Here is a 281,994-nt window from a genome sequence, read left to right as displayed (position 1 = left end):
TCAACATTTGCCACCAGTTTTCAGTAAAGCATAATCCAGCGGATAATAAGTAAACTACAAGCTAATCACTGTGTGAGCCACCGTGTGTATTTTCAAAAGGCACATTGTGATGTTTGCCTGCCTTTAACTGGCTCTGCCAGCTGAATTTGATAACTGTGTGTTTTGGTGTTCACACCCAGTTCACACAAGGACGCGCCGCCCGTTTTATTTCTCCTGGTATCAATAACCTGAGCAACTCGGGTGCTTGCATGCACAGTTATATTTACTGTAGCACACAAAAACCTCTACCTGCCAAATATTTGCATTAATTCAAAACACATAACCTGTGTAAATGGGCCCTGTTTCAAAGTCTAGGCAGACACACACACAGACACACACACAAGACTGACAAGTTACACTGTTACTGATTTACTCACCTTGGTTTTCGTGCAAGATCACACACACCGATACTTCTAATGCTGATGTATTTACTCATAAACTGTATCCTAATCAATTAAAAAATGAACTTATATTGTGCTTTACTACTTACTATATACTTTATAACAGGTCAGGCTTATTTACAGGTTAAGTATCTTCTCTTAATATAGGTTAAAAAAATTTAAATAGATATTTATTAATTTTTTCTGATCTACATAAGAAAATACAAAATCATATTTATATTTCGACATTTAACAAATAGGGTTAACTTAAGTAAAACATGTTATATATAGCTGCTCAAAAAAACATAAATCATAAATCAACATGAAGAGTAGATTTAAGAGGCCTTAGCCTCAGAATTATTACATTCCCTCTTCTATTATGTGTAAGGATAAACTTAGCTACTGATTATGAAATGTGAAATACTGTAAATGTTTATTGAATGCTGGTCTACAGTCCGTGACCTTAGCGCAACATTGAGTCACCTTCAGCTAACTTATCTCTAAAAACTAAATGTAGCTTCTCCAGTAGCTCCTTATTAAACTAGATGTTGAAGAGCATTTTAAACACAGAAATTTTTAAACAAAATAAATAAATAAATTTAAAAAACGCCAAAATAAAAGTTCACGTTTCCTAAAATGACAGATAAAGTTTGCGCTCACCTGTGGGAGACTCTAGAGGAGAGAAACAGAGGCTAGCCCCACTAGCTTGTAGCCTGACTGTAACTTATATAGGGATGAAAGGGGTCGCCAAAGGGGCTGGACATGTGGGCCTATATGAGCAGGTGTAACCCAGCAGTTAAAATAGGAAATAGTAAATAAAAAACGTAAGCGTGAGGTTAATTTGTATAAAAGAGCATCTCAACAAACACGAGCAGCTCACTGACTGTGGTCAAAGTACCGTTTTTTTGTACTTTGTTCAATGGAGATTGATGTGGCGCTCCATCTAGTGGTAAAAGGGGGTAAATGCATACACTCTTTGGCTGAAGATGTATCATTGTGGACCACTTAATTTTCTGATTTTTATTTTTCTTACAGGACGATATTGCATGTTTTAGCTTAGATAAACAGAACTGTATATTTCATTAATAGTGTTAATAGTAACGGTGTGTGGGGGAGGGATTTCTAAAGGTCCGTTCCTATGCAGCACACAATGGCTTTAGAAGGTGAGTAAAAGTTAGTATGAGGAATAATACATGTAAAACTTACCAAAACTTGCTTGGTTAGATTAGCTTGAATAGTTTCCAGGGTAGATGCATTCAAAATTGCATTGTGCATTTCCTGCCATTCAAGAAAGTTTCCATTATCAAGTGTTTCCTACAATCCGGAATAATCTAGCCTCCAGCACTCTGAGTGTGGATGAGTATTGAAGGATAAGAGAGAGAGAGGCTTATTCAAGATAATTTAATTAAAAACATGCAACACAAAAGCAATGACAAAAAATGAAATAATAAAATGAATGAAAATGAAACATAAATAATTTAGTCATTGCATTAGGTTAGTAATGTCAAAGCCCAAGGGAAGAAACTACTGGTGGCATGCTACTTGTGTGCAGCTTGTCAAATGGCAGCAAGGCAAACAGGTTGTGACTGGCTATTTAGCCTACTTGCAGTAACGGAATAGAAAATATAATCTTTTAAAAAATGGAGAACCTCTTCAAAGTTCATAATAGCTATCCCTTTTGTTTTGAATTTTATACCTCCACCTTTCTGCTCAGTCACTCTGAAGTGTTTCTAAAAGCTCAGTGAAAAATGAAATACCTGATCTCCACTTCAGCCGGAGTCCTCACTGGGAAAGGATAGCACTTTGTAAAGGCAGGCTGAGATGCAGACATGTTTGCACATGTCAAAATTAAACCAGGAAAATTCAGCCAATGTTTTAAAAAAGAATCTTACTGCTGCTGCGTAGTTTTCTCTCTGATGTCTATCACCAAGCACCAAATGTTTCTCAGTCACTGTGACTTGCACAAATCATCCAGATCGGTTTTGAAATCTTAGATTTTTACCATCAGATTTCTGGTAATGCCATTCTTCCTAATTCATCTACAACTAAAAGATCAAGCATATTCATGCGTTTCCTAAAATCAGAGGGCTAATTAAAAACAAAACAAACCCACAATTTGCCACTTATTTCTTTGGTCAATGCAACTGACAGCTGTCATGCTGTCCTTTTAAAATACCCATGACTAAGGTGCTACTGCCCTCCAGTGGCCACATGAAAGGACAACCCCAGACCAAGATGCTGTCAGGGGGTTAAAAGTTCTCTTGTCCCTACTGGCCCTGCGCTTCTTCTTGTTCACCGTTCCTGGGAGTTTAGTTATGCTCAGCCTTTCCTTTTCTTATGTGACATTTGAGCCATACATTTTAGCATTAAAGAATCCAACCAGATACAGAGAGGGCAGGTAGATAGGTCTTAGGGGGGCACAGTTGGGGGTCCTGCCCCAGAAATATATTCATTTCCTGCCTTCTCCTGGGTTTTTGCAAACCCATTTTTCCTGCCTCTGTTTTTCTCTAATCTAAGAAAAGCACAAAACACTGACACCAGGTGGCAGTTTAGTATATACTAAATACACTGCATTGGTGCCCCCAGGCACAAAAACCTTAAGAAATGCACAAAACAAGGTGAGCCAATAGTTTCCTTAGGGCAAGGCACCTCATTAGTTATCAAAATGAATACCAAGCAGCACAAAGCAGCATGCGTCTTCCAATTGTATATTGCGATTCAATTAAAATAGCCCATGTCACTTGTTATACGAGCCCCCTCAGTGATCCTAAGGCAGATGCCCATTTGGACCTGGTAGCTAATTCAGTCTTAGTATCTATGTAGGGGAGACCGGGGATAGTTGTAACATTTTTGACATTTCTGTCTGTAAATTGGAGCTCTTTTAAGGTAGTGGATTCAAAATGTAATGCAAAGTATTTACATGTCTCTGCTATTAAATAGTGCAGCTATTTTCTCTGCAGCACAATTACCCATTGCATGGTATGGTCTCAAACACAAAGAGTGAAATGTTACAATTAACCCCATAGTCTGGGTTAGTTGTAACATTTCCTGGGGTGAAATGTAACACAATGAAATAAGGGTACTAACGAAACATTAACATGTAATCTTTGTTTATTCAACACATGAATGCACTTACATCCATTTATGTAGCTGTGTGTGTGTGTGACAGAATGCAGAAATCTAACTTTGAGCATATTCCAACCCCCCAAAAAAGACAAATTATGGAATTTTCTGCAACTGAATATTTCCTTAATTTTGGTTGGTCTTCCTTGAGTTTGGCCTCATTGGCTCAGTGGGCATTATAACCTACAACTCTTGCACCAATTTTGAACATAACAATGAAGCTGAAAAAATGTAGTTGTTCACCAGCATCGCAATTCCATTACTTTTTATCATGGCTTACCTTGGTGTGGTTTGCAAAGTGCTTCAGAAAGATGAGGAAATCTGTTTCTTGCACCCATCCTGATTTATTTCCACTACCAGTACTTCCTACTGGTCCATCTCTGACACAGTGGTCTGCATAATGTATGTGTGGGAACACAAACAGTGGAGGAATTGTGTTGCCAATGGCATTAACCGCATATACAAAAGCGACCAGTGAACCTCTCTCTGCTGATGTCGTTGCCCCAACTTGTTTAATATAAGTTAAAGTAATAGTGTGGTAACATCTGCATTATTGTTACAACTAACCCAGACTGTTGCTGTTACAACTGACCCAGACTCCTATAGCCATGAACTCGCTAACATTACAGCCAACGGCTAAAACATTAGCACTAAAGACCTACACAGAATATATCCCCATAGACATACAAATAACATAATTCAAGTTTGATGAGTTTAACTGCAAAGCAGATAATGCTATTACAAATTGAAATAAAGTAGAAAAATTTACTTTTTGGCATACAAATGACTTTTTTTCATGTTAAATTGTCTGTGTTTGACAAAATGTGCTGATTTTTCACATGTGATAGCAGAACTGAATCGGGCATGCACAGGATGAGTCACATCATTTGAAACTTAGCCCTGATTGGAGAAATTGGAAGTGTTACAACTGACCCACGTAACAACTATCCCCGGTCTCCCCTACATTACTTTGCATCTTTTCATCATTCTGACTAAGTAACAACACAGTGGTAAACCGTTTCCTCAAAACAAAAGGGCAACAATGTTGAACCTCTTGGCCAGCTGAACCCTGGGTTTCCTTCAAAGACATTTTTGTTGTTGCACCGATGGTTTGTTGATTATTCTGAAACAAACCATAGGTGCAGATTTAGCGGCCATGCTCTGTCTCTCTGTACTGGCCATGTGATTGACTGCTGACCTTGTCGGGGTGCCCACACTGTCTTTTCTCCAATGTCAGGTGGGGCACAGTCTAGCCCCCCCCCCCCCCCCCCACCACCACCACCACCACCATCTCTGGTAACAAGTTAGCAAAAGAAATGATTTTTTTCCCCGCCTACCACTCTCAGGGCCCTGAAACATCTTGGCTTAGGGCCTGTTAAAGCTTCACTGCTGGGTATATAGTACCACAACTACAGAACACTGATAGACAGACAGAACTGTAATTAATGATATTCAAAAGTTAAAGCAAACGTGCAAATAATGCGTGTTCTCATATTCAGAATGAATCCTGAATGGAGCTTTATATATTAACAGTAGTATTTCTCCTGCAGTAACCAAAGTATGAGGTCCGTGTAGACAGGAGGTGCATTATCCAGGGACCTAACCATCCACCCCGATGGCACGCGATATGTAGTGATTTTTCCTAGACAAAAAAGTGGCATTACGACTACCACCTTCCTCATATCTCCCTGCTATCCCACCAGGAGTCTGATGTCCGGGGAGGAGTTTGCCTTGGGACCCACAAAACTTTTGCGTGTGTGCGTTTCGACGCCACGCCTCTGCCTCCGTGCGTTTTCCTCCGCGCGTTGATTTCATACCAAACTCATACTTTGCATTCCGCCTTTTTCTGTCAAACGCAGCTGTTTTGCCCTGGAAATACTCCCGAATCACGAGGCTACTTTTCTACAGAAAAAAGGGGCACACAACAAAACGCGTGTGCCTGTAGGAGCGGGGCAGGAGAGCCGTTGTGAGGTGAGTGTGCTCTCATATAGTTCTTTGTTGTGTGTAGCAACTTTTCATGCTGCAGCAGCTGCTTCGCTTCGAGTGTGCTGGAAGTTTTGGGATATTTGACATATTTCGCATTTTCCCGCTGTGCCTGTAGTGATTCAGGGACTCACGTGTTTAGCAGGGAATTCCTCTAATATTTACTCAAGCATTCGTTCTGTATTCGGCTAGTTTAATGCGTCTCTCAGACTTAGTTTGCAGTTTATTGCAGTATTATTAGCTCCCAAGCTAGCCAACTAGCATGTCAGTTCGAGTGTGTTAGCGGTGGCTTGCTGGTTATATATCCACTGAAAAACAGAAAATAACTGGTCGATAGCATACAATGACTACCACTGGAAGTGCTTGTGTGCGGTTTTTAGGAACTTTTATGGACAGTTAGTTGGAAGTTTTTCCGCTTTGGGGATCAAAGGGATATTTTGCCAACTCACACTCGGCTAAACCGCTTCCAAGCGTTCACCGTGATTTCATTTTCCCCCTGCATGCTCGCAGATGGGACTCATTTCTTGCTGCTGTGAAAGTTGTATCAACATGTGAAACTAAGAGTCGTAGGAGTTTCAAAGGAAAGGCCATGGGAGAATTTACAGCATATGTGTGTGATCTGATTGCTTTGTTAAAATTGTGTAAGATGTGACCATGTTAAGGTTATCCGAGTGTTTAAAAGAGTCGATCGGTTTACTGTCTATATCCATAAAGCCTCTCGGTACTGTAGTAGTCAGTGTGCAAAGAGTTCATAGAAATCTGTGAAGTTTTGGTTGTTCATAATGTCGACGGTGCTCCACTGGGAGCAGTAGACAGCCCCTAATGTGCATGACTTTTCGGTGTTCGCTGATCTCATAGCTTTATTTAGCTCAATGCTGTACTGGCCTCCTCGTTGCACTAAAACACCTGACCTTTTGACCACGGGTGCTATATTGAAACAGGCAGAGCCAGCAACATATGTGCTCTGTGGCCAGTATCCTAACTTTGCATCACCACTGCTCTTGACAAATCTGTGGCCATGACAGCTCATCCGATTTCAGAACTCCTAACCAAACTGCACAGCAATGCTCCCAGTGCTGGTAATGCAAGTCTGTGATTGTGGTGTATGTGTTACATCAGCACTAGGTTTGATTATTTAAGCCAAGTTTCCCCCTGGGATTTGTTAAACCGTCTGTGAGCTCCCCACCATGCTAAAGAAAAGGGTATTAGATGATTGACGCCCCCCCTTAATCAAATGCATAAACTAAGTTAACGTTAGAGTAAATTGTCATAAACATAATTTTTGTCATTACACCAACTAAGGTCATACTTCATGTTAACACATTTAGACTTCCTGTGTGAAAAATCTCCGTTTCTGATTATTACATGTGTGTGCTGCTTATAACTTTGTATATACAGAGTGTCTGTTTTTTAAAATGTATATTTAAATGTGTGTTGCCTGGTAGCCTCACATCTGCCTACAGTATCTTCCACTAATGAAAAACGTGAAAATGATGAGTAATATTTTTTGACATTCCAGAAATGTATCTTAGTAGTTATGTATTAAAGTAGTTCGATTTAATTTATTTATTTAGTTTTAGCAGTTTAGTGGTATAGACACTTTACTAGGCAACACCATTTGCTTAGCTGTCTAGTATGCCACATATGCTGACAGTATTTTCAATACTAGAGTCAAGTCATTCACATGGACAAACCATGATGACACCATATGTCATGTTGATATCATGCTGATGTCATGTTCCTGTCCTGCTCGTGCTGATATCTTATATTGGTCAGGCTCTACTTACTATACAGTTAGCTGACCTGAAATGTATGTAACCTAAATCCCACTGAAGAATATAGGAAACTTCCTTCCTTCTGTCTTATTAATCCTAATCAACCAGAAGCTCGGGCTTTAGACTGTTCTATATGCTTTGTTACACACACACACACACACACACACACACACACACACACACACACACACACACACACACACACACACACACACACACTTTGATTTCTGTCAGGGAGAGGGGATATCTCTAATGTGGTCATCTCAAGGGCACAACTAGCTTAGAGCATGGAAGCCCCTCCCACCTTCTGTTTGGATGGAAAGGCCAATCAGAAGAAAGTTGGCTTAAATGGAGGGTGACCTAAAGGAGGAGAAGGTGGAGGTAGAAGGGCCTGCTTTAGACATGACGAGGGGATGCACTGAGGGGCTTCACTAAGGCTCATTTTAAGATAAATAACAATTGTTTTTCAAATCATGACTCATGCAAAGCTACTCTTGTTGTGGTCATTATAATCTTTTTGTCTGTGAACATGAAAAGCAATATGACATCATGATGAGTTTGTTCCAGTCAGGACAAAGAAACACCTTCCCAGTTGCAGACGTCCCACAGTAGAGCTTTCAGGACAATCGCATCCCACCTCCCTCGAATATCAAAATGTTCTTTTAGACTTTGTGCTTGCCTGACCACCCCGCTAGGCCTTTCTGATCTCTATGGCAACAGCTCAGTCCAGTCAGTAGTGATTGAAACCGGGAAGGCCCTGCACACAGTGTGCAGAATAAACCCACCACAGCAGGGGAAGCTCAGCGACCACACTGATCCTCTGTGGTTCCTCTGTGGCAGGGACCATATTAACCACACTCTGGAAAACATTACACACCAGGCAACATTCATGTCGCATATGTGTGTCTGTGTTTGAAGAGACTTGGAGCATCTTCAACAATAACAAAAGAATGTGTAATTTCCTTATGTGGCCTACACAGCCAAGGTTGGAGTCTTCTAAAGTTTGTGTTGCCTTTTAGGCTAGTTTCTGTGTAATGAACAGCTAAGAAAAAGGAATAGCTGGTCTCATCTTCACTAAGCGCAGTCAGTTAAATATTTAATGTATTACATCTTGTGATCTCATCTTAATAGTGACACATCCTGGTAGTGTCCTTCTTGACCCTGGATAGTGTCTTTAAACATTTATAAACCCTTAATATTTTAGCTTGTCACTTGTTAGGTCTTTGACCACGGGTGCCAGAACTATTAATACACACCGTACCCATGGACGCTGTAAACAGCTCAAAGTGAATCTGATCTCGCTCTTGGTGTGTAGACACTTGTAGTCGGAGAAATCTGTCGCTATTCTCAACAGCCGCAAAGTTGATCTCAGTCTCGTCCATCCATCATGATGTCAGTGATGTGGATTAACAAAACAAGGTGTGTGGTTTAATTTTCTTGAGCTGTCAGTGTGCCTCAGATTCCCTGTGTTAAAAATAACAAGTTTAAAAACAATGAAACAATTTCTTTTTTTAGCAAAATGCTTTATACACTGCTGATCTAACTTAAGTTTTGGGGGGTTTTCTGTTCACATGAACGGATTAAGAGTAAGGAAATAAGCTCTTAAACCTGTACTACATTTTAATATGGGAAAAGTGTCCAAACGTCATGTTTTACTTGTTGTGGAAACCTCGTTCCCCTTCTCTAGGCTGCATACTACAGTCTAAAGATGTTCTGTGCTTTTAACTGCTTAGGTTGTCCACGTTTGGCATTACAAAATAATGTACATGCATGGCGACTACACTTAGGTTTGTTCAACTGCTCAGTAACGGAGCTATCTAATCAGGCAAGCGCATGGCAGTAATGCATTTAGGCAAGTAGAAATGTTCAAAGCAAGTATCAAAATGGGGATGAAAGATGATTAAAGTGACTGTGAACAGACAGGCTTGTCTGAGGATTTCAGAAACTGCAGATTATTGTCAGATAAAGGGAAAATGCCTTGTTGATGTCAGAGGCCAGATGAGAATGGTCAGACTGCTTTGAGCTGATAAGAAGGTAACAGGAACTCAAATAACCACTTGTTACAGCCAAGGTTTGCAGAACATCATCTCTGAACATGCAGCACATTGAACCTTAAAGAAGTGGGCCTACAATACCACTTTGAGTGTTTCTATTAGCTAAGAACAGGAAAGCAAGGCTAAAGTTCACACAGACTCACGTAAACAACATGAAAGCACGGGTCCACCCTGCCTCGTAACAATTCGTGGTGTAACTGTCTGGAGGGTGTTTTCTTAGCTCACTCTAGGCTTGAATGGGTGAATGAGGCAACTTGCATGAAGCACTTCAGGTGCTCAGGTACAGAAGAAAAAGCACTCTATAAGAACCGACGTGACGCTTAAAATGTCCTTAACTGCAAAAATGAATTAGCTGTGCACAGTTTACAGTTTTTTTGTATAGGACAGAAAACGGCTGCATCCGTTTCTCAAAATCTTGCTGCTTGCAGTGCAGTGTAGCTGTGACAACAACAAATCTGTTTCCTAATCATGTTTTGGCTTCAACATGGAAGGAAACATGTTAAAACCAGGGTTCAGGGTAAGTTTTGTAACAAGTATTTGTATATTTTTGTTAGTCCTGGATAAGGGCTTTTCCTCAGTTGCCTGTATTTCTGCCTATTGGTTTAAATTTTAAATTCAAGCTGAGTGTAATTGTGTGAATAGTATAAAAGTGAAAGTGTGCACTTCTCTCTATTGCTCTCTGGCCTCTTCATTTGTGAGGAGGGCAGACAGACAAAATGGAGAAACCTTCTTACAGCCACCACGCCCCCCAAAAAGCATAACACTGTAACACTAACGTGTCAGATCCAGTTTAGCGGATCTGTTCCACATTTATCTTGTTTCGTGTGTTGTAGGTGTGTTGTAGCTGGAGCCGTCATCATTGCGTCGGAGTGGAGTTGCCGTGGCAGCCCTGATGGGGCGCAGGAGGAGGGTGCCAGTCCCAATGGAGAGGGACTGGGAGACGGGGCGGACCGCGGATTGGACGGGGATCCTGAAGGGGTGTGGAGCCCAGACATTGAGCAGAGCTTTCAGGAAGCTCTGGCCATCTACCCTCCTTGTGGAAGGAGGAAGATCATACTGTCAGATGAGGGGAAGATGTATGGTGAGGAGCAGCAACTTTCTATCCCTTTCCCCTCTAGTTTCTTCTTCGATATTGAAATGAAAGCTCAAACAAAACATATTCAAAGAAGCTGTAATATATAACTGACTTGTTTGTAAAGGATTTGACTTTAATTTGTCGGTTTCCTTTTTGGGTTTAAATAATTTTCTTTCGATGACTGTGTAAAATTGCAGATATTTAAATTTAATAGAGTCAATAAACATAAAGCAATGACTGTAGCAGCCAGTATGACATGTTTGTTATCTGTAGGCACCCTTTGCTTGACCCAACCATTTTGGAATAAATAAAAATGATAATAATAAAGGCTTTACATGTATGAACACTTTATTCCAGAATTTTAGTTCTTAGAAGAACCACACCAAAAAAAACCAAATTTTAATCAACTGCCTGCACTTTGGGACAGAGTTGGTTTTTGACCCCTGTGCAGAATCACCTTGCTTTATGCGTAGGTGATCAGCTCGCAGGTATTTTCAACAGGCTACGTAGTTTTTTGTTTCAGAGGACAATCTGCAGTGATAAGGTTAAAGGAAGGAGCATGTTGACTTCTCATGTCAACTTGTAGTTAACTTCTGAATAACCTCTGTTGTTCTGCATAAATGGTCTGTGAAACACCAGGAACAGATTTGTTCTAAATGCACACAAGCAACGTTTCATGTGTTTGTTTTTTATTAGGATTGGTTTAAGATGCTGCCTGTGAAAAGAGCTCTTTATTTTGGCTTTTTTCTTACCTTATGAAACCCTTGTGATCCTTTTTTCTTTTTTTTGAAGGGGGGAGTTGAGTGTTTGCACTCTGAATCAGACTGTGAAGCATTTGTGCATTTGTAAGGGTGTTCAGCAGTGAGGGGAGCGGGATATATGATACCAGGTGACAGAAAGGGAAAGTTTGTTTCAGCATTGTGGCATTTTCTCCTTTTGTGGAAGCGTGGGGCTCAGTGTGTTGGTTGACCTTCCCTGCTTCCCTCTCCTTTAACGAGGATTGTCCCGTTGATGTATGCTTACACTTACTAAAAAGCAACACTGAGACTGAGCGTAATATTAGCTGTACAACACCCAACCTTGCATCGGTGCTTCTTAATACTGTGAGCTACTAAGTATCCATTTCAACTTTTGCATAATTGGATGTGACTTTTTATGTTAAGATATTGTTTAATATAAATGATAAACCAGTTTAGAGGATATAAAATGAAAACCACGGAGATTTATCAGCTATTTTTCACCTATAGTCAGATGTGGACAGGTGTTCCAACATCACCCAATATTGCTAAATGAAAATACATCTCATGCCTTAAAGTGGTTTGTGTGCATAAACACTCACACTAGTGTAAAGGAATTAAAACTACGCAGTGCTCATTTAGCTTATCGGCACAAGTGTGAATTAACTATTAAACTGTTATGAACACAGCATTAAAATTATATACTGATTTCATAGTAACGCGAATCTCAGTGGGTGTTTGCTTTAATTATCCTTCTTGAGCTAAACTAGGCCAGTCGTAATTGATCCAGCCTGCGTGCTGTCTTTGGTGGCAGTCATATGTTACTACCATGATGTCACCCTGGATTATAGTGCCAAGCAAGTATTTCTAAATAGGGATGATCAGCAGACTCGGTGACACAGATAATGCAGCGTGCGTGTGTGCGCGCGTGTGTGCGTGCGTGTGTCAGTAATGATGTTTTAATATTGGATTGATATTTTAGTTTGTTGAAACTTAACACTCAGCTTCTTCATCATCTATCTCTTCATAATCATTTGGCAGTTAGATGGGTGCTGGATAAATACTCTAATGATTTAATAAGTAATGCAGATGAAAAATAATATACTAACTTTGGCATCTACTGCTTTTAAATCACACCACACCTATATCCATCGTTATTAGACTTTGAAAAACATTTTCAGCACACGGTGACAAATATCTTGGCTTTTACTTTAGGGTTGTTTTTAAAGATTGATATATGCATATTTGGTGTTTTTAAAATCCACGTATTTATCCTTTTATTTCAGTCATGTAAAAAACTTTTTCTAACATCTGCTGTGTGTAGTGATTAATCAGTCCTTACTAAGACATTATGGCAGTGTAGTTAAAAAATAAATTGTTTTATTGTCACAAGTTGTGGATTACTTGTTTACGCTCTGCCTGACTCTACTCCAATCAGATTGTTACCTTTTTAGTGTACCAAACCTGCGATGCCCAAAGTTGCCTTGTACCCTCTAGTGCCCAACTGTGCAACATCAAGACTCAACATGATTCAGCTGTGGGGTTTTTTTCATTGCATCTTATTTTCATCTCTATCCTTAATCATCCTAGCATGCTGCACATCCTTTCCAGCCCAAAAGCCACTCAGAACAAGTCCTGTTCTCCTTCCTTAGTTTCTAGTCTTACATACAACTCACTATAAACCTTTTCCTTTGCTTTTACCACCTCTTTCTTTGCTGGATGACTAGCCTTCCAATACTCCTGCTTTCTTCATCTATCCAACCACTCCCCTTTGACTTTTTCTTTGCTTTCTTTGAATACTTTGTTGCATGTCCTCGTTTCACCATGGAGTCTCCTTTTCATCATTTCTCTGTTCCCTTCTGGTAATACTCTGTATCACTTTATTCAGTCTACTTCAGAATTCCTTGTGCTCTTTTAACGGACAGCCAGCCTGTGGGATTAAACTCAACACCACGCCTTCAGCTTGATCAGTTTAAATTTCTGACTCTCTCCACCTCAACAACACTCTTCACATACTTTTACTTGAAATTTCTTTCCTACTTCATTTCACTTCCTATCTACACCATGGTAGAACAGTTGGAATCAACCTCTGTTTCTTCTGGTCTTCCTTCCCCTCCATCTGGTCTCTTGCATGTATTATCGTATCCATCATGTCGGCCAGTTCTCTCCCTTTACCCGTCATAGTTCCTGCATTTAAATTCCTCCTCACTCCTGCCTTTCCGTCTTTCTTGCTGCCTTCAAACACGCCTTCCCCCTCTCTTCTTTCTTTGTCTTCGGCCAACAGTACCACAGTTTCCACTAGCACCCACTTAGCTAACAGTACCAGGGGCTGTTGTTGTTCACCCAGGCCCTTTCCAATCAAGTATGGAAATTACATTCTTGATGATCCGCATGTTTGATTAGGCAAAGATTATATTCCAGGTGCCCTTCCTGATGCAACCGTCACATTTATCAGGACTTGGGACGGCCCACTATGAGTACACTGGTTTGTGCCCTCACCTTGTGGCTCGGTTATATTACATATTTATAGTTGTAGCTTATCTTGCCTTATATTATAGCAAAATAGATCTGACATCTAAAGAAAGAGCTTTTACCCTTATGTGGAGTAGTGGCAGGCTGCAGGGTAGTGCATGTGTCCTGTTTTGGGAATTGGAGCAGACTGCTGTGTCTGAGTCAGCCCCTTCTGTTGATTTTGGGAAATTCTGTGCTCTGGTAACTTAACAGTGCTGATGTGACTCATCTGAAATCCCTACAGCGTCACAGCCTTTTCCAGAAAAAAGGATGATGATGATGATGTTAGTAAGTGTGCATGTGTGCTAAATGATTACAGCTGTGGGATCAGTCTGGTCACCTTTATATTTAACCGCTTGCGGCGTGCTGTATAATGGGTTACTTAGAAGTTACAAGCGACGAGCAGATCATCGGGTGTGGGTTGGAACTGAGAAGAGGGAGAAGGAAAGAGCTGACCAGGCAGTCTGTGCTGACCACATTTTGGAAGTCTGTTAACAATATCATGACCTCTCCTCTGCTTTTCTCTCCATTCCCACCATTTCTTCATCGCTTTTGAATGTCTGCCAGCAAGCAAACGCAAACCTGACTAAAAATTAATACATGCTATTCTTAATAAAAATGTCTTACAGCCTGAGAATAGGAGAACTTGACAAGTCTTTATGGGGATTTATAAGAATCTCACTACCTTGGAGACACACACTTTCACACTTAAAACATTTCACCATAAGTGGCATCACATTGAGGTTTTATTTTATGCTTGCAGATACAGACAGTGGATTCAAAAGTATGCACGGCTTCATTTTAGAACTTGACCAGTAAGTTCGGGACAGTCTAAACATAAATTTGAATGTCACTGTGACCACTAAACTCAAACAATAAGGACTCTCGGTCCAGCCATTTGTGTTACGATTGCACTTATTGTATTTTACGTTGTGAGACACAAACTACTAGACCACAACCACATTTGGCTTCAGATTCAAGGCAAATGAAGTTTAGCTTAATGTGGAGTGTTCACCCATGTCCGCCTGTCTTTTAGATTCATATTTGTTTCAGTGAACAAATGGGATGCAACAAGTGGTGCAATTTAACAACTTTAATATGTACAGACATATGTAGGAACGATGGTCCTTTTTTAAAAAACTTATTTGCTTTACATTGCCTTTGTCATACATCAACCACAACAGTCATAATTAACTTTGGCTTTAAAAAAATGCAGCCATTTAGTTTTGTTATTGTAAATTTCTTTTGATTACTAGGACATTCCTCCTCAGAAAATCGCACAGTTCAGTTCTGGAGCTGTGATTCTGTCTGTTTTTGCAGCATCATAAAAAGTTACAGGGTCCTACGTGGCTCAAGCAGCAGAGGGAGCTACTGCCTGGAGCTACTTGCAATCTTACTATAATACATGAAAGCTCTGTCTACCTATCTGACCACAAAACCCTTCTACATAATGGGAGCTGAGCTGGCACACAGTAGTGATGCCCTCACGTTGCCTAGCAACCACCTACACGTGGGCTAAAACGACCCATTTGTTGCATTTCTGCACCTGCGACACCATTAAAGCAAGCTTGGGATCATTTTCATTTATTTATATACACAAAGCTAGACACGTGCAATATATAGTCATCTTGTTGCTTAGCAACCACCTAACAGCCTCAAATAACATTTGATATAGTAGAACTGATGAGTGAATTGATGCTGTTTTTTAGATTAAGTTGATATGGTTCCTTGATCATTGAAAGATTTAAATACATTTTATTGTATATCAATAGTCATGTCACTCCCACATTTACCTTGTAATTTTTTTACCACTCCTGTTTTCTTACTTTTCTCAATGTCATTATGCAAATCAGTTTGTCAGCAGCACAAACAGCCCAAACAATACTGCAGCTTGGCCACATACTAGTAATGTAAATACTAGAGAGTGACTGTTACAGGGAGACATTTGAATATGCCCATGCTAAGTCTGCTCATAAGGTGTGAGCTATATCTGCCCAAACAGTGCAGTTTAAGAATAACTTAACAATTGTATAACGTGTTTGTTTTTTAGTCATTCTAATTTTATCAGTTTCTATGTCATGTCAGGTCGAAATGAGCTGATAGCTCGCTATATCAAGCTGCGAACGGGGAAGACACGCACACGCAAACAGGTACGCACAGATATTTGTGTCGACTACGACACTGATCTGTTTTATGTAACATTGTAACTTGTTCCACCTTGTTTAAATGAATATTTATGGACTGTGTCTGTTTAAAATGATGAAATCATTGTGTAAATGTGTGTTTTCACGGGGGTAACCCTGGGTCCACAGGTGTCTAGTCATATTCAGGTTTTGGCACGTAAGAGGGTACGAGAATACCAGGCAAGCATCAAGGTGGGTTCTCACTGACTATACTCTACTCCTCTCTGTAGTCACAGCCTTCTTCTTTTCTCTTTCCTTTTCCTTCATCCTGTCTTTCCTCAGGTCTCTAGTCACCTGCAAGTCTTGGCCAAGAGAAAGTCTCGCGAGATTCAGTCTAAGCTGAAGGTATACATGCTCACTGACTTTGCAATGCTAGCCGCTTCGCTTTGCATGCTCAGATGTAACTTGACCCAATCTTAGACGCAGATTTTTCTGCTGGGGTACTACCTGTATTGGGGGAATCTTTACTGTCAAAGCCGACTCCCACCACCTTAAAACTACAACTATATTTAACTGTATTTTCCAACCATATTCATGAGACTCGTGCCCTTAAAACTGGTGCCTTGCTCTTAGTTCTTAACATCGGCCATACGAGTCTCCAGGGAACTGCAACTGCTAATCAAATTGCAGACGATCAATATAACCTTCATGGAGCCTTTTTGTCGAGACCAGTAGAAAACTTTGATGGACCAAAGTTAAATCCAGTATAGAAGGACTTTGCTGCATGATTGGAATATAGTCAGTAGGGCACAGACATTTATTTATTTATTTTGCTTGTATTGTCTAGCATTGCACAGTGCACAAGTTTGTTTTCTTGAGTGTTTATATATGTTTGGCATCATTTTTATGCATGGCTGGTACGTTGGTCATTTCACTTGGATCAAGTTTGTGGCCTTAGACAAATAATTGCATGAGATTAGGTTGCTGGCTTTTGTTGACCACTTAGTTTACAATGCTAGCGGCATGTAACCTACATGCATGCCCCCATATCAGTAAACATGCAAGGTGTCTTTAATGTGGCCATTTGAGGAATTTCAAAAGTTTTCTCCGTTGATTTTTCTCTTTCTTTAGATTCTTGCTCTTGAACATTTCCTACATTTCTTTTTATCTTTTCTCTCTATTTCTTTCTTGTGGTTTTACCATTCTCTGTTCTACACAAAACAAACCGTCATTTTACACCAAATCTGTTGAACCACCTGCTCTCCTGTACACATGTGGAGAGTAACCTTTATAATCTCCAGATATAAACAAAGGACTCAGTTTTATGATGGAACAGATCAGTAGGACATATCCTGCTCTTTCAGTATAAGGCAGTGCTTTTGACTACAGTTACAGCTGATTTCACCTTTTTCACCCATGAAAATTTCATTCTAACTTGAAAAATGAACCTAAATTCATTAACTCACGACACCAAAGTGAAAATTGTGTTTTTAGGTTTTTGATTTTATTTATTTATTTAATTTATTATTCATGTATGCGCACATCTGTTTATTTTCTGACAAATTTATTTAAAGAAATAGTTGAAATAAGTATGTCAAAGCATTTGGACTATAAATTAAGTTCTTTGTGGACATCAGTCACTTTTGATTGTTGGCCATGCTCACATGGATTGTGCAGTTTATTCTTTCTGGGTCATCCGCTGACATTAGCTGAGACTTTGATGGTGCCACCAGCACTACTCCCAGACGAATCATGAATCATTTGATCCCATATGGAAAAGATATATATAAATCTTATAAAGTTTGTATCTGTCTTGTGTGAAACTTGTATGAAAAGCATATAAGAGTGAAAACAGATATAAGATCCCTTGAAAAATTATATAATGAAACTTGTATGTTTTAGTAAGTATCCAAAACAATGTATGAAAGTAATGAGAAAGTGGCCACTTTCATGAGTAATCACATATACGTTTTTACTATTTCTTTTCCGTATGGGATCAGTGATTGAGTCTTGTTGAGATGGTACTCCTCTCTGCAGTTAACTAACTGAACACCGATTAGTTAGCTTTGGGTTCTATCGAAGAAATACTTGCTTCCGTAGTTAAAGAGAAAACTCCAGGATGTGCTTCTAGGAACACTTCTAGCATCTGCTATCTTTTAAGCTGTGGTCTGCTAGACTGGTGGAACGGCAGAGAGGGACAGGGGGAGACTTAACAAACTGGTCAGGAGGACCAGCTCTGTCCTGGACTGTCTGCTGAAGTCCATCGAGCAGGTTGGGGAGGAGAGCATGTTGTCTAAGCTAACATCATCATGGACAACACCTCCCACCCCCTGCATGACACTGCGAGCACTGAGCAGCTCGTTCAGCAGGAGACGTTTACACCCACAGTGTAGGAAGGAGCGAAGGACACCCCCCCCCCCCCCCCCCCTCCACACACACACACGTACATATCTCTGTACAATTATTATACATATTTCTGTACATTGTTATCTCTATATGCGAACTTCAGTTGCTTATTTATATAAGACCACTTTGTGTCTGGCTTCTATATTTTATATTCCACTTGCCATAAGAGCTGCGTAACAGCCAAACTTCTCATTCGTGGAATAATAAAGCTTTATTCTATTCTATTCTATTTAGAAAATAAAAAACTTTTATTCAGACATAAACATGCAAAAAGTGAATGTATCTAAATGTTTTCTGAAGTATGAACAAGGCATATTCCTAACAATGATTTTGTGATCTGCTTTTACTTTGAATGTACTGAAGTTAATTAATAAAATGTCTTTTTTGCCATAGGCCATGAACTTGGTAAGTTTCGGTTATGCAACTACAGTTTTCTGCTTCAGGCTTCTGTGTTGTGTGGTTGGCATCACATTGCTGCTAGTCCACAGTTGCAGTTTTATTGCCAAACTCAAAAAACAAAACAAAACCCTGCTTGTTGCTCTTTCGTTTTAGTGGCTTTAGTGAAATACTGGTGACGGTTAGCTCTTCTTACTTGGTTTGCCTCCTGCTTCGGCTCCCCCTCATGTGCGCTTTGCTTTCTGCGCTATTTTTCCATATAGTTGCTGCATCATGCTTATGTACACTACATGTTGGCTGGCTTGCTGTCTAAAGTGGCCTTTGGAGTTGGCTGATCTTGGAATGATAACCTGCATTTTATTGTGACGTTTCAGAGTTTTGTCATTGTGTTTTACTTTGTCTTTGTCATTCAGGACCAGGTCTCGAAGGACAAGGCGCTGCAGACGGTGGCCAATCTCTCATCAGCTCAGATCGTCTCTGCGAGTGTAATGAAACCCCAGACTCCCTTTCCTCCACCAGTCAGAGTGAGACGCTAACACAAACACATCTGTTGTTTTCTACTTTTCGGGGTAAACGTGAGCAAATCGTTTTACTCAATCTGTTTCTTCTTTGTGTAGTTTTGGCCCGGCCCTATGCCAGGACAGCCTGGGCATTCTCAGGAGTAAGTATAGCTGGCACATACCTTGGTTTTCTGTCTTGAAAATCAAACTTTCTTGCGTAAGCAGGTACATTTACTCATTTTTGGGGTTATTTCTTCTGTTTCGTTTTTACAGCATCAAGCCCTTTGCACAGCCGCCGTACACTACACTCCCAGCCCCCGTCCCTGCACCTATCAGTAAGTGTGAACTTGATTTGCACAGTTTTTTTTTTTTTTTTTTAATAAATATTGTTATTTGAATTGTTTCACAGTTTTAAATGTTAAACAGGTTATGAGGCCTTGCCACCCCCTCGACCTGCAGCTATAGCAGCTCCTGTATGGCAAGACAGAACCATTGCCTCTGCAAAACTACGGCTACTGGAGTACTCTGCTTTCATGGAGACTCAACGAGACAGAGAGACGGTACAGACAGCCAGAACCTTTTGAAGCAAGAGTCCTCAATATAAAAATTTTTCTTTCTTTTTACCCTCTTGGACTTATTTCTCCTTCCCTTCTACAGCATAAACATCTGTTCGTGCACATTGGCCCATCAAACCCTGGCTACAGTGACCCAGTGTTGGAGTCCATAGACGTGAGGCAGATTTACGACAAGTTCTCTGAGAAGAAAGGAGGCCTGAAAGAGCTTTACGAAAAAGGGCCACACAATGCATTCTTTCTTGTCAAGTTCTGGGTACGTAACCAACAACACTAAACCATTTTAGCAAAGAAAGTCAGCAAGTTCTAATCTCAAAAACTGAGCTGGCGTTTAGGACATGCGCACTAACATGCTTAAGTGTTTACACTAGATTACTTTCACTTTGTTAAACAAAAAATTGGGTCTTTTGTAGAGTTCATTTTGCAGTCTGAGGTAATAACCTGCTACACCACACGGGGGAAGCAAAGCCAGTGTAACACTAGAAATTATGCAGGAAATTACTTTTTCACTTTTTTGTTCTTAAACAAGTGTTTTTAGTTGCATTATTATTATTCAGCAAATCAAACACAAGTTCTTGAATAGTTTCTAGCTCGGTCCATGTAACGTGTGAGTATTAAACACTACAGTTATATTCTTTGGTGGTGACGTCTTCATTTATTTTCTTCTACCCCTTTATTTTTTGTCGCACTCATTCTGTGTCCATCTCATTCTCCTTGTTTTAGGCGGACCTGAGCAGTGACATCGAGGAAGGTTCTGGCGCTTTTTACGGCGTGAGCAGCCAGTACAGCGGAACAGAAAACATCACTATCAGTGTTTCAACAAAGGTCTGCTCCTTTGGTAAACAGGTGGTGGAAAAGGTTGAGGTGAGAAAATTATTCACACATTTTAATAATGGCTCTTATTTGTTGAATATATGTACACATACTCAAATATATTTTACATTAGACCCCACCTGCATGTGTTTTAACTGCAAATAACGCATGTGGATTTCTCCTAACCAGACTGAATATGCACATCTGGAAGGAGGAAAGTACATGTTCCGCATCCATCGCTCACCCATGTGTGAATATATGATCAACTTCATCCACAAACTCAAACACCTGCCGGAGAAGTACATGATGAACAGTGTTCTGGAGAACTTCACCATTCTACAGGTGTGTGTGGGTAATCTGACCACCAATACAAAACCATACACTGTTTATAAACCTGCTTTGGTTCATAGTGTGAGGCAAGATTTGGTTAATAATTCATATAAACTATTATGTGGATAAAATGTAGAGTTGAATAGAGTTGAATATCCTTCGGCATCATTTAAAAACAATTGTTAAACTGAACTTTAAGAATTCATGAAAACGGCACGAGGGGGTTACAATCAACTGTACATTTACTGTATTGTACACTTTTTTTGTAGCTTTGCATATTTACATCGACATAGTGGATTTTAAATTGGGCTCGATGCTGAAAATCTTGTGAATATGATAACTTGAGAACAAGGTGATGTAGCATTCACACATTCATAATATAGTCGTCTCTACTAAAAATGGCAGAGGAGTTTCAACACCAGTGACCTTGACCTGAAGATCAGAGGTCAACCTTTATGATAATAATGAAATAGGTGAGGAACAGGCCTCAACTGACTGCCATGGTCCTTTCATGACAAAGTAAGCAGACATGATTTGACACTGAGTCCATTCAAAGTGCTCAGTTTCACTTCAGTTTTATTTCTATGACTCGATACACTTTTACATCGTAAATTAAAGACCTAGAAGTGATTAATTTGTATTTTCTAGTTTTCACTGTGTTTTTAAACATGAGGCCTAAAGACATGTCAGTGTAAGTGCGAGAGGCCTTTATTGCACTGGGGGGGGAGTGGCTAAATCAGTAATCTGGTACATTGTTAAAAAGGAGTGTACCAGCCAAATATTGACAGACCTAACTGCATGCTTATGACAGATTAGACCAGAAAGCTTTAGAGAGTCTGGCTCTCTCGGGGTGGAACCAAGATTAACAGCTCATAATCTGAACCATAACATATCTTGACCTTATCTCCACCAAGTCTACTGAAAAACTTCACTGACTCTCAAAACAACAGCAGCTGAAACCTAGTGCAGCATGTCCAGCAAGTAAACAGCATTTGGTGATGTGCATGAGTTTTGGGCTTCAGGCAGTCATTCACTGCAAATGATTTTAATCAAAGTATTAATACCAATTCTTAGATATTCATAAATGAGGTGAGATCTTAGATATTTGTGCAATTCATTTTGAACTAAATATAGAAATAGAAATATAATAATAATAATAATAATAATAATAATAATAATAATAATAGAAATGTAAAAATGGGTGTGAGTGGGTTATTCCAAAATGTCTGTAAAACCCCTTGAATTAAAGCTTGCAGTTTGGTCACATATTTATTAATTGATTGATTTTATTTATTTTGAAATCCACTGTGGTAGTGTCCAGAGGCAAAAAAAACCCCCCAAAAACAAATTATAGGCCTAACTGTGCACAAAGGTATTTTTGCACCTTCTTAATGTAATGAACTGAATTTGAAAAGGTTTTGCTGCACATTGACAAATGTACTTTCTCCCCCCTCAGTGCCTTTCTTGTCTTTATTTGTGTCTTTGCTAGGTGGTGTCCAACAGAGAAACTCAGGAGACTCTGCTGTGCATCGCCTTTGTGTTTGAAGTGTCCACGAGCGAACATGGAGCGCAGTACCATGTTTATCGACTAGTTAATGACTAGCAGCATGTTGTGTACATGCAGAGACTCTTCACGGACTTTTTGATACTCACACCATAAACACTATTTCCAGCTGAACACTCAGAATTGCTCCTCTATTCTAAACACACGTGTTTCAACAGACCAACCGTCACACTGTAGTCACGCCTGTTGTTTATGGTTTCCCATTGCTGGAACATGTATGATGTATGATCATATAACAGCATCCCTCTGCTTAAACCAAAAGAGTCGGCAAACGCAAAGGTCTTATATACATTAGATACTCCTTTTTTTTTTCTAATTGGAAATTGAAAAAACCTTTTAAAGTGAATCAAGTTTAACATGCAGTCCTTTGATCAACAATGGAAGACTGTGTGATGCACTACAAGTGGATCTTTGCATTTGCATCACAGGTGTGACTGATGTGAGATGAGTTTGAATATAATCTATGAAAACAAATATTCATCGTTCATGTAACCTGCCACAAACACTATTACTTTTACAGACTGCAGTAGCTCTGCGAGGTACAGTTTGAATGAGTCTACATTGGAATAGCCTCTGTTACCTGTTTAGTATGAAATCGTGGACTTCAGTCAGCTCAATCGAAGGTCCAAGGATACTGCATAAAGTATAAGTGAGCCTCATGTAAAGAAGAGCATGTTGTATTTATATTTGATGTTGTGTCAAAGTGTAAAGAGGGAGATCATTTTAGGAGTATTTGCTTTCTCTTTGTAAAGGTTTCCAGTGGAGGACGTGTTTTCGACTGCCTCACTTGTCGTTTTAAACAACAGAAGAATTCAGACAGTCTCAGACTAAGTTCACGTTTTGCTCTTTGCAGCATTTTTAACGACAGAATCACCTCCGTGGACGTGCAACTATTTTTACTTTGACTGTGTGGGCTTGCTGCAGTACTTCTACCTCCATGCGAGTTGGGATAAGAATGTGCTTTGATTTCTAAAGCCTTAAGCTGAGGAGCACTGATGTATAGGACACGTACACTACGCTTGTAACGGTACTGTTTGTAAGCCAAACCTAAGGTAAATAGTCCATTTTTGTAAAGATGAACTTTTTTTCTTTCTTTTTGTATTTCACCAGCAAAGCAAAAAAGTGTTACTCTAAAAATGTTAAAGGACGGGTGTTCGGGGTCTATCTGTTTTCATATGCAAACAATGGTATGGTACAGACCTCATTAAGGTCGCCAGCAGTGCACTGGGATAGATTTTGCCTGATAACACTAACGACTATCCAGCTGACACTTTTTTCTTTTATTCTATGTAATGTGTTGGATTATTGGTACATTTGGCTTTTCTCTTTCTTTAGTAAACCTCACATTTTTTACTTCCTATTACACTGTCATGGCCTCTCTGTGCAGGATTATCTTTGCCTGTGCCGAAGAGAATTTGTCATTTGACTTTCTATCATGACACTAAGAGCTAGCTGGCTCTATATTTTCTTTTTTTTTTAAAAACATGAGATCATATTTTAATACTCACTGTGTGGTCAGCCAAAAGTGTTTTATTTTATAATTGCGTGTACTGTTTGGCTGTGCCTCGTCACTCCTGCCTGCTCAGTGAATTAAAACTGGCTATACGCTGTACCTGTAAAGTTACGCGTTGGTGTCTTGATCATAACGTTTAGACAGATGAGAGGAAACGAGCCTTCCTGGGTCTGAAAATAACAAATGGTAAATATCATTTTTAATCCACTGTTCCTAATTTATATATTCTGGTTGATCATGTCCACATGCCTAATTGCTCTGAGTTCCTGCCAGTTAATTGGCTGAATTGTAATCTGGGTAAACGGTCAGTTGAACAGGTGTACCTAATTAAGTGGTCGCACCTAATTTAAATTAGAATGGAGCTTTTCACTGTTGGTACATAAAACATTTGTTAAATGTAGTGTAGGAATTAATAAGACACTTTTTTTCTTTCAAAAATAAGGAAATATGAGCATAAGCAATACTACAAGGTTTGTCTGAGAGTACGGGGGCTGTTTGTGTGTTTTTTGGGGGTTGTTTTGTTTTTTGTCCTCCTTTCCATGCAGGCTGACAAAGCCTGACTTAGTTTCACGGATGCAGAGCATGGCTGCTATATGAAAGGCACTCGTATATCCCTCAGTGTCCCTGGTGTTTTAACAACCAGGCACAGTTTGAGTCGCTTCTATGCTCATGACAGCGTTGACACAGAGATTGCAGTTTGTCGTTTGCCCTACTAGATGGTGCCCTTTGCTCAAATGTTTAAACAGCATCCAAAGTATAGCAGGCTTTTTCAACGCACTTGCATATCAGTTTTGTCCCACAACTTTTTCACTTACACTTGCAACCAACACTCCCACATAGTTGCATAACACTGGAATTACGTTTACGTAACCCCTCTGTGCTGCAGTCATATTGCCTAAATATTGCAAAGCACTGCTGTCTCAGATAATCATGGCTCAAAAGTGCAGATGTGTGTAATTGTCTGGTTTTAATTACTGCAGTTTGTCAGTTAACACTAACATGGGGGGGGGGGGGGGGTCATCATCTATAAGACAAATCACGTCTTCAAATACCAGAGCTGACCTGAAGTCACGTGTATAGCTGTCAATTTGAAATTCAGTCACACCTCCTGCGTGGGCTGTCCAGTCTGTTAATCCACTCGATAAATCCAAGTCACGCCAACAGACTAATGTACAGACAAGTGAAAGCTAACATGGTAAACCTCAGTAAGGCGATGCACCGCCGCTTGCTGCAGTAAGAGTTTCATAGAACTGTTCAACACGTTGGTGCAAAATGTCTCACAGAGGTTCAGTTGGGCTGAAGTCTCGTGGCTGCGAAGGAGACGAATCCCATCGGTCTTGTACATATCAATAGTGTGCCACATGGGTGCTGATAACAAGCACCCTTATCACTGCTGAATTTCTAACAATTGATAAGCTTTGTGTGGACTTATGGTAATGGTGCAATAAGGACACAAGTGAAACCACAATGCACTGGGACACAGCCGCCAGATTGCTCACGGCAGACGTTCAGTGCAGTCACCTGTCTGTATCTGCTTTGGCAGCCTTCCACGGTGTATATAGGAAAGTGATGAGTAAGTTTATAGAGCTTTAACGTCACACATTTTCTGTCCGTAGCCAGACTATAAATAGACGGTGAACGGTGCTTACTTTGTGCTCTTTTTTTTTCTGGGATTGGTGTCTTGAGTAAAAACACAAAAACAATTCTTGTTATAATTGATGATAATAATAAAATGCAGTGAATGCCGCACATGCGTAAATGCTGTCCTAGGTGGACAAATGTGGCAAAGTCGGATGTTACTGTAAGTTTGTCATGATAATGAACAACTTGTCTCTAACACACTTCTGAGTTTTTTCTCCCAGACATTACTCAGCTCACCTGTCGCCATGACAACCACCCCACCAGTGACAGCATAAGCAAAGCCTGGGTGTGGCCCTGACAACTAAGATTGTCATCTAGCAAAACACAGTCTTGGTTAACAAGGGGTCATTTTATATTTGCAGTGAAGACACTTAATTGCTCATTTATGGACGAGCAGTGGGGGGGCTTTGGTTTCAGAACTCCCCAGCACTTTAAAAAAAATCCTGGTGTCAATTTTTTTTTTCAAATGGTAGTTTTACCTGATCAGGTTATCAAATAAAACTTCAACTAATGTCCCTCCCACTTTCTTTTTTGGCTCAAATACTTTGGAAGCTTATTTTAGTGGGTTACCGTTTTCCTCATGAATACATTCACATTCATTCAATACGAGCACATGACACACACTGCAAGAATTTACTGCAATTGCACTGTACAACTGAAGGGCGTGGTGGGAAAATGTTACCTGCAGAAACTTCGCCATAACAATCCGGTTATGCAGCGAGCATGTGCTCATATTATTACTCCCCCACCCCCCACTCCCTTTCCGTCCCTGTAGTTTTTCCATTATCTTAGAAGTTTGCTTCTGGGTATCTCTTTATTGACTCTTCCTTCTTATCCTTTCCCAATTATTTTTGCAGTGTTTTTTTTAAATGGTGCAATTAAATAAAACATTATTACTGAAAAAAATCAAAGTTTAGCCCCACAACACCACCCTGTTTGTTTATTTATTCATATGCTCCTCATTATCACTGACCAACACTTATTATTATTATTATTATTACTAACATCTGCACTACCACATGAAAAGCTATTAAAGAAGAAAAAGCCCTGCATGTGACTACACAAAGCAATGCCCTTTTCAGATAATTGATAATTTATTGCATAAATTGCACAAAATGTGTTAAAATTTACAATTACATGTGTGGGCTCGAAAAGGTTTGTGTTTGTTACGATTCTATCGTGTTTTGTATGCAGAAAAGCCTGTTAATCTGAGAATAGCTATAACTATCAGATATAGTCCAGTAAAGAGGGTTTTCATCTGAAATGCAGTGCATCCAAATGTATGACAGCTGTAATATTTGCAATCCGTTTGATTTGAACTTCGAAACAGGAATATTTCATTTTTGCCTCCACCAAAGAGGTTATGTTTTCAGTACTGTTTGCATGCATGCACGTCAATCTCAAGTTTTAGTATGCTGATTCTGATTATTACTTTCTGATAAAACTTCATGGGGATGTCGTGTTAACCATCTGCTGAAATTTGGCTTATATCCTGGTCAGCTTGATTTATTGATCGAAAACTTACAAAAAGCCTTATAACGTAGAAACTGTGACTCTGTGTGGTTTGGATTTTTAGCATACAAAGTACCATTTAAAGATATAAAATAATGGCACATTTGACCTGTGTGTGTGTGTGTGTGTGTGTGTGTGTGTGTGTGTGTGTGTGTGTGTGTGTGTGTGTGTGTGTGTGTGTGATTGAGAGTGAGAGAGAGAAAACTACTTAATAAAAACTGTTTAAACCTGATAGTTGTTACTAAACATTTAAACGAATTATGCTACACAATGAAATTAAATAATACTCAAAATGATGTCAAGTGTATTTATAAAGCCTTTAACAGGGCAACAAAATTCTGCACTTTTTTTTATTGAACTAAAAACATGTTGAAGTACGTTTAAAAGCGACGTTGCTGTCTTGGAGGAGGTTTGCTGTCATCAGACATGGAGAAAAATGAAAAACGTTTTAGGATGAAACACTAATGTTTTCGTGCTGGTGGAGACCGGCCGGACTCTCACGTCTCAGCCTGGTTATAAGCATTTCTTTTTCCAACAGGGTTTATCATAGTTCCTTGACACGATGCAAGACAGACAACATTTCCTCGAGTGGCAGTTGCAACGCTAAACAGGCTGAACATGCTCCTGTACGGTTGTTTGTTTGGTTTTTAATTCTCTATTTTCAATTTTAAGAAGAGCAACATTAGCGCCCCCCCCCCCTCACGTATACCGAGTACTGCGCAGTGGAACTCCTGCCTTTCTCGGCTCCTCCTTGCACACCACACCTTTCTGTGAACTCTCCCGGCCGGGCGCGGTTCCCAGGGTGGAGTTATACCGCCACTGCTCCGAGAACAACTACAACCAATCTGCATACTTAGCGCGGCCGTTACAGCTGTCGGTGCACTTTTTATTTTCCCTCCGGGCCTGCGCTTCTCTGGAAGCCCGTTCTGTCGATCCGTTCACAAGAGGGGCGCTGAGTTGGGAAGATGATGGCTCCGGAGCCGCTGCGATCAGCGACAACCATCCGGGTCGCGGAGGATACTTCGCTCGCGCTGCCCTCCGACAACAAGTTGCGGTCGGGACAGCAGCGCGTGCTGGACCAGGTCCACAGCATTAAGAGGAGCAAGTCCAAACACGGCAAGAGTGTCAGAGCTCCTTCTCCTACAAGTATGGAAATAAGTTTCTACAACTATAATAAAACAAAAAAACAAAACCCAACGTGTCTGTGGGGCTCGTAAACTGAGCGTTGTGTTACCTGAGTAAGATGCGTCACACAACTTCCATTGAAGTAGCACCGCTTAACGGGCTCGACGTGCTTTTTTAAAATGTGCCACGTTATCCTTTCCTTTTTATTTCTTTCCTTATTTTTGTATAACTTCACAGGCGCATCTAAGTTGTAGGTTGGAAAGTAGGTGGTTCAAATATGTTTCGAGGCTTTTTGGTATCAAAGTGACAGTTTTGTTTAAAAAAAGAAAAGAAAAAAGACCCGCTGTGTGACACTAGCAGGTTCCAGCAGGCGTGAGAAAGGCGTAACGACGATTGTTGACGTAAGAATTTCTTCTGAAAATGGGTTGAAACTGCGCTGTAGGAAGATTTTACCCTTTAACAAACACTCGATTGTAAATGGGGAGAAATCAAAGCCGGAGTTGCGGACGCACCTCCGGCTATCAGGTTGCCTTCTTCAGTGTGCAGCTGCTTTGTAATGTTTGAGTTACTTCTAGGATCTTAATTACCTTCAGTTGTTGTTTGCTGTTATCTAAAATGACTTGTTCACTTGTAGCCTCCGTGTGACACTCAGTGATTGTGTGTGTGTGTGTGTGTGTGTGTGGGGGGGGTTCAAGTTTCTGCTTTTTGTCATCATTCATACATACATACATACATACATACATACATACATACATACATACATACATACATACATACATACATACATACATACAAATTATTATTATTTTGTAAAAGTGTGTGTGTCTCATATCTTTCTTTTTTTAAACAGGTCCACCTCTGCCGTCTTTCACAAAACAAACAGATTTCGCCTCGTTCAGATATTCTCCATCCAAAGCAAATGGCACCTTCCGCAGCAAATCCACTATGTCTGCTGGCACCACGAAGGAGGTAATTACAGCAGCGCACAAACCTTTCCCAGCAACAGACTGCTTATGCTCAACATGTTTATTTTTGCTCGTTATGTTCACACAGAAACAAATTAATTTGGCTGCTTCCCTGTTAGCAAGGTGGCTGCCACAGCAGATGGATCTGCATATTTGATTGAGAGCTGATTTTATTTTATTTTTTTAAACCAGATGCTCTTCCTGTAAAACGTGTGTCTCTTTCACTAGAGATCTTTGCTTATCTTATCAGAGCCAATAATATGACTAAATCTGCATCATGTTAAAGACACTGCTGAATTCTTGCTGAACTAAATGCCTTTTGGTTTCCAGCTTCTTTAAACAGATATATGCAAGATTGTTTTTGGTTATCTTGTAATTCTCGACAAGAAAAGCAAAAAACAAAATAGATGCTTCCACAAATGTCTGCCCATTTCCAATGTGTGCGTTTACAAGTCGGGGTGTATTTGTGTGTGTGGCATTTCTGTGCCCCACCCTTCAAAATGAGGGGGTTTATGTTTTGAAACTCAACTGTGAGAAATTTAGGGTTGATGGAGCAATTGGATGCAATCTTAAATTCAAGGAGGATGCCTATTAGTCCATATGTTAGTGTTGACACCAAACGGGAAGGCTCGCTCAGTCACTGGTGATTTACGACATTGTTTTAGGAAATGATGATACTGGCTGACGACTCTGTAGCTACACGGGTCTCCTGGTGTTCATGCCTGAGGTCATCTCAATCCATACAATGTTCTCTTGTACCGAAAACCCTGAAAAAAATATGCACGTTTTCTGCTCGTTCGTTTTTCTTCTCACAAACCGGAGTGTATTTTTGCGCTGGTGTGAATCTGTTGTTTTTGAATGTTGTTCTGTGAGTCTTGCCAGGAGCAGTCGGGGTGAAACAACTCATTTACAATACCGAACTATTTGAAATTCCATAGCTAAGTGTAATGCTCATCGTTCTCGGTGTGTGTGTGTGTGTGTGTGTGTGTGTGTGTGTGTGTGTGTGTGTGTGTTTTAATATTTGTTTGCTGCGTGTTGTCCTGATTTGATCTGACAGTGAGTTGAGGAATGCGGCGAGAGTGTGGTGATGTGCTCTTGCTGATGAAGACTCATAATCATCACATCATGAAACACTTATGTCGCAAGGTCGTTTCCAAATAATCCACAGAACAAAAATAACACAAAGTTACTTAGTGAAGAAATTGTATCCAGCAGTTGGAATACAACGTGTTGTCTAGTGCAGCATTTACAAGCACCCAGAAGAAAGTATAACAAACTGAATTACTCACAGTTTTTGTGTTTGTGCGGTTCTCACATTTTTATTAGCTGAATTTGTCATCTATGGATTACCATATTATCACGAAACAGTCGTGCCCATTAAGTTGCAACCTTGCACGCAGTGGACGGACAGGCCACAAAGATATACCGTTAATGTCTTTGATGCAGATAACAACTTTTTTTCTGTATCTCGGGAGCCACCTCGGTCTCAGTTTGATGGGACTTGAACTGAGCTTTTACAGTTCTGTTGGTGGTTGTAGCCGCTTAGGAGCTCAATCTGCTCATTTTAAGGGCGCAGGTTCGATGCCTGGCTGCTCCAGTTTTTAGTCTGCGTGGGGTTCAGTGTTGTTTGGCAGTATGGTGAACCCAAAGTTGCTCTCTGATGTGTTCATCGGAGTATGAAAGTGTGTAAGTTTTAGATAGGTGTAGAATAAAGTCCTTGTATGAATGGGTGAAGGAGGTGTGTTATATAAAGCGCTTTGCGAGTAGAAAAGTCCTACATAAGAAGCAGCCCATTTACCCTTTTTTTTCCAGTTTCTTTGCTGTTTTTTTCCAGATAAGTTGGCTAACCTGTTATAACTCTGCACCACTCGACTATAATAATAATACCTGTGCTGTTTGATAGGGCTTCTTTCTGGCAACACCACATACAGTAAATCTGTGTTAATCCCAGGTATAATCTCTCCTCGTAACAGAAAACAATAAAGCCATTTTTTTATTAGTCTAGTGCCAGAATAGAAGCATTGTACTGTTTGTCTCTGTATTCTGGACGTGCTGAGTTTGCATTTGTCCACATTGTCCTGTGTATGAAAGGTTCTCGTGGCTCACTCAGGCTGTAGCTGCATGAAGGGAGCACTGTGAGAATAAACACACTATCTTCTCTTATCAAGTGTACTGTTGACATATCTTTCTTTCACCATGTTTTTACTGCCTGCTATCATGGCTGACGTATGGATGGTAACTCAGCAACCAGTCCAGTTAGGAACAGGAACGAGCTAAAGACCAATAAGAAAATTCATGTGTGTACCCGGAGCGCCTGCTCCACCTGTAGCAGGTCCTCCTTCATAATAAACTCTGCGATTGAAAAGAGTGAGCTGAGGCTGTTTGGTTTTGTGGTCGTGTAAAGGCGAGGTTTTTCATTTCCTCCTTTCTGTATTTTTTTTTCAAGCCAATACGAGACGAGCATTTAATTTGGTGGATGACTAATCAGTGAAGCATTAGTGAGACATGTTGGGTCCTTACTTTATGGGAAAGCTTGTCAAGTGTGTTTTACATGTGAACAAACGCACACACTGTCGTGCCCATGCACACACTTCATAGATTTCATTTATTATCCTTTTAATTTTGCACTCTTAAATGATGCACAATTATGAGATTAAGCTGGCAATTACATCAAGATCGTGAATACAGGTTTAGCAGGTGCTCAGTCTCACTTGTGCACACAAAGCTCCTCTGTTTGCTCCAATGTATCATCAGTCTTAGAACAGAAATGGCTTGGGTTAGTCTCAAATGACGGATATTTTGTTACATTCGCACGTATGGTCGTTTGCTTTATTCTACAGGTTTCCTGAGTGTAAACCGAGAAAAGGGAGGATAGGAAGTGGCACGCAGGCTTTGTGTCAGTTGAAATTTTCCTGTTTTGGGTTTCCGGGGATCTTTGAAAACTGTTCTTGTGGGAAACCAGGTTACTTACCTTACAGAGAAGCCTTGAAGTTAAGATGTTGTGGAGTTTTGCAATGTGTCATTTGTATCTCTGTACTTTTGGAAAACCAACGATGCAAATGTTGCTTGGACAGTAAGTAAATCTCTCTCTTTTGACAATGCAGACGAGTCGTACTCTATCCACTAGAAATTCTGGAGGAAGATATATGAGTACCTCCGGTGTTTGGGAAGAGAATATCAGTGCCTCCACCTGGCCAAAGACTCCCAATGGGATAAAACCCAGTAAGAGTGACCCTGCCTTGGCTCCACCTTTTTCTCCTGCCACTGGACCTGGCATGGTGATCATTTTGTGTTTTACATTTTTTCTGTTCTGCGTAGTTCACATAGAAGTACCAACAAAATGTTCTAAACTATTTTTTGTTGCTTTCTAGAGAATAAAAGGACAGATGGCACAGGGCCAAAGCACCTTTCAAACTCGAACAAACAGACACAGTGTTTCATCAGTGACTAACGGTAATGCGATCACCAGCAGCCAGTCGCGCATAGTCCGGATGCCCTCCACCCAGTCTCAACATGAGGGCAAGATGGGTACCATCAAAATGGAGAGTAAATCAATGTAAGGTCACCTTTATTCTGGCATTAAAATGTAGCTTAATATATATTTTAAAACTTGAAATTAAATCCAGACTGTTTACTAAACTCAGAAGAGCGTATTTCTTTTCTAATTTCCTACCCTTGCCTACATTCCTGGGTGTGTTTCTCCAGGATGAACAATCCAGACCTGACCCTAAAGGAGGCTGTAGAGTTTTTGGGTAGCAGTGAGGAAAGTTACCAGCAGTGGGGAGCAACATTCATCCAACACACCACCTACACCGACGAGTCTGCCAAATCAGAGGTCCGAGCAGGCACACAGAAGATTACTGTACATGCTTATTGTGAAGAGAAACACGCACTCTGTATAGTACAGAGTTATTATAGTTTTGTATTTTTAATTATTTAATTAATTAAATTAAAAAAGTAATTTAATTAATTATTTTAATTTCTAATTAGCTATTATTTTTATTATATCTTGACTTTCTGTTTTTAATTCAGTTTAGTTTTAGTTGGTTTTGAGAGTAATGAGGCTTTTTAAGAAAACAATTCACTTCAGTTTTTATTGGTTTGCATCATCAGGCCAGAAGTTATTAGAGAGAACATCCTGGTACTTTATTTACTTAAAAAAATATGATCCTCTCATGTTCCCATACGCAAAGCTTATGCACACGTGTGATGCACTTTAAATAAAAATGCATGAGCATCTATTAGTTTCTGAAAATAGGTGACAATAAGCAATGCTAATGCATGATTTGCATACTACTAATTAATAAGTAATGAGCTTGTAACTGCTTTTGCTTTCATATCACATCAAAAAATTCTCTCCACCTCTCCGCTTTGTATTTCTGTGTTGCAGGTTTTCCAACTCGGGGGCATTCCTACTCTGGTGGCCCTGCTGAGAAGCGGCAATCCTCAGGTGTGCCAGGTTGCTGCTGGAGCTCTGAGGAACCTGGTGTTCAAGAACCAAAATAACAAACTGGAGGTTCAGCGCTGTGGTGGTATAGCGAAGGCCCTTCAGCTGCTAAAGGAAACAGATTCTACTGAGACCCAGAAACAAATTACCGGTAGGAACTTTGACTGAGATAGAAGACACTGACATATCATATAGAAACAGAAATGAGGTAGTAGTGATTCCAGTAATAATACAGACAAATGCAAAAAAAAAAAAAGAAGTGAAATAGAGCGAACCAATTTGATGATGGATGAAATGCCCAGAAAAACAAATGGACTGTCTGGCTTTAAACAAAACTAAACACCGGTTGCATGTATTCTCCTTTGGTTGCCATATTATAGGCCTGCTGTGGAACCTGTCCTCTGCCAACGAGCTGAAGGAAGAGCTTGCAGCTACAGCACTGCCCGCCCTGACTCAATGTGTGGTGGTGCCTTACACAAGCTTGTCAGACAGCGGTCCGAGTAGCTACATTGACCCCTCTGTCTTCAGCTCTGCCACAGGGTGCCTGCGGTAAGAATAAGTCTTTGTAATGACAGCGATCAGTCAGTTAATATCTTTTATACAGTGGCTATAAAAGGGATTTATATATGTTATACCATCTGTTTTCACTTAATTTAAGGGATCACGTATGTATATTTATATGTATGTACACGCTGCAATGATGATTTCATGGTGGTTGCAGGAACTTGAGCTCTGGTCGGGGTGGACAGAGGCAGGCAATGAGAAGCTGTCCTGGCCTTATCGACTCCCTCATGAGTTACATGAAGTCCTGTGTGGCAGAGCAAAACCCCGATGACTCGGTAACCACTTAAACACACAGTTAACTCTTTTATTACCAACAATTCAACCTTTTCCCATCAGTTACAAGTATTCATAACTTTTTCACTGGTAGTCTAATGATTCCCATATAACAGTACACAATCGGGCCGTGTGGCCAAAATGCAGAGTTTGTTTTGTCTGCTGTCGTCATCGCATCAGTAAAATCAGTAGAGCTGAAACAGTTAATTGATTTTTCAGAGACGTCAGTGACAGAAAGTTAACCAGTAACCGATTAATGATAATTTAGCAAATTGGTTATTAGTCTTTGTTGATATATTGATTATATTGTTTTTGTCATTGTAAACTGTCTTTCAGTTCTGCTTGTAGAGCTAATCGGTATTGAAGATAAGAGATAAGATAAGATAAGACTTTATTGATCCCACAACAGGGAAATTTTTGCATCACCTCAGCTCAGGTACAGATATCAGAAGAAAATACAAAAATACAAATAAGTGCAATCAATGAAAAAAAAAGTAAGATAATACACTACATACAGCACACACAGTATGTGATTATGGATATGGTTGGAAATATGCAAGACATAAACTGTATAGCTTGACATAACTATTGTACCACTACTATTCCTATTTATAGATACACACACATGTACACACTAAATATACATATGTATACATATACATACATATATACCTGCACACGTCCATACACATGGAGGGTCCATTATGCATGAAGTGAAGTGGTGGATGTTCAGTGTCCAGTGACTTATGACATCGTGATTCAGGAGTTATGGAGTCTAACTGCTGTTGGGATGAATGATCTGTGAAAGCGCTCCTTCCTGCAGCGAGGGTGTTTCAGTCTCTGGCTAAAGGAGCTGCTCAGCCCACTCACAGACTCATGCAGTGGGTGATGTGGGTTGTTCATGATGGATGTCAGCTTTACTAACATCCTCCTCTCGCCAACCACCTCCACAGACTCCAGGGGACATCCCAGCACGGAGCTAGACCTCCGCACCTGTTTGTCAATCCTGCTCCTGTCCCTGTCCGTGCATCCACTCCCCCAGCAGGCCACTGCATAGAAAAGGGCAGATGCTACCACAGTGTCATAGTATGTCCTTAACAGAGTCCTACAGAATAAATAACAGAGTCCTGCAGACTCCGAAGGACCTCAGTCTCCTCAGCAGGTGGAGTCGACTCTGGCCCCTCTTATACAGGACGTCTGTATTTGTAGTAGGGCTGCCACAAACGATTGTTTTGATAGTCGACTAGTCACCGATTATTTTTGCGATTAGTCGACTAATCAGATCATCATCCATTGGAGTAAAACGTACAGCTTATTGCACCAGCAGCATCTGCTCTTATATAACTATCATTAGCTTACAGCTTTAAGTGTTTAAGGTCTGTGCTAACTAGAAATAAAGACAAGATGATAGTTTATTAAATTTTAATGAAATTTGCAGATTGTCTCGGTGAAGTTTAATAAACTCCTTGCTATCTAAAATATAACAGGACACCGGAGTAAATTCTTGAGCATCTCACACTTCTGATAATCAGCTGTCTGCTTGACATTTATTCAGCTGTGTAAAAACTATAACTTTAATCTCAGCCAAACCGATTTACTCAGGAACAAATAAAATACTAAAGAAAGCCAAACAATAACATTTGTAAGTTATCTAAGTGACTTATATATCATGTTTAACCTGAGTAGCGAAAGACGGTGGTGGGTTTGAAAACGATTTGCTGGGAGTCCGGTGTTCTCACGGCTCTAGTTAGCCTTGCCCCCGGCTAGCTATCGAGCTAGTGGGTAACTGACGTCTCCGAAAACGTCGGAGCGCTTTTGAAAATATGCGGTGTCCTGATAAACTGAGCATTTATTTGAGGTTTACACAGCTACATTCTCGGCTGAAAATATGTTAAACGTTTATTTTGTGGCCCAGAAAGAATAATAAGAGTAATATTAAAACTAACTAGCTGCCGCCATTGTTGGAAACTGAGCAGGGCCGCGATGGGCCGCGCTATGAATTCTGGGACACAGTCTTCTTCTTCGGGGTTTAACGGCAGCTGGCATCCTTGTACATGCAGTGCTGCCATCTTCTGTTTCAGTCCGTTATTACACTCTTAAATCCTGCCACTTATTCCTGCGTCTTTTGGGATCTTACAAAGCTTCAAACGACGCGTCGACTATTAAATCAGTCGTCGACGATTTTGATAGTCGACGTAATCGTGACTAGTCGACTAATCGTGGCAGCCCTAATTTGTAGTCCAGTCCAGTTTATTGTTGAGGTGAACACCCAGGTACTTATAAGAGTCCACTATCTCAGTGTCATCAGTGGCATCACCAGCCTCATAATCATTGGGCCCTTCTTTGTCTTTGTGGCTTTATTGTTTTTCTGGTTCACACCAGTTTGTGTGTTTAAATTGTGCGTGAGTGAGCAGTTTTCTGTTTTTGGAATCATATCTTGTGACGAATCCTTGTGTAGTCAAAGTTGTACAACATTTATCTTGCGTCTCCTACAGAATGTAGTCAGTCCAGATTCCAAATGTGTCTTTATGTTTGTTTTTTAAAAGCATACCCATGTGAATGTACATATGCTCACTAAATTACATGCTTATTATGAATCTGTGCGTACCTGTAATTTGTGGATGTTTCAGGTGTGGGTGTGTCCTTAATTCTATGTTTATGTTAATGCAGAGTTTACACAGACTTCATTTCATGAACTAAAGCATAATTAGTGAAAGTGCAGGCAGAGATTATCTCATCGCACAAAGAACATAGAGAAACATAGCGTTACCTTGAATAGAGCTTCCCATTTGATCCAGTTGTAAAACAGTGATCTCATAATAGTATATAAACACAGGTATGTAGTGTTTTTTGTGAAACATGCAAACAAAAAGCACTTTTATATTTACTATTAAGTATGAATTGATGACTGTTATTAGCTATTTTTTTCTACTGCAGTCTAAATATGTTGTCAGCAGACTGACTGTCTTTCTAGTGTCTGACACTAAAACCGTTGTCCAGTTCATCATCAGATAGGTCTGCTATGCTGTTTATGAGTCATAACAGACAAAAGTATGAAAATAAAACCTTTAATGTGAACTCTCTCCTGTTCTTTAGTCCTTGGAGAACTGTGCATGCATCCTCCATAACTTGTCCTACAAACTGGAGCAAGAGTCCCCCGTGAGTTTCATAAACTACAACCCAAGTAGAGATGCCCAACACGAGAAAAGCCCCACAATTGGATGCTTCAGCCCTAAGAGCAGCAAGGCCCAAAAGACGGTGGGCACTAAGCACAATGCCTGTAGACTATTTTGTTTGTTGGAGTCTTTCATTTAAACTTGCCTTCTCTGCTTCTCTCAGTTCTCCTTTGATACTGTGGATGCTAGCCCTCCATCAGGTGTTAAGTGGTTGTCCCATCCCAAAGCTATAGACACCTACCTGTCCCTCCTGGAATCGTCCGAGAACAAAGCCACTCTAGAGGCCTGCTGTGGTGCTCTGCAGAACCTCACTGCCAGCAAGGGAAACGTGAGTACGAAGAAGTTAATTATTAGGATTATGGTGTTACTCTGTAACTGGATTAGCTCAGGTTGATTTATGAAAGAGGAAAGATGTGAAAGTTTTGTGAGAAAGGGTGGAGTTGTCTTTGTATTTCAGGTTTGTAGATGAATTTCACTTGTTTTACAACACAAAACATCTACACGTTAGTTAACCGTGTAAGTCACAACATAATGTAATGAGCTATTGAGCACATTTATACATATATACATGCATGTTTCTCTGATTCTTTTAAAAGAAACTGTACATGCAACAAATGGCAAGTTGCCCTGTGTGACATTCATACTCCAATCGATATAATTCTTTAACTCTTTTGAAAAGTGTTTTCAAGCCTCTTCAGGCACCAGTTGTAAGGATCTGTTTTTCCCCTTTGTCCTGTGCAGAGCTCTAAACCGTCTTATCATTTTCTTTTCTGCTTCACAGTTTAAAGGTGAATCTTGTTCAACCTCTTGCAGTTATTCTCCCATATACAGCGATGTGTGGTTTTGTTGTGTTAGAAGTGAAGAAAGCTATATTCCAGTTATTAGTCACGATTAACTGGTGACAGCAGTGTTTAAACCAGCTGAAGCTGTTCTTAAACTTTCCTCTGCCAGCTCCTTAGTGCAGATTCTGTATAACGTATCAGTGTGGGAATATGTCTGGAGACTTCACAGTGACTGGCGATCCAGCCTCCTCCACACTGGCCTTAACCAAACAGGATGTTTCCTTCAGAGGCAAAGAGCAGCTGAGGCCAGTGTCCCAAGCTGATTCTCCCAACACTGTCTAGAGTTCATGTGTGAAAATGGCACATGGTTACAGACACTACTAAACATTTTGAAGTGAAGAGAAGAGCCTGTTCTTTGACATAAATCTCATATTTCTAACCTCCTTAGACCTGAACTCTTCCACGGCAGCATTTTTAATTTCCCTTTGATATTTGGGCTGATTGGGATCTGATGAATATAAAAACAAAGAATTACCTGATTTTTTTATTTTTTTTTACCTTATTTTTGTTTCTAAGAAAAATCAGAGCCACATATGAGGATATTCATTTAAAATTTCGATAGAACAGTAGCAGCATAATGTCCTCGTAAGTGGATATCAGGCCCTTGTAGAGCGAAATTGCGTATTTTGGTCTAAATAACCCAAAATGTGACGTCCACATATGTGGAGGTTAAGAAAGTTTTCAGCAAATTGCCTTTTCCTTAATTCCGTTGTGGGTGTTGTTGATGTTTTTTCCCCTGTGTTAAATAAACACAAAAATTAAATAAATTCCTCTTTGTAACCATTTCAGGGGTCAGATGCTGTGAGCCAAATTTTGGTTAGTAAGTCCAGAGATCTGAGTCAATTTGGACCTCTGCTGAAGCCATCTAACCCGAAGCTTCAGAACACTGCCTTGTCCTTGTTGGGTAACATGTCTCGGACCGACAGTTTGCAAGGCACCATGGGTAAGAAGTAGGATAATGGTAGCGCACAAAAGACTTTGACTATCCAGTTTTCAGATATGCAAGTTTAGTCCACATACAATTGATTTGCTGTTTTCTTTTAGCAAAGCAGATCTTGCCTCAGCTCGGAGAACTCCTGCAGGGTGGGCCCAGTCAGTTGGGAAATTCTGACGAGTCTGTAGCAGCAGCTTGCAACACAGTGCTAAGACTGATGTCAGCAAACAGTGACACCAGCAAGAAGGTCATCAATAATGCCGTTATTCGGTCGCTATTTGACCTCAGTGAAGACAAGTGAGTGTTTTTTTTAAATATCATTTGCAGAGGTGGCAAGCTTCAGCGTGTTTCTATGACCGATGATGACTTCTTTTCTTTTTAGGAAACTTACCAAGGGAAGCAGCGCAGCCTCGCTGCTGCTGTACAGCATATGGCAAGACAAGAATTTGCAAAGCTCTATGAAAAAGGTAAATTAGAAAAGGGAGAAATGGCCTAATGGTACAGCTGAGGTGATGTTTCAGTGATGTGCTTATTGTCTTTACATTTCATGCTAGTTCATGCTCAAACTTCCTTGCTGGGAGGGCCCAGCTTTATTGGTGGACAAATGGATGGGTGTTTATCATGACTCCTCAGACTCTTCACTTTCCCTTCCCTTCTGCCACACCCAAAACATCAGTGAATAAAGAAACATTAGACTGGAATCCTGGTAGACTTGTTTTCAGTGCTCACGGTTTCATACGGGAGGAGTAATCCGTGGAAAATTGGGGCTGTCGCCCCCACAATAAAAGCCTGAGGTGGAGGATCGAAGGAATATGAGACATTTTCTTTAGATTCATGCAGCTATGTTCACCTTATTAACACTATCTGCACCATTTCTGTCAAAGATTAATGCGTCACTAGTAAAGAAAAAAATGTGACAGATGAGTAGAAAACATTTTTCCCCTCGCCGCTCTAAGTTCAGAGGGCTTCACAATTATTGCAGGGGTGTGTTGCAAACACCACGCGTGTTTGCGGACTAGTGCATCTCTGCAACATCTTTAACTGATGGAATCTATTGAACCCACAGATGGGGTTGACCAAATCAGCCTTCATCAACGACAACATAACCCACGTGGTCTCGCAGCTCGAAGGACAGTGATCGGGCGGGATCGGCAGCAGTAACCGTAAAAGGTACGATTCCAGTTTGAGTGGCTGTATTTGTTCACATTTTCAGACCAGTTGGGATCAAAGCAACATGAAATCTGAAGATGTCTTTTTTTCTCTTTGCCACTCGCTTTTCTTTCTTTTCATTTCCCCTGTGTGCTTGTGCCCGTGCTTGCAGATAGAAACCGACGTGTTCAGACACTGCTGTTGCCACACCCTTCCAACGAAGACAACAAAAAAAGAGAGAAAAATGATGCTTTTTATTAATACCATCTGGATAGAGCCTGACAATTGCTGTTCATTGATTGATGCTTTGTACATATTATAAAGGAAAGAGTGCTTTTAATTTTACAATTAATCCTGTGGTCTGTTTGGAAATGTTTGCCTGTATCTACGTAGGTAGGCTGAGAGTGCTTAAGACGTGTGTGTAGTGTGTGCTGAAACTGGCTTGTTTTAGGTTGCAAGTCCCCGTACACCAGGCAGCCACCGTACACCAGGCAGCCACCGTACACCAGGCAGCCACCGTACACCAGGCAGCCACCGTACACCAGGCAGCCACCGTACACCAGGCAGCCACCGTACACCAGGCAGCCACCGTACACCAGGCAGCCACCGTACACCAGGCAGCCACCGTACACCAGGCAGTGTGGATTGACAGTGTTACCTGCAGCAGAATGTTACTTGATTCCCATCACTGTCAAACGTGTCTGCACAACTACGACTACATAACTAAAAGTTATATGCAGAGAGAGGTCTGAGCAGCCAAATATGAAAGCTTTCTGACAAAAATCAAAGAAACAAATATGACTGTATTTGTGGTATAATTGCAGTATGTTGAGAAATATGATTCAAAGAAGGTTGTTTCTTTTAAAAGAATAATAATATATCCCCACCACAGCCCCATTTCTTGATTTCCTTTAGTGAAGGTAATAGATTTTCATGTTGAATGCACTAAGAATACATAAAAAAGGTCCAAGCAAAGATTCACTTTAGCAGTACTTTGATTTTCAAGGTTAGCAAAGAAGCGCTATTTTTAATGTACAAATGCACTTTTATTTTTTATCAACATTCTGTCACCCTAAAGAGTCAAGCACTAGTTCAACATTTAAATGTGTTTACTTGCTTTCTTTGACATTAATATCATGCTTTTGTTTGTACATGAAATAGAAGCTACAACTGGCAGCTCGTTAGCCTAGCATGTAGACTGAAAACAAGCTCAGAGAATAACTCAGTAGTGTCTTCATTATTCATTAAACCACATAAAACAGAATTGTTGACAGTGGAGGTAAATTACCTTCTCTTGTTTCCAGGGTTTGTGCTAAACTAAGCTAACTGACTGCTGGCAGTAGCTTCATTATATACAGGACAAAGGTTATCTAACTTTTCAAGCAGCTATTAGCCGTGTATTCAGTTTTGGACTCTATCTTAGTACTGAGTGCTTGTCAATATTCACTTTTTTTAATGCTATATATATTTCTTTTTTAAGTATTGCTTTGTTTTCTTGTGGGGAACAGGGACATGGAAAGACTGGGATGTAGCACACAGCATCTAGCACCCATCACTTTGCCTCACTCATGAACTATGTGTAGAAATTTGAACCAGCAGTAAATTATCAGTCAGCACTGTCAGCAGTTAATTTGCTGGCTGACTCTGAGTGTTCTTTGACCAAATTCAGATAAATGTTGTGGAGACAATGAAGGGGTCGTGCCTTCTAACCAGCATTTTAATGAATTACGAACTGCGCACCAGTCGAGGGAAGAGGAGCTGCTTTTACAAGTGTGTCATGTTTAATAGTTGTTTTTATTAAAGCAGCTTACAAAGAGGTTATTTGCAGGATATCTGCCGTCATAACCGAACTGCCTGTTTATTGAACACAGATTTTAAATTTTTGTAAAACTGAAATGCTTTTGGAAAAACCACCATTACACGTCATAAAACATACCTGCCATGAAACACGGTGGCAGGCAGCTATGGGGCTTTCCCAGGGCCACAGGGTACAAGGCAGGGGGCTGTCTTTCTGCTTGGGAAATGGCTGTATTGAGGTTCATTTGATCAATGTCAGTATTTGCTTAGAATGTATATTTTTGAGAAATGTGTGTGTGTGTTTGTGAGGCGCATAAGTAGGAGGCTTGTCTTTCACTCAGAATAAATAAAACATGCCAAAAATATTGCGAGTTTTGTTTTTTGTTAATTTTCCAGCGACCTTTAAAATATGTGATAAATCTATGCATGATTTTCAAAACCGTGAATCACTCTGAAGCGAATGCAATATTCAGAATTGACTGTTGTGAATGAGTAATAATATTTTTCTTTCTTACTGTGCCTTTGTTTTCTGCTGATCCTGGATCAGGCAGGTCTCAACAAGGCTCTTTTGGTCACTGAGTAAATCAGGCGTTTTTTTCTTTTCACCCTTTGAATCCCCAGAGGTTTGTGGGAAAACTGAGACACCAAACTGTTTGGTGGGTTGAGAGCTTGTTTTTTGTTATCAGTAACAACATGACAAACCATTGTTGCTTTGCTGAGGAGAAGCAGTTAAAAACATGACGTGCATTTTCTTTGCTCCTGTGACCAGTTATACACCACATGGCCATCACAAAGACATTCTCAGTGTCTCATTTCAGCGTTTTTGTTCTTTCTTGTGCATATTTTGAGTATTTTCAGACTAAATAACTGGGCTTGTATCTGCCTGTTTGCTGAGAAACTGCAGTTTTTCTCATATGAAACTTGGTGACACACTTGATTGATTGATTGATTGATTGATTAATTGATTGGTAATTTATTTCAACATGTGAACAATATACAAGTACATTTAGAAAAGAAATAAGAGAGAAAAAAATACTATACAAATTACATACAAAAAAACATTCTGATTAATTTACATGTTGAAAGGGAGTGGGAAGAAGTATACACTTATTTAATCCCACCCCTGTCCCATAAATTATCAGTGAATATTTAGTCAGCTTCCTTACTGATATAATTTGTAATAAAAATAGTGAACAGATTTCTGATATACTATATACTATAATATCACATCATGAATTTTGTGTTTGTTTGTTTTTAAGTAGAGACATTCACTTAATTTAAATATTTTCCTTTTCTTTATAGATCGAGAAGATCATATTTTTATAACTCTTTTTGAACAGTTTTATGTTTGGACATTGCTTTAATTCCATATTCAGTTTGTTCCATAGTTTCACTCCATGAACAGAAACACAAAAGCCTTTTCTTGTAGTACGTACCTTCATTGTTTTGAAGTTACAAAAACCCCTTAAATTATAACTTCCTTCTTTCAAAAAAAACATACTCTGAATATTACCTGGCAGTTCTTTATTTTGTCCTGTAACTTGAGAAGTTACAGGACAAAAAGGATTTTCCCACCTGCAATATGCATAATGGAAATTATTCATTCTTTTTCAATTTAGTGTGGGTGTGTTCATAGGTGAACTTTGGGTGGATGTCTGGGCGTCAGCTCAAAAAGCATCATGTCAGCTCCAGTCATGTTAGAGCCTGTCTTTCAGTAAGAGGATGTCTTTGCTTTAAGCTTTCTGTCATCGGGTCTTGCATGACTTTTTTTCATTGCCAACAAAGCAACTCATGCACACTATGGAAGAACAAAAAGCAAGTCATTAAAGTGAGACTGTTTATTTACACTTTTAAATCCCCATTATCCTGAAAAAGTAGAGCGAGAGATAAGGCTGGAAAACTGGACCCAAGCTGTGCTTAAGGCAACCGTAAGAAGATAAGTGTGACTTGGGTGTGGCCGTAAAGCCTGGGCTTGGTTTGAGGCAATGGCTGCATGACAGGGCGGATGATAATACTTGTCACTCAGCACATCAGCATCTATTTCCTCAGTCCTCTCTTGGTCCTCTTTGACCTGTTGAAAAACAGAAGCGTTTGTGATTCAGACACAACTGATGTGGCACAGATCGTAGCGAGGTTGCACGGTTACGTTTTGAAATCTTCCTGCACCCTGTTCAAAAATAACAGTGACATCATGTTCTTTCACTTTATCCCTGACAGGTATGACAGATGACCAAACGCAGCCAGCTCACCGAGTTAGGACAAGGCGGCTGTGAGATTGTGAATACACAATATTTGGTGACACTGCAGGGAGTCTGAAAACAAAAAGCTTTTCCACTTGGGCCTCAGAGACGGTCGTTTCTTAACAAAAAGCTTCCCCCACAAACACCGGCATGAATCACAGAAGAAGGGATTCATGCAAAACTCTGTCAAGTCGCTCTAAGGGAGATGCACGACCGTTCAGGGCTTTCACTCATAGCTGCAACTAAAAGTCAGCCTCTCCTCACTCATCTCATTGGCCTCTCCAGTGGTGACCTGCTGCTTTGTCCACACTTGCTCTTTTCTTTTCTTGATCACTCATTTAATTATTATATATGATTTGTTTGATTTCTCCTCACCTCTTAAAGCATTTGTTTGTTAATTATATTACTTTTTTTGGTTATTGTTACTAACAAAGTGTTACACTCCCTCTCTCTTTCTTTTAACCCCGCCTCACTATAAGTTTTAAATTCCCATGACTCTAATGCTCTCACACACACATAGCTTGACACTCTCCAATCAAGTTATTGTCCCAAACCTCACCTGTCTGTTGCATTTTGTTACACCTGTGTGACATCATATGTGCGCTCTATGGTAACTACATGTTTTAAACTTTTAATTAAAATGGGATTTCGAGCTTGTGCTCACGTTTTCTGATGGTCGCTCACACGGTTCCTCAGCACATTAATCTGGAATGAAGAAAACATTTTGTTACACTGTGACCAGGTCTCACTGATGCCGTGTCTTTGTTTCTTCAATTAGCTGAGCGCACCTCATATTTCTGTCTGCTGAACTGGTACTGCAGATCAAACTTCTCTGCCTCCAGCTGCTGGATCCACTCCCACAGCTCCTTAGCTTTCTCTCTGGAAAACAAATTATTATAACGAGAATTATTTTCATTGTTTTATTATTTTAATTTTGTGTGTCGTGAAGAAAAAATGCAATAGCTATTGTGTGAGATAATGAAACATGCAGTGGGAGAAATAATTATTTGATGCCCTGCTGAATTTGTTTGCTTACTTACAAAGAAATGAAGAGTCTCTATTTTTAATGGTAGTATTTGTTTTAATGGAGGGAGACAGAATATTAACTAAAATCCTGAAATAAAACCTCCACATGACCAAAATGTTATCAGATGATTTGCATGTAATGGACACGTGTTCTTGATACACACAGGGAGTTGAGGCAGTGCATTGATTAATTTTTGGTTCATATTCGTCTCTCTCCATTAAAATGAAACCACATTTCTTTGTAAGTGAACAAACCTACAGATTCTAAGTCCTGCTCTGTGCGTCTGAACCTACTTGAGTCTTTCCTGACTCATGTTCTCGATGTCCAGAGATTTGCGCCTTTCGTTCAGGATCTTCTTCTTCTTTTCTCTCTCTGTCTGCCTCTTGCCACTCCGTTTGTCTGTCTTTAAAAATAAAATAATTTCTGTTATAAAAGTTACTAGTGGAGCTTTTTGAAAACCCCCACTGTTAAAACTCCACTGACTCACCAGCTTTTGCATGTAACCTCCAAAGTGGAGGCTGGTGAGGGTTTTCTTTTTCTTTGCATCATCCTCTGCCCTCTTCTTGGCCTCCTCCTCCTCCTTGCGAATCCTCTCATCCTAGAACCCCGAGAGAAAGACGATCCGAGGTGAAACGCGTGCCACTTTATAGACCGTGTTAAAGCGCGTAGAACAGGACTCTACCTCAAGACGCTTCTGTCGCTCTTTATCTCGCTCGCTGCGAATTCTGTGCTGCTCTGCTCGCTCAGAGCGACGCTTCTCCTGAGCAACAGATCATCACATCTCATTAAAACAGATCCTAAAGCAGATCTGTAATGTCTGAGGTGGGAAGTGGTTTACATTTGACTGGCTGTAGTGTGGGGCACTCACAATCCTTTCTTTGAGCTGAACGAGCTCTTCTTCTTCCTTCTTTCTGCTTTCGAAGTGAACCTCGATTAGAGTTTGAAGCTCCATCAGGTCCTTCTCCATTCTCTTGCGATGTATATCCTGTTGGATTCAGTGACCCAGTTCTATGTTATACTGATGCACATATTTGTTTTTGGTCCTAAATTAAAAGCAGGCTTAGAGAAAGCTAGAAAAATACAGAGTGAAAGCTGTGAAGACATGTCTACTCCACCCTGAGACCTGTACATAATACACCAGGATACAAAAGCCCATGCACAGTAAGTACTGTATTGTGTCACGTACATCAAAATCCACCCTCTCGCCGTCTGGGATCTTAGGGGGAATAAGGTTTGGCATGATGAATGGCCTGAAAAAGCAGGAAAAGATATTAAGTTAACAAGCGTGGGTTAAATAAGAACTATTTAGTTTAAAAAAAAAGATCAATAACAGGGAAATTGAGTTGTGATGACAGTTGGTGTCAAATGAGGATCAAAAACAATAAGCATGTGCCAAACAAATGTCCCCTCTGTGTTTGCACGTGTTGCTGCCTGTTGCTGCTCAGAAGTAGCTGCATATCTGTAGTTTCTACAAACTGCACTATATGTAGACAGAAATTGGGATTTTCTTTTCTTAGTGCCGGAGCAGAGAGGCACAGCCTAGAGAAGAGATCTCTGGAAATGTTTTTATTAAATCAAAGTAATTAAATCTGAACAATCAAAACGGCCACTTATGGTCAATGCAACTCTCAATACAAGTGTATTTGTAAAGCACATTTAAAAAACAACGTGCTGAGAAAAGGTGGAATGGACATTTCTAAAAAGCCACAGGATACACAATGAGGAATCACACAGACTCAAATGGCAGTGAGTTTTAATAGATTTAATGAAGGGAGCTAATTTGGCAGCGAGGGGAACGACGTTCCACCGTTTGAGTTTAAATCGAGGGGGGGGGGCACTTCCTGGATTTTAAAACAAAGTAAAAACGAAATTACTTTGTGACTTTTGAGCTTAAGATGTTGATGTAGAAGGATCGTATCAAGCAACCTCATTGAGTTGTGAAAACGTAGCTTGCTGCTGGTATGATACATAACAAATGGATCACAGTGGTGTGAGTCCTCTCTTTGTTTATTTATGCGTCGTATGTTTGTTACTCATAACCATGCTATCGTAAAACGTGTTTATCCGTGCGTTTTACTTACTTGAATTTGGGCTTTGCTTCCTCCTCTGTTAATGAAAGACAGTCAAGCAGAAAGTATGAATGAGTTAGTGCAGACCACACATTAATAATGAGACTGCACAAAATCACAAATTCTGCCAGTTCCCCCCGCAAGTTATGGCACTGAAGTCTGTTTACACCATTTGTGCTGATATTAATAATAAAAGTAATGATGTGTGATTCATGTCAGGGAGAACATCCAAGAACAACAGAGCCACAAAACGAGATTCCCATTCACTTACCTTCTCCCTCCTCTGCTTCGCCTTCTCCATCTGAAACCAAAATAACATGCTTGAGAGAGGGTTTGTGAGAGCACATCTCAAATGACTGAGCATTACGCCACAGTAAACAGTCGTTTAGTGAGTGATGATGGCCACATGACAGAAGAGCGTAAGTGAGAAGACGGGAAAGACTGAAAGAGAGCACCGAGGAAGTCAGGCGCTCATCTGTGAAGTGTTGCTTCATGTGCCACATTGCATGAATGCACTCGGGACAAGCGAGACGTTATCTAGAGATGCAAGCACTGATAGCAAATGGTTCCTTTCTCAAGAAGGTCTGGGATCAGTGACCTTTGAATGACCCAAATAATTATGAGTGAATGCCAGAAAAACTTTCGTTTTAGTTTAGCTTTCTGCAAAAGAAGCAGCTAAGTTCTTTTTTTGTTTTCGTAATAATAGAGGACAGCTAGACCGTGCTTGAAACCTAAAACGTCGTCCAGTCAGCTGATAGGCCCAGACTAGTTTCCTATGCTGCCAACTTGGTTAATTAGAACCTGAACTGGTAAAGGGAAGGGTGTAGTCGTGCTTTTTTTTTTTTGGCACGTCAACAAGTCGCCTGCCTTTTGTCTTTGTGGAAAGTGACAGCTCACACGGTGTTTATCAGTATAAAGGAGCCAAAAGGTAAGAATAAGTCTAACATCCCTCCCATTTCAAATGATCTCAGTGGGAGCAGGTGAGACACCGAAACAGTGAAAAACACCTGGTTCTGACTAAGAAATGAAAGCCTTGGGGCTGGGAGGGGCTGGAGGACTACTCTCAGCCCAGCTGGCCCTTCTGGTGTGACTAAGAAAACCTGCATGCTTGATCCTCAAGTGCAGACTGTCACATACCAAAATGAAATGTGTCTGAGATAGCATGTTATCTCCCTGCCTGTGAGTGATGGTTACTGGTAAACGACATTACTCATCTTCACTGTGCTGTCAACACAGGCCCAAAGCTATCATTTCTCCCATTAATCAGTGGTTCCCAAACTTTTTTTGCTGGGCCCCCTTTGTTTTACAAGAAAAATGTTCGCGCCCCCCTCCCCCCATGCGCGCGCACGCACGCACGCACGCACGCACACATCCTCCAACCACACACACACATTTTGCTCCATTGCGGTTAATTTTACACCTCAAACATTTAGTAAACAATTAAGCAAATACAAGTAATCTGCAATAAATTACAGGTAATAAAATAAACTCTTTTACGCTGCGGCCGCACCTACACGGGTGTTTCTGAACACGCAGCTGTTTCGTTCACACGCAAACGGCGTTTCGAATCACCGAGAACGGAGATTTTTAAAACTCCTTTTTTTGCGTTTATGTGTGGACGTGGAATACAGAGCTCATCACGCAAAGTTAAAGGTATGTGCCTTTTTCCGCGTCACGCTGTGCGCCACGTTATTGTTTACATGAGATGAAGAGCAGACAGTCAGATTAACAGTATTGTGTCTCTATCTGCAGGTTTTACACGCAGTTACTGTCCCTCCATTACAAAGGCAGAGGCGTCACGGTGTCATTATTTTACACGTGGTTGTTTTTCCTGTGTAATAATGTTCAACACTGCGATCAATACATTTTTAAAAAATGCTTCTCTGTGCAAAATGGGTTTAAAAACATAAACAGCTGTGGGATCCTGTTTGTCCGTGATGTAAACAGCCCAGCGCTGCTCCCCACGCAGGGAAAAGCAACCCTGCAGGGAGACCTACCTCCGCACCTGTGCAGGTGAAGCCAAAGGGCAGATTTGCTTCACCATATTTTCTAGTCTTTGGCTTAGAATGAAGTTGGTTTGGAAACATATTCAGCGATGCTTCATCTCCTGCTTTGCGTTTGTGTGGGAGCCCCAGGTCGTGTCCAAACGTTGTTGTTTTTTGTTTGTTTGTTTTTTTTTCCTTTTCATACCGCGCACCCCTGCTGCAATGGCTCTGCGCCTCCCCCCCATTTGGGGAAAGTCTGCATTAAGTTTTTAGTAACGTCTACCTTGTTCTTCGTTGGCCTCCTCTTCTGCAGCAGGTTTGTCTTCCTCCTGTGGAGCCTCTGGTGGAGAAGGAAGCAAATAATGACTTATCACAGAAAGAATGTTAACTTTCACTAAGCCTGAATAATCACTCTCCCTGATCAATAACCTCTTTAGTACAGTCACAGGGAAAGAGACGAGAGGAGTCATCCTGTGAACATAACTGATATCTTCTGTCTTGTCTGATTCTGTTGAATGTTTTGCGTCCACATCGTTTTGTTTTCTTTTTCTTAGACTGAAACTGCTCTATAAACAAACAGGCAACGAGCAAACATAGTATGTGGTTTCCACATCAACAAATTCACCCTCAGGTTGCTATCAATGCACTGTGCCGGGGAAAAACATTACATCTGCCCAATTATACCTTCCTCTTCCTCCTCCTCCTCCTGCTCCTCCTCATCTACCCCTTGCTCCTCTGATGAGCAAAGCAGAAAAGTAGTTAGCAAAGCGATGAGAAGTAGGTGAAGTAAGTAAACAGAGTAAGTCAAGTAATTAAAGTAATGTAAGGAGGTTAAATAAATAAGAATAGCTGAGCAAGCAAAGTAAGTTAGCAAATACATCAAAGAATCTCTTTCAAAGTGAGATTAATCACAATCACTTTAAATGTGTTTATAGATGAAGCTCAGTCACAGCGCTGCTATTTATCCCAGAGACTCTCAGGATAACTGCTGTCGACCGCTCCTCCACATCACCCTTGATGTGTGCTATTGAAACGTGACAAAAGCATTCATCGATGACCTTGACACTCATTTATAAATATCAGCGCCGTCAGTACCTTCAGCGGCCTCCTCTTCTGTGTCGTGCAGCCGGAGAAACCGCAGAGAGAAACACGTGAACAATCTTTTCACATAATCAGAAGTGCAAACTCTACAAACTGTTGTTTCTAGCACACAAAGTCAAATTAATTAATGATACTAACTAATGAAACACTGACTTACGAGTAATCATAATATAAGCATTTGATTCGCTCATTTTTAATCCAGATTGTGATCCTTACCTAAACCACACCGAGCTGCAACAAAAGAATAGAAAAGAAAACTTTCTGGCAGGAAGTCCTTAAGGCAAACCTTTCCCACTAGCGATTCCTGACTTCACATATAATTTGTGCTTTTGTGTTGCATTATAATTAAACTCACCATGAAAAACGTTTTACACGGTAATTCTGTAACTCTCACACATACATATAATAACCTCCTCCTACACCTGATTAGGAGTTGACAAACAGGCAGAACATTTACGTTTGATTTATGGATGATCTTGACATTTCATTCAAACTACACACAATTAGCAACATGTCTTTACATTCCTCTTAAATCCTTATAAGAGCGCACTGAGTATACAGTACAGCAGTTTTTACATCACGCTCGTCGGATTAGCCAAGAGAAAGCATTTGCCTGCACAACAGGGTTTTAACCACAGAGTGACTGCGCTGTGTATGAGTCATGATGAGAGGTCTTACCTTCCACCTCCCTGTGAAAATGAATCACATAGGCGCGTTACTATTATGATCAAAAAGACAAATGCATGACAGTGTAAAATGATCATGCAGTTGCTGCAAATAAACCACGTGTCAGTGACAAACGGTGGATGTACTCTCGGGATACATTTAGAAGTATTTTAAGTAGAAGAAAAATCCAACCTACTCCTCATACTCCTCCACCACTTCCTCGTTGTCTGACATGACAGGGCGCGTTCAGGTGCGCGGCAGCAAATCTGATTACTTAGGAAAAAAAGCCAATCATGAATTTTTCACTTTCTGTTCAAATCAATAAAAGCTTCAATATTTTCCAGTTAAAACACTTTCTTTCGTGTGCACACGTTACGTTACAGTTAGTCAATCGTACCTGAGGATCAGATGAAGGGATCAAGACAGAGACCCGGAGAGAGTGGATTTGCAGCACAAGACAGGTCCCACTTTCTCTAACGGGAGCGTGGGGTGAGTGTCAGCGGGTGAAGGACGGACTGTGTTGTGCGGATGAGGCTTTAGGACCCCTTGTTGTGTTATTAATAACTTTCTAGATAGCATGTACTCTCCTTTATCACCATTTCCCAAAAAGGCCGCCGTGAGCATGACTGTGGGCTGCAGAGCCAAAAAGATCACAGACAGCTGATTCGCGCACACACACACGCACACACACACACACATTCTGGTTTCCTTGTATGGCACCATGTTGTAGACGAAACACAGGCACGGAGCGCTTATCTATATGCATCCCGGTCTGAGATAAGGTAAAGTGCGTTTATTCATCCAGGGCTATTTAAAAAGAAATAGTGACAGACAGTTATGGTAGTAAAACATTTTATTACTTAGAAAGACAGAATCTCGTCCACAAGTCCAGATGAAACCAAAAAAAAAGAAAAAAATTACACTGGCAAATTAAACAAGACACACACATATTACAACTCCAGCAATCCCAGCAGTGTAATTCAGTAAAAGATATAATCCTTAAACCTTCACCTGTTTAAAGTGCTCAAAGAAATTACACAACGTTAAGGCGAACAAATAAAACATCACTGACACGTTTTTTTGGGGGTATTTTAATGTTAAAAGTAGGCACACTTATTTTTTAAAGAAACAAAGCAAAAGTGTAAGATAGAAGCTTTTTAACTTTAAAAGCAGTTTCCTCCTTTTCAGTCCTCTAAAGATACAACCCAACAGGCCATTTCTCTCTCTTCCTCCTGCCTGTTTTACATTTGTGCTTTGACGGCAAAGGGGAAAAAAAATCACTCAGTCATCAAATCCGTTAATCTTCCAAATCTCTGCCTCTCCCTTCGCCATCTTAAAATCCTGCAATCCTGCAAATACAAGCACAATAAGAGCAATTTATAATTGAAGGAGCGCCTTTAAAGTTCAGTGAAACATGTACGGCTTCCTCTTGTTTGCTTCATTTGTGGAGTTGGTAAATCTGCCTCCACAGCATGTAAGACTAACTCAGTAGCACTTGTATCCTTACCTGTTGGACATTATAAATAAACTTCCTTCACTTCAGATTTTTCCAGGGCTGGATTTAGAGACACTGTCTTCACCGCTATTCTCAAACAGGCTCCTCTTACTAGAAATGTCCACATGTCTCAAATCCTACAAATCAGAAACAGAATCAATATATCAGTTCTTATTACAGTGAAGAGAAAGAAAAAAACACTCTTTAAATCTGGAGTCTTGAAATATTTCTGAAGCAGGGACCTCTTACGGGGCAAATAGTTTTGTAAACACACCCTAAAATGGTCTTTATGTCGTCTGACAATTTGGACTGACTTAAGCATTTCTTCATGCTCAGTAGATAACTGCTAAAAAGCCAATGGCACAAAGCAGGAGGAACGGGTCACTCTACTCTGACAAAAGTGATGTTAGGACAGATTAGCACGAAGTCAGTCATGCCAGTGTTTCTGTAGGCGACCCTCTGCTTTAAAGTGTGCTTATGAATTTACCCAGATAGATATTGTTTCTGCTCAGATATAACAAAGATAAGATTTCTGCAGCCAAAAACATGCACTGCTAAATCTAACAGCAAGTTGGGTATGTCGTATGAAGCTTTCTGAACAGCTTAATTAAGTTAAACATCCAACTCTAAATTCTTAAGATCAAATTCTTTGAGCTACTTTTGAAATTAAATGAAACGTTCCCATAAATGACTTTACTGAGTTTACCAGAGTAGAAAAAAATCTGTGTTTAAAAAGAATTAATTGATCAGAACTTTCTTCACGATTAACGACAGTCATGCGTTTTACGTAGTTACCTACATAATGGCAAACTCTTTAATTTAATGTAGGCAACACAAACAACGAACTACGTCCTGCTCAGCCAGGACTTACAGCTCAAAGAGTAATACTGCCCCCTGGCTTCCATACACTGCACTTACAGCAGGACTGTGCGAAGACCCAGCTTTGTTGCTCTTGTGGAGCCAGCGGTTGATCCGCTCTGACATTCCTGATGTCAAGCCTCTAATTTCCTGAAATCAACAACAGTTACAAAATCATTTGTTAACTAACGCTACGCACACATCTAATACTGAAAAGAGCTTTTGGGCGAATGATGAGTGTACCTGTTTGGAAACTCCGGGGCTGGTGGGGCTCTGCACCTGCTGCTCCTTCTCAAAGATCTCTCTCTTCCTGGACACTTCTTCCAGCAGGACCAGAGTCCTCTGGGTGACATCTGGGAATCGCGTCAGCTCGGACTTCTGTGGATGAAGAGCCAAGAGAAGACCATTGGCGACTGACAGTTGATGTTTGCTACAGAACACAGGAACATAATTTCCCCTTTAGTACATGGAGGGCTGAGAGGCTGACCTGCGCTGCCTGAGCCAGCCTCTCCATCTTTTCCTGGATGGATCTAGATGAAATCCTCTGCCTAGAGCTGGGAAGACAGAATACATTAATGTACAAGTGTAATCAGTTACACTCAATAAAATATAAACAAATAAATAAAGATTAAAAAATTGTCAAACTCACTTTCTCTGGAAAGATGACGCTTTGTTTTCATCCTCATTTTGGTCCTGCTTCAAAACAAAGACAATCAACACTGTAAATTGTGCATAACATTGTGTGTAGTGCTAGCAGGTCTACAGATCTCATAATCCTATAACTGTAAATATAATTGTGTTTTTGTAAAGTGCCAAACAAGAAAATAATGGGTAAGCGATGAATGATTACTGATTATCAATCATATTAGGTGAAAGTCAATTAAAGTTATCTCACGGTGTTGGGTTCAAACTTCTTGGAGGCCATCCTCACACTGGAGCTACAACAGAAGAAGCAAGTCAGCAAACCAACTAAGCGAGGCTGATACAAAATGAACACAAGGCTGTTTCCTTACCTCCTCTGGAGCGGCGAAGGATCCTCTTCTTTCTTTCTCATCATCTGTGGAAGACCGAGCCTGTGTGAGTGCGTGTTAGCGGCACTTACAGCAAGTGACCTGCTCAATAATCCTCTGCACGGGGATGTGTTTGGGTGTTAACAAAGCAACCAGTCAGCAGTAAGAGCTGGTCAATATTCATGTAGCTATTAACATGAGCTGGAAGCTTGACTGGCACAAGCAAATTATCCTGAACTGATATTCTGAAAGCTGACGGCAGATAAAATCGTGTTTTAACAGTCAAATTGGCAAAAGTTCATGCTGACGTTTGCCAGGAAGAATGCCTGAATGGTTTTGTGTCCTCGTGCATGTATTTGTGTGTGCGTGTGTGTCAGTGTTTACCCTGAAAGATACAGTCCTGGAGCTCTGTCTGATGAAGGCAGGTTTGTTTGCCTGTTCAAAGTTTCCACTGGTGGAGCGATTCACGCCGGTCTGAGAGAAATTAAAACAACTTAGGTTTGCTGTTTAGCTGCAGGTACCTCTCTGGAGCCAAGACTGTTTTTACCGCCATAAGGAACCTTTACTCTTTATAACACCAGAGGGCGCTGGTGCCCACACTGGATTGATAAGATGCAGCGTCAGTGCTTACCTGGCCTTATACAGCATTTGACAAGCAAAGCTTGAAGCTGAGACGAACATGTCAGTTTATTTGTGTTTGTGTTTCTTTGTGCGAGTGTGTGTGGTGAACTACCTCCTCTGTGTCCCCATTGTGAACAGGGCTTTGGGGGGAAGTCCAGTGTTCGCGAGGTGACCAGGGGGCTGACGGAGAACCGGGGCTCATGGGAGTTGTGCGCCCGCTGGCAGATGGACTCTTGTCAAGTGAGATGGAGACAGAACTGAAAGGCAAGAAAGAGAAGTGAGTTTAAGGAGAAGTTGAAGAGAAAGGAACTAGTGACCACTGAAAGTACAGTTTTCTCTGATCTGTTGCCTAAATTAAATCTTAAAGTGCGTCTAACGTGAAAACTGAAGGCAGATTTTTTTTACTCTTCCATCTTATTCTCTGGTTATCTTTATGTGGTTCACAATCTGTACAAAACAATCTTATACGTCCTGTTTTCTCTTTTATATTTCTACATTGTTCTGGTGCTTTCATTTCCATTTGTGGAATCAGTAACCTTTATCTAAATAAAATGCATTTGATCCTTTTAGGTGATCAGCCAACAAAGAACAAAAGAGCAGCAAAAAAGAAATGTCACTGTTAACCTGACAAACTTGCGAGCTGGGCTGGAGGAGGGTTTTGGATCAGGGTCTTTGCCTGATGACTCTTCATTTTCATGCTGACAAAGGAAGAAACAGGCAGACAATCAGCATGAGCACATAGCACACAAGCTTTTGTACAGACGACACACCTTGCATTACATAACACGGCGCGGTTATGGCCTCATTTGCAGATACACAGAGCTAAAGCAGCCTGCGAAGGTAATAAAAGATAAAGTTCAAATTATGGCCTTAAGCACGTCTTATCAAAGCTTTAGAGATGATTTGCATGGTCACTTGACTCGCGGGGAGAGTTCAAGTCCGGAAACAAGACGGGGAGTAAAGGGTTGTCTTCTTTTTCTAAAGCTGTAAGTTAAAAGTAGATTCTAACTTCTTCTTGTGAGCACAGGAGGAAAATGCCCACACCAGCGTTGGTCTTTAATAGCAAAAATGACATCATATGCTGCACTACAAAAAACGGTTTGTTGTTGTAAAATCTAGAGAATAATTAACTCCCCCCTCTGTGTGGGATAGCAGTTAACTGTACAGGGTGCTGCTACTGGTGTCATGACTTAGTGTGTGAGGGAAGATTGGTGCTTTCTTGTCAAAGGATCTGTCAGTTCATGTTTTATCATTTGTAACGTTTCTCAGAGAATCAACAAAATCTCTCTGTTGGTCATTTAATCAAAACTGAGGTTATGACCTTGTTTCTTCCACTCCAGGTGGACAAAAGTTCTAAATAATCACGTGAAAAATCTCGATTTACATCGTTATTTGGCAGCTGACTTACAGACTTTCACTGTTGCAGTCTTGTGAAACTCAAGCACATTTAAAAGATCTGTGAGATGTTTTTTTCTTTAGATTTTCTTCCAGAAATTAAGGAGCAACTTCCTTCTTACTTTGTTGCTTGAGATGCTGGTTCTACTTTTGCTGCTGCTGGTGGGACTGTGAGAAGATGTTTTTACTGGTGGCTGTGGTTTGACAACACTTTCCTTCTCTTCATCCATGTCTCCCAGCAGCTCTACCCTGGCACCTCCTCCTTTGCTGACCTCAGCTTCATCCTCCCCTCCATCCTTCTGTTGTCTCAACGTTTCCACGTGCCTCATCCTTCGCCTTTCGTCACGCACTCGCAGCATCTCCACAAAGTCAAGCTGTACCTGCTCCATGCTGGCAATAAACAGTACATATGTGCACATTAATGACAAACACATGTGATGAATGGTCTCTAGAGAGACCTAAAAAGATTCCTGCATCTGATCAGGTTTCTATTATAAAAGGCTCTTTGAAGACAGGTACTCAGCTGTCGGGGTTTCTGACAGCATTTCATACTTTCCCTGCGTGAGTATCAGGTGTTTTCATGGGTTTGAAATGTATACAGAAACACTCCCATGGGGCAAAACTGTGAGAATCATCCCTTTGCTAGTTTGAAACCACTAAAAAGGCCTTCAGAAACCAAAAGAACAAAACAGTCACACAGACAAAGTCCACAAAGAGGATTGTGTTTAGACAGCGTATGAGTCCAACGTGACATATTTGTTTTACTAAACTATGAGAACAACCTGTTGGAGCTTTGGGACATTTCACTTGAGGAGTCTGTCCCAAAGGCGCTCTCGCTGGCAGATGTGTTTGTAGGAGTGGGAGTGGGGCTGAAGTCATCATCTTGGTCAGCACTGGTGCTTGAGCTCTTCACCCTCCTCCTCTTCTCCCGCTCCACCTCCTCCTCGTCCTCCATTGTCCACTGTCGTGCAAGGCTGAATCAAGACAATCAGCGAATATGGAAAAACAAACAAACAAAAACAACAGAGGCTCAGTGAGGATAACGGGTGGTGGACACATGTAAAACAGCGTGCTGTACATGAGAACTTGATGAGTGGATCCTCCACACTATTTGTTTTTGGTTTGTACTTTAAAAGAAAAGATTAATAAGCGTTACAGGGAACCTGCTTTACTTGTTCATCAACCGCTTTTTGTGGCTGTATTTTGCATCCTGTTTAAAAAGAATTATCAGTGGATTCAATCAGCCAGCTGCAGAGCGGCAGGCTGGTGTTTCCTTTTTAACTGAGCTCAACAAGGGCCAAACAGAACAAAACTCTCCGTTATCTCTAGACTGTAACGGGCAAAAAAAGGCAGAAGTGACAGTATAACAGTGACACCAACCGACACAGTTTGACTGCATGTTACACAGTTACTATATGAATGTAATAAATCATTTCTTCCAAATTGGGATGCTTTGTTGCCAGAGTGAAAACCCTGCAACATGCAACAATTATGCGCGTTCCTAAACATCCAGCATCTATTAAAAAGCATAGGCGCGGGCATCGCTCTGAAACGCAGGTAACACAGGTAATTAGTCGCTACAGAAACCCAGAAGTCCTTGAATCTTACCTGGACAAAGCCGACCAGTTTCTCCGACTTACAGACATATTGAGAAAATAAAATAGTTTCCAGCTACGATCACAGACGAAGTCGACTGACACTCAGACGACGGCAGTCCAATTACAGTCACCGCGGCACAAAGCAGTCCACCTTTAGCCCGGTGCAGCGCACAGACGCGTCACGTGACCACAAAGGTAAGCTCCCCACCTGACAGACTGAGTGAGGGGTGGGGAGAGCGCGCGCCAGAGAGCACCTTGTATGGTGGAAGTGTGGAAAGCGTAATACCTGTACCTGGCACTCCTTTCCCGCCCCTGGACACTTCGCTTATTCGGGCAATGGCAATAAAACATCCCAGAATAATTAATCTTACACTTGTATTCATTTTGTTTGTGTGGATCTTACAGGCTGTAGCTAAAAGGAAAACCTGTACAAGTACAACAAGTAGTTAATAGCAATCAAACTCTTATTAAATGATAATAATAAAGCATACAAATATATGTTATCCTTTCTTGTACTGGACTCTCACTACAGTCTGAGTCAGAGTGTTTGCTGTGTGAGTCCACACCTTTCTCTGGAGCCCATGTGTGTTGGACTCTGACCTACACTCTTTATATCACATCTGTGTCTGTTATACTCTGTGCAGTTCCTCAGTAAACAAAGTTAGATATTATCGTAACTGATAACTGAGGCATAGCATAAGATGCATATCAAGACTCTTTCAAGTTTCACCTGTGAAAGTCTGCTTCCCATTTATTTAAAGAAGAGGCTGTCTTATAGCATGCGTTGTTGGTCTATCATGCATCTGCTATCTTATGGAAATAGTTTGCATGCCCCTGCCTGCACCGGTGCTGTATCATTTTAGGTCCTGTAATGAACTCTGTGTGTTTATGCATCAGTGTCCATTCAGTCTGTTCTAATGTTCCTGTGTCTAAAGTTAGTCTTACATTTTCAGGAAAGACCTGATCAAACAAACGGAAATAAAACAGAAAGGCATTCCCAACAAAAGTTATATTTACAGACACAAGACGACTGCGGGTGCTTTGCATCCATTTGGGTAAGGCGATTTTTAAAAAGTACTGAAGCAGAGTGTGCTTTATGGACATGCAAAACACACAGAAGTGCTTTACATCTGGACAGCATGCACACAAAGCATATCAGTTCAAATGTACAAGTTGTTGCAGCAAACAGTAATCCTTCAAACTAACAAGTAACTGTAACCAATATTGAAAAGCTATTAGCAGTAGTGATGCTTGCCGTTTTTAAGTATATATTAGGTTGCAGAGCGGATTCATCGGATCAAAGTAGGAACTTTCTTTTAGTGAGGTTGAGCACAGCAAGGTATTGTTCCCATTAATCCCAGGTGTCCTGGGAGTCAATCCCAGTCAGTATGATCTAGCAGTTAAATGTCTTAACCATATGGGAGTTGTTGGCAAGGTTGGCATCACAGACTGAACAAATTGTGTTCAGACTGGAGTAGAAATAAGCATTTTTTAGTAGTGGATGATATTTTAGCCATAAGAACACACACAGACCATTTAAACTGCACGTGTTCTTATGTGCATTTGCTCTATCTGCTGTCTGCAACCTGCAATAAAAAGCTGGTCCTACTGCGACAGGATCACAGAAACTAAAATTCTCAGAGTTTATAAAAGCAGTTTATATATCTGAATACAGCAGCTGATCACACATGAAGGAGTATCACACAGAAAAATGTTTCATGTAAAGTATACTTTTGATATTTTATTCGTTCTTTTTCCCTTTCAGTCCAGCCAATGAAGTGCACCTTTTTTTTTTACCACTATTATTTGATAATCTACATTACAAGGTTAAAGTTTATCCCCAAGCAAAACAATCACACGTACAGTTTAATTTGGCACATTTGTCCGCCATACAAACATCAGGCCGATTGTCTGAGGCTTTGGTGCAACATGGTGTGAAAAGTACAAATAATCTTACATAACAGACAGAGTCATTTGAACACCTTATCAAAAACAAAGCTGACAGAATGGTTGAAAGCCTTTCAGGGGTGTGGGGGCATACTGTCACCTCCATGGCAGGAGCATCCGCAGAGACATCAGCGCGAAACAACAACACAGACGCCACAATAGACCCAGGAAGACCAGGACAGATTCAGATGTAGGGGAGTGATGTCACTGATGTGACCCCAGCCCACCTCCTGGCTTCACTGCGCAGAACCTTTAGCGGCATCAAACATCTTCTTCCTTCCCTCCATCCCTGACATGGCTTCCACATTCTTCCTCCAGTCACTGTCCTCCACTGGCCTCTTCTGCAGATAAGGGAGACAGTTGGATTGTGCAACAGAGAGTATAAAAGACTAAAAACAGAGGCTGCAAAGTAGAGCAGGTTCAGAAAATGTTATTGTTGCATCTAAGCCTTTGAGACCTGTTCAATTCAATGGGAAGCCCTTTGGAGAATTGTTTATTACCATACTAGTATAACTGGTTTACCTCACACTTGGAGAGACACACATTCATTCACAGGTATACACACACCGGAACAAGCTAATCTGCACATGCATGCACTCAGGAGTTGGGAGACGTGGCCACAAAAGCTTATATTCGGTGTACAATGGGATCATTGTCTTGTGTTCGGTGCCTTCTCTCACAAACACACGGCCCCCGCCCTGCAGTGGCTTCCTACTCGGTGTCTTAATAAACACACTTTTCACACACACTGTTTCCAGGTGTTCCATGACATCTCAAGCGCTGACATCATGTCTGTATCTTACAGTACCTGAATGCATATCTGTGCTCCAAGGATGGCACAGACATTGCTCAGGCTGGTTTCATTGTATTCTGTGTGCATATGCATGATTGCATCTTCTCTTTTATCCATTTTTCATGCACCTTTTCAGTGTCCTCTTTCTTGACAGACTTGAGATTGGCTCGCAGGTCCATGGAGACTTTGTGCTTGGATCCCAGCAGCGAGCGAAGGATGGCGTCAGCTGACACACGGACACGTCGAAGATTAGGCCTCTTGAATTTCCCCCTGAGGTCCAGCACCTTGATATTCAGGTCTTTAATCTGGTCGAGTGACACAGAGTGGAGGGAGCAGGATGTAGGAGTTTCTCATGGTGCTCATAGTGTTGCATAATATACGTATAACTGATATGAAACATTTCAAATTCTACTTATTGGAAATGCGCTGGGATAATAAAGTGTACCAACCTCGCGTGTGTTGAGCATGACCTTAGCTTCAATGTCATATCGCTCCTCGTCAACTACATCTATCTTAGCATGTAGCTCCCTGCAGAGATCCTACACATGCACAAAGGAAAACTTAGTATGAAATCATGTGCAGTCCTTTCTTTACTTGGTTTCTTGTCCTGATTTGCTTTATTGACATAATTTGGGAATGATCTAAGTTGTAGCTGCAAAGGATGGAAAGAAAAATGAGAGATTTGGGGGAATCTGTAGGGAACATACCTGAAGCTGGCCAAGGCTCAGGCCACTCATGTTTAAAGGAGGCGCTCTCTCAGCCAGGTACCTATGTTTCTCCTCCTCTTTGTCTAAAATCTCCTGCTCCAATTCCTCCTTGGCCTTTGCCACCATCAGACTCTGTCAAACCAACATAAAATAATGTTTTCCATATGCGTTCAGATTCTTTCAAAACACCTCATCACATCATTTTTTCTCAAATGACAAGTGAAACATTCAGATGCTGGCTTTCTTTCAGTTGTCTGTATCTGCTGCCCTCCTGTGGGCTGAACACATGTATTACACAAATAAATCAAATAAGTCTGCAGATGATTTCTCGTACCTTGAGCATCAGCTTCCTTGAGGCTGAGATCTTGGGTTTCCGCTGCATGGTTCAGATGATTCACAAGATTATCCGTAAATATGATGTATATGTAGTTTAGTAGCTTAACTTAGTTATAAAAATTGTTGAATATTGTATCAACAAGTTAGCAGCCAGATGGTCTTACCTCTTGGCTGTAAAAGAAGAGAAACATACATAATTTAAAATACCTGTTTTTGTGTTTTTTAATGTCTGTGTATCTATAGTAAGAAAACACTCACACATGTTCAGGCATCCTGCTGTTGAGATCTCACTGGAAAAGAGACGGGAGAGATTAGAAACACACACAGAAACACACACCCTGAACCATTGGCAGTATTTGTTTGTCAGCGGATCAGATAAAAAAATATACAAATCCACGTGCGGATGGATTATAAAAGTCTAAAACCGAACAATATAGAAATGGAGCCAAACAATAGGTGGGGAAATTGTTAATAATGAATTGACAGAGGATAAGAGGTGTTAAGCGGTCTTCACCTGTTTGGACAAAAGGAAGTTGCTGGTCTAGGCAACCTTAAATCCATTTTAAAGTCTGAGGTTGCTGAAGCTTTTTTGTCTTTTTTTAAATGCATGTTTAAGAAAATGTGTTTGTTGTGCATGAAAATATCATACAGGCACAAAATGTTTGTGGAATCAGTGTGCTAGTTTTTCACAGAACTTACCGAGTACAGTTTTGCTTTTCTACCACATGCCATAAAAAACAGTGACGCATTAACACCACTAAGATGTGTTTAAGATACTTAATTTATCGTCACACCTCATTGTTAAAGTGTTGTTTTCACTTTTGTTATTACCTGGTCTTACCTTTCCTCAGTCTCGTGCCCTTTGTCCTTCATCAAATTTGCAAGTGATTTGCAGCACTCACCCTTTCACTCTTTCAATTTAAGCCAGCCTTTCTCCTCATACCTCCCCTCTCATTTCACTATTTGGCTCCATTTGAGAATGGCACCACATAAGACCACCTAGCATGATGGGGTTACAATCTGCCTTAGCGGATTAGGAAAATTCCAGACAGATAGCCGTCCCTCATCCATCTCTTCTGTCCCTTATCCCTGTCTTTCTCCTCAGGATTATCTGGCCAAGAGGAATTTAGAGTGGCCTGTCTCCCCAAATAGACCAGGGGACAACTGATAGACAGCTGTGGTGGGTGACTGTGCTCTGGGGTGCCCAGCCTGGATCAGGGATTTATTGCTAGTAACTCATGGATGCTTATGACCCTCTGTGGTGCGGCCAACTTGGCAATGAAAAAAAACCCACCCAAAGTGTTTTGGAAAGTTTACGTCAACCTCGGATTTGAACATAGTTGCTTTGGCTGCAGATTTAAACTCCCCAGTTTGTATTATTTCAGCTGATCATCCCATTGCTTTGGCTTTATGGTAGCACAGCTTTAGTGTACACACAGTCTGTGCCCAAAGATGGACCTGGGCTGCTAGCAAAATAGCACTGAAACACTTATTATTGTCTATGTCTCTGCTGTTCTATGTCCCCGCTGTTCACCAGGTTGACATATTGAATAAACTAACACTAGATCTGTATTCTCACTGTACAGAGATGCATGACACATTTTTGACAAATGCAAAGGTTAAAATATCAACACTACAGTCTAAATATCAGGAGAGTAAATCAAGAAAGCACAGATATAAAACTTGTGTCTAACTCTACACACAGAGCGTATTATGAAGGGAACTTACCAGAGTCAGAGGCAGGAGAAATGTGACCATGGATGCAGCTCGATGGACAGATCAGAGATGAGCCCTCTATTTAACTGCACCGCCCATTGTCCAGATCTCTCTTTCTTTTCTGTGTGGACGCTATTATTAGTCAGCCACGTCCTTCTTGGTACATAATCCTGCTCTGCTCATTTTTCATGTAAACAATGGCAATATAGTTGGGGCCTGAAGGCTGATGAGAGTAACTCAAATGACAAATTGTAGGTGAATATGAATATGAACTATAAGCTGGCCATAGACTGCATGGAAAAGGAAATTATGTAAAAAATAAATAAATAAAGGGGGAAAGAAACACTTGTAAGTAGATTAAGTAGAAGTGGTGAACAACTTCTACTTAATGATCAACTTCCCCCCCTTTTTGACACATTCCCATGTGTCAAAAAGGGGGGGAAGTTGAGTTTTAACATCAAACAAGGGTTATATGAACATTTTTATGACTTGTGTTTTAATAACTTAGGTACGGTGAAACTTAAGCTAATAGTGACCCAAAAGGTTTCCGGACTTTTTTAGAGAACCAGTGAGAAGCATAAATCATTATTTCCATGTTTAAGCATTAATCATTAAAATGAACTGAACAGCGTTTAGAAGATAAAATGCCCGTGACCATGAGAAGCTGAGTACCACACTGGAGAGGAAACCGTGGGACGGTAGGCGGAAGCAAACACATGATTTTTGTGAAAAGGGGGGCAGATGTTAGAATTTAAAATGGCTAATTTGTTTTTGATGTCTTTTGTTAAAATGAGTGGTTTTAATAATTTTCAGACACACCTTGCAAATGTGCTTATAATGAGTTGGCACTCGGTCTTTTGAAGGTCGTAAGCTTCGTTCGGCGTGATGGTCCGGACTGATGAACTGTAGGAAATGCCTTGAGTGCAGAGGGCTAAATGCAAACACGCTTATACACATAAATTGTGATTAGAATAAGTAACTGGTCAGGAGGTCCTGAACATGATGTGCTAAACCGATTTTGAATCACTAGAGGAACATTGGATAACAACATTAGATTATCAAGGCTAGGCAGAGAGGTGTTTTGGTTTTCTGTCTCTTACAGAGAGAGGAACAGACACCAGACGAGGTCACGGAGATACGAGGATCCTTCACAGCAGAGACAGACACAGTGACTGCCGAGACACCAACTGGGTCCAAGTGTCATGGCGTCTTGGGCTCCAGCTAGTCACTCCAACAGGATGGATCCCATAAACACAGCAATAACCATGAAGGGGTTAACAAAAATCCAGGAACACCAGACCAACGAGGTTCGAGAGGCTCTTGGGCAAAAGGGGGACACATTCCTGTTCCTTTCTCTGGGGGCCACAGCTGTGACCCGAGGATACACAGATTGTTGTTTGAAATCGGGGCAGAATAATCCCCTGATCTGTGCCACGACTGAAGGGTTGTCTAACCCCTGAGGTTGACGAAAGAAGAGCAGAGGATCACCCGACTGGAAGACGCTGGTAGCTGCAGCAATAAAATAAAGGCTAAAAGCTCCTCGGACAGAGGTTCTAGTCTGAGTACGTCTGAAGGGTATAAGGTAGCACCAAAATAAAGCTGTGGGAGAACTGGGGAGTGATGGGGAGTGTCATCTGTGCCGGCTATTGTTGTAATAATAGTTTTTCTTGCATCTGAACTGCGCAAACACAGAGGTCATCTCACATATGGTTCACCCAACAGGGGGACAAAGGGCCTCAGGGGTAGGAAGAAATGAACCTGGCAACACTGGATTGCAGGGTGTAGGTGGGACTGTGGGATTATAATATTATTTTATGCCATGTTAGACCCCTAATTAAAGATTGTGAATTATTATGTCGTTTTAGTTTGCATTATTCTCCTGAATTAGAAGAAGGTGATAACTATTGCATCTGTTAAACTGATTTGCATTACATTAGACTGCTGATTTATTGTGAATGAATGATATTGTTTTATGATGCATTATACTGCTGAGTTATAAGAAATACTGTTCGCAGAAAGTCATCGCCTTATTTGTCTGATTAGAAGAGAACAGAACATGCTGGAGTTTTCTGCCCCATCTCAGCAGGAGCAGATAAACAGGGAGCCAAGGTCGTAGCTTAGGCGCCGTGTGAGAGAAAGCATGTGAATGTTTAGGCTTTTATGATAAGGTGGGGGCCACGAGAGGCTATAAGAGGTTGATCAATGCTCCACCATTTTGAGATCTGATGCTGTCTGCGTACGGTGTCCATCTCCCACGCGTGTGACCATTAAAATCATCGTTTGACTCAACCCGGCCGGACCAGTGTTGTTATTGTGGTTTTTCCTCTTGTTTCCATCCCCAATATTTGAATCTGTAACACTAGCTGTGCCGTACAGTGACAGGGGTCCTTTATGTGGTTACGCTGAAGGCTTCGTGACTTTTAAGCCATGCCAGTAGCAGCTGTACAAAGGGCAGCTATGGTTTGTCATTCCAGCACTTTAATCCACAGAGAATCACCTCAACCAATATTGGGTGGAATGTCACTATATTTTATGAGGAGATTTATGGTCAACAGGGAATTAATCCTTTTGATTGTATTGATCCCGTGCCGTGTCTTTGATCCATGATGACTTTGTCTCTTCTGTTTGAGTCAACTTAACAGGCGTGGTACAAAGTTTGGGGCAGATATTTAAGTTCCCTTTAGGGAATATGAACTTTTCCTCTTGCACCACAATTGGGTCGAAATGTAAACAAGCTTAATACTTTTATTCATGACTAGTTAGTCTCTTGATCTAAGGTGGAGTTTGGGCAGTGCTCTGGTTTGCTGTTCTGTCCGTGGGTGGGTCTACCTCGGCTCCTGAATGCTGCCTGCACGCCTGCTTTCCGTTCGCTGATCACCTCTCAGGGATAAAAGGCCAGTGTACGTTCCTGCACTCTGGCTGGTTGTTGTTGCCCTTGTGGTGGTAATAAGACTCTCAAATTATGACTCGTTTTATGTGTGCTTTCTGGTTATCTGACCTTTCTCTCTCAGTTGGAGTTATGTTACCTACAACCTGAATAAATTGTTCACCTGGAAAACTCATGTCCTCTAAAACCACTGCATGCTTCCCCTCAATTCCAGTAAATCCTCAATAAAAAATTGACTCTCAAGACTCACCTGAAAACGCCATGAACCTGTTTTATCTTCTCCTGCAGTCTTCTGGTGCTCCACGGCTTAGTCCCTGCACCGCGCTCCATTACTAAATACTTCCCTGTATCTTGACTTTGCACTTTATTCGTTGCTTGTGAAAATCAAGAGTTAAACTTCCATCGAGTTTTTGTGATTATGACACTAATATGGCACTAGCAGACCAATGCACAAATGCAAACTGGTCAATCACCTCTTAGGAGTGTCAAAGAGGCATTATTAACAGACTGCAGATAGCTGTATAGTGCATACTGTAGACGACCCTGCAAGCAATCAGTGCAATAAAAAGCATGATGTCACACTGACAAATGGAAAAATATAAACTGGCATCAGTGTGCCAAGACGTCTGTCATCATATCGAATCTACCCCATATCAGATAAACAAGGGGTAATCTGAACATGGCAGGGGGGAAGAGACCCTCTTCCAAGACAAAAGAAATATTCAATTCAATTTTCAATTTAATTTTATTTACATAGTGCCAAAACACAACAACAGTCGCCTCAAGGCGCTTTATTTGGGGAGATATTGGCTCTATTTATCTGGTTTCCAGGATCATCTATAACTGATAAGTGCAAAACTGTAGACCAGGAAGTTAAACCATCAAATACACCAAAAAATGAGTTCTCACACTGCATATTAAAAGGAGATTTAATAAAGGACATTGCAGTCTGTCCCTTTCCTTCTGGATCGAGGCATGCATGTTGAGGAGGGATTAGTCCCAGACTTCTCTACGCAATCATTCTGGTGATAATAATAGGGCTTAGGCAGCAATGATAAACATTATGTTAACATTCTCATATTAACATCTTAGCACGCTTAACATATTTAACTCGTGATATTGTCATAGTGAGTACAGCTACATGAACCTGGGGCATGGTTTTGTTTACTAACACCTGAACCTCGAAGGAGAGATTAAAATGCCAGACATGCATGTGAGGGCGTCTTTGATGGACAAAGTGAAACCTCGCCACACCGTCTGTAATCCAAATGAAGACAAAAGGGTGGCTGCACCCACCACAGAAATTCTAAACACATGTCTGCTATTACTTATAAATAGGTTGCTTGAGTTTCCTACAGATATATACAAAGATATTCATATTGTCTAATAATTTGAGGTGCTGTCTGATGAGATGATTTTATGTGTAAAATGTGTAAACTGAGAGATAAATAAACCTTAACTCAAGAGTCGGAATCAGCAATGCTCAGTGAAATTGCAAAAAACTTAAGCGCTGTGACTCAGACTCTACAAGCCTCAGTGAGAATGTTAAAGGTTAAAGTTCACGACAGTACAATTAGAAAAAGGCTAAGCAAATATGGCTTGTCTGAAAGGAGACGGCTTCTGCTCAGGTGTTGCGATGGCCCGGTTAAAGTCTAGACTTAAGTCTGATTAAAATGCTGAGGCAGGACCTTAAGAGAGCTGTGTACAAATAAATGCCTGGAAACTGAACTGAAACAACATTTAAAGAAAGAGAGGGCCAAACTTTCCAACAGCAATTTCCAGAAACTGATAAAAGTCAACCACACACACACACACACACACACACACACACACACACACACACACACACACACACACACACACACAAAGGCATTCTGTTTGCAGTCCTGCACAGTGTGTGACAACAGATAATGGAGAATGTAAACCAAAGAGGGAAAAAACAGAAAAAAACTTTTTAAACACACAGATTATCTGAGAACTTGGATAAGCCCGACACAGATTCATGCACACAGACTGGTGTACACACACACACGGACATTTTCCTCACTTAAAAGTGGCGAGACAGACCTCTAGTGGTTTAATATTTACACAGCAGCTCCATCTCTAGAAGCTGAGAAGCTGGAGGCTTGCCAACGATTTTTGAAGTGAGCTCTGGTCAGTGAAGAATGCACTCCAACATAAACTAATCAACAGACGGTCCCATTGGTGTCAACATCAGGAGAACATTGTGAGTCCACATCTGACACCACTCTGGTTCTTAATTAATTGTAGCTCTAATTTCCATGTTTGTCAGATTCCCTGGAAAGATGATGTTTAAACAGAGAAGAGCTCGAGAGGATGTGGAGGGTGAAGGTAACGGTGGTCCCCGTGGTAATCGGAGCACTAGGTGCGGTGACTCCCAAACTAGGCGAGTGGCTCCAGCAGATCCCGGGAACGACATCGGAGATCTCTGTCCAGAAGAGCGCAGTCCTGGGAACAGCTAAGATACTGTGCAGGACCCTCAAGCTCCCATATAGAAATGAATAATTGCACTGAGACACGCTTAAAAGAAGTTGATGACACTTTGGTGTTGTGAGGGAGAAAAAGATGCAAGTTAATGTATGTTTTCATATAATACTGTAGATACATGTTTGCTATTAGCTGGTATCTTGTCACTTTCATAACTGTTCCATCACATTCTAGTCGACCCCCCCAAAACAACACTTTTTTAAATACTTATTTATTCTAGATATTGGCCCAATTGCTTATTGTCAGAGGGTTATAAATGTAATCTTACCAGCTAGCTGACAACTAGCTAGCTAAATAAACAATAACAGCTGGTTAAAAACTACCTTTATGCAAGCTAATGTTAGTCTCAAGTCTCCTAAAAAACAAAGTTTCCCTCTGATAAACAGTTTAGTTACATTCTCACATCATATGAGAGTCTATTTGTTAAGTGTCCGAGTCCTACCATGTTAGATTCTCTTCAAAGAAAGTTTCACAAACGCCAGCTACAAGCAGCTAACACCTGCAATGCAGCAGTGCTTACCGACAAAAACTCACCTCAGTGCCTTCATCAGACAGAAGTTAGCTTCACTGACTCATCAGCTTTACACTTTAAATTTCACAGCCTCCTCCAGAGTAAACAGAGGTGGACACAGGTATATTGGCAGTTGAGGTAAACAGCAGACTAAAAGCCTAAACAGGGCATTCTAACTCATTTTACATCAGGGGACACATACACCTAGTTACTTTGGTGTAGTATTAATGACTGTGGGGAGATTAGATTAGATTAGATTAGAGTTCTTTCTGGGCCCTCATTGTTTGACACCCCTGGATTACACTCACTACAGATGAACAGCCACTATAGCAAACTAAATTCTGTTGACTGCAATCTGCTGACCTCTAGTGGTGAGATTTTACACACTGTACCTTTAAAGGTGTAACCTCTCCACGGCTCTACTTCACATATATTCTCTGTGAAACCTGCTCTCCACACAAATCCACACACGCAAACATACTGCTTAATACAATGATCCATCTCTACTTCTTGCAGCACTCCTTGTCCTTTGCTGACTCATGCGGTGTGGCAATGGGGGTTTTCCACAGGAACACGAGAAGTTGCTATACAACTAGCCCTTTATTCTAAAAGTGCACCGAGCCACACAGCTAAACATATCACACACAGACTGCTATATTCTTGATATACACACAAAAACATGCACAAGATGATTAAATGAACAATAAATTCTATGTCTCCTTGACAAGAATCTGCTGATGCTTAGGTCTGGATGAACTTCATGCTGGGTGTGCACACACGTTCCTGTAGGTGAATCTGTGTGGGTGGATGTTTGTGTGCACATGCCTCAGGCTCACTGTGCTTCTCATTAGTCCTCCAAACCGCTCAGAACAAAAGGTGCCCTGACTTCAGCACACACGCAATAGCAGGAAAACCATGCCACTGTGTGTGTGTGTGTGTGTGTGTGTGTGTGTGTGTGTGTGTGTTTTCCAGAGGCTATAACAGCAAGGTTAACGCACAACCGGAAACAGATGAGCTTAGCAATTAATGGTCTGAATCTAAAATAAACTGTGGCTGACAGTTCAGTGCTAAAAGACTTTAGACTTCCCAGTGAACAGTGAAATGAAGTGAAACACCATTTAAAAATAGAAGACCAACTAAAATATGTCAGAAAAATCTGGATTACAAAAATTTATTATTATTATTTTACAGTTCTAATACTGTACATGGTTTAAGCAAATATGTAGTATACAGAGTGCAATATATCAGAAACAAAATACTTCAATTCCATCTTTAGAAAACCTCAAAGATCTGCTCATTCTGTAAGTTAAAGTTTTCAAAGTAAGTCATACCAATCCTTCAAAAACAAGCCTGCAGAACAAATCGACTCCTGTTTCAGCAGCGTCAAAAACTGTCGCAAAATGATGTTCAAAAATGAAGATGCTACTGAAACATCAAGGCACAAAGGGTAAACTGTTCCCAGAAAACAGCTTTTTTATGCAGGAGTCTCCAAATTGTCCTTAAGCAATGAGATCAGGACAGAAACAAAGTCTTTATCCACAGTTTATCAGATTCCTATACTTTGCAAGTGAATGAGGGAAGACAAGATGAGTTTCTGTGACACTTGTTCTCAGTCGTTTGTTCCATGGTCACTGATGACCTTTTTGTGCATCCTCTGGATCTGGTGAGTTGTACTACTTTCCCCTTCTTATTGATTCCCTCCAAGGAAGTAGGAAGGCTGAAGGAAGAGAAAAAGATTTTTATTTATTTTATTTTTTACCATTGAAAAACGAAATAAATAATTTAAAACACACGCACAGATATGGTTATTAACGTCTATGTTCAGCAGCAGGGTCGCTCAAAAGTGCATTTGTAATGAGTTAAATTGCACTGTTACCACGGCTCCTAAGTTAATTTAGGCACTTGACTAGAGCTGCTCTCTTAAAGAACCATCGCTGCAGATTCCTAAACTGTGAGCTCATAGTTCAGACTCACACATTTGGGTCACGAGTTCATTTGAGATGACCGGTTTCATTAAATAACTCTGTTTCCATTAGATGGTGACGACTGTACCCTTGATCTCAAAAGTCACAACGACAGATTAACACCCTTAGTGTCCCACTGCTTCATGTCAACTAAACCCATAAGGAAAGTCAGTGTGTGTGTTTGTGCGCGTGTTTAAAAATACTCGACTGCTTGGTGAGGGAGGGGCAGGCAGATGTTATTTTGAAGGCTCACGTTGCATCTTAATTATGTCCTCAAGTGAAGCTGGTTTGTGTCTACTGAGGTGTAGTACAGGCAGATGAGCATAGTAAGAAAAACTCGGAGAGGACTCTAACTCGGTGGAACATCTAAACACTGAAGTGGTTCTTGTAAATAACCTTCAGCACGAGCTTAACGTGAGTGCTTCTCAGCTCTGTGTCACCTCATTCCCAAGAGTCTCGGTCTTTTCATTCCTTTCCATCCAGCTATTGCAACAACTTGTTTGGTGATTAGCACAAAAAGGAAATAACATGTTAAGTCAGGTGTTTTACTGCCGGCACACGGCTGTGCGTTTAGCTGCCAATTGCTTGAAAAACCAATAATAATAATAATAATAATAAAAATAATGATGATGATGATGATGATGATGTTTGTTTAGCCGAGGTATTTGCTTGGGATTCACTGCCAGTCTCAGTTACTGGGAGTGAACTTGAGGATATTTGAGCAATGAGAGGGTGTGGTGCCACTCTCTCCAGAGCCCAGATAAAATGATTTCTACATAAATGAAATAAAAGCTTTCCCACGCCAATAAGTCACACTTTGACTTCTAGCTATTTCAGTCCAACCAGACAACAACTTAGGATACCTTCGACAATCAGAGCTCCTCGTCCTCCCCAGTGCTGCCCAGGTGTCCCGTAGACAGGTGCCGGTTCCTCCCGGTCTGCACGGCTTGTAGGTTCTTATAGCGCACCAAAGCCAGAGCAATCTCTGCGTTCCACGCTGTGCCGTCCTGCGGACACCGAAAGTCAATTTCCTTGCCCGTAACCATGACCACAGTGAAGTACACCAGCCCTCGCTTATACTCCACGCAGTCCACCGTGACCATGCGCTCAAAGTGAAGCTCCTTGACTTTGGAGCTCGACGCCAAACCCGGAGCATCACCGCCGCCTCCTTTGCAGTTGTGCAGGCGCAGCCCGTCCTCAGTGAGGACGCAGCGCTTCTTCTTCCACAGCTGGAGAAGTCCGCTGCTGCGCTTCTCTAGCAGTCCGTCTCTCATCGCCTTGGCCGCGAAGGACATTTCCACGCTGAAGGAACCTCTTCAGTACCAGACACTAGACAACTTAATCCTCTGATAGATACTGAATCTATTAAATACGCATCGCGTGTCTTGCCGTATCAACGTCCCTCGGGGAAACAGATTCGCTACAGTAAATATGATGTTAAACACATTTGTCTATTACAACAAGGTTTGTGAATAAGTTCCGTCTGTGCGCAATGACAGGACACCGTGCGGGTTGGTAGGCTGCTCTGCCTGGATATGTTTGAACATGCCCGGCTCCTGTCTGGACCTTCTCCCCCTTTCAACTAGCACCCGCCTCCTTCTCAGTGACGGCAGGAGAAGATCCGGGCTGTTTATGAAATTCCCATCTTGAGTGTGTGCGTCAGCGTGCAGTGCGCGCGAAAGAAAGACAGGCACAGAGAGTCAGTTAGTGCACGCTGACAGTTGTGTTTTACAGCACTCTGCATAGCAGCCTTTTTATGTGTTTCAGTGGTGGAGAGAGTGCTCAGAACTTTAACATAGCAACACCAGGGTAAATATACTTCTTAGTCTTTACGAGTTAGCTCACTCAAGTAAAAAGAAAAAAGTATTAAATAAGCAAAAGTAGTGCAGAATGGCCAATATCAGAATAATGGATTATAATTACGAGTACACCAGTATGTTCATGTTTAATGCTGCCAGTGGTAATTATGGGCCTAACTTGATTATTGGTTACCATTTTTTCTTCTGTTTATGCTATTCATCTTCAAAGTAACTCGTTATCAACGTGAGAGCTGTGGAGGAAAGTGCAACGTTTTTTAAAAACTGAATTCCACAACAAAGGTAAACACAGAGTAGATGGGTTCAGGCCTGACCATCTCCCTTTGAGGTCGCAGTGCACCTGTAGAAAAACCTGCTAACACACCTTTCTGTATAAATGAGTAAACTAAAATGCTAATATGCTTAAAGTGCAATAAGCGCTCATTTATAAGCCTTGAAACTCCTTATTAGAAACTATGTAATCTCGCCTCTCTGAGAGCTGGAATGTGAGTGGGTGGCATGGCGGATAAAGTTGGATAAAGAGTTCAAACTGCTGAATGACTAATCAGCCGGTTAGTGATCATCACCTTCTGGAAACAATGTCGTTACAAGGTAGGGCTACACGCAAAGATGTCCAATTTGCCTCATCTACAGATTTCACATTAAGGATGAAATATTTACAACTAGTGAAATAAAAATGTATATTTCATTTGATTAACAGATTATATTTTCATAACTTTAGAGCTCCGCTTTCACTTCTCTGTCGAACTAATGTGGTGGAATTTGTTGGTAAATTCTTTCTGACATTCTTACGTGATAGATAAGCTTTGTGGGTGGAGTGTATCTGTGATTCCCCTAATTTTACAAGATACTGGACTTACCTGGTCCCAGTGTGTCGCGTGGTGTGAGAGGAATGGATACGATGTATCCTGCACGTGTCGTTTCTTAAAACAGAAACCACCACCTATGATACTCGCCTCAGACACAAACCGAGACAAGGAGGCCGAGGAGGCAGTTTCACTTCACTTTGTGCCAATAAAAACAATGACACCAAATACATTCTCTCTGTAGTTTATTTATCATCATGCTATTCAGAAAGCATACCGCAATTGTGAAATTTTAGATGGCTGTATAGGTTATCTTGTGATGTTAAAAGGTGATCGTCTGACAAAAAGTGATTTCCGTTGATTGTATGTCTTTTTGTGTGTGTTTGTGTGCTGTTCTTTTTAATATCTCTGTTTATATTGATAAATAGTCTGCAGTCAGCACCATTTACGAAGGTGTTATATATAAAATAAAAAATTCATCTGTTTAGCAGGTTTCTTTTTGACATTATTGTACACACTCTATATTCTATAATATAATCAATCCACCTAAAACATCTTTGTATAACTGTTGTGTTATTTGGTGCAACCTCTGCTGCAGTGACAGTTTTACATTCGTTATTAAAGGATGTATAAAAGTCTCTGATTGCAGCTTCTACCTCATGACAGAAATATATCTTCTGACTTCAAGTGGCTCGATATCAACCAAGAGAGATGTTTGACACACGTTTCACAGACCAACAAGTGATTTACAACCATTTAAGTACGAACAATAATTTCGGGCCAAATACCGGAAATCGTTTTTGGCAGGCAATCATTTTTTATGACAACACCAGGGGTTGCAAGTGTTGAGAGAAAAAATAATTCTTAATGAGAGGACGATATTTTTGAGTGCAAATCACCCATGCAGTTTTACATAGATATTCATGTTCACTAAATGTGCATATGTGGCAGCACTGCAATAGTATTCACCTGTTTCTATGGGATTATGAAGGTGTCATCCTTTCGACTGTACAGTTTATAAAAGCAGCTTTCTATCAAGCGCGTCTGTGGATATAGGTCGTCTGCCCCCTGCAGGAAGAGCCAGGCAGTGCAGTAATCTGGAGCTGTGCTGCTGAAGATACGCGGTTCCTACTGAGTGTGCGCCAGCGCCCCGGCTCCCAGTCCATAGCCAAATCCTTTGGGACCAAAGTTTTTGCCGTAACAAGCTGTTGAGAACAAAGGTAATGCCATAAGACTCCACACTTTGCCATCCTCCCATATATATTAGACAAAGCTCACTGTGGCCTGCTTGGATCAGCTTTGATTTGAGTGTTTGATTTCCATCTGGCAAACATGATATTCCTCGATTGAATTCCTCACAGGGACCAAAGTTTCTTCAGGATTGTTGGTAGAAGGACTTTTGACTTCCCCCTCAAATGTGTTTTTTAGGCCATGCTGTCTTCTGGATCTACAGACTCACAGATTGAGTTAGCATTAGCTCAAGCTGGTGTGCACCACTTAGCAACGGCCTTAACAAATAAATTTTACATATGAGCAAACTAAAGAATATATTGCACCACAGCTCCCATGCTGGTTCTTCTATATACAGACTATTTCATTTGTGCGCCTCTAAATGCTCAGTGTTACCGCTCAAGTGCAGATTCTGTGGCGTGTTTCGGCCCTGAAACATGATACCAGCGTTAGATTTACACCTTTGCGGCTGTTAGATTGCAGGAATGAGTAAACACTTTAATTCAGCAGTTTAATTCTGAACTTTGTTTGCTGGGTCTCATATTCCTCAGCTACATAGCCCATACTGAGTACCTGAAAAACGTGTTTCTCTGTATGTGCCTATACATGGGGCTGGGTTGTCCCAGACACAATAAAGGGGTTAATGTGCCCATATAACAGAATATTGAGCTGAAAGGTGTTTGATAAGCTCCGCTATTCATCACCAGTGGGTTCAATTTACAGTACACACCTACAAGGTATTGTGACAAAATAATAAAAACGAATATGAGCCTGTGATGTTGTGTTAACAACATTGTTGGATTATACACTTGCCGGCCACTTTATTAGGTACACATGTTTAACTGGTCGTTAATGCAAATGTCCAATAAGCCAATCACATGGCAGCAAGTCTGTGCATTTAAGCATGCAGATGTGATCAAGATGACCTGTAGAATTACTATGGGGAATTTCAGAAACTGCTGATCTACTGGGATTTTCACACAGCGATCTCCAGGGTTTACAGAGGATGCTCTGAAAAAGAGAAAATATCTAGTGGGTGGCATGTATCTGGAAGAAAATGCCTTCTTGATGCCAGATGTCCGAGGAGAATGGCCAGACTGTTTCAAGCGGATAGCCAGGCAATAATAACTCAAATAACTACTTGTTACAACCAAGGACATCTTTCTCTGACTGACCTCTGTCTCCTTTGTCAGCTAATAACGGCACTGAGTGTCGGGATCCTGGGTCTTTTTGATCCAACGTTTTGAGTTTTACTTTATTTTGATGTTTATGATTCATGTTTAAGTTCATTGGGTTTTCTAAGTTCACTTGTTTATTAGTTTCCCCTTGTGTTTTCAACCCCTGTGTTAAGTCTCTCTTGTCCTTTATATGTTTCATGTCCTTTGTTGTCAAGTTCACGTTGTCACGTCTGCGTTTCATTATGTTTCCTGTTTTATTTTGAAGAGGTCCCGTGTTCCTGCGTTCAGTGTATTCAGCTTTATGTTTCCCCTGTGATGTTGTTATGTTCCTGTGTGTCAGCTGTTTCCCCCTGTGTTCCCACTTCCCTCATTAGCCTCCTGTGTGTATTTAGTCCGTGTTCTCTCACTCAGTCTTTGTCAGGTCATCTGTTGTTTCACCGTGTTTCCAGGTCTGTTGATATCAGGGTTTTTCATGTTGTATTTTAGTTCACCTGTTTAGGTTAATGTTTAGTTTGTCTTTGCTCATTGTTGTGTCTTTTTGTCAGCCTTATTAAACGGCTCGCCTTTTGTTAATATTCAAGTTTTGTTCCAAGTTCGTTCATGTCTGCATTTTGGGTCCACTCTTCACAACACATACAGTCTGCCTCAGCGAGACTGTGACACTGAGGCTACTATGTGCAAACATTCAAAATTGGATGATAGAAAATTGAAAACATGTTGTCTATCCTTAATTTCTGCTACAACGTTTGGATGGCATGGCAGGGTCAGAATTTGGTGTACATCCTGCCTTTTATCAACAGTTTAGACTGCTGATGGTGTAGTTGTGTAAGAGGTAGTTTCTTGAATCACTTTGGGCCCATTAGTACAGCTTGAGCACTGATTAAACACAAACAGCCTACCCAAGTGCTACTGCTTGTCTTCAGATGGCTTCTTTCAGCAGAGTAATTCACCAGATCATCTCAAAGTGGTTTCCTGGACATGACAGTGAATTCACTCAAAGGGTCTTTACATTCACCACATCCCAATCTAATAATTAAGTTCAGTTCATTTTGTTTATGTAGCACATTATCACAAAAACAGTTACCTCAAAGCCCTTCTTACTATAGTTAAAGACCCTACAAAAATAGAGCACTTTAGGGATGTGGTAAAACCGGAGATCTGTGTCATGGATGTGACAAATCTGCAGCGACTGCGTGATGCTGTCATGTCAGCGTGGACCAAAATCTCTTTCCAGCACCTCGTCTAATCGGTGATGTGAAGAATTCAGGCAGTTTTCAAGGCAAAATTGGTTCAAGCCATTACTAGCAACGTGTACCTAATAAAGTGGCTGGTGAGTGTTTGCTGGTATTTATTGAAATGAGTCAGAAAGTAATAGATAAAGTTATTTTTTCATTTAGCACATAGCTTGATAGCTATACAGTGCATAGTTTGTGTAATTAATTTATAATAGGCTTACAGATTTTGATGAAGAGAACCTTTCGGAGTCATTGTTTAACTTGTTGCAGGCATGAACTTTGAATCCCAGGTTTAGAGTTCAACTGAAATCATAAAACTTCTATTTTTCTGAGTAACTGCACCCTCTGTTGTATTCTAGGGTTTATTACAACTCATTTGGCCATTCTTATAAAAAAGGAGTTCGTTTTTAACCACAAGCCTCATTTATAAAGACTTTTTTTTCTTTCAGCCCAAGTTATATATATTTAGTGTTCCTATCACCTATATTATCTGTTTCAGATCCTTCCTGGGCCTGAATGGGTTAGCTTTCCTAGCTTTGCGCCCATGGAAACACATCTTAATTGTGACAGTCATTGACCCATGGGAAATGTTTGAAGTTTGGACCCAATGTGGAGGTATGTTACACCTGCATTCTTTTTAAAGGCCAGCAGGTGGCAGTAAGTGCTGTTGTCTGGTTCTATAGAAGTCTTTGAAAGAGAGAGTTTTACCTTTGCAGTAGATTTCCCCTTCCTTATCAGCTAGTGTGGTTGATTCAAGGCTCTTCCCACAAGTGGCGCATGTAAAACATCCAGACTTATGCCATGCCTGTAAACATATACAAGCCTCGTTTTAAAGCAGTTGTGTTTTTCTTGCATGCGCGCATATATGCTTGTGTTTTGCTTACACTCCCAGCTCCCATCACTTTCTCAGCAGCGTAGACAGACTTGCCACAGCGAGGGCATTTGTCTGATCCTCCAAACTTCTGAGCTAGCTTGGAGGGGTTTGGGTTGGTGGTAGGACGATGGGGACCGGGTCTGATGGGTAAAGAAGGCAACAAAATGTGGATAAGGAGCCTTAAAACCATCAAAAAGTATGCTTGCCTGTGTGTTACTCACTCTTCAGGTTTAATTCCCAGGGACTCTCCTTTGTCCATGCTGAGGGTTCCTGCTCCTTGGCCATAACCATAGCCTTTTGGCCCATATTTCTTACCATAGCATGCCTTGCAGTAGACTTCATCCATATGAACAGCAACAGTTGTGCTGTCCAAATTCTTCCCACACACCACTGTACAAAGAGACACGTTATTATTGTTTTGCATACCTTTGCACTTTTCGTTGAGTACGTTCATGTGTTTATAAAGGCTCCCAACTGTTTGCCTTATAAGGAACATTTTGTTTGAAGGAACATGTTCTCATCTAAATTCCATCACAGGAATGTTTGATTGTGATGCGAGAACACAAATAACTCCTCCAAACCCCATGAACCCACATTTCTTTCAAGATATCTAATTTATCATTATGAAAGATTTACAGTACACAAGAGATGAATACTTGTATGTGGAGTGGTCAAAATGTTTTGTCTGATGTTTCCTTTTTGAATTGCTGTGAGCATTTTAGCAATCCTGCTAGATTGTATCACTTCCAGGAAATCCTGTTTCCATTACTCGCAGATGCATATTTGCAGTTTTACCAGACAGCTCAACAAACATCAACTTGTTGACCCAAGCTGACCTAAACTACATGTTGGGGATCATAACTGGTGAAGACAAACCCAGCCACAAGTCAGTGTACTCTTAGTTCTGAGCCCAAGCTCGGACAGATGGGGATGCATGCGTCAGGATGGGTATTTGGTATAAAATCGTTGGCAGATGAAATATGCAGATTGTCAAGAATTCAATTTTCTGGGTTAACAACTGCTATCGGTGCAAGGCCAGTAACTATAGTACTTTTGACTAGGATAGGGTTTGCAAGAGTTCAGGAGAGGTGGAGGCAGATGATTGGCTATGGCAACACCTAAAGAGAAAAGCCAAAAGAAGAAGAACAACTAAAAGAAAGCTCAAATAGACACTAAACAGTGGTCTTCAGTGTGAGAGCCATCAGTGTCCAAGCCAGAAAAAGCCAAAAACAGGAGCACCACTAGGAGCGCAACCTGAACCAAGATGGCGCCCGGGGTTTACTGGGTTCTCCACCTTAAATTCATCGCTGGTAGTTCTACCATCCTGATGCATATTAAGGAGAACATTCAGCATAAACAACCTGAAATGTGCTGCTATTTCTTCCTAGTTTTTGAAGTGGACTTCCAGGGAGTGACGCAGCGATAACAGGAATGGTCCCAGAGGTTTACAAAAAGCAGGAAACCAATCTAGAAGTCGATAGAGGCCAGAAATACACCGGCGTCCTTTTGGTTTTTTCATCGGCCTAGTTGCAGACTGTTTTAATCACATTTTATAAAGACACAGGACTCCTCTAGGTTAGTAGACTTTTTGCTCGTGCGACTCCTTGGAAGATAAAAAGGTTTTGTAGTGCTAACACATCAATGTAAATAACTGGATTTTATAAAGATACAAGACTTTTATATGAAGCTGGCTAATCCTGAAATGTGTTGATATTTTTTCTCTCTGCAGCTCATCTGAATAGACTCTGACAGGAAGTTAGAGCGAAAGGGGAACTGATCAGCTTAAGGCTCAGTTTCTAGGAGACACACACACAAAAAAATTAATAGACCAAGATGTAGTTCAAATATAGCCCAGCCAGACTTATACAGCATTTTCTCTTTGTCTGCACATACAGACGGCTCATACACATTAGGTTAATATTACATGTGCCTGTAATACGTGCCAAAAGTTCACTGGGCTCCACAATCACAGGAAACAGCAATCGGTTAACTCACTGCACAGGAAGCAGGATCTATGGAAGCTCCGCCCGTCACAGAGAACCTCTTCTGCAAAGTAAACCGTCTTTGAACAGCGGCCACACTTGTTTCCTCCTCCCAAAGGCATCCTTTAGTGATCCATGTTACACAGACAGAAAAACACACATATTTTGATATGAAATGAAGCTTTTGGTAAAACAGACGGTAGAAACAGCTGGAAATGCACCAAAAGGACCTTAAAGGTGCTTTAATGAGTGGAAAGGGCCCTGAATAGAAAAACAGATGAATCAGTGGACTGTTAAATAGAACCATCATGGAAACGCAAACAGTTATTGTTTTAGGAAACCTATTTAAACAGCCTTATTTGGTTGCCTGTACATCTGGCTTTGTAAGGCTAGGCTAGTAATTATGTTCCTGCCAGTTCTTTGTGGTTTCTGTAACGGACAATCAAGCCAGAACTGCAGTGGAAAATTCTAGAAGAGTTCTTTTCTGTAAAAGGGCCAAAAACGAAAGGTCTCTTTCTTAAAAAAATAGAAGCAGTCATTGTGGAAGTTATGCGTAAGCATGATTTTCTGAGGAATGTTAAAGTCGATGGCATGTGAAAACCCTGCCATCCAGTCTGTTTCTGTCCAATGTGCTATTAGCACAACCCTCCCTGTCCATTCTTGCATATCTACTTCCACATTCCTGACCGTGTAAACCCTCCTCCCCCTTTTTCATGGTCATGTCTCACATTTATCATCTACAGCTTCAGCCCGTAACCACACAGCACCTAACACCTGCAGTTGTGTTTTATACGGCTCAAAATATGTCAAAAAAATTGACAACTCCATCAAGGTTAGCTTGTTTTTTCTAACTTAGATTACCTAAGACTTCTGGGCACAATATACAGTATGACTCACTCAGAAATAACAGGCGGTACCACATGGCCTCTGACTCTATTTAAAAATGTTAAAAATAACTTAGTACTTATACTTACTGTGAATATGAGCTCATTTCACTATGATACAGAACCATACGCTGCCTTTTTTGTCACTGTAAACGCAGTTTCTGTTAAGGGAACTAATGCAGTTTTCTTGGATGTAGCTGAGCCTTTAGAAAACTCTTATTCCAGTTTATAAATTATACGAGTTATTTATACATATCATGTACAGTCACATGGCTTCTTGTGTGTTAAATTATTCTGCACCCTACATCTTTCATGTAGAATTTAAAAGTGCTACTATCAATGAAAATAATTATAAAAACAGGGCTGTGTTGCTTGATAATCACTGATATTTGGCTTTGCTTTGCAGCTTTAAGTTGAAGCTCAGTCATATTGTCTTGTATAGAAATTGAAAAAGTCACAGTTACAACTCACAAAGAGACCACAGGCACAGCCACGGAAGTCTAAACTGTAAAGTTTAGGGAAGCAGTGGTGAATGAGAGTTTTGGATGCATAGCTCAGAAGAAAGTGAGAGGTCTGCATCGTAAATGTTTATATGAGGAAGATGGAGACTAGCTGGCATTTTCAGTATCCGCTCATAAAGGATGGCAGTTTGCGTAGTTTTACAGTCTTGGAACATTCCTCAATCCCACTTAAAGCAGAAATGCCGGGAATGTTTTTGGACCAAGCAGTGATGGAAACATTTTAGAGTTTTCCAGCTGCCGACTTTGGAAACTATGACTTGAAATCTCAAATAAATGTCTCAGTCTTCCATGTCATTTTGGAAGGGTGACAATCAGCATCAGCATCAGTGGTTAAAAGCTTTTGTTGTTAGCAATGAGCCCGGCTCCCAGCTTCAGGACCGAGTATGTAGATGAGAAGGTGAGGAAAATGCTCGTGGATAATCAAGGCTATCAGTAATTGCTTAACTTTGTGTGGTGCTGTTGTTGATGCTTGTTCACTGATAGAATGGGACTGAGTTGACAGTCAGTTTGACCACAGGAGGGGAAATTCATAGAGAAGTGGGAGAATTGTCACTTGATGGATGAAAAGGTTACTGGAGACATTAGTTTTCCTTACATATACGTTACATAAATATTCTGTGTATCTGCTAAATTATTTCCATCAGGACGAATTCGAGCTCATGCTGATTGTGGTGGCTTTGCATGTTTAGACCTGCAAGGACACGCAGATATGAGAATGCTTTAGGGAAGGAGCAGTAAGGACTGGAAACTCCTACAAATCAGGAAGTCCACTAACAAATTTAATGTGACAGCATGTGATATCTGTGTGATTCAGGCAGAGCGTAATGTTGGTGAAAGTTAGTAGGAACTTGCTGTGCTGTATTTTCTTTATTGTGCATTACTATTCCTCTCTTGCGTTAATGTTTAGCTGCTCACTCTGAAACACTTTGCTGTAACGGAAACATAAAGGCACCCTGTGGTATTGTGGTATCATAAGTGTTGCAAGTGTCTTTCCCATCATGCATCAACAAAATAAGAAATTAGACAGAAGCAAACAGAATCCATCAGAACTCAAAATAAAAAATCTTTACTTACTTGCAGCAAGTAGAAGCTGTCAGTGAGGGATGATGGGCAGGAAGATCTTTCACAGGTCAGAGTAGCGTAAATGGAGCTGTGTGGTATGTTCAGGAAACCAGCTGTCCACAGTTAACTTTAAGTATGCAAGAAAAATAAAAAGGTCAGTCCTCTTAAAAACCTGATTTGAACAACTTTTACTGTGTTGCTATCCTTCAGGAGAGTGTTGGTGCGCTCCTCTCCGCTTTAACACTGTTCCAGATGTGTCGAAAGGGAGGAGCTTCTGCTGTTGCTGCTTCAGCCTGTAAACTTAGTCTGTGTGGAGGATCAGGGGAGCTTACTCTCCAAGTGAGAGCAGACGCAGTGAGAGCGAGAGGTGGGGTTGAACAGGAGTGAGCCGGGCTTCAAAAGCTGTGTGCTGGCTCGCACAGCCGAGAGATTTTCTTGTTGATTGCACTCCGTGTTTTGCAACTCTCTTGCACAAGGGCTGCCCTTCAATTTGTCAGACAGCCGCCAACAAACACTGAACCGTGATACTAAACTACATGAACTTCACATTGCTGAAAGACTTTCATCATGCATAAACATTAGTGTTCCAAACTGTGATCAGGGAGGATATTTTTTCTTGAAATGCAGACAGAACACAGGGCTTTCCTAGATTTCTTTAAGTTGTAATAAGAATGTGTAAAAGTGACCTTTGAAATAAATGCACAGAGAATTCGCTTATTCGATTATTGTTAATGTTTTAATACGGTGCTTAGCATTTTTATTAGACCAGCACCCAATGTCAGGTTTACCCCACAGCTGCCCTAAATTAACAGTATTATTATTATTGAGATGTTAAGTTACAGTTATTTACGTGTATTTCTGAACAGAAAAGATTTAGTTTTATTGGTTGAATGTTATGCTTGTCAAATTTCTGACTTTGCTGAGAAATGCAGTTAGCTGGCTCAGATTTATGCTCAGATTTGAGCATAAAACCATGAATTCGTTTTGTCATTTGCCTCATAAATAAAAATGTACGTTTTAGCTTCGTTTTTGACAGATTTCTAAAGTATTTGTGTCTTCGTGTTTTTGTGACATCTCATCTTAACAAGCTTCACAATCAGTAGACTTCTTACTCTGTTCTACTACCTGCTCACAGGTTAACCTTTAACAGCTAATCAGTTTGAGTTCAGCTCTCAGCGTGATGTAATTTCAGAGTGATTCTATTTTATTACCAGAGCATTTAATGACCTTTAGGCACGAGCAGCAAAAGGTCACCCTGATATGCTTAATGGATGAGAAACGACAGAAACAGATGTGAAAATGTGTATATGAAGCATCCAGCTTTAACCTGACTTCACGCTACTGCCATCATGTGGTTAAGATGGGTAATATCAGCAGGATGCATTCCTGATTTTAATGTTAGATGCTTTTTGGAAATTTACTGGGTAACTTGTGCTGTCATTTTCTGGGAATAAAAAGAAAAGGAGAAAGTTTTCAAGGCTTTTTCAAAACTAATCGGCTTGTTTATATGATACCCTTCAATGCCCGGGTGGCACGGTGCCTGTGATGTTGTCATTGTTGCAATAAAGTGTTTGAGTTCATTTAATAAAAGTTAAGTAGTACAACCAAGTGTTTTAGAGTACCACGGCTGACAAACCTAATAGTATTTTTCTTATTCATATGTGTAGAGGGATTTTTGAGGGCTGCAGGTGTGAAAAGCTGCCCTTTAAGACAGTCACAGCATCGCTTGGAGTTTAGAAGTGACTGACGTAGATCTTCATGCTATTTTAATGGCTTCTTTTTTGCCCGTTTTTCACAGAGAGACAAACAAACTGCTCCAATTACATTACCTCTTCCTCAGCTTTCACCTGAGCAGATTAATAATAATAATAATAATAATAATAATAATAATAATAATGTGGGCATTCCCTCTTAATTATGTGCTGAGATTATACATGGCCTAAAGTGAGAGTGTACTAATTTGCAGAAAGAAGCAAAGCTCAGTGGAAGCCACTTGACATTAAAGTGTGCAAGAGGAGCCCTTTAATGAGCCGTTTTCTGTTGGTGGCATTTGGTGCTGGCAGATTCAATGACAGGCAGTGTTGATGAATGCAGTCAGATTCTTTCAGTTCCCCTTTTCCATCAAGCTGAAGTGAAATGGGATTAGCTCGTGCAGCATGCATAGAATAAATGAGACTAATTGCAGTTCAGGACATCAAGTGACAGATTCATTATTGTCTTGTTGTGTGCCGAGTCAGTGCTCACGTTTTCATAGTGCCACTGACTTCAGGGCAGCCTCGCATCACCACATGAGCAGCATTCTGCAGTTTTCTATATGTCATTTATTATTTGCTTCATCGTTTGGTCATTAACATGTAATACAAATAAGGACAACTGCTGTCTGTGTTGTCCCTTATGCTAAGTTTACCCTGACACAAACAGCTAACGCCTTCAAGATGAACCCAACAGTATTCAGCGATCTGCAGAGCTGTGACTTCTGGAAAGTGTGTGCATGATGTTGTTGTATCTAACCTAAGACTTTGAAGGTTGCAGTAATGTTGCAACATCCACTGATCGTTGTCTGTCATGTAGTGAAAGAACAGCCTTCTTGTTTGTTGTGTTGTGCAGCCTCAGTCACTTCAAGGTTCCTTATATTGTAAGGGGAAGAATAACATGGAGACAAAAGCTATAACGTGCCGAATTTGTTCAGTGAGATCACAGATCGAGTGATCAGTAGAAACTTTCTCGTACAGATTTAGTGTAAAACCAAAAAAGTGGTTGGATATTAGAAAGGTTTTAGGCACTTCATTCTTGGTTTCATTTTGTAGACCCAGAGGGAAAGCCCAGTTTTTATATGCAGACTGTGTAACTGCAGTGATCAGTGTAATGATTTAGCTTTCATTTTTACAGCACCTCCTTTTTTATTTAAGTATTTCAGAGCTTCTTATTTTTTCTTGAGACATTAAATAAATAATAATAAAATATAGGTAATGCATGTCATATTTATTACCATATTTAACAATAAAACATAATATTAGCAGGTCTGCCTTGATTCTGTACCTTCACTAAACCTTCTGGCGTTGTGATTTACAGCTTTTCCACCGGTTAGACTTTGCTTGAACTTGCTGGTCTCAAACTAACATACTGTAATATGAAGATGATACTCTGCCACCATCTAGTGGCAATCATACATTCAGACAAAGCAGAGTCATAAATCCAGTAGGAACAAGCTCAGATGCTGAAGCACTGTTCTAATTAGATGCTGTGTACACTTTCACAGAGAACTATGAACTTCCCCTCAGCTGCAATAGCTCTGTTTTTTGTTTGTGCTTCCTTCCTTCTTTTGTTTTTCTTAATTTCATTTGTCTCGGTCAAGCTGCCCATCTGAGGCTCCGTGTTCCAGACAGCACGGGGTCAACATGTTAGAGCGGGGCCCCCCTTCCACCCCACCGTATGCCCCTCAGGGTGACAGTGACACAAGTGTCTCATTGTCATAACAGCGTCTGTCAGGGTCTGTCTCTCGGGGGGGGGGAGATACATGCCTTGGGGAACGTCAGAAGATTAGCCGTGACATTAACCCCCACCCAAACACCCATCACACATACACACACATATGCACGCACACATGCATCAATGCAGATGGCTGCACACTCCTACCCATAATCCTCAGTCACAAGTCACTTCCCGTTTCACGATGAGACAAAGCAACAGATCATGTGTTTGTTTTTTTCTGCTTTTGGCTGACTTTGTTGGAGAAGTTTCGCACACTTTAATCTTTTCTCTCTGTAGCTGGAAAGCAAAGGAGCAACCGTGGCATTAAAGTGAGTATTTGGAGGTCAGCAGTAAAGTGATTGTGGTCGAAAGCATGAAGGGAATGCTGTAGTATGTGCCTGTAGTAGGAGGGAGGGGGGATGTGTGCAGTATGCATGTGTTCTAATAGCAAACATCCAGTTATTGTGCTTGGTTTTCATTGTTTATGCATCTCTCAGCATGCAGAGCCAATTCTTGATCAATATGTGATCAGCCATAGAAGGCTCAGGTTGTATTTTCCTGCCAAAACAAGACTATAAACAACCTAACAGACCCCAAAGTCTCACCCATAGTTAGAAACTCTTAAGACGTAACCAATAACTGAAGCTGATCCATAAGCTACTTTGTAAAAGGGAAGGATGGGATTCTGAATTTGTTGCATGTCACAGTCTTCATTAAATATGCAGCACTGGCTCTTATAATAGTGGCTCGAACTCTTGGCCAGCACAGCAGAAATATGAGCAGAGATGCAGAGAGAGGCACAAATGTGGCCGATGATTACAAAAGGTAACAAACGTAGAATTATCACAATAAGAAGTGCTTTTTTTGATAAATTCATAAGAGTTTGTGAATAAATTGTAAAGATGACCAGAGAGATGTTGCCCAGCAGTAAAATGACATAAACCAGCAGTGATTTAACCGCATTTGTCTCTCTGTTGATGTGATTGTTTAATTCAAGTAGACCTCCTAATGTCTGATGAGATCTTTATAGTCCTCATAGTTTATGAGTATTGAAAAGTTTGGAAGACAAGCTCAAGGTCAGGTATCTGGGATGTTTTTGTAATGTTACTCCGAGTGTGTCACCTGGGAAAAGATGCGAGGAAAGGGTTTACTCTGCACATGCTTCTTTCTCCATCACACCACCTCCTGCTCTTCTTTCCTCGCCTTCGTTTGCATCACTTATCTCTCACTCTGTCTCGCCTCCCCTCTTTTCATTAGAAGCGTGGGACAAATTAGAGGAGTGATGGATGAGCTGCCCTCCTTCACGATGCTGGTTCATTCAGGCATGCACACTGATATATAAACAGATACAGAGGGCGGATGTGTGTCTATGTGTGTGCCCGTTTGTGTGATTATGTGTGTTTATAGTGACGTGCACATTCTCATTTGTCGTCAGAAAATCTGTCATTAAGGTGGCACTTTTTTTTTTTCCTGTCATCCTGATTTCCATGACCACCAATTAGGTCTAGAAAGCCAGATGATGGGTTTAGGCTTCTCACATTTGTGGCTACATCTGCTTAATTACCATGTATTACTCACACTATAGAGGCAGCCGTGATTGCGCTCGCACAGACACACAAACCGCACTCATCCAGCTAATGGACCAGCCGGGTCTTTGCTAGCTGGGCTTATATTTCACTCAGGGAGAGGGAGGGAGGGAACGAAGCCAACAGGTCCATTATTGAGAGAGAGCATCATAGACAGACAGGGGGAGAGAGACCGGGATGAGGGGAGGAAAAAAGGAGGAGGTGGGGATACGGCTACAGGCGTACTGCGGCAGCAGCAGAGCGGCATGACGTGATAGGGGAGTAGAATGACGGACACACAAACACACACACACACATGCTTGCAGCTCAGAGGCCAGCCAGAAAAAGTAGAAAGGAGCTGAGGCAGGGATTGAGCCAGCCACGCTCTGCAGCATACAGATCCGACTCCAACTGGAGACTGAGGCAGGTGAGTGAAGGCTCGTGTTTACTTTAGCTAGTTAATATTTCAGATCCTTCTCTAATTCTAAGTACATTTTTGTCTTGTTTCCTGATGAATCTGTGTCTCTTGTTGAATATATTTCCTGTTGATTCTAAAAGCGCAGAGTTACTAAACTCTAATACGAGGACTATGTTCATGGTGCTGTGACAGTTAGAAAAATAAGAGAGAAAAGATGGGCCAGTGAAGACGAAAAGAAAGAGAGCAGCAGTATCTACAGGATGAAATGATTGGCAGTTGACCTGAGTCAGCAGCTTGGATGTATGACTCAGTAAAGCATGTGTGGTATACATATTGTAGCGTGTGGTACATTTGGTTGATATTGAGAAGAATGGAGGCAAACTGCTGCTCCCATGGTGATATTTATATTGCCAGTAGTCGGGTTATATTTTCTCCTGTTTACTTTGTGGGTGCGTGTGTTTGTACCCTGGCTTCTATAATAAGAGCATGTGCAGAGGACGTGTTAGACAAAGATCTTTTTTTATTTAAAGGAGTACAGCAGCTATCCTCAGTACATTAAATACTCACACAACCCATTTTATCACACCAGGTCCCAGCGAGGCTCATTTACTTTACTGTCCCAGTGCAATTTGGAGACTCGAGGTTCGGAGATGACTTTGTGCTGTGTTGTGGGATTTCTGATGGTGACACATTATGTGTCATTTTGGGTAACTTCATGCCAAATACATTTCCATTTTGGTCAAATGAGTCATGATAACATAAACACTCTTCAGTTCTTGTGTGTATGTGCGTGTGGTCCAGGTAGTACTCACAGTGTGTGAGCTTAACCCTGTTTACGCCGTCACATAATGATGGTGTGTTTCTTTTGTTTTATAATGGGGACGAAAGCTGTTCCCCAGAGTGTCAAACACGATACTTTACAACGAGAGCTTGCTGTTTAGAGTAAGCCTCCAGAAAATGAATCTAGGTTAGTGTAATGCCCTCTGAGGTCGCAGATACGTGACTGTGTTCTTTGAATCTATGTGCCAAATGACTTTTTTTTTCCTTTTGGCGAAAGGTTAGAATCAAAGAAAGTCACTTTGAAAATGAGTCACCTCGAAAGAGAGGCCCCTGATTGGCTGAATGTGTCATTCCTGTTTGTTCAAGCTTCCTGTCTTGGTGAGGAGCTGTGAACCAATGGGAGAGCAGTGGTGAGGATGCAACTGTGATCCAGGAAAAAACAGCCCATTGTTCCTGGGACGTCAGAGAAGTGTGACCTGCTTCTGGCCGGCTCCGTCTGCTTACCCCAACGGCGCACTGACAGGTAAGACTTTCGTGCGACACAGCAGAGCCTTGAAATTGACTCGTATGTTCTTTTTGAGCTAAAAATATTGCCACGTTTATCTTATGATGACTTTCTTTTAAGAAAACTGCCTTCCCAGGAATTTGTTGTACCACTGGGTGTCACTAGCTTCTCTGCTCCACGGCAGGACTTTACTGCTCTTGTTCTGGCTGCTGTCATAGTGGAGGTGATTAATTCAATGTACTATAGTTTCCAGCCTGTGTGACACACAGGCACTGCTGATGCCCTTCACAGACAGAGAGGCCTGTGTTACCAACTCATGTATTGATTTTGTGATGAGTCAGAGGGTGTTCATCACGAGGGTGAGTGTGCATGTCTGTGAGAGAGGATATACACGCTTTTCTCATAAGATATAGAGTAACTCAGGTCAGCCACAGGCCGCCATGGGAAAGCTGAGCGAAATCAGTGTAATGTTATTAAATTACACTGTTAACATGTAGCATAATGCTGGCTGCAACGCTATCCTTGTTCTTCTGTCCTTCAGGAGATAAACCTGATATGGCTGATGTTTCTGATAAGTGTAAAAGATGCTATTAATAAGCCTGCATAATTCACCTCGCAGCTATAATTAATGATAATACGGGACTGTAATGAATGAGACGCTGTGCTCCTGCAGTTGCAGACAGTACCCAGTAGATGTCAGCACCACCCTAGCAGAGTGAAGGAGAGACCGTAGTCGGTCCATGCAGTAACCCACACAATAACTACACTGATCTGTAGCAAAACCCCAGTTTCTCTGTAGGCTTCTGTGCTGTGTTTGCGTCAGTGTACAAACACGATGATGTCCTTCAAAACCTCAGGGAAAAGGGTTTTATTTATTTCAGCTGGTTTAAGTATGAAAGCTAAATCATGATGTCAGCCCCGAGGCCCGGGTCTGCAGAACTAAAGACACAGTGACTGATAGTGATGGCAGATTGATTTATGATTTAAATTCAAATCAAAAGTGATTGATTGTTCAACTATTTTGTCACACAATAAGATATGTAATTATGTTTTTAGCTATTAAAGTGCTGTTTGCAAATACTATGAAATATTAAACTAAGGTGAAGCTTTACAAATATGTACAATGAAGCTGATTCTGATGCTAATGAAGCGCTAACTGTCAAACTAATGAGCAGCAATATAAACATGGCTTCATGTTTTTGCGTTTGCACGTGCCTCAAACAGTAAAAATAAAAACGCTTCTTAGACCAAACTCATTCCTTTAGACACAGACATCACATGGAGTTAGACGTACAGTGAAAGGAGCCAACAGACGGTGTATTGTAAAGTTTTTTATGTGACAGGATGATACAGAACAAACTTTGAAGCCTGTAAGTCTGAACACATGACAAATACAATGTATCCAACACATGTAAGACGTTTGTACTGCAAACTATCCTATAATAACATAACTGAAAGAAATCAAACTAAACTAGATTATTTTCCCATAACTTACAGCTGTTGGTTTCAGTCACCTTATTTGTATTTCCTTCTTTTACACACACACACACACACACACACACACACACACACACACAGCCTGCTTTCCCTAGCCCCGCCCAATAAACCTAACCCTGAAAAATGAATGCCTAAACCTTACTCTAAACCTAACCATAACCTTATTGTAACCCTGACACTAAACCACATTTTGACTGTGGAAAAATGCCTTCAAACTTGTAGGGACCAGGATTTTGGTCCTCATAAGTATAGTAAACTTCCCCTTTTTAAGTCCCCACAAAGATATGAATACACACACACACACACACAAACACACACACATCACCATCAGCAGCTGAGCCCCTGTATGTTCTTATACAGCCTGCAGAAGTGTTGGTGTGACCCCGGCATATCCCCAAGGGAAAATCAAATTTTCATACAGATAGACATCGAGTCAGCCCACACCTGTGCTCCTGGAAATCCTAGCAGGACCTACAGCAGACAGAAAGAAATTCTGATGCTCATTTTCTGTCTGGACCTCCCAAGAGATGGAGTGTGTGAGGAAGACATACAGAAACAGACAATGAGGAGGGGGAGGAATTTGTAGGGAGTAATAGGGGAAAAGGAGGATGGATGATCACATCTGTCTCTGTTTACCTACTGCTGCATCACTGCAGCTGTACGCTGCTGCGCAGGCCTACATTAGCATCAATCAAAATGCTGCACAGCTCTTAGTTGCTTGTCTTAGTATGTCTGATTCTATAAGTAGGTGGAAGGAAGGCCTCCTGCAGAGAATCCGTCCTTTTTCTTCATCGGAGTTTCAAGCTCAAGCAGTCACTCTTTCTCCTGCTTTTCTCAGACTGCTGGAAATGTGTGTCTGAGTGATCCACATGACACTGTGTGCAATGCTGTGATTAGATGCACTGTCAAATAATCCAGCACTTTATCCTTGTGACTTTGACGGCTTAATTTGATACATCAGTGCTTCACTAAAGACAGCTTCCCACAAAGTCTTCTGGCAGCAAAAGTTTTGCTTTTTTAAGACGGGGCAAGTAGGGTTAAGCATTAAATCTCTAGTATATTTCTAAGTATGTCTGCGTTTGTGTGTGTGTAATTATAATACACATGCTCTCATGCTGAGTATGCCAAATTCGGACTCTACCATCTGAATCTTAGAGACTTATCAGACTAGACATCATATATTTAATCTTCTATACTCCAATCTTGGAATGTATGTGCAAGTTGTTGCCTCACGTTCCTGTATGTAGCTGATGGGAGTGGCCACCAGTGTGGTCTTCTGCTGCGGTAGCCATCTGCTTCAGGGTTTCACTAGCATCTCACATTCAAAGATGCTCTTCTGCTTACCTTAGTTGTAACGAGTGGTTATTTCAGCTACTGTTGCCTTCCTACCAACTCAAAGCACTCTCTATGACCTCTGCTATTAACAAAGCTTTTTTTCCTGCTGCTCACTGTATATTTTTCTTTTTTTGGACAATTCTCTTGTAAACCGTAGTCCTAGTTGAGCAGCAGTTTTGAAATGCTCAGACCAGCCCGGCTAGCACCGAGAGTCACGCCACATTCACTTACAGCCGCTTAAATCACCTATCTAACTTCAGCAGGCCGTCTTGAGAATGTCTACATATTAGAGGAATTGAGCTCCTGCCATGTTGTTGGCCGACACTTACGTTAAAAAGCAGCTGTACGTGCACTTGACGTTTTTTCCGCCTTTTTTGCCCTCCCTCCCTGCCTTTCTCCCAAACTCACTGCCTCCCTTTCCCCTCCCAGCAGAGCAGCACGAAGCAGCAAAATTATATGAAACGTTTCACTTGATCAGAATTAGCATAGGCGGGCTCACAAAGCTCAAGCAGGATTTCGTAGTTCTTGGAGGGTTTCTGTCATTCTGACACAGAAGAGAGTAAGAAAACCAAGGACAGTCAAAGCAAATAAGGTGAGCAACATCCTGTGCCTCCTCTGAAACTGTTATATGTATGCATTGTGCCGGGGTAAGTGTGATGTTGTATTGGAGTTCATTTTCAGTATTTGTTTTTCAAGAACATAAGGATCTACAAGCGTATAAAAAGCTGGCACGTGTGTGTGTGTGTGTGCATGTGTAAAAAGCTGGTTTTGTGTTTTTAACTCCTAGCAGGCAAATCTGATTTCTTAGAAACTCCATGCGCCGCTGAAAATAAGTTCACCTCGTGGTTTACCATGACTCATTTTGTCATATGTACTTGGCTCACATTGCACAGCTCTGTGAAAGGAAAAGCAAATTCTCAGCCTGATTAGATTAGTAGAACTTTAACACTGACTCTTAATGTATAACCAAACCCTTTGGGAAGGCTTTTAATGATCTCATGCTATTGTGAACATGCACTCACCTAACTTTTTAACTTTTTGTTGTCTTTATGTCTTTTGATTTAGGTCACAATGAGTGGGGGGGTCAACGTGAAGTCAGTTCCCCGTGGGCCTCCCTCATCAGGAATACCCCTCCCTCGCAGTCTTCTGCCTTCCTCTCCTAAAACAGAACCACGCCGCCGGGCAAGTGACCTGCCCAAGCCCTCGAAACAGACCCCTAAGCACACGCCAGCGAACACACCTGCACACTCCCCGTCACTTTGTCCAAGAAACTCCAGTATCCCTGGGCCTTTTTCCACAGATGCCCTGAGAGATGCCTGCCTTAAAAGTCAGCTCTTCCAGCGAACCGGAGCTCTTCCAATTCCCCAGGTGTCAAGATCTGCCTACAGCAGCCCGCTGACCCAGCGCCGAGTACATCCGCCACACTCCAAAGACACGCTAGACCTGGGAAAATCGCAAATCCTCTCCCAATTACCCCAGGATGGCAATCGCAACAGAAGCACCTTTGCAAATAAGAATCAAGCGTATGGAGCCGGCAACCTACGTCCACCGCTCAGTTTTAGCAGAGGAGACAATTCAAACATTGTAACCCAAGCAACGGCTGATGCGATACCAGGAAGGAAGGAAGAGCCTCCAAAAAACCATCCAGCCAAATCTGTCATACTCAGCAACTGTAACATTCGGCCCACTCTTCTTTACTCAAACCAGCACACCATCAGAGATCATAGTGACTCTGGCAGCCAATCAGATGAGGAAATGGGAACTCCTGAGGATAGCAGTCCAGCTTCCTCTCCTCTTCCCTTACCGCTGCCAGCTATCACATTTACCATGCCAGTAACATCCAAGCAGGTTGTTGATACACAGGATCGGGAGGCAACATCTGAAGAGACACACATACCCAGAGTCAACATGGCTGCTGTGGCTCCCTTCAGTCACAGGTAAGGGGTCTTTCATCACACAAGCACAACTGAAGCAAGAGTTATAAAGCCTTCCATTATGAGTCCTTTACCACTGACCCCCCCTGTAATTATCATGTGATCATTTTCTTTACACATAGAAGTCATCCTCAGGACACTAAAGACCTGCCACAGAGGCCTCAGTATCTTTTCCTGCAACACACACACTTGGAGATTTTCTGGAGCAGAGCTGATTGTTAAAGTGTCTTCTTGTAGCCCCTGGGCTGACACCGTATACTCCCATGCACACAGTTTTTTATGTTACTAGAAGCACAGTGTACAAAATCTACATTTAATAAAACATTTGAAGTTTCTTTTTTCTTTATTAATGACAGGATTATACACAGTTCTTTGCACATAACTGTTTCAGCATTTTTCTGTTTATATGATTTGCTTTTGTGGAAATAATTGAGATGGTCATCGCCTCTCTTCTTCTACTGTCAAACACAGCAGGTTATGCATTTGATTGTAAAGGATATGATTTGCATGTTCAGTAACAGATGTGTGATGGCTGTGTTTGTGATGTGTTGACAGGCTGCAGGCACAAGTGAGTGAATTTTCTGTGGACGAACTGAGTGACTGCTCATCTGGATCCATAGAAGTCTGCTGTGATGACCTGACACCAGGTTAGACTCACACAGCAGTAACACACATCTCCTCTCCTTTCTCCCTTCCCTTAGCTAAACAAAATTTGGTCCAGTTTTTTCTGCCTCGTTAATATTAGGGCACCAAGATGCCAAGAGCACTTCTGGCAGGTACGAGTGATGTGTGCTTTCTGGCAGCCAGACGTTTACTGCGACAGAGTCATAAGTGGCGTCAGACACAACAAGCCAGTGGCTGACCTTTGGCTCTCATCGTAGAACCTGAATAGACTCAGTGAAAGGGACAACCAGTCTTTGTCCAAATGTATGTCTGTCACGCTGCAATTCATCAGTCGTCAGGAGCCATGTCTGAAGTTAGGTGGTGTAGTTTTCTGTGTGCCTGGGGTTCTGCTGAGTACCGTAGTCCCTGGATGAAGAGATGTGCTCAGGATGTTAGGATGAAGGATGTTGACACTGGTGATGTGGGTCAGTAATGGGATGAAATGGGGCACTTCTTAACTTGCTGCCAGGCAGCATTATATGCACATTGATTTCATATTCATCCAAGAGCTGTTGTAGAGTTCGAACCCATTCTTCCCTCTCACAGTTCCTCTTTTCAGATTTCGTTGACCTAAAAAGCCACAGTCCCAGCATGACCCCATCCCTGTCCTGATCCTGTGGCTTTTGAGTAATGGTTTGCTCTGTACGCACGGCTATAGTTACGCATTGTAGTGGTCAGTCTGAGCCCAAGAATGTCAACGTGCTTCTGAGAAATGACTTTTTCAGTGGCTTAGTGAATCATTCCTTTTGATGTGGTGTCAGTTAAACGAAAAGAAGATCAACTGCTTTTTAGTTATTATATGTATGTTAAAATATGCACAGTGTAGTCCGAAATAGTTATACTGGGTTTACATATGCATCACACTGTGCCATATATTAGGTGAATTACAGCTGTTTCTATATGTAATGTCTACGTTCAGGGACAATATAGCACAGTGTCAATTAATTAATAACTTAAACCTGTAAAGGTACAGTCAGTCATTAATTAGTGGAAAAAGAAAGAATATTGAATTCATAAATCTGAGCCTTTCTTATACACTTAGAGTTAATCCATAAAAAATGGACAGGAGTGGGTACTGGTTTGTGCAAACCGCCATGCTGACCCGCCATCTTGAACACAGTGGCTGACATGGAGATCGCTGTTCTCCTTACTCATGTTTTATTTATGCAGCTTGAGACTGGCCACATAGATAGTAGAGCAAAGGCAGAGGAGAAGATTACTTGTAGGCGTTTGCGTGCTGTGGAGGCAAAATCTAATCAGTGTCTACACCTTCAGGCTCAAGATATGAAGGAAATGAAAATGCAAAGCAAAGATGCGACTGGTATCTCTCAACCTCTTCCTCCTTACCCCAAGCCTCATTAACTGAACTGAAGTTAGAGCTCTAATGCACAAAAGTGCACAAACATGCTTATTTATTCCCAATATTTTTGCCTTGTCTGGACAGCTGACTAAATATTGGCTAAACAACAATAACAGCTGGCTGTAAGCTAACAATATGTCAATTAGTCTTAAGTGTCCTAAAATCACAGTTTCCCTGTGAAAGCAGTTTTGATTACATTCTGAGTGTCACAGTGATCCACCAAGAATATTTCACTAAGAGTGGCTAACAGCAGCTAACAGAGGCTAACAGTAGCTATCAGAGGCTAATAGCAACACTTAACAACAGAAAAGTCAACAAGTCACCTCAGTATTGCTGCCATCGAACAGAAGCGAGCTTCACTGACTCATCAACTTGGATTGGAGTCCTTTCACAAATATTTACGGCGTCCTCTAGACTCACCCAGAGTAAATACACATGGATACCTGGCAAGCAACAGACAGACAGCCTACACTAGCTAAATGCTGGATGCCTTCATTTCTTGCAGCGCATGCATCTCTACAGATAGCTGTAAAGTACAACTTGGCTGCTTGGCACAGAACTACAAGCTCAAGGCAGTAGTTTGAGTTTGAACATACATTGTGTCACAAGAATAGAGTTATTTGCAAATGAAACCTTTATAAAACCTTTAACATCTGGTTGTGGAAAAGGGGGATGGGAACTGGTGGTGGACCAGCCCTAGTCTTTAAGGGCCTCTTGCTGTCTTGGGGCTAGTTTTGGCCTTTTAATTGGTGCCTAGCAGGCGTTAGAAACAGAACCAAAGCATCTTTGACTCCTCTGAAGCTGCATTTACATGGATGGTGGGCTGGCACTGTAATAACTGTAATTTAGCAAGTGGAGGAAGGGAGGGAAACGGGGTGGAAAGCAAAGTTTGTAGGGAAGGAAGGAGGGAGAGGAGTGAGAGATGAAAGGAGAAGACCAATGAGGTCAGTGGGTTGATGAATTTCATTTTGTGTAAGGAGGACAGAGAATAAACAATAAGTGTGTGCACTGAGATGAAAAGACAGATTATTAAATGTTGGTTAAATTTTTACAAACTCCTGGTGGTGAGCAAACACGATAAAGCCCAGTTATTTGATGTGGGACTGGCTGCTCTTTGTGGCGAGAGTCGATCTCCTTAAATGTAATATTCTCTATATGCGTTAGATTGAATCAGGGAAACGCGATCCGCTCTTACATCTTTTAACTGATACCCTAATGAAGATCTGAACGTTTAATGTGATTGTAGGACCATGTGCTCTTTCAATTAGACCCCAGAACTCCTGACCCTATTACTCTCTAGAGAGGTGTATCTGAGAATGGGCTTTTATCCGAGGCTGTGTGTGTGTATGTGTGCTGATGTATGCACAAGTGACAGTGCACAGATGGCTTTTGAAAGATAAATGTGACGTGGGTTGTGTATCATTTTTCATCCCTGCAATATTTTGTCCTAAAATTCCCAATGGACAAAATGTCGCAGTCTCAAGTACACACACACACACACACACACACACACACACACACACACACACACACACTGTACAGACACCTACAAACACCATTCATATAGTGAAGGACATAAAACATCACACATCATCCCACACAGACCACAGACACCAGTACATGTAGGAAACAAAAAAGAAATCGAGGTATGACTGGCTAATTTTAAAATACATGGCTATAATTTAAGAATCAACATATCAACATATAAGCTTGCATAAACAAATATGGTATATTAGGGCTGTTCGATATAACCATATATATCGGATGACGATATAAAAACGTCTATCGTTTCATTTTACGCTATCGTTTGTTTCGTGGTGTCGCAAAATAAACTGTTTACGGCAATATGTTTTCATGGTTTTGATGGTCACTGTAGTGGCTATATTCATTTCTTAAAGTTCTCTCTTTCTCTTATATTTAATATCACCACACTACGGACGGACAAGCGCCTGTTTTTATGGGTTGTCGTTAGCAACAACGACGGTAACACCATCGCGTGTCCGCTTCTTTACGTTCCACATAAACCTTTCACAATAAAGCTCAAGATCCTGTTGAGACTTTTCAAAATAAACTGAATCACGTGAAAGAGCAGATTATTTACGGATGAGAAGCAAAAAAATAAACCTTAGACTCAAACGTTAGAACAGGCTTTTCCCCGCAGCAGTAATAAATACTCACAAAGAAAACGGCGGCCGTTACAACTTATGTTAGGGCTGCTCGATTATGGCAAAAATGATAATCACAATTATTTTCACTGAAATTGAGATCTCGATTATTTGACGATATTTATTTAACCCTTTAAGACCTACCATAGAACCAAGTCCGCCAGAGCTTATATTATATGTTTACATGCTGTAGTGCCATTTGTGGGAGCATTTCAAGTTGCTATACATCAATACAACTGTTATAGCCCATATTTTAAAAATATGTATGCATTAAGTCCATAGTAATTACATTAATTGCAAAAAAGTGCAATAAACTACAAAAAAATTGAAAATCATTTTTGTTTTTTTTACATATATTTCTACTTGGAGAAATTTAAGAGGCTTATCCCTCAAAACTTTAAATACAAAAAAGTTGCAAAAAATAGTTTACAACAACAGGAAATTTATTTTGAGTGTCTTCATAGTTTTATTTTGGAGATACAGCAATTTTTATATACTGCAGGGAAAAACAAAAAACAATCCTATGATGCAAATTTGCAAAGAAAACAGCAGGTGCATCAAAATAAACTATTTCCAGCAGTGCAACTCGAGTTTTAAGCATCCCAGCAACTATTCAGAAAAGTCAAACATGACTTATAAAAACACCAGTATAGGCTTTTAAGGCCTACAAGTAAAAAACTACATTTTCCGCGAAATGACGTCACTTCCGGTTTCGGGCAGGAAATGGCGGACATGCATAGTTAGGGTGACGTCTGTGTCAATGTGGGAAGTGTTACGAACAGCTGATCGGATCGCCAAAGCGTGTTTCTGGAGTATTATGTTTTTGTTGCTGCAAGCGCCTTTTATGCAATTTTTGCAAAGCTTTATGGGGAAGGAAACCGTGACCGAGGACAAGCTGATGACATAAGATGTAAGTACAACTCCTCCGGTTTCATATGCAAAACAAATTATTGCGCTAGCTTACAAGGTTCAGGTTCTACAGGGATTTAAAAATAGTCACACAAAACCGAGCGTGCTGCTCTGACCGGCTTTAAAGGGTTAACAATGTGTTGAATAATGACTTTAAAAAATAATTATATAACAGTGTGCAAATACTGATAACAGTGCAAATGTTTGCAATATAATAAATCAATGAAAAATGTCAACATCTATGTTTTGTGAACTTTGCAGTGTTGCTCTGTGGTGCAGCTACGACACCGTAGCAAAGTTTACACACTGTGTCTACTTGATCCACGTCTGACTGAACCCATAATGTTTCCACACCACTGAAGTTTTTTTTACCTCTTTTTAACCAACAGCAGTCACTCTCCTCTCCAAATAACTTCTGCTGAGCTTTCCGAGCTTCCCTCGGGTCCTCTTCATTGTTGTGACGTATGTTCGAAATGCAGAGCGGTGCGCTCGATTTGCCACACGGAGCAGGGCGAGAGTAAAGCATGAGGGAGGGGCTAATAATCGGCTCAGTCATTTTTAATGATCGTTGAAAGCCCAGATCGTAATCGTGATTAAAATTTGATTAATTGAGCAGCCCTAACTTATGTCTAAAAATGTATCGTTTCATGCATCGGTTAAAACACTCGACTCCAGCTACAGGACGCCCAGCTGGAAACATATATCGCACAGCCCTATGGTATATCTTTATTTACCCTCCTGCAGGTCAGCGTTTTTCTTTTTTACCTCAGTTTGGGATTATCTCATTTAGCAAAGTAGATGTTAAAAACCCCTCAGTGCCTTTCATTTTAAGCTAGAAACAGGGAAATCTTTAGTAATGAAGGTTTGAAATCAACTTACTGTTTATAGATGTCATGCTTGCCATGCCTTTAATGCCCCTGGACAGTCAAGCGAATAGCATTTTGGTAAACCTGACTGCATCTACTAGACAGTGCGTAATCCTCTTTGGCCAATCTAATCGGGGAGACATATGCCGAGTTGGCGTTGGATAGTGATGAGTGGTTTAGTAGCTTTAGGAAGATGATCAGACATAAGAATGGACTAGATTATCTCCGTGCTCATCGCCTGCAGTGAGGCAGCAATCACTATTTATGGTTTAATGTCATGCCTTACTTTATATTTGACCCAAACCTTGAACTTTCAAGATGTCTGTTGTTCACTGTTGGGGTATAATGATAAAAGCCTCCAGTTTCAACATATCTCTTGGAGTAGTTGTTGTGCAATAGGCAGTTGGTTTATCCCTCTCAGGCTCAAATTAAACTTTTTGTTGCTAATGCACAACCAAGTCCTGCAGTGGTACTTCTGAATAAAAAAATCTCATAAAATATGTATGTGGGGTGATCAGGTTGTTAGTTTTTAACTGTTGCAAATCGGCAACGCCTGCCTGGAGAGGGTTAAGACGCTACGCTGAAGACTAAATGCCACTTCTCCTTGTTTTGACTTCGCACTAAGCACCACTACCATACAGTTCCCATTGATCTAAGAGGTCTTAAAGTGTTAAATTGCTTTAGCATAGCATTAGCCTCCTAAGACCCGAACTCTTCCTCGGCAGCATTTTTAATTTCTCTTTGATATTTGGGCACATTGGGGCCCGATGAATGTAAAAACAAAGAATTACCAGATTTTTTTTTACCTTATTTTTGTTTTTTAAAAAAAATAAGAGCCACATATGAGGATATTCATTTAAAATTTTGATAGAACAGTAGCAGTATAATGTCCTTGTAAGTGGATATCAGGCCCTTGTAGAACAAAATTTAGTATTTTGGTCTGAATAACCCAAAATGTGATGTCCACATATGTGGACGCAGGTCCCAGGAGGTTAATATAATTAGGGAAAGCTCCATGTATGGTTTTGTAAGTAAGTCATAAAAATCTTAAAATGAATTTAGTGACTTAGGGCAACAAATGTAGAGACATAAGAACTACAGTAATATGGTCCTTTTGGTGTGAACTGTCTTTTAAGGATGCCATCTATTACAATATTCCGTTTTACCAGAGATAAACCATTTTGTCAAAGAGGACTTAAGTCGTGCACGGTGGCACGGTGGTGAGCACTGTTGCCGCACAGCAAGAAGATCCTGAGTTCAATTCCACCATCAGGCCGGGGTCTTTCTGTGTGGAGTTTGCATGTTCTCCCCGTGTTTGCGTGGGTTCTCTCCGGGTACTCCGGCTTCCTCCCACCGTCCAAAGACATGCAACTTGTGGGGATAGGTTAATTGGATAATCCAAATTGCCACTAGATGTGAATGTGCGAGTGAATGTGAGTGTGAATGGTTGTCTGTCCCTATGTGTTAGCCCTGCGACAGACTGGCGACCTGTCCAGGATGTACCCCGCCTCTCGCCCTATGACAGCTGGGATAGGCTCCAGCGCCCCCCGCGACCCTGAAAAGGATAAGCGGAAGCGAATGGATGGATGGACTTAAGTCTGGTTGTGATTTTAAGATGATAAAATAATAAAATGTTGTTTTTTTTCTTGCTATTACATGACTGGTAAACTTGTAATAGTCAGTTAATACATGATGCAATGCTACATCTTCAAAAAATCAAAATGAACATCATCTGTCTTACATGAACAGGATATGAAAATCATTTCCTTTAAAAATAGGAATCGAGCACCTGGCGTAGGGCCTTCAATAGACCCGTCTACTGTTCACTAAAACCTCACCAGAAATGGTCTCAGTGAAATGTGCCCAAGAGTTTGACTCAGAATCAGTAGCAACGGGTTATATGGAGTTAGGGTTTTTAAGGGAAGCATGTAGAGGTCAGCAGATAAGAAGCCAAGGACTGATCCCTGAGAGCCACTGCAGGTCAAAGGCATGTGTTTTGAGTTACCGTTGCCAATAGCAACAAAATAACTGGTCGCATTCAGTCAAGTGATATTTCCAATATTTTTAAAATCCAGAAAAACAACCCAGTCTTCAGTTTATGTCAGAGTAGCCACCTCCTGTTGTCTGCTCCCTCCCAGGGTCATTTCCTCACAATGAAGAGGGAACACAATAATGCACAGCTGCATTACAGAGCTGGAGATGAAGGAGGAGAGAATGGAGGGAGAAGAGTGAATTGAGGAACGGGTGAATGAGTGCATACGCAAGATGCTTCTTGACCTGTGGGGTGACTCCTAGCCCAGGGAGTCAAGTTAAGTCACTCATGCGTGTAACCTGTCTATGTTGGAGCACACGCCCATGGACACAGGAATGAAGTCACAAGTACATCTAATTAATAACCCACGGGGAATCAAAAAACACGCACATACCAGCATATAAACACACACTGTAGCTTTAGGAGGTTTCAAATTAATGTTATTTATTTATTTTTGGCAAATACTACTGTTCGTCTACATTTATACGCATGATGATCCACTATTGCTTGCACACCACGCTGTAGCTAGGCAACCACACTCAGGAGCAGATCATTATGGGATACTCCTGGGAAATGTGCTGATAATGTCAACATTGGGGCATGTATGAGGGAGCGTCTACAAAGAGTTATACCTTTTAAAACACACAAATTCTCCCTTTTCACATCCTGCAAATATTCCCTGCATTTTAGTTGGTTTAGCGGGAGATTTGACCAACGTCTGGCATTCGCTCTGGTGGTGTTTTCGCTGGATTAGCTGACTGATGCACTCACATTATTGTCACTGATAGCTGAATTTCCCAAATGCTCAGGCCAGTGACTCATGCTGTGCATCATCAGCGCTCGATAAGACCACTAAAGAGGTGTCATTGTGAACAACTCGCTCCCTCATTCACGCAATTCCGCTAGGAAGCCACACACTGTATGTATCAGTCAGATTGCCGTTTCAGTGTTTTGTATGTAAACAGGACATTAATAGCCATGTCATTGTGTTTACGCTGTACCAGCATGTGTGTGAGTATGAGCTGTCCCTCGTGGAGAAGTGTGTCATGGTCTGGTATTCTTCTGTGTGTCCTGTGGACCCCACGCGTTGGTGTGTTAGCGGACAAAAGCAAATGTAGCAGGAGTGGCGAGGCAGCGAAGCAGGATATCCCCTCTCTGTCTTACAGACTTCCTTTGCTTCTCTGGCAAACACACAGAGATCCTTCCTCACCCGTCCTCTTCCTCCTCTTCTCACTTTCTTCATTGACTTGCTTTCTGGGCTATAACTTGACTGTTTTTCTTTTTTACTTTTCCCCCACTAATATCATCTGCTAGGCTTCTTTGATGCTCTCGGGTCTCCCCTTGTTTTGACTTGCTCCGTTTTTCTGCATCTTCTATTCTCAATCACACTTCGTCATTTTCTTCTCACGTCCTCACTCCGTTGTTGCATGCCTCATCTTCATAGCAACTTTTATTTTTACTCGTGAAAACAAACTCAAAACAAGAGGAACCTAGAGGGAGTGCGTGAGAAGTGAGAACACATGCCATCTGCTTAGCCTGAATGGGAACTGTTCCTCTACAAGTTTAGGGGTCCGCGTTACATGCAGTTGCACCTAGATCTGCAGATCTTTCCTCTTCGCAGTATTTTTCCTTTAAAGGTGGAAATGTTGTGCAAGTTTGTAAACATGAATATAATGTGGTACACAGTGTCTGTGAGTAAGCGTGTCCTACTGGCTGCTTCACATGACTCCTCCATCAGAGTAGTGGCGGATCTGTTTAGAGATGCTAGGCCAAGTATATTCATGCAAAGCACTGAGCCAGTTTCCTTCTGTCTGTGTCTGTCTGCCTCTCTTTCTGCTTCTGTTTCACCCTGCTTTCAAACCATCCTTTCACTCTTCACACGTTATTCGTACTTGTCTCTCTTGCCTTTGCTTAACTTTGCTTAAAAGTCTCTTTATATTGGAATTAAACTGTTTGCCTGATGTCATAAGAAGTTTCCCAAGGGTTCAGACACTGTGGTCAGCCTCCGTCTGCCTGCCTCCACATACGCGACCACACACACACACACACACACACACACACACACACACACACACACACACACACACACATCATACTACGAGTCTGCTCCGTGCTGAATGTGTAGCCTACTGCTGAACACTGGCACTCATCACACTCTGAAACTGCCAGTGTCTTTGATGTCAGGCCAGATTGCTCAGGTCAGTTAGTCAGGGTGCACAGACTGTGTGTGTGTGTGTGTGTGTGTGTGTGTGTGTGTATAGAGGGAGAGAATATACAGCATGTTTACATCAGCCATATAAAGGTGATTAGACTGTGGAGCCAGAGAGACCAGCACTGGAACAAACAAGTGGCTGTGTGCTGCCAACACTTTACCTGCATGTATATGCTTTCAAGAGCAATGACGCGTATCTGCACCACACGCATCTGTACACCACAGACCTGCCTTGTATGTGGTCACTCACTAACCTTAATCCCTCATCAGGGAGGTATAAGAGCTGACGTACAGCACCTATTAGCCTTAAATTACACTCCTCATTCGCACTGCTGGCCTGCTACCTGCCCCCAGAGCCCCCATAACTGTCTCCAGGCACCTCTGGCTTCAGTGTGGCATAACCACCTCAACATTGGCCCTTTATTAAAGTTTGCTGCCTCTAATTGATGGCTATAGCTTTTTCACAATAAAACATCCATAGAGCGTCTGTATTTTTGTATGTACTCAGCTACTGTATTACACACACACACACACATTCAAGGCCAAATAGTTTTTAGGCTAAGGGCGAGCACACACACTAAGAGCCTGTCATCGTCACTTTTAGGTTCGGCTGGCGCCAGTTTGGTTACTGATAAAAAACGAGCCGTTATTTAAAGCGCCTCTCTAATACTGAGTTTGGAAAGTGTGCAAACAGGACGTTGCTTGTTTCCATTCGGGTTTAGTGTCAACTGATTTATGCAAATGTAACAGAAAACGGCCTGCTTGTTTGAATACTGCTCCCAGCAGTTTGAGGCCTGATAACGTCATAGCTGCAGGCACTACTGCCTGCATATTACAGAAAATCGACATACAGTAATGGTAATACGCCCAGACCCTAAACACTCCACTCTGAGAACCAGTTTTCAGACAGGATGCATTACAACGCAAAAATAAATGATGGCGCAAACAGCTATATTGATTGTTAATGGGTTATGATGGACTTGAAGTTCGTTTTATAACCTGCTGTCATTATTACCTGTAATGGGGAATTAAAACAAATACATCACTGTGCTGTATTATCAGATCTCAAGCAAGTCCTGTGTGTTACGAGAAATCAGGAGAATAGATTCTGCAGGTGTTTGAAGTGAACAGTGACAGGCATGACGATGATAACTGCTAAACAATAAAATGATAAGGTGGATGAGGAAGAAGAAGCTCTTCTTGGTCCTTCTTTGATTGAAATGCCATGTCTACCGCAATCAAGTGACATAGCTAAACGTGCAAGAGCAACCCAAGGCCCAGGACCGGAGCTTCGGCTTCTCTGGGCCTGTCTCATCGATGTGACACACTCATAGAGAAAAGCCCACGCACACACTCACACACTCACACACGCACGGGAAGACGGACAAAAACAAAGACGTCAACATCCATTCACTTTAGCCACGCAGGCTCATGTGCGCTCGCTTTAAACACTGAGGTATCGTCGGATGGATTTCGAATGTGATGAATCTGTACCCTGAAAACTTAATTGCGTGTGCATCTGATTTAACTAGAAGGCAGGGAGGGGGTGATGCTGGAAACAAGGAAAGGAATAAAGGGAAATGAGGAAAGAGCGATGGAGTGGTGTGGTGATATGTGGCCGGTGGGGAGGGGGCGTTTAGCTATATGATGACCATTTGGGGTCTTTTAGCTACTAATTGAAGCGTGTTTAGTGGCCTGTGTTGTTGTGTATTAAGCACTGACAAATGCATATCCTCGTCTCCTTGGCTGATCCTGCAGTCATGGCTTTTCCCCCCCAGATAATTTAAATCAGCTTAATCACGGGTGGGCCTCTGGTGATCAGGGCACGTAAGGAAATCTAAATATGAATGGATGAATAGAGCAGTTAATGTGATTATGAATAATTGCTGAGGGGTTGGAACAGTGTGTGTGTTTCTTTGGGGTGGTGGGGCATGTTTTGATTCAAAATTATTTAATAACTTCAAAAGCATTGAAGTTATTAAATAACTGGGCCTAAATATAAATGGATGGGGACAGTAGAATTCAGCGTTCGCATTCAGAGCATCCCTCCCTCATGAAAAGAAATCTTTTATTACAAAACAGGAACAGCAAAAAGCTGAGTTTATGGGAAATGCTGGTAATTTGTCGTCAAGCCCTTGTGTTTGCACTCACTGGTGTGCAGCACAACGCAGCGTATGCGGCGTGTGCTTGAGAGAGAGAGAGGCAGTGAATCAGCGAGTGGGAGGAGAGAGAGAGACAAGAAGAAGGAAAGAAGGGTGGAAAGGGGAGGAAGAAGGAGAGGGAGGGTGAATGAGGCAGCGGGGGTAGAGTGAGCAAGGCAGAGAGTGAAGGCGAGTTAGAGGGAGGAGAGAAAAAAGGAGGTGGGGGACGTCGCTGCTGCGACCGTTTCTCTTGTCAGTCGGCTGCTGTGTGCCTGGCGAACAGGAGGGAGCGCAGAGCAAGGGAGAGAGGAGCAGAGGGGGACACGGAGAGAGACGCTGGTCAGTGCTGTGCTTTATTCTGGCAGCACTATTGTCATCTGTGCGGCTCCGGGAGCTGCAGACATGCTGTGAGGGAGTGGATTTAGGCGCTGGACGCAGATCTGCAGATCCATGGATTACCAGCAGTGAGTAAGGCTGTCACTCTGCTAACCCACTCATCATTTGCAATAGAGGGGTGAAGCCACAGTCTCTCACTACGGGGAGTCTGGCTGTCTTGACCCTGGAGTGAAGAGGGAGTGCAGACCAGACAGTCTTTGTCTTGTTTTTTGGCTTCCCCTTCCTTCCTCCATGTCTTTCAGTGTTTTTCGCTTGTGTCTGTGTCAGAGTGTATCATTGATGCTGTTGCTTGGGTCTCTGCAGGAGGGATGCTGGAGGCTAATGTGGCTAACATTAGCATGACGGCTAAGCCCAGAGAGCTGGACCTCAGGTCTGCTGCTGTCCCCTGCCAGGATACTTCATCCCAGGCCATGGCATCAAGGAAACCACCCGCCAAGCCCTCTGCTCTGCCCCAGGGGCCTGTGCGTCCCTCTGGGTCAGAGCTCAAGGTCTACCGGCCCACCTCCGGATCTATCCCCATTCCAATCCCCAGTCAGTCCGGGCTTCGCAAACAGCGTTCACTCAGCAACTTGTCTGTGCTCACCGATGCTGAGAAGAAGCTGCACCTGTACCAGTCTACCAGGTGGAATGATGACACGAGCCGTCCTGGCACTGTGACCAACAAAGCGGGGCAGAGTAAGGCAGGTCAAGCTGGTGGTGGGAGACCACCACTGTCCCGGACACTTTCAAAGTCAGAACAGTCTCTCTTTCAGGGGAAGCCAAAGTCTTTCTGCTCCCCTTCTGTGACTTCTAATATAGGCAAGCCAAGTCGAATCCCTGCACCTGGCAAACCACGGGGACCTTATGCTGAGGTCAAGCCAATTAGCAAGGCCTCTGAGACAGCCCAGAATGCAGATACAGACCCAGCTGATCACCCAACCAAAGCCAACTCCAATGGAGCTGGGACTACTGGAACTAATGGCAAGAAACTAGGGGAGAAATCCAAACCTGCGGCTCTGTCAGCGGAGGAAAAGAAAGAGAGGAAGGGGATGGAGGGTGAGGACGATAAGAGCTTTTTAAAGGTGGATCCAGAGTTAGTGGTTACAGTCTTGGGAGACCTGGAACAACTGCTGTTCAGCCAAATACTGGGTGAGTCTGTGATTTCTGTCCCAGTTTTTTGGTTACTTTGGGTTATTTGTTCTCACTTACAATTGGCTGCAAAGATGTGAGGTTAATTACTGTTTTAGTGGAAACTGAAACACAGAAACAAACTGTGAAGCATTGTGACTCTACACACTGAATATCTCTGCTCTTCTCTCCTTTCCACACCCAAACCTTTTCCTCCAGCTCTGGCTCTAGCACCAGCATCAACAGTGCATTTTAAATGAGTCCAGTCTCTATTGCAGCACACTACACTGTGTATGTGTATTTGAGTGTGTCTGTGCTGTTTTATTTTAGTGCTTTTCACTATAAAATAGTGACAGCCCTTGATCTGAAAGTGGTGAATTTCCCCCTGTTGACAACACTGTAAACAGTTACACAAGCTTGGTTCAAATGTGCCAAATCAATCTTGTGCCGTATGCATTTGTGTCTGTACGTGTGTGTATATGTGCATGTGTACAAGCAGTGTGTGCTCCTACAAAGAAGCTGGAGTAAGCATTCCCAGGGCTGACATTGTTGTGTTGTTGATAAATTAGTCAACATACGCTGCAGTGTTGCCTCCTCTTATTTGACCCACTGCCACAGTGTGCTAGATTTACATTAATGCACCATTATTCCCTGATCTCTGTGTATGTTTACATCTCTATTGCAGCAACCTCGATAGCATGGGAACGTATTCTAAAATTAGCAGCACATTTTAACACCAGCAAGCGTATGTATTGGCTACTGCATCACTGTATGTAAACGGCATCTTTCTGCCGGCCTGCCAAAATCGGTCAGTCGTTAATAAAGGCCGTGCGAGTGGGACTGGTGGGAGTGTTGTCCTTCAGTCTGTAAATAAAACGGCCGCATATTGAGCCAGGCTCCGGTCACAGTGGGCCACCTATTTAGCCTCGCACCACTCCTTCGCTCCCTCGACCCCCTCACCCCCTCTAGTTTCATTGATCTCCGGGCCACTGACAGATGGTCACTATCCACCCCCACCCCATCCCCCTGTTACCGGGAGCAACGTGCATGAGGAGTAAGGGGAAAGTGAGTGGGTGGCGGCATGGGCAGGTAGCGTTCGAGCATCCGCGCGGTCACACGTGTGCTCAGATTGTCCATGGCAGCGCTGGGACACATTATATATTCCAAGTTCTTGCTGCTGTGGGTGTGCCGTGACGATGGTGACTGAGTTTGTGATTAATAGGTCAAAACAGAGTTTGAATCTGCACCTTTCATCCATTATTCATTCACACACACACAAACTCGAGAGCATTTCTCTATTGCTCCTTCTCTTCCCATCCCTCTAGGAGTACCAGATAGCATCAGAGAACGGGTGAGATGAGAAGAGGAGTGCAGTAGGTCGTAATATCTCGCTTGATGCAAGGAAGTCATTTTCTGCTCATCATCAAACCTTTATCTTTGCTCCACTCTCTTTCACTCTACACAAGCCTGCATCCTGCAGCACGGCCCCAAATCGCAGCATGTTTGACCTTGCCCCAGCAGCCCTGTGTGTGTATCTACTGTACATGGTGTGTGTGTGTTGTTTGTATCATCTGTGTGTGACCTTGTTCCTTGTTGTGATGTTGCTGGCCACACCTACACTGAGGCAGCCAGGTAGGGAGGAGGGAGATAAAAAGAGAAAAGGAGGATGACAGGAAAACCTGGTAATGATGGAGATTAGCGACAAAAAAAATGGAAAGGGTATAATGTGATTCATGGAGTGAGACAAATGAAAGAAAGAGACACCCTGAAGGAAAATAATAGTAATAGGCGATGACCTATATTTCTATCTGAGATTGAAATGACTGAATGCAGTGTAGCTTTGGGTCATTACGGTCTCTTCTTACCTGCCAGAGGTTTATTACTGAAATGGGCAAGTATGTAGGGTAGCTTTGTGTGCATACTCATGGAAATGTGTGTGTGTGTGTGTGTTGTGCTTGTATGTGTGTTAGGGAGAGGTTAATTGTAACTTGCCCTGTAGCTTGCAGCTGTGGGCTCATCCTTTATCGTATCTGCTTCTCCATTTCCGATGGGACGCTTGGCTAATTGGTTTCTGCTCCGTGTGCTCTGTCATGGAAGATAGATTATGGATGTTCAGTGGATCATTCCCAGATATCCACTCTTCTTCCTATATACAGTCTCACCTTCTGCTTTTCCACGTCCTGAAGACACGAGCCTGATGGATCCCTGTAGTGTACCGTATTACGAATTGACAAATGAACCTTAATTTGGTCAAGGCCTTGTCGTTATGGAAGCTATGTGCTAGCTTTGAGCTACTGCGAGTAAAATATGTGCTTGTGTCTTGTGCATGTCATTTTACATGACATCAGACCACATGCACTGAGACGCTGTCCTTTTGAGATGAGCCTACAGTAACAGGTAAAGATAATGAAGATGCCATTGAACTATAATGAGGATGTGTAACCCAAGACCATCAGCTGTGTGCTTGAAAGGGGTAAACCCCTCCCACACGCCAAAAGAAAGAGGAAAAAACAATCCGGATATTTCAAGGTTTGGCTTTTATGTTTATCTTGTGAGGTGATTTGGGATTACTGTTCGCATCATCTGTTTTTCTGTAATCGGACATACATGTTTAACCACTGAGTGATGAAGCGCTTTACACTAATTGGATTTAGAGAATTACTTGACTTGCGTGTCCACGGACAGCAGCTCTGGACTTGTAGAGTTAATTCCCCCCAAATGCAGCTTGTATTATATGATATCTTGTTAATAGCATTAAAATGAAAGTTTGACACGCAAGTTGAGAATTATAAACATTACTTTCAGTGAAATGTATCGATCTGAGCGGCACTGAGCAGCATAGGTCGCCAGAGTAATCCAACGCACTGAACCTCAGATGTCTGCCACTAATGACACCTCCCGGTCCCATCCAGCACCCATAATGAGGTGTGTGTGAGAGGGTAAGCCCCTAAAGCAGTGGCCTTTCCCAGCATGGGGTAGGCACAGCCACAGAGAACCCAGCCTAAGACAAGAACCAAGCATCCGGATTAAACCTCGCATAAAGATAATGAGAAGATTCAACCCCGTTCCACTAATCGCAGATCTATCACCCTAGAAAAGACCAGCTATAAAGACTAAAATGAATTAAAGATTAAAGCCCTCAGGGCATCTGTTTGGTTAGAGATTTGGGGGAGTTTTACTTTTCGGATGGGATAGGGAATATAAATGTAGGTTAGAAGATTGAAGATGCTGTGTGGTCTTGATTTTGGCCGAGCACGAAGACTCAGCAGAAGGGAACTTAACGTGACTCGGTGACACATGGATGCTCATTAATGCAGCCTTAACTACTGGTGTGATTTAATTTTAGTTTGGCATTCTCTTGTGTATGAGTGTGTGGGCAAGTTTGTGTGGTTGATGGTTCCTCTTTGTGTGCTCATCAGCTGTCTGAGGAACAATAAACCCTACAGAGAAGTCGACAAAGCCTGAAATGGAAGACACACAAACCCAAACGAGCACACAAGCCTTCAAGAGAACTTAAAAGCGCTGCAGGAAAAAGTGTCAGAGCAAAGCTTGCACATGCTCACACGTGCATATTCCAGATACGCTCTCCTGTCTATACTCTGCCGTATTCATCCGTTCGGCTGCGGCAGGCTATTTTTCATAATCAGTTCCTCCATTGTGATGGCAATGCTGAGTCGTTAATGTCATGCGGGTGCGGTCGGATTGCTGGTTACACCCCGGGCTTTGCTGACTGAAGGATTCAGGGCAGTAGTCCTCCCGTTGAGGAGGTGGCAACGAAGCAAACAAACACAAATGCCCAAGGAAAGTGAGGAATAAAGCATCTGTCCAAATCTCTCGCTTTCTCCTCCTCTTTTTCAACTCTGATGCGAGTTGACGGGCAGCAGTGTTCTGTCACAAGTCAGACAGCAGAGAGGATATTTGTGGTACCAGTGTTTCAGCAGGAGGACAGAGGACATCTTTTTAATGTGACAGCGAGTATTCACAGAGGAAAGGGATGTTTCTGCATATAGGTTCTTATATGATTATGCATTTATTCTCATTTGGTGTGTGCGCATGTTTTCAGTGCTCTGTGGTTAGCGTCTAAAGACCTAATGCAGGAGCCATTGCATTAGTGCTGTCTGCTTCCTGCCGTCCTCCTCTAAATCATATTAGTACTCACTTTGTTTTTGTCTCATTTGCTGTTGCACAACAACACACAGACACACTGCCTATCACTTAAAAACAAGTAAGTTATTGCAGTGATGCCATTATATCATTTGTAATGTACCATGCTGACAGTGGCAGGGGTGTATTTTGTTTAACTTGTGTTGTTAAAGATTTAAGTGCTCATTGATCAAATTGGAGCACTTGTGCTCAAACTTAACTTAAAATATAGAATTCTTTCATTCGTGTGTGTGTGTGTGTGTGTGTGTGTGTGTGTGTGTGTGTGTGTGTGTGTGTGTGTGTGTGTGTGTAAGACAGAGAGCAGAAGATAAAGGCAGAGGGAGAGTTAATGCATTTTGCCTTGTGATGAGAAATACTTAGTACTCATCTATTTTTATTCTGTTTATGTTTTCCTCTTGTGAAAAGTCTCAGATAAAAGTGCCCATTGTTCCTGTCACAGCTCCTGGCATGTTCTAGCTGCTTTAAGGAAGTAGTGTCAGCTACACACACACACACACACACACACACACACACACACACACACACACACACACACACACACACGCAGAGTGTTGCGACAGTATTGCATTTAGCTTGCACCAGTGAGTAATCTAGGCTAAAGCAAAACTAACAAGGGGAACCTCCACTATATTTGTTTAGCTGAATATGTCAGAGTTCATGTCAAACTAACCATAAATCATTAGTTGGTTAGCTTTTAAACACTTTAGCACTTCTGACAGTCAGGTATGGTAACATTCAAAAACATCTAGTGTAGATTTATAGATCTCTGATTCCTCTGGGAGTTTGGACATCGACAGGCTTGAACTGGAAATTGAATTTTGTACGGTCTCGGCACAAACAGAGCTGAGAATACAGAAGAAAAACTGGGTGGGAGAGCGAAGAAAAAAAAGCTTGAAGCCCCAAATGTCCTGTAAATACATGCAGTTAGAGCTGAGGAATACAAAGTTTGTCAGTTGTTGGATATTTTGCAGCGTTACACAAACTGCGATCACCGTCCTCCATCTCTGGGGTTTATTTGGCTTTCGTTTGCTTCAAAACATCATTTGATTTGTGTGCATGTGTGCACTTCATGTGTTGCTTTTTGGAACATTTTATTGGAGATACTTACATGTCATCTGTTCTACTGTTTCAGCGATCGCCTCATTAACCGTGCGGGGGATTGCACACAGAGTGCCGACTGTCTGTGTCACATGTGCAGCAGCTGGCTTTAAGCACACTGTAAAAATAAAGTTTAACAGGAAACAACTCTGTCAAACAGAAATCCACCCAAACACTGCCATGCATTATGGGCCGCCCTGGCACGCTGCCTAGATTATTTAGCATGTGCATAAATATGTTGTTGGGTGCTTGCTTGAATGTGTGCGACATAAAAGCAAAAGCTGAAGAGATCCTGCTAAGATAACTTCTAGATTTGGCTTCTTTTATGCTTCACACACAAATGCACACGTCGACCTAGATGATTGTAGCTGATTTTTTTTAGCCTCATCTGAACACCGTGTGTGTTTATATGTGAGGTTTCTACGTCACTTTTAAAGCACCTCACACACTCACAGCAAGTCAGACATGTTTACTAGCTCAGCACAGAGGAATACACACGCTGTCCCTCGTCTTTGTGTTTTAAACTTTAATCAGAGGTGAGATTCTCTGAAGTTCTCTGAAGTTGCTTAGAGCTTCCTCATCTTCCTCTATAAGCGGATAGGGTGGCGACTTTTTAAGCAGATAGTGCAGTGGTTAAGAAAATATGCCAAGTGTGTTTGTGTGTTTGGGTCAACATTAAGAGAGCCAGGTTTTGGTGGACAGGATGGAAGACAGAAGTTTGGAGGGTTTAACATAAAATCCGTGGATTTTCAGCCATCATGTCCAAACTTTTCTGCCGTTGCAGGCGTGCGTTTTAATCATCCCCTCCGCCCTTCTTCTGGAAGCTTCACCTGCTTATGGATTTCTGACTTTTTTTAAGTGGATTTCTCAGTCAGCTTATTGAACTGCTGCCGACTGACTCTCAGGATTTTCCCCGTTCTTTGCACAAATGTGTACTGACACACTTGTTGTACTGTGGTGCATCAGTTACAACACTTGAGTCAGAAAGCTGCTCAAATTTTGTTCGCACAGATGCCACATTGAGATTTGACAAACTCATTAACCATTCATGTCACATATCAGACTTGATCTTCAAGGACTCTAATATCCTGTTGCAACATCCCAGTGAAGCAGATAAGTGTGTGTGTGTGTGTGTGTGTGTGTGTGTGTGTGTGTGTGTGTGTGTGTGTGTGTGTGTGTGTGTGTGTGTGTGTGTGTGTGAGAATGCATGAAAGCACATTTGTGTGATTTAGCATGTTTGTCCGTCCTGTCCAGATGTGCAGGAATGGCTGAATGTTGTAATGCTTCCTGTTTTGCAAACCGTCTGGGGTCAGCCGAGGGCTGTAACGTTAGGCTGAGTGGAGTCGGAGCTCACAAAAAAATAAACAGGAGGGGGAACAAAATACAAAATAAATGACCGTCTCATTAGATTGAAAAGTTCTTACACACCTGTTTCACATGTTTTGCAAGCATGCCCTAAATCTAAAAAAATTCACAGGTTTTATTTGCATCCTGTTTGTCGTATTTCTGCATGTCACTTGTCAGGAATGCTATAATGATTGTCTTTGCAGCACACAAATGGGCATAAAGCCACCACTGGAAGTACACACATTGCTGTAAGTACAGATATTTTACAGTGTAAAACCAGTGACGCTCAACCACACCAATATATCCCGGGACAAGCGTTTCGTGGCCTGAGGAAGGTTATCGTGGCTGTAACATGTGTGCACACACGTGCACAGGACAGAGACAGATGAACTCCGGAGGGAAGGAGGAAAGAATAGAAATGGTAGTCATTACTCTAACCTTCATTCATATTCCACAAAAGTGAATCCCTTCACTGGTGACGACACACACACTCTCACACTCGTGTGCCAGCAGATACACAAACCCTCATTTTACAGCCACGACACAGAAGCACACTTTCAAAGAAGGATGGGATGTTGCCACACAAACATACTCACACAGAAAATAGCAGAGCACTCCTGCAAGGACGGAGCCATTAGTGTATCTGTGGGGAGTTTGTTTGTTTCTAATGGAGAGGGGAGTCAAGTCACTCAAGAGAGAAAACCAAGTGGACGGCAGTTTTTTCCTCACTTTTCTCACTCACTGCATCTGCTGCCCGTCAAATAATCACTGCGGCACTCCTACCTCCTGCTCTTCTTTTCAAGCTAGCGACATTTTTGTTTTTCACCTTTGTGATTCTCATAAAATATAATCAAAAAGACAAAAAATTGAAATGGATTCACCCACCAGCTCCTTCCTCGTCCTCCGCTGCGGTTATAAATCTATTAAAGAAAACCCATAAATGAGTCACTGTTGCACTGAGTGTCGGTCTCTATCATTAGAAGTAAAGACAGGCACTGCGATTCATTTTGAGTCGGTCCTACGTACACGGCTCTACAGACCCACTGAATATTTGTGTGCAGCTGAAAGCAGTCTCCATCCAAACCACTTGAAGCCCTGAGGACCGTATAAACATCTGGCTTTGCTGCTTTTAAGGGTCAGGAACGTGGCTCCTGAACAAATCTGACAAATCAAAGGGCAGAAATTAATTTTAACAAGCTTTGACCTGACCACACTCAACGGGACAAAAAAAACTAAAAAAGGGGGCTTTTTTGCGTATCGATGTACATTTGTGTTGCCTTACCATCTGTCCTCTGGTTGTGGTGCAGTAGGCAGAGTATGGCTTCCAAAAATAAAACGCCTGCTCACTTTCCTCCTTCGTACCAAAGCTGCTTTGAAGTCTGTCAGTTTGTTTTGTGTCTCTGACTGAGAGCAGAGTCGCATTAAGATGGAGATACTGGCCTGTGTGTGCACTTACAACAACAGTCTCGCTCAGACTCGCTGACTCTCATTTCAAGCGTCTGAGTGGGCCGTTATGAAAGGTGCCTCGGCCAGCTCTTCAGAGCAGGAGCGTGTTCACGAGTGTGCCGAGAAGAGGCAGGTGGATCCGCACGCACTCAGTGTAAACCAAATCAGTGTAACTCATCTGCAGCCCTGGGGAGCAGCCAGCCCTGACAGGGATATTTGCATCCCTAATTCCCTTAACGCTACTGCCTCTACGTCCCCCCCACACGCCAGCTGGGACCACCGAGGCCAGGGCAGAGGCAGGACAGGAAGTCACGCGCACACTCACACATACACACGATAACACAGACCGTATCCAATCAATTTGACGCCAATGTTAAACAAAGCTCCCATTTAAGGTAATTAAAATCGCCCAATTAAAGCCTGCAGTTGTGTGTTTGTGTCTGTGTGTGTGCGCGCGCACGTGAGCCTTTCAGACTTTTTTGTTTGCATGTGTTCAGGCTTCTTTGTTCCTGCTAAACCTTTTGTATGACCGCATTACCTAAAACGAACATTTTGAGGATAAAAAGTGTCTTCTTACAGCTCGGATTTCCTTTCACACGAGTGCTCCCACATAACAAAGCCGGACTATTTTTGTGATTAAACATTCCCAGTGTGTCGGTGTGTGTATGTGAATGTGAGCCGCAAAGGTTTGCATCTCAATGACTCCACATTGAGCTGCCCGTCCCCAGGGCCCTTCCAATCAATTGTCTATGTGGCCGTCCTGTATAGGAAAAAGCAAAATCAATCCAGCTTCATAAATCTGCTCTGACGTTTTCCTCACTGTGTCTCAGTGTGTTTGCACGTGACGAGACGCAACGTACAAATGTACGTGTTCATTCAGCAGCTGTTGTTGAGAGTGGCAGTTAATAATTAGCCCCCCCTCACTCATTAGCATGACCTCTCCACCCCGTCACCTCCTCACTAACCAGCTGGACTGATTCCTAGGAGTGCCTGCTGTCTGTGTGTACGTGTGTGGCTATTTTCAGCAGCTAGGCCCCGTTTGCTGTAAATTTTAATGCAACAGTCCAGCTGAAAAAGAAGCTACTACTACAGTAATATAAGCAACTTTAAATATATTGCAACAAAATGTATATGTAAACATGAACACGTGAAGCGTAGATATCACGTATTTGCTCGGCCAGAACGACTCTGTGACAGTCATGGATGTACTGATCTGATGTTATCCCTCATGTGCTGTGCGTGCTTAGGAGCCAGCTGGTCAGTTCTAATGGTCTATTGAACTGAACCTCGGGGTGAACTGAGTGCCCCATATCTGCCACCATAACACTTTTATTACCTTCTCCTCATTCGACACAAAAACATGTCAGGGAGTCGGAGAGAGCAGGGGTCAAAGCCAGTGAGGCGTCTTTGTTTCTGGCTACATGGAGTAAAAGTGGAAGCAGTTTGACACATTTGAGTAAAATTAGGTTCAATTAATTAGTAGTAAATTCCTAAGCATAAATACTGGATATCTGCATTGATTTATTAAGAATTTTCATCCAGTTTTATCTGCAATCACACTCACACATAAACACATACGGTACATGTACACATGTGTGAAACAGCAGTGTAGCTACACCACTCAGCATGACGCCACGTGGCGTAATCTCAGTAGATTATAGCATATTAGGAAGGGGTGAGACAAATGTCAGTATGTCCCTTGATGGGATGAATTGTAAAAGGCTTTTGATTTATTCTGGCAGTGACAAAGTAGAGGGCAAGGAGGCACTATGAAATAAGCAAACACCAGGGCACTGTGTTAGACCTGTGTGGGTTTAAAGGCCTCCTGTTGTTTCGTCTGTCTGCATCATATTTAATTTATTTTGCTCCACTACCATCTGGGGAAAAATAAACCTGCTTACTCTGCATTCTCTTATCTGGGAGTCCTTCTAGTTTCACCATTTAAGTCCATAGTTGTAGACTTTTTTCTGGCTTTGTTTTCATTATTGCATGCAATCCTAGATATTGCCACTGGGTGGATGAATTGAACATTGAATGATTATTAGCCTATGCAGTCTACTGCAAGCATTTCTAATATAGAAAAACTTCACTGATTGGGTTTCAATTAATATTTTATTGTGCATCTGTATTCATTAAGCTCCTGTTCAAACACACATGGACATTTTTAAGTTGCAGCATGACAATTTTTTGTGGTTAAGATCACTCACGTGTGTGTACCCCCTGCAGACCCAGAGTCCCAGAGGAAAAGGACGGTGCAGAATGTTCTGGACCTTCGACAGAACCTGGAGGAAACCATGACCAGCCTGAGAGGCGTGCAGCTCAGCCACAGGTCAGCAGTGTCAGGGTTGTTTCTCCTCTCTTCACATGAACTGAAAATAACTGATAGTAGCACAGATGCCGGGAAAAGGCTCATTGTGCAGGTGAAGTAACAACATCATTTTTGATTACTGAGAAAAGTATTAATTTGGAACAAACTGCATGCAGACAAACCGGTTTCCAAAGCAAAGGAAAAGAAAAATAGCAGGTCAGAGTAAAAAATAGTAACAGGTAGGATGGGCGGGTTGTTGTGTGTTTTGGGGTGAGCTGGTTGCATGAAGGCTCTGAGATCAAGATCGGTATTGTGAGTAAGTTAGTGTGTAATTTCCCACCTCCTCTTTGCTCTCTTTGAGTTGGTTGAAATGGGAGAGAAGCAGGATTAGCTCAAAGCTGGCTTCAAAGCAAACCCTTCCAATGCACACTCACGACTCACATCTACACACACAAGAAGACGAGCAATGATGCGCTGATTAATTGCACCGGTGCTTCCTCTGTTTCCTGGGCTGGGTTCTAGTTGAGTTCGCCATATCCCCACACTTTGTCCTTGAGAGCTTCCGTCCGCCTGTCCATGAGTCTCCTGCTATGTGTCCTATCTGTGTCCCTCAGTGGGAGTCTCCCTTCATGTAAAGTAAATCAGCAGATGCTTCCCTGCTGGAATACATTTCCTTTGCCATTCATATTTTTATTTCACGGTAATAACGTTGAATCTCTCCCTGTTATGCCAAAAATGGAAGATTCACGTGTGAGCGTGATGTCGCATATCCGGTGAATAAAGGGTACTTAGGAGGGAACATTTATATGAATACAACAAGCGGATTAGTGAGCAAGCAAATTGTTTTCTTTACACATATTTTACTTGATATACTGAATAAACATAAACAGAAAGCCTGTGAAAATCTGAGTGGGCACGGCTCCACTTCCTTTCTGCCTGTTTAACATTAGCACTTTTAAAACTGTCTTTATTATTGGCTGGTTCCGCTTTGTTCTGTATCATGCAGAGAGGATTAATTTTAATGTAGCAAGCAAATGCATGTGCTGCCACACAGTTTGAGCGCTAGCAACTTTTAATATGCTAATTCTCATCACTGTCAGTGCAGACACTAAGCGTCGATGTGCTGCGCTGGCTTGGAACAGGACATTTATGCACTTTGTACACATTTATACAAATATATGCCTGCATAAAGTAGGCACGTATTTACGTGGAGCATAGAGCAACACAAAGGAATGTGAAAACACATGCACCTCACATATAGCTTGCATGTGTACATATATGCAAACATGCACATCTCAGCTCGTGCATGCTTTTTAAATCGTGATGTTCCACTGAGAGAGGAGGATACAGGGTGGGGAGAGATTGATTGAAATCGAAGAGGAAATGAAACGCAGATATTCATTTCCTGTCTGTTAAAAATGTAGCTGTGAATAATTATTTTCATCACCTAAAAACTGTCTTTTTGTTTGTCTTTCCACAGCTGTGCAGAGGGGACTATGTGCTACGACAGCGATGAAGCCGCTGCCTTCTCAGTTTCCAGTCTGTCAAATCGTTCCTCTCCGCTGTCATGGCGTCAGGGTCAAGCTAGCCCTCGTCTCCAAGCTGGTGATGCTCCGTCCACGGGTAACGCCCACTCAGAAGTGCCCCTCAGGATCAGCCACGCATCTCGTATCCACCTTATCGAATCCCTGGACGACTCCAACCCGACCCTCCTGAAGGGAGATTACCTCAGCGACAGTGACCTCGGCGGGAAGAGCCCAAATGAAGATGATGACGAAGATGATGATATTGATGATCTGGGCAATGGGTAAGTTATTCTTTTACGTGGACAGCACATGGAAAGCTAACTAAGAAAACAGGCCACATTAATGGTCTTACCATTTCTTGTGAGGTGAATCCTGCCACCTGCCAGTTGTTACAATCCTAGAGCCACAGACAGAAGTGGAGTTAGTGGTTTGCCAGCACAACAAAGTCTTGATGAGCCCATCTGCAATGAATCACAAGCCCTCTTTCATAATGCCTGCCATGACATTGTCAGCTGTAGCCCCCCTCGTGCAGTTGGCTCTGCTATAGTCAGAAAGCAGCCCTGAGGCAAAGTCCGAAAATGATGTCAGCATTATGGAGCCCCTCACAGAGATCATCCTGTCATTCAGCTGCAGGCCCACTGGCTTCACCAGCAGGTTTCCATGTGCAGGACCCTTAACGACGCTGGCTCACCAGAACCTGCTGGCAAAGCTGGAATGCAAATGTCTTTGGAAAACTGGTCACTAAACCTGCCTAGCCAATGAGAGCGCAGCCAGAGCTCGTCATGGCCAGAATAGTTTTTGTTTTGAAGTAGCCATGGATTTCTTGGAAGAAATGATTAAATTTTGTGGTGAGGTCACATCATAGAACAAAACATGAGCTCCAGAACTGTTCATCAGCATGTTTGTTGTGTCGTGTAGCAGCTTTAACCCGGGGAGGTCCACGCAGTCGAAACTTTGTTTCTCTTTTCTAATAGAGCTCGACAAAAAAAGAGTATTTATGATGTGAGACAAAACCCCTTAGAGACCACAGCTGGCTGTTCCCCGTGTTTCTGTGGCAGCAAATACTGAGCAGTTTATAAGAGGAGGGTCGCTATGTTCGTTTGTTATCAGCCAGACAATTAGACCAGAGTGAAATAATCCCAGTCAGATCGAGGTTAATGAGAGTGCTTTCGGATTTTTGCGCTGATATAATTACTGACAAGATTGCGTGTTGTTCCTCCATGAACTCGAGTAGTTCTTCGAATTAGATGGACGGGTCATAGGAGTGACCATCCTGGCGATCGTTACCTGGTGACGCCATTACCAGTCGTGCAGAATTACAAGACGCCCAACAATTCACCAACAGAAGAAATCAAGTTTCGAGGATTTGCTAAAGAATGACCTAAGCTGTGTTCTCTGGACTTTCTCGGTTAGTTTTGGACAACTTGCAGCTCTTGCCCCACTATGAGCAGATATGACACAACAGTTTTAACTCAACTGTAGATGCGGCGTCGCATTTCACTGGCCAGCTCTAAGCACCGTGAACAAAAACACATTATCTTATAAACTGTGAGTCTGGCAGTGTGGGTGTAACCTGCAGAGCTTGTCCAACTAAACCTTTTTTTTTTAAAAAGAGCTTGTCCTGGCCACACTTTGACATCTCCATAGTAACTGCAAAAATGCACCGCCAGTCACCAGGAAATCAGTTGCGACACAGTTCACATCCCTTTATTGCGTTACTGGGGATCTGGTCATGGCTGATTAGTGGTTGTACAGGTTTATGTTGTGTTTTGTGTTAGGAGGCTAAAAGAGGAGCAACAATAGTTGGCAGACTAAAGGAAAAAGATTGAGAAACAGAGGTGACAGCGGTGACAGAGTAGGCTCACAAACTCATACTGAGGCAAACATAAAGGGAAAAACAGCCTTTTTGTTTGTGCCTTCTGTTTAACATAGAACTGTGAAAGACAGAAATACAATAGTAATGATTCAGGGTTGATCCTCTAAACTTTAAAGCTGGGCTAAACACTGGTTTCTAGCAAGGGGGTAAAGGTAGTGCTGACACATAGGCTCTAACTTATTGTCCAAATGTAGGTTAAGATTTGTGAGATTTCGGTTCTGGAGATTAACTAAGCTTTATTTTATTTTTTACGGTTGGTTAATTTGTATTGTCCTGAATTGGAATCCGATGGATGTTGGTAAGAGTCAAACTTAAAGAAAAAAGCTTCTTAAAACAAAAGTTATCAAAACGTTTCAGCAGTTTTTCTGTGTGCGATTCTGTACGTGTTCTGGTGACCATGTTTAAATGTGTGCTTCTATAACTGCGTAAATAAACACCCAGTGGTATTACCAAGTCCTACAGAGGGGATGAAGCCCTGAAATGTTCATCTTCATCTTCTTTTTTTTCAAATAACTTTTACATGACCCAAGAAGTCTTGTCTGGTCGTGCCTAATGCTCCGTTATACTGTAACCTGTGTAATACACAGGTGTTTGCTTGCTGCGGTTTTAAACTACACACCTAATATATATATTTTACCACTAGAGGGCAGAATTGTCTTGTTCTGTGCTGGTCCCTCCACCCTTTGAGCTTTGAGAGCCCCAGTGCTCCATTTCTCCCTCTTAGCCCATAAGTTATTACACATACTTATCCATTATACATGCAGACACCACCCTGTCATACAGAGGTCGCACTACATATCTCCTCCTGTATATAATACACAGGATTTCCCCTTATGCATTATGCATTGTTTGGATTTTGTATTTCTCATCTCTTTGTTCTTTAAAATGAAAGTGAAACAGAAGCAAACAAAATTCTTTCACAACATTCTCATTTTTGTCCTTAAACATGTACAGATGACCATGTGACTCACCGCTGGACTCATCATGGCTCACATGAGTCACATGCACATACTAAGTTTACCGTGACTATACGTGGCTGAGCACAGACCCCATGTACTCACGCACACACGCTGAGTCATGATCCCGTCACTCAGTTATCTGTTTCCTGTGCTTTTCAAGCCTGGGCCTCTACTTACATCTGGAGCCAAGTCCCCCTCCCAGTATTTCCCCTGGACTCCCACTCATGTACGCGTCATTCAGATTTGTTCAATTGTTGCAGTGATTTACTTTGTGTAACCTGCACAAATATAAACGAAAATGCAGATCAATAGCATGTTTGCATATATACAGCCACGGGAAGCATTCATTATTTGATTTTTACTTTAATTCATTTAAGTAAAAATACAGTTGGACAATAATATAAACTTGAGAGTTTGTGCCATTTTTAAATTAAAGGAAAAACAGCTTTTTGTTTTCTTCTCTCATAGATTTTATATTCAAAGGTAAGTTGCCATTTAAAGGCATAAAAAAATATCATTACATATTCATCACAGTGCAAACAGTCCGGTGTGCAGAGAGGCACCAACACCACAAAGAGCAATGGGGTCGATTCTGTACTAAGTATTTGAAAATATTTGAGCTGGAGCTAAGATATTGTGCTCAGACTAGTTCTAGTTTGTGTGTGCATGTGACTATACGTGCATGACCAGTGTGACTGTAATGAGCGCGCCTGTGTCTGAGCATCACATTGTTGTGATGGACAGCGTTAATTGTGGTGATAATTGGCCTACATGCGCAAATTCACGTGTTAACAACTGGTTGAGTGTGCGCTGTTTTCCACCCTGCTGGGTGCAGACACTTTAGCTTCTGGGTGGAAGCGACCTCCCATTAGTAAACGCATAGTCTCCATGATTACACCGCGAGACAGGCATGGCTCAGTGCACTAAATGTCTGAATTATGAAAACATCGTGGAGCAGGACAGACATGCACACACACGCACGCACGCACGCACGCACACACGCACGCACACACGCACGCACGCACACGCGCGCACGCACTCTAAGCTCCCTGAAGCATTTCTGTCTGAGTGCTTTGATTTAGTGCCACGTGCGTTCTAAAGCAACAGCAGTGAGCTGGCTTCTCTGTCACTTCAGCTACAGAGAAGTGAAACACAAACAGGAATGTTTTAATAGAGAAGTAATGTGTTTTGAAAACCAGCGAGGCCTGGAATAGGCTTTGAGATCATCACTGGTTACTTTAGCCTTGTGACGGCGACTAAATGTTTGGCCTCACAGACACTTTAGAGGTAAAGTTAAATCTAAAGCATTATTAATTTAGTGTAATTCAATAGACCTTATCATTGCCTCTGATCCTTATCTCCTGTGTTACTGGGATGTACTCCAAACTCCACTACATGTGTACTTTGAGTGGGTATGAATGTTATTGCAGCTTAAATTTGTTGGTCACCAACTCCATCTACTGGCCAAAAACAAGTACGTGTCACATATACACGTATTAGCATGAAGATAGACACATCCTGAACCTTTTGATTCATGAATTCTTTTTCTTGCATCTGGTTTTGACCTGGTTACTAATTCACTCTCAGCCATGTAGGTCTTCCTTATTGCTGAGACCCCGAACTTTTACACTGTGACTCACACTGAGGTCCAATTACAAACCCCTCCCAAAATCAGCACAGCACTCTGCTCCACTCTAAATGTTATAACTTCAGCTGTGATTAAAATGAAATATAGTGGGAGAAACGTGGAGAAAACACATTAAATTCAATGGTTTTTTGAGGGGTTTTTCCCTTCTGAGCATGAGCACAGTTGTGTTCACATCTCTCCCGTGTTAGGATGTTAAAGGTGAGACGCATGTATGGTCAGAAGAATCTAAAGAAAAGAGACCTGAATGGCTTTTAAGGCAAGTTTTGAGGCCTTCTCTTGAGTTTTAAAGATGATGCAGTTGTAGTGTTTATCGCAGTGAAGTTAAGTCACGTTTGCATAAATATAATATTTTAATTACTTGTTGATATTCTGTTAATTGTGCTGAAGTATGTGTGAAAACTTAAGACTGAAGGACTTTAAGCTGAACAGCCGTGAGTCGATAGTGAAAGTGTCAAGAAATTCTGAATGTCGACTTGATGCTTGTTGGAAATGTTGGCAGTGTCTCCCACGATTTTTGCTGCCTGTTTGCTTTTCATAGTTTACATAAATTATTGGCTAAGGAATTAGGAACTGGGGATGCAACATATTTAGGCTGATGCTGACGGACATTTTGACCGACAGCTGATGCCAACAGTGAATGTTTCAGTCTGTTTTGTAAAAGAAAAGATCAGACTGTTTTTTGTTTTTTTCAGAGAAACAAAGAAATCTAAGCCTGTTTGCATATTTTATGAACATTTAGTCGTCACAGAATTGACAAATATCGCCTGCAGATCAGTAAATGCTGTCTTCTATTTGCCCATATCTGTCCATAACACCAATAAGATGTGTATCTCATACAGTATGAGAACGTTACAGGGCACAGATGTGTGTATTTGTGCACCTATACTTTAGTATGGTGTTGTGTGTCGGAGGCAGATTCACATGAAAAGTTGATGAGAGGCAGATTGAGGTGTGTCTGAGGAGGTTGGCGGGGCGCGCTGTCGTACACCACCTACTTCTCTCTCTCGGCCTCTCTGCCTCTGTGCCATGCTCCTTTGGCTCTGTTTGCTCAGCGTGGCGTGTAATCAATTACTTTTTCTGTCATTATGGAGGGGACTTTCTTTTGTTCCAGCACGTGCGGCCAAACACTAGCGAGAACTCCCACGGAGAACACACACAGAGACGGCCAAAAACACCATCTATTAATTAATCGCAGCCATTTTGCTTTAGGATAGATCAACAGAGTCGTATGGAGATTTCTAACCACAACAGCCGCACTTTACTGTACAGGATAATTCGATTTAACTCACATCTAGCTGAATTTGCATTTAGCTGCATTGTGCATCTGCCGGACTATTTTTCTAAGGGGTGATGTAACCACAGCTCTAACAGCGGGAGGTTGCTGACAAACAATAATGACATTAATCTGTTTGTCTGTTAATATGGGACAGATAAGCATCCACCCACACATCTAATCATATGCACACATAGAAAGAGACAGACACCAACCCGCAAACACATTAAAAGAATTAGCGGAGAGTAACATATGGGGCTTCATGAGGGATTTGCAGGCCTAGAAACCCCCCTGACTCCTCCTATTTCGATGCAAACAATGCCCTTAACTCATGTTGTACTCTTGTGTGTTTGCTGAGGCTGTGTGAGCCTCACGGTTTTATCATTAACCTTTTTATTGCCCTGCATTATGCGACATTGTTTCCTTTAAGACTAAACAAACAAAGCACAAACTGAATGAATGAACATTTCTCTCAGTTCAGTTTAACTGGTACTCAAAGTATTTGCTTTGACCCTTTTTTCTCACCACTTTCTCCTTTTCTGTTCTCACACATTTACTCATATCCACGTACAATTACACACATATGCTGGTGTTAATGTTCAGCTAGGCTGGACTCCTGCTGGTCTCTATGGATATGTTTAGTTTGGCTACTTGCCATTTCATTATTGTGAAACATACTGTTGAGCAACAAGCACATGTTCTGGATCGGATCTTGGGAGCTACTCTTACATCGCCCAGACAGATTATTCTCACGTTCTCCCTGAGAGAAAAAAACTTTGGGAAAGTCAGTGACTCAAAGAAAAAACAAGGTGCATCTAGATACTTTTCAGCCATGCTGTGAAACTTCCCTTTTTCGACCCTCCACCCAAGCAAACTCCAAAAACCACTGTCGGAGCTACTGTTGCCTGGACCCCCCACCCCCCCACGCTGAGGCTTGGTAAACCCCTATGGAGATGCGATGGCAAAGTCCCTCCTAATCCTTGGCTTCCTCTTATGGCAGGGTTCAGAAAAGCAAAAGAGGAGTGAAGGACTTGGTCAGCAGACTGCAAGGATAAGGGGGTCTGTGTGAGTGTGCAGGACCCCCGCATAGTTCAGAGGGATGCATTACCATGACAACAGTATAAGCGAATGACGAGAACAGTTTGTGCGCGAGTCATTCGGCTTCTTAACTTACAGAGGTCAAAGTGTCACAGCTTCACCCATTGACCAACTCCACTCCATTTCCTTTAAGGAAAGAGATGAACGCCACTCTTCCTGGAGGTGTTTGAAATTCACTTTTTTTCTTATGACGTAGTCGCACTCGGCCTACAGAAGAGATGAAAAGAGGCAAGTGACCTGAAAACAGTGAACATGATACTAAAACAACAGCAGCCGACTTTAAACCACTTAACCCGCCAATATATCGGACTTTTTGGCAACAATTTTAATAGAAAACATATTGCTCAACCCCAACACATTGGAGACGATGGTGCTCACTGCATTGAAAGGTCGTGTTAAGTGACCAGCAGTAATTATTCAGAATCATTTCTCTTTGTATTATCACAATAATAACTAGCAGATGTTTCTTGTGTCTTTTCTTTTTCTGAAGTCTTGTGATGAGTTCAGCAGGAACATGTAAACTGATTTTTAGGATCAAAAGCAGCTGGTCGGCCACTTTTGTCTGCTATGCAGAGTCTTGCCAGTTAAGCTTATAGTTAGTATAGCTGGTCCTGTAGACTTTCTGTTGTTCCTGCTGCTGTTTCCATTTTGCCCTCAGCTGTTGGTGGTATATTCTGTGGAACATCACAGTAAGAAGGAAGTGACAAGGATACTGTTTATGGAAACAGAAATAACAGCAGAATTTTGTTTTTGCTTGAAACTTGTTGGTTTTTTTAATGCTGTAAGCAGCATATGGAAAAAAATCCATTCACTTTCATTAAATCTGGAATGGCAGTAATAAACATGAGACATCGGAAACTTTAAACAGCTTGTTGTGAAATGTTGTTCCCCTTTCGTAACAAATGAGTGGTTTCTGTTATTTAAAATAAAAAATGTTTGAGGAAATTGTCAGGTTCATTCCTGAGAAGATTGGTTCCCACAGTAACCCCCCCGATCCCCTCCATCCACACACACACACACACACACACACACAAACACACACACACACACACACACACCCTCTTGCTAACCTTTATCTAACTCATTCATGTCCTCCCTTCACATCCACAGAGCCTGTAAAGAGCACGCTGGGTTCATCTATTGGGGGTAAATGAAAATGCACGGTTAAGCTTATTGAGAGCTTTTCGGTCTCAGACCTGCGCTACAAGTGCAGTCTCACTCTCACGCATACTTGCAATATATGCAGTAAAGCCCAGTCTTGGAAGTGTAACAGCAGGGTGTGACGGGGGTTGGTAATGCGCATAAGAATTAGCCTTGCTTCCCTCCCATTGACTCCTACCGTGTTATTCTCTGGGGCTGTTTCCACGTTAGTCACACACTTTTCTTTTTGCCCTCCTGCCATCATTTTCCCTTCCTGTTCACTTCATTACACTGTGTCTTAATCTCTTTTCAAGCACGCACCACTTCTCCTGGTACTGAACATACCCTCATTAGCAGACTCGGGCTAAACTGGCTGCACAAATGTTTCGAGCTGCGTTTGAATTCTTTTGGATTTTTTTTTCTTCCCCACCTCGTTTTCTTTTTTCTTTTTTTTTGTCTCTTAAGAGGGAAAGCATCTTTGAAGTCAGGAATAGCATCCTCTCCAAGCAGGTGCCTAATGAGGTTCTTTGACATGGAAGGTCCAAAAGTTAAGCACAAGAAATGCACTCTGTGGTAACTGTGAGTGCATCATAATGGAGTTCTAACCAGTTTACAGACTTTTTGCAGGTTGGTATAAAAAGTATTGGTTATTAATTTGTCTAATATGTCTAAATATAAATAGTATATAGGACTTAGTCTATGACCATGTTGGAAAACACTGCAGACTGCAGGAATACTGCACCACTCTTAAGCTACATCCACACAAAGTAGCACGCAGTCTCAGTACAAACTAAATGTTTCAGAGACCAGTTCAAATATCACATTTCAGAGTCATTTTTACATATCTCACAGTCAACAAACTTCGTGTATTGTTGTATTGTTAAACTTATAAAAGAGTTTAAAAATCAAAAGCTCTTAAACCGCTGCTCATGGACGTCGTGGTGAGATTGTATTTCAAACTGAAGGTTTCCCACTTCACATCTAACGCTGTCTGAGCTTGTCTGTCAGGTCCCAGTGAGCATCCTGGTTACTTTCCAGGAAGAGTTGCTACAACAGTCTTGCTAGGTCAGATCTCGAAACTTTTTACATCACTTTCATCGCGGTACCAGTCTGTATTGCATGCATTACCTTAGTAGCGAGGCATGCACAGGCTTACAGTTGCACTCTGTGTCTCTTCCATCTTTCTTTAATCTCAACAAATCTTTTGCCAATTTGCCGTACGGTGCATTTTGAGCATGTAAGCTTACGTGCATGGGGTGGCAACAGGCAGCTGTACTTAACGTTATACGTCAGACATGCAGCATAAACACACAAAATATCACAAAAAATCACCACTCTTAGTAAAAATGGGAGAAACGACACATTCTAATACATGGTTAATCATCAGTGGAGGCAACAATGCCACAAGTACAACCAGTATTTTGTGCATATGCCAAAAATCACGACCATACAATGGACCTCTCCATCACTGTAGGTGTAAATGTGCCCCGTGTCTAAATAAGAGCAGGAAGTCACTTTTAAGGGATAATGGAGCCAGTTATGTTGTCTACTGTATGTCATGCTTGAAAGGGGCTTTAGGCCTCTTAGTTCATTGTAAGAAGTTCACTGAGAACAACTCAGTGCTGTTAAATTAAACGCATGCTAGAGATATTCAAAATGACACTCGGTATTTAAAAGAAAGCTGGCTAGGAAATAATTACATATAGACAGAGGTGGGACCAAGTCATTGTTTTGCAAGTCTCAAGTAAGTCTCAAGTAATGTCAGGCAAGTCAGAGTCGAGTCTCAAGTCACTGGTGTAAAAGTCCGAGTCAAGTCACAAGTCTGAAACTTTGAATTTCAAGTCCTTTCGAGTCTTTAAAAAAAAAAAAAAAATAATAATGTTGCAGTTATGCTAAATGTAAATATTAGACCATGTAATTTTAAAATCTGTGTTTTTCTCAACACATGACGAAATAGTGAACTTAGAAAATATACACAAATTGTGAAATTGCACCTCTTTAAAATGCAGCTCAATTAAACCTAGCTCCAAGAATAATTTTCACCGACAGTTCTGAGATAAGCTGCATGTTATTCTTGGATGCGGTTGTAGGACCGGCTTTAAAATCGCATGACAAAAATATCATATACATTAAAAAAAAACTGTATCACCAACGTAGCCTGGAAAACATTTGCTAGTTAGATGAAGTCAGCTATCTCATCGTAGCATATTTATATGCATATTTATAATCATACGGTTCTTGGAGTGAGTGCATACACTCATGAAGTTTAGTAACTTCAGGTCACTGCAACAAGCCCAGGTACAGTTTACCGACGGATGGGTGCAGGACCTTGAAATGCACCGTGTAGAACGAAAGACCATCGTACGTATCATAAGTTTACCAGTCTCACAAATTGTCGTCATAAATACACATTCGTTAACCGTTTATTAATAGGACCTTTGAGCTCAACGGTAATTAATTAGCAGTGGAAATATGCTGTAATCGTACTGGGCAATTAGTGATACAAAAAACCTGTTTTATCCTGTGAATAAAAGTATATGTTTTTGTCAATGTACCATAATAACAGAAGCGAAACGCAATATTGTGTCAGGACAATTCACTATTTATGCACAATAAACAAAGGAGCATAGCGCGACAATTTCTGTTCAGCGCCAGACTTGCTTGTAACCTATATCACCAATTATGTTATGAAAATGACGCATTAACTACTAAAAAACACTGACCTTCGTGTAAATGCTTGGAGCAGACTAACCTGTGAGCTGGAGTGTTCTGGGACGTTATATTTGGTCTTTGAATGGCTGCAATCCAGTCGCCTCTTTGTTACTTCGGAAACATGGCTCGAACAATTTCTCTTCAATGACATAATCCGATAACAACCGATCTCTTTACCCGTCGGCTTCCCGTGGCTGTCATGCGACCGGCTATTGCAGTTAATAATACAACGGCTTCTTGACATTTTTGTGTTTCTTTTTATCGCTGTGTGACTGATTTTAATTGAAAGCCTGCGTGCGCTAGTACCGCTTGCCACGAGTTCCCAGAATCCTTTGCGGTTCTACCCGTGAATGACGTCACATTTTCAATCTCTATATAATATGCATGTTAAATTTTATATTTGGGGTAAAATATCAAGTCTTTTCAAGTAAACCGGTTCAAGTCCAATTCAAGTCCCAAGTCATTGGTGTAAAAGTCCAAGTCAAGTCACAAGTCTTACAACATTTTTTCAAGTCAAGTGTAAAGTCATAAAATTAATGACTCGAGTCTGACTCGAGTCCAAGTCATGTGACTCGAGTCCACACCTCTGCATATAGATGTGTTTTTGAGTGCAGACAGGAAGAGAAACATAAAACCAGGTAGGAGTGAGAAAGCAGACAACTGAAACTGAAACTGAAACAAGGTAAAAGAGAAAGCTCTGTGTAATATAAGAAAACTTAGTTTTTCAGTATGATCAAAGTCTGTGAGGGATTTAAAAAGTGTGTTTATATTCATTACATTGCTGTTTCCACATGGAAACATACAACAGCCCAGCTCATGGATACACACCATGTCCGTGTGTGTTCCTGCGCTGATAAGGGGGATGAGTTTTCCCAGGTCTGTTGTCTCTTTCATCAGGAGGGGAGTGACCAGTTCCCAGGGTCGTATGGATGACCCTGTCTGTACACTGTCATTACATAGTTACATCACTACCTAATTACACAGGTTTTCCTGCACCAACACAGACACACAGGGTCTTGAAAACTTGAAAACAAGCACTGTGCTCTTAGGTGGTGGGTGAAAGGGGGGTAGCAGTAAGAAAAAAAAAAAAAGGAAAAAAGAGACAGAGTGACTGTCTTTGATGAGTAAAGGCAAATAAACAGGGGGAGACAGAGGGCATGTCTGGACATGAGTCAGTGGTTGGAGTAAAAGCTGGCCAGCCACTGAGAGCTGTCCAAGTAACCCTTCTGAGAGCTGACATAAATAAAAGCTAATGCTGAATGTGGGAGTAGTGTTGTGCTTTTGTGTGTGTGCGTGTGTGCGCACATAGCAACTGTTTTCCTTTCTCTATATTAGTAACGCTAGGCAACGACGATGGCAGCGGCTTCACACACCTGCGGTCCAGCATGCCAATGTGCCAGTCACATTCTGCAACACACACCAGCGCTGTGTGCCCACCTGGCCCTGCATGGGACGGGCGAGCAGGGCCCTGAAGAATCCCGTCGTTGTTCCTGCTGCACTTAAAAACAGGGTGTTAATGAGCTCTTGCTTTCTCCCGCTCTCTCTTTATCCCTGTGTTGGGATTTTCCTCTTTATTTCTGACTCTCGCCTTTCTTTCTTTGCCTCTCACACATTTTCAGTGTCCTGATTTTACTGAAATGACACTGTTAATTGCCTTCATTTCCCCCTCCTCTGACTGTCTCTCTCCTTTTGCCCTTCTTTCACTTATTGAACAGCAGACAGACAGATCTATTCACTGGGGTCCACTCAGTACTTAAAGTGTTTAAACACCACTGGATGTTGTGAGGGGAGTGGATACACAATACAAGTCTATTGCTCTGAAAGTCTCCAATAGCAAAAACACACAGTGCTACAATAGAAACATAGTCTTTGGCCTCAGAGCCAGAGCCAGTGTCTTTTTGATCATGTAAAGAAAAAAAAAAGAAGAAATAAAGAAAGCCAAAGAGCTGTCAAACCAAACTCTGCTGTCGAAGACACACATACCCCAGGCAACTGATGTTCTATAACGCATCAATAAAATATGTGTTACAGCTAAGTGGGTTGCCAAGAGGTACTAAGTCAATCCTACATTAGTGCATCAGGATTTAAAATACAATTCTGGGGTTTTCATTGGAAGTAGCCTACAAAATCATACCCCAAAGCATAAGACCATGTGCTTTCAGCTGGGAAGAAATCTGGTAAATACTGTTAGAGAGTCCAGCAGCTCAGTGCAGTGTAGTGGAAATTTTTATTTTGTGTCACCGGTACTGAAGGTAAAGACTTTTTCCACCGACATTTGCTGTTAGAAGACGAAAACAAATTCAGTTCAGTGGAGCAGAGACTTGCTGCTAGACCGGAGTCAGGGGTTTGTGTATTGTGCGCCGATTAGAGTTTTGAAGAGTGTGGAAACGTCTTCGACGTGTGGCTTCGGAGAATTTGATGGCTCCGTGGTTGTCCCACGGCTCAGTGCGTGTTTAAACCTCTGCGCTTTTTTGGAAAACGCGCAGCTGGTCGCGATCAGTGAAACGGGCCGGAGGAGGAGGAATTGGGTGTGTTGCCTGCCTTCCGTGCCTCCCTCCCTCCATGAGGGGGAGTGTGTGTGTCTGTGAGTGGAAGCACTGCGGGAGTGGGTCAGTCAGTCAACGCTGCTGACTCTTACAGGCGGTTCCCTGGTTATCAGAGCTGCGGAAAGCACCGGGTGGATTCTCTTTGGCCTCAGAGCTCTGGCAGCGGGATATGTTTAACGGGAACAAAGCGGCTTGAAAGCTGGACGGTTGTAGAATGAGCGGACGCGTGCTACACGGCAAAATGCTGCAGCTCCCGGCTCCGCAGCGCGCAGGGAGGACAATGCACTTTCTGTCAAGGTAATAAATGAGAATAGAACCTGCATGTGACTAGTGGGGATGCCGGATAAGAAGCTAATTGACACACACGTGTGCGGTTGTGTTTCTTCGTTAATGACACAAACTGGCGGTGCTCGGTCGTCGCAAAAGTGCTGCAGAGGCTCCGGCGGAGCCTGTGCGTAAAAATCGGCAGCATGTCTCATTGATAAAAGTCCAACAGCTGCGTGGTGGCACGTTTGAGTGTGCTGAATAGATTGCGCCGGGGCTGTTCTGGGATGGTATGTATCAGTCAGACACCTAGTAAAGAAAGGGCTTTGATCCCCGTATAGATGGAGCTGCCTCTTTGCCATGCCGTTTATAGGCAGACCTCAATGCGCAAAGCCATATGTTGAATCAGCACTGCCTTTTATTGTTGCTGCTCGTAGACCAACTGATTTCAAGCAGCAGACTCTGCAGCCTGAATCCATATCTAAGGAGAACATCTAATTACAGCGCTGAAGAGTGGATGTGAATGCAGCATAACTGCGCGCGCGCGTGAAGTGCGTGTTGGCCTTAAGTGTCTGTATTTTGCGGTCTGTTGTTTCATTGTGGATGTGGATGCGATGACATCTGCTTGACGGTGTTCTGTGGCTCAGTCACTCATCAGTGGCAGGTAGCCTGTGATGTGAGTGGGTGTGTTCATATTGATCCGCTGCGGGACTGGACCGCATTCTACAGAACAGCTGACCTACATTCTCAGCTGAAGCGTTCTCGGTGTATCTTCTGTGATTGGGTGAAAATCAGCAAGCCTCCTCCATATCATCTTTATGCCCACACCATGTGAGAATTCTCTTAGACTATGTCTGAATGTGTGGGCTAATATAGGCCACTTGATAGCTGCAGGCTGTTAATGGTGAAGAAAGAAATGTGGAGAGAGATGCTCTTATTGAAAAAGCGACAACGACTCTGAAGTTGACTTGATTCACAGACACATTTGCCAAGATGCTCTGATGGTATTGATTCTACTTGTGTGGCTGTGCGTGGTGGTGGTGGTGGGGTGGGGGGGGTGTAAATGGAGGTTGACTTTGCTCTTTTTGGTGAGTTGACCCCCAGAGCTTCTATTGAACCTTTATGTAAACCCATTAGAGCATTAGAGTGACTTTAGTTGCACACATAACAGACACACACACACTGTCCCACCGGACCATCTAGTGGGTTGAGTCAGTGTGTTTGACTTGGGCACGCAGGCTTAAACAGACTGGCTGTCAAAAGAATGATAAACCTACAAATACATAGAAACTGACAGGAACACACTTAAAGCTTTCAGGCAATCACCAAACTGTATGATCGATGCCAGAGACGGTGGTAGTGAGAGTGTGAGTCCAAGTATGTATATGCCAGGGTGTGGGCACCAGCGCGTGTGTGTGTGTGTGTGTGTGTGTGTGTGTGTGTGTGTGTGTGTGTGTGTGTGGACAAACATTAAACATGCGCCATTAGCCGACCACTTCTGGCCAACACAAAGATTTGCTCAACTCTGTTAGTCACATTGTAGTCAAGCCAACATCAACTTAGTGTCACTTTGTGTGTTTTTGAATGTGGTGTCATCTGAAAACTATACAAATAGCCTTCTCAGCACGTCTCACCTGCTGGTTCTCAAACTCAGCCAAATAACTCATTCCCATACTAGTGATGTCACTCTTTAGTGTGCATCACTCTGAAATCTTCCCAGTTTCTTATAATCAAATAAAAATGGAACACATGTCACTGTGATGCAGATCAGGCTCTTGCCATAGCTGATGTCAGTTAGCTGCAGTGGGGTAGTCACTGGCTAAGCAGCACATATAACTGGGCTTTCAGAGTTAAGAGTCCCAACTGCTTCATTGACTCAGTGTTACACTTTCCACATCTGTGCGTGCGTTGGGATCTGACTGACATAAATACCTTCATCAGAGGTGCTATGTTGGGCTCTATGAAGTAAACCCCGTGTAGACTTGTACAGACAGCAACCACATAACAAGGGAACTGATTCGTGCTTGCTTCCTCAATCTGCAGTCCAAGTACACTAAACAGTAGTGTACTAAGAACAACCTCATGTCCCTGACGTCTGCTTCTGTCTCTATTTCTGAAACCAAGTGTGATCTACACCTTAGAGGTACGATGTAGTAATTAAAAATGATATCTGTAAAGATTTCGATCACAGCCACAGGCAGGAGGAGAACTGCAAAGTTACCGTGCTGATGGAAATCCTGAATACCTTTATCGCTTTGCACGTTTCTGCTGACATTGTTGGTGCCCTTCAACTTTCATATTTCAAATTCCTATAGCAGAGCCTAACTGATACAGGATTTTGAAGTCTAACAGTAATATTTGGTGAGTTTAAAAAGTCCCATATGTTGGCCGACATCTTTATTTTTTTCTTCAAACATACGAAGCATAAATAAGTTAATCTAAAATTTGCCATGTGGAGCTGTTTATTTACTCATTTACGTTCTGCCTGACTTACTTGGGTCAGCTGTTGTTGTGTATGTGTCTAAACACATGCTGTCAACAGGAAAGTTGCTGAGAGCCTTGTGATGGACAGAGTGTGCAATGTCAGCACTCGTGACAATATTGTAAGGTGTTTTTTTCCTATTCTTCTTTATTTTTTCAGTTTTCATTTGTCTGCTGATATAAAAGCCGATACTGAAAGTCTGTAACTAGCTAATGCCGGACGATAATATTGGGACGGTGATAAATCGCTCAGGCTCTTATTTCATTTCTGTTCCTATCAAGAGCATTTATGCTATATCACACACAACTATAGGAAGTTTGCGACTTTTGCTTTCAAACAGCCCCGTTTCCATTCCACACAAACAATTTCTTTGTGATTGTGCTGGATTTAGGGACTCAACGCAAGATGGATTAAGTTGTTTTGGAAACGCGCTTTGCTGACTCAAAACTGGATGACTGGGATGCGACAGCTGCCTTACACCCTCGTGAATCATAGTGTATGAACAGAACTTAATACTGTTAAACACACAAACAGGTCCATCCATGTCAAACGTATTGTTTTCTTAGGGTGTCTCCATTTACAGAGTTGGTCAAAATATTTAAATCTCTCCTTCTGAGCACATATAGGCCTTCTTATTCAACCAGACAAACCAGTGGCACTTTAAACATCAAGGAACGTTTCTTCACTGTTCGCGGAGTCACCGGCCTAATTTGCAGTGGTTTCAAATCCTGGGGCACGGATGGAGGAGAAGAAAAACACATGACCTGAGTCTTTTTGTGCAACCACTGACTCGTGATGTGCAAATTAGTTTACTGTCCCTGCCTACCAGGTCATTAGAAAGACCTGTGAGCGAAACAACAGATGCTTGTAACCTGTGCTTGTAAGACATCCACATACGCTTTTTTTTTTATTATACACACGGGAGCCAGTGTTCACGACCAGACCTTGTATTTTCTCGAGGTGGTCCCTCCTGTGGTTTAGTGAGTTCCTCTGTTACTTCAAAGCCAAAGAAGAACCTATATCTAGACAACACATGCACACATGCCGCTTCTGCCTGATAATGAAGAGTAAAAACCACAGTGTCTTATTTTGAAACTTCCAGGGGTTTTTCTGAGTTCAGTGGAAAGTTAGGTGGTTCCTCTGGCTTGCACTGGAACTTCAGGCTGCAAATTACAGTTTTAATGAAACCTCTGGAACTGTCATTTTATCCCTGTGTATGTCTGCGCACTCGTGCTGTGGTATGCATATGTGCGTCTGCATATGTTGAATGATTAGGGAGTGGGACCCCAGAATACACTCGTTGGAATGTGAAGTGTGTGTTTTGAGTGGCCCGCGGGGCAAGGAATGCCTCCCAAATTCACTGTAACAGCTTTAAGTGGCATGACCGGAGTGTGTGTGCTATAAGTTGACAGCAGGTGATAGGCGTGGGCTCCTGCAGGGTGCGCCCTTAGGCTCGCTGGTCACTGCCACATGTGTTCACACATGCAAGTACACAAACAAGAGCACTAGAAATGCACACACAAGCTAATTCTTAAAGAAGTTGTGACAGTCTAAAATTTAAGTACAGCAGGATGCTGCAAGTTTGTAGAAAGACCATATGGGTTGAAGCTGCACTGTATCCAAGTGTAATGTAGACCTGTTGCCTAACAAATCTATCCAGAAAACATTAAAAACCCCAGTGACACCTCAGTGCCAACCATCACACCACCATCCTCCCCCTAACAAGTCGAAATCTGCAATCATATGTCAAACAATGAGGAAGTATTTTGTTACTGAAATTACCACAATTGTTACTGAAGAAGAAATAGTTCAGCACACTGGTAAACATCACCCTTTTTTTTTTGCTGGCAGGAAGTTCAAAATAAGGTTTCAGTGCTAGACTTGGTCTTATTTCCATTAAAGACGGGGTTAAATAATCTGTTAATCATAAAGTTTTGCTTCTTGACTTTTCAAGCAATGTCCCAACTTTTTTTCCAGACAGGTTTTACAATGACAGGTCTGTCCCCTTAACTCTGTGTGTGTGTGTGTGTGTGTGTGTGTGTGTGTGTGTGTGTGTGTGTGTGTGTGTGTGTGTGTGTGTGTGCGTGCGTGCGTGCGTGCGTGCGTGCGCTTTAATAGGTGTCTGTTTTATATCAGGCAGCAGAAGTGAGAAAGCATCTCTCCTCGAGTCAATGGACCTTTCATTCTTTTCCTTTTTTGTTCAGGTGGTGTCTGCACGACCTCCAGCAGGTGCTCAGTGGTGTTCTGTTGGTTATGTAGTTTCTTTGTGCAGCTCACTGTGAACAGAAGTTATGAACCATATTTGATTCACTTTTTGCTCCCTTTCTTTCTCTCTGTCCATTTTCAGTTAATGTTTCAGTTATCGAATTAACTGAAAAGCTTGAAGAGAGCTTCATCCTTTATCTGACGACCCAGGACAATGTAGGCAGAGGAGGAAGAATATATTTTAAATAGGATTGCTTCTTGTGTAGAGGCCCTCTGAAAATTTACTTGGAAATCTGTACCAATTGTTCTGGCTGAGGCATTGGTAACCCTGTTGAGACACAATCCTTTTTCACTTGAACACAGACTCATATCACGCTGACATCGTAGTTCCTACATATGTGTGACTTTTCAAACATCTTGAACCCCGTCTCATTGCAGCAATAATTCTTCATGCTTGTTTAAGTTGTTTTCTTTGACATTAGCCGCTTTGTCACTCATTTTCAGTCCAGTCCTTATACCAGACATTTTCAGAGGCATGTTGCTTTATTTGATAAGCAAGTTAAGACTGGCCTATGAATTGATCAGTCATAAATGATGCTCGCAACCCAAGAGATGAACCAGTTTTGTGTCTACACATCTCTACACAGACAGCTCTTGGACAGACATATCTTGGCATGGTATGTAGTGTGTGCATAAAACCTCTGAGGAAACTGGACAAGTGGAGGACAAAAGAAGAAATGGCAGGCTCAACAATATCTACAGTAGAAGAACCGTATCGCAAAGCCTCATTAGAAATGATCTCAGTGGAAGTGTGGCTGTCAAAAACCCATTCTTCAAGAAGGTCAACTGGGAGAAAAGGCTGAGGTGTGCCAAAGTACAAAAACTGGACTGAAAATCAGAGGTAACAGGGCTTATAAAGGGATGAAACCACATCTGATAGTTTTAGTTCATATCCACATCAGTATGCAGAGAGGAGGTCAGGAGAGAGGTGCAACAGTGAGTGTCTGTAGCTATCTATGAACCCCAGTGGAGATCTTGAAAAATTGATAGAAACATACCATCAGATTTTGATCCACCATACGACACCATCTGGAAAGAGGAACGCTATCAGTCATGGATTGAACTTCCCAGTGCTCACGCTGTTGAAGCAGTGTGGGATCATCTCGACAGAGAATGAAACAGAAGGCGGCCAATGTCCAAAGAAGAGCTTTGAATGTTCTTCAAGAAGCCTGGAGAACTGACGAGAAGGGACAAGGAAGCCTGCCCAAGAGATTTCATACTGTGTTGAAGAATAAACACTGGCTCTAAAGCTTGTTAGAAATGTACAAACGCTGCTGTTTCTCTATGCAAGTTTACACATTTCAGTAAATCACTACAGCCTTCTTCCATTTTTCCAGCACAATGTAAAGAAATGACAGGTGGCTCGAGACTTTTCCTCAGTCCTGACATTGTAGCAGGATGGTTTTAACAGGTAGCGCTGCAGACATTTGATCTTATCACCCTTTTCTGTAAATGAATACCAAACTTTCACTATGCGGTTTCTCAGTTGCTATCACTGTTTGTGCAGTGTTGTCCCTTCCCAGAACCAACGGTTAGCAGGTATCATATTTCAGTGTTTGTTGTCAGTGCTTTTGTTTTTGGCAGGTTTGAGTTGTTTTAGCTCTTCTTCTTGTCTGTTGCCTGGTTTAAGTTCCTCCATGCTGTGTTACTTGACAATATTTTCCGTTGATCAGAGGGCAGTTGCCAGTGGAAATGCTTTTGCATGTATGTGTTTGTGCTTTCTGCTCATGTCTGTGGCACCATCTTTTGCACAGCTGCTTCAAGTTAAGAGTAACCTGTAGGAAGCGTGCTTCATTCAAAAGTAGTACCACCCTCTCCTTCTCTTCCTCCGTTGCCTTCCCTTCCGCTCTCTCACTAGTCCCCCTATTTCAAACCAAAACATCCCCGTGCGCCGTTATTTCACAGCCGTTAAGTCAGCTGACATGTCTGGAGGGAGGCCTGAGGTAATTCTACCCCAGGATCCAACCCCTGTCCCGGGCCTCTGCGTGCTGGGGTTCCCCTTATGAGCTCCTCCCTGGTTCTCAGCCATTCAGTTGGGGCTGGGAAGTGCTCCACACTGCACCCCAGACTGAACTACTTATGAAGGTGATTTAAAAGGCCACCTTATCCCAGGAGTGCTGTCCCTCTTTTGCTTCCTGTTGTCTTGTGAAGAAGAGAAGGACGGTCAGAGGTTATTTGGTCAAAAGAAAGCTCGCGTTCAATATTCTTTTACTAAACACTCTCTGACCCGTTTTGTTCCGCTCTCTACATGAGGAACACAAGAACACTTTGGGGAGAAGTTGTTTAAACTTCCCCCCATTCTTGCTGAGCAGTTATATGAAATATGTTTCAATTAGTCAGTGCACTGTTTTTATCTGCACTGCATTCAAATCCCTAAAGCCACTTTTTTCAGACGCAGGTCCAGTAATGTTCCTTTTTTAACCCTGTGTAGGACGACTAAGGAGATGACAGACAATAGTTGATCTCTTGCCTTTCAAGGAATCATCTTCACACTTCTCCTAGCTCCTACTCTTTTCCTTTTTGGGGCTGATAGCACGAGGAGCTCAAGATGACCCTGTCGGTTTCAACATGAGCAGTCACACGATTTTTTTTATTTTATTCTTCTTAGCTTCAACCTTCATATACGGCTATCTACTGTTTCAAATGTCCTGTTTTATTTCACCAGGGCTGAAAAAGTGCAGAGCCAGCTCAACTCTCAAATGCAGTGTGTTGAACTCTGAGAAAACTTTATCCATTCTGGGGAGGTCATAAGGACAGACGAGATGCAGAGATACATTTGCTGTCTGAGGAGGATTTTGCTGAAGCAGTTCCCCCTTTTTTAAACTGTTTCTGTCCATCCATCTCCACCTCCCTACACTCAGGGAAAAAAAGAAAATAAAAATTCATGGGGAAGGATTTCTGATGCTTCCAATCGCTTTTCCCGAGCCTTTTCCATCCAGAACATCCAAGCATTTGTAGAATGTGTCCCTCATCTTTGCAAGGAAAAACAATAGCAGTCTGAGAGTGCCTGCCTTTGCCAACGCTCAAAAATCTCTCCAAACCATCCATGGATTGAATCTCTGGATCAATTTGCTTTATATTAAAATGTTAAAGAATGCTTCCAAAAATACACACATCGAGATTCAGATCTGGATCAAGTCCAGGGGTCGAGTCACACCCTATAACATTCCACCTTCATAACTTTCTAATCCAAACGACAAAGAAACAAACGGAATAAATCCTGATAAAATCCTTTCTGACTGTAAAATATTGATGTAGCTCAATAATCTTTTATACACAGACACACCTTGAGACAGTAACACACACCCAGGCTGTCTTTGTTCAACCCTCAGTAGATCAGAGACTTTACTGGCTACCACCACGCACATCTGACAGCTAGTTCAAGCTCCAGTCAGGTAGGGGGTGTGTGTGTGTGTGTGTGTGTGTGTGTGTGTGTGTGTGTGTGTCCTAACCCCTTTGGCCATTGCTGTCAGCTTTATGCCTGTCAAAGGCATAAAAGGATTCCTCTTCTGCATTGGCCATTTAGGGATGTGACCTCCTATTTCTTTCCATGGTCACACACGCATATAGATAGAGATATATATGTGTACCTTTAGCTGGGACCTCTGGCTTGCTCTGATCCTGGTGGTGCATGGAATTAGCAGTAATTATGAGCTCATTAACTCCAGCCTGTTCTGTAATCCCCTTTAAAGCCCAGATACTGCAGTTTCTTTGTCTATGTGGATGCGTGTGTCCAAGCAGCTATCACACACACAGTATGCCACTCCACATCATGAAAACAGGACAAAGAGGAAATGATAAATAATACTGGAGACTTACTTTCTCTATTCAGTATTTAGCCAAAGACGGGCTGCTTGCACAATCTAGTTTTTAATTGGGTCTTGTCAGTGACTTACTGTGAGTGTTTAACACTACAACACAACGGAGAACCTGCACTCAGCAGCTAATTAAAAGCCACTTTTAATGACAGATTTATTGTTAATTACTTTACAAGTGCCTCAACTCCCAGACAACAACATGACATTGTTAAAAAATGGCAGAGGCATTTTATTTATAGGTACGAGGTAATGTCAGGACATCACGTGGCATGTAGGGCTTCTTTTATAAGAACATAGCATGACTCCAGAATGCAGCAGATGGCTTATCATTAATAAAGGTAACTAGTGCAATAACCAGTAAGACTGCATCTTGAGTAGAATTATTGGTAATGTGAAGCTACAGCATGTCTGTAATGAGTGGATATTCACGCCATGCTAAATCTGTATGGCTTTATGTGTCAGAGGATCTTGAAGCTGTCAGGCTATAGTAAGAGCCTTGCCTGCAGAGCGAAGTCTTTATGGCCCTATATGGTGCTGCAGTGATGGATTATCCGATGGCAAACGCAGCATGTTAGGAACCTTTGTAGTCCGTCGAGTGTTTTAAAGGTTAAGCCAGCCAAGATGAATCTGTGCTCTCAGTCTGTGCTTTTTAAAGCTCTTTCTGTTGGAAAATTATTATTGTACTGCCGGGCTATGATATGCTTTGTTCCAATAAGGTACTTCACAGATCTGTGTGTGTGTGTGTGTGTGTGTGTGTGTGTGTGCGCGCGCGCTTGTTTCCTGGTGATAAGCTGCTGAAGTGGTCCAGGGACACATATTGTAGGCCATCTGTGCACAGCAACCACAGTCTTCCTTTTTTCCTCTTATCAGGTAGATTCCCAGCGTCACATCTTTGGTGGCAGGTCATGCATGCAGTCAGCCTGATTTTTATTGCAAAATTTCTCACACTTGAATCTTCCATCCATCATTTAAGATTTCTTTCTCACACGGTCAGAGCCACCGTAGCTACGCTCGAGATATGAAACGCTGATACACTGACACTGGGTGGGGCCAGTCATGCTGGTTTTTCTGGAAGTGAGTCATTGTGTTTTGCGGCAGTGTGTGTGGGTATGTGTTTATACTAGTTTGATTGTGGGTATTTGTGCGAAAACAGTCAGTTGGGTTTAACATGTCCTGTTTAACTTGTACAGACACAAACTGTACCGGATGCCACAGCAGACAGTGAGCTGCTAATGATGAATAGCTTGTTCTCTTTTGGGTTAATCCTTTTCTTTTTCTCGTCAGCTTTTGTCTGTCTAACTTTATGAACCTACACCTGCTGCTCCTGCTCTTCAGGCTGATCTGACCTGTATCTTCCAACTCTGAGCTGCACAGAGAGAGACGCACGGGCAAAGCATCACGCCCAGTTACCATCGCTCATCAGTCATAGCCTCACATATTTAAACTTTAGAGAATGTAATGCCTTCAACAGCCCTTTCATGCTTGCCCCCTCTGGTTTCTTAGCTGACTGCCCAGTGCCAGTCTGGCAGTGCCCCACTTTCCATTTGTCTGAAAATGCATCACTTTGACCAAGAACAGGTCTGATTTAGCCATTTTGGGTTTTGACATGTGACTCTGTATTTTTTAATAGGAATGGAAAGTTCCAGTCCACCGAGGGACTGCAGAAACATTTTCCATGCATTTACACAAGCGGTGGAGACAGTGTGCAAATATCACCCTGGATAAGACGTGTTTAACCCCATGAGGGAACAAAAAGTTGAACCATTATATTCAAACTGCATCTGTGTTATATTAGTCATAAGCTCTTGAGTCATTTTTGTGTTCTTTTCCCAAGCTGACACCTTCCAACTGATTCCTGTCTCCTTATCTTATCTGCTAAAATGTGGTCCAGCTGGTTTGTTAGACACTTCCCTCCAGCTCCCAATGGGCCTCGCTGCTTTTTATTTATCGGCTACATTGACAGTACGAAGCATTCATAATAATTTCATGTTGCTTCTTCAGTGTAATGTCTGCTTTTGTTGCAGTGTAATTAGATAACGGCATTTTGTTGTCGACTTGCTGTTTGCTTTGGTGCAGCTGAACTACTGCAGACAAAGCAGCAAAGTCAAAAATTAAAGTTTAGCTGCTCCCGACACAGGATCAGCAAATATTTATCGAGATGAAAACCTTAACATCGCACCATTTCTGTTGGCTCTGTCGGGACTTCAACTCCCAGCAAGCACTGCTCTTAAAAACAGCCAAAGCTGCTTTGTCTCTACATTTGTCTCACTGACTTTTTTTCCTCCTCCTCTCACTCAAGATAGCGGACAAATGAGTGGGACAGGAGATGAGACCAGGGGAAGAGAGTGCAAAGCTCTTATAAGGAGCGGCAAAAAAGACCATTCACATAGAGATGAGAGCAATTAGCTCCATAGTCTGAATAGAGGGGTTCAAGGGTGGGTGTGTGTGTGGGAGGGGGGATGCAGAAGCCTCTTAATAAAAGCTGGCTATTTAACTCAGCAGCAACTATTCAGCTATTCTCTTGATAGCTTGTGAGGCTTAGTGTTTGTGTGGGTGTGCCGGTCATCTATGCAGAAAACGAGGCACAAAGAAATCATGTTTCTGTGAAAGGAGGATGTTGTTTACAGTGACCACCATGACTTTTATTTATGCAGCACATGACAGACAAATATCCAAACCATTTAAATGACTGTAAATGCTTGAAAAGTTCTCGCTTTACAGAAGATGATAACATTTCTCTGGACAGACCACAGGCTGCAGAGTTGCCTCACTGTGGCTTCTCCTGTCAGGGTGAGTACAGCAGGAAACCACAGCTGGCTCGAGAGGACGTGCACAGCGTGTCCATGTGATGTAGTCGTTACTCTGCCCGGTGCTTTGGCTTGCACATGACTCAAATTGTCAGGTGGAGGTGAAGAAGGAGCTTAATCAAGCACAACTCAACTTAATAGACATTTATTGCAGCCTAATTGAATCAGCATTGATATTCATTTTGCTCACAGTGTTACTGTTGCAGGATACCATTGTTCAATATCTTGACCACTGTGCTTCCCACCAGCTGTGTTCTTGAAGCCTGGGATCAGTTTGGAAGTCACAAAAAACCAAATTTCTTTAGCGTAATAGGCGAGACATCGCCATTTTTGCATTTTATGACACCGTGCATTCATTTGGTTTTATATAAGCATACTAAGAGTTATCATTTGTTACATATTGGTGGAAATTGTAACATTTCTAGTGTTACCTTGCTTGCGAGAGGAACATAGTTAACTGTAGTTAACAGATAATTAAAATAAAAAGAGCCGTTACAGGCAAGTGGCATGACTAAAGCAGCGCTTCCTGCTCAGCACTAATCTGTAAAAGTGTTGATGTAAATGAAGGGGGTGCTAATATCCCTCAGTCTCTGCAGCTGCTGATGGTGAATGTACAAAGATAAGGCGGAGGGAGGAAAGATTATCAGTGTGAGATGATCCTCTTCACTGAGTGCATCATGTCCTGAGAAGCTGAGGAAGTTTTAAGCATTAACAGCTCTTCTCTTTCCACTAAAGGCCCTGTCTTTTATACGTGTCCTTTCAGTTCTTTCTTCTCTCTGCACACGCCACTTTACCCGCTTCTCTTGGAGTGTCTTTGTATTTCAGACCGCTCTTTTCAAGTTCAGGTTTCATTACATTGAACTTTTAAAAAGAGAGAGAGGTGCAGCTACTTAGAAGTTTTGACTTGGAAATAAAAAAAAATGTTTCATATCTATAACTAGAGATAGATATAGGTAGGTATGTATGTGTGTGTGTCTTTTATTTTTGGCATCGTAAAGAAAAGCTTTCAGTAGAGAGTCTCTGTTAATATCTGTTATAGAGTTGAAAGTTTCATTTTTCAGCAGCTTGTAACTTTCCACAATCAAGATAAAACTTCTTCTTTTTTAAATTAAATCATCAGCTTCAAATTTTATTTACTTCTACACTGCATATAGTGCATTTAATGAATGCTTTTGGTAAAGTTCAACCTCTGACCTTGCCTCGCTTTTCTGTGGGTTTGTATTTCCATATCTGTCAGCTGAGTGACACCAAACCCAGCACTGGCTGTGTTTGTTCTGTTTTCTGGCACGTCTGAATTATTCACCATAGAGGTGTGTTATCTTTCAGTGAAGCGCTGGTGGACAAGCCGATAGCTTGAAGCGAATAATGGGATATGAAGGACAGCCTAGCGTTTCCCGAGAGCTACAGATGGTTAACCACAGCTGTCTATCTAAAAATGTTTGCGTTTCAGCAGTGAGCTTTTTTTAATACCTTGATTTCCTGGAGGAACATTTTGCAGTTAATTGGCAGCAAGTCAGTAACATGACTGGTTATAAAAAGACCTTAGAGAGGCAGAGTTCCTCAGAAGCAAAGATGGGCCAAGAGTCTACCATAAACTATGTGTTCTTACAGAAGACTGAATATCTCATCTACGGTACATAATATCATTAAAGAATCAGAGAATCTGGAGAAATCGCTGCAGGCAAGGGACAGGGCTGAAAGTCAGTGTATGGCCTCAGGAGCACTTCCAGAAATCACTGTGAATACAGTCTGCCGTGCAATCCACAAATGCCAAATCCACAAGCACCAAAGCTGTTTCAAAATGGACTGTGGCTAAGTGGAAAACTTTTCTGTTGTCAGATGAGTTGAAATTTGTACAACAGCGTGGCTTGGCCTGCGTGCAGTCCACAACGAGGAGAGCGCAAAGGTCTGTGGCTAACATCTGGAAGACTATTCCACTTTTTTTTTAATGTTGTCTTGTGCAAAGGGAAACATAAATTTTTGTGCAAAATTTGGCAGTTTGATAGTCCAATAAGTTTTCTTTTTTTCTTATTATTTAAAAAAAAAAGGAAGAATATATACAATCTCTGTACAAATTCATCTCAAATAACATCTGAATCAAAATTAGACGTCCTGGGTGGCACAGGGTTGCCTGAGTTGCCTCACAGCAAGCAGATTCTCAGGCTGGTTTTCTGCCTGCATGCTTTCCCCCGGCCTCCTCCCACGTTCTGAGCTGTTAGATTATTTGGTGATTCTCAGTTGGCCGTGGGGGTGGATGCAATATAGATAAAGCACTTAAGTGCATAGAATGAAGTGCTGTTTGAATATGTGTGAACAGGTGAAGTGGAATACTTGGAGTTGTCACTAAAATTAGAAATACACCATATAAGTGCCATAAAATGCTTTTAAATGTGAAAATGCACCAAAATCCATCAGTGCATTGTTGTTTCTTTCTTTCTGTTTTCTTAACAGTAACATTTGCTTTGGTTTTGCTGCGTTTCCCATCGAGCCACAAAGTATCGGTCAGATCTCTGGATGTGTCTGACTCAATCTTAAACTTGCCCTTAATCTTACAGCGGCATATAGACAGCAGCATGACAGCCACTCTCACTGGAAAATCTGATCTGCTTTTCTTTGTATCCAAGATATCCACGGGCCAGACGGGGAGGGCTTTCCATTTTGCCCCACTCCCTCTCACCCCCACCACCATCTCCCTGAGGGTACAGTGTGACCCATACAGGCACCCAACTGGAAGGATCATACCGCTTCCTTTGCCTACACCACCCCCTGCACCCCGTTATATCTGTCCTTGTTAGCCCATCACTGCCCACTTAACTTGTTTTACGTTATTACATGACATCAGTCTTACTTATTGACCTTAATAAGAGGAAAAATCGAACCCGTATACTTCCTAAACATGGCCTATTCATGTATACGAGCACATGAATCTATAAGCTGCCGATTCAATTGTATCTCACGTACGTGAAACTCATAGTGTCAGCATTATCTGAAGTTGAAATAACTTTAAAGTTGGATGTTTGTGGATTTTTTTTATTAGACCTAAATAAAGCAAGAACCACCCACAACCTCTCTGTCACACAGGAAGGCTTTTCACTGGGAAAAGAGACAGCGAGGTAGATTTCTGACAGGGGACTTCATATTTCTGATGCAGTCCTGTATGCACTCGTGGGTGCATGCATCTTCTTCAGTGCTATTTTTGTGTGTGTGGGTTGAGATGATGTGATGACGAGTGCTCCAGATTTCAGTTTGCCAAATGTTTCAGTGCAAAAGTTGGGTATTTAGAGCAGACGGTGCTCTAAATAAGGTTTCTGTCGCTCTGAACATTTAATCAAAAGACAAATTAAGAGACACAGAGCTGAATGAGCCCAACCTCAGGTGGTAACCGAGCTGATGGAGCTTTGGTAGTTGATGCGATAAATGGATTCAAGGCGATACCAGTGAACTGACACCGATAGCTTTCTTTCTGTTGAATGTGTGATACATGATTGGCCCTACAGGGGCAGACGGTAAACCACCGCACAGACTTGGAATGGTTTGCTATCTTGATCAAGGACACTTTGATAAAAGTGGAGGCTTGATGCCTCGGGGACTTAAACTCTGGCTGACCAGGTGAAGGAGACCAGCCCACATTTGTGAAACAAAAATAGGAGCGCAGCGTTTAACCTAGTTATTGTAGCACAGTCACAGACTTGCACTTAATAAAGAAAAGCTTTTGTAACGATGATGAAATGATCACACCTTTGATCACAGATGATGGTGTCTTTAAATGATGGGCTCCTTTATCACACTGTTCACAAGCACTTCTTAACTGACACAGCAGCTGTGCTCGTTTAGAATGAAAGTCACCTAAAAATGTCAGGACAACTTGTGGTAAAAAAGAAAAGTGACGCATATTTTAAAGTGCAAGTCAGTAGAAATAAACCCCGTCTGTTTTAACATTACAAAATTGATGTTTATTATATATATTTAGAAGATACAGGGTTCATTTTTCTCTCTTATTACATATGGCTTCATACGGTTATTTCATGTAAAAACTATTGAATCCTTTACTGGAGCTATTTTCAAAGTGTCTGCAAATATTGTCTTTAAAACAGTTTTTATATTACTTTTGTTTACTGTTGCTGTACGCTAGGAAATCCAGATCCTCTTCTCTTTTTATTTTAAGCATTTAAGAAGGGAATTACTTTACACATTAATGTTAGCTGACATATTTTCCTTGTCATGATCTCTTTTAGTTGGGATGAGAGCAGCTCCATCAGCAGTGGACTGAGTGACGGTTCAGACAACCTGAGCTCTGAAGAGTTCAACACAAGTCCCACTCTCAACTCTCTTCCTACCACTCCCATTGGCTCCCGCAGAAACTCAAGCATTGTGGTGAGTGACACACAAACACACAAAATAGAGACGCGCAACTGTTTGACACAGACGGATAAGAAGTGCGTGCACTGATTACAGTAGTATTGATTAAGCTGTTAATCCACAAAGGTATTGAATGCACACACTTTGTCAGTGTACAGAGGAGACACACACACACACACACACACACACACGCAGGCAGCAGGACCCTGGCATCACAGACAAAGCCTGATTAGTTATTCTGCACACGCCCATAATATCTGTCACATCTGCAGCAATCAAAGTTTGCCGCAAACTCACTGCACTGCTCCGTGGCGTCTCTCTTTTCATTACATATATATGAAGATGTGTATATTTTCAGAAATGTTTGAGCTTAAGAAGTGCTCACTTGTTAAAAGCTGAATTTTTCAGATACATTAGGAACATGTTCAACTAGTGGAGGAGTGTCAAATTCAGTTTGGGTGGAAAAAGACAACCTATTAAATGTTTCCTTTCTTTTAGGCTAACCAACAACTAGCTAGTGTACTAATCTGTAATAATTTTAGGTATTCTAAAAATCTTTTAAGTATTGTACTCAAATTATGAGCTAAAATAGTAAGATGCTCATTGCTAGCTACGATTTTAAATCCACTGGATCGAGCCGATTCTGTAGTTGTGGCTTAGTTCAGTGGTATATTCAGCTTGGAGGTAGAAGTAACTGTTGTGAGTGATCGTGGTTGTTCACGCTATGCATTTATATGCTGTATGTTTGCTGCAGTCCTTAGAATTTATTGCAGTGATGGAAGCATTTGGGACCAATGACCTCTGCTTAAAATCCTGTTTACAGCCTGGCTGAGTTCGTCAAGATCCATCTGTAGCTATATGGGTTCCAACTCTGTGTGTGTGTGTGTGTGTGTGTGTGTGTGTGTGTGTGTGTGTGTGTGTGTGTGTGTGTGTGTGTGTGTGTGTGTGTGTGTGTGTCCCCGAGTGTCTGATTTAGGTCACACCTCCGCAGTGTGGTTTATGTGACTGAAGTGGTGGGTTTTTAGAGGGAGCGAGACAGCGAGTGAGACAGAGGGAATCAGTGTAACCATAGCAACCAAAGTGCAGGGATGCTGAGAGCAGAGGCTTTGTCTTTACCCATATACTGTAGGACAGGTCTAAAGCGAAGCCATCTGCACATACACACACATACAAGCAGGGCCATCTGCAGTCCTGCATCCGGGCCAGCGAGGCGGAAGAACCGGGGCGCCTCCCTCCACGCCTAATTGCAAGAGTCATAGCAACCATTACACCCCATGGCATCATTACCATGGCAACCAGCCATCACCCATCGTCATGCACCCCACATTGTATAATGCACATGCTCCGTGCCTTCTCTGCATTCTCAGCTGATGCGTTTCTCTTGGTCTTTGTGTCCCATTTCTCTGTCTCCCTGTCTCCTCTCCATCACTGCATCCTGTCCTTGTTTGTTGCTGTTGTTTTTAATTTCCTTAAAGACAAAGGCAAATCCATCCCTCATCTCCCTCCTACATATTGTATAACATCCTGAGCAGAGGCATGGGGGCGGTAGAGAAAGATAATCTAGGAAAGGGGGCACAAAGAGAGACTGTGCAGAGTTAGGCTGTATTATATGTAGGTAGTAGAAAAACCTGGAACAAGACCTCAAGTTAATGCAGTTTTTCCTCATGCCTTTGTGTATTTGTGCATGCTCCTGTCTGCCTCACTGTCTGCCTGTTTGTCTGTTAATCATTTGGTCACAGCTATCTGACCAGATGTGTATCTCACCCGCACTACCCCATCTTTCAATAAACAAGGAATGTGTGTGAGGAAATGACAGTGTTTTATCAGCGAGGTCTTTCAAACAGGATACACACGTGTGTGTATACAACACACAGTCAGGTCGAGCTCCTCCTCGTGTCATGCAAACCTGCCCATGGGGTCTATTGGTTTTAATAAAAAATGGAATTCAGCATGAGTCCTCATGAGAATCAGGTGCAATGTCCCAAACACACTCTCTCTCACACAAACACACTTTCTAATCCGTTGTGCAACTGGCGACCTCCTGCAGCGGGAGAATAATCTGTAAAAAGTGCTGTTGTCATAAACCTTCACACACAATAGACCTTGGTTTTACAACGGCCTGATTTCCACGTGTCCTTTAGTTTGACATTTGACATTCTTATAGTTACGCAGTGTTGTCTACTTTCTTTGTGTAGATATGTTTTGGGGTTTTTGGTTTTAGCAGTTTCTGTTCCAGCCGTCTCAGTCCACTTCTCCTTTTGAAGTTTTTAAACAGAGCTTACAATAGGATTTAGACGGAGGAGACGAGACATCCATATGTCGTTGGGTTGACGGAGTTGTGCACTGTCTGCTCAAAGGGCTTTAAGATGAGGCGGAGTGTGTGGATCTGTCTGAACGTCACATTTCTCCTTTTTGCAACCAGTAATGCACCTTCTAAGAGGTCCTTCACTCCAGTGTACCAAGCCTATTTTTCACAGTAGTTGCAAGAGGAAGTATATCGTAGTTCTGAGGTTTAGTCTGAAGGACTAGGTAAAGGAGTAAGGTTCTTTAAAACTGGTGTCAACTTGGGTTTAATGTTTAACTTACTCTTCAGTTTTATTCATATTTATTACACAGCACCAAATCATAACAACAGTTGCCTCCAGGCGTGTGTTATGTGTTACATTGTCCACCAAAACTACCTAAAAACATGTAACAACTGCCAAAATGCATATAATAGTTAAAATGTGAAAGTGTAGCTTGATATGATTCCACACACAGCAGATTTTTCTATCATCAGTTCTTTACACATAGGCTCAAATGGACACTACACAGGCTTTAGGGTAGAGAACCGTGTGAGTTTAATATCCAGTCTGACTGCTAGAAAGCTGCAGGGCCGTGGTACATATCTGAAGACCAGAAACATGACAGTTACATGTAGATACATGTAAAAAGCACGACAGGCCATGCATTGGGCCAATTATCCATGTGCAGTTTTCTGAATAGATTTAGCTTGTGAGGCATCTTTACTCTATTTTGTGGGATCTATTTTTTCATTTTACTGTCTTTACATTTAAAACCATGTTGTTGTCTCTTATTTTTTTCATATTTAAAAGTGTGACATGACGCAAATGTGGGTTTTTTATATATATTTCTTTTCCAAACCAGCTTTCAGACGATCAAAACGCTCATAGATGAGCCTCAGAAGCGTAAAATTGGCAGCGCAAATGACTCAAACCTGCTAGATAGGGAAAGTAATTGCTGTGTACGTGTTCTGTTGGTCAGACTGCACGTGCTGGCTATCCAGACTTTTTTTGACGCAGTGTCTCAAACCATGCGTCTGTCTCTTCTCTACTCTAGATGCGTACAGATGCAGAGAAGAGATCTCTAGTGGAGAGCGGTCTGTCCTGGGACTCCGATGATAACAAACCCAGCCGCAAGAGCCAGGGCAGCAGCATCTACGATACAGGAAGCCTCAAGTCCGAATCCGCTAATAAATGGAAGAAAACCCGGCCGCAAGGGGAGGGGCCGGAAGGTGGGAAGGGTGAGCTGAGAAAACCTCAAACCCTGGGTCAAGGAAATGTGTTGAAGAAAGGAAGAAACCCACCTGTGGGAGTCACTTCCCCAATCACACACACCTCTCAAACTGGGCTGAAAGTGGCAGGTGAGTGGCAAAACACAAATACTGTGTGTGAAAAGTCTAGAACATATAGTTTTACTTGAAATGTTTCTTAACCTGACACGTCTCTCAGGCTGTCTTTAAATAGTCCTTTCTCTCTCTCACTCACACAGTCACAGACACACTCTGTTTCTGTCACACACTTTCATCCACAGCTGCAGCCCACCCTCCGGGCCTTTAGAAAGTGGTGCCATGTATCAAACACCCATCACCACCCACACCCTTGCTGCCTGCCAGCCAGTGACTAACACACACACCACACACTGACCAGCAGTGTTTTTCTTCCTATAGCTTCTTCCTAGCCAAGCGTTATTTTTGTGTTGAACAGAGATAATTTATAGTGCTAAAATAAGGGCCTTTATAAGAGCGCGTGTGCTTCTAATAATGTGTGCTGTGAGTGCAGCCATGACTGAGATTGTGCCAGCCTTAAAGACTGTCACCCATCACACTTAACACACACTCGCACAGAAAGAGCACAATGGTAGGGATTGTGCAGCTGCCTTTTGGGCACACCATCTGTGTGTTGTTTATGTATGCACACGCATGCACACGCACAGACTTGCACACATATAGACAACCGAAACAGCAGGATATTAGTTGCGGTGTTATGTGCCAGTCCAGATAGCCAGGGGTCTGTGTAAACAGTCCTGTTTCTGTGGAACGGTGGTGCGTTTGCACTGCCAGCTGTTGAAATGACAGATGTGTTGAACTCGCCTGTGATCTTTGTGCCAGGCTGTTATTGTTATCGATGTCAGCAGTATGAATCTGCTATCTGCTCGATGCGCCACAGAGTGTGAGGCTGTAATAAATCAGGTGGTGAAGTCGAACAAAAACAGATTTGGAAAAAAAAAGTTTGTTGTTGCTTGTCGGTGTGCGGAGAAGCTCCGGGGTTTAGTCACATGACAAGCAGTCATTCTTAGAGTTTCACAGAGCGCAGTCTATCGCTGAGGCTAGGAGGGTGCTGTGCGTCACGGTGTGTGCGCCCCGTTTGTTATGCGTCTGCATTTTTGTGGAATTGTAGGAGACGCAGAGTGTGTGACTCTGAAGAAGCGACAGCATGTTGGGATGAGCAGTGTGATGCACTATCTCTGTCTCCTCCATGTGTCTGTGTACAGCACAGACCATACTTTTAGTAAGTGCAGAAGATAAAACAGCAGCTAAAGATCATTTTAAGTGTCATTTCAGCTGCTGATTATTTGTATGAGACAGTTGTAAGCAAATAGTTCAGAGAGGGTCTAATTTGTCAGTGACCTACCCGTGTTATCCATAAAACTGACGTCATATCACATGTGTTCTGTTCGCTCCCGTTCTCTCATATTGCACTTTTGCAGGAGCTACTTCTCAGAAAGTAAACATCTCCTTTACTGTGTCATCTCTAAAAATAAGACGGTGCGTTGAAACTGTGAAGTGCTCACAGATGAAGTTGTGAATTGTCTCCGCATGACTGATATAGAAATGAAGACTTTATTAGTGGAGCCCTGGAGCCTCGGTTCGCTCACAAAGGGCATCTTCTCTGTTGTCCTTGTGAGTTATGGTGTACCAGGATCTCACAGTAAGCAAAATGATTTTTTTTAAAGTCTGAGCACACTGCATATTTTCAAGTGTTCGTCATTATGTTATCGCTGAGCTGTGGACAGGTTGTATGTCTTTTTCCCTCTGTCACAGGAGACAAACTACAGCTAACGTTCGCCAGCCTCTTACGCACACACAAATAACTACTGATACTGTATCTTAACAACAACATATACGTGGCCACACATGGTCTCGGTGTTATGACTGATGAGAGATGATTTCAGCAGATTTTTCAAGTCTTGCAAAAAAAAGTGGTGAGTCCCGGGAGACTGGTATTATTGACAAATAAGAGTATTAGGGTGGGTTTCCATACGTAGCGAGCGCAGCATAGATACAATCTTTCCCCTTTACCAAAGTGGCATTCAGCAGAAGAAGGAGCATTTACACGTGAGCCACTTTCCTTTAAGAGCCAGAGAAGCCAGTTTTTGATGATTTATTGAAAAAGGTTTCTCTGTCTGCCAGTCGCTCTGAATTTGAGCGTTGTGCTCACATCTCCATATCTTCAGACATGTTGGCCTCTTGTGCTGAGAAACGCAGTGATTCATCACCTCTCCTACGCGCTTACCGTGTGAAGCCGTGAGCTTCACTGTCTCTACAAGCCCGTGTCGGTAAATCAGGCTTCATTTGTGTCACAATTAATACAATTGCCTGAGTTTTGTCGGTGTGTCTCAATGCCAACAGTGTGTGTTTCTTCAGCCCAGTGTTCATGGAACAGGCTACGATGCGGTGACACAAAGGATTGAGCTTTTGATTTGACATGTAAACCCAATTTTCACTTATATGAAATAACCCAGTGCTTTCTGCGAGATCCAATCACTAAGAACTGCAAGTGTGTGTGTGTGTGTGTGTGTGTGTGTGTGTGTGTGTGTGTGTGTGTGTGTGTGTGTCTGTCTTTTGCGGGTTTATAAATACTCTTAAGTGTCTCCAGATGTCCCCAGGCAGCATGCCGGTAGGTCTCATTCAACAGCGGTTCTTTGACTCTGTTAATGCCTTGTATATAAACCTCACATAACTACTCCCATCAGATGCACATTAAGAGAGTGTTGGTAGTGCGGACTTGTGTGGGTGGTGCATGCAGTGCACATGTGTAATAGACTTTTATTCTCTTAATAACTTCCAAACAAGTCCGTTTAATTTGCCAACTGGGACGTGTTCAAATGGGGGACCCTGTTTCACTAAGTTGCCTCACCTTTCCCCAGTGAGCCTCCAACATGGGGGAAATTCAGTCGTGTTGGCTGTTTGATGCAGTTTAGTGCCTGCAGACATGCTTCATGAACGTGAACAACCATGCTGCACGTGTTCATTTTGCCACTCTACAGCTGTGACGTCACTGTTCACTGACTGGAAAGCTTAAAAAACTTGCTGGAAGAAGGAAACTTTTTCAGTTCATCAGGATGGAAAAGAGGAGTAACTGCCTGATAACAGCACATGTGAGGGTTAAGCTGGCTGTGAGTCTGGTCTACAAACTGTCTCCTTGCTCAGACAGGGATTTATTTTTATCAGCTGACAGTCAGACATCGTAGGTGTGTAGATAAGATATTGTCTCCTAATGTGGCGTGCTTAGTTTCAGTCATCATTTCACACTACTTAACTCTGTTCAAGCTGCTCATCAGGGTTTTTTCTTTTCTGCTTTAGGTACCGTGAAGTCTGATGGGAAGCCCATGGATAAGTCCCGTTTAGCAGTGAAGACTTCAAGTCTTCAGCGCTCCTCCTCTGATGCTGGTAAAGACCATCGAAATGGCACCGGAGCTGCTGAGCAGCGTAAACCTCCATCCGGCCTGGTCAGGCCCTCCACTGGTGGAAACTTTGGCTTCAAGAAACCAGCAGCAGCTACCAGTAATAGCACAAACAACTCAAGTCCGCCCAGTGTAACAAGTGCAGTTAGCAGCGGCATACCCAGCGGTTCTGCAACTGTAGGGAAAATTCCCAAAACGTCAGGTATCCCTGTGAAGCCAGGTGCTGGTGGTGGAGGACGAAAGACAAGTCTCGATGTTTCGAGCAGCGATCAGAGTGGTTTCCTGTCTCCAAATGCCAGAACGTCTCTGCAGTACCGCTCTCTGCCCCGCCCCGCAAAAACGAGCACCCTGACTTTAACACGGCCGAGCTCAGCTCGCCCGGTGAGCACCACCATGGACACCGGCTCTGGACTCATCAAACCCTCCGTCGCAGCATCACAGGGCTCAAGGCTCAAAGAGCCGGGCTCTGGACACGGTTCTGGAACAGGACTGAGTAAACCAGGAGGACGTGGCATCCCCAGTCCTGTCAATCAAACAGACAGAGAGAAGGAGAAGGAGAGAGCCAAAGCTAAAGCTGTGGTTTCTGACTCTGAGTGTGGGGGAGGGTCAATGAAGGGAAGTCCTGCTCAGACCCCATCAGAGAACGGAGGGAAAGTACAAGGGCTGAGGCCCCCCAGCAGCAGCAAGGGCATGGATCTCCCATCTCCCAGCACACACAGGTATCAAAACTCATTAGCTTCCATTTCCACATAAACAGACGATCACATCTAAAATACACACTTGCTTCAACATTGTCTTTCTCTGTCTTCAGGTTGTCTGGAGTGCGTAGCCTGGCAAAGCCTCCATCGATGGCTCAGCTCGACAAGCTGAACTCAAACAGCCTGGACACTGAGGTTCGGGACACTTTGCCTCCTAAGATTCCTCCTTACTCTAAGCTTCAAGACCTCTCTGGTTCAGCAGGCAACTCCACTAGTTCTTGCCTGACCCCCAGCCCTGCCCCTGTACTAAATGTGAACTCTTCAGCCTGCTTTTCCAGTTCTGGCATAGGTTTGGGTCCCAGGCAGGTCACTTCCCTCGGGGTAGAAAGCAATGAAGGGAGAACCTCTCCCCTGCTCTACCCTCGGATGTCTGGGCTGCATCGTAGCTTGGAGTCTCTGCCACTTCAGATGAGCCTGGCCCCAGAGCCCCAGGAGAGAGAGGAGTATAAAGGGGGGGAGAATTTGACGAGAGGCTACACCACCTTAGAGTCCCGAGTCAAAGATAGACACGATGACAGCGGCCAGCCCTCTAGCTGGACACCCGGAAGTAAAGTCTCACTGACTCCCACAGACAGGTCAGTTCAGTTCTACTCAAATACGATCCATAATGCTGCACACACTGCATATTCAGCCGAGTCTATCCCAGGGTTTAAATAGAGGGCAACCGAGTAGCTCCACCTTTTGGTCAGTTGAGGAAGTGCACCAACTTTATTCACTGCTCAGGAAAGCAGAAGGGATGTGGAAGAGCTTTGATAATCTGCAGTTTCCCCCCAGAATCGAGCAACCAGGTAGATGTCATACAGACAACGGGCATTTATAAAAACCAAGAACAACATGACGAGGAGATCCTTAAAAATATTGAAAATATTTAGCAATGCTTGCTTAATCATCCTGGATGATGAGTGCTGATGGTGATGATGAGTTTTAAACTAGCCCTCTCTGCAGGAGCCCTGTGTGGATATGAGAACAACACAACATTAGCTCTAAAACGAATCGTTCTGAATGCGATGTTGAATATGACAAATTTAGAGCCCTAAAGTCTGCCTGATAATTTGTCCCCTTTCTTAATGAGAAGGATAAAAATGTGTTTTTCTTAAACTCAGCCAACAAATAAAGCAAACAGTGCACACACACACAGACACACACTAAAGCAGAGAGAGATATGCTGAGGCTTGCTGGGCTGTTATTACTGCAGGGCTGTTATCAGTGTTGTACTAGCCCTACTGACTGAAGTCATAATTACTAGCTGACGCTGCCCATCTTCCAGTCTTACTGCGTTTCTTTGTGCCTGCTGTCTGTGCTTGAGACTCTAATAACTCCCTGCACTAGTGATTAATTAATGACACTGTTTAATCTCCACAGCTCTCAGAGAGACAGAAACACGCTGCCAAAGAAAGGTTTAAGGTAAGTAGTTCCACACACAAACTTTAAATGTGTGTTTTTTGTTAAAATTGCACGCACAAACACAGAGATTGATTGATAAGATGCCCTTTGTGTGGCAGATTATGTGGATCTTGCCCACAGCTCTATGAAACATCATTCCTGCTGCTCATTTCCCTCTCAATGAGCCCTGCCAGGAGCATTTTGTGTGTTTTGGTCGTCGAGATATTCAGCTGACTTTTACCACTGCCAACACTGACTTGGTCCATTAAACTGTAGTTTCAGCAGTGCCTCCCAGATCGAGGAGGATGGGAAGGAGAAAGGAGAGAGGAGGCACTCTCATACTATTCTCAGTATGACCGACTCGCTCGCTCTTCCACTGCTGTCGTCACCCACCTCCCTGCCCCGAACCTCAAAGACCAGCATGGGTGCGTAGATACACAAGCACACACACTATGATGGCAAATGATAAATGCTGACACGCATACATTTGTTTGATGTGTATTGCAGAGCATTGGTAACTCTATTTCTTATAACAGTGCCGAGCCCGGTGGGCGGCCCGCCGAGGATGACTCGATCCAACAGCATCCCGACACACGATGCCTCTATGGAGCTGTACGGGGCATCGCCTCTGGGCAGCACGGTGTCACTGGCTGAACGTCCCCGCAGCATGGGAATGGTTCGCTCCGGATCCTTCAGGGACAGGGAGTCGAATGAAGATGGTGATTTTTTCTGAACGTTTTTGTCATCTGATAAGTAGGATCTGTTTGACTTCATCTCAACTCTAATGGATTTGTTTTTCTTTGTGTGTGTGTGTTACTCTTATTTATGCTCAGTTCATGGCTCTGTACTCTCCTTGGCCTCCAACTCATCAAGCTACTCTTCGGTGAGTTTGGGCAGCATGCAGACTCAGGTAGCTACAGCTCAGCGTATGCTGTATGTGTGGATGTATGTTGGTGCAATGACGCTTTCCTCTTATTTCACGCTTTAAACACTTGAAACTGCAGCCTGTACCTTATTAGGCCCCACTCCTCTCGTCTGTGTCTTTGCTAACATCTTTACTCTTATCCCCTATGCTGTCCAAGGCTGAGGAAAGGATCCAGGGAGAGGTAAGTGTTTTCTGCCCAGCTCTTTCTACTCAGCTGGTTTTTTCCCCCTTTCCCATCCACTCTCATCCTTGTTGTCTGTGGGAGAACAAGCCTGTCAGTCGTCATCTGCACCATCCACTCACTTGCATAATGTCCGGTTTAGTGGCCTCGGCCGTCTTATAATTGGAACATTCCTGCTTTTATTCACAGCAAATCCGCAAGCTGAGAAGAGAGCTGGAGTCATCGCAGGAGAAGGTTTCTAACTTAACGACACAGCTCACGTCAAACGTATGCACTTTCTGTCGATGCTGCTTTGCACAAAGCATGTTAAGCTTTTTTTTTTTTTATTGCGAGACTTCCTTTTTGCATATCACACTACTCAAGTAATTGACCCTTTATAGAAAAGCGAACAGAGAGAGAACCTGTGTCATGTCGGTCATAGATCATCTCTCTGCACTTTCAGGATGTTTCTTATCTTTGCTGAGTCTAAGTAATGCTAATCTTCCCCTCTAAAAAGCCACTTAGCTTCACTACGCACACGTACACATGTGCCTCGCTCCTCCTCCTCCCTTGTTTCAATATAACTATCCAGTCAGCATTTTCAATGCGTCTGATTGCGGCAATAAAATGCAGGAATTATGCACCGCTTCATGCAGGAGACATCAATCAGTGCGTGTGCACACCCCCCCTTTTTTTCACATTGTTTGACCTTCTCATGTGAGGGCAGTGAATGTGCAGAACAGATGCGCGACACACAGCATGATTATGTGCTGGATTAATGACTGGGCTGAATCCATTATTTTACTGTGTTAATACATTCTGTAAAGGAGAATAGAAAGTAATTTTCTCTCCCTCCTCTGGGCTAAACTGGGTGTGTGTGAGGAGATTAGGGAGGAGGGGGATTTTGCACAGACGACATCCTGTTCAGCCTTTGTGCCTCATTCAGCCTTTTAGCACTTCTTATGCAGGGATAAAGGGTCAGACAAAATCCATTCAATCTGTCCCTCTATGCGTAATGTCTGCTTTAAACGATGCTCTGTCGAATCGGCCAATAAATAAATACCAGTTCATCTACACGTTGATGTCCTGATATAGAGAAATTTAAATGGAAAAATTGAGTTTAATCTAAATTGTTGTTTTTGTCTCTCGTCTTTTCTAAACAGGCAAACCTGGTGGCCGCCTTTGAGCAAAGTTTGGCACTGATGACAGCGCGGCTGCAGAGCCTGTCGCTAAGCCACGAACAGAAGGTAACATCCCAGCCCCGCTTTCAAGCACAAACAAACAAAAACCTGAGCTCCAGCTGCGTTTCACCACCGCAAATTTCTCATGAGCACTCGGCTAAGAGCTAATACGGAGGTGACTTTGATCGAATCCTGCAGTGGGAGCTGAATCTAGGTTAGAGGCCCCTGGCTGCAGGCCTGCAGGGTGGCTTGGTGTGAAAGGAGGAGGATCAGTGTGTTAAAAATCTCTAAAGGCTGAATGATAAGAAAGACTCAAACAGTTTGCATGTGCACCTAAAGTAAACATCGCATTCCTGCATTCTTCTGCCTTTGTGTGTTTTGGTGTAAAAGAATCGATCGGTGCCTGAGCTGTTTAGTGTGAGCATGCGTGTGCAGAGTCTTTCTCAGTGCTTCATGCCTTGCTGCTCCCTCTGAAAGCCCTGTCTAGACCACTCCAGGAAAGGTCTTTGTTGTTTGTGCCAGTGCACTGACCTGTGCAGTTCAGCCCAAAGCACAGACTCTTTAACCTTGAGGAGATGGGCCGGGCGGCTCTATTTAGAGTGGAGTGGCATCGATTTTAGCAGACAATGAGCGGCACTGTTGTTCTTGTCTTTTTGAACTTTTCACTTTGCATTGGTTTGAGTTGAAGTGCATTACTAAAAGCTCACTCCCACTACATAAATAACATATTCAGTTATTTAATGAAAGTATTCATGACTTTTAAATAAAAACCTTTTTCATTTATTACAGCACAAAATCCCCAGTTATAAAAAACAGTAAAATGAAAATGCAGCATTTTTTGGATGATAACTAGACGAGTACAAGCTATCACTCGGCTCGATTTTCAAAGCAGATACAAACAAGTGTTGCTCAAACCATTTATTTAATGTTTGTGCAGGACTCTGAGCTGATGGAGCTCCGGGAGACCATTGATGCTCTGAAGACCAGGAATGAAGAAGCCCAGGCTGTCATACACGGAGCCTTAAACAACCCAGATAACAGCAAAGGTCTGTAAACTATTCAGGTTATCCTTTTATCTCTCGCTCACTCCACAGCACTTTTATTCAATATTTTCTCTCTTTATTTTTTTCCAGATCTGTGTATCAGACGTCAGAACTCCTGTGAGAGCATCTCCAGTCTGAACAGTTTGACCAGCATGTCCAGCGTGGGCAGCTTGAAGGACCAAGATGCTAAGAAGAAGAAGAAAAAGAGCTGGGTAAGAGCTGTTTGCGAGGCTTTATGTTATTCTCACTGCATGGTCTGTGTCTGTTCTCCTTAATGAAAATGACAAAGCAGCGTGGATGAAGTATGACCAGTCTTTCCCTCCTTTGTGTTGTGCTATTCTGCTCTTTTAGGTCTTCGAGGTGAGTTCAGTCACTGTGTTTCTATAAAACCTCTATTAATTTCCTGTCATACAGCATGATGGACCATATAAAAGTGCAGCACAGTCCTCGAGTACCCTCCATCTCTGCTGATTGGCCTCCCACACTGCTGATTGGCTGCCTCATGTGACCATTTAATTTGAATAGATGGCCGTAATTCGGTTAGAGCGGCTGGCAGCAGAAATGATGTTCCGTAAGAAGCGAAGCGCTCAGGCTTAATCGAGTTTATTTAACGCATCTTTCAGTTATGTTTCTCCCCTGCTACATCATACTTTATCCTGTATTTTGTCCCTGTGTAAGAGAATACATGACTTTTTCTTTTACCATGTAACCCTCACTAAACCAGCTGCTAAATCTAAGTGCAGAAAACGGATTGGAGCTTGGACTCAGTGCAGAAAACGACTGAAAGTTCAAAGCGGTAGTTTGTCATTTTGGGGAAGGCTCTTTGTTTTTGATTAACACCAGCTGCTTGGTTTAAAACAAAGGTACAAATATTCTGCTCTGTGAGATTTACAAATGCACATGATGATATCTCGTTTATTCATTCTATATAAAATGAAACTATACTTGACAGATTGGGGGTTTTGGCTTTTATCTGCAGTGAAAAATGACAAACTATTCCTTTATTTTTTATACTCTTTGTACTTAGCATGTGTCACATTAACAGTTCTAACTATTCCCTCTTTTTTTTCTTTCCAGTTATGAATGCAGTCATGTGAAGTCATCGTTTGACTGTTTTATATCGGTTTATCTCTTCTGTTTCTATGTAGCTGAGGAGCTCCTTCAACAAAGCATTCAGCATTAAGAAAGGCTCCAAAACATACTCTGACATTGAGGAAATTGCCACCCCCGACTCCTCAGCTCCTAACTCTCCCAAGATGCCTCATGAAGGGGGAGAAGGAGGAGACGGCATGCTGCCTTCCCTGAAAACCTCAGCTTCAGCCACCTCCTCTGTGTGAGTACACAACACCTACTCCACCGCACAGCTCAGCAGTGCAGTTTTCGTCTATGAAAATTTCTTATAAGGGCTCCTTGGCTTTTTCCAGGATCATGGAAAGTACAGAAGAGGGAGACGGCGAGGAAAGCGCCGTATCAGAGTTGCGCTCAGAGCTCTGGGTGAAAGAGAGGGAACTGACAGATATTCGACTTGAAGCCTTAGACTCTGCACATCAGCTTGAGCAGCTCCGAGACGCCATGAAAAACATGCAGGTTTGTTTTGCCTACTGCACGTGTCTTTGTTCAGTTACCTGCAAAGCTGTTATTACAATTTAAAGCTTTATGCTCATGTTTCAGTCGACGGTGGAGAACCTGAAGGCAGAAAATGTCAATTTAAAAACAGGAACCCAGCATCACCTCCCTGCCTCTGGCCCCACCTCCTCCACATCCCAGCCTTCAGGCCTGGCGTCCCTCCTGGGGCCCTCTCTGAGGCAGCCAATGAGCATGTCCCTCACCAAATCCTTCAGCCTTAGTCTGAATGATTGTAAAGATCCAGGTCAGAGACTAACAAAGCCTTAAAACAATGTTTACCTCATAAAGAAGTGCAGCGTGCATCTCCTCCTCATTTCCTCCTCTCTTGCAGAAGCGTCTCAAGGTGACACGCTAAGCGTGTCTTCTCAGCGTGAAGAAGTGTGTGCACGTCTGCTGGTCCGTATCGGAGACCAAACAGAGGTAGACGTGGAACACTTTTATTACTCACAATGTCCGATAATGTCAAGAGCTTTAACTGGACACTCTGGAAATTAAGCGTCTGTTTCTTCTCTGTAGGACAAACAGCAGCAGGAGTACTACCTTGGCTCCGTGCTGATTAATGTGAGGACTGACTGGCCTTGTCTGGACTCCCTCATAGCCGAGACCTTCAAAGTAAGTCTTGTAAATCTGGTCTCCTTTTTTATTGAGTGGACATTTGTGGTTCAGTAGCCCGGCTGCGATTTGTTTGCTCAACCGTAAACTTTTAACTGTGATATATTTGTTCTTTGTTTAGGATTATTTAAGTCAAGTGGACCCGACAGCCAGCTTGGGTCTGACCAGTGACTCCCTGCACATGTACCAGTTTACCCAGGGCAGGCTGAGGGTGATTGGGGGGGACAAACCCCAAGGCTCACCTTATCGATGTCTTGGCAATGGTCCCGCTCGTATTTTTGTCACCTTGAAAGGTTAGCAGATATAAGTGCATTCAGTGCATTTTTTTTTCCATGTCCTGTCTCCCCCCCCCCCTCTCACCAGCGGATGGCTGCCCCTCCCAGAGTTGGCTGGAGTGGAGTGGTCAGAGTTTTTCCTGTGCTCGTGCTTGCTTCACATGGAGTTTTTTGATTGTTTGGGTTTATTTGTATTGTTATCTTTGAATACAAAGCAGCTCGAGGTAAAAGTTGTTGCAATATTTGGACTATATGAATAAAAATGGAGCTGAAAACAGTTTGTTTTGCTTTGAAACGCTGTATTCAAAACTCTTATTGACGTCTATTTTCTTAAATGAATTACATGCAGCTTTTTAACTTTTACATGGTGCTAGTCTCCAGGAATCTTACACATATTTTGAGTGTAATCTGAGGCCTATTTTGTAAATGAAAATGGTTGGCTCGAGGGTCGTGGATGCCAGAGTGCTATTAAATAGCCACAAGACAAAAGCAGGACTTTGGGAATGTAATGAAAGCATGTGATGGTTTATCTGGGCCAGGGTTTGGCAACCCAAACCTTCACTGTGGTTCCTGCTTTGACAGAAAAAAAGCTCCTCTTCTATTGTTAGGTTGGGGGGGCTAAAATGACTATTTTCATGTTGGTTAAGCCCCCCGAGACCTAGACCAACTGATGTAATTTAAGTACTGGATCTAGTATAAAATTAGACAGTTTAGTTATTCATAAATGCTACATACATCGTCTTGCTCATCCTCCCCTCTGTGTCTGAAACTCTTCAGGTCTCCGGGAAAAATGTGTTGACTCACTGGTGTTTGAGACCCTGATTCCTAAGCCCATGATGCTGCACTATATCAGCCTGCTGATGAAGCACAGGCGCCTTGTTCTGTCTGGGCCCAGCGGGACAGGAAAGACTTACCTAGCTCAGCGTCTGGCCCACTACCTCCTGCAGCGCAGCCGCACTGACTCGACTGAAGCCGGCCACGAGCCCGGTCTCCTGGGTCGCAGCCCTGCTATCACCTTCAACATGCACCGTCAATCACAGAAGGTAAAACCTGATTAAGGATTTTTGGTGGGTTTTTTTGTTTCTTATTCTTTCACAAGCAAGTATGAAAATATGTATTCACCTTTTAACAGGAGCTGCAGTTGTATCTGTCAGATCTAGCAAATCAGATTGACAGAGAGTGTGGAGGGGAACTTCCCCTGGTCGTTATCATCGATGATATTAGCGATTCAGCGGCCATCACTGAGCTTGTTAATGGAGCGCTCACCTGCAAGTATCACAAATGGTAAATGACTGAGAATTACTCTGTTTCACCAAAGAATTCAATAAGATTTGTTTAATCGAAGAGTAACAAGATTTTCTCTGTTGCTGTTTCAGTCCGTACATAATTGGAACGACCAATCAACCTGTGAAAATGACGTCTAACCATGGGCTGCACCTGAGCTTCAGGTAGGCAGAGGACTGGATGAAGCATACTCCGTGACCCTGTTTAACTCTTACGCAGAAAGTAAGTGTTTCTTGCATGTGGCCACAGGATGGTGATGTTCTCCAACAACGTAGAACCAGCAAATGGGTTTCTGCTGAGGTACTTGCACCGTAAAGCTGTAGAGGCTTACCAGGACCAGGAGCAGGACTTGGCACGCCACCAGGAGCTCCTCCAGGTTCTCGACTGGATCCCTCAGCTCTGGTACCATCTGCACGCCTTCCTGGAGAAACACAGCACTTCAGACTTCCTCATAGGTGAGATATTAGCAGACAGAGTGAGCAAAGTCCGACTTGGATACTTGGGAGAGAGTTGTTATGATAAAGACCTGTTAACAAAAAACCCTGCCTCCTCCAGGTCCCTGCTTTTTCCTGTCATGCCCAGTGTCAGTGGCGGAGTTCAGGCAGTGGTTCATTGACTTGTGGAACCACTCGATCATACCGTACTTGCAGGAAGGAGCCAAAGATGGCATTAAGGTGAACATGCACACATTTCCAAAATATAACAGTAGTGGAACAAACAATAACCCCCTCTATAACAACACTGTTTTCACTATGGACTTGTCTTCCTGTCAGGTCCATGGGCATAAATCAGTATGGGAGGATCCGGTCGAGTGGGTGAGAGGCACCCTCCCCTGGCCCAACGCACAGCAGGATCAGTCCAGGCTCTTTCACCTACCTCCTCCTAGCATAGGTCCACTCAGTGAGGAGAAGAAGCCTCCTAAAGACACACCTCCACCCAGCACACTGGAGTCAGACCCACTGGTGAGTGATTGTGTGGATGCCATAGGCATCCACACTATTGAGATCCTCTTTCTTTATTCTGCAAGTTGCTTCCGTACGTTTTTTGGACGTTAACTACTCCCTCAGTTTTCAGCCGATTTTCTCCGTTCAAACTTTAAAAAATTCTGCTGTTTCTGCTAATGGGTGCTATGACTTTTGGTGCTCATAACTTCTATACTTTTTGAGATATTGAATTTTTTTTGCAATATTTTTTGCCCATTTCTGCCACATTATCAGCGGCCTCACTGATTTTCCTCGCCGGGTTGACCTGTGTTTTAGCTCAGTGAGATAAGCGTCCGTTCTCAGACTGGGAGGCCCGGGTTCAAATCCCGCTTATGGCAAAATTTCTTTCAGTTAACAGTTAAACTTTTTCACCCCTTTTCAGCACAATTTTAAGTTTTTTCACCACTTTTTCAGCTGTTTTCAGCAAAAACCTCTTTTCAGCAGAAATTCTGCTGATTGAACTCTTTTCTGCAAAACTTTTAGCCTTTTCACCTCTTATCAGCACAATTCTAAGCAGCTTCTGCTAATTTCACCAGAATTGTCAGTCTCTCCACCTCTTCTTTGTGAGAATGAGTTTGGCGGAGTGAGGTGAGTCGCCGCCTTGAAACCAAAAGGTTTGAATCCTGCTCAGGGAAATGCTTTGTTGTTGTTTTTTCAACTTTTTTCAGCCGACATCTTCAGCGTTAAGGCACCCACACAGCATTTTCGCAGGAAATGCAAATTTTTCTAGTTTTTGTGCCTAGATGTGCTTTAGTCCATTTTGATTTGCTGAGAGTGGAGAATATTGCCGGGAATACAAACAAATTGACATTGTTTCAATAAGACTGTCAATTAATTGAATTAATTGACCATGGTGCAAAAAAAGTTCATGTTGCGAAAGGTGTGAAGAGTGTAGAGCAGGGGTCCCCGATCCCAGTCCACGAGGGCCGGTGTCCCTGCAGGTTTTAGATGTGTCTTTGATCCATCACAGCTGATTTAAATGGATAAATTACCTTCTCAAAGTTCTCCAGAGGCCTGGGAATGAACTAATCATGTGATGCAGGTGTGTTGACCCCGGGTGAGATCTAAAACCTGCAGGGACACCGGCCCTCGTGGACTGGGATTGGGGACCCCTGGTGTAGAGCCTGCAACACCTCATCTAGCAGCTCACTGTAACTGGGCCATCGTGCTCCATACTCACAGGAATGTTTAAAACTGTCTATCAGTACTAAATTCTCAATAAATGTACTGAATTTCCTGCGATTGTTTCCTCAACTGAGTCCTTTTATTCTGACACAGAAAATATATCTTTAGCATTAGAAACACATAAGAAAGGAGAGCCTGATTACAAGACAGTCAAAAACGCTGGCAGAGCAGTTATTGGATTAAACGTAGAATAACTTAATCTAGAATAACTTAATAACAGAGAAGATTGCTACATGTGTAGCAATCTTCTCTGTGGCTAACTCTTCTTCTGTGTCTCCTCCTGCTCCACAGATGGCCATGCTGCTGAAGCTCCAGGAGTCGGCCAACTGCATAGAGTCTCCAGAGAGGGAAGGCAGTCTCGATCCCACTCTGCAGGCTACACTCTGAGTAGACTGTCGATAAAGCTAAGGAACTGTCGACTCTACAGCGCGGCTCTCACAAATGCAGTTCAAATGAGAATTTAAAGACTCCAAGATGAACTTTAATGTGTGCTCAGTGAGCAGTTACAAAGCTAATGTAAAGAATCTACAGAGAGAGGGAGTAGGAGGATTATGGACTGTGGACAATGGGTTTGCTCCTCCCGGATATCTGAACATGGGAAAGATGATGAAACCGCTTTGACAGGAAGCTGCGATGATCACGGCGGGGAAAGATGGTGTCTTTTCTCCCTTCTGCTCTCAGCTGGTATCAGATGGGCTGTTGTTGAATCTGCAAGTGCATGGTGACCAAAATAGTATAAAACAAAATATTACCTATAACCCCGTTGAATATTTGTTCCCTTTGTTTTGTTTTTTTGTTTTTTACTGCCGCAACCCTCACAACAACTATTGGTGCTTATAGGTTTATTTTGGAGGCACATGCGTCATTTCAGGAATGCAGACTACAGAAAAACAGTCTGATCACTCCCCAAAAAGTAGGACCAGCACTTGACTACAGCCAAAATGCACTTTATTTTTTTACTTGTAATAATTGGATTTTAGGAGGCCGAGTCAGTGACTGTGTATCAAATGGGGGGATCGGCTTGGCCAAATCATGCAGTTCACTAGTAAATCCTCCAGATGGCAGCATCTATTGATTCCTGCCTCTCTTCTGTTCATGGTGCGCTTTCAGTCTCACTAAAGGTGCTTGGTAGAACATAACGCACACTCAAAAACACAACTATGAAAAAGGCCTTGAATGTTTTCTTCTTTTCAGTTCTGCTATTTTGTCATTTATCGAATAAACAGAACTGCGAAGCTGCAAAGAGCAACGTGCATGAGGTGAAAACTGAAACGAGTGATGATTTCATTTTGGGTTGAGTCTGTAAAGAGAATGTCATCATACGTGGACTCGGTAACCAGTGTTATGCTGATATTATAACCACAGGAAGTCAATGTACTGAATTATAAACACAGAGAGAGAAAAAAATTGAAGAAAAAAACACCCACGACCTGCTTGTTTATTGAGCACCGTTTCTGGCTATGCTTGCGTATACTCTGTATTTAGATATCAGTTTTAAAACACAGACTTCTCTTGTAATAGCTGACGACACAGCTCTCAAAGTCTTGATTTTGTAGGATTTTTTGTACCGAGTCATCTTCAGTGATCGCCCGTATGCCGACGTTTATCACCCGTGTCATCATCCCTGAAGCAGAAGCAGAAAACTTTAGCAAAAAATAGCCATAACATTTTCCTTCCTCTTTCCTTCCATCTTTTGATTAAAACGTGACTTTCTGCTAATTGTCAGTTTCCTTTTCTCACATGGTTTGAGTTACCGTCAGAAAAGACTGATTAATATTTAAATGTGACTTCCTCCCGTTTTGTTTCTTCATTGGTTTGCACATGAAATATGCTAGAGGTAGTAGATGACAGTATTTATTGCTCACATCTTGACTGTTAACTGAGATAAAGTGAGAAAGTATAAAGAGCGGTGTAAGAGGAGGGAACTGTAGGTTGCTGGGATACTCTTAAACCCCTTAGCTTGACCCTGAAGTACCTCAGACTGCCATACTCTGCCCACATGTTCCTCTACTGCTGTAAAGTAGAGGCACGATGCCTAAGTCTATCTGTGCCTGAAACACAATTTGGCCTAAAAAGCTGCTTTGATCTACCACACAGAGGCCTCGATCTAGAGGGAACATAACTAGTTCCACTGACCTACTCTGATGTCACTTCCATGTCATCACTTTAATGCCCAAATTTGGGTTTCGAGTGGGTTATCGATATATTTGGAGCCTTTGACAGGCAGTTATGTGATAAGCTGTAAGTTAAGATGATGTGTGTGTCAGTAAACTGCAGTTAATGCGAATGTGTATCATGACTGGGCTGCTTTGCACGATTTGACACCATCTTCAACTTAAGCTTGAAGGTCTTGTCGTCATTGGGGAGTTGCCTGAGAAATGGGAAGCTGCGTGAGAACAGATGCAAGCCTAGAGATGTGATGTTGATGCATGTATCCCTGGTGTGTTCCCAAAGTTTCCTTTCATTGGACCTACCGCACTTAAACCTTATCACGGGAGGGATTTTTAAATAACTGGATATCTTCCTCTTTTTCACATTGTTTTTAAGAGCAGACGTGGGGGTTTTTGTGTTTTTTCTTATGCAAATATTTGTAAAGATGTTTTGTTTTTCCTCTTTTGTACATTACATCACTATTGTAAACACTGTAAATAGTCACTGCGTCTGCGACAACAATCACTTAAGGGATCTAAGAGAAAGTTGGGCCCGCGTATGCAGAAAATGAGCGTCCTCTGTGGTTGTATTGTCTTCCTCCAGCAGGAAGGAGCACTTGGCTTAAAAGTGGGCTCGGTAAAGGTTGTATGGCATGTCTCTATAACCACATTAAATCCCATATGTCTAACATTGAGCAGTTGTTACAATAAAGTCATGCCATTCATCACATCACTACCTGTTTTTTACGTGTTTCTTTATAATCCACTAGGGGGTGCTAATGGGCCACTACTCAATTAAGTTGAAGGACCGTATTTGATGGTTTCTTAATTATCAGTTTAATTATCGACAGGTGTGTTACCTGAGTTAAAGGTACACAACTTTTTTTCTCCTTATATTTCTTTACCTTCAGTCTTCCCATAGAAGATGTGGCTTAAGTGGGTAGGCGGGTGTAGAAGTCATGGGAATGGGTGGAGCAGCCCACCAGCCCTCAGTATATATGTTACCTAAGACTCTTCCACCGCCTCATCCCGAGGAGTTCGCGTCCGCCAGCAAGATGCCGGCCAAACCTGCACCTATCAAGAAGTCACCAGTCAAGAAGGCTGCGGAGAAGGCACCTGAGCCCGTTCCACCCGTGGAGGCTCCACCTGCCGAGGCCGCACCTGCTGAAGCTCCTCCAGCCGAGGCAGAAGCAGCTGCCGCCCTTCCAGCAGAAGACACCCCCGCTGCTGAAGGAAGCGCTCCCGGTATCTCGATAGACTCTTGGGAACGGAGTAGAGTTGCAAGCTAATATTACTAACCGTGACTATGCGTGGGTAGCTCTCGTGTTTAACAGTGTTTGATTTAATTAAGAATATAAGCAGACATTTTCTCCCCCAAGTTAGGAAGTTCTACGCTTTTGTTGCATCAGACAGCTTTGAAGCATCCTAAAGCCAGTGATCAAAACTAAAGTGAATGCAGTGCAACAAAGTAATTGTATCAAGTGAGTAGTAACAGTACAATTGTCATTAGTTTTTACAAGTACTTACTTTGAGCAAGGCTGCCATAATTTACTGCCTGTACTAGCAGTGGATCCGAGTACACGTGCAACACCCCCACTCTCCCCTTTCCACAAAGTTGGGATGTGAATTCCAGGAAAACTTAAAAGAAAAACCTGAACGAGACCAAGCATACCGATTTAGAGCAGAAACCTTCCCTTTTAAGCAGCTCTCTCTATAAGTGACAGGGAACTGAGAAGACCAGTTGCTCTAGTTTTAATGGTTTTACAAGCCACATGGTTTCCATTCTTACTTGCTGTAAGATTTCAGCTGTTCCACAGTTCAGCATTCCTTTGTCATATTTTTTCTTTCATATGTTTTAAGTAGGTGACAGGTGTGGACTGCTGGCATGGCCATTTGGGACCCTTTAATACAGAGCTATGCTGCTGTAATATGTGGAGAATGTGTTGCCGACATAAGCAAGGCTTTCCCTGAAAATGATGTCATCTGAATGGCAACATTTGTTGCTCTAAATCTGAGTAAATTTTAAAAATACTCATCATTTTAAAAACAAAACCCTCTAATCTCAGTTTGTCAGGTCACAGATAAAAGACCTAAATGTGTCTGAGCTAAGAAAACGCAGCTGAATTTCTAGATCTTGCATTTTGTTTTGCATGCGGCTTGAATTTGTTGGCATGGTGGCATTTTTGTGGAGAGCCTTATTAGTTGGGAGATGTCCCTCCAACAAGTTACACGAACATTTTTTTCAAAAAGCAAACGGATTTCTTATTTTTTTACATTTAATATGTTGTCTTTGTACTATTTTAAATATAATTTAGTGTTGAAAGGATTTGCAAAACATTGTGTAGTGTTTTAAATTTTACTTTACAATCTGAAACTTGAACACTGTAAACTACAGTGTGTGCTACATAAGCAAAGTACAACACATTTCTTTAAAAACAAATCTCTCATGCTTCTACTCCTGTTCAGTAATTTACCCCAAGTTGACCACACATTAACTGTAAACACCAGCGCTTGAAGCCTTTTTGCAGACTGAAACGAAAGCTGGATCACAAGTTACCCTCTTGTATCAATACTCTAATAAAATGAAGAATTGGTTCAATGTGTTTTTGGCTTTAAACCTCGACACATGACCCTTAACCTTAACTGATGGCAATATGACAGAAGACAGAGGAGATTGAACAGCTACTAAGAGTAAACTTACACCACAGGCTGTCTCCACACATATGCAAGCTGATATGCAACATGTGTTTGTGTTCCACTGTGCACTTCTTGTGTTTCTGTCTGTAAATGTGTTTGTGTGTTCATCTTCCGCCTTTCTTAACTGCTGAGGTTTTTGTTTGTGGACATCTGGTCACCTGTTTGTTCTAACACAGCTGTACCCACACTGCTCTTTCCTGCTGCTTGCTCAGTAGAGTATACAGTGATGTGAAAAAAAGCTTTTGTGGGACTCTGTGCACTTGTTTGGAAAGAACAGTTTCCAAAGGAATGAAGAGGGTAAAGAGCAGCAGGTTTCTGGTAATCAAATGCTGGTTAACTGATCATTCGCAAGTCTGAGCACCTCTATAAAAGCAGCAGTTTTGGCAGCTGACTGGTGTGGAGCATTCAGATGCTTGTGTTAACACAATGCGAGAATCGTCTCACGAGTGGATGCCAAATTCACCCCAAGGTCAGACTGTGCAATTCTTAGATAAATTCCAAACAACACATTAACATATTAAATGTTAAAGTTCATGACAGTACAATTAGGCTTGTTTGGAAGGGTTGCCAAAAGAAAGCCTCTTCTCTCTTATAAGAACTTGGCAGCTCATCTTAGGCTTGCTAAGTAGCATCTAAAAAAAACCCACAAGACTTAGTGTGGAGATGCTGTTGTTTTTCCCCAAATGTGGTGCTGTGCGTTATGACAAACACAGCATGCAAAAGAATCGAGATGTTGCAATGGTCCACTCAAAGTCCTGACCTTCGCACGAATGAAATGCTGGACAGGAGCTTAAGAGAGCTGTGCATAAAAAAACCCAGAGATAAGATAAAACTTTATTAATCCCTCGGGTGGGTTCCTCTGGGAAATTCAAGTGCAAGTCTCAATGAACTGAAGCAGTGTAAAGAAGAGTGGGCAAAAAGTCCTCCACAAGACACTGATAGTCAAGGATTCCTTCAAGTTATCACTTCTAAAGGTGGTCCTGTAATATGACACACATTTAGTTTTCACAAAAGGTTCTGTGAAAACTTTCTTTTTCACATCACTGTAAGTTTATCAAAATGCCAAAAAACGTTCAATTACCTGCATTAATAATGTCAAATTGTTCGTATCTAACTGGCTTCCCTAACGGCGTTTTAATGCTAGCTACAGCTCCTGCCGCTGAAGATGCTGCTGCTGCTCCTGCTGCAGATGCTCCGGCAGACGGTAAACATTATCGTTATTACAAATAAGTACTTCCCATCATGACTTTCCCAATCTGTGAGAAGGTAACTTCCTGATGCCTTTTTCTCTGCAGTAAAATAGTTTTTTTCAAAGGTTTGGACATTTGCATCGTTGAATGCTGCTGTATAGAAAAAATACTGTGGATAAGTACCAGGTTTTTTTTCTTGTATTTGCTTATAAAAATGTAAATATTCTCCTTTTTCTTGCTAGCTGCTCCAGTGGAACCTGCTGTAGTCGAGGAGCCACCTAAGGCCCCCACACCACCACCTCCTGCAGGTAACACTAACATCTGATCCTGCTGTGTGTCAGATGTAGCATTAATCTCCTAAAACAATTATATTCACTTTTATCTTGTATGTAAAGAAATTAAAGAAAGAGATCCTCTTATTTAAAAAGCTGGAAATGATAAATGAATTTGGCTTTAAATCAGATCTTGTATCAACATATTGTTTGACTGTTTTTCTAATGCTTCATTGTGAAAATGACAAAAATCTTCCATAATAATTATCAATAAAAATAACTGAGTTGCAGCTCCACATATTTATGCATTAGAATGTAAAGTATCTTGCTAATTTTCCCATTATGTGTGTACTTTTAACTGTTTTGTCTGTATTAAGAATGCTTTATCAAGCTTCACTGCACTAAACCTCTCACAGTCCCCACCAGTGCTCCTTTGGACGTGTCTGTGGATGATGTTAACGACTCCAGTCTCACCATTAAGTGGAAGACACCAGAGACCATCGGAGACTCGGGCCTGGATGGATACGCCATCGAGTACTGCAAGGATGGAAGTAAGTCTGCATATGTGTGTCACATGTATGTGAGAGTGTTTGCTTGCACCTGTCCCCAGCGTGTCAGAGGGCAAATATACTCATTGCTGGGTCCGGGCCGTATACGGCAGGCATCAGTTTACCGGCTGTCGCTGTATCTCCCGACACCACTTTTAGAAGCACTCATTTGCTCAGATGACGGCATGCCTTCTGAGATTTCGTCACGGTAGCCAAAGTATACTTCTTATGGGCAGGTTGTTTGTAAACTGGTGTCAACAGGTGATAAACCAGTTAAGTTTAATTGAGGGGTTTTCAACATTCAGGAAAATTGCAATAAATAAAAAACCATCAGGAGAAAAAGCGGATAGTTTGCATTCTTTTCATAATATGGAATAATGACCCTGAAAGCCTCTCACTAACACAGATCCTTGGTTTCCCAACAGCAACAGACTGGGTTGTAGCTAACGAGGAGCTGACTGCAGCTAACCGATACTGCATCAAAAATCTGAAAGCAGGTGATTTGCTGCGCGTGCGCGTGGTGGCTGTAAACCCCGGTGGCCGCAGCGAACCTGGAACACTCGCTGACCCTGTGCCAATCCGCGAGGTTGTTGGTGAGTCATTATTGCACCTCACTATCAGGCAGCTTCCAGCAAAGTTGTCTTTTTTTGGACAGCTTTTTTTTAAAAAACAGTCTAAAATCACATAACACACTTACAAGTTAGTCTTCGTAGAAAGTGTCAAACCAACTCTAAAAACGTCTCATAATTCCTAAAAGGTTTCTTCAAACCTTTGTTGCTAAGCTCCCGTGACATTATTCTGTTTGGAGAAGGAACCACGCAAAGCTTGCTTGCACAGTACAATGAGAATTTCTATTTCATAGTGAGAATTAACACAGAGAATATGCTGTTCATCTCTGCACAAGACGTCCCGCACCAGAACCTTACTACGAAGCTCTCCGTTGCTGTGCAGCCACCTGGTAAAATGACTGTCTCCAACTCTTTATCAGGAGCTCTAACATAGTTGTAACTTATGACCTATCCTTAAAATACTCATGTTACAACCAGTGAGGTAGAGGTGGTATTAACTGCTGGTGCCTCAGATGGATTGCACAGATGCAAGCACATAAATCGCAAAGGTGCTGACAAGAGCTTTCATTAGCTGTAAGTCATGCTTTCATTTGCATGTACGCACATCTTCAGTCAAGACTGCTGGTTGGTACACTTTCAATTTACAGAATGTTCCTGTCATTTTATACATCCATGAAAATGTATAACTAAACTAAATATAACTGAATAAATATAAAACTAAATTGCACTAAATCACTTTGAATCAGTTTGCAGCTTTGGTCCAGACTATAATATCACTTAATATACAGTAATGTACAAAAGCCGCCCCTTGTTTCTTTGCAATTTGCTAGGAAAATGGGAATTAGCTGCAGCATTTTATTGAAATATCCACACATACATGTAAACACTGCATATAAAGCAAAAACAGAGTTTGCACAATTCTAACAAGGTTAAAAGTCAGTATTTGCTATCAGCACCTTTATTCTTCAACGCAGCCTAAACTCTGTTAGGCGAACGTTCGTGTAATTTCTGTGAGTACTATTCAGGAATCCAGGCTTCTTGAAGGACATCCAGCTGTTCTTTGGACGTTGGCTGCCTTTTGTTCTGCTCTGAGTCAAGTTGATCACACACTGCTTCAGTCATGTTGAGGTTGAGTCCATGACTGAAAGTGTTCCACTGTCTGTTTTTCTATCCAGGAATGCTTTTACATTACTGGCAGTGCTGCCAGAGATGTTTTACAGATACTAATGTGTGATGGATCAAAATCTTACTAAGGTATCGTGAGAGGTTGCTCTCCATAAATCACCTTGTTGGTGCAAAAATACAATTTTATGTCTATCAAACTGTGTTATCTTTGACCTTTGTGTTACTTTTTGTGTCTTTCTAAATCTTTGAAAGACTCGATAATTATTGCTCAAGAAAGCAAACTGAAGGCTGACTCGAGATTTTTGCACAGTACTGTATTGCCGATACAGTTTGGTACATTCATTCATGAACTGTGTGTGTAAAACAGTCTTTCATTTACTTATCACTGGGTCACAGTTTACTCAAAAAAAGGCCAAACACGGTTATAGCTAGAAGTAAGTAGGCGTTTGCACCACGCCCAAATAGGCTCATTAGCAAATATTAACATGCTTGCCCTAAGATTGTTATATTAGCATGACTACCATGGGAAACGTGTTAAAGCATTTGACTCCAAGCACAAAAAGAGACTGCCTAGTACTATATAACTAATAATGGATGCAGCCTTTTTGCTTACGATTGCATCAACGACTATTCTTTCCCCTTTGACCAATGCGTTCTTGTTAAAAATGCAAAAATCTGGCTGATGGTTATTATGACCTTTGTAAAATTCCTCACTTTAACTGTTGCTTCACTATTGTGGTGTGCTGTGTACTGAGAAGTACAGCTCCAGAATACACAGAGACTCTCTTGTCACCACACTTCGCTCACAGTACTTTTTCTGTGGTTTAAACCACAGTTGGTTTATTTTCCGTAGTTCTGATTCTGAACCCACACACTGACGTAGTGCCGACCTGAGTTGACATGCCCCAGTTACCCACAGCTTACTGTCTCTAGGCGTATTTCCTGGTTGGTGAAACATGAGCCTAATTGTTGGATTCTGTATGGCTTGTTGAGGTTAAATTCAGCTGTGTGTCAGTCACAAGCTGTCCGGACCAGACACCCATCCACAGGTTTAAGCTTTAGAGGAAGACATGCTGACCTACATATGCTGAAAGCCCCCTACAAAGACATTTTATCCGGAGACAATGGCAGATTATAGATTCCTTGCAGGGGGGACTTACAGGCTGCTGGATGCCACAATGCCTGCAACACTTCGGGGCATTGCTGGGAAGTGTGCTGATTAGCAAGGATTAGTGTTTGAGCCAAATCTGGAGGCAGCCCTGATCTACTTGGGAAATGGTTGTTCCAGAAGCAAGATCCCATCCTGAGAAGCAATGATACGGTGACAAATGTAAGAACAGGAAGGCAAGATATCAGGTTAGATTTAGTGCATCAGAAGGAGAAGATGTAAACACTCTTATAGCTAGAAGAAGATGGAAGTGGATGTGGTGCCCAATGGGAGGGTAGTTTGAGTGGATTAGGAGAAGCAGGCTGTAGGGGGGGGTGAATGAGGTGAGGGAGGGCAGGAGCCTGGTGGTTTTATTTATCCTCTAAGCCCAGAGAGCTTTTCAGACATTTGCTGCTTATGCAGAAACATGTGAGAGATGCTGTTCCTGATACTTAGCACTTGGCGTGAAGGAAACCATCCAACAGAGCCCAGCTAGATGTCTGCGATGCAACTTCACCTGTTTGATTTTAATTCACATCAGGAGTTGCTGCAGTCGTCTGCAGACGTGATATCGCAACCACTGCTCAGCTGAAAGCGTTGACATGTGGTTCCTTTGGGCACGACGTGAGGGCTGTGCTTTCAGGGTTCAGTCTTTCTTGTCACTAAAGCTATTTTAGGAGCTGCTGGTTTACTTGTTCGGCTCTCCCTGCCCAGATACTGCACTTTTCTTTAAGCACACACAACCTTTGTTTAGCTTTCACCTCATTTTTTGTTTTGTTTGGTCCTGCAAAACTGGGTCATGAGGCATAAGCACTTAAACGGTGGCTTGAGTGTGACGATGTATCAGGTCTACTTGCATCAGTATGGAAAAGATTTCATGTTAGCTTGTTTTTTATGTTTTTAAGGAAATGTTTTACGTTGAAAAACTGAAGTGAAAGTGCGACGAGCTGACGCTTTAAAAAATCTTTGATGATCAAGTTAGTTTTTAATTGTATGCGTTTCGCACACATCGCTGTTTCAAATTAGTTTGTTTTGTCCTGCTAACAGTGCATTTTCCACTTTATAGTCATTGCTCTTTCTAAAGTTAAATAGACTGTCAGCTTCTCGGCTGTTATGACTATTTTTCTGTCATGAATTTGCATTGTTAAAACTGTTGTGGGTTAATTTTAGCCTGTTCAATCATGTTCTTGTAGACTTTGCAGCAGAAGTAGCTGCTCTATTTAGATCTTGTTGACCTGCCATTATATGCATGTGTGACCACACTTTAAAGAGTCTGACAGGATGTGTATACACCGTGCTTTATGCTGTTAGCATGTAATGTTAACTGTTCAGTAAATCAGCAGCAAATCTGCTCAGTCAGACTGTAGAAGACGGACGAGGTGAAAAGTAAACATGCTTGATTTGACTTTGCAGACCGTCCCAAGATCCGCTTGCCTCGGGCTCTCAGGTCCCGCTATGTCAAGAAAGTCGGAGAGCAGATCAACCTCGTCATCCCGTTTCTTGTAAGCGGGCTAGTGTGCACGTTCACTGCATTAGTCAGTGAGGAAACATAAAAGGCTGACAGATACATTTTTGAACACTTCGGTTTATTTTGCTTTTAACCGTTCTCGTTTTCAACTCCTTAGGGAAAGCCTAAACCTGCAGTGTCCTGGCTGAAAGATGGTCAGCCTGTGGATACCAAGAAGGTCAATATCAGGAACAGTGACAAGGACAGCATCCTGTTCATCCGCAGCGCTCAGAGGGAGGACTCTGGTGTTTATGAGATGACCCTAAAAGTGGATAGCTTTGAAGATAAAGGCACAATTACCCTTCAGATTGTGGGTGAGTGACACATGAGACATAAAACAATCTCATTTACACAAAGGAATATGTGAGCGTGTCAAACTGTTGATTCACGCGAGGCCTTCCTGTTAAATCTGCTCAGCTGGCTTTGCAGCTGACGTGTTGACTTCCTTGTTTCTAGACTTGTGACTTTCTCTGGGTATTAGCCAACATAAATGACATCTCTGACAAAGATGCCAGAGTGCTTGAGCCTTGTGCCAGCTACTGCTTAAAATACATACAGTTTAAATAGATGGTTTTCTCATTATGATTGTAATACCGTGATACTTACAGTAATGTGTTTCATCAGAGCGCCCTGGTCCTCCTGTTAGTATAAAGCTGGTGGATGCCTGGGGCTTCAATGCTGCTCTGGAGTGGACTCCACCCAAGGATAATGGCAACACAGACATCACTGGATACACTGTCCAGAAAGCTGACAAGAAGACTGGGGTATAGTAGAGATTTACTCAAACTGCACAAAACCCATCTGTTACACCAGATCAGTAATGTTGACATGAATCTCACAAACCCAGAGCATCACTTTTTCTTCATAGTTTGAGGTCGAGTTGCCCCACAGGTGTTGGCATCTTTAACACGACACAGAAAGATGCACATTTATGTGCATTTAACTCGGTTTTCAGTGTTTCATTCAATATGATGCAGTCAGAGTGAAGCCTTACTGCAGCATATTGATCTGTTTTATAAAGGTTCTGTATTATTGGTGAATTTCAGATTAACTCTGAAGTCGGAATTAACAAGTTCCCAATAACAGTTTCATCTGGATTGTCTCCTCAACTGGGATTTCCAACTCGGAAATTCAGAGCAGGAGTTAACAATCAAAGATGGCGGCAGTGAATGTAACCAGTAGTGGATATCTAAATCTTTTCATTTGTACAGCCCCTGTTGTGTATTTGTGATTTGCTAATAAGACATTTGCAGAGCAGCCACTATTCGGGGATGTGCTGCAGCGGTGCTTTTCAGAGCAAAAGCACAGGTATTGTGCTGTATTGGTAGTGATGCATGAAAGACTCAACCTTGCTAAAACCAAAACAAATGCTTTTTCAATTTCTGACATCCAGGCAGCTGGAACGAGGCGTAAATGTCCTTTTTACAGAAATGCACTAACCAGAATGTTTGTGAAAATGGTCTTTGTTGAAGTGTGTTAGTGAAACAAAGACATTTTTCAGCTGGAGTCGTATTTGTTTTACAACGAGCAGCATTAGAACTTACACAACAAAGCAGCCACTGTGACCCTGGTATGGTAAATGGTAAATGGTCTGTATTTATATAGCGCCTTACTAGTCCCTAAGGACCCCAAAGCGCTTTACATATCCAGTCATCCACCCATTCACACACTGGTGATGGCAGCTACATCGTAGCCACAGCCACCCTGGGGCGCACTGACAGAGGCGAGGCTGCCGGACACTGGCGCCACCGGGCCCTCTGACCACCACCAGTAGGCAACGGATGAAGTGTCTTGCCCAAGGACACAACGACCGAGACTGTCCAAGCCGGGGCTCGAACCGGCAACCTTCCGATTACAAGGCGAACTCCCAACTCTTGAGCCACGATCGCCATTTATGATTAAATAAATGTTTAAATTGTGTGTGAGTGTAGGCAGGGCCTTGAAGGGACTTCACATATTACATGTGTAAGTATACTGAGTATACTTGAAAATTGAAATAATCTAGACGAAATGAATAGAGATGAATTCAGTCCAGTAAGGACACATCATGCTATCATTTCACACGTCTGATCCGACTGTCTGCTGTCTCACGCAGGAATGGTTCACGGTGCTGGAGCACTATCACAGGTTAAGTGCCACCATCTCAGACCTTGTCATGGGTAACTCGTATTCCTTTAGAGTGTTTGCTGAAAACAAAGTGGGCATGAGCGAGAAGAGCACTGTCACAAAGGAAGTGGCCACCATCCAGAAGACAGGTGACCCCCTGAATGCACACAGTACTTTCATTTGTCTCACATCAGTTTGTTTCTGTTGCATAAAGTTTTAGTGGCACGGCTGCAGTACGAATGGATACTTAGATTTTATTGAGCTGTGGTTAGTTGCAAGAATCTGAAGTGGAGACTTGAGGAGTGGGAATGGCCTTGGCACTGCTTTAAACATAAGTGGATAGCTCTCTTGGCAAGTGCTCTGCTATTACTGAAATAAATTTAAATAGGCTGTGAAATCATTAAGATGATTACCATAGTTGTGTTACAGTGTGTTTTATTCTTTAAGCAAATGTGTGTAGTAGTTCCACTTTTAAACATAATGCAGTAAAAAAGAGGATCTGCACTATATCTGGCTCATAAAAGCTTAACGCTGCTTCCTTTACAGGTATTGTCTACAAACCTCCTGAGTACCCGGAGCATGACTTCAACGAGGCTCCAAAGTTCACCACGGCCCTCAACGACAGAGCCGCCACCGTGGGATACACCACCAAGCTGCTGTGCTCTGTTCGTGGGAGTCCTAAGGTTAGACGTGCATTACTCTCATTTACAGATGTCAAAAAGGTTTCATTCATATTTTTTTCTTGTCTGAATGTTTGCTTAGTATTTTATGATAGTTTGTCTTCTTAAAACATTTGTAATTAGACGCCTTAGATTTTAGGGAACTATTATGACAGTGGTTTAATATTAGAGCTCACATTTTTAACAACAAAAACATCCAAAACACCAACATCTTATATAAACAGCAGTGTCTATACAACAATTTATTGATACTAGATCTTATCAGTTGGTATCGTGGTGGTATCCTAACAGTTGACTGGATATTTAGAGCTCATGCTCACACTAAAGGTACAAAGCTAGGAGGACACATGGAAGCATCTGCTGGTTATAAATAGAACTGGCCTATTGAGATTTGGGGGACTTTCCATGTTACACAAACATAGCAAATGTTCCTTTTTGAACTGAAGCGGTCTTATTCTCACCAGAAAACCTCACAAATGCACTTTAAATATGATATTAGTGCCACAGTTAAAAAAGGATGCACTCTGGAGTTCAGGGAGGGCTTCCACTGGTATGTTTATGGGGATTTTCAGAATGTATCTCACTGTTTGGCAGCAACTGCTTGGGTTAAACTTATCTTTACAGTTGTCTGACAGATGCAGGCAGATTAAGTGGCAGTTCAGAATGGAAATGCAGTTGATTATTCGTCCTAGCTGTCCTTGGCTTTTCCCCAGGACAGCAGCAGTTAGTTGCCCTGTGCGTGCCGGTGTAGATGAGACAGAGCTAACAAATTTGGTACAGCACGGCACAAAAGCTGACGTTAGACAATGAAGAAAACAGGGATTGATGGGTAATTTGTTTGTAGCTTTGTGTTTGTTCTTTTTTGCAGCGTTTAGTATTTATTAGTCGTTTTATGACAGTATGCCACAGTTTGGGACAGTGAAACTTATCACAGACAAAGTCTGTAGCTGAGAATAATGAGAAAGCAATTTTCCTTCAAGTTAGTATCTACAGACTGAGAGCTGTCCTTGCCAAATAGGTCTTTCTTGCCTTTCCCTGTGGTGTAAAAAGATTTCTCCAAGTAGTTGTATCATCTGTATGTCTGCTTAACCATGCGTCCAACAATCTGTCGTCCTCTGCTTATCCAGCCTATCCCACTGGGCATAGGGCGGGGGCAGGGTACACCTGGTCATCTACTTAACCGCTGTATGACCGATACTTTAACTTCACGTCTTTACATAATCACTGTAAATTGAAATCTCTTATACTCCTGTAAGTGGGCTTGAAGTGTTTTATAGCATGTGTTTATCGAGCCACCTCCTCTTCCCTGGCATGGAGTTCAGTGTGGAGAGGTCCAGTACAAAGGCATGCTCAGTAGTGTGATAGCTTGTCCTGTTGTCTCTGATAAAGAGCTGTCACATAGAGTAGGGGACTGCATTAAGGGGGTGAGAGATGCGTGATAAGAAGGGCGGACAGAAAAAGAGACAGTGATAAGAAGTATAGATTGTTCTCCTTTCATGGGTGATTGAAGATGTGTTTGTAACACAGAAAGCACTATTTTTGCCGCCCAAACAGACCACAGCTGCAGAACAAGTTTAAATAGCTCACTCTGTACCAAGCAGACAGGAAAGAAAAACCACGACAGTTTAAAGTAAGAAATGTAAAACTGAAGTGGAAAAAAACACATCGGTGAAGCTACAGAGGCGGACCACAAATGTCAGTTTTGCCAGGATTAAGAGATTTAAAGACCAGTTTGAAACGGAAACATTCACTGACTATTGGCAGGGGTTTATTAGGCTTTACTGAGACGCCAGTTGTGTTTTGTCACACAGGACACATTCAGTCAAAACAGAATTGGTCTGAAAATCAACCTTTAACCTGTAGAAATTACTGGATTTCTTTGCATTTTCCCTGTTTCGCCATTTAACCATTTTTCTGGTGACCAAGTCCGTTGCCATGCCAACAGTTCTCTAAGGCTTTACATAGGTTAAAGAGCTAACATCGAAATCAGCATGTTCAAATATACACTATGACAGTGTGACCAATGTGTATATTTGGGAGGTTCGTCTAGTCTTGGGGAAATCTGAAATAAACCGAGGTGCACAGAACCTGGATGTCTTTAATTAACTTATTTAATTAACTTACAAACATAACCTGATCTTGATATTTCGTGGCAATCTTTCGAATAGTTGTTGAGTATTCAGCTTGGAAGTGGTAGACCAACTGACTACCTTAACCATGCTTCATGGCCAAAACTGTCACACACTTTTTCACGTGTCTCTATTAGTCATCGTGTCTTTACAGATTGGTTCCTGAATGTGTCCGATGAATATTCTCATGTTGCAGAAGAGATCAACCTTGTACATCCCAGCTGCTGTTATCATGATAATTCATGCAAGATGTTGATTTTCATTAACATCAGTCTTGGTAATTTTGTGGTAAAGTTAATTTATTTTGTACATTTTTCTTTCATCTCAGCCTAAGATCGAGTGGTTGAAGAATCAAATGGTCATTGGTGACGACCCCAAGTATCGTCAGATCTCCAACCAGGGCATTTGCTCCCTCGAGATCCGAAAGCCCTGCAGCTTTGATGGTGGTGTGTACACCTGCAGAGCTAAAAATGCCCAGGGAGAGGCCACCGTCTCCTGCAAGCTCGAGGTCAAACGTATGTATCTACTGTTGATCAAATGGGGAAATATTTCTACATTTACTCTTCAATATTTTCTCCCTAAGCTGTTGTGAATTATTGTAACTATAAAAAGACATTTACATCAATTTGAAAAGCAGAAGTTTTTTTTAACCACAGCTACACTTTTTTTTCCTAAACAGAGGTCATTCTTCCAGATGCTGAGAAGGGGAAATAAACTATTATCTAAACTTCTAGAGGTAAGTTCATTAGCAACTTACCTCTGTTCACTTGCCTAAACCCTCACTGTAAATACCTTAGTAACATAGGACACTGTGAACATCCATCTGTAAACAAGCAGACAGCTTTCCCCTGTGCTCTGCATCTACCTGTACTGTTTTGTTTCAGTTTGTTTTTATTGCTTTGTTTACTCTTCGAGGTGTCTCCCTATTTCTCTGTAGGTGGCCTGTACTGTAAGTTCTTGTGGTACCACTTGGCCATAAAAATAAAACCACTGCCAGATAAAATGGATGATTTTGATATGGATCATCATTTTAGCTCATCATGTTCCAATCCAATATTCTGCTTCCTGGCAGTCATGCTACTTAGACACATCCCACTCACGCTTGCAACTAGTGCAAAATGCCACGGCACGATTTTTAACTGGCAGAAGGAAATTCGACCACATCACTCCGGTCTTGGCCTCTACATTGGCTTCCAATGGAATTTAGGATCCGTTTTAAAGTTCTTTTATTGGTTTTTAAATCTCTAAATGGTCTGGCACCTGTTTGTTTGTCTGACTTGTTGAAGCCACATGTCCCCATTCCTGCGCTTCGGTCAGCAACTGTTGCTTTCTGTCCCAAAGTCACGGCTGAAACTTGGAGGAGACCGAGCGTTCTCTGTTGCGGCTCCGATGCTTTGGAAAAGCCTTCCTCTCCTTATTAGACAGACTACATCAGTGCCAGTTTTTAAGTCCAGATTAAAAACCTATTTTTATTCCCTGGCTTTTAACTCTGTGGGTAACTGGCATTTTTATTAATTTTATTGCTATGTCTGGTTTTTGCTATTTTATTCCTATATTTATATTTATTGTTATATATATAAGATAAGATAAGATAACCTTTATTAGTCCCACACGTGGGAAATTTGTTTTGTCACAGCAGGAAGTGGACAGTGCAAAAGTTATGACGCAAAAATTAGAATACAATAAGAATAAATACAGTACACAGCTGTACAGAATAGAATAAAATAATATACTATATACAGTAGAATAAAATAGAATAAAAATATACAATAAGATAAAAATAGAATACAAATGCTATATACAACTGAGTAAAAATACAACGATGACAGAAAGGATTATTGCACTTAGTGTTATTGCATATGTATGGATGTGTGTGCTTGATCAGTTAAAGTCTTTGTTGTGGAGTCTGACAGCAGTGGGGAGGAAAGACCTGCGAAATCTCTCCGTCCCACACCGTGGGTGCCGCAGTCTCCCACTGAAGGAGCTGCTCAGTGCTGTCACAGTCTGCTGCATGGGGTGGGAGACGTTGTCCATCAGGGATGACAGCTTAGCCGCCGTTCTCCTGTCACTCACCACCTCCACTGGGTCCAGAGGGCATCCTAGAACAGAGCTGGCCCTTCGGATCACCCTGTTCAGTCTCTTCCTGTCCCCAGCAGAGATGCTGCCGCCCCAGCAGACCACGCCATAAAAGATAGCAGAAGCCACCACAGAGTCATAGAAGGTCTTCAGGAGTGGGCCCTCCACTCCAAACGACCTGAGTCTCCGCAGCAGGTACAACCTGCTCTGCCCTTTCCTGTAGAGGGCGTCTGAGTTATGAGTCCAGTCCAGTCTGTTGTTCAGATGAACACCAAGGTACCTGTAGCTGTCCACAGCCTCAATGTCCATACCCTGGATGTTCAGTGGTTGCAGTGGAGAATGCTTGTGCCTGCGGAAGTCTACCACCAGCTCCTTGGTTTTACTGGCGTTGATCTGGAGGTAGTTCAGCTGGCACCAGTCCACAAAGTCTTGAGTCAGTCCTCTGTACTCCTTGTCGTCCCCATCAGTGATGAGGCCGACTATTGCAGAGTCATCAGAGAACTTCTGCAGGAAGCACTGGGTGGAATTGTGGGAGAAGTCTGCAGTGTAGATGGTGAAGAGGAACGGAGCCAGAACCGTTCCCTGTGGGGCCCCCGTACTGCAGACGACCCTGTCCGACACACAGCCCTGAGTCCTCACATACTGTGGTCGGTCGGTGAGGTAGTCCAAAATCCAGGTAGTGAGGTGATGGTCCACTCCAGAGTTCTCCAGCTTGTCCTTCAGAACCGAGGGAAGAATAGTGTTGAAGGCACTGGAGAAATCAAAGAACATGATTCTCACAGTGCTTCCAGCGGTCTCCAGGTGAGCGAGGGAACGATGTAGGAGGTGAATGACGGCATCATCCGCTCCAATGCCAGGCTGGTAGGCAAACTGAAGTGGGTCCAGTGATGAGCTTGTTAGGCGCCGAAGCTGAGCCAGGACCAACCGCTCCAGGGTCTTCATCAGGTGGGATGTCAGAGCCACCGGCCTGTAGCTGTTGAGGTCCTTGGGGCGTGAAGTCTTTGGCACTGGTACAACACAGGAGGTTTTCCAGAGCTGTGGGACTCTTCCCAACCTCAGGCTCAGGTTGAAGAGGTGCTCCATCACCCCACACAGTTGGTCCGCGCAGGACCTGACGACCCTCGAGCTGATGCCATCTGGACCCGCTGCCTTCTTGCCATTAATCCTCCTCAGTTCCCTCCTAACCTGGGTGGTTGAGAGAGACAGGCTGGAGCCTTGTGTTGAGTGTGTATTGGATGCTGTTGTTGGGGGTGGGGAGGAGTGAGCAGGGTGAATAGAGGAGGTGTGAAGTGTCTGAGGTGGAACAGCAGCAGTGGGGGTGGGTGAGTCTGCAGCCGATGTTGTAGACTGTCTCATGGTTGAATCAAATCTGTTGAAGAAATTATTCAGTTCATTTGCCCACCTCACATCCCTCCCAGGCAGAGAGTTCTGCTGTTTGTGGCCTGAGATGGTTCTGAGGCCTCTCCAGACTTCACCAACGTTGTTTTGCTGAAGCTGGTTCTCCATCTTCTGCCTGTAGCTCTCCTTCCCATTCCTTATCAGTCCCCTCAACTCTCTCTGCACCCTTTTCAACTCCTCTTTGTCTTTGGATTTGAAGGCCCTCCTCTTCTGCTTGAGGACAGCTTTAATTTCTGGGGTAATCCAAGGTTTGTTGTTGGAGAAACACCGTACAGTCCTGGTAGGTACGGTGTTATCCACACAGAAATTAATATAGTCAGTAATGCATGTAGTAAGGCTGTCGATGTCCTCTCCATGGTCGTCACAGATCACCTCCCACACAGTCGACTCAAAACAGTCCTTAAGAGCCTCCTCGCTCTCCTCTGACCATCTCTGCACTGTGCGGGTGGCTGGTGGCACCCTGCGCACTAAGGGCTCATACACAGGGACAAGGTGCACCAGGTTGTGGTCAGATTTGCCCAGTGGAGGGAGAGGTGATGAACTGTATGCCTCTTCAGCATTGGCATACAGTAAGTCCAGTGTTTTATTGTCTCTGGTTGAGCAGGTCACATACTGGGTGAAGGTGGGCAGTGTGGAGTCCAAAGAGGCATGATTGAAGTCCCCTGATATTGTATATATATTCTTTTTAAAGTGCTATATAAATAAACGATGATGATGATGGCCTCTCCCTGTATGCTATGCAACATCACTATGACAAAGTATTTGTTATTAAAGCTTTCACTGGCAAACCCAGTTTACTGGCTCAGTTGTCATTGGAGATGAAATGGGACAGACTGATAAAACCTGCAGAGCCACTGACCAGCCATGAGCTGCAGTGACAAACTCATCAGTTTAAAAGCAACGCCGCTCTTGCTCTCCTCTTCCCTCCTCATGTCTCCTCTCAGCCTTTATCCTCTGTGCATTTTGTACATTGCAAGCCCTGCTTTTAGATGTGGTAATGTGGCGAGGATTAATGATGGCTAAATAGAAATACCAAATCTGATGTTTTCACTGCTTTTATTATGCTATTTATATCCTCACTCTTAGACTGCCACATTTGTGTTTTGGTGTTTTAATTACTCCAGTGGTGTAGAATTTCACAGGGAGTGCTAAAAATTTCCTTTTAACTATTAAGATCTGACACATCAGCAGATTCACATCCGTTGATAACTCACTCTGTTATTTTTGTACACAGCCTGTTGTTAAATTTCAAACAGAACGCTCTATTTATGTTGCTTTAGCCTGCCTAAAGTTTCATGCTCACCTGCAAGCAGCTTTGCAACCCACTTTCTTTTTATGCTGTATCTGACTTCATCAGTGTCAAATCTCTTGATACCTGCTGTGATGGTGTTGCTCTTTCTGCTATGTGCTTTCCATGGAGAGGTTCCAGAAAGCAGTCACAGCAAACAAAATCTTCTCAGAGTGTAGGGATCCTGACGAAACTCTAACTGATTATATTTAAAAATAACCACTTGTGATTGAATGTTGCTGTTCAGCTCCAATTACATTTTGTAATATGCAATATAGGAGAACAACCATTGTGCATTATTTTTGCACTTTGAACAGTTTCAGTGTCCTTCTTAGTTGTTTGACTTGAGGGAATAAAATAGTTGCCATGATACATACACACTTCAAACTTGACCTTGAGTGTGGTCAGGGACACAAGTGTCTTCACATCATGCTGTTACGTAAATGGGGTCACATACCTTTCTACTCCGAATGCAACTCCAGTGTGTTTGGATGGGTTCACACCTGTATTTATGTACAGCTGTCCTCTTGTGATCAGATTACTGAAAAAGCGTTTTCAGGCCAAGTGTAAACTGTGCCCTATAAATGACGTGATCCTGCTTATAAGTCTCTACAAGGTGTCAGTATGTGATCCCATACAGCTCAGCCTTACATGGGATGGCCCCGCATGGGGAGAAAGAAGGATTAGGCAGGATTGGCCATTGGGCGAGAGATAGGGGTGATGTCAGTGCGGCACTCGACAGCTTCTATAAATGACTCCAGATGATCTGACACACAGCCAAACTCTTCACATTACCATGAGTCAACAGGCCGAGTGCTGTGAGAAGAGGGGAGAATGGGCTAAGAGAGCAGAAACTGAGGCAGATAATCCCTGATGGAAAATACGCACTTAAGCAATCTCACACATAAGGACACACCCAGACCTACAAGACAGCAAGACCTTAAACGAACGGTCAAGCTTTCTGTCAGAATGTTTCTGATTAAAGTGATTACCAATATCTCATGATTCCATTTAATGTCTTCTTCCTTTAATTATCTTTCCACCTTTCTTTGGCTTTAGAGGACCAGCAGAAGTCCAGGTCTTATGTTTTAAGGTAAGAGTGTGTGTGTGTGTGTGTGTGTATGTGTGTGTGTGTGTGTGTGTGTGTGTGTGTGTGTGTGTACATCATTCAGTTACCGGTAAAATAATTCATTAAATTAATGCACAATATGCCAATTTTATATCCTCTGTGGAAATATGACTGCGTGTGTGCAAACCTTATAAATCCCTCTTATTTCTTCCAGAGTGTTTGAGAAGGTGCAAGTTGGCTGTGCGGCAGTGTGTACATAATGAAGAAATGGGCAGAACACCATACCAACATCTCCATGTCTATTTCAAATCAGACACCCTGACTCTCCCTCCAGCATGCATGGAAGATCCAGCCCATCCCCGTTTGCCAAACGTTGTATGTTATTTCAGTTGGTGACATGTATGTAAAGCTATATTTACCATGTTTTTTCTGTTTGTTATAGTAAGTATATATAAGGTACATGTACTGCTCAATGAAACAGTAAATCCTGGGAGATGCGATGCCTGTAGGGATGTTAAATAAAGGTTATATTTTATTATATGTTATGTGATTTTCTTTTTAAAAACATAAATTTAAAGATGCTTATAATACAGTGTCCCATATGCTATTAGAGTTATCTACAGTTATTAAGAGATTCATAGGATTTCAATAATGAGAGTTCAAGTTGCTATCATTTAATGAAACAGCCTTTGTAGACTGGTTCTCTGGCATTTTGATGAAATTCTGGTTACTGGTGGCGTAGTGGTGAGTACTGTTGTTTCTCAATAAGATGTTTCTAGCCTTCGTTAAGTTTCTGTTCCTGTTCCTGTGACTTAGCGGGTTTCCAGGCTTCCTCTCACAGTCCAAACGTACAGTTATGTCCATTAATATTTGGACACAGACAACTTTTTCTAATTTTGCTTCTGTACCTTACCACAATGAATTTTAAATGCAACAATTCAGATGCAGTTGAAGTGCAGACCTTCAGCTTTAATTCAGTGGGTTGAACAAAAAGATTGCATAAAAGAGTTTCCTCCTGTTAATGCTCTGCCAGGCCTTTCAGTTGCTGTTTGTGTGGAGAAGTTTAGTCTTCAGCAAGTTAAAAGCTCAGTTTGTTACGGTCAGGTGACTGATTTGGCAGTTCAAGAATATTCCACTTCTTTGCTTTAATAAACTGTGTTGCTTTGGCTGCATGTTTTGGGTCGTTGTCCATCTGTATTATGATGCTGCCCAATCACTCTGACTGCATTTAGCTCAATTTGAGCTCAATTTGTCTCTGAACACAGACAAACAAACAAACACTAGTGCCCCAATGACACTGGCAGCCATGCATGGCCAAGCCATCACACCGCCCTGCTGTGTTTTACAGATGATGTGGAATGCATTGGATCATGAGCTGTCTCATAATTTTGCCATCTTGCCATCATTCTGAGAGACGTTGATCTTGGTTTCATCTCGAAAGAATATTTTTCCAGACCTGTGCTGGCTTTTTTGATGTTTTGTTTTTTTGTTTGTTTTTTAGCAAAGTCCAATCCAGCTTTTCTATTCTTGGGGCTTATGAGTGGCTTGAACCTTGCAGTGAACTCTGTATTTACTTTCATGGTTGGTTACTGGTACACCTACCTCCTGGAGAGACCTGTTGTCTTCCTTGGACATCCAGATCTTTTTACGTTGCTGACCTCACCAATGCTTTCTTTCTCAGGATGTACCAAACTGTAGATTTTGCCAATCCTAACACTGCAGCAAAGTCTCAGATGAGGTTTTTTTTTTTTCAGTTTTTGCAGCTTAAGCAGGCTCGTTTCACCTGCATGGAGAGCTGCTTTGACCGCATGCTGTTCATAGCAATATCTTCCAAATTCGAGCACCACAGCTCAAATCAACTCCAGTCATTTTATCTGCTTCATTAGTAATGAAACAATGAGCCCATCAAATAGCCTTTAAATCAATTGTCCAATTACTTTTGGTCCCTTTAAAAAGAGGGCGGTGCATGTTAAGGACCTGTACTCCTAAACACTTCATCCAATTTGAATGTGGATACGCTTGAATGAAAGCTGAGTCTGCATATTATGTCCATGTCCATTATGTATCAATAATTGGAATATGTTTAAGTATACAGGTAAAAAGTGTCCAAATATATATGGACCTACCTGTACGTATGTCAGGTTAACTGGTGGTTCGATGTTGGCTGCAGGCACATGTCTGTTTCTCTCTGTTAGCCCCTCAACTTCTGCCACCAAACACAAGATTGTCTTTGAAGCTAATGTTGTACAACATCTATTGTTTTCTAAAAAACAATAATGTTGAAATGAAATACTATCTGCCGAGCTATCTTATTCAACTGTACACTCTTTGAAGAGTTCCCCACCATTGCCTCTGTGAAAAAAACATTTAAGTTTGAAATGTTTTCTCGAAAATCCCCAGAAAGAAAAAAAAGCACCACTTCATGATTCAGTTTTCAAACAGTTATTAGCGTTACTAGTATTAATATTTGTAATATTATTGACACTGCACCGGTGTTTCATCAGGAACAGTGAGTGACTGTACATTATCTTTTATTAATAATGAAACAGTTTAACTGAACGGGACCTGAATATGAAGGTAACAAAGAAAAGAAAAGAAGTATGCAGTCCAGATGCACAGCACAGCTTCCAGGATTGGCGAGACCTTATGACAAACAAGGGAAATACCACGACTCTGCCCATTTTTGTCTTTGCCAGAATCACCTGAGGTCCTGTTGGGGGGAAAATGTCAAACGAAACTGTACATACATCTGGAAGCCTCTTTTGTTTAGCCTGTTTACACATTGATGACAGGAACAGTCCAGTTACTCATCGCTGTTTGCACGATGTTTGCGATGTTGGAAGTAGCAGTGTTGCCAACTCCTCAGTAAGGAAAATCGCTATTGGCCTAAAAGTCGCTAGAAGTCGCTAAATGATGTCATCGCCTAATTTGCATAATTGGTCATGCTAATGTAATTGTAACCTATGTTGTTGGAGAGAGAAATGACATCGTGGAAGAGACATAAAGTCAGTAAAAAAAACCGTCCTAAATGCATTTAGAGTTTATTTAGAACTACAAATTAAATTTCTTTTAGCAATTATTGTTTTTTTAATGTCACAATTCCAACCCTGCTCCTTTACCCGGGCTTGGACCGGCAAAAGTGACCCGAAACAGGCGCTCTGGGGGAGTTATTGTGTGTGTGTGTGTGTGTGTGTGTGTGTGTGTGTGTGTGTGTGTGTGTGTGTGTGTGTGTGTGTGTGTGGTTTTAAACTTTGTGGTCCACAAAACAACATAACAGTAAAAGAAGAACTGACTGCGTTACAGTCAGTGCGGGAGCCCTGCCCTGATAGCGGCCTGTGAGCGCTTTGGCACGGGCGAGGTGCCCACCGCAGCACCCGCTGCTTATTGAGAGTAAAGTCGTCATAAATAAGTCTCTAATAACGCCAGAAAAAGTCGCCAGATTTGTCGCTAGTCGCGTTTCAGAAAAAAAGTCGCTAAGGTGGCCTGAAAACTCGCTAAATATAGCGACAAAGTCGCTAAGTTGGCAACACTGGGAAGTAGTAAAGTTTGGGAAAAGAAAAACTACGGAAATCCCAGTTTAGAAGACAGGAAGGAGACTGTGCGCTCTGGAAGTGAAACCGACCCGTGAATGCATCATTGTGTGTGACAGTAACGTTAACGACAACGTAAGTTTTACATTATGTAACTTAAAAAAAAAAAGATGTTTGCTGACGTATTAATGGTGTCAGAAGCGACACAACAGCACCGGTAACTTTTGATGTCAACTACACACTAACAACCGCTAAACTGCGGTTTTAAACAGAGCCGAGGTTGTTGTATGTGGTTCAAGCCACCGATAACAGTACCTGTAAGTGCCTGTTTATTATTGTTTGTTATTATTGTTATTATTATTAGTAGTAATAGCATCAATACCAAAATAAAACTACTCCAAAACATATGATTCACTAAATACTACTTTAGACAAATCATGCAGTCCCCCCCCCCTAATAGAAACATATATACTCAGCAGCCACTTCACTGGCTACACCTGTTCAACTGCCCATCACATGGCTGCAACTCAGTCTGTATAATATCTGCTGCCATAATCCACTATCTTCAAAGCAGAAGTTCAAACTCAGCATCAGAAAGAAGCTCAATTAAGTATTTTTGAACATGGCATGGTTGTTGGTGTCAGACAGGCTGGTCTGGCTATTTCAGAAACTGCTGGTCTTCTGGGACTTTTCCACACAATCATCTCTAGGGTTTGATGGTATCGTCTGAAAAACAGAAAATATTGATGCTATAAGTCAGGGGAGAATCAACAGAATGCTTTGAGCTGATATCAGAGCAACACTAACTCAAAGAACCGCTGATTACAACCAAGGTGTGCAGATGAGCTCTGAATGCACAACTTGATGCAGAAGCAGCAGAAGACCAGACTGGAAGTCACTCATGTAGGGTGATAAGAGAACAGTGAGGCTACACAAATGCAAACACCAAAACTGACGCTGGAAGAGTGCAAAAAATGGTGGCAGGTGTGATTTATCTCGATTTCTCGTCCACATTCAATTCAATCGAATTAAATTCTGTTCAGTTTTATTTATATAGTGCAACAGTGCATCTTATATCATCTGTATCATGAAGAACTGACGATGTTCTGCAAGCAAAAGAGCAGTCCAAGTACTTTGTACTAGCAAGGTGTAACTAATGAAGTGGCCACCGAGTATACATGGCCTGGTGAAATTTAATCATTATAATCAGGCTCTAATAAACTGGATAAATCAAAAGACTGATATATACAAATGTTTTTTTAAAGATAGGTTATGGTTGTTATTCCCAGGTTTGATATGAACCGAGGTTTATTTTAGTTTGACATGACATAACGGGATTTTCTGTGTTATACAGACACCTTGTGGTGAGTAGGGTGAGTGAAGTCCTCGCTTACACAGGAACTGAAATGTGATGCATCTCGGTGCAAAACACCCAGCCTTACAGGAAGTCACCAGAGAGAGAAAGATTCATTCAACACGTAATAATTAAAACTGATGTGCTCGTTAAGGCTGTTTTGAATATTACATATAATGTAGTTACATGTGTGCTCTAAAAGGTGTTTTCAGTCAAAATGAAACTGTTAAGAAATTTCCTTTCTTGTTTTTCGAGAGCAACTTTCAGCTGAAGACAAAAGGAAGTCACAGTTTGTGGTTAGACGCTAGTTTCATATAAGTTTATAAAAAAAGTATAATTTAAATAACCTGCAGTTTCCGTTCATCCCCTCAAATCACGCCTCAGCTACAGTTTCCAAATGGCCTGCACCATAGTAAAAGGATAACTTTGATTTTAGGAATGCATTTGTTGATGTTGGTAGTTTTTTAAAATTATTTCTTTTGTTTAGTTTTTTTCTGCACAATGAAATATCCCAGCTACGACATGCTGGCTAAGTCATAGACGACTTTAGGTCTAAAATCGTCAAATTGAGCACAATATCGAGCTTTGTCAACAGTTTAGCATCTTGCACATTCTTTCAATTCCCTAAACCCTCCTTTTATTTCACACAAATCAGCAGTTCAACTTTGTATCAACAACAAACATCTGAGTGTGGTTCACCAACACATTTCCTGTTGCCTTAACAAAAAAAGGCAGTTGTCAGAGAGCGACAGGAAAGCTGCTGTCCTGAGGTGAGTTCAGAAATGAAGCTGTCACATACGCCCATTTATACTGCAACTGCGCTCTATTTCCTTTACTGAATGTCACAGCGAAGCAGATAAATGAGTCAACTGAGACACCCAGTCTCTACATGTGCTACACGTGCAGCTCAATGGAAAATGTGGCTGTTCAAGGTCTTCAGTGTAATATGTAAGTTTTTAAGCGTTTATGTTCAATTCTGTAGTTTATAAAGAATATTTTCACTTACATGCAAATCTTAATGCAACTGAACATTGTTTGGTTCTTTGACAGATGCGGTTGCTGTTTGTGCTTCTGAGGATAACGATGGTAGGAAAAACTGTCTTTCATGCCGAGAGCAGATTTTCACACATTTGAGCAGATTGCACTGTTTTAGAAGTTGAAGATGATTTTTGGAAAAAGATTTTTTAAAACATTTTCATGTTGAGCAAAAACACCAGATTCAGTACAGAAGTTAACTGTTAAGATCATAAAGTGTCTCTTAAACCAACATTTATGCACTGAATGCCTACATGGCTGAGTCTGAGTCGAGCAAGAGCAATGTTTAGGAAGTAGAACTTGGGTAAATTTAACAAGAGGAACATGAAGTACTTTATTGTCATGAGTCTGAAAGTTCCTACAACTAGATACACACACTTATAAACTCATGTGTCCGTATTACCTCACACCAGCCTAATCTCAATAGTCTCCTGTCATCATGCCGTAGGTTTCACTTGACAGTATTGAGAGTGGATGTATTGTGTAATTGTTTTGTATGTAGGACACAAAGGATGTTTTCCTCCTTTTTCTACATGAGAAGTGTTTTTAAGTCATTGTTTTGTCAAACTAAAAGTTCTTAAAAGTTGTGAAAAATGTATTCATTTCAATCATTCATGTCTACTAAAAAAAGAATTAGGCATCGCAGTTTGAGATTGGAGCTCTGATTTAACTGTTACCAGTGTTTTTATGAAGTCTCACCTTTACATTGTGGATATGACTCAAACCTTGTTTTTTTAAAATCTAAACTTTGCTCTCCACATCTTTTCTCTTCTTCATCCAGCAACCACCTACAGTTATAGAGAAAGTGAATCGACAGCACCTCCTCCTTTTGGTGAGATTATGACCTCAGTTTTTTTGATCATATGTACTCGTCAAACGCCACTTGCACTGTGCCGCTAACATGTCGGGCTCGTTTTTGGCTTCAGAGCTACCTTAACTGGCATGCCGAGCATCATGCACAGCCTGCACATTAGTGGGCAGCAGTACCTGCATGATGGATTTGTTTTATTTAACCACATCCGATAGGTGACGTATTTCACTGACATCTAGTCAGATCTGAATTCAGTGAACACTTCGTTGTGTTCAAGAATACAGCGCGAGTGTTTGAGCTTTGGCATGCCGTCCTGTTGAATAGATGGGTACAATTTATCAGTAAAGGAATGGGCAGGGCCAGCAACAACGGGCTACTTGAGTAAGCTTTTTAGGTGATGTCTGATTGATGCTGTAGAGTATCTAAAGACTTCCTACTGACCCATAAAACACCCCATTCAACGCAACAATTCTGAGGTTGTGTCATTACAGAAATCTAACCAATCAAAATGTTTTTTCCGGTCTTTAATTGTCAAGTTTTGGTAACTTTGGTTTCCTGTTCTTACCTGACACGATTAGCATCTGGTGTTTTTGTGCTCACATCTACTTCAGCTTTTACTGCGTTCTACATTCACAGATGCTCCTCTGTGTACTTCGTTTGTGATTATTCTTTTAGATTTACTGATATTTTTATATTACGTCTGTAGCCATCATTAGGGGGGTTTTGCTCAGATTCTGGATATACGAATGGAATCTAAACTCCCAGTTGTTTTTCTTTTAGGAGTGTAAACCCTCATTCATTCCCATTCTTTCACTTTTTTTAATCAATTTTCAGAGCCTCCGGTACCAGTTCTGGAGCGAACGTCCTCCTGGTCAGACGTCTTCTCTTCTGAGAAAGTAGTGCTAGAATGTAAAGCCACTAGCAGCTCGGAGCTGATCATCACATGGAAGAAAGATGGAAGCCCTCTAGGTTCTGGTCCAAATCTGTCTCCGTCCCCAGATAAGTCAGTGCTTACAATCACAGCGTCATCAACACAAGATTCTGGAAATTACACCTGTGTGGTTGAGGGCAAAAAGAAGCCCAGTCAAACTAAAGAAAGTGGACCTGTCAAAATTACAGTTTATGGTAAGGTTCGTTGCAATATTTGTGCTGTATTTATAGAGAGAGTGTAGACTGCTGAAGCATGCCCTTTTCTTTCTGTGTCCTGAGCAGCAAGCACACCCAAGCTGTGTGTAACTTTGGATGCATGTATAGTACTTGGATGATGTACATAGCAATTTGGCTTTCTTACTGATACTCTTTTAACCTGCAGTTAAAAGTTCTCTTTTTTTGTGTTACAGACCCACCAACACCAGGTCTGCAGCTTCAGACTGCCTGGAAAGATGTGTTTGAAGGTGAGGCGGTGGAATTTCGCTGTCACGTTGTCAGCAGCACCCCTGGCTGGACGTTTACATGGCACAGAAATAAGCAGCAGCTCCAAAATAACCCAGTTGAGATCATTAATGGGGACGGATCATCATTAAAAATCAACCCGGTCCGTCAGACGCATAAAGGATCATATACCTGCAAAGCTCACCTTACATCTAGGGGAGTGAACTCTGGATTCAGCAACGAGGTTATGATCCAAGTTAGCGGTGAGTTTTCTTGCATGTGCATGGCATTACTTTAACTTGCATTAACAGTTTAAGAAATAACAAAGTAATAAGAGTACGACAGGCTAACAGGGTGATTCTGTCACTGTGGACAGAGCCAAACAGTCTGTTTTGGCCCTCTGCGTTGCTTCATATATACCTCACAGACAAACATGAGATTCTTATCAGTTTTCTCAAACCTCACCACAACAGTAGGTGAACACAAGTAAAATTATTGTTGTAAATAAGCAGTTGGTATTGTGAATATGCAAAATGCTAATCTTGTGTATAAGCAGGTCATATTTTGCGTTGTCCATACTGTTATTAAAACCTCAAAACTTCTTTGTACTCCGTGAAACAGCATTTTGAGAGCATCTTCCTTCCGTTATTTTCTGCATCGTCTGTCGAAACAGGATGTTGTGGCGTAGCATAAAGCAGAGAGGGATGCCTCAAAAGCCGTCAGGGTGTTAGAACATAGGTGGAGCTGTGAGGGAAAGAATAAGATCATTTGTGTAAAAGGACACATCCTGTTTTACACACTAAATAATAGAAATCATTGCTAGCTGCAACTGTAAAAGCATGCTATGTTAAATGGTTAATGTGTCTGCTTTCGTCAGAGATTCCAGTTCCAACTTCAACAGACACACTCAAGTGGGCACATGTGTTCCCCACCGAGAGTGTGAAGTTCAAGTGTGGGATGGGGCAGGGCGCCTGTGACTGGATGTATACATGGTAGAGAGATGGGACGCAGGTCCACGCTGATGGTACTGTGTCTTTAGATGTGAATGAGGCTCTGCTTCAGCTGGTCATATAGGAAAAAATAAGTGTAGTGGAAAAATCCAGAACAGGGCTGTCACCAGCCAAACCAGTTCTGAAGTTTCTCTCCCAGTGTGGTGAGTTTTAGAAATTTACACAACATCACAAACGCTTTTGTGTATTTTTACAAGGGAATTTTTTCAAGTTCAGGTATAAAACATATCAAATATTATATCAAAATACAAGAGTAATTGTTTGAGGCACGTCACAATGTCCACATTAAATACTGCATAATTTTTGATTGTCATGTTCATATCCCCTCAGCTGAGAAACCCACTCTCACACTGACACGAGATCCAGAATACGATGTGATGTTTGCTGGAGAAGCGGTCACCTTCAGCTGTGCCATCAGTGTCCAGTCTGCATGGACGTACCTGTGGTACAAAGATGGCAGTAAGGTTACTGGATCATCAGACAAACTTAAAGTTCAAATTCGTGGAACAGCAGATCAGGGACCGTATACATGCAAAGCAACAAGAGGTCAAAATTCAGCCTTCATCACTGATTCAAGTGGAGCTAAACAACTTAAAGTGCAAGGTAAGTTTCTATTGACTCTTCTTCAGAATATTTGTTTGTAGTCCAGCAGCTTTGTTCCTGCTTTCATTTCAGAACCTTTTTCATGAACACTTCAGTTGCTTCTGTCTAAAATAAAAAAGACACTACTTCCTCTTTGTCTGTTCAGAAAACAAGCCTAAGCCTACAATAACTCAACAGCCAGATGCTGAAAAGCTTTACGTTGGAGAAAACGTGTCCTTTGAATGCAAAGTTGAAAACTCAGATGGATGGAGCTATGACTGGTACAAAGATGAAGCATCAATTCCCAACAACAGCAACAGTTTAAAAATGGAAGGACTCGTTTTGTTAAACGGGGGAGTTTATAAGTGCAAGGCCAAAAGAGACAAAACAGGATTCAACACAGAATTCAGTGACCAGCGGACCGTACAAATCTCTGGTGAGCTAAAGAAAGACACTTTGAAATCATGTGATTTGAGATACTTTGGGGTATTATTATGGGGAGAATCAAAACAGAAAATCTCTAATGATTTGTAAAATGATTAACAAGTCTCTTATATTTTATTTTTTAGAAATTCCTGTTCCAACTTTGAAGCTAGTAACCAAATGGCCAGATGTGTTCCCCACTGAGAGTGTAAATATGATCTGTGAGATGCAGACGGACAGCGCTGACTGGACATACGCGTTTTACAGAGATGGCACAAAGGTCCAGCATTATAATTCAGATAATCTTTCCATCACCTCTGCTTCAACCTCAGACGGGGGAAGCTACAGCTGCTCAGGAAAACTGAAGAGCAGGGACGTCTACAGCACCAAAGGTTCTCCACTAAATCTTCATGTCGATGGTGAGATTTGTTTTCTTCTTCTGATTTTTGACACGGTTCTTCATTGAAACTTGTCTTTTTCAGTTTTGCTGTGTTAGCTGTAATTTTAAAGTAAAGGTTTAAAATGTTGCAAATGTAAGGCTGTTGACTCTCCTGCTAACAGTTAGAGAATGACAGTGATAACTCATTTACAAATGTGCAAGGTATGTTTATATAAACTCTTCTTCAGAATATTTATTTGTAGTCCAGCAGGTTTGTTTCTGCTTTCATTTATAAAAACTCTTCTGAAGTTTCTCTCACTGTGGTGAGTTTTAGAAATTTACACAACATCACAAATGCTTTTGTGTATTTTTACAAAGGAACTTTTTCAAGTTCAGGTATAAAACATATCAAATATTATATCAAAATACAAGAGTAATTGTTTGAGGCACGTCACAATGTCCACATTAAATACTGCATAATTTTTGATTGTCATGTTCATATCCCCTCAGCTGAGAAACCCACTCTCACACTGACACGAGATCCAGAATACGATGTGATGTTTGCTGGAGAAGCGGTCACCTTCAGCTGTGCCATCAGTGTCCAGTCTGAATGGACGTACCTGTGGTACATAAATGGCAGTAAGGTTACTGGATCATCAGACAAACTTAAAGTTCAAATTCGTGGAACAGCAGATCAGGGATCGTATACATGCAAAGCAACAAGAGGTCAAAATTCAGCCTTCATCATTGATTCAAGTGGAGCTAAACAACTTAAAGTGCAAGGTAAGTTTCTATTGACTCTTCTTCAGAATATCTGTTTGTAGTCCAGCAGCTTTGTTCCTGCTTTCATTTCAGAACCTTTTTCATGAACACTTCAGTTGCTTCTGTCTAAAATTAAAAAAACACTACTTCCTCTTTGTCTGTTCAGAAAACAAGCCTAAGCCTACAATAACTCAACAGCCAGATGCTAAAAAGCTTTACGTTGGAGAAAACGTGTCCTTTGAATGCAAAGTTGAAAACTCAGATGGATGGAGCTATGACTGGTACAAAGATGAAGCATCAATTCCCAACAACAGCAACAGTTTAAAAATGAAAGGACTCGTTTTGTTAAACGGGGGAGTTTATAAGTGCAAGGCCAAAAGAGAGAAAACAGGATTCAACACAGAATTCAGTGACCAGCGGACCGTACAAATCTCTGGTGAGCTAAAGAAAGACTCTTTGAAATCATGTGATTTGAGATACTTTGGGGTATTATTATGGGGAGAATCAAAACAGAAAATCTCTAATGATTTGTAAAATGATTAACAAGTCTCTTATATTTTATTTTTTAGAAATTCCTGTTCCAACTTTGAAGCTAGTAACCAAATGGCCAGATGTGTTCCCCACTGAGAGTGTAAATATGAGCTGTGAGATGCAGAAGGACAGCGCTGACTGGACATACGCGTTTTACAGAGATGGCACAAAGGTCCAGCATTATAATTCAGATAAGGGCAGAAATCTTTCCATCACCTCTGCTTCAACCTCAGACGGGGGAAGCTACAGCTGCTCAGGAAAACTGAAGAGCAGGGACGTCTACAGCACCAAAAGTTCTCCACTAAATCTTCATGTCTATGGTGAGATTTGTTTTCTTCTTCTGATTTTTGACACGGTTCTTCATTGAAACTTGTCTTTTTCAGTTTTGCTGTGTTAGCTGTAATTTTAAAGTAAAGGTTTAAAATGTTGCGAATGTAAGGCTGTTGACTCTCCTGCTAACAGTTAGACTGTGAGAGTGTTGACCCGTTTACAAATGCGATGTTCAGTATGAGATCACACCAGAGGGGGAAGGTTGGCTTGAAAATTAGAGAAGCCATAAAAACACAAACACCCATGTTAACCTCATTCAATGCAAAGGTGATAAAGTCTTCAGGAAGTCAGCGGTTAATTCACATGAAGTCTAGTAAAGTTATTATTGTATTTACACACTAAAAAGTACATTAAAAATGTTGTTGTGTTTACTGTAGCATCATAGGGATGGAGCAGCATCATCGTGTAACTCTGTAACTACCTCAAATAAAAAAGTTTTTTCATCATGGCAGAGAAGTGTTCTCGTTAAGAAAATGGATATTTAAAGCAGTGCAGACTAGTTAATGGTCGTCTTACCTTTAGATCAGGTACGCCGTCTGACTTGTATTTCAGTGCTCTTGTACAACTCTTATTGTTGATTCTTATCAACCCTCAGATGCAAAACCGACAGTCACACTGGAGCAGAATCCGGCACATAATTTGATGCACTCTGAGGACTCAGTGTCCTTTAACTGTCACGTTAATGTTTCCTCTGGATGGACGTATCTGTGGTACAAAGATGGCAGCAAGTTAGACTTATCTGGAAGCAAATACAACATCACTTCTGTGGCAACAAAAGACTCTGGTTCATATAAATGCAATGTTAGCAGAGGAACAGAAAGGGTCTTCTATTCAAGCTACAGTAACAAAATAAAGCTCAACGTTGAAGGTACGTTTTTTGATTTCCTCCTTTCATTCTTCTGGTTTTGAATGTTCGTTATTCACTTCTTGGTTGCGTTTATTACAGAGCGCCCAAAGGCTTCTATAGTCCTGCTAACTGGCTGGTCAGACGTCTTCTCCACTGATAGCTTGAGTCTAAAATGTGAAGTAAAGGAGAGCACGCACAACTGGATGCATTACACATGGTAATATAACAATGTTCATAATTATTAGTGCCCTGTGTAGATTCTGCTCTTTAGGAAAATTCAGCAGTAATGCAGATTTTCAATAAACTGAATTTTAATAGGTTCAAAGAGGGGGAACGAATCGATTCATTCAATGTGACACATACAGTAACTCCCAGCAATGACCCCGACCAGAGTACTTACACCTGCTGTGCACATGCTGATGAGAGACCCTTATACTCAAAATCCAGTGACTCCTTCAAGACCAAGAACCTTCGTAAGTACAACTGAGCTCTGCTAGTTATGAATCTTCTCTCAAAATAATATTCTGTCATTAATCTTGTGCTTTGTTTTGTTTTAATGTTTAGTGTTAAAGAGGCGGGTGCTTCTTTCCATCTCTGGCTGCATCGTCTTTGGTATCGCTGCGGTCTTGATAGGATGCGTGGCCCTGAGAGTCTTCCGCAAACCAAGTATGCTTTCTTATCTTTTTGACTGTGCAAATTCTAAAACTCTGTAAGAACCAACATCATAACTTTTAGAATGAATGAAAGTGGGCAAACTGAAGAGTGAAATAAAAAACCTTTAGAAAAACGATTTGCACCTAAATCTGCAGCTGCATTTGGTTGGACAGGTGCAGAAATTTTATCTATTCAGCCTGCACTTTTACCCTCGCACTGCTCTCAAAGTGTCTTTCTTGGGCATCTCTCCCACTCGACATTATTAAACAGACTACGTACCAGTAAGTTAGTGAATCATTTTGTAGCTAAAGATAAACTATTATCTTAAAGGGTTAATGGAATCCAAAATCAGCACAGTATTAAGGTGACACCCAACTTATATAAATGTCCAAATCAATACAAGTATCACAAAAACTTGAGCTGTTAATTTTCACACAGATGGTCGTGATGACAAAATGGAAGAGGTCAACCTGTTTCCAACAATGGCCGAGCTAAAGATAACTGGTAAGTTAGCACCATGTCAGTGACGTGGTTTTGGTCGCCCTTTCCAAGTATGCTGTAGATAGAGGCCGCCACAAAAAACAAAAAAAAAAAGAAAGGCTGGGAAACTACCGACTTGCACATAAAAGTTTAGGTGTGACTTCCTGTATTTAACTTCTTTATTCCTCTTACTGCAGATGTGCCGTGTCCACTGGTTGAGTACATCACTGATGCCTCTCTGAATGCACCAGCTAAAGGTAAAAATAAATAAATCTCGTAATGAGTGAGCACATAAGTCCTTTTTCGAAGAAGTCGTTATCATGATTGATTCATCTGCTGCTTTTGTAACTATGTAATATGAGGAAACTGAGAATACATCACTTCCTTGGGAGAAACAAAATACTTCCTTTAAATGTCATATTTTGCAGTAAGTCTGAAACTGAAAAGTAAGAAAATCGCTGTAAGCAGAGAAGATTTGATTGACATACTTAAATAAGCGCTCAGCTGTCGTAAAAGATGCTGATTCTTTTCTTTCTTAATCCGTCTGAACAGAAGAAGAGGAGGAGAATGGCACAGTCTGCAGTGAAACAACACCCTTACCAATAACCAAGCAGGAGGACCAAGGTAATAAAGTTTAAATCACAAATGCACTTTGCTAATGCGCTTATTTTTTTAATCTGCGGTGATGATGATGATGATCCTGTGTCAGCGTTTCTAAAACATAAAACACAATTTCTCTGTTTTTCCACAAACCTGGTCTTTAGCTGCAACGACTGACAACCAGGAAACAACAGAAACCAACGGTGGGCTGAGTTCTTTTCTAAAATGAATGACGAAGTCTTTGCATCAACAACAGGCCTATCAATGAGTCAGCAGACGTACTTCAGCTCTGTGAGGCTTTAATGGTCAGTGCACACCAGAAAACAACATCTTTGTGCGATCTAGTGATGTGGCAGTCACAGGACATCTGAAACTCAGCTGAAGATCATTACAATTGATGTGAAAGGTTTTCGTTTTAGACGTACTCTGTCATGGCCCGACAGCTGGAAACTCTTCAGGGCGAGATAGTTTTAAAAAACCAGCTACTGAAAAAAATAAACATATGATAAAATATGCATGAACAGATATTTTATACACACATTTCCAAACAGCACAAAACTGTTGAGGATTTATGCATCGTTTAATTCACATTGTTTGAATGAATTTGGATTTTAAGGCACTGTTAAATAGAAAAAACATTATTTATGAGCTGAACATCATTTATAACCACTGTTCATTTTGAGTTGCTGTATATATTTTACATGTACGATGACGTGGAGGAGAATTTATTCGTTGTTCTTCAGTTAGATCTTCAGTTCTCCGAGCAAGCAGCAGATGTCAGCAGATGTAACACAGGCTGTGGTGTTGTCCAAACTTTATTTTTACCGTAACGATGAATGTCACTTTTGTTCTTTGCTTCTTGCTTCGTTTTCTAACCACTTGGATGTTGATTAGTTGATGTATTTATGTAAAAATTCAAGCATTTTAAGTTTCCACATGAATTGTGTTAATAAAAAGTATAAAATGTTGCCAAGAGTGCATAAACTAACAACATTCTGCACCGTGTGACTGCAAGAAGCACGCATTCAGCCAGTGGGAATTTCACAAGTAGTGCGATTTGTGGATCAGTCGGTGGGGAGGTCCGTGCATCTGTAGCAGTGACAAGAAAGAGGACAGAATCCACATGGAAAACCAAGTTACCATCTATAAATAAACCTGTGATGAACCAAAAACAGCATGGTGGCTCACTGCATGCACAACACACACACTGACTCACATCTACTTGAGGATATCTGCCAGTTTTTCCATATAGTAGTTGTAGTTCTCCTGACAATCCTCCCAGGGTGTAAAGCTCTGATCCTCCTTCTCCACGTACGTTTCCCACACATGCAGGAAGTCAGACGGCTTCATCATTCGCAGTTTGCAGCCGGCTCTCACCAGGCCCTTAAGCCCTTCAACTATCTCTGGCTCCTCCCACTCGAAGAGACGGGAACAGAATATACAAAGACGCATCTTTTTGCGCTGCTGGAGGATGCTGGCCAACTTGGCTGCACAGGCCACACAGGGACTAGATGATACATACCATGTGACATCACACTCTAGAGAGGCATTAGGGAGCACCTACAGATGTGGGAGTCGAGGTTTGAGTCTAGTTTGTATTATGAAGTTAGAAATGAGAAAACTAGAGTTCACATTTGGGCACAATGGCATTACCTGTTCAAAGAAGGCCACCTCAGCGTGAGCGGTGGCATGTTCGTCCTCCATGTAACCTTTCAGAGGCTCTGCGCTGCCTCCTGCTGTATCCACTCTGAAACACAGGAGGGTTTTGTTCCTCCCTGATGAGTACTCCACATTCCTGAACTGAAACTTGAAGTAGAATGGGCTCATCTGTTCCCTGGTAGAGTAAAAGTGTGAGTTTTAACAAAGACGCCCTTTTGCCTTGTGAGTGAATCTAAAAGGAAGTGGTTTACTGGCAGAAACTGCTCTCATTATCAGGGTCAAAAGGTTTGTCCTCTGTCACCTCTCATTGTGGTTCATGACAGTGCAATGTGAGAAAAAGTCACAAATGACTTTCCAGGTGGGCAGACGTGCACTTGCTTGCCTAAGCATGGGTTGCTCATTTTGTGATGATCCAAACTAAAGTAATAAATAAAATGAAAAATAAAGAGCCAACGACTGAACGTTATGGCCTAAAGAACCTATACCAGCCAACTCCACCTGCCCGGACTTAATAATCTACTGTTCTACTGCACAAGGAGAGCCAGATGGATCACACAAAATAGATCTCATATAATGTTGATGGCGCTTTGCTTTGACAGCACATAGTCATAGGACAGATACGGGAAACAGATGCTAGGCAGGGGGATATATCTGGGGCCGGCTTCAGTGTTCACTTCGTGACTCATCCCTATTCTTACCACTACGCTAATAACAGCATGTGCAAGTCACCAGTTTCCTGTCTCATTGAAATCAAGTAAAGAACATGCACTTTAGAACAATATGACTTATACATAGAAAGGACTTCATCTATAAGATAAAACATGCTTGTGTTAAAGACTAAAACAGGTTAGTGGGACACACTGTTTTGAACTCCTTTATGGCATACGCAGTAAATTTTACCCACCCTGTGACGATCTCAAACGGAGGCAGTTCTATAGGCTGAAACTCCCCATTTTCATCACTGCTTTTTGCGTCTGCGCCTGCTGCCCCCTCACTTTCCCCATTCCTCTTCTCTTCATCTGTCTTTGGCTGCTCAGGGACCTTCTCTGGTTTCTTCTGGGGTTTTTCTGGCTTTTTTGCCGTATTCTCGTTCACCTTTTCCTTTTCTTTGTCCTTCTCACTATTCGTTTTGCTTTCCGCCTTCTTTTCTTTCCTCTTGACGCTGAACCGGCTGTTTCTGTCCGCCATGATTCTGTGCAAGTAGGTGACGGTGTCGGATGAAGAGCAGGGGTGAAAAGGAGAGAGAGAGACAGATGGGGAGGGGTGGAGGGTATAAGTGGAGTCATGACCCTAGTGCATTACAGAAATAGCACCTATTGTGTGCTAAGGTTGGAGTCAAAACATGTGCATATCTGACCAGGGTAGGGGGTAGGTGGCTCAGTTAACTAAGTCCCCTGCCTACAGTGGCCTGGCTATTAAAAGGCCAAATGACCAAACATGACTGACTGCCAGTGTGTGCGTGTGGTGAAAGGGACAAGACGAGCCTTAAATTTCTTCCATAATTTAGGCAATGTCCAAAAAATGAAAGACAAACCAAACAGCGTGCACAAATGTGCCGCCTCAAGCACGAGTGCTTTTCAATCCATCAGGCTTTCTAACTGTCAGCAGGCCAGCAACAGGCAGGTTATTAATAACACTGCTTGGCTGAGTGTGCGTGTCTGTGTGTACGGGGTAACCAGGGCTTTCAAGATACTAAACACCGCTTCTGTTTGTGCCAACTCCGATGTCCTGCAGCCCATTAGGCATTAGGAAGGCCAGCTAAAGGGCACCTCAAATAGGAGAGTATTTGGAGCAGAGCAGCACAAGCAAATGCAAACTCAGTGTGTAAAAGAGGGTTTGTCTCTGTGCTGTGAATAAGAGTGCGAGAGTGTGCAGTGGCCTAGTGTGCATGTGCCCGTGAACAATCAATCTATGAAATCACCCTGCATCAATATGGTGCTTTGCTGAGGCCATCGTGCAGGGGAGAGGGAAGAATTGGTTTTGTAAGGGTGTGAGCATTTTGTGTGTCTGTGTGCGGATGGAAAATGTCCTTCTGCACTGCAGATGTAATAACTTGAGGTATAAGGACCAGGGAGGGAGTGAGGGGGCAGTTCAATTACAATTTCCTCCCCCTCCCCCGGTCTCACTGTCTGCCAAGTAATTCATTTCAGAGGCAATTACCAACAGGGCTGCATCCCAGCCCAGTCGTCTAACTCAAATGGATGAGCTGTCACAGCTGGGGAGGGGCAGGTGGGTGCCTCAAGCTGCTCCACATATACTAACAAAGAACAACAACAACACACCCATGGAAAGCTGGGAAAACACGCGCTTCAAAGATGAACACAGTGGCACGTCCACACAGATATCTAGTTCCATATCTAAATCCAGAGACGTCCCGGGGTGATAACCATTAAGATCACAGCAATCTTTGATAATTATGATCTATGAGGGGGATCTCTTTGTATCGCCCACAGATTAGCACATTGATTTTCAAAAACAAAAACTGTTACACTGGGTTTTTTTCTCTTTTTTTTGCAGGTAATAATAATAAATAGATGTAAGCCTTGTGAGAGCACTATCAGGGGTTCATCTTCAGACTGACTGATGCTGTTGTTTATGGTCACTTTATTGATCATAGCTCCTTAATTGAGGCACTGAAACGCTTCATCCCTTTAATGTGGTATTATAGAACAAATGTACAGTAGCTGCATGCAGTCCTGACATTTATTTCTCAGGTCTTTAGAAATAAGATTTTGTGAGGCTTGTTGCCTGTGATAAGGGAAGAGGGAGGGGGTGCAGGATGTGACTGCTGCCTGCCTGCTGACTCAAATTTAACTGTAATGGAATTATTGCAATTACCCAGCCTCCCTGCAGGCCCAGCCCAGAGTAAGAAAGCAAAAAAAGGCTAACACACACTACTTTATTCCCTGTTTTCCTTCGTAAGGATGCTCTGCAAAATTATTTCAAAATATCTATGTGAAGTTCAACAAAGAAAAATCTTTGTCGTGGCACAAACAGTCATTCCTTGCTAGTCTTCTGTGACAGACACAGGGTCAAACCCATTTCACTTCCTCAAAGTTCACATGAAATTGAAAAAAGGAGGGTGGGGGGGGGGGTGCTGATAATAAAAATGAAATGAAATTCACCTCTCCTCTGAAGGATTGACAGAGGACGATATAAATAAGGGTCAAAATGATACACATGAAGCACAATCCATGTCTTCTTCAAAATAAATACGAAGAATTTTGGCTTACGAAAGACCTTCTGGAACAAATTCATTTCGTAAGTCGGGGGTCCACCGTATATAACAAACAGCGTGTCACATGAGGACGTGCATTCACTGACATCTGCAAACTGCACACACCCGCAGCGTTAAAGTAAGTGAAACTAATTTATTATCATCTCCCAGTGATGAGGCACACACACACACACATAGTTAAAACAAAGATTGAACCCCGCATTAACATACTGTTGAGCAGTTGATGACTTCCTTTAAAAATCGAAATAATGAATCACAACCTAAAGCTAAAAAAAACACGAGTTGCTACAGTGTGCAAAACTTGACTAGCTGGTTATTGTTGGTTTGTCAGTGTTGACTGATGGATACATGAGAAAGAGGGAGATCTGTGGTTGTCTGGAGACCCTGATCAGGCAAAATAATGTCAAAGTAAATGCTTTAGTATGGATCTGCTTCCAGCAAACTCAGTCCACAGCATGTGGTGCGATAGTCTGTAGGCTACGAGGGGAAGCAGACAGCCATCCACGCCCGCTGTAGCTGGGAAAACCGATCTTGAGGATTAAAATGAGCTGCAGCTCTGAAATTCTTCTTGGTGATTCGTTCTATCTGATATGAAATCATGTGCAGTATGAGGATTATGTTATCGTGCTAGCTCAGGTTCCCTTAGAATGGTATGGAGGTTAGAATCCAAGAAGTTACTTTACTGCAAGTGTAAAGAGCTCTAAGTCCATAATAATCTGTAGTTGGCTTTGAGGTAGATGAGCGTCTCCAGGTTCTTTGGTAAGACACAGCCTCTCTCTGGCAGCAGGAAGCGTCCAGCTGTAGTGAAAATGCTCTCCACCACAGTACCACAAACAGGTATGGTAAAAGCTCTCTTGGCCACCTGGGCAAGCAGAGGGAAGTCAATAGCTTTACGTCGCCAGTAATGCAAAGCCTCCTCGTCTGTGGGTTCCTCACGTAGGTAGATAGCCAATTCCTGTTCTAGGCTCTTGGCCTGTGTCGTGGGTCTCTGCTTGATGAAAGAGAACAACTTGCAGGGCCGAGAAAGTGAGGAGATCGGTGATGGAGCTGGGGCAGGAGGAGTGTGGGACTGTGGATGAAGGTCTGTGTTGAGATTTACGGGGCTGGAGGCTGTGGAGTGTTTGGATACCTCCTCTATGATAACTTGTCTGTGCCAGTCAGGGTTACTGCTCCAAGTAAGTTTGAACTGGGGGTCCAGGGTGGTGGCAGTGATGTAGAGGGGGTTCTCCAGGATAGGCGCAAGGAGACGCTCTACAGCCTGGCTGAGGCCCACAACCAGGGAGGGGCAGTGGGGGGTGGACGTCTCGGACAGATGCTTGCGGAGGCCGAGAACACAAGGCAGAGCGAGACTGATAGACACATGTCTGTCCGTCTGTGCGTCTGCTTGTCTGTCTCCGTGCACCATATCCCAGGCCTCAGTGAAGGGCTCCAGAGTGTCCGTGAACTCCCTCAGCAGAGCTCTCTCTGTACCACCCAGCCCCAGTTCCCCTGGACCGCTCATCTCCTCCAGGAAATCCACAGAGTCCAGCAGCCGCCGAAGGACCTTTATCAAAGCAGACAAATACATAAAGATTATTAACGATGCCAACCAAGACTGTGGTCATATCTCAGTGTCATAATGTAAACCTTGAATTAATGGTATTATGCATTTATTTTGCTAGCCACACTTTCTTTGTGCACCTTCTGCTTAACATACTGCTCATGTTAAATGTTTGAAGCTGATGCAATCTGTTTATTTGGTGACATTACTAATATGTAACCCTAACGTTAACTTGCCTTAAGCTGAGCAGCCCAGTCTTGTGCTGCCTCTGGGAAATTTCCTTGTCCCCCCATCATCAACCCTGGACCATCGAACACTTGGCTGAGCTTCTCAGGTGGGACGGCAGAGGTAATGTAGTTGTAGAAACAGGCTGCCTTTGCCAGTGTGGATGAGAGCTGTGGACAAGAGCGCAGCCCTTCCCTGACACACTGTTCAAGAGAGCGAGAGAAACAGTCCACCCGAGAAACGCCCAAACCCTGCTCCCATATGTATTCCCATTCTCCTTCTTCTCCAGCGTCGCCGTGGCCATTCCTGATCTCTTCTCGCTCCACATTGTTACTACCGTCCACCTCTTCTTCATCATTTCCATCTTGGCCGTTACCGAGAGGAGGTGAAAGCAGAAAACCGGGAAGGCAGCATGGCTTTCCGCTTGTTCTCGTCGGCAGGAGAGGGTCTGCCACAACACGAAATGCTCTGCCTGACACGCCATGAGAGTGACATACTTCATCAAATTCGGAAAGTATGCGATTCCCAGAGCTGCCACCAGTCAGTGGAAGGCACGCCAGGAGAGCTGAGCGCATTTGCCACTCAGATGTAAGAAAATGGCAGGTGACACCAAGGTACCTATAGAGAGAGAGAAGTGGAGTCTTCAGTAAAGGGATTCAAACCAAGTTTCCATTTTGTAGTTTCTGGCTTGTTTTACCTCCTTACCCTGAAGTGACTCCAGATAATCCTCCCCAGAGATCCAGGCTGAGGCTAAGGGCGTGTGCTGAGGCCAAGGCCTGACGGGTGGCCAGCTGGGCCTGGTAGGCGTAGGCTGGAAGAAGTTGGCTTTGGATGTAATGCTGGGGCTCAGGGGTGTAACGTGGCTCCAGGAGCTGAAGCAACTCTCTGAAGCCTTGATTTTCCACTATGGACACTGGCTGGAGATCACGCACGATCATCTTAGCTATAGCCTCAGAAATCAGAACCTGTAGTTTAAAAAGAAACACCACAAATTGCACTTTTTAAAAATAGCTAATGATTCTACTGCAATGTCTCAATAAATCATCTGTTACATTTGCAACATTGCAAGCTCCAGCGCTAACGGGCTACAACACACCTGACGTGGATCATGTCTGTCAAATTTGGTCACCCCTCCTCCAGAGCCTCCTCCTACTCCTCCCTCAAGAGTTCCCATTCCTCCAACAACTCCACTTGCTACTCCTCCACCTCCTCCTCCCACTCCAGCACTAATAGGGAGTGTGTAGCGGGTATTCCCTCCATTGGCGTTGAAACTGTGCAGGGAAGCAGAGGAGTAGCCCTCTCTCTTCATATCCTTCCTTTTGACAAAGTCATCATACATAGCCTGGTGCTTACGCTGAATGGAGAGAGACAGAGGAGCATGAGGTTGTTATAGTTCATTTCTATACCTCTACACAGCATGCTGAGTACATTTCTGCAGGAGATGATAAGGTATAGGTAACCCCCATCCCTCCCCTCCACTCTGTTTCCCCTTGCAGAGAAGCAACAGACTGCCTGTACAGTCAGGTTTTTACAGCTAATCCTCCAGAGCTGTCGTAGAGCCAGCTGCTTCTGCTGCTCTTGACAAGAACAAGATGAGCCAGATGTTAACAGCCACATGTACAATTTTATTCGGAAACCGTTACCTTAAGGTGCGTTACGAAGTTGGACGTGACGCTCCGTTTCGCCTGGATCCTGGTGCCACAAGCCTTACAGTTGGACTCGATTTTCCCATTTTCCCCTTCGAACACAATGTTAAAGTAATCCAGAATAGAGACCTTGGAAACTGACGCCATTGGAGCAGACAGTTTCTCCGCTCCGGAGTGAAATCAACTTGCAATCAAAGGCAATCTGAGTCCGAGGTATCAATCTCACCTCGCCTCTGATCATGAGCGCAGGCCTGAGTGTTTACTTCTCAGTCCCTTATCACACATCACAAATGTTGCTCCCAGTTGCGCAGACAAAAGAAAAATTGTATTTCGAGCAGGAGTTGCGTCGCTCGCACGTCCAAAATCGGACACGATCAGGCTGCACAGTCTGCTGCGGATGTCTGGACACATCAATAATAACACTGAGGCCACATCCGTTGTTTCTGCGCTCCCATCCGTCGTTCGGACGCAAAGCGCTGCGTTTCACGGAGGCATATAGGGAGTATTATAATTGGACCAGGAAGTACACACAATAAACGGGACTTTCGGTTCCCATTTCGGTAGTTCCCGGTAATGTTCGGCTGTCCCCAGTGAAACTGCTGGCGTCGGAGGGTGGTGGCGCTCGGTCAAATGTTTTCAATTATGCTCATGTCGGTATGATAACAGCCAGAGTTTCTCCGGATGTACAGCATCATTTCCCAAAAATGTAAATTAGGTCTGCGTCTCTGGCTTGGTAATAATATAAATAGAAAACATATAAATAGAAAACACTCATACTGACTTGCACATAGCATCGTGTCGTGTTTTACATATGAAACATGGTGGGTGTGAAAATTCTGAGCGCATTTTAAAGACAATAAATCACGGTGACTTTTACTTTCCATAATATTTAGTAAACACAACAAAACACATCTTTCAGCTTTTCGTGTGTTTTTAAACGAGGTTTTGCGGAGACGTGGGATGTAAATGTGTGTTGACTTGTTGTTAGGCTATAAATACAAGACACAAAGAGGTTCAGACATTTTTAATAGTGCATGATTGAGGTATATTTTTTAATTTAATGTGATTTCATTTTCAAAAATTGTTGGTTCATTTGTATATTTCATGTATATAATTACTCGATATATTTTTACATTTTAGTATTCAGCATTTTTGGGCTCCACAAGCAATACGTCTGGAAAGAAAATGCAGAGAATATACTATTTCTAATGTGTTTCATCAAAATGAAAACAACATCTATGAAACATTTCCACAAGCTGCCAACCCTGAACTTTTTTTAATTAATGGATTGTGTTTGATAAAATAAAGTTACACTTTTATTAACAATTAATAAAGTAATTAGTTACAGCACACACACAAAAACAGGCAGCCTTATGCCAAAGCACTGCTTGCCATTTATTGAAAACATTTAAACAGGTTCTGCTAACATTTTATGATTTTACAACATGTGTAATAAGACCATTTTCACAAACACATCCATCTCAATTAAAAGGAAAAAAAGAGATGAAATAAATAAATTACCAATGATTTCCACAGAAAGCTTGAACTGCTGGGATCTGCTCGTCCAGCTCCACCAGGAAGCTCTCTTTTTAGTTAACGAGCCCCTGAAGCATCATCTACTGACTGTCCTTGGCTGAAAGCTGTTTTTTAGCCTCCTCCTGCTTTGACTCAGCAGAAGTATTATGTCTGCTACCTTGTCCAGCTGAGTTGCTGAGCCTTTCCCCTGGAGTGTGCTTGTTTTGCAAGCTGTGTTTCAGCTCCTGTCTGGCGCTCAAAACTGCAGCCTGGAGTGCTGCGATCTCAGCAGACAGTTCTATTACTGTAATGACAGAAAACAACAATTAAATTGGTGAGTGGTGGAGCAGCAGAACAGCAGGAGCTTTCTCCTACCTTCAAGAAATATCTTTGCCCATATCCAAATTTACTTATGCAACAGAAGCTGTAGCCATCGTGCTGTGAGTATACACAGGACTCTGGAAACCTCTATTCATATCTAACAAGCTGCACAAAGCAAACCTTGATTCATATGCATATGAGTTAAGGTTTGCATATCTAGAGTCTTGCATTACATGGTAATAGACACAATAATAAAAAAGGCGTTTTATGTGCTGCAGATTATATTGCACGTGTTCTCTTTATGTTTTTCAGTTTTCCTGTGTTTGATTTCTCTGTAGCATATTTTTTTCCCTAAAAGCTATTCATGCATATCGTCAGTTTTGTAGATTTGTTTATTTTTTGTGTTTGTGGTTGCGATCTCTCTAGCTGCATTGTTTTGAGATGGCAATACTGGCACATATGGATCAAATTCAAAGACTGGTTCATCTGATATATGTCCAGAAGTAGTCACATGTTACTCCACATGGTTCCTGTTATACTTCTGTGAAGTCAACCAGCTGGGACACATGTGTAGTATAAGGTAATTTCTCTGCATTCGCACGGACCCTCGTGCTCACCATCCGATCATGAAATTTCCATCTCAGATGACAGCAGACCCTAGCCTATTTGCAGACATTGAAAGTATAATCTCATCCATAGTTGAGGCAGAGTAGGTTTCACCTGAAACCATAACACTAAGATGTCCTTTGGCATGTAACATACCTTGCTTGAAAGATGATTGTGCATGTTTTAGAGACTGTGGCACCAAAACTCCAAACCACTTCAGTGGGTCTTGCTGAGGATTCTGGTCACGTTTTCCAGCTGGAGCTTTCTCGCTACCAGTGCTCTCGCTTTCCTCTTTTTCTCCAATCTCTCTTTTTGGTCTGTTTCTTCTCCTGACACCTTGTAAATCAAATAGTGTCATCAATAACAGAGTTAATAGTAGACATCAACGACACACATCTTTAATACTGCATCACCTTCTTCTTGAGGTCCTATATCCTCTATAGCTCTCTGATCTTTTCCAGACTCTTTACGACACGTTTGTGTACATCTTTCAGTGGTGAATTCCACCTCACCATTGTCCAGTGTCCTGTTACATACAAATATACGTTTTAAAAGAGCCTTTTAAACAAATTAAAGTGATCAACAGACTTTTCGTTTTTCATAAAAATTACTGCTTCCTCACCTAGTTTGAACACAGACTAGTGGCTCAATCTCACTTGCATACTGAAGTGCAGAGACTTGTTTGTTTCCCATCGTATATCGTGCCTTGCTCATAGAAAACCACCCCTGAGGGGAAAATGGTAAAGTCAAATTATACAGGCAGAATGTAAAAAAAGAGCATTTTTATTACAAACCTTTTTTGCGTAAATTTATTTTTGAAAATCCTTATATGGCTTTTTATGGAATTTAAACACAGTCAACATAGCCCTAAAGTCTGTTAATATACCACACTAAGATATTTCCCATTATATAACACCTACAGCCCAAAATGCCATATACATTTTGATTTATTTTCTATATTTTTACCTACAGATTCTTAGGGAGCAAAAATTGAACTTAAATGTCTGATGTTGGCTATTTATCAACAAGGACACTACAGGTACCTGCTCTATGAGAGAGTTGAAAGTGGCTCGCTTCTCCTCCAGTAACTCCAGCTGCTCCATGAAACGAAGCAGCTTTTCGTCCAGTAACAAAGAAGATTCCTCTGATTCTGACACACCCATACTCACTCTCTGCGCCAATTTAAGCCTCCTTCGCGGGTAGTCTTTACCGCTATTTTGATGTACAACGTTTGAGTAAACCGAACAGAATCTGTTGAGTGCTTCCGTGTACCGTCACGTGACACGTAACCACGTGGTATACATCACGTGTTCATATATCAAACGTACAGAAAATACTAATACCAAACATATCGCTAATACACTTTGTGAAGTGTGACTTTGAATCATTTATGAGTCCTGGAATCCTATGTACTGTTATGGACTCGAAGAAACGCTGTACGAAAGCAATAATATTGAGATATTGTTAAGATTACCCTTCCCATAATTTTTTGTTGCTGTTTTACAGTAACTGACTTTCTAAGTCATTAAGTAAATTGTCGAATCTCATTAAAGTATGAATACAAAACATTTTGTTCCAAATTTGATAAAACCATAAAACCAACATAAAAAAAAAACGAAGTTCCCATACCGGGAGTCGAACCCGGGCCGCCTGGGTGAAAACCAGGAATCCTAACCGCTAGACCATATGGGAGCAATAACGGCCCTCACTACATATCTATAGATGAAGGATATATATGGAACTGTGACTTATTTGTACATATATTTAGTATTTAAGTGACATTTAATATTTACTACTGTTCCTCCTTTTTGTAGCTTTGACAGGTACCATCTGAAGAACTGATTAAAAAAACAGCTTAAAAAAACTTCAGCTAAGATGAAAACGACTCTCAGTATTAAAAAAGAAACTATTTATGCAGGACTCACATTAGAATATTAATTAATTAAACTATTTTTAACGGAAAGCAGATCCGCACACGGTCACAACGTCACTTTAAACAGCAGTCGTCTGCCGCGAGACGTCAAACCACTCTTCGACGACGCAGCTCACACAGTTACATATACGCTTCTGCTTCACTGTTGAGCATGTCTCCCAGTAGCGCGCCGTGATCGTATAGTGGTTAGTACTCTGCGTTGTGGCCGCAGCAACCCCGGTTCGAATCCGGGTCACGGCAGGGATAAAACCCTGGCACGGCTTGGGACGACTCTTTTCTTACTATGCCGTAAAGAGCAAATTTTGTTTCGTATACTTTAAAGTAAAAATGTAAGGTTTTTAGGGTAATTACAAGTCTTTCCTTTAACCTATTTAGACCAAATGATCATCGGAAATCACATGGGTGCACTCCACGTTAGGTTTGTATATTTAAGAGGGCTTTACTTCAGCTACATTTTGTTTCTCGTCATTTTCAGTCCATGCGAGTGAAAGGTTAACTGTAAATATTTCCTTACTAAATCATTATCAGATGGAGCATCTTCCGATTGAAGGCCATTTTCTACCCTACCCTAAAACATTGTATGACTTTCGCCTTGAAAAAGAGGGCTGATCCCTTTTCATTGGTAGATGTCATAGACAACGTCCATGTTCCGAGAGGAAGAGCCAATCAGTGAGCCAGTAGATCTCATGTGCAATAGCTCTATGCTTAAAGATGTTTGATTGGCTGTTGTGATCCACGGGTAACGTCCCCCAGGCACGGAGTTCCTCGTTTGAGTTTATGTGCGCGGGTATGTTAGATAGCAGTGAATCTTTGACCTGCTGTGTGTTAGGTCAAATTACCTGTGGAGCTGAACACCCATTTGGTGGCATCTACGGTAAGGATAAAAGCACACCGATGAACTTCTCACATAAAACGCTACACTTTTAACTCTGTGAATTAACTAGAACAGAATGTAATATAATGTAATACAGAGAATGTTTAACTCTACACTTTTAAGTCTAGTGCTGATTATGTTTCTGTATTCAAACAGATAATGGACTCCTCTGAAGCATCTCATCACCCTTACTGGCCTCGGGACCTTTCAATTCCCACTTATGTGGCCAACGATCGGTCGATGTCAGAGATTCTGGTGTTTCTGTTTTCTGTGTCTGGGCTGTTTATGCTGGTGACCTGGCTGATCACCGGCCAGGCCACCAGCAGCCTGGGCGCATGGAGGCGCCTGGCTGTGTGCTGGTTTGCTGTTTGTGGCTTCATCCATTGTGTAATCGAGGGCTGGTTCTCGCTATATTATGATATAATTCCAGGAGATCAGCGCTTTCTGTCACAGCTGTGTGAGTACTAACGGAGAACATGTGTTTAGAAAAATGCATAACCTACCTGTCGTGTGTGCGTGTGTGTGCGTGTGTGTAAAATCTGGTCAATGTGTTTTATGTTTTTCTCTCACAGGGAAAGAGTACTGCAAGGGAGACAGTCGATATGCAATGTAAGCTCATTTCTGCTCTCAATTTTGTGCATAAAAATGATTTTAAAAAGTTGCGATTGATGTTTCTTTTCTCTCTAGTGCTGATAACTTTACTGTTTGTATGGAGACTGTGACTGCTTGGTTGTGGGGTCCATTCAGCTTTTGGGCTGTTTATGCCTTTTTAACCAATAAGCCCTACAGATTTCTCCTGCAGCTCATCATTTCAGTAGGTAAGACGGGACAGAAGCTATCTTCATGCCAACCTCAGGTGGAAATAAATTGTTGCTTAATTGTAGCTTTATTTTGTCTTCTCACGTAATCTGACTCAGGCCAGGCATATGGAGCGGTACTCTACTTCTTCACAGAGCACAGAGATGGCTACGCCCACAGCGAGCTGGGACATCCAGTCTACTTCTGGTTCTACTTTGTGTTTATGAACACCCTGTGGATCGTCATACCGCTGGCGCTCATTTTGGATGCATGGAAACATCTGTCAGCAGCCCAGAGGCAAACGGACAGCACAAAGTCTCAGAAGAATAAGAAGAACTGAGTGTGTGCGTGTATGGGAGGGGGGGCATTTAATACTGCAACATTACATCTCTGTCATTATGAGACTTTGCTGACACTCATATTGATAAAGTAATAGTTCCTTGATTTTTTTCTTTTTTTTTTTTACTTGGCAACTTCTTTTCTGAGAAGAGCAAAATAAGCGTGAGTGTGCTGGGTGAGTGGGGTCCTTCATGATACAGGTGTCCCTGTAGAGCTCAGTCCAAGAGTCAGTCATTTATCAACAAGTGTCTGTAGGATCATTGTGTTGAAAGCAGATGAGAAGTCCACGAAGAGCATACGGATGTAGGAATGTTTCTGCTCTATGAGGGTGAGGGTGGTGTGAACCACAGAAGAAGAAGAGATTTCACATGAACCAAAAATTACCAGTATGAAAATTATTAGCCTGCTCTGATGCTAACAGTGAACTGTGTATCCTTTTTGCTGGAGTCATTTCTTGTAGCCATCCCAACCTCCTTCATATTTGATCGATTTGCAGTTTACAGTGTATTAGCTGGAGGAGTTGTACAGGGAGATGGCCACGGACAGGAATCATTTCCTGTGTGGTTCAGTGGTGCTTTTTGGTAATGTCAGTCTCTCAATGAACATGCTCCTGTGACCAGCCAGCATGTGATGGACTGCGTGGGAGGTATCCAGCATTGTCTTTATCTTGGAGAGCATCCATCTGAGCTCCATCCACACAAATTACTCTCCATGCAGATCAGTCAACCTGCTGCCCAGCACTTGGAAACGCAGTGAACACTTTGTAAGCATCAACGATTGCTTTTCTCACATTTAAACCGATGCTTTCTCAAGTGGCAGCTCAAAACCTTGCTTAGGTTTTTATAACGTATGTAAACTGGAAGATAACCCTCAGTTTTAACTTGATTTTACAAGCTTTGACGTTAACAAAGTTAAAACACATCATTGCTCAGCAGTGGTTTGTGTTGTGGCTAGATGGGTAAAAAAGTTGATCCCAGTATTTTTTTTACCCTGAAATAATTATCTTTCTTAATGTAATTAGTATGTTTAGAAATGCTATTGTGGAGGTAAACACAGACGACACGAGAGCTCTCGATTCTAACTCCTGCTTTATTCCTCATCACAACAGAACTGACTACGTTTCGCTCCAAAACACAGCAACAGACTTTCTTTACACTGGGTGTGAGTGGAGCCCTCTAGTGGTCCACCACACAATGTCTTTGCGAACATTTTGACAAAAACTTTAAATTTCTAATTTTTTCACATGGAATTGTCTGTATTATTTCTTTGTCACGTGGCCAACATTATAGACTTTAGTGGATAAGATAAGATAAGATAACCTTTATTAGTCCCACACGTGGGAAATTTGTTTTGTCACAGCAGGAAGTGGACAGTGCAAAAGTTAGAATACAATAAGAATAAATACAGTACACAGCTGTACAGAATAGAATAAAATAATATACTATATACAGTAGAATAAAATAGAATAAAAATATACAATAAGATAAAAATAGAATACGAATGCTATATACAACTGAGTAAAAATACAACGATGCCAGAAAAGATTATTGCACTTAGTGTTATTGCACATGTATGGATGTGTGTGTTTGTTCAGTTAAAGTCTTTGTTATGGAGTCTGACAGCAGTGGGGAGGAAAGACCTGCGAAATCTCTCCGTCCCACACCGTGGGTGCCGCAGTCTCCCACTGAAGGAGCTGCTCAGTGCTGTCACAGTCTGCTGCATGGGGTGGGAGATGTTGTCCATCAGGGATGACAGCTTAGCCGCCGTTCTCCTGTCACTCACCACCTCCACTGGGTCCAGAGGGCATCCTAGAACAGAGCTGGCCCTTCGGATCACCCTGTTCAGTGATTACGGATTACACCATTTCCAGCTCATAATTAACATTTGGGGCTTATGCACGTTTGAACCAAACTGACTTCACATGTGACTGCAGCGATTTACTTATTTAAAGGCATTCGCCTCTGAACTCGGAAGATAATTAAAACCAAGCTGAAATAAGTCCAAGTTCTACTTAACGAGAATGCATAATGTAGGTTTGAGTATATTCACGTGGGTGAAACGGAACCATACAACTGAGGGGCTAAATCACGTCACGTATTAAACTCGACGAGTTAAGACAGGCTAAGCTCTTCTCAAACTAATCACGCATCAGGAATGAAAACATCTTTTTTTGCCTTGTAGCCAATTTAAAAGTTTGTAGACCCTGGTAACCTTCAACACCGTGTGCCGAAATAGCTCAGTTGGGAGAGCGTTAGACTGAAGATCTAAAGGTCCCTGGTTCGATCCCGGGTTTCGGCATTTTGATGCAACCGTGTATTTGGGTGTGTCGGCTTTCCACCCGGCGGGGAGTAAAACGTACAAGAACGTTTTACCGTTTTAACCCTTCACACACGGTTTGTGTCAAATGTGACCTAATTTTACATTTGACAGCAGTAAAAATACCTTAAAAATGTGAATCTATTAGCCTGAAATGTGCTGCAAACTGTGTCGAGGCTGTTTAGGGTCAAATTCAAATTTTATTTGTCACGTACACAGTCATACACAGTACGATATGTAGTGAAATGCTTGGACAACTGCTCGTGACCTAAAGAAAACAAAAAAAGGAAAGGCTATGAATAAGATAGGAAATAAATATGAAAAATTAAAAAGGGTAAATTTAACTAGGAAGGAATAAAATATAAATTAAGGTTAAAAATGAAATAACTGTACAACACAAATTAGAATGAAGGGTAAATTTAACTGGGAAAGAATAAGATAAAATATATAAATTAAAGTTGAAAATAAAATAACTGTACAACAAAATACACAATATAGAACTATATAAGAATGTATAAAGAAATATAAATAAATATATATATACACACACACAATAACAGCAGCTGTACAAGTATTAACCGGAAATGAAGAATGTAGTGACCAGTGTTGTGCAATCCACAGTCTTGTCAAAGTTCACACGGAAGTTTTTCTCAGTGTTGCCAACTCCTCAGTAAGGAAAATCGCTATTGGCTGTCCTAAAAGTCGCTAGAAGTCGCTAAATGACGTCATCGCCTAATTTGCATAATGGGTCATGCTAATATAACTGTTGGAGAGAGAAATAACATCGTGGAAGAGACATAAAGTGAGCAAAAACGTATTAAATGCAGTTAGAATTTATTTATAACTACAAATTAAATTTATTTTAGCAATTATTGTTTTTTAATGTCACAATTCCAACCCTGCTCCTTTACCCGGGCTTGGACCACCGCGGTAAAGTGAGCCGTCATTTGTGAGCCGCGGTCAAGCCAGCCGTCTCCTATCCGCCGCATAAATTTCCTTGCGCTTTTACACCAGTCTTTACGGTAGCCCCTTTTCGCTTTATGTGCCGATTGAAAGCCTATACCCGTGCACACGTGCACTCGCGCGAACAGTCGCACGCACATGCGCGCACACAAATTACAATGAAACAGCCCGATACAGTCAATACAATTATGGAAATGTCAGAAATTCATTAAAAATCATCCTGAGTAGTTGAGGTACAACTTTCAACACATTCCTCCTCCGGGACACCTACTGTACCTGTGTGCCAGGTTTCAGACAGATTCACTGTAAAATTCCTCAAAAATTAAAGGGTACTTGTATTCAATGCAATACAGCCAATACACTACAATTATGGAAATTTCAGAAATTCATTAAAAATCATCCTGAGTAGTTGAGGTCCAACTTTCAAATTCAAATTCAAATTCAAATTTTATTTGTCACGTACACAGTCATACACAGTACGATATGTAGTGAAATGCTTGGACAACTGCTCGTGACCTAAAGAAAACAAAAAAGGAAAAGGCTATGAATAAGATAGGAAATAAATATGAAAAATTATAAAGGGTAAATTTAACTAGAAAGGAATAAAATATAAATTAAGGTTAAAAATGAAATAACTGTACAACACAAATTAGAATGAAGGGTAAATTTAACTGGGAAAGAATAAGATAAAATATATAAATTAAAGTTGAAAATAAAATAACTGTACAACAAAATACACAATATAGAACTATATAAGAATGTATGAAGAAATATAAATAAATATATACACAATAACAGCAGCGTGATTTAAGTAATGAAGTGAAAACAATGTCCAGAATGTCCAGTGTGTGTGTAAGAACCATATGTGTGGGTCAGTACTGTGTGGTGGTGTGATTGAGAGACCGTATCGCCTGCGGGAAGAAGCTCCTCCTCAGTCTCTCTGTGTTGGTCTTCAGGGAGCGGAATCGCTTTCCTGACCTCAGCAGAGAGAACAGTCTGTTGTTGGGATGGCTGAGGTCCTTCACGATCTTCCTGGCCTTGGTCCGGCACCGCCTGCTGTAGATTGAGTGCAGGTCAGGGAGCTCGGAGCGGATGGTGCGCTCAGCTGACCGCACAACCCTCTGTAGAGCTCGTCTGTCCTGCATGGTGCTGTTCCCGAACCAGGTTAAGATGTTTCCCGTCAGGATGCTCTCTATGGTGCACGAGTAAAAGTTCCTGAGCACCTTGGAGGGCAGTTGGAAGTCTCTCAAGCGTCTGAGGTGGTAGAGACGCTGTCGGGCCTTTTTCACCACGGTGTTGATGTGACAGGACCATGACAGGTCCTGCGTGATGTGAACTCCGAGGTATTTGAAGCTGTCCACTCTCTCCACTGGGCACTCGTTGATGACGGGGGTCTGGTAGTTCCTCTCCTGCTTAGTGCTGAAGTCCACTATCAGCTCCTTTGTCTTACTGACGTTTAGAAGGAGGTTGTTCCTCTGGCACCAGTTCTCCAGATTCCTAATCTCCTTCACGTAGGCCGTCTCGTTGTTATCAGAGATCAGGCCCACCACGACGGTGTCGTCAGCAAACTTGATGATGGTGGTGGAGCTGGTAGTGGCCACACAGTCATATGTGTACAAAGAGTACAGCAGGGGGCTCAGAACACACCCCTCCTCTGGGACACCTACTGTACCTGTGTGCCAAGTTTCAGCCAGATGTACTGTAGAATTCCTCAGAAATTAAAGGAAACTTGTATTCAATCTAATAGAGTCAATACAATAGGATTCTCTCAATTTTCAAAAATTCATGAAAAATCATCCTGAGTAGTTGAGGTACAACTTTCAACACATCCCTCCTCTGGGACACCTACTGTACCTGTGTGCCAAGTTTCAGCCAGATTCACTGTAAAATTCCTCAAAAATTAAAGGACATTTATATGCAATTCAATACAGCCAATACACTACAATTATGGAAATGTCAGAAATTCATTAAAAATCATCCTGAGTAGTTGAGGTCCAACTTTCAACACATCCCTCCTCCGGGAAACCTGCTGTACGTCTGGGCCAAGTTTCAGCTCTGGCCCCAGATGTCAGCCTAATGTGTACCTTAGCCATGTAAGCCATGTAATAACAACATGTGCTGGAACATAATAGTGCAAAAGTAACATGACGAAACTCTGTTCAGACAGTGAATGGACTGATTCTTATACAGCGCTTTTTTACTCACCCATATTACTCAAAGTGCTCTATACAACATGTCACATTCACCCAATCAGGCCAAATGTGGCATGCCATCACATAAACAGTGCCATCTTACCATGCCAGAAGTCAGCCAGCAGTGCCGGCTTGACACCAGATCCAGGCAAGACCCGTCTGCTATGTGGGATGACTTGTTCTTTTGGCGTTTTAGTTGTGGATTATGTTTGGGCTGTGTCTCTTGCCCTTTCAGTATTGTTTTCTTGTGCTTCTAAGTGTCCCTTTGTTTCTTTTTAGGTTATGTAGTATGGGTTAGAGATATTTTGTATGTTGTTTTTGTTTAATAAATCTGCCTTTTGGATTATTCCCTGATGTGCCTGAGTTCTGTTATTTAGTGTCACTTTGAAAGGACACACATCCAGCATTGACATATAATTGTTCTTTCAATTTTTGATAAAGATTACAGTGAATTGAGATGTAACTTGGCCCAGAGGTACGGTAGGACGCCCAGAGTAAGAAAGTGTTGAAAGTTGGACCTCAACTATTATGGATGATTTTTAATGAATTTTTGAAATTTCCATAATTGTAGTGTATTGGCTGTATTGAATTGCATATAAATGTCCTTTAATTTCTGAGGAATTTTACAGTAAATCTGGCTGAAACCTGGCACACAGGTACAGTAGGTGTCCCAGAGGAGGGATGTGTTGAAAGTTGGACATCAACTACTCAGGATGACTTTTAATGAATTTTTGAAATAAACATAATTGTAGTGTATTGACTGTATTGCACTGAATATGAGTTTACTGTGATTTCTGAGTAATATTACAGTAAATCTGGGTAAAACCTGGCCCAGAGGTAAAGTAGGTGTCCGAGAAGAGGATTGTGTTGAAAGCTTGGCATCAACTTTTAAGAATGATTTTTAATGAATTTTTGAATATGCAACCAGACTGTCACGATGGCTGTATTGGGCTGTTCCATTGTAATTTGTGTGTGTGCGCGCGAGTCTAGGCTTTCAGTCGAAAGGCGAAAAGGCGCTACCGTAAAGACTGGTGTAAAAGCGCAAGGAAATTTATGCGGCGGATAGGAGGCGGCTGGCTTGACCGCGGCTCACAAATGACGGCTCACTTTACCGCGGTCTTGGACTGGCAAAAGTGACCCGAAACAGGCACTCTGGTGGAGTTACTTTGTGTGTGTGTTTATAAGTAGTTTTAAACCTTGTGATCCACAAAACAGCATAACAGTAAAATAAGAACTGACTGCTCAGTGCGGAGCAGCGGCTTCGCTCATGCGCGATTCATTTGCAGTTTGGACGCATAGGTGTGAACATCTCCTGCAGCTGGGGGAGGACTGTCCTCCGCCCGTGAGCGCTTTAGCACGGGTGAGGTGCCCACGGCAGCACCGCTGTTTGTTCAGAGTAAGAGCAACACGCTCTTTCACGTCAAAAAGTCGTCATAAACAAGTCTCCAATAACACCAGAAAAAGTCGCCAGATTTGTCACTAGTCGCTTTTTAGAAAAAAAAGTTGCTAAGGGGCCTGAAAACTCGCTAAATATAGCGACAAAGTCGCTAAGTTGGCAACACTGGTTTTTCTTTTACAAGAAATAAAACAAAAAATTAGACCACCACCCAGTGTAGGGTTTCTGCCATAGCTGCCCCCGCATGCTTTCCCCAGCCGGTACCAGGCTTTGGCACAGCCGGGTTCCAGCTGAGTGGCTTTAGCAGCATTGGCCTTAGCCCGCTCTGGTTGGTTCAGCACTGGTAACTACCAAAATCATTTCTTATGTTAGCGTGGTTAATCTACCGGTGTGAAGGAGGATTTGTATCAAAATTATATTATAATGCTAAAGTATAATTATTGTTGTTATCCATGCATTTTTAAAGCTGAAAAAAAAAATAGGGGGCAATGAGGGAATTGATGTAGACCATAATATAAAAGATAGGCTACAAAGAAATGTTGTCATGGTGTCATTTGTCTCTTTCTCCTGCAACTACAATTCCAAATAAACCTTCTGACGTGTGATTTCTACCTTCGTGCATCTCTCACAAGAAAGGAAGAACAGAGTTGGAGGAGAAACATGAATCAACATCACAGTGGCTTTATTTTAGATCGAGGCAGTGGTTGTTAATGCACTTACATTTAATGGGGAATCATGAGAACACACATTTCTCTCTACTGATATTTTATCTTGAGCTGAACATTTTGCTTAGTCTCAGTCCCAGCTGTGCATTTGTTGCTTTCTCTCTACTTGCAATATCTTTAAGCGCTTTCAGAGCAGCAGGCATTTCTGGCTGCAGCTCCAGCAGTTTCCTAAATGCCTGTTTGGCCTCTTCCAATTCATTCACAATCTGGCATGCTTTCCCCAGCCGGTACCAGGCTTTGGCACAGCCAGGTTCCAGCTGAGTGGCTTTAGCAGCATTGGCCTTAGCCCGCTCTGGTTGGTTCAGTTTTAGCTGGCACAGGGACAAGTTGGAGTGGAGGTCAGCTTTCATTTTGTTGAGTTCTTCAGCTGAAGGATCAAGTGTTTCCAGAGTTGCTTCTCTCTGCTCCTCAGCTTCATACTCCCATCCCTTTTTCGCCACATCTCTAACGTGATTACAAAAAGTGATGACTAGTTTCATGGCCTTGCTGTAGCTGTCCGCGGCCCCCCACAAATCCTCGCTCCTGAATCTCACTCCGCCCGTGTCCTTGTGTGACTTGACCCATTCCCATTTTTCACCAGGAGACATCTCCCAGGCTTCCTTGCCTGGTGTGAAAGCTTGCAATTCCACTGTGGCAAAAAAGGGAAGGCTTTCATCTGAGGGGTGGGGAACAGCAGCATCTGGTCCAGTTTCCAAAGGAGAAAGCTGTATCTGGGTATCAAAATACAATGTTAAGACCGTTCATCTTTACACGGTTGACAGTTAAAAACAAAACCAAGGATAAACACGACAGAGCATCGGTCATTTAGCCATCACGATTTCATCAAGAAAGATGAAGGGAAAGATCATTTAAACAAAACAGTATTTACACAGGTTGAGAGAAATGTGTGTTTTAGGATGAGCTATCAAATGATGGTCAGCCAGAAATTAGAGATCAATTTGAGAAATTGGAGATATTAATTTAAGTTACAAAGAGTATTTTTAAGGTGTTCGGGGGGAGAAGACAACAGAAGGAAATTTTACTTTAAGCATCAGCTAGCTAGGACAACACAAAGATTATTGAGTCCAACGATTAGGAGTATACGACTGTGGAAGTCTCTTCATTATAATTTAAAGAGTTGTATAAATTTATATTGTTTTAAAAAGTGTTACATGTCTAAAACGATAACTCAATATGAAGAATGTGAATGAAATTGGAGTTAATTGAAAAAGGATCCATTATTTTTTTTGCCTCGTTTATTTTATATATATATTATTCTGGTATATTCTGATTGGAAATGTGTTGTTAGGACCGGAGATAAATGTTAATGTTAGTTTGTTCCTTGACTTTTGGTGCCCACTTGCAATATAAGTTGGATTGTAGATAGGCAGCAGGGTTTAATAAGAATATTTTCTTCTTCCTGCTGCTTTTCACACGTGGTTGCAGTGCTTTACTGATAGAAAGTGTGGTTGGTTTGTCTGAAAGAACTAACTGTGCAAACTGTTGACCAAGTGTGGAATAAATAAATAAATAAGAAACACTGTGGAGGTCAAGCAGTGCCAAAATTAAAGAAATTAAATACATCTATCAATAAGGGGCAAATGTGTCACAAATTAATTAATGCTGAAATAATTAATTAAATTTCAATTTATTAAAATATCAATTAATTTTATTTTACACATATTTAATTATTTGTCTATTTAATTCATTTTTTCATGGCTCCTTTGCTGCAGGGAATCAAGAAACAATTTAAATCATCACTGCGGCTCGTCAACTGACCCTGACGTCTGATTGGTTATCATTTACTGCAAGCTAAGATTGATCCCAGACTTGATACAGTGGACTTGGAGACAGATATCCCAGAATGCATATAGTACAGAATACAAACTGTAAAGAAAGTTTTCAAATACTCCTGTTTCTGTGACACCAAATACACTTTAAGCTTTTCTTATTTCATGAAGTTTACATTTATTTTTTCTGCCTCATCCATCAAAAAACAGAATACTGAAACAAAGACTTCAATACTCAGTTAAATCTTACCTCACACTTCTCCCCAGCTCTCATTCCCTCCAAACACGCCTCTGTGATATCACACTGACCATCCCCTAGCCTCAGTGTTGTCCAGTCACCCAGTGGGACCTGCAGCACAGAGTCTTTACACCTCACAAAGGGTGTGGTACCAGATTCAGTAAGTTCAGCGGTGAACGGATCAGGCTGGGCTGGCAGCTTCTCACCTGTTTTTTCACATGCTACATTCTCTGCTTCATCATTGTTAGCTTTGAGACGCACTTGGACTCTACACAGCGAACCCAACCTTGGACAATTATTTGATGAAATTGCTGTAAGATACAAAGAAATATTTGTTAGCTGGAGTAAAGAAAACTCATTCATTATAACAAGGAACAAATGAGTATCATACGTGTTACACCTGCTGGATCAGAAGCTGTCTGCTGACTGTTTAGTCGCTTTTGGTGGACCTTCCAGAGGCCTCGGGGACACACAGAGACCCAGGAGGTGTTGCAAACGCTATCATGATCACTTTCAGTATGTAGTGTTTCTGGAGGGTAATCGGGCTCCATCACTGGATAAAATAATAAGAAAGAAAAGTTTACCACATGTTATGTTCATACATTCATTTAAGACAATAAACAGCTTTGTAAGGTCACATGACACGACCATCTTTATTCTTCAACATAGCTCGAAGTCTGTTAGCCAAGCTTTTCTCATTTCTTTACTTTTTCAGGAACATTTGTCCAGGTTTCTTACAGGACATTTAAAGCTCTTCTCTGGATGTTGGCTGCTTTTCAGAATACTTGTGTGTTTTTCCATTCAGGTATGCTTTTAGTGCCTTGCAGTGTGTTTGGGATCATTGCAATTCAGAAAAATGAAGCTGTTGTGAATCAGATCCTTTCAACATGATAGCGCACGATGGATCTAAATCTGACTGTACTTTTTTGCATTTATATTTCCTTCAATTTTGAGAAACTCACAACACATCGTGTCTCAAATGCCGCACAAAACCATTACCGAACCCTCACCGTGTTTTATAGATGGATGTGGACACTTACTGCACTTCTCTCAGGCTCTGTGTCAGCGCTTTGCTGGATACAACCTTTGCATGATTCTTTTTAAGGACACACTGCAAGTCCATTAGATTTAAGCAACCATACTGTTATTACTGCAATGTTACAAAGCTGACTGTTGACAACAATCACCAACAGGTCAGGGACATTCAACTAAGCGTCGCCAATGCTACTACTGATAGATAGCACTGTTTTAGCTAGCACGCACATTAACACGCCCCAGTAACGTTAGAACGATAACTAGCATCAGGTAGCTATCGTGCAAGTCCACAGGACCTGAATTTAACTATTCTACATTATACGAGCGATAGTCAGTTGGTGCCTATAGCTCACAAATGTCCAACTTACCTCATATAAATGCATAAAAGTTGGCATCTGCTATTCCAATAATCTAAAAGAAATAAAGATGGCAGATTACCAGTGATGACACGAAAACAAACACCTTACAGTGATCGCTTTCTTCTTCGCTTTCTGTTAGTGCGGCTTCTTCTTCTTCTTTGTGTGTAGTGGCGGATGAAAGGCAACTGCTATGTTCCGCCCCCTACCGCACTGAAGTATATTTATGTTGGCTGTTTCAGCGATAGCCGAAATGTAGGCCCCTTTACGCGCCCTCGTGGGCCATGAAGGTATTGCAGGTGGGCAAAAACCCAAGCAATCGTGTGTTACCTGCAAATATCACCTGCTCATATACTTCAAATGATTACAATGAAATAGTTTTTATTACTTTTTTAAGTTAATAAAATAATGTCAATATTACATGCTTCAGATCATCAGGCAAATTTTAACATTAGACAAAGATAACTGGAGTATTTACAGAATGGAGTTATCATAATTGGAAATGACTATGGCAAATATAAACATGCAAATAGATTTTTTTCACAGGACTGTATGTCTGGCACATTTCTGAAGTTCACATCTCAGAAAGTTGTTCACCCCAATGTTCAGCACAAAGTTACGCCCATGCACTGGTGTCCCTGGGAGGACCAAAACATTTGAATTTTTAATACTACTAATCGGTCAGAAATACAAAACAATGAGGTCATACCATTAAGGAAAAAGTTGATTGGTTAAGTCATAAAAAATTGGATTGATTAACCCCCCCCAAATCATTGATATTTCACAATTGTCATAACAGTAGGATGATGCACAGAATTTGAGAATTGCACCAAAGCAACTCAGAATGTTTGAAAATTGTAAAGACATAACTTTCCAGTAGGGGTCGCTCTCTCACCAGCAATATAACACAGCTGTGATCAGTACAGTATGGGCCACATTGTAGAACCGTGCCCTCTTTATTGACCAGCTGAATGTACTTTAGTTTCAGTTTGTTGCAATGTGATGTTTTTTAAATCGTGCATAAACCCTGTCTGCATGAATTCAGAGTCAAAGAAAGGGAAAAAAAATGCTTTGTTTCACTGAATACAAAAGGCCAGTCCATTTCATTGTGCTTATAGTACACTTTTTTTTTTACTGTAGAGGTAAAAGTCATGGTGAAAGCATATAAAAGTTACCCCATGTTGGGGCACTTACATAGTGGCGAGCATGTAAAGTCCACACTGAAGGGCTCCAGTGTGCCAGTGAGTTTGAACCGAGGACCTTCTTGCTCAGAGGTGACACCCTGCCCCATCCCACCGCAGTGAGAGGAGATACATATGAAAAGTTCTGGTTGCATTCTGAAGTGAGCTGTTGTCCTGCTGACTGTTGCATGCTTATGAAATGGCTTAAAAACGTGAAAAAATGAAGCTGTCATTATACATTTATGACAACAAAATCAAAAGTGCGTCATCTAACTCACCATCTTTTCTGGTTTTCTCACACACAAACCAGAACCAGAAGCAAAGCTTCTTTAATCTTTCTCCATCCGTTACCCATTCCAATTCTTTCTCTTAACTCTCTTCGGATTCTGGTATTGACCCTCTCCTTCAACCCCCCTCACCTTCCTATTGGCTCCCACTGACTTCCCAGCTGGCCTCTTGTGAAACATCCCTGTGGGTAAGTTCAGAAGCATGTATCCCAGGCCGCTCCACGTTCCCTAGAAGGGCGGTAAAACCGGCTTCGAGTTGGGTTCCAGGGAACAGCTGCAAAATCAGGAGCCAGAGCTGAGCACTGCCAGGAGGGCTGGTACGACTTCGGCTCGCCTCTCCGAGGGGTTCAACATGCGTCATTCAGGGAAAAGGTGGAATATGACAGGTGAACAAAAAAAGACAAATCTGCCGGGAAAGAAGAGATAAAAGAGAAAATCAGAACAAAGGAAACAGAGGATAGATGGTCTCCAGAGAACAAGAGAACACCTGCATTGTTTGTGTATGTGTGTTTATTTGTTAACTTATTTGTTAACCTCTGATTATTAGCAACAACCCCCCACAGTGGGTGTACACAGGTTACTTTTTGCCCCACATTTTATTTGTTCTGTCTGGTCATCCTAGACTGAAGCTCATCAACACTGTGCATTGATGAGAGAATGAGTCTGCCAAGCCCCAAAACTTAATTTCCCAACCATAAACGCTATGCATGGAGCAGGTCTAGCATTCTGCTTGTGTTTGTTTTTTTCCTCATGAAAGCGACGGCTAGCTCGCCTGTAATCCCTCTATCACACATTCCCCAACACTCTCTCGCACACACACACACACACACACACACACACACACACACACACACACACACACACACACACACACACACACACACACACACACACACAAAACCTCTGCGACCCTGGCCGGCCAGAGGCGAACTCGTAAACAGATCGGGCCACGACACAGTGTTTATCCCTCACAGGGAGAGGGACTGCTGCACACACTGCCGTCGCTGAGTGTTTAACCGGAGCTAGTTTTGCTCCCTCTGGCCTGTTTGTTGTTCCTATTGAGAAACATTGACAATAGGATCAGATTTTAAAATGTTAGCTCAGTGTGAAGACAGAACTTTATACTAAGTGGTTCCCATGCTTGTTCACGCATGGGAAAGTCTAGCTATGCTAAAGGAAATCTCATGACTCCTCCACACTGTGACTGTGCTCAAAAATGATAAGTCAAAAAAAAAAAAGATAAGCCACAAACTTATTGGGCCACTGGGAAAAAGTATAGTGTACAAATGTGGTGTCAATCAAAGAGTGCAATTTATTAAGGTTTCCAGGTCAAGTGGAGATCAAGGCTGATCCTATGGCTGATTAGAGCCACTGAAATTATAGGTTCAAGAGAGCTGGTGAAAGGGTGAGAGACATTGTTTTGCCACTAACATGATGCATATCTGGTACGCTGTTTCTCTCACTGTCTTAGATGTGCTGCTTTCGGACAGATCAATACAAAGCAAAGGCGGTCTTGGTCCACAGCCTTGTAATTCAGACTGACTGCCAGCAGAATTGCACAAGAAGTAAAATATTGCTTTTCTCTTCCATTAGCAGTTATGGAGCATAGTCTGCCAGGTCAGAGCCATCTATCTACATTATAACGTCATGATGAGATTGCTTCAACTGCAAGGGGAAAGACAGGCTCTCAGTCGAATTCCCATGTAAGACATAGTATTGCTTGTGTGGCAGATGCGAGTGAGGCTGCTCATTAAAGTCAGGCTCCTCTGAAAATGTTACCTATGCTACTTATTACCAACATTAATAATTGTGCCATCAGGAAGTGAATGGTTTATGGCAGTCTTTGGCAGCATAGAGGAAATGCTAATAATGATTCAACACTTTTTCTGTCTTCAGGATGGGAAGTTCTTTTAACTGACTGACACCTCCCCCTTTACTTAATGCAAGATTATTCTGTGTATAAAAAGGACATGAATTTTCAGATTTGTGTTTCTCTAAGACCAGCTGAGTTACACCTTAATGTTTTATGAGAGACTCTTACTCTCTGTTGTTTGAATGCACATGAATCCCTCTACTTGTCCATTTTTTCCATTACTAAACACATTTAAAACACAGCATGCTAATATATATGTGCCCACAAGCAACATGGGGAATCTGGCATTAAGTATGGGTAAATTTTCTTTATCTGGAGCTTAAAGAGGTTCCTTAACTCCATTATAGTGTTTCCCCCTGGGGGGTGCAGTTATAGACTTGGAGCTGCCCAGCTTGCAGCTTGAGTAGAAACCCAATGAGGGGAGGAGATGGCTATCGGGAGCCACAGGGCAGACTTTTTTTTTTCTAATCAATGCACACACTTTAATGGGGCCTTCCTGTGAGGGAGCCTGAGGAGATTCTTTTGACAGTACTTTTATGTGTTTGTTTGCTGGGCTGTGTGTGTGTGTGTGTGTGTGTGTGTGTGTGTGGGTGGGTGGTGTGTTCGCTAATCTGAGAGTAACTGAGGGCCATTAGCGTGCACACCAGCACACATCTGGATATACTTCTTCTCAAGCAGTTATACCTTCATAACGTCTGGCAGCCAGTGTGGCCTTTCAGTACCATCTAAGATAAAGCCAGTTAAGCCTCATATCTCACCACCAGTGACTGACTGCCAAGATCTGACCACACACACAAACACACATACACCTGCCACCTGTTCTTGTCTTGCCATAGCTTTTATGCATTATACTTCCACCATTCCCTGTAGATAAAACATTACGTAGTCAGATCAGTCGGTCTTTAAAAGGTGCGCCATTCTTTTTCTTTTTTTATTCCTGGACTCTATTAGAACAGCTCTGAATGATTCAGAGTTCACAGTAATTCCTATTTATCTTAAATTGGGACTTGGTAGAGGTCCTCAGTTGACCCACAATTTGAAAAATGCTCTCCCTTTAACCCATCCTTCTTCTAATTGGCTGCCCTTCACAAACAGAAGGTTTAAACACCAAATGGGTGAGCAAGCTGTTAGCGCATAGTCAAAGCTGTGCGTCTTAGATGACCTGATCTCTTTGTTAGAAACGTTGGTCACAATTAATATGAGCAACCATTTAGCAGTCTTTAAGTGGGTTGAATGTTAAAAATTTATTTGACATATCCATAAAGATTTTGCAGATGTGTTCAGGAAAAGTCTTGTCTGCAGGCCCCCCAAGAGCTAACTCTGTACAGGTGGGATATGCCCATTTGCATCTCCTCTTAACTTAACTCAGTGATGAATATAAGAGAGCATAGAAGAGATAAAGAGCAGAGACCAGCTGACCAACAAGCCAATAAAAAGGCACCGATTCTGGGATTCAGAAATGACCAGTTGAGGTTTATCCAGGTGTTGGGGTTAAATCAGGGTATGCGGTCTGCAGAAGGGATGAGAGGATCTAATTCAGACCAGACCTGAGTCAAAGTAACAGTTAGGAGCTCTGCGGTGTGTTAACTTGTAGACTGGGCATGTTCTGTCATCTGTGTCTGTCAGTTACACTCAGTGGTTTCATATACTGCTGTCCACAAGCTGCCTGTGGCGAGCCAGACCACATTAATAAGATCAGAGCTTTAAGTCTTCAAACCCGAGGGCTGTGATGCGACCAGCAGAATATCAGCAGGATATGTTGTGTGTGTGTGTGTTGATTAGACATGGGAAGTTATTGTTAGTGTTTCACAGTTGCTGGTGCTTTAATGCACCATTTGGGAGTTGCACTCCTAAATTTGTTGTATTTCGCAGAGAACAAGGACAGTAAAGGCTTTCTAGAGATCCAATCCAACACTAAGTAGTTGAGTATGTTTGCATGTTTGTGTGGTACTCAAGAGTTGTGATGCATCTGCTGTAGGTTGGAAATCCAAATATTTGTCCTGTTCAGCAAATGGAAAGTGTTGCTTTGAGAATGCCCAGTTTGGTTAATATTTCGCCTCTTAAACACTTTTTTGTGAGTTTTCCTTCAATGACTCAGTATTTCTTTAGTTTAAGCTGTGACGAAACTTTAATAATGAAAGGGGAAATGAGCTTGTTGCAGATGCTGGATAACTTTTGCCTTCCTGATGTTCAGGATCAGCCTTCAGAGTCTATAACTCTAACTAATTGAACAGGGTGCTTCTAATATCTTTGTCCCATATTATGCATTATTATACCTTTATTTCACTATCGGTTTTAATTTCAGAATCAAATTCAATAGGAAGTCATCATTAACTGATTTAAGTCATTTTTAAATCAGAAAAAAAGAATAAATACCCTCCTTGAAAAGACAGTTTCAGCTCTTACACTCTGGAGAAAGAAATAGGGCAGTGTGTGAGTAAAGGGCAGAAAAGGCAGAAAAACCCACCCAGTGCTGTCCAACATGCGGAGGGCAGATGCACAGGCGGGCGCACAGGGCTCCAGAGTACAAAAGGCTGATCTAAATAAGACCCAGCTGAAGTTGCTGTTTTTGCCCCAGAGCCAGCCCTCTCCATCTCTTATCATCTTTGTAGGCATCTATTACTAATCCTATCACACCGTTTGACCTCTGACTCCGTGCACAAACCTTTTCACATCTCCCCCCCTCTTTTGTTCTGTTCTGACCAGGTGTATGTGTGGCAGATCCCAGGGTAGCAGGTAAAGTATAAATCTGTAGCAGCGCTGACAACTCACAGTCTCTGGTTCCCATTTGGTTGTGTGCCCTGCAATCAGTCACTCCTCTGCTCTTTGCTTTCGATTTCTTTCTTCTTCATTCTTCTCTTAGCAGAGATGGTCCCAACACAGATCGCAAAACCAAAGAAATGCAAAACAATTTATATCATCTGTTTCCAAAACATCCACATCCCAACAAATTACATGTTGTCTGATCATTGCTAGTTACCTTCTTCATGAAAGCAGCATCACACATTGATAGTTTTAATGACAACATGAAAAGACTGAGTAAGTATGGTTCCTGACAGGTTGCAGCAGCACCTCTAGGAGGGGATACGTTCCAGCTCGGTTCTCATAGCTCATATCAGCTTGATCAGTGAAACTGCTTAACGTGGACATGTGTTTCTCTCTGCTACAGCGTCTGTTTTAAATCCCATGCAGAGACTGATAAGGCAGTCTGTTTGATTTAAAATACCTTTAATTTAATGTTCATGCTACGTCATGCAAATTCTGTTGTAGTCTATCTCTATCAGCCTGCAAAAAACTATCTTGATGCTCAATCTTAGTAGATGAAGCAATGCCCCCTTTAAGAAGTTATCTGGTAGTTTCAGAACTGATATTCCAAGAAACACCTGCGCTTATAATTTGCAAAAGTGGTTTTACAGATGAACTCCTGTAAATACTGGGGTGAGTCAGAATGGACATTCTCACATATAACACATAAAATAAATGTCCATGTCAGCCTCATTCTAACGACATAAAACGTTTTGGTTTAGGTGCAGTTGGTGCCTCAGCAAAAGATCTGAGGCAAAAAAACAGATAACAGCCCACCACCATAGACAGTATTAAAGATGAATGCAATTCTTCTGGTTCTAAAATGCCTTCTAGTTTTATAGAAGTCTATAGAAAAACAACCCTCAGCCCCAGCACCCTCTGGAGAGGAGGCAGAGTTTGCTCTCCAGTGATTTTACCCCTTGGAATGATCAGCTCCACCTAATCCTTTAAAGCTCTGGATGTTCTTGGGTTGACATGCATCTGCAACACTGCATGGATGTTGCGGACTGTGCCCTTCAAACTGGGGTGGGTGTCCCCCTACCCATAAATTGGCTTTTGGAGGTGTATTTCAGATTTAGGGATATCACACTCGGCTCCCTTGGGAAGTGCAGACTACTGGAGAGAAGAGTCCATCTTTGAGATCAACCTCAGATTCTGGACGAACAATGTGGTTTCCTTCTTGGTCATGGAACACCGGACCTCTCTTGAGGATATTTGAGGGTGCATGGGTGTTTACAAAACTTTCTACATGTCTTCCTTGGACTTGTAGGGGGTGTTTGAGGATTATAAAGTATTGGGCAGTAAGTTACTTCGCCAGGGCTTTTGTTCATAAGTTTTTGGACTGCATAGGCTAATGTACTGAGTATATAATAGGGTACTGGTTTTGGTAGCCTGAGTCTTTGAATTTTGGAGTGATGTTGTTCTTCTGACAATGTGGTTCTTCACTGAACAATGACCTTCAGCTTGTACTAGGGCAATGTGCAGCCAAATGCAAAGCAGCTGGAGGAACATTTTGCACTTCCAAGTCTGACCTCATGGTTCACAGTTGGAAAGGAGCAGAGTTTTGAGTAATTCATGTATATCACAAGTGAGGGAAGAAGGGGGCAGAAGATTGGCAGATATTGTTGACAGATATTATTCAGATATTGTAGCAGACTGGCATGATTAAGAGAGACCTGAACCTGAAAGCAAAGCTGTTGATTTACTATAGTCTTCTGTTGGAAGACTCACTCACCTACGGCCACGAGCTGCTGATAGTGACTTAAAGAATGAGATGTTGGATACAAGTTGTGGAAACAATCATCCTCCAAATTGTGTTGGGGTTCTCCACTAGAGTGAGAAGGACTCTCATATTGAAAAGACCCAGTTAAGGTGGTTTAGGCATCTGATCAGGTAGACTCTGTGAGGTGTTGTAGGCATATCCAAATTAGTGGAGACCCTGGGAAAGACACACCGGAGAGATCATGCATCTCAGCTAGCTTGGTAACACCTCACTCTCTGCCCAGAGGAACTGGTAGAGGTCACTGGCCTCCTGCCAGTGACCTCCACCAGTTCCTCTGGGCAGCTCTGGGCATCTTGCTGTCCATGCAATCCAGACCTAGATAAGCAGCGGAAACAAACTGATGGATGGATCTATTGCTCTGTGATCTAATTGGACGCTTTCTGGATTACCTTTTTTTTCTTCAGAAAGATGAGTTTGTGTCAGGCACAAGTTTCATTGCCAAGTTAAGGACTTGGGGTGGAAAAACAAGAATGTTACAGTGAAGGAAACTCATTGAGAGAGCGAACTGATGAAACATTAGAGCGACAGATAACCAACAAAGAGGACCATGGAGTTGGCTTAGAAGCACAAGGTTACACAGTCATGCACAGAAACATTGATGAATGATGACCACAGTTGGTAGTGGAGTTCAGATGTGAACTGGAAGAATCCCAGTGGATCAAGGGCTTAAGTATTTGCAGTGACAGCAGTTCATGCAAGGCTAAAGGCCTGCACTAAAACGACACACAAGGCTGCACTTGGGGCAGTATGCTGCTACAAGGAAAGAATAAAAAATCCCAGAAAACTCACTGCATAATTTTCTTCCTGAGGTTTCTTCCTGCTAAAATTGAGTTTTTCCTTCCCACTGTCACCAAGTGCTTGCTCATAGGTGGTCATTTGAATGTTGGTGTTTTCTCTGTATTATTGTCTTTACTTTACAATAGAAAGCACCTGTTATTGTGATTTGACACTATTTAAATAAAATTGAACTGAATTGAATAATGGTTGTTACACCAGCATCTTTCTTTGTTTCTTTCTCTGTTGTAATCATGAGGTTAATGTTGGAAATTCACATTGTAGCAGACTATTGACGTTATAGAACAATCTACCAGCTATTATCTGTATGTGATTGGCCAGCATCAGTCTAGGTTCGTTGAGGTTGTGTTGCGTTGAAACAAAAGTTGAGTTGGGTTCCACTTATTTTGCCAGATGACCAGTTTTTGTTGGAACTTTCTGAACTGACCCACCCGTTGGATGGACAGACTGACAGGATTCAAAGGAACAACAGTGCGGGACACAAGCCAGAATTCAGTCTAATTCCAAAATGTAAGTAAGCCAAGAACCAAAAGAAACCAACAACCTTCCAATCTTCACTGATGGAAAGTTTATTTACGTAAGCACTGCTATTTGTACTTTCATTTAATTTGTTTCTCAGTTTGAGTTTTGGCTTTATGGCCATTTCAAGGAAAAAGATTCAGGGCCCATGACATGTATCAGGGATAAAAACTGTTAGTAATGCATTAAAGTCATTCACATTTTTAAAAATATAAAGTCAACAAATAAAACCTTAGATTGGGAATCTCTGACAATACAGTAAACAATAGCTCCCTCTCTACCACTCAGAGACATAACCCCCCCCCAATAATACATAGGTGTTAATGCTAACCTAAAACTGTCACATCCCTCTTCTTAATTAGTACCCTTGCTTAAGTAGTACACCAAATAGCTACTTTTTCTCATGTAAAGATATGAGTATTTCTTCCACTGCTGCCTGAAGTACTTTTCAACCAGGCGTCAAACTCTCTGAACTTCACCATTTACTGAAACCTGGCAGCAAGAAGCCAGGAGATGCTTCCAGGATTTTAAAGCACTCCAGAGGCTGATCTAAGCCTCAGTGTATCTTACAGTGTGTTAGATCTCAGGAGACCACGAGAGGGCCCGTCCATCACAGTCAGAGAGTTTACTGAGAGCTGACATAAGGGCAACATTTCACTCTGACAGTCCAGGACAAATGCCAGCTTTTACTGGACTGCTTCAGGTAGCCACAACACATCTATTGTTAAAATATGGCGTGAAGGCCGCTGCTCTTTACCAAGAAGAAAAAAGTTTTGATTTTGATGCCGGTGGTCTCTTACAGTTTGTTTACATCAGCTTGGCATGCACGAAGGCTAATTTATGAGGCTAGCACACTGTTGTCGCTATTCCTTGCAGGGCAGTGTGAGTCTTTAGATAATGCCAGCAGCAGCAGGACTGTCAAGACCCAAAGATGTGCACACTTCTGATGATGACCAGTTCTCTTATTTAACAGCTTTGAACAGGTTTGTTTGTGTCAGAACATAGTGGTGACATTACTCCGGCATCGAATTTCAATATCGTTAATGCAAAAGTTGTTAGGAGAACCCACTTAATTTGAAATCACATCAATAGAACTGTTTTGTCCAGGATTTAAAGCAGCAGGAGGTTAAAGGATAGAGACAGACTCCCAGGGCTTCTGAGTTATTCAGACAGGCCTGCTGGCTCAAGATTAGCTGGCTTTGACGTTAGTAACATTTAGAGACTACCAGAATACTTGCACTACACATAAAAATCAAAGTTCAGTCTCTAATGGGGCGAAAAGATGAAAAACCTTATAAACATCACCATTTTCCAGCTGCTTCTGAGTCTGACTTGTCAAGGGATAAGCATTTCTTGCTAATGATTTTGTCAACATTACACTTACACAATCAGATGCTCATTATACACCCCGGCACATGCTTCAAGTCTGTGTCAGTAGTTTCTCTATCAGCGGCTGTGATAACGAGGACTGATCAGTGAGTCACAATTGTACTGAAGCATCGCACGGCAATGTGTCACCAAGTGTACACAGACTTGTTTGGACTTCTGGGATGTAGAGGTAGTCTGTCTTGAGTTCACTTGCTTGTCTGTGACTGTATGTTTACATCTGTTACATCCTGTTGATCATCTTTGCATTCTTCTTTTGAATGGTGGCATGCTTTCATATTCATTCATTTTACAGGCTTGTAATCCAAAGTTCACCAGGCGTGGGCGTCTAAGTAAAGTTATTATCATTATACTTGAGTATATGGTGAAACATTTTAGCTTCCTTTATCTGTTCAATAGTTAAGAATCAAAAACTTTTGGGGGTTTTGCAACAGGAGCAGCTAAAAGTACATTTTTAATTCAAAATACAAACCCGTTAATTAACTGATGTTAATGTTACAAGCTAAGGAATGGCGACATGTCTAAGATGGACCCCGTCTCTCACCCTACTGCAGCTGGGTGAAGCTCCAGCCTCTCTGTGATCCTGATAGGATAAGCAGAAGAAAATGGATGGATATGACAAAACCCTCACAGAGAAACTTGAAAAAGCTCGTATGCGACTGCAAACAAAACGGTGTCAAACCTGAGAATTTGCTGAGCGTGTCAGGAAAGCGTGCAAGACCTCTGTTGTCTGCTTTTCTCTGCCTGAGGCGACATTAGCTGCGAGAAACACAGCACACAGGAAACTGAGCCTGAACTGTTGGTGGTCAAATTGCATTGTGGGTAGGTGCTCGAGCTTTGGGAACACACACACAAACCCTCTCCCAAACAAACACAGCGTAGAGCGCGACTGTGTCTTCCCACAAAGTCACTTTTGCATTCTAAGTCTTTTGCTGTGGTTTTGTCCATTATTGCTTCTACAGACAGAGCTGCGTTTTTCAATTATTGACACCGACTCTCATGCAGACATATCAGCAGAAGCCGGCAGGTACAAATATATGGGGGTTTAATATTTCATACACAGGCTGTATATGGGTTATTGTTACTGTTTATGCAGCAATACTAGTCTCTGTCTGAGCCCCTTGTTGTCTGCTGGGTTTGCATAGACTGGGAGTACTGGGGGTGACCACCATGCTGGACTCTTACCTCCCAGTGTGTGTGTCTGTAATACAGAATGCCTGGGACTTAACCGCATTTTTTTTATACGCTTGTGACTAACAGGAGCCAGATGTAGCTGCCTATAGGGAACTTACCATCGAAACAGCCATTTATTTCACTTTTCACTCTTTGTAATGAGAGGGGCATGTAAGCATGTATGCTTCGTGAAAACAGCTTATAAGCCACAACAGCATTTGCTATACTCTTCTTCTTAAGTAGCAGGGTTAGTATAGCTTTTTCCGTTTTGTAGAAGCACTAAATATGGGATGCATTTCATTTAGAAGACAGGGTGTGAGTGTGACCAGAGAAACATGATTTCATTGTATAAAGATGACTGAGGGTTCAGGGTGTCAGAGAACTCGCAGTCCTCTGGACATCCAACCTGGCCCTGAGCTTCACGAGGTGAAGCAAGAGCTGAATGCACATAGGCAGATTACTGCCTTCGTCAGCTCAGTAGGAATAAGTATTTACTTGAATCATGAACACGACCCCACCACAACTTTCATGCTCTTTTTTATTGAACATATATTAGCACAAAAAAATGTGCACAAAGCATAAAAAGCAGGGATTGGGAAAGAAGGGAGAGTGTTAATTGAAAGCGAATGTGTCTGTTCTGGCTGCTGGTCAGAGATGGGCTGGGGTCCCAGTTGGCTTCCACTTCAAAGGCCCAACCCGCCTGTCTTGAGCACACCTGCAGCCGGTTAAACCCTGCTCTCATCACTCAGGGCGTGGAGGGACCTCTCCTACAACTCAGAGCCCTCGCCACATATCCGTGTGCCAAAGGGCCATGATGGCCTCCACTCAAGAATTCAACCTAAAATACCAGGCAACCTGTACAACCTTCAACACAAAAATGAAAACCAATCACACATTTTGATGGATCACAGAAAATTCACAGAGACTCCATCACAGGTCACAAAGAGCTCATTAAGGAGTTAAATCCAGAGAAGGGAACACATTCATGTGTTTTATTCTGTTTAATTATCAATTTTAAAGAAACGAATGTCCAGAACATTCATATTGTGACTTTTTTCAACATGAGTATAAAAATACCTCACCGTCAAGAACAACTGAAAGGAGAAGAGGAAAACGCTAGCTTGCATGTACATATTCAAATATTTTGAAATACTACATATTACATGCATGGATTATGTACACATTCATGCTCTATTAAGAACATTGATTCCTGTATGTACTGTGGTGTGAGTTGGGGGATTAAACTCTCTAGGATCCATTTTTTTAAACTGGTCTGAGCAGAATGAACGGCTCTTAATTCATCATGGAATCTGCTGGAATGACCTCGAAAAGCACAACTGATGTAGCACACACCAACTCCCCTCAGCTTATAGCTTTCTACGTGTAGAAGGAGTTTTTAAGGTAAGACTTATGAGACTAAAACACCAGGGAGGCTTAGTGAACCTAATCCAGATCAGAGTTACTTGTTATATACAGTAATCAAGGCAGAAATATGCACATGATTATTAAACCTCCATTCAGGTTTTTCCCCCTTTTCTCAGACGAAGCAACAGCTTTAAATATGACAGAGACGAGTAATGAAACTCATGCCATGAAGCTCCCTGTGCACAGTTTTTGTGCTGATGTTGATGCCACAGGAGGTTTGGAAATGTATACAGTCTGCTCTGCAGCTGAGCTGCTGTGGTTAATAACTGTTTCTATTCTCCAATAAGACCACTTACAGCTGATCATGGAATTTCTAGACTTGTATTACGTGGTATTCCACTACCACGCTCAAATCCAGCTCTTTAGAACAAATCTTTCCCCAGTGTTTGTAAAGGCAGAGTATCGTTATTTCATGAAGTTCTTAAATTAAATGGCAGAATGATATTAAATGTCACTTTCAGTCATGATTCTTTTCAACTTGTGAATTTGCTGTAGGTCTAATACAGCTCTCATTTAATCTGTATTTTCACTTTATACCAAAGTATGAGAGAAATAGTCATCTTAGACACCTATTAACCAGTGAATGGCTCTTTCTTTCAGTCTTAGCCAGAACTAGGAGTGATATACACTTCAATCTACAATCACCCATTCAGACAAATCATGCAAAATTTCCCAACATTGGTTATATCAAAGGCAGTGCAATAAGAAAAACGCTGCACACAAAACACAATGGAAATAGGAGAAACGACAACGGAAACACCAGAAACACTTCCCTTGTGCTTTTGGAAATCTGTTTTTCCCTATTTCCGTTGTGTTTTGTGTGCTTTTGCAGCGTTTTTCTTATTCCTGGTGTTTCCTTAAGTTGCAGTCTGTTTGGCCTCTCTGGGCCACCGTATATCCACCTGTTGCTGCTGAATACTGTCTTGAGACGGTGTAGTCCCAAAAGGACTTGACAGAGAGGCTTAACAGAACTTGAGCTTTATAGCTCAGGAAATAAAATAAAAAATGACAAGAAAAGCCACCTAAACTGAAAACTAGAACTGATGACATAACAGAGCAAACAGGGCACAATCGAGGAGGCAATGACGACGAGATGACAACAGAGGAAAACTTAAATACACAGCATAATGAGAGGATGGACACGAACAGGGGAACAGACATGAAAGCAAGCAGGTTTTTAAAACTATATTATCATGAATGCTTTACTGATAGTCTAGGGTGAAGTAATAGTTATCATCAATATCAGTTGTCATGATTCCACTAATAGATGTATTAGAAAAAAGGGAATATTCAGAAAGTGTTATTGCAGAAACCATGTTTTATTAATTAATCAAGCTTATATGAAATGCTTATGAAAAACTGATAATTTAGCTGTCATCTGCATATCCCTACAATCATCTACCCGTACACAACTATGCAAAAGCCTTATTACAACGTACCTGGGTTTTCCTTTTTTTGGACCCAGAATGGCAGATTTCTTAAACTTCAAAATAATAAATGAAAATCACAAACTGCTACATTCTTCTTTCAGTAACAATATCCACTGCACAAGTGTTCAATTCACTGATTCACTCTTCATTGTGCTACCTCAGCCAGCCACCATGTGACCAGCTGCCTATGACCTGCAGCGTACGTCACGCAGACGGTTTCTCACTAAAACAGGAAACTACTCAGCACAAAGTCAGAGTCACTCAGATGGAACAAGGACTCTGTGTGTGCTGTAAAGCTGGCCAACATTTATTAAGGTAAATTTCAAATGAGATCATTTTCAAACATCTGACTCTTTAAAAAGTAAACGTTGCGAATAGAAACGCGGTATCTAGGCAGCAAGTTGATCGCTGTGTGTTTTTCTGTGCGTATCAGTCTTTGCATTGCCCGGGGCATACCTGTTTTTTCCAAAGAAGGGCCTGAGATGTATTAAACATCAAAGAGGCCATGCAGACCTGGGCATCTCTTTGATGTCATCTGTGTCACCTGCTCTCTTTTCTGTACATGTTTATGTGAGTGCATGCTTCGGACCTGTTTAGCATGACGGCATCCTCCAGCGACCCAGCAAACGTTCTATTATAGAGTTATCACAAGCACATCTATGGACACTTACGAGTGTTCATGGCAGCTATAAAATCTATTAATGACAGGCTGTCCTGAGGATAAAGAAGGAAAAGCTCACAAGTATACAAGTATGCAGAGCTTAGGGGCCAACCATGATGTAACACGAGGGTGCACAGAGTAGCAGTTACGGATATGTGCGTGCATGCAAAGTTTTTACACCCGTGCAAACACAATTTTTCTCTCAATGGACATGTCTAATATTGCACAGTTTGCACCAAGGGGTGAAGTGGTTCAAAATAAGTTCTGACACCTTCTTTGAGCGCTGGCCAGACATTTCAGAAGCTTCTGGAGTTCCAGTGAAGCTGTGTTTGTTCAAGGTACTTCATCTTTGTCCACAGATCTAAATTTACAAGACTCAGATCTAGTTCTCCGGGTGGCTTGCATGCATGTGTGCCAACGTGCACACACACTTTGTGATTTGTCCGTCCCTTTAGGACTGTATATTTTTAGAGTGTGGGTAGTATTCTGACCTTTCATTAGATCTATACATAATGCTAAAGGATTTCAGGATGATTGTTGTTTACTCAGGTAACTAGGCTAGTTCATCTTATCACCATGCCTACTTTACATTACTTTACTTTACAAGAAATTAAAACAAGTTCCAGTAAAATAATCTAAAATGATCAGTATTATGATTATAAACAGAAGCTTCATGCACTCTGAGCTGAACAATATGGTCCATTTGAATAAAACTCAGCCTATAGAGCGACAACTCAGCCAATGGAGAGGCTACGATGTCCCGTTGACAGGATCCAATAGCAAGTTGCGTGAGATGGTGATTGTTCAAAAGCTATGCTAGAAGAGGAAAGAGGATCACTGTGTAGTTCACAGTTCAATTGTCTGTAATAAATGAAACAACAGAAGTACATGTTGAGATCCCCAAAGGTCATGGATATTCTTTTCTAACTCTTTTCCGTGAAGCATGGACGATGCTCTCTGGATGGGAAACCAGGTTATAACGTATTCAAAGTGCTTTATGAGAAGGCAAACAAGGAAATTGTCTTTAAATGCATCAGCGAGTGCCGTTATGCGTCTGTACAAATTTTACTGGGAGCAAAGGAGGAAGTGAGGTGACGTTCTTGTGTGGAGAAGAGGCTGGCGTGCGTGAATGGATCAACAAACAGAGAAGACTGCTGCTTGTTCCTCATTTCAATTTAACAGTCAACATGACGATGGTTAATCCCTAACTTTATCCAAGTATTTATTACTGTAGCCATGAAGATAACGGCCTCCAAACCTTAGTGAAGACGTCATTTTAACCCAAATCAGATGTCTTCAAAATCAAATTCAAACTATGCTCTTTAACAACACTTGATTAGGCTGCTTTTGTGCCTAAACCCAACCAAACCCTGAAAATCACAAAACGGATTCATTCCAAATACTGTAACACGTGTGTAACGCGCAGACAACAAAGATGTCTAATCAAAAAACTTATCTAGACAAGATGATTAAAAAATTGGACTTGTAGCAAATGAGTCACTTCACTGTTTCGAATGGAGTTCTTGGTATCAGTCTGGAAGATGTCTCAGCTTTTCCGTACGTCTTTGTCTCTCTTCCACCTGTCCCATCAGAATGGGAATCTGCCAAGCCTGACGACAGGCTGTTCTCCCTCCTGCAGCCTGCCAGGGGATGGGAATACACACTGAGCTCATCCCTGGGCTGCCTGGCTGGTGGCATCCAACAACATACCTCTTCCACCTTCACTGCATGCCTCTAGGTCTCCCATTCGAGCCAGTCCCTTTTCCAGCAGCAACTTTTCCATCAGAAATTAATCCCAAGCAATTACAATTTATCGAAATATAATTTAACTAGATTAGTCCTAACCTTCAGCCTCTGTAAATCTCACCTTTATCCCCCTTTCACCTCAGCGTTTAAACAAAGCAACCCCCCTTCAGTACTTCTCTTCTGAGGAGATGGTTGCCAGATTGGACCCCGTACATCAGGGCAAACTTTTCTTCCAACTGACAAGGAGGCACTTGACTCTGTTATTGTTTATGAAGAGAAAGCTGGGGTCAAGTTCACAGGCTGGGAGAGGGAAAGAGAGGGAGAAAGTCTGTTCCAGCTCCAGCCCCAGGAGGGAAAGCATAACTCAGCCATGTTTGTGCTTCCCTAATACCTTTTGATTTTGCAGAAAATTGTGAGCTAAACTGCAGTGCACAAATATTCTCCAGAGCTTAGCTTCTTTGCCTCACCTCGCGGCCTCTCGCAAACCTGTACCCACTCTGCTCTGTCTGGTCGTGCATGTGCTTCTCTCTGAAAACAAAGACAGTAGCTGCCTGTCTGGCCAGCTCTAAGCAGAAATACAAATGTCTACAAAAGTAGCTTAGCTTTAACACCAGCTTTGGCATAAACACGGGGAACTGTTTTCTCAAGCTTTTGAAGAAGTAACACTTTGCAGCAGCTATTGCTAATTCTAATAGTTTCAATTCCGACAGGGATTTTTCCCGATTTGTTTACGCGTTTGCTAGAATTAATGGGGTCAGCTGAAGCAACTGCGGTATTCCTATTTTCCAACGTCAGAGGCCTACAAATGTTCAGCTCCGGCTGATGAAAACTGAATTTGTGCATGTCAAAAAGTCAAGAAGTGGTTCTTGAGCTTGTGAAAGATCTCTGGATGCTTCCGAGGTCTTTTTATCTGTCAGGAGTGATTTGAGAGGATGACAGGACAACGGCCAAAACCTGAAGACAACACGAACGCACAAACAAACATGGGGATGAAGGTGAGAGTGGTAAACTCCAGACACAGTGTGTGTGTGTGTGTGTGTGTGTGTGTGTGTGTGTGTGTGTGTGTGTGTGTGTGTGTGTATCCAGCGCTGCCTCAGCACTCTCTGACTTACACATGTGGTTCGTATTTAAGCCGTAGTGCTGTTCCACTGGACGATTTGGCTCTGTTCTTCTAATCGCACATTCCCTGTTTTTCTCCTTCTGCTCGGCTTTAAGTGGAGCAGATTTCATAAATATTTAGGCGTAATATAATAATATGTATAATGACTTCTCTCACTGAACTACTTTATTTATTTATCAGCCTACAAATCATTGTAATTTATAACAATATCTGATAAACGTTTTTCTGGGCTGGAGGTTTATTTTAGTCTCTTTTATGATCGATCTTTCAAAATGAAGTTTTTGAAAAGGGCAGGAACAGCATAATAAGCAACAGGATACAGAAGAAACAGCACAATACTGGGTCACTAAAATTATTAATGACTGGCACACAATATGTGTGTTTTTTTAAAAGATATATAGAAAAACATTTAAAAAAATAGTCTTTAAAATCGAAAACTCCTTTAATAAAAAGTAAAATATTTTTAGGATTGAATTATCTGATTTTACAGGGTTGTAAAACAAATCATTAGTTATAATCGTTTCTGTCTGTGGTTACGGATCAACGGCGCACAATAGGACCCTCTCCACCTCAGCATCATCACCACCCCTCCACCCAACACGTACGCACACACACGCGCGCACCTTTCTCCATCCTTTTTAATATCTCTTTCCTCGTCAAACTCTGTAACCCCTTCTTCTGCCCAATGAGCGAGAGGAGCTATCAGCGCGAACCCTCCCTCATGTCTCTCTCTCTTTCTCTCTCTCCCCCCTCTCTCTCAGCTCGGACACTGTCCACCGTGCACTAATAAAGGAGAGATCCGGTGCTAGCATCCGACCCAGCACACAGCCGACAGAACCGCAGTCTCTCGTCTGAAAACACTTGGCTCCAGCGCTGATTCGGACCCTACTTTTGCCCCTGAACCAAGTTAAAAACAAAACAAACAAACGAAACGAAAACAAGGATAAGTGTTTGTGCGGGAACTAACTACCGACACTTGTTGCTCGCCTCTCCAGGTAAACCTCCAGTTGGCATCCAGAAGCTCTCAGTGGAGAGTCTGGTGCGCACATGGCACCGACAACGCGCTCCTCTCTTTGCTGACAGCCGCGCTCCATGAAGCCAAACATTGGATAATGAGGCCTCCCTGCTGCACGGCTACTCTCACACCTCACAATATCAAGTGAAGTTTGGAGTTTCTTCTGAGATTTGATTTTTTTGTGGTCTTTTTTGGTACATTTGGGCTAAAAAAAAAAGTGAGGAAAAATCATGTTGGGGTTAAACAGGATTCCCAGTCTCCGTGCAGCTCAGATTCAGCGCTGTGGTTCGCCGGCGGGAGCTAGACTCTCACCCCGATCTTCTTCATGCCAGAACGCCGGTGCCAGTTCGAGGATTTATTGCGCGTGTCTGTTGTTGCTGCTGCTTGTGACGCCTCGGGTGGACTCCTCATGGTGGTGAGTCTGCATCCATCACACATACTGGCCTACCTGCTACACTGATTTATTTACTACATCATCATCATTATTACGCTAATGATAATTCAGCATAACGATTTTAAATAATACAAATGCCCACAAAATATAACGGATTATTCTAACGAAACTGAAGCTTTAACTCAGCTCTATTTTCTTTCCCTAGAAAACTGTTCAGGGATCCAAAGCGAGATCAACTGTAACTTATGAAGATTATTTTAATCGCTTTTTTTCCGAAAGCAAAAAAGAAACAAAAAACCCAAAAACCTTCATTCCAGCTAATTTTCCAGCAGCGAACAGAAAAGGCGGTTATGAGGGTTTGGATCAGTTAATTTATTATCGCGGACGCACTGCACAGCTGACAGTGCTTCTCTCATCGGAACTGATGGCAACATTTTAATACTCTCTTTTTCCCTTTCTTTTCTTCTTTTGTTTAGAAAATTTTATGCAGAATCTAAATGTGCTGGGTTGTAATAGTCGCATATCTGCCACCACAGATTGCGCTCACGACTGATTTTACGAGGTAGTGAGTGTAAAGAAAAACTCTTAATGCGCTTTTCTGTCATCGTCCAATTTAATTCCAACTGACTCGAAAATGAGCAAAGAGCACGACAGGACGTTAAAGTAAGAAAAAGAAAATCGTATGAGTTCATGAGTAAGATTCAAACTTCTAAAATGCCTTTTCTTCGTGTCGGTGTGCTGGAATAATAATAGAGCGATAAACGTAATTTATGTCGGCGCTGTTGGCTGAGCGCGTGTTCGGCTCAGCTGGAGCCCGCATTGGACGAGGCACAGCAGTCATTAATTCACCAGGTACCACTCACAAACACACATGACTTCACTAAAACACCACCCAAACCAGCCGCGCGGAGCGTAGGCGAACGGGTTAAAAAATATCTCAGTGCCTGCGCACTAACATAAGTGAAAATGTCCATGCCTGTGAGTGTGTTTACAGGAGAAGTGTCTGTGTGTGGGCAGGCGTAGCGATGATGGAATGCCTAATAGTTTGTGTAGATTGAAAGCAGTTATGGGTAGAGGCTTTGACTTGGCATTACTGACTTTGGGTGGGATTCAGTGTGTAGGAGATATACTGCTTCCTTTAACTGTTCCTTATATTTATTCATAGATTTATTTGTTTGTTTGTTTTTGGTGGATGGCTGCTGAGTGGTGACATGGACAGATCAGGAGCTGTACCACCTTAGGGTGGGAGCAAAAATGTTACGGGCTGTTGTAGCCACTTCAGAAATGAGCAAAATAATATGTTCGATTTAATAAAATTGCTGTATATGTTCATCCGAAATGAAGACTTTGCTGTATTAATTGGGAGGGGACGATAAAACAGAGATGTGAGTGTGTGTTGCTGACATTCATCCTTTGTGCGTGCCTCTATCAGAAGTTTAACTTGGGTTCCTTATATGTAACAGAAAAGAAAAGTAATTTCATATTTACTTGGTCTGTTTTCTTTTTCTTTTGCATTAGTTACAAGTTCTGTCTGTGTCATTTAAAATCAGAGCCCAGCTCGGTGTCACCATGTCTCCCAGTCGTCTTCCTCTGGTGACCCACAGTGCAGCAAGTTGTTTTAGACCTGTGGATAATGATTTACTATCCTATAAAATCCACAAGTCCTCCTTACTCTCAGAAAGAGGGCGAGAGCGAAGAGAGAAAATTAAGTGTGAATTGCTGCTCTGGCACTTTCCTTTGATGAGCACTCTGTTCTTTTTTCCCTCCCCTCTAATCCCTCTCTGGGGAGTGTAGAGTCTCCAGTCTCCATCCTCTTGCCCGGCCTCATAAAACATGGCCACACAGCTACAGGCTCCCTGGCCTCTCCTCACTGAACCGCCAAAGCCTTGTGACTACGAAGCTGCAAGAGGTCTCGCGCTCACGCACACACACCGAGAGGCCTATCACAATTAGAGTTTATTCTGGGCAATCTCAATGCACCATTTATCTTGATAGGACATTGTAAAAGTCTGTTTTATTATGGCGAGGGAGAGAGACTGCAAGAGGCATGCAGGGGAACAGTGAGCAAGATGAGAGCAATCAGGCAGAGGACAGAGAGGAATAAAGTGAGTAAATGGGTTCTTAGTTTGACAGGGTTATTGGAGGCCCCAGACGTCCTGCTCTGATTTGTGACAGCATGATTTCAACTATGTCTTTGGGAAACATTTAAACACACGTACACACACAGGTCTTGTGGGGAGAGGTTAAGTGCTTATTTATTTGGAGAGCGGAGTAAATGGTTTCCACTCCCCTCCTACTCGCAAACCTTAAACTGTTAAGTGTAGTGAACTCTGACTTACAGAGGACTGGAACTGCTGCTCACCACCTATAGGTGCGTTTTTCCACTTGTGCCTACATGTTCTCATAAGGGCACCAGGGTTTAGCAATCAGTTACAATATATAATCAATCGCTCTTGCCTGCTGATTTTTGAGTACGCATGGCCAGGGGATGGTGGATTCAGTTTGAAATAGCTCTAAATGTGTTTGTTTGTTTATCGTAGGTATATCGGCGCACTCGGTGCCCGTGTAATCTGTGACAACATCCCCGGCCTGGTGAACAAGCAGCGGCAGCTTTGCCAACGCCACCCTGACATCATGCAGGCAATTGGGGAGGGAACCAAAGAGTGGATCAGAGAGTGCCAGCACCAGTTCAGACACCATCGATGGAACTGCAGCACACTGGACCGTGACCACACTGTCTTTGGACGTGTCCTGCTGAGGAGTAAGTCTGCGTGTGTGTGGAAAGTAAATGTGATGCCAGAGGGAATGGAGGGTGAAGCCAAGCTCTGACTGTGACTATGGGAATCCTCATTTTCACCTTTCTCGTTCAGTTTTTCTTCCTTTTCTTTCACTTCTCTTTGTTCTCTCTTGCTTTTCCTACTTTACGTATGCTAGTACGCCGTGTTTACAGTCAGTAATGGACTGTTGTAATGCTTATGCCTCATCAATAAACACACACACACATCAAGACGTGGAATTGTCGTCATTTGGTTTTTCAGCCCCTGCCAGAAATTTCAACTTTGCTGCACAGTCATGCATACACACAGGCACAGTCCCATACATATTTTTCTAAGGCAGCGGATGTGTAATTCATCCTCTTGAAGACCTTTACAAGTGAGAACAATCACCTGGTGATTTAGCATTGAAGATTAAATGATACGTTATTCATAATTATTTTCTTTCCCAAATGCTTTCTCAGCACTAAATGACTATTGTTGCATTCTGAATGTAGCATGGGTACAGGTACAAGGAGTGTCACTGTGATGCTAATCCTTCAAATTATATGCATGGATTATGCTTTTTGTTTCACTTTGTTGCATAGAAGGAAATCCTCCATTAGCAGCTGCTCACTGTTGTGTCGGAGCGCAGGTTGCACGAAAAGATGTTTGTCTCCGCGAACTCGGTTTCTGACATCACTGACTTTCCGTGGCCTGCTACTGCTATCCCAAGCATGTGTGGGGGCTGATGATGCATGGAACAAAAAGTAGCAGATATGGAGATAAAGGCTGCATGTGTGTGTGGGGTGGAGAGGAATAAACAGTAATGTAGATGTAAATATTTAGAGAGATATTCTCACTGTCAGACAAACATCGCAGGTTTGAAAGATGACCAGCAGTGCCCTCCCCAGCCCTCTCCCACATACAACCCCGCCCCACCCCCACTGCCCCCATCTCCTCACAGACGAAATGGGACACTCCAGTGAATACAGAGCATGCAGGTTGGATCGCACAAACTCTTCAGGAGCAGGGTGAATGTGAAGTGTCCCACCCTTAGTTAGCTAAAGTGCTGGTATTTTCATTTCGTGAAACTTAATCCTTTGACACATTTTGAGAAGAAGGTCTCGCTTCACTAATGCAGCTAGGTGCTAAAAGCTTGAAATGCAAAAGCGCTTCTGATGAATGCAGTCAGCATTACTGTATCCTAGCTTCTTCCAGGTTATCAGACAAATGCAAGCATCTTTAAAAGGAGGGCGCACGCGGTGGTTCAGCTAAAGATATGAAGTGCAAATCAAACACGAACGTGAGAAATAAACCTGAGCGCTTTTCTAGCCTGAGTGCGTTGGATCAAAATGCAAATGTCTCAATTACGGTTTATACTTCCAGGAGCTGAATGTTCTAAGATGATGCTCACTGAGTCCATCCAACTAATGATTTTTGGATTTCTGTTAAATGCCACTTGTTTTCTCAGGGCGAGATTGTGAAATCATTAGGGCTTTTATCTTTATCGACTTTCATGGCTAATTTCTGTTTAAATATCCTGACCTGGGCAAACTGACAGACCAAATAGCCAAGTTATTGCTTGTGAAATTCACTAGCAGCCAGTTTTAAAAATAGAGATTAACGACCTCATTTCAGTTTCACTTCAGGTTCTCCCGTTTGCTTTGAACTTTGAGCACAGAGACACCAAATAAAAATGGTTTTTATCCCGTCGATAAACTGTCTAAAAATGAAGAAGCTTCTTGCCTCTTGCTGCCATGTTTTTTGGATTGTTCATTCCCGGAGGTGCTGCAAAAAGCAACTGTGACCAAACACTATATCTAATTCTCTCTGTGTCTTTGGCCAAACAAAAGATGAGTCATATTCTAAAGAACGAAAGAGACCAGAAAAGAACAGATGAGCAGAGCAATGGTAGATAATGCTGTCATGACATCACCCTGGTGCTGATTAATGGGGTATCACTGTGTCTGTATTCAAACAATTTATGTGAGCAGAGGAGAGCCCCACAGCTAGGATTATTTCCATGATAATATTTAAACAGAGCTGGTGTATACTCTACTTCAAGCCTGATATGCCCTGTCAGCTGCACCTTCAGTGTCCTCATACCTAGGCCCTGTCATAGCATTATGTATATTTGTGTATGCATGATAACATGTGGGCTGCAAAGTCTTTGGAACTCAGAGAATCTATTGCATGGCATGATATGAGTAACTGCAGTTTCCGTATTCAGAAACGGATTATGTTATTCTAACCTCTACCCCCATCTAACCTCTGTTTCTCATTTGGCTTTTCTGCTTTTACTCTCAGGCAGCCGTGAAGCAGCATTCGTCTATGCCATCTCCTCAGCAGGAGTAGTCTACGCGCTCACTCGAGCCTGCAGCCAGGGGGAGCTGAGGACGTGCAACTGCGACCCACACAAACGCGGACGAGATAAAGACGATAGAGGAGAATTTGATTGGGGTGGCTGTAGCGATAACATCAACTACGGGATAAAATTTTCCAAAACCTTCATAGATGCCAAAGAGAGAACGGTCCGAGATGCTCGGGCACTCATGAACCTACACAACAACCGCTGTGGCAGAACAGTAAGTGTGTGACTGCTATGCATTGAGACACACTGAACATAAGGAACCCCTGATGTGGATGTTTCAAGCGTACATTTAACAACATTTAAAAGCAAACAGACACTTTCAGTTTTATATTCGCGAACTGGATAATCATCAGTGGCTTTCACAGTTACATTGTTACTGAATCTACATGTGAAAACTATGGTGGCCCTGAAAGGTTAAAAACACTGCTGATTAAGAAAACAGGAGCAAAATAGAAAAATGCTGCAAAAGCACAAATAAACATATTAAAGTTCAATAAAACACAATGGAAAAAAAATCTCACAAAAACAACGCAAAGAGGGAACTCAGAACTCGCATGTCAGAATTCAGGAGTGACTTCACTCCCGAGTTAGCGCGTTACAGCGCTAATGGTAAATGGCCTGTATTTGTATAGAGCTTTTACTAGTCCCCCCTAGGGACCCCAAAGCACACACACATTCACACACTGGTGGAGGCAGCTACAGTTGTAGCCACAGCTGCCCTGGAGCAGACTGACAGAGGCGAGGCTGCCATATCGCGCCATCGGCCCTTCTGGCCAACACCAGTAGGCGATAGGTGAAGCGTCTTGCCCAAGGACACAACGACCGAGACTGAACGAGCCGGGGCTCGAACCGGCGACCTTCCGATTACAAGGCAAACTCCCAACTCTTGAGCCACGAGCGCCCCATGATAAAGTCTTAAAAGTGAAAACAGGATTTGTTTTGGTTATTAGCAGGATAGAACCAGTCATGTACAGCCAGCAATGCAGCATATTTGCTCTTTTCCACTTAAAAGCACGGCTGCAGCACCTTCATGCATAGAGCCTGGTCAGTGCTCTGTGTATGGCTTATTTAGCAACTCACAAATACACAACAGTTGCAAGTTTTAGAGTTTTAGTACTGTTTACATTCACTTGGACTGTTGGGACTTAGGGTTGGTGGGGGTGTTCCAGATTAAGATTTTGACATCTTATATAATCTGGAAGAGCACAACAACAAATCAATAATTGTATAACATTTACACACAGTCTTATTAGAGTCTAGTGAATAAAACACACGTTACCCTGCATTTCTTTTTCTCCCTCACTACTCCAAACATTCTGTCTCAGTGCGATCCTTCACATGTTTTGGTTTTTGTCACTTCTGCAGCTGTTTCGTCACATTAATGTCTCTCAAAAACACTTCCATTGTGTTTTGTGTGTTTTTGCTGTTTTTTTCTTAAATTGCAGTGTGGTTGACCTCTCAGGGCCACCGTAGAAACCATCTAGGCAGAGATGAAAACGGTGTTGTCTTTAATTCTAATCCGATGTGAATCGGATTCATTACAAAATTCAGTAGAACATCTCTTTCTGGAAATGGCATCCAGCCCCATGGTAATTTGCTGATGGCAGTGACGTTGGGAAATTCAGTAAAAAACAAGCTAATTAACTCAAAATCTGAGCTAACAAAGCTAAAACTACCCACAAGACATTGGGTGTAGTAAGAGGTGCATTTAATGAGGAAATATGTCATAATTTGTATAAAAGAAAAGAAAAAGAAAAAATCCTGCAGTGGTGCTGCATTCTGAGAATTTGCAAAATCTCCTTCACTTAGGCGGTGAAGCGCTTCATGAAGCTGGAGTGTAAATGTCACGGAGTGAGCGGCTCTTGTACGCTACGGACATGCTGGAATGCTATGTCAGACTTCAGGAAGACGGGTGACTACCTGAGGAGAAAATACAACGGGGCTATCGAGGTGATGATGAATCAAGATGGGACAGGTCTCACTGTAGCTAACAAGGACTTCAGGAAGCCTACCAAAAATGACCTGGTGTACTTTGAGAGCTCCCCGGATTACTGCCTGCAGGACAAAGCAGCAGGTAAGACGGCAGAACTGAAAGACGGGGAAGCATTTTCTCATGGATGTTGATGGATTGCCCCGACTGTGTTATGTTTTAGTGGTGTTATGTGTATACTGTGTGTATACTCATGCATGACTAGTGTGTTTGTGTGTGTCCGTGTGTGTGTGTGTGTGTAATGGTAGTCAGATAACACAGCCTGTGTGATGTCTGTGGAAGCTAATATCCTTGTACCCTGGGGAAACAGCCGTTGACGGCCGTGACCACCTGACCTCTGTCAGTCTCTGTCAACGCACACACACATATACACATGACCCCATGGTCCGGGGATGTCTTCATCAACCTTTGCACAATGCACCTGATCATTTATGTCCGTTTCTGATTGGCTCTTTGATGGATGCATTACTATCAGACAGTTTTTGGGGCACTGACATCAATGCCCGCATCACCGAGAAGCTCTTCCCAGTTCTCCCTCACCCTTGCTCCCTTTGTCTGCCTTTTCCTTTGCCCCTCATCTGTCCTCCCCCTCTTTCTCACCTTCCCAGTGGAATCCACAGCCTAGGGACACAAGCAGCTAATTTAATTTCTGTCTGTCACAGTCTCTCTCCCTCTCTGTCTGTCTGAACTAAGCATAGCTGGAGGCCAAAGTGGGCCTCAGAGTGTGAGAGCCTGTCTGTCTGTCACGCTCCACTGTCCATTTAACCCGCACACACACACCCATACACACACATAGGGTGGCTTCAAAGGGAGCAGTGGCTTGGGAAAGGCAGTGTAACTATAGGCCACTCTACCAACACCGCATAGTTGTGTGTGTGGGTTTGTTGTTCTACGGGCAGCTTGTTGTGATAGGTAGCAGTTCAAACAGGGAGCTTCTCACACCAAACATGAGCGCTAATCTCGTTTGGGGTGACTTTCACATAAGACACAGACGATATGAAACGGCAATGCTACGATACATTCACTATTGGCCAACACGTTGCACTGATCAAACCTCTGACTTCTGTTGCAGAAATTAAAAAAAAGATTATTATTTGTATTACAGTGATTGCAAAGGCAAAGATAAACGTGTTTATGGGACGTACTTAAAGATGGTGAATTTTTAAAAAAAGTAAATTGTTGTACTTACATATTTCTGTTTTTAGCAGCCAGAGTACCTATCTTCTGATCATATCTTATTGTATTTCATTTTTGTTTTATAATTCAGACATGCAGCTCTGCCTCTTTGTTGCGCAGCCACGTTTCTAATAAAGATTTTGGTTGCTTGAAAAACAAGACAAAGATATTTATCAGATGTTCAACACATTGGATCCAGGTGTGCTCCTGCAGGGCTGACGTTACCTGCTTGCCTCCATGTTTATCCTTGTGCCAGAATCACTTCATACCTTCTATGGCACAATTTTCATCCTCTTTATACTTCCCAAAGACAGTTTGCTTTGGCAGGTGATTGGTCAGCCATCGGGAGACGTGACCTAACTGCTACATGCTCTTCCTAATGTTTTTCCCCGTTGTCTCGGTCTCGTTATGTCTTGCCACCTGATGGAAAGTATCTGGCGAGAGGGCTGCTGGGTGTGCTAAACTGTGTGTGCTTGAGAAATGTCTCTTTTTTTAAAAAAACCAAAAAAAAACCAAGATGCTAAAGGTTTAATTTTATGTTTGCAATATATTTAAAAACAACCTGGATAAGAGTCATGTTTACCACTGTGTTATTTCACCTCTTCTTCTAGCAACACTGTAAATGTTTGGGAGCTAAGCAGACTGCTGCAGATCTAAAATGTTTTCCCATTCTTGTTAGATATCAAGGCCTCCTTTGCATCATTTTATAATGCGCTGAATGTTTTCTGCACTGCAGGCAGCCTGGTGGGGCCGTGCTGCAGTAATACATGCAGGATGTGGTTTGCTGTTGTCTTCCTGAAATAAGCAAGTCATTGCCTGAAAAAGACTTAATTTGGACAGCAGCCTATGTTACTCAAAAACCTGCAACATTCTTTTATATATATATATATATATATTTTATAAGCTCTAAATTATGTATTCATTAAAAAAACATACACAATGTCTTAACTTTTTAGGAAATTAGGTTTTACTTTTGCTGACAGCTACTAACAAAAGGAGCCAATGCGTAAATGCAGCCATGTTGCGACCAGATGAATTTCAGATATGAAAATAGGAGGGGAAGACAAAAAAGAGTGTAGATAAGGATGACTGCATTATGATCAATCTAAATAATTCAGAACACTTTTAGTGTATGGTATTTTATGCACAAGTTGAGACCTGTAAATCATCAGCGTGACTCTATCGATATCTGACGACAGCCTTGTGTTTAGAGCTGAGTAAGTAGCAGAGAAGTGAAACGGGACCAGTAAATTCTGTTTTGCCATTCTGTTGCAGGTTCCCTGGGCACAGCCGGACGGGTCTGCAATAAGACATCGCGCGGCACAGACGGCTGTGAGGTCATGTGCTGTGGGCGTGGCTACGACACCACGAGAGTCAAGCAAATCACCAAGTGCGAGTGCAAGTTCAAGTGGTGCTGCTCTGTGGAGTGTAAGGACTGTGAGGAAGCTGTAGACATACACACGTGCAAGGCTCCCAAACGAGCTGAATGGCTGGACCAGACCTGAGGACACGCCCCCTTCGCTCCCTGCAAAGCAACCCCGCCCCTTTCCCCTGTGCAGGATATCCTGTGGAACACGGCATTCTGGGAAAGTTTGTCCAAAAGTGCTCTGGATCTCCGCCTTCCCCTTTCCCGCAACCTCGACTCAATGCATGGCTTTTCTCCCCGTCTCTGTGAAAGCACTAGAATTCAGTACCCGTCAATATGAATTAATACCCATTAGCCCCTGTTTGTGAAAGGCCCTGAGACTGAACTGCTGGGATCAGATGAACAGTGATACCACCTTTGGGGTTCAGGTGGGTTAGGCTTTCACTGAAGACTCAGTTGTTGGGTTGAAATGGTTTGCTGCTTTCATGATGCTTTAAAGACGAATTTTGACATTAACTGAGCCTTCAGACATATCCAGTATTATTACAACAACATCATATACTCACATAACGTTGCTTCGTTTTGGGGGAAACACACTTTTACCTAAAAAAGAAAACGAAAAAAAGAATACTAGGTTGGACTTGGTAAGTGCAATTTGAGTGGACATCTGAGTGTAAGTTTGGCTGTGTGCGGCCAAGCAGTCCAAACAGAGGACTAACAGATGACGGAGACACAGACATTGTGTTATTGGAACTTTGAATGCGACTGCGAAAACAAAAAAACAGAAGAAGAAGGAAAAAAAGCTGTTTAAAGCGATTTATTTAAGCTGTAAAGTGCTGTTTGGTTTCTCTTTCGAGGAAGACGCTGCACTACATTGGCTGACAAAAGGAGAGAGAAGAGCACTCCCATTACTGTGATTATCTGGTGTGCTCCAGTTTTCAGCTTGCTGCTGAGAAGAAGATGAAGAAAACCGAGGCCTTGATGGCTGTTCAGTCACACCAAACCATAACATCAGACAGATTTCACTTCTTTGCTCTTCATCTTGCTTGTATAACATTGTGTATATTGCCTTATCTAAGCAGATGTTCATATGAAATATATGGTGCATTAGTCTGACACTGGAATCCTGGTTTTTTGTTCAGATGAGCATATCGAGGCTGCAGAGCCAGTCTGTAAACATTACATGCTGTCATAACGTGCCGTGTTATTGCCCACACACACACACACACACACACACACACACACACACACACACACACACACACACACACACACACACACACACACACAATGGAGCACTAATAATACAATCTATGTCAGTACAAAGGCTGATTCTGTGTGGGTTGGGGAGGGTGTGTGATATCAGTCAAGGGGAGGGAAGTGTTTGATTAAAGGCCCAGCTTAAACCCCAACCCCTGCTGGCCCTATCCCACCCTGCGCTATGTGGAATTCCAGGTGGGTCCCAGGCTAATGACTAGATGGCTGTAATTACCCGGGGCTGTTGATAGCTGGTGATTGGACATGGTTGTGCCACAGAGGACCTAGTGTGGGCTCCTGCTGGGACCACATTTAATCAAAGGCTTCTTGGCCGGCTTATCAAAGGGAATACTTTTCCAGCAATCTTCTTTGCTTCAGCCCCCTCAGCTCCCCAGACTCTGTCCAGTTCAGTCTCAGTTATATTAGAGAGTCCAGAGACTCCCGATAAGATGTACGGGATATCACATACAAGAACAAAAAGACCTGACAGATAAAGCTTTGAACTGCTGCTTCTTCACCACAGCTAAAATTTGTCTTATTACAATTTTTTGATGCAAGGTTGTAATACCTGAAGCTGTTTCAGAAACCATCCGTTCTTCTCCTCAGCCCGGAGAGATCATCTCTGGGCTCTCTGCATCTGCAGGCTGTGGTCTGGAGACCACAGTGGTCTTTTAATAGCCATGGGAGGCCAATATCATTAGATAAGATAAGCTTTATTGTCCCTTAGGGTAATTTTATCAAGCCATTCCAGTCACTGAGACTATTCTAGTGCCAGCGTCTGGTGGCAGAGTCTATCTGTGTCCTGGATGCCAGGCTGGGAGCATTCCAGTTCAAGAGTATGACAGGCAAACCATTACTCTTTGCTGCTGGCAGGCAGCAGGAAGAGAAGAGGGAGGCTGTACTAACTGAGGGGACAAATAAAGCATCAAACAACACAGAGGGTTTAAAGGATACATCATTTTCTTGGTCAGCTTAGATCCTTTCCTGTTTGGTTACTGGCACAGTAGGTTAGGATTACTCACTAAATTAACTGCTGCATTTAGGATTTTTTTAATTGGGTAGCTTAACTAACACAAACAGTAAGATGCAGAATAGCCAAAGTAAACAAACCAAAAGTAGGACACAATTTTGCAAAGATCCGTCACATTTTAGAGACTGCACCGCTCATCTCGAGGAAAGTTTTTGGAGGTGGTTGGTTTTCCAGTACAGCGAGGAATTATTTCATGATTACTGACATTACAGGTGTGCCAGCGTGTTCTGACTTCCAAATAAAGAAGCCCCCCCTTTTCCCCTGTTGTAGCAGCGCTTGCCATGTTTCCAGTTCTCAGCAATTAACTTAGTGGGCTATTATCAAAATCAATACAAACAATGGCCAAAGCTGTAACATAAAATCTAGGCTGTAGTAAATCAAAGTTATCCGTTAATCCCGTAAGGCCAAGTAGCCTGACTTGGATCACTGCTTTGAGAGGAGCTTTGTGGTAAAGTCACAAGGTACAAGCGCTGCTCAGATGGAGCTGAATTTTCTGCATTTTCTCTTTAAAAAGCGGAGAGCGTTCAAACTGGTATAATGAAAAATGCTGCTGTAAGTGTCTTTGGATTTTTCTCTCTCTCGCTTTTTTTTTACAGTTTTTTTTTTCACATTTTCTAAATTTTTGAGTGTTTTTTCATTTTAAACACTTGCTCTATATTTTCTCTGTCTTGCTCTCTAAACTCCTCCTGTGTCTCAGTACTGACAGTTAAAAAGATTGATAAACCTTATGCCCCGGCTGTAATGCGTGTCAGTCTGAGCTCTGGGAGCCAAATGACAACAACTCTGAGAATAGAGAATGAACTCCGGTTACATATAAATCCGTGAACACTCATGCTAGGTACATAGGCAGAACTTAAGCTTACACTGGAAGAGAGATTTTAATGACAGTGGGGAGGAAGACGCTGACTTAAACTGGTAGATTTAGGAGAGAAAGAAATGTATAAGGTTACCCAGAGAGCTGGCGGGCATGTTTATCAGCAGATCCTAATCTGAGCCAAACTATGCTCCTCACAATTCATCATCATTACCCGCCCCGTGTGGCACATCTCTTTGACCGCCCTCCATCCACCTCCCCCCTCCCTCGACCACCTCCGATACAGGCGTCCTGTTGGTGGGAATCTAGCCGGAGATCCACCTTGGGGGTGGTCTGGGTGTCGGCCATGCGATCTGTTTTGCACACATATTCACATGTACGTACCTGCACGCTTGTATAGCACCCCATCACTGCTCCCTGAACTACCCTATCACCTGTCTGGTAAAACCCTCAGCGTGTTGGCGGTCCTTCCTACTGTGTCACTCACCGATCATGACCAATGCATCGCAACATACAAGTGTTTGTGTGTGTGTGCAGTGGGATGAGTTTACGCCTCAAGGCCAGAAGGACCTGTTTTCAGGTTTAACGTGAGTCTAGTAAGGTCGGGGGTCATGAAGTTTAGGCGTATTAACAGAAAAGCTCTGGCACTGTGAATGACCAGCAGCGATTTGCTGCCTGTTGACACCTCCTAAACATTAAGAGCTTGCTCATGTAGCTAAGCTCTCCTCAGGCTGGCCAGCAATGAGGTAAAGCTATTCAGGAGAACACCTGCTTTGCTGGATTTAAATCTGGCCTGCAGTGAGCTGCTCACTCTTGTCAACTCCTTCACTCATCTTTTATTCTTTTGCTCTGCCTCTATTTGATGTGGTGGGTGTCAGCCATTAGGTATTACACGGTGTAGCTTTGCAGAAACACTGTTGGATTGGAGGGCCTTTGGGAGCAGCAGGAGGTGCAGATTTGTTAGGGAGCTCAAACTAATATTTACGTGACCTCCTGAGACCTGCCTGAGGAGTGTAAAGACAGAAAGGGAGGAAAAAAGCACGAGTATGAATTGATGTGTGCTTTAAGTGGAAAAAGGGATTATGACATTAAAGATTTATCTGCTGAGATCCACTGCAACTGCCCTCCAACCCCCAAATTGTCCAGTTTTTCACTAACTGCTGCCTTTGCTCAGCCGCTCATGTAGCTGAGTGACTGCAAAGCATTGTGGTACAGCAGTGCAACGCCAAAACTATAGTCAACACACTGGTCTGAGAGGCTTGCCAAATCAATTCTGGCAAAAAAACCTTTCCTCTAAACTTTTTCATTCACACATACTGTTGTAGATGCAATATTTCCCTTGCTTTTGCAATTTGCTCCAACTGACGCATACAAGCATATGTCAGTGGACCTAAAGGAATTTTCCAGAGCAGAAAGCTTGTTTGACCTGGTCCATCATCAATTTGTCATCACTAATATATTCGTGATTTAACTCCTGACTGCTGGGCCAGAAGTCAAGCTTAGTGTTGGCTTGAAGAATACACAGGCGAGAGCTCAGTGCTGAGCCGGAGTCAGACAGTTAGAGAGTTAGTCGCGGTGAATTCTTCACCGTACAAGGTGTGGGCTGCAATGTGACGAGGTTTGTATATGTGTGTGACAGTGAGAGTGTGTTTATCTCCCTCCCTGTGTGGGGATTTACAGACACACCTCGCAAGGCACAAACAACAGTGACCTGGAAAAATAGCCGAAATTCCACCAACATACCAGGAAATCTGGGGTTTAGGCTGACAATACACAAGCAAGACAGAGGTGTGGGAAATGGGAGAGATACAGGGTCAGGGTGTAGGCCTCACAGATACAGATACCAATGAGTGATACCAGCTGACTCACACTGATGCTGACACTAACAGTGATAGCATGGCTACCTGAGTGGCATTGACAGATAGATCCTGGAGCGCACACACAATCACGGCTTCTAATTAGCATGTGATGTGCCACAAAGCTATCCTTGTTCCTCAGACTTCTGGAAGTGGGAACAATATCTAGTGTTACCAGTGTTACAAACCGTCCAATCTGATCTTAGTAAAAGTCCCTTTTTTGTTGAGGTAAAGTAGTTTAACTGCACATTTAATCTCTGGGATTTCTAATTTTCATAAAAAGAAGTGAAATTTCAATAATCCCAGCTTTTCTACATGATAAAGAAATGCTTTATCGTGCAATGTCGTGGTTGAGCTGAGAAACATTTGTTAGTAGGACTGAAATTACTGTCCTGTGATTATAAAAAGTTTCTGTTAATTCACAGAAAAATTCCTATTTATTTATTTATTTTACTGTGGAATTGTGAAAAACAAATTTATATAGCCAAAAGTGGAAAAACATGACTTTCCGCCTCATTTAATTGATTATATGTTACTTAATCACTTTGGTGTAATGTGAATGTCCATGTGGGTGAGATTGGAGTTTTTGCTGGGCCCATTCTGGCCCCTGGGCCTTACGTTGGACACCTCTGTTTTAAAAGATCTCAATAACAATGTTAAGAGGCAAGAAAGTAAAAGCATCCACTGGAGTGTATACCTGTACTCAAACACGTTCACAACTGTGTGTTTGTTGATGCTGAGAGTGGTGTAGATGTGTCGAGTCACTGGAGTCAACATCCCTCTGTCAGTCTCCAATCGTCCTCACCTTCAAAAACACAAACCACTGAAGACACACACAGTTTCAGCCATGTGACGGATCCCAAACTCTGACCGCACAAACAAACACTCTCCATGTGGAATGTGGGAGGCTGTTGTTTGTGTTCGGAGGTGCACATTTATCCAGTGTTCTTTCCCCAAACGCTCTGTAAATTTGCATTGGCACAGAAGCCGGTCCATACACACAATTACAGAAACCTGACATTATCTTTAGCTTCATGTCTGTTTTACTTTTCCATCTACAGCCATTTGCAGAAGCAGCAAGCCTCCCTGCTTCGCCTGTCGTGATTTCACCTTCTACCCACATTGAGACAGTTGATCAGGAGCAAGGACACGGTACAGTAGCCCCTATCGCTCAGTAAACAGTGGTAAACAGAGCAAGCGCTCGGCATGAAATGGAGGAATACTGCACACAAAACATTTACATAGAGCTGCCACAGGAACAATATCATTTCAGTTTTACAATAAAGTGCTGGCCTAACAAAAACAACTGACGGAAACTCATCTGTCCCTCTGCCTGTTCGGAGTGACTTGTTTATGCTCTGGCCTCCCACTCTGTGTAAGGAGATAATTCAATCAAGTATAATAGAGCTTTCACACGAGCTTAACCCAGCTTCAATCCTAATGCTGCCGGACCAAACCTGGAGCCTGATCTCATATATCTAGCATTTCATCCTGAACCACAGCAGCAGATGAGAGGTTTTAAAGTTACTGTTCATAATTTGACATTAATGAAAATCAGAGGATGTAGTTTTACTGCTAAACAGTGAATCAGTTTAATGTTGTTCTAAATTAACATTCGTGGTTTATTTGGAAATTTAAAAAAAAAACACAACTCAAAACTAAAGCAGTGTGGAAAAGATGACATCATAACGCAGTGCAACAACCTGCATTATTGCAGATAAAGGTTTAGGTGGAAAATAGAAGCTTTGTGTTGTGACTGGTGCCCCAGTGCCTGAAAGAGTGGTGGTATTTTAAATTGCACCCAGGGGCACACCACACCTTCTTTTGGCAATACTCCATTGTGTCTACATCTCTCTCCAGTAACTACAGCCAACTACTGACATTGTTTTGATCCATCTCAGAATGGAAAACTGTTCCTCTCGTGCAGAGAGTGTAGGGGCAGCCAGCAGCACTATAGTTAGTATACATCATGCATAACACATGGAACTTATGAATGTGTTGTATATACATTGTTCATGCACAGACCCATGCCCACAGTGTTACATGCAACTGATAAATTATCTAAAAGAACATTTCGTCTTATCCTCCATATATGTTTCACAGTTGCAAAACCTGTGCAGCAGCATGCAAGTTCACTAAATCACCAGATGCTCTATTCAAACACATGTGCTATATGCAAACACTAAAACTGGGTCATAGAATTGAATTTATGGCATCTGCATGATGGACGCCTCGATATTACGGTAAAGAAAGCTGCAAGCTGGAAAATTATTTGAGACATATCAGAAACGTTTTCCATTCTGGCAACATAGAGGCATAGATGTTAACTGCACATGACTTTTATGCATGCACGTGTTAAACACGAGAGGGTAGCGTGATTTTGTACAATGCTAAGATAAAGCGCACTCACATCTTCATTACTGGCTAAGAGATCCAAATCTATCAAGTGTTTGAACTGGGATAGTTTAGAGGAGAGTAAACAACAGTCTAATGTGTTTATCAGGCACTAAAGCACACACCAACAGCTGTTTACCACACAGAGAGCCAAAACGCATACAACAACAGCACCAAGGACATGCAGTCTGATGGCACTGCACAGTATAAGTGAAAGGTGATGTTGAGAGGGCTTTGCCTTTGAAATGTTTGGGAGAATGTGAACGCATAATTACCCCCCATGTGAATATCCAGCTGCTGCAATATACCACTATCGTTTCAACAGAGAAAGGGAGAGTGAGACCTTAACATTTCCTACTCTATAGTGCCAGTCAATCAACAAATTGCCTAATGCATTTTGACAAATAAATACAGTGCCAGACAATCAACCAGAAGGAAGAAAGTGAGGCATGCAGCCATGCTTTAAAATAAAAACTGATAAATTAACTATGCATAGAGTAAATGCTTCTTACAACTGGATTTAATGAAAAGAATGCCAGGTTACTTCAAAGACATAATTTAATTCAAGGCATAGTTTCTTTAAATTCAGATGTGGATGAAAATGACATAAAAACAATTTCCTAAAAGTAACATTCTGTATGTATCATAAAAACAAAACACTAACGTTTATGGCATGAAACCATGTTCATCCATTCGGAATAATGACATGCTCCAACATACGATCTGAGCATTATTCAAAAAACCCCAAAACCAAACCAGTGGGATGTTTTGGGAGCTACTGTATGCTAATTTGCTGTGAGCTGGATGAAAAACAAAATGCTTAAAGCTCGTATAATTAATATGCATTTTCTAAACTCAGTTAGTCTCTTAGACTAACTGAGTTTAGTTTAATGGCTTAAAATAGCTTGCATGGCATAGTTTAAAACTCATAAAACCTCACCAACCAGCCACTTCAAAGTTACTAGTCTTAACATTAAAACTTGTTTTAAGACTGCGAGTGGAAAAATTGCATTCAGTGGTGGGAAACACTACCAGACACTGTTTGCATAACCTGTGCAGCAAGCAAAGACTGAAAAGTTAGAACCAGCGCTGGTGGGGAGTTAACAAAGCACCACACACCTGCAAAACTGCATATTGTGCAGCAAAGTTAGAACAGTTGTGTGGTGTAGGTGCAGCTCTTCCTGCTTCAGATGTTAGTGCTAATACCGATTTCATTAGGTACCCGTCTTTAATGCAAATATCTAATGAGCCAATCACATGGCAGCAACTTAGCACATTTAGGCATGAAGACATGGTCAAGATGACAAGCTAAAGTTCAAACTCACTGTCAAAATTAGGAAGAAAAGTGATTTAAGTGACTTTGAATTGTTGTTGGTGCTAGATGTGCTGGTCTGAGTATTTCACAAAATGCTGATCTACTGGGATTTTCACATCTCTATCCATCTCTACCTGACTCTAGGGTTTACAGAGAGGTCCAAAAAAAAGTGAGCAGCAGTTCTCTGGGTGAAAAGTCTTTGTTGATGCCAGAGGTCAGAGGTGAATGGACTACTTTCAAATGATTAAAAGGCAAGAGTAACTCAAATAACCACTTCCAAAGTATGGAAAAGAGCATCTCTGAATGAACAGCACATCGATCCTGGGCTAGACCACATGGGGGATATTCCATAAGGGGATGTTTTCTTGCCACAATTTGGCCCCATATTACCACCTGAACATTGTTTAAGCCTACCCGAGTAATGTTACCTGACTATGTCTATCCCTATATGACTACAGTGTACCTATCTTCTAACGACTCCTTCTAGCAGGATAGAAGCTCAAATAATCTCACACTGGTTTGTTGAACATGTCAGTGAGTTCAGGACACTGAGTTATTGAACTGAGAGCTGGTGACTGTCCAAAACAGCACTTTTGAGATGAGGTTAAATGGGAGTTTGCATCATGGATGACCAGCTGACAAGTTTGCAGCAACTGCTTGATGCTGTTATGTCAATGTGGACCAAAATCAGCGCCCTGTTGAATCTATGCAAAGAAGAATCGAGACGGTTCTGAAGCCAAAAGGCCGTCCACCCTGAAGCTGTACCTAATAAAGAGGTCAGTAAGTGTATGGACGGATCAAATCTTCTTCAGTTCGACAACCTGTCTCAGCTTATTTATATTCTTAAGCAACATTTGACAGCAGACTACATTACTAACAATCTTTTTTTTAACCAAATAATAAAATATTTTTTCATGTTTCGACAGCACTATCATGTTAGTCTAAACTGTGCACACACAACTTGCTTTGGTTACATGGAACCAGGCTGTTTTGTCTGGGCTGTGTAACTTTCTATAACCAGGTTAGCCTTTTCACATGTGGAGATTTACACAAATTAAGTCATGAGATTAAATACCATTTGTTATTAAATTTAGTAATTTTTATCTTCTTTGTTTAATTTGACATGTGAGGTTTAGTGTTTGTATATACTGTAGTCTGTGTGCGTGTGGGGGGTGAGTGAAGGTGGACAGTTGCAGTATTTCAAACAGCTATTTTTGTCTGTCCTGTGAGCAAGGACCTCCCGCACTGCTGTTTGTAAGAATATTTTTCATGCTTAGGTTAAATAACCAGGTTGTTTAACACAATCTCTGAGTGAGAGGAAGCCTGAGAAACTTTTCCTGGAGGAAAAGTTTACTGGTAGTTAGGGAGAGAGGTGACGATGAATCAGACGATCAGCGTGTAGCAGTGTGGCTTCATGCTGAGAAATAGCACTGGAGATGTGATGCTTGCTTTGAGAGTGTTTATGGAGACGTACAAAGAAGGTAAGGAGGAGTCGCACTCTGTCTTTGTGGATCTAGAGAAAGCATATAATAGGGAGCCAAAAGAGGAGCTGTGGTACTGCCAGGAGTGGGACAGAAGTATGTGCAGGACATGTATGAGGACAGAGAGACAGGGGTGATGTATGCAGTAGGAGTGACAGATGGGTTCAAGGTGGGGGTGGGATTACATCAGCGATCTGATCAGAGCCCCACCTTGTTTGACATGGTGACAGATGAGGTCAGGCAAGAGCATCCTGTGATGTTTGCAGATGACATTATGAACTGTAGTCAGATTAGGGAGCAGGTGAGAGAGAGCGAAGACGGAAAGAACAGAGGAAGTGAAGGTGGATGAGTTTCATTTCCTGGGGTCAATGGACAGAGCGCAAGAAAGGTAAAAATGAGAGACAGACAGGGTGGAAATAGTGGAGACAAGTATCAGAGGGGATTTGTGACACAAGGACAGAAGGTACTGAGATCTTCAATCACGTACTTTGGAGATATTGGCACCAACAAAAGGACATGAGCCTGAGCTGAAAATGCTAAAATTTCTATTGGGAGTGACCCAAATGGAAAGGATTGAGCAGTTTGGAGACAAAGAGAGAAAGATAAAGCTGAGATGGTTTGGATATGGGCAGAACAGGGATAGTGGGTATATTAGTCATGGATGTTGAAGATGGAACTGCTAGACAGGAAGAAAAGAGGGAGACCAAGTCAAGAGTGAGGAAGATTAAAAGGAAAGTACATTACAAGTCTTTATATGACCTCTATTTTTTTAAGATTGACATTTTATTTTACAAATTAGAGATCAGAGGGATCCTGGATGGCATAAAGAGCATTTTTGTGGCATTCACTGTATGTTATCAAATCTGTTTGAGCCACATATTTTCTGTAGGATATGATGGTTTTAGAACTGACTGAATCTCTTTCCCTTTCTCTTTCTCAATATGTAAGAAGAAAGGGGCCAATAAAATCACAGACACAGCACATCCAAATCCTATTATGTGATTAATATGAAAATCCAAAATGCAAAATTGGTGTAAATGAATCAATCCATGAATCTATTATAAATGTTGTGGGTGCGATATGTACCCTGTTTTGCAAATATGAGTGGAATCTGCATGCCACGTGTGCAATTACCCAAGAAGCAAGCACTGGAGGCCTGGTTGGGAATCTTAGAGCAGACCATGTTCAGATAGTCTGATAAATGTTATCTGCTAAAGTCTGCATAGATTGCTAAGGCCGGTTTCTATAGCACCAAGGATCCTTCATGCCTCTCTCAGGCCCTGTGTGTATACTGTCATGTCAGGAAAAAAAACAGTATCATCTGGCATCTCCAGACATCATTATCACAACCATCGACTGTCCAGTCCTCACACACACACACGATCATTACCTTTAGCGATATGCAGCACTCCGACAACTGTAAGGACGGCGGTAGGTTGAGGGGGTCTGAGTGTGGGACCGAGCCCAGAAGAAAGAGGCCTCTCTGGTGTGAGGAGGGCAGGATCAGTGTGGCACTCAGCCCTGTCTGGATCCAGTAGTGAGTGTGATGCGAGAGGGGATGGTAGGAGATAAGTCCACTTCACCAAACTCAATGGGACACTTCAGCAGAAGCACAGCTCTCACCCTGAGCACCGTCTGTCTGAGAGTATGAAGGACAGAGACTTTCATTTGATTACAACAAAATTCAAATGAAAAACTGCTTACTTGTGTTAGTTTGTATAGTCATTTATGGTCTGAGTAGCACCATATAGTCCAGCGATGGTGCATCTAATAAAGGCAGCATCACTGCAGAGGATATTTCATTTGTATAGGTAGGTACAAGCATTTAAGTGTGTGTGCGCACAGTGACAGAGACAGATTAGGTGTCTGAGAGGGACAGATGGCCTTACAACCAACCTCCACTCACTCATTGAGTGAGATAAAGAGCCACATTCTCTCTCTCTCTCTCTCTCTCACACACACACACACACACACACACACACACACACACACACACACACACACACACACACACACACTCCATTGCTGGCATCCAACCAATTGTGTGGAGAAATAACTCAACCCTTAACATGAACAAATAAGTGTGGATATTAGGCCTGTGCTGGGTCCGCTGAAAAACTGTAGATTCATCACAAGCTTCAAACAAACAGATTAGAAGACGACCGTCGTGGTATTCAAATGGACTTATGGGATTTGTCCGTGTATATACTCGGCCGAGCTGTGTGAGATTCGGGAGGGTTAGCAAGTATGAGTGTGTTTGTGTGTGTGTGTGTGCCAAAACAGTGACAGGACATTCTTCTACAAACAGGTTTTCAGCAAAGCTCTTATCTCCTGCTCTCTCCTCATCCATCCCCTTGTTTCGTCCTCTCGTCTGCTGGAAGAAACGCCTTTTGATTACATTTCCATCACAAATACGCTTGCAAAATGCAGCCTATTTCTCAGGAAGACAGCGTTGTAATAGGTAGACGCTTAAACCAGATATAGAACAAATGACGGACAAAGTCAAGCAGCATTACTGGTTTGTGAGTGTTTTGGGAAGGTCTGTGTTTCCGGGTGACCCCAGTGGCCCAGTCTGCCTGTCTATTAGAGCCGGGGCTATTAGACCATCAGAAAGTGGGAGCATCCCCTCTTGCCATGGTGATAAGATCAAGGCATTCCGACAGCCAAAGCGGTCATTACCCTGCGCTCTAGCCCATAATGTTCCTCTATTAAAACACCCTGTTGCCATGGAAATGCAGCTGTGGCCATTTAAGTCATTTCTTGGCCCTGCTGTCTCTCTGGGTCATTGACACACACGCACACAAACACACAATGCGCTGACATGTCGACTGATAAACATTTACACATGCACGCTGCTATCTGGGGCACTGTTTCCCTCCAACACGCACAGCAGAAACATGCACAGGTCCTGCTGTCTGGGCGTCTGGCTCATGTGGGGTCACGGCTGACCGGGCAGGAAGATGGTGAACATGGATGTCAGACGGTACAGTAAGACAGCCTGGAAGGCGGAGCCATTGTTACAGAATTTGGCTTCAAACACAGTCACAGACGTAGTCAAGTAGATGGATAGGAGGCTGACAGAAACACACGACAGATGCGTGCACAACACAAACACTGATCAGAGTAAACAAACACGTCGGGATGCTCAGAAGATTGTGTCAAACAAAGCCGACCCCCCTGTTCCACTAATCCTTTGGTGTCATCAGTAGACACCTCCTACGCTTGCACACACTTACAAACACACACACCAAATAATTCTTATAAACCACCAAACTCGACATCTTCCAGAAAAGCTTACCTAACCCTAATGAGCATACTGTAAAGCTCAGGTTTATTGAACTCAGTTCATCTCTGTTCTGCTTTTTTCTAAATGCACCAACTTTCAGAGTTTTGCTCTTAGTTTAGTTGTTCTTAGCCCGTCTTGGGGTAGGGAATAACATTATAGTCTGTGTGGTGAGGGTTCATCAATAGCCCTTCTTGTTCTGCTACCTTAGGCTCAAAATCCTGAAAAACAGAACCACAAGCTAAATCTAGAATAGTAATCATTGATCATCAGATCCTCCATCTGCTTGTGTTTTAACATCCGACCTTAAGAGACATCTAAATGGATTTGACAGGTTTAACAATTTCCAATTCATGTGATATTTTCTGTGCCTTCAATGTAATTTATTTTAATACAAAAGCACCTCATTCTACCAAACACATGGGTGATATCCTGAATGAAACTTGTAGTAAAAAGTGCTTTGAATTCCATTTTTTAAAATGCCATATAAATACCAGTCCATTTGCCATAGTGGTCTCGAGCAGTAGTTCTCCAGGTTTCCTTCGGACATTTCAGACCTGACGATTTTCACAGGTCAAAGTATTGCATGAATCAACCATCAGACACTATAAAGTGTGTCTGATGGTTGGCGATGATCCCAAACATGTTGCCAATGAAGTAAAAGTACACATAGATAGAAAAACACAGTGGGATGCACCCAGTCATGGATTGGTCTTCCAAGAGCATGGAAAAAACAATTATTGAAGCAAAGTATGAACATCGTGACAGAAGACATGATAAAAGTCAGCCAGTATCCAAAGAACAGCTTTGAATGTCCTTCTCCAAAAAACCTATAAACTATACCTGAAGTCTACTTCAAGCTGTATTAAAGAATAAAGGTGGTCACACCAAATATTCACTTTCAAAATAAATCACAGGATCGGTTTCCAATTTTCCTATAGAAGTATAAAGGAATGAGGGGTGGCTTGAGACTTTTGCACAGCACTGCAAGAAATCTAATAGCTTTAAAAAATCGTTGAACTTAAAAAATACAATAAATATACCACAACAAAACATTTAAATTTGACATTTTACAAGACCCTCATTCTATGATCACTGAGCACTGCAGAAATACTCTACATGCAAGCTTAATACAACAACTTTAAACACTTCAAAACATCAAAAACACATCAATCAATCAATCAATCAAAGCTTTATTTGTCACAGGCAGGTTGCCCTGCACATAAATAATCTACAGTTTGTTTTAACTGTATACTTACATTTATCAGAAATATGGATGCTGAATATTAGAGAAAGTCAACAGTGTGTCCCTTATACAGAGCAAAGTGGCCAAAGTTTGAATGTATGAAACTTATGAGCTCTGCCTTATCAAAGTCATTTCCTACCAGCTGGGGTGCACAGTAGCCTGCATTACATGCACCGGTATAGTGTTTTATGTGGGACTTTATGGTGGACTACTACACCAAAGGTGTTTTCTATAATCATTTTTCTCCTGGCTAATGTTCTGTAACATTAGCTCGTCTTGTATCACAGTTTAATTGCTAGCTTTTTTTACACAGCTGTAGAAAATACCAACATATAAAATACTGATAATCTGAACTCCTGTGGTTGAGCTAGGTGGTAGCTTAGCTAGCTGTTTTTATTAGTTACTTTACCAGCTGTACAAGCTAACTATTGTCAGATTTATATAGCTTACCCAGGTTACAGCTAAGGTGCTAATAATAGCATTATTGCTAGAAAATTCATATAAAATAGAAATGCCAAATAACTTAAGTGCTAACTTGTGCAATCATATTGGCATGCACTCACCTACATCTTTATCAGGTACATATGTTCAGCTACTCATCATGGAAAAACCTAATCAGCCAATCACAAAGCAGGACCCCAAGTCGCTTAAGACCAGTACACATCCTCAGGACAGCCTGCTGAAGTTAAACTGAGCATCAACTGAACAAAAGTCATTTTTAAGTGACTTTGATTGTGGCATGGTTGTTGATGTCAGAAGGTCTGGTCAGAATATTTAAGAAACTGCTGATCTATTGAGATTTCCCAAGAGAACCATCTCTAGGGTTTATAGATAATGGTCCTAAAATATATATCCAATAAACAGCAGTTTTCTGTGTAAAAATGAGGTCTGAAGAGAACGGGCAGACTGCTTCGAGGTGATAGAATGGAAACAGTAAATTTAATAATCACTCTTTACAACTAAGGTATGCAGAAGAGCATCTCTGAATGTGCAACATGTAGAATCTTGAAGCTACAGCAGCAGAAGACCACACCAGCTGCCACTCCTGGAAATCAAGGCTATAGTTCACACAGGCTCACCAAAACGGGACAACAGAAGTGGATAGATACATAAGATTAGAACTACGTTCTTGGCACACCTTTAGCCTCCCTGTGTCAACTGAGCATTGTTAAAATGTCACAGGCTACCTGAGTACTGTTGCTGATGATGTCTATCCTTTGATAATTACAGTCTACCCACGTCACAAAGCTCAAATCATTTCAAACTGGTTTCTTGAACATGACAGGTTACTGTACTAAAATGCCTTCCACAACTATCTAACATCAAGTAGCATTGATATTTGTTTTGTTTTTCATATCAAAGCACAAAGAGAAAAGTCTTTTACTTAACAGCTGATTTATACAGGAAGAGCCAATAGCAAGTCAGCCTATACTGATATATACCATATGATATCTCACTGAAGGTCATGAAATATCTTTTCAGACATTTCTCATCAGTCTTTTCCCCCCTTTTTTCTGTTTTTTGCTCTTCCTCACCCTCCAATTTTTTTATGGTTTCCCATTTTTTCTTCTCTTCTTTCAGGTATTTGTAGTTGTACCAAATGTTTCTCTTTTCTTTATTAAATTTAATTTTCTTTATTAGATTTTTGCTACATTCTCCTCTGGTTGATTGTATTTTTATTCCCTGTCTTTATGCTCATTCTGCAGTTCTTCATTTTGTGTTTGTCTTTTCAAACTCTTCTTTGTCAGAATTGGTCCCTTTGTACCAGAAATCTCTGCACTGGATCATTTGGTGTGTGCGATCTCTCGGGGTACAGCTTTCCTTTCGACAGACTTCACATACCCTTTAGAGCCAAGGTGTACCTCAGACTTATTGCTGAGACTTAGTGCCCCAGTGAAGAGGTTTAAACAAATCCTTTGTATTTTGGATAGAGTCACAAACAAAAAACACAAACACACTTTGTCCACACAGCAAACAGGATCAATTTTTAAAAAATCCATTTCTTGAATGAAATCTATTACTTATAAGGCCTCGTCTACTGTAAATATACCACTCACCTTTATCTTTTTATGGTATTCTTTCTCAACTGAAACATGAATCTAATACAAGGGATCCACATATATGAAACACATGTGTACTACACTCTAGTCCTGGCCCAACTTCCTGTCCATTTTCAGCTTAAGAGTTTACTGATTGCTTTTAAGGCTCGTAATGGACAGACCCCAGTTTATATCACTAGTGTCGTTTGTTTATGTTCAGCTCCCAGGTCTCTCAGATTTACTGGCATAAATCTCTTACATGTCCTAAGGTCAGGCCTCAAACGAAACGGTGACAGACCTTTGCAGCTGCTGCACCACGTTTGTGAAATTGGCTACAGCTTAACACAAAAGGAGTGCCCTTCATCTCTGCTTTTGAGACTATAGGCTCAAAACTCATCTTTATTCTCTGTCCTTTCCATCCCACTTATCTCCTGTTTGCTGTTACCTCTGTAACTCTGTCTCCTGCTGTCCTCTGGTGGTTGTTGTAGTTGTTATTCATTTGCTTATTGCCGATGGCCTCTTAATTCCGTGTCCATGTTTTACATAATTACATGCACATTTGTGTATATAGGTAGTCAGTGAAAGCTTTGTTTAAATGTTCTTTATAAATAAATTTGACTTAAATCTATTAATATCTAGATAAACAGACAAATTAGAAATGTATTTCATTATTTGTGTGAACAACAAAAAATAATTTTAAAACTAAAAATAAAATAAAAACGTTCAAATGGAAATTTGATTTATAGAAACAGCAAGAGAAAAAAAAAGGGGGGGGGGGGGGGGGTGTTACTATTGAACTGTTGCTTCAGCATTTAATGGGTTAAATCATGATAAGAGCCTTAAATAAAGATGATATCACTGAGTATTCTGTGAACTTTCTGTGCTGTTTTTCACAAATGTGCAAATGTTCTCATCTCTCTCCTTCGAGGTTCACGTGTGTCAGCCAAACACCTCTAACACATCTACTTTATTTATTATGATTATTTGGATTTTATGTTGATGTAAATCTGACGTTTTGGTGTCAAAAATGGAAATCTAAGTATTCTTCTATTTTCTACCACTCATGCGGGCATCCTATTGTCATTCTTATTTAATTGCTTAAGTTAATTACTTTAAACCTAAACACAGCAAAAAGTAAAAAAAACAAAAAGGTAATAGTAGTTTATTGTGGGTCTGCACTTCTGTGTGTATAAGACCAAAGCAAACACACTTCAAGCCTGACACACATTGACCTCAGGGTTTCTGTGGGACCCTTGAGTACATGTGCTTTGTTTTAGGTGAGCAAACTGCACCACCATGTGAACCCACAGCAACACTACAACTAAAGTGCTAACTGGTCGTCTTTTTTTGAAGACTAATTAGGTGTCATCGCTTTTTTTTTTTTTTTTAAATCACATCACATAGACACATCTACCAGACAATAGCTCACCTAATTTAACTGTTTTATTGTAAGTTATTGTGTAAAGTTCATATGTAAATTGAATAAAAATGAATGAAAATGCTGAAAAATCTAGAAGTGCACTGGTGCTGATTTTAATAGCAAAGGTTAAGTGCAGAGCTGTAGTAGCTACAGAGGGACAAAGCTGCTGAGCCATACCATGAAGTTATAGGAATGAGTTGATGAAGGTACGTTAAGAAGAGAAGTGACAATCAGTGAGCAGCAGTTTGGCTTCATGCTAACAGAAAACACCACAGATGCAATGTGTGGAGTTGCAGTGTGTCTTTAAAGATCTATGGAAAACAGAGGATGGTGCCAAGAGAGTAGCTGTGGTTCTGTATGTGAGGGTGGTGCAGGACAAGTATGAGGACAGTGAGACAGTAGTGATACGTGCAGTGGGAATGATAAATGGCTTTGAGGTGGGGGTTGTCCTGATTCAGTTTTGATGTGCTGAGAATAAACAACCAATACATAACAACAGGCAATGTTCTCTGCAACTCTGCACAAAGCTTCCTGCTCTGCATAGTTTCAGTCTGGGTAAAGAACCTAATGACCTCTGGCACAGTTTATAACTGAAAGGTGGCCTCGTTATTAAATGCATAAGACAAAATACACAGCAAATAAAACATAAAATATATTTTCCTAACAGGGTGGTATTACATGAACGATCAGTGCCTCTTCTTGTTTGTAATGGTGATGGATGGGTTGACTCCTGAGGTCAGGCAAGTCTCAATAAACTGATGTTTGCTGACAACATTGTGAGCTATACTGAGAACAGGAGGGGGAGGGAGAAGAGCCTGGAGAAGTGGAGCAATGATTTGGAGAGAAGAGGAATGAAACAAGACCACATACACTGTCACAGTGAAGACGCAAGGTGTAGAGATCAAGAATGGATGAGTTTAAATACCTGGGGTCAACTATTCAAAGCACTGGAGAATGCACAAGGGAGTGAAGAAGAGAGTGCAGGCAGGATGGAGACTAGTGTCAGGCTTGATATGTAACAAAAGGATGGCAACAAGAGTGAAAGGGAAGATTCACATGATGGTAGTAAGATCTGCTGTGATGCATGGTGCGGAGAGAGTGACACTAACAAAGACAGGAGGTGAAGCTGAAGGTGGCAGAGTGGAAGATACTAAGACTTATTTGGTGTGAGCAGGGTGGGCAGGGTTAGAAATATATCAGAGAGAGTCAGGTTGAGCTGTGTGGAGATGAAGTTAGAAAGCCAAGGCTGATTGTGACATGCGCAGAGGAGGGATAGTGGATATAATAAACATGGTGAATATGGAGCTGACAGGCAGGAGAAAAAAAGAAGAAGACGGAGAAAAGACTTGATGTAGTAAAGGTCTAATAGTAGAGGCCTGTTCTGTTACATGAGACAGAGACATCTGCTGTAAAGGTAGCAGTCAGAAGAAGAATAAGTAGAAGCAGAACACTTTAAGCTCTGCATTTGAATTCATATGAAATATTTTTTAATTCCTAATCTCGTGCATTTTGGGGTTTGCGGTTTCTATTTAATTTGTTGTATTTTTTACATTTTTTTTTATTATATTTGTATATATAATAGGGAAGCACCACACAGGGGAATGTGAAAATCGTATAACATAGAACATATTTTTTTACACTCTTAGAAATATAAGGCGCAGAAAAGGCGACTGATTGAAACCCTCAGTTAAAGTTATCAGGCCCTATTCCATTTTCTAAAACATGCCGACTTGTTTGATAAGACTTGAGTTTGTTTCTTTTTTTGGGGGTAAGGGTATTTATAAAAAAGGGTTTACATATTTATCTAATACGTAAAATACTCCCAGTTTGAGGTTATGAGGATGCACAAATCCTTTGGAGGTTGTTTTAGCAGGAATCAAATGTGATACAACAAAGATTTGGTGCTACTTGCTCTGGTGACCCCATGTGAAGGAAGCAGCTGAAAGTAGCTTTTCTTTGGATTCTTTTTATGAACTGCAAACCAGTTGGTTATGGTAATGTACCATAGGGCACATATGGACCCAGCACCATCGGGCTTAGGTGGGCAGCCCACTATAGGCCCCATTACTGGATATGTGGGGCACATCTGGCCCTGTGCTGTTAGGTGGGGCCCAAATAGTGCCCGAAACCTACAGTGTTGGCATATTGTTAGTTTACTGCAGGCCTACATGAGCCCCCATTGTGGCCCCCTCTCTGCTTTGCTTAGTGTGGGCAGTCCACAGTCAACCCACATCATGGGCAACCCCACTGGGCACATCTGGGCCCTACATTTCCCAACAGGACTGTGTAAAGTGTGAGTCTGCAAACCTCTGCTCTTGCCCAACACATGCCCCAAGGGGACAGGTTCTGATTGAGAACCCATCAGTTGTTTGAACTTTTCTTTGTGGCTTAATAAAACTCTTATTCCTTGTCTCATGAACCACCTCAAAGCCAAGACAAAACAAAAGGAAGGTTTTAAGACAAGTTGTCAAGCTGACCCTGTTGTTATATTCTGTGTCCATGTAATCTTTCAAATATGCCACATGTCCATGCACAAGGACATTGCTTCTGATAAGCAATGTTTTGGCTGTATCGTGTGACCATGGAAGATGGAAAACTTGTCTCTATAAAGACAAGGTCACAAAGCATGCAGATTCCTGTCATACAGTTTGCATTGTTGTTTGACCCTTTTGCAGAGATTACTGAAACTCATAAAGACAACCCGTTTGTGTGAACCTCAGTTTCTATCAGATTTTGCCAACAGAAGCTCACACATCCCAAGAAGCTTTGAAGAACATTTAATTAATTAATTAATTAAAACTAAAAAAAGAAACTCAAAACTAAACAAACAACGCGCTGCCTGCTGGAGAGATTAGAGAGAAAATGTTAGCTTCCAAGTCTTTTTAAACAGTTAGCTGAATGCCAACAGGTGTGAGCTCTCTCTGCGCCTCACACACCTGCCTGCCTCCTACACAACACCAGAGAGGGGAAAGAGCGCACAGAGTCAGTAGGGTTGTGTATTCTGTTTTATCTTGTTTTATCTTTATCTTGTCCAAGGTTTCATTTTCAAGGTTTCCCCTTTTAATTTCATTTGCAGTCGATTAAAGTTTCCACTGGTGTGTAAAGGCTGCACTTTGGCCTTTAAGGGGCTCTATCTCTTTCTTTGTGTCCTCTTTTTGTTTTTCAAGAAGTCTCTCTTTGCCCTATTACCAGAAGTAGAAGAGTCACAGGGCTGTTGGTACTCGCTTTGTACCTGGTTCAGTTTTTTCAAACACTCAAACGCATTATGTAATGTAAAAAAGGGTTTACCTTTTATTTTTCAGAGTAATGATTAATAATGATTATTAATTGGCTGAGCTAACAGGTGTTAATGCTCAATGAACACTTAAAAACACTATTTATCAAGCTAAATAGGCATAAACAATCAAATCAATATAGAACAGTCCTCTTAACACAGGAAGTGGCTTGATGAGAGTTTTTATTCCACACAACTGTGTACTGAATCACACAACTTGTTTCCTTCTTTTTTGCAGATAAGTATCTCTGTGTGAAGTGTATGTAGTGTAAAATTAAGCTATGTCAAAAAATGAGGAAGAGTCTAAGTATCCTGTTTTTTCTGTAAGATAAATGGTTTCTGCTGACAACAGAGATTGAGGAATACAACCAGAATGTGGTTCTTTGTTTAGACTCGTGAAAAGCAACACTGAACATCTTGTTCTGTGTGTGATGTGACTCATACAGACTGTGGTGTCAAAGCTAAAAAATCATGGTTTCTCTGGCTGAAACCTTGACGACTTAGGGCCTTACTTAAAAAAAAGTCATGCATGTATAATTTAAAAAGTCTTAACTGAACGTACTATAAACAATACTCGACGCATGCTCAGCATTTCAACTCAGTTTGTCAGACTCAGAGTGAACTCTTACTCAGGCAGAGGAGCCCTGTTTTAGCACTGACATGCATTCAGACACCTCATTAACGGCATCAAACTGCTTATTTGTGTTTTCATCGAAAGACATAACAACACGTTTATTTTGTCGTTTTTATTTGTCTCTCATCTCCTGGGACCGCTTCTTCCGCA

General features: G+C 42.0%; 16 protein-coding genes, 2 long non-coding RNA genes and 3 other non-coding genes across 42 annotated transcripts; 9 read left to right on the top strand and 12 right to left on the bottom strand.

Moving 5' to 3' along the window:
- Positions 1–5,256: 5,256 nt before the first annotated feature.
- On the top strand, positions 5,257–24,001 carry tead3a (TEA domain family member 3 a). Of its 7 annotated transcripts, none has more exons than XM_080295124.1 (13): positions 5,257–5,513; positions 10,188–10,435; positions 15,763–15,827; positions 16,143–16,205; positions 18,600–18,611; positions 19,016–19,126; positions 19,220–19,263; positions 19,376–19,437; positions 19,529–19,662; positions 19,760–19,930; positions 20,398–20,538; positions 20,677–20,829; positions 22,307–24,001. In XM_080295124.1, exons 2-13 carry the CDS (start codon positions 10,429–10,431, stop codon positions 22,418–22,420), a joined length of 1,077 nt encoding a protein of 358 aa, XP_080151250.1. In that variant the 5' UTR covers positions 5,257–5,513; positions 10,188–10,428; the 3' UTR covers positions 22,421–24,001. The 7 variants fall into 7 exon arrangements, with proteins under 7 accessions (XP_080151250.1, XP_080151249.1, XP_080151253.1 ...); XM_080295123.1 differs by lacking the exon at positions 16,143–16,205 and adding an exon at positions 15,990–16,052; XM_080295127.1 differs by lacking the exon at positions 18,600–18,611.
- Positions 24,002–27,814: 3,813 nt separating this feature from the next.
- On the top strand, positions 27,815–42,682 carry pkp1a (plakophilin 1a). 3 transcript variants are annotated; one of them, XR_013904153.1, is made up of 16 exons: positions 27,816–28,193; positions 29,023–29,141; positions 32,242–32,415; positions 32,509–32,693; positions 32,843–32,972; positions 33,528–33,735; positions 33,965–34,133; positions 34,306–34,423; positions 37,518–37,679; positions 37,761–37,925; positions 39,229–39,382; positions 39,484–39,670; positions 39,756–39,840; positions 40,440–40,543; positions 40,695–41,085; positions 41,158–42,682. XR_013904153.1 is itself a non-coding variant. In XM_080295120.1 (15 exons), the coding sequence occupies exons 1-14, from the start codon at positions 28,013–28,015 to the stop codon at positions 40,509–40,511; spliced, it is 2,109 nt and encodes a 702-aa protein (XP_080151246.1). In that variant the 5' UTR covers positions 27,815–28,012; the 3' UTR covers positions 40,512–40,543; positions 40,699–42,682. The 3 variants fall into 3 exon arrangements, 2 of the variants coding, with proteins under 2 accessions (XP_080151246.1, XP_026009172.2); XM_080295120.1 differs by having other exon boundaries at positions 27,815–28,193; positions 40,699–42,682; XM_026153387.2 differs by having other exon boundaries at positions 40,695–42,682.
- Positions 42,683–44,142: 1,460 nt separating this feature from the next.
- Positions 44,143–52,092, bottom strand: tnnt2a (troponin T type 2a (cardiac)). 5 transcript variants are annotated; one of them, XM_026153419.2, is made up of 16 exons: positions 51,805–52,092; positions 51,604–51,680; positions 51,420–51,430; positions 50,736–50,753; positions 50,325–50,375; positions 49,924–49,980; positions 47,927–47,956; positions 47,668–47,692; positions 46,773–46,836; positions 46,455–46,571; positions 46,269–46,346; positions 46,074–46,184; positions 45,880–45,989; positions 45,348–45,438; positions 45,224–45,264; positions 44,143–44,390 (listed from the first exon to the last, which is right to left on the bottom strand). In XM_026153419.2, the coding sequence occupies exons 2-16, from the start codon at positions 51,639–51,641 to the stop codon at positions 44,357–44,359; spliced, it is 876 nt and encodes a 291-aa protein (XP_026009204.2). In that variant the 5' UTR covers positions 51,642–51,680; positions 51,805–52,092; the 3' UTR covers positions 44,143–44,356. The 5 variants fall into 5 exon arrangements, with proteins under 5 accessions (XP_026009204.2, XP_026009206.2, XP_080151257.1 ...); XM_026153421.2 differs by lacking the exons at positions 50,325–50,375; positions 51,420–51,430; positions 51,604–51,680; positions 51,805–52,092 and having other exon boundaries at positions 50,736–50,775; XM_080295131.1 differs by lacking the exons at positions 50,325–50,375; positions 50,736–50,753; positions 51,420–51,430; positions 51,604–51,680; positions 51,805–52,092 and having other exon boundaries at positions 49,924–50,313.
- Positions 52,093–52,242: 150 nt separating this feature from the next.
- On the bottom strand, positions 52,243–58,590 carry lad1 (ladinin). Of its 2 annotated transcripts, none has more exons than XM_026153399.2 (14): positions 58,395–58,590; positions 57,569–57,760; positions 56,909–57,176; positions 56,016–56,089; positions 55,504–55,648; positions 55,155–55,244; positions 54,774–54,817; positions 54,656–54,698; positions 54,410–54,456; positions 54,248–54,314; positions 54,004–54,138; positions 53,821–53,910; positions 52,915–53,039; positions 52,243–52,756 (listed from the first exon to the last, which is right to left on the bottom strand). In XM_026153399.2, exons 1-13 carry the CDS (start codon positions 58,430–58,432, stop codon positions 52,947–52,949), a joined length of 1,326 nt encoding a protein of 441 aa, XP_026009184.1. In that variant the 5' UTR covers positions 58,433–58,590; the 3' UTR covers positions 52,243–52,756; positions 52,915–52,946. The 2 variants fall into 2 exon arrangements, with proteins under 2 accessions (XP_026009184.1, XP_026009185.1); XM_026153400.2 differs by having other exon boundaries at positions 54,410–54,453; positions 58,395–58,586.
- Positions 58,591–60,098: 1,508 nt separating this feature from the next.
- tnni1a (troponin I type 1a (skeletal, slow)) lies at positions 60,099–63,976 on the bottom strand. Its single transcript, XM_080295133.1, has 7 exons — positions 63,896–63,976; positions 62,426–62,457; positions 62,166–62,338; positions 61,832–61,963; positions 61,574–61,663; positions 61,253–61,429; positions 60,099–60,672 (listed from the first exon to the last, which is right to left on the bottom strand). Exons 3-7 carry the CDS (start codon positions 62,211–62,213, stop codon positions 60,568–60,570), a joined length of 552 nt encoding a protein of 183 aa, XP_080151259.1. The 5' UTR covers positions 62,214–62,338; positions 62,426–62,457; positions 63,896–63,976; the 3' UTR covers positions 60,099–60,567.
- A 6,968-nt stretch (positions 63,977–70,944) lies between these two features.
- On the bottom strand, positions 70,945–73,371 carry phlda3 (pleckstrin homology-like domain, family A, member 3). The gene is made up of 2 exons (XM_026153442.2): positions 72,617–73,371; positions 70,945–71,506 (listed from the first exon to the last, which is right to left on the bottom strand). The coding sequence occupies exon 1, from the start codon at positions 73,046–73,048 to the stop codon at positions 72,626–72,628; it is 423 nt and encodes a 140-aa protein (XP_026009227.1). The 5' UTR covers positions 73,049–73,371; the 3' UTR covers positions 70,945–71,506; positions 72,617–72,625.
- Positions 73,372–74,604: 1,233 nt separating this feature from the next.
- Positions 74,605–83,665, bottom strand: LOC113012963 (cysteine and glycine-rich protein 2-like). The gene is made up of 6 exons (XM_026153437.2): positions 83,355–83,665; positions 80,889–80,998; positions 79,115–79,283; positions 78,904–79,033; positions 78,728–78,824; positions 74,605–75,581 (listed from the first exon to the last, which is right to left on the bottom strand). Exons 2-6 carry the CDS (start codon positions 80,995–80,997, stop codon positions 75,505–75,507), a joined length of 582 nt encoding a protein of 193 aa, XP_026009222.1. The 5' UTR covers position 80,998; positions 83,355–83,665; the 3' UTR covers positions 74,605–75,504.
- nav1a (neuron navigator 1a) lies at positions 77,215–171,098 on the top strand. Of its 5 annotated transcripts, none has more exons than XM_026153366.2 (35): positions 77,215–77,233; positions 78,019–78,114; positions 78,519–78,634; positions 89,943–90,099; positions 93,979–94,850; positions 95,403–95,494; positions 107,895–108,719; positions 118,980–119,082; positions 120,542–120,868; positions 149,711–149,849; positions 153,174–153,477; positions 156,700–157,519; positions 157,612–158,133; positions 158,921–158,962; positions 159,218–159,366; positions 159,478–159,660; positions 159,775–159,851; positions 160,024–160,047; positions 160,237–160,314; positions 161,190–161,273; positions 162,145–162,253; positions 162,341–162,462; positions 163,399–163,583; positions 163,675–163,837; positions 163,922–164,120; positions 164,208–164,296; positions 164,393–164,488; positions 164,610–164,781; positions 165,541–165,806; positions 165,896–166,047; positions 166,140–166,211; positions 166,297–166,502; positions 166,603–166,721; positions 166,821–167,009; positions 168,507–171,098. In XM_026153366.2, exons 5-35 carry the CDS (start codon positions 93,985–93,987, stop codon positions 168,600–168,602), a joined length of 6,870 nt encoding a protein of 2,289 aa, XP_026009151.2. In that variant the 5' UTR covers positions 77,215–77,233; positions 78,019–78,114; positions 78,519–78,634; positions 89,943–90,099; positions 93,979–93,984; the 3' UTR covers positions 168,603–171,098. The 5 variants fall into 5 exon arrangements, with proteins under 5 accessions (XP_026009151.2, XP_026009154.2, XP_026009152.2 ...); XM_026153369.2 differs by having other exon boundaries at positions 77,216–77,233; positions 159,775–159,824; XM_026153367.2 differs by lacking the exon at positions 160,024–160,047 and having other exon boundaries at positions 77,216–77,233.
- LOC145423033 (uncharacterized) lies at positions 91,400–97,363 on the bottom strand. The gene is made up of 2 exons (XR_013904155.1): positions 97,194–97,363; positions 91,400–92,049 (listed from the first exon to the last, which is right to left on the bottom strand). It is a non-coding gene; the product is annotated as an uncharacterized LOC145423033 (long non-coding RNA).
- An 81-nt stretch (positions 171,099–171,179) lies between the features above and the next one.
- On the top strand, positions 171,180–190,706 carry mybpha (myosin binding protein Ha). 3 transcript variants are annotated; one of them, XM_080295121.1, is made up of 15 exons: positions 171,180–171,610; positions 174,207–174,266; positions 174,495–174,560; positions 174,941–175,075; positions 175,498–175,665; positions 179,327–179,415; positions 179,539–179,734; positions 180,045–180,184; positions 181,516–181,675; positions 182,073–182,209; positions 184,664–184,850; positions 185,015–185,071; positions 188,009–188,089; positions 190,157–190,190; positions 190,381–190,706. In XM_080295121.1, the coding sequence occupies exons 1-12, from the start codon at positions 171,325–171,327 to the stop codon at positions 185,047–185,049; spliced, it is 1,659 nt and encodes a 552-aa protein (XP_080151247.1). In that variant the 5' UTR covers positions 171,180–171,324; the 3' UTR covers positions 185,050–185,071; positions 188,009–188,089; positions 190,157–190,190; positions 190,381–190,706. The 3 variants fall into 3 exon arrangements, with proteins under 3 accessions (XP_080151247.1, XP_026009176.1, XP_026009177.1); XM_026153391.2 differs by lacking the exon at positions 188,009–188,089 and having other exon boundaries at positions 171,259–171,610; XM_026153392.2 differs by lacking the exons at positions 174,207–174,266; positions 188,009–188,089 and having other exon boundaries at positions 171,259–171,610.
- LOC145423032 (uncharacterized) lies at positions 171,186–172,091 on the bottom strand. Its single transcript, XR_013904154.1, has 2 exons — positions 171,893–172,091; positions 171,186–171,625 (listed from the first exon to the last, which is right to left on the bottom strand). It is a non-coding gene; the product is annotated as an uncharacterized LOC145423032 (long non-coding RNA).
- A 5,082-nt stretch (positions 190,707–195,788) lies between the features above and the next one.
- Positions 195,789–205,833, top strand: LOC113012922 (cell adhesion molecule CEACAM5). Of its 3 annotated transcripts, XM_080295115.1 has the most exons (20): positions 195,789–195,820; positions 195,899–195,998; positions 196,101–196,136; positions 196,867–196,917; positions 197,731–198,021; positions 198,237–198,530; positions 199,608–199,880; positions 200,026–200,295; positions 200,429–200,701; positions 201,172–201,444; positions 201,590–201,859; positions 201,993–202,274; positions 202,880–203,152; positions 203,231–203,348; positions 203,450–203,604; positions 203,696–203,797; positions 204,224–204,289; positions 204,463–204,522; positions 204,818–204,889; positions 205,030–205,833. In XM_080295115.1, the coding sequence occupies exons 2-20, from the start codon at positions 195,911–195,913 to the stop codon at positions 205,092–205,094; spliced, it is 3,312 nt and encodes a 1,103-aa protein (XP_080151241.1). In that variant the 5' UTR covers positions 195,789–195,820; positions 195,899–195,910; the 3' UTR covers positions 205,095–205,833. The 3 variants fall into 3 exon arrangements, with proteins under 3 accessions (XP_080151241.1, XP_080151243.1, XP_080151242.1); XM_080295116.1 differs by lacking the exon at positions 195,789–195,820 and having other exon boundaries at positions 195,878–195,998; XM_080295117.1 differs by lacking the exons at positions 199,608–199,880; positions 200,026–200,295.
- apobec2b (apolipoprotein B mRNA editing enzyme, catalytic polypeptide-like 2b) lies at positions 205,148–207,822 on the bottom strand. Its single transcript, XM_026153427.2, has 4 exons — positions 207,429–207,822; positions 206,519–206,699; positions 206,082–206,425; positions 205,148–205,954 (listed from the first exon to the last, which is right to left on the bottom strand). The coding sequence occupies exons 1-3, from the start codon at positions 207,710–207,712 to the stop codon at positions 206,084–206,086; spliced, it is 807 nt and encodes a 268-aa protein (XP_026009212.1). The 5' UTR covers positions 207,713–207,822; the 3' UTR covers positions 205,148–205,954; positions 206,082–206,083.
- Positions 207,823–209,881: 2,059 nt separating this feature from the next.
- Positions 209,882–213,806, bottom strand: LOC113012930 (zinc finger BED domain-containing protein 4). The gene is made up of 5 exons (XM_026153386.2): positions 213,171–213,806; positions 212,624–212,881; positions 212,233–212,492; positions 211,539–212,145; positions 209,882–211,305 (listed from the first exon to the last, which is right to left on the bottom strand). The coding sequence occupies exons 1-5, from the start codon at positions 213,318–213,320 to the stop codon at positions 210,463–210,465; spliced, it is 2,118 nt and encodes a 705-aa protein (XP_026009171.2). The 5' UTR covers positions 213,321–213,806; the 3' UTR covers positions 209,882–210,462.
- Positions 213,807–214,182: 376 nt separating this feature from the next.
- vma22 (vacuolar ATPase assembly factor VMA22) lies at positions 214,183–216,908 on the bottom strand. Its single transcript, XM_026153431.2, has 5 exons — positions 216,659–216,908; positions 216,238–216,341; positions 216,029–216,141; positions 215,772–215,951; positions 214,183–214,992 (listed from the first exon to the last, which is right to left on the bottom strand). Exons 1-5 carry the CDS (start codon positions 216,776–216,778, stop codon positions 214,790–214,792), a joined length of 720 nt encoding a protein of 239 aa, XP_026009216.2. The 5' UTR covers positions 216,779–216,908; the 3' UTR covers positions 214,183–214,789.
- Positions 216,909–217,235: 327 nt separating this feature from the next.
- trnae-uuc (transfer RNA glutamic acid (anticodon UUC)) lies at positions 217,236–217,307 on the bottom strand. Its single transcript has one exon. It is a non-coding gene; the product is annotated as a tRNA-Glu (tRNA).
- Positions 217,308–217,716: 409 nt separating this feature from the next.
- Positions 217,717–217,788, top strand: trnah-gug (transfer RNA histidin (anticodon GUG)). Its single transcript has one exon. It is a non-coding gene; the product is annotated as a tRNA-His (tRNA).
- A 446-nt stretch (positions 217,789–218,234) lies between these two features.
- ebp (EBP cholestenol delta-isomerase) lies at positions 218,235–219,664 on the top strand. Its single transcript, XM_026153432.2, has 5 exons — positions 218,235–218,422; positions 218,579–218,879; positions 218,995–219,031; positions 219,110–219,240; positions 219,340–219,664. Exons 2-5 carry the CDS (start codon positions 218,582–218,584, stop codon positions 219,558–219,560), a joined length of 687 nt encoding a protein of 228 aa, XP_026009217.2. The 5' UTR covers positions 218,235–218,422; positions 218,579–218,581; the 3' UTR covers positions 219,561–219,664.
- A 2,120-nt stretch (positions 219,665–221,784) lies between these two features.
- Positions 221,785–221,857, top strand: trnaf-gaa (transfer RNA phenylalanine (anticodon GAA)). The gene has a single exon. It is a non-coding gene; the product is annotated as a tRNA-Phe (tRNA).
- Positions 221,858–227,091: 5,234 nt separating this feature from the next.
- On the bottom strand, positions 227,092–230,679 carry fkbpl (FKBP prolyl isomerase like). The gene is made up of 4 exons (XM_026153415.2): positions 230,661–230,679; positions 229,550–229,711; positions 229,171–229,469; positions 227,092–227,861 (listed from the first exon to the last, which is right to left on the bottom strand). Exons 2-4 carry the CDS (start codon positions 229,707–229,709, stop codon positions 227,193–227,195), a joined length of 1,128 nt encoding a protein of 375 aa, XP_026009200.1. The 5' UTR covers positions 229,710–229,711; positions 230,661–230,679; the 3' UTR covers positions 227,092–227,192.
- An 18,750-nt stretch (positions 230,680–249,429) lies between these two features.
- On the top strand, positions 249,430–260,917 carry LOC113012941 (protein Wnt-2b-A). The gene is made up of 5 exons (XM_026153405.2): positions 249,430–250,163; positions 252,683–252,903; positions 255,206–255,483; positions 257,079–257,343; positions 259,711–260,917. Exons 1-5 carry the CDS (start codon positions 249,979–249,981, stop codon positions 259,938–259,940), a joined length of 1,179 nt encoding a protein of 392 aa, XP_026009190.1. The 5' UTR covers positions 249,430–249,978; the 3' UTR covers positions 259,941–260,917.
- The last annotated feature ends 21,077 nt before the right edge of the window (positions 260,918–281,994 follow it).

This window comes from Astatotilapia calliptera, chromosome 20, assembly GCF_964374335.1.
Source record: "Astatotilapia calliptera chromosome 20, fAstCal68.1, whole genome shotgun sequence".
Classification (NCBI taxonomy): domain Eukaryota; kingdom Metazoa; phylum Chordata; class Actinopteri; order Cichliformes; family Cichlidae; genus Astatotilapia; species Astatotilapia calliptera.
Note: the sequence above shows the minus strand (reverse complement) of the source record. Positions and strands in the feature narration are given on the sequence as shown.

What these genes read in the sequence shown, in the direction of transcription:
- tead3a (XM_080295124.1), top strand. An exon ending in AGACACGCACACGCAAACAG is followed by an intron (nt 15,828 to 16,142) that starts GTACGCACAGAT and finishes GTCTTTCCTCAG; the next exon opens with GTCTCTAGTCACCTGCAAGT. An exon ending in CCTTTCCTCCACCAGTCAGA is followed by an intron (nt 19,127 to 19,219) that starts GTGAGACGCTAA and finishes TTCTTTGTGTAG; the next exon opens with TTTTGGCCCGGCCCTATGCC.
- pkp1a (XM_080295120.1), top strand. Translation starts at nt 28,013, where the DNA reads ATGATGGCTCCGGAGCCGCTGCGATCAGCGACAACCATCCGGGTCGCG. An exon ending in CAGTTTGCAAGGCACCATGG is followed by an intron (nt 39,383 to 39,483) that starts GTAAGAAGTAGG and finishes GTTTTCTTTTAG; the next exon opens with CAAAGCAGATCTTGCCTCAG. An exon ending in TTTGACCTCAGTGAAGACAA is followed by an intron (nt 39,671 to 39,755) that starts GTGAGTGTTTTT and finishes TTTTCTTTTTAG; the next exon opens with GAAACTTACCAAGGGAAGCA.
- tnnt2a (XM_080295129.1), bottom strand. Translation starts at nt 50,520, where the DNA reads ATGTATTTGCTAACTTACTTTGCTTGCTCAGCTATTCTTATTTATTTA. An exon ending in CGAAGCAGAGGAGGGAGAAG is followed by an intron (nt 47,693 to 47,926) that starts GTAAGTGAATGG and finishes TTTCATTAACAG; the next exon opens with AGGAGGAAGCAAAGCCCAAA. An exon ending in GCGAGAGGGTGGATTTTGAT is followed by an intron (nt 46,572 to 46,772) that starts GTACGTGACACA and finishes TGAATCCAACAG; the next exon opens with GATATACATCGCAAGAGAAT.
- lad1 (XM_026153399.2), bottom strand. Translation starts at nt 58,432, where the DNA reads ATGTCTGTAAGTCGGAGAAACTGGTCGGCTTTGTCCAG. An exon ending in ACAATGGGGACACAGAGGAG is followed by an intron (nt 55,245 to 55,503) that starts GTAGTTCACCAC and finishes AATTTCTCTCAG; the next exon opens with ACCGGCGTGAATCGCTCCAC. An exon ending in GGCTGGCTCAGGCAGCGCAG is followed by an intron (nt 54,139 to 54,247) that starts GTCAGCCTCTCA and finishes CTTCATCCACAG; the next exon opens with AAGTCCGAGCTGACGCGATT.
- tnni1a (XM_080295133.1), bottom strand. Translation starts at nt 62,213, where the DNA reads ATGCAGCGGAAACCCAAGATCTCAGCCTCAAGGAAGCTGATGCTCAAG. An exon ending in CAAGGAAGCTGATGCTCAAG is followed by an intron (nt 61,964 to 62,165) that starts GTACGAGAAATC and finishes TTGGTTTGACAG; the next exon opens with AGTCTGATGGTGGCAAAGGC. An exon ending in AGAAAGAGGACACTGAAAAG is followed by an intron (nt 60,673 to 61,252) that starts GTGCATGAAAAA and finishes CCTTATCTGCAG; the next exon opens with AAGAGGCCAGTGGAGGACAG.
- phlda3 (XM_026153442.2), bottom strand. Translation starts at nt 73,048, where the DNA reads ATGTCCTTCGCGGCCAAGGCGATGAGAGACGGACTGCTAGAGAAGCGC.
- LOC113012963 (XM_026153437.2), bottom strand. Translation starts at nt 80,997, where the DNA reads ATGCCTTTGGGAGGAGGAAACAAGTGTGGCCGCTGTTCAAAGACGGTT. An exon ending in AAGTGATGGGAGCTGGGAGT is followed by an intron (nt 78,825 to 78,903) that starts GTAAGCAAAACA and finishes ATATGTTTACAG; the next exon opens with GCATGGCATAAGTCTGGATG. An exon ending in AGGGGAAATCTACTGCAAAG is followed by an intron (nt 75,582 to 78,727) that starts GTAAAACTCTCT and finishes TGTTCTCAACAG; the next exon opens with CTTGTTACGGCAAAAACTTT.
- nav1a (XM_026153366.2), top strand. Translation starts at nt 93,985, where the DNA reads ATGAGTGGGGGGGTCAACGTGAAGTCAGTTCCCCGTGGGCCTCCCTCA. An exon ending in CGCTAAGCCACGAACAGAAG is followed by an intron (nt 161,274 to 162,144) that starts GTAACATCCCAG and finishes ATGTTTGTGCAG; the next exon opens with GACTCTGAGCTGATGGAGCT. An exon ending in GTATCGGAGACCAAACAGAG is followed by an intron (nt 164,297 to 164,392) that starts GTAGACGTGGAA and finishes TCTTCTCTGTAG; the next exon opens with GACAAACAGCAGCAGGAGTA.
- mybpha (XM_080295121.1), top strand. Translation starts at nt 171,325, where the DNA reads ATGGGAATGGGTGGAGCAGCCCACCAGCCCTCAGTATATATGTTACCT. An exon ending in AAGCTGACAAGAAGACTGGG is followed by an intron (nt 180,185 to 181,515) that starts GTATAGTAGAGA and finishes TGTCTCACGCAG; the next exon opens with GAATGGTTCACGGTGCTGGA. An exon ending in CTGCAAGCTCGAGGTCAAAC is followed by an intron (nt 184,851 to 185,014) that starts GTATGTATCTAC and finishes TTTCCTAAACAG; the next exon opens with AGGTCATTCTTCCAGATGCT.
- LOC113012922 (XM_080295115.1), top strand. Translation starts at nt 195,911, where the DNA reads ATGAGTCAACTGAGACACCCAGTCTCTACATGTGCTACACGTGCAGCT. An exon ending in ACTAAATCTTCATGTCTATG is followed by an intron (nt 202,275 to 202,879) that starts GTGAGATTTGTT and finishes ATCAACCCTCAG; the next exon opens with ATGCAAAACCGACAGTCACA. An exon ending in CTTCAAGACCAAGAACCTTC is followed by an intron (nt 203,605 to 203,695) that starts GTAAGTACAACT and finishes TTTAATGTTTAG; the next exon opens with TGTTAAAGAGGCGGGTGCTT.
- apobec2b (XM_026153427.2), bottom strand. Translation starts at nt 207,712, where the DNA reads ATGGCGGACAGAAACAGCCGGTTCAGCGTCAAGAGGAAAGAAAAGAAG. An exon ending in CCGTTTGAGATCGTCACAGG is followed by an intron (nt 206,700 to 207,428) that starts GTGGGTAAAATT and finishes TTACTCTACCAG; the next exon opens with GGAACAGATGAGCCCATTCT. An exon ending in AGGTGGCCTTCTTTGAACAG is followed by an intron (nt 206,426 to 206,518) that starts GTAATGCCATTG and finishes CCACATCTGTAG; the next exon opens with GTGCTCCCTAATGCCTCTCT.
- LOC113012930 (XM_026153386.2), bottom strand. Translation starts at nt 213,320, where the DNA reads ATGGCGTCAGTTTCCAAGGTCTCTATTCTGGATTACTTTAACATTGTG. An exon ending in ACTTCGTAACGCACCTTAAG is followed by an intron (nt 212,882 to 213,170) that starts GTAACGGTTTCC and finishes CTCTCCATTCAG; the next exon opens with CGTAAGCACCAGGCTATGTA. An exon ending in ACTGGGCTGCTCAGCTTAAG is followed by an intron (nt 211,306 to 211,538) that starts GCAAGTTAACGT and finishes GCTTTGATAAAG; the next exon opens with GTCCTTCGGCGGCTGCTGGA.
- vma22 (XM_026153431.2), bottom strand. Translation starts at nt 216,778, where the DNA reads ATGGGTGTGTCAGAATCAGAGGAATCTTCTTTGTTACTGGACGAAAAG. An exon ending in CTAGTCTGTGTTCAAACTAG is followed by an intron (nt 216,142 to 216,237) that starts GTGAGGAAGCAG and finishes TGTATGTAACAG; the next exon opens with GACACTGGACAATGGTGAGG. An exon ending in TATAGGACCTCAAGAAGAAG is followed by an intron (nt 215,952 to 216,028) that starts GTGATGCAGTAT and finishes TTGATTTACAAG; the next exon opens with GTGTCAGGAGAAGAAACAGA.
- ebp (XM_026153432.2), top strand. Translation starts at nt 218,582, where the DNA reads ATGGACTCCTCTGAAGCATCTCATCACCCTTACTGGCCTCGGGACCTT. An exon ending in GGAGACAGTCGATATGCAAT is followed by an intron (nt 219,032 to 219,109) that starts GTAAGCTCATTT and finishes TTTTCTCTCTAG; the next exon opens with TGCTGATAACTTTACTGTTT. An exon ending in GCAGCTCATCATTTCAGTAG is followed by an intron (nt 219,241 to 219,339) that starts GTAAGACGGGAC and finishes AATCTGACTCAG; the next exon opens with GCCAGGCATATGGAGCGGTA.
- fkbpl (XM_026153415.2), bottom strand. Translation starts at nt 229,709, where the DNA reads ATGGAGCCCGATTACCCTCCAGAAACACTACATACTGAAAGTGATCAT. An exon ending in TGATCCAGCAGGTGTAACAC is followed by an intron (nt 229,470 to 229,549) that starts GTATGATACTCA and finishes TGTATCTTACAG; the next exon opens with CAATTTCATCAAATAATTGT. An exon ending in GAGCTGGGGAGAAGTGTGAG is followed by an intron (nt 227,862 to 229,170) that starts GTAAGATTTAAC and finishes TTTGATACCCAG; the next exon opens with ATACAGCTTTCTCCTTTGGA.
- LOC113012941 (XM_026153405.2), top strand. Translation starts at nt 249,979, where the DNA reads ATGTTGGGGTTAAACAGGATTCCCAGTCTCCGTGCAGCTCAGATTCAG. An exon ending in CGGGTGGACTCCTCATGGTG is followed by an intron (nt 250,164 to 252,682) that starts GTGAGTCTGCAT and finishes TGTTTATCGTAG; the next exon opens with GTATATCGGCGCACTCGGTG. An exon ending in ACAACCGCTGTGGCAGAACA is followed by an intron (nt 255,484 to 257,078) that starts GTAAGTGTGTGA and finishes TCCTTCACTTAG; the next exon opens with GCGGTGAAGCGCTTCATGAA.